At 43.7% G+C, this 229245-nt stretch overlaps 32 protein-coding genes and 1 long non-coding RNA gene across 47 annotated transcripts in view; 13 read left to right on the forward strand and 20 right to left on the reverse strand.

Moving 5' to 3' along the window:
- LOC108165328 overlaps nt 1-877 on the forward strand; it is a 1809-nt gene extending 932 nt beyond the window's left edge. The window contains exon 1 of the mRNA XM_017301361.1: nt 1-877. This exon is cut by the window's left edge and continues 932 nt beyond it. Within this exon, the coding sequence (XP_017156850.1) occupies nt 1-877 (877 nt within the window).
- A 3146-nt stretch (nt 878-4023) lies between these two features.
- Nucleotides 4024-5426, reverse strand: LOC108150946 (odorant receptor 74a). The gene is made up of 4 exons (XM_017279280.1): nt 4542-5426; nt 4394-4489; nt 4143-4325; nt 4024-4074 (listed from the first exon to the last, which is right to left on the reverse strand). The coding sequence occupies exons 1-4, from the start codon at nt 5424-5426 to the stop codon at nt 4024-4026; spliced, it is 1215 nt and encodes a 404-aa protein (XP_017134769.1).
- A 7296-nt stretch (nt 5427-12722) lies between these two features.
- On the forward strand, nt 12723-14276 carry LOC108150951. Its single transcript, XR_004471482.1, has 3 exons — nt 12723-13280; nt 13346-14063; nt 14125-14276. It is a non-coding gene; the product is annotated as an uncharacterized LOC108150951 (long non-coding RNA).
- Nucleotides 14092-16152, reverse strand: LOC108150944 (transmembrane protein 209). Its single transcript, XM_017279278.2, has 5 exons — nt 16047-16152; nt 15704-15993; nt 15044-15645; nt 14661-14990; nt 14092-14598 (listed from the first exon to the last, which is right to left on the reverse strand). Exons 1-5 carry the CDS (start codon nt 16067-16069, stop codon nt 14236-14238), a joined length of 1608 nt encoding a protein of 535 aa, XP_017134767.1. The 5' UTR covers nt 16070-16152; the 3' UTR covers nt 14092-14235.
- A 2018-nt stretch (nt 16153-18170) lies between these two features.
- On the reverse strand, nt 18171-19380 carry LOC108165327. The gene is made up of 2 exons (XM_017301360.2): nt 18975-19380; nt 18171-18914 (listed from the first exon to the last, which is right to left on the reverse strand). The coding sequence occupies exons 1-2, from the start codon at nt 19378-19380 to the stop codon at nt 18436-18438; spliced, it is 885 nt and encodes a 294-aa protein (XP_017156849.1). The 3' UTR covers nt 18171-18435.
- Nucleotides 19381-20000: 620 nt separating this feature from the next.
- Nucleotides 20001-22310, reverse strand: LOC108165326 (polycystic kidney disease 2-like 2 protein). The gene has a single exon (XM_017301359.2). It carries the CDS (start codon nt 22219-22221, stop codon nt 20026-20028), a length of 2196 nt encoding a protein of 731 aa, XP_017156848.1. The 5' UTR covers nt 22222-22310; the 3' UTR covers nt 20001-20025.
- A 493-nt stretch (nt 22311-22803) lies between these two features.
- On the reverse strand, nt 22804-27136 carry LOC108150949 (allatostatins MIP). Its single transcript, XM_017279282.2, has 2 exons — nt 26818-27136; nt 22804-23631 (listed from the first exon to the last, which is right to left on the reverse strand). The coding sequence occupies exon 2, from the start codon at nt 23624-23626 to the stop codon at nt 22991-22993; it is 636 nt and encodes a 211-aa protein (XP_017134771.1). The 5' UTR covers nt 23627-23631; nt 26818-27136; the 3' UTR covers nt 22804-22990.
- Nucleotides 27137-33393: 6257 nt separating this feature from the next.
- LOC108150939 lies at nt 33394-38448 on the forward strand. Of its 4 annotated transcripts, none has more exons than XM_017279272.2 (7): nt 33394-33580; nt 33637-34057; nt 34116-34366; nt 34420-35013; nt 35074-35917; nt 35972-36591; nt 36650-36782. In XM_017279272.2, the coding sequence occupies exons 1-7, from the start codon at nt 33494-33496 to the stop codon at nt 36683-36685; spliced, it is 2853 nt and encodes a 950-aa protein (XP_017134761.1). In that variant the 5' UTR covers nt 33394-33493; the 3' UTR covers nt 36686-36782. The 4 variants fall into 4 exon arrangements, with proteins under 4 accessions (XP_017134761.1, XP_017134759.1, XP_017134758.1 ...); XM_017279270.2 differs by having other exon boundaries at nt 33395-33580; nt 36661-38448; XM_017279269.2 differs by having other exon boundaries at nt 33395-33580; nt 35972-38448.
- A 4834-nt stretch (nt 38449-43282) lies between these two features.
- On the forward strand, nt 43283-45549 carry LOC108150945 (basic helix-loop-helix neural transcription factor TAP). Its single transcript, XM_017279279.2, has one exon. The coding sequence runs from the start codon at nt 43487-43489 to the stop codon at nt 44720-44722; it is 1236 nt and encodes a 411-aa protein (XP_017134768.1). The 5' UTR covers nt 43283-43486; the 3' UTR covers nt 44723-45549.
- A 5456-nt stretch (nt 45550-51005) lies between these two features.
- On the reverse strand, nt 51006-63435 carry LOC108150938 (cadherin-87A). Of its 2 annotated transcripts, none has more exons than XM_017279267.2 (9): nt 63376-63435; nt 61715-62049; nt 57137-57501; nt 55571-57068; nt 55243-55504; nt 53556-55176; nt 53196-53498; nt 51996-53137; nt 51006-51932 (listed from the first exon to the last, which is right to left on the reverse strand). In XM_017279267.2, exons 2-9 carry the CDS (start codon nt 61881-61883, stop codon nt 51806-51808), a joined length of 5487 nt encoding a protein of 1828 aa, XP_017134756.1. In that variant the 5' UTR covers nt 61884-62049; nt 63376-63435; the 3' UTR covers nt 51006-51805. The 2 variants fall into 2 exon arrangements, with proteins under 2 accessions (XP_017134756.1, XP_017134757.1); XM_017279268.2 differs by having other exon boundaries at nt 63256-63429.
- Nucleotides 63436-63855: 420 nt separating this feature from the next.
- On the reverse strand, nt 63856-66587 carry LOC108165324 (chromatin modification-related protein eaf-1). The gene is made up of 2 exons (XM_033387534.1): nt 66398-66587; nt 63856-66313 (listed from the first exon to the last, which is right to left on the reverse strand). Exons 1-2 carry the CDS (start codon nt 66518-66520, stop codon nt 63929-63931), a joined length of 2508 nt encoding a protein of 835 aa, XP_033243425.1. The 5' UTR covers nt 66521-66587; the 3' UTR covers nt 63856-63928.
- A 665-nt stretch (nt 66588-67252) lies between these two features.
- On the reverse strand, nt 67253-73126 carry LOC108150943 (proline-rich extensin-like protein EPR1). 2 transcript variants are annotated; one of them, XM_033387545.1, is made up of 4 exons: nt 72900-73126; nt 70450-70518; nt 70271-70377; nt 67253-70240 (listed from the first exon to the last, which is right to left on the reverse strand). In XM_033387545.1, exons 1-4 carry the CDS (start codon nt 72900-72902, stop codon nt 67705-67707), a joined length of 2715 nt encoding a protein of 904 aa, XP_033243436.1. In that variant the 5' UTR covers nt 72903-73126; the 3' UTR covers nt 67253-67704. The 2 variants fall into 2 exon arrangements, with proteins under 2 accessions (XP_033243436.1, XP_017134766.2); XM_017279277.2 differs by having other exon boundaries at nt 67253-70377.
- Nucleotides 73127-80946: 7820 nt separating this feature from the next.
- On the reverse strand, nt 80947-95450 carry LOC108150941 (sodium-dependent nutrient amino acid transporter 1). 2 transcript variants are annotated; one of them, XM_017279273.1, is made up of 5 exons: nt 94827-95450; nt 86121-86352; nt 83638-83783; nt 83439-83575; nt 80947-83380 (listed from the first exon to the last, which is right to left on the reverse strand). In XM_017279273.1, the coding sequence occupies exons 1-5, from the start codon at nt 95448-95450 to the stop codon at nt 81598-81600; spliced, it is 2922 nt and encodes a 973-aa protein (XP_017134762.1). In that variant the 3' UTR covers nt 80947-81597. The 2 variants fall into 2 exon arrangements, with proteins under 2 accessions (XP_017134762.1, XP_017134764.1); XM_017279275.2 differs by lacking the exon at nt 94827-95450 and adding an exon at nt 88408-88625 and having other exon boundaries at nt 81598-83380.
- A 9071-nt stretch (nt 95451-104521) lies between these two features.
- On the forward strand, nt 104522-114756 carry LOC108150950. Of its 3 annotated transcripts, none has more exons than XM_033386841.1 (4): nt 104522-104527; nt 114160-114221; nt 114373-114545; nt 114610-114756. In XM_033386841.1, exons 2-4 carry the CDS (start codon nt 114176-114178, stop codon nt 114664-114666), a joined length of 276 nt encoding a protein of 91 aa, XP_033242732.1. In that variant the 5' UTR covers nt 104522-104527; nt 114160-114175; the 3' UTR covers nt 114667-114756. The 3 variants fall into 3 exon arrangements, with proteins under 3 accessions (XP_033242732.1, XP_017134772.2, XP_017134773.1); XM_017279283.2 differs by lacking the exon at nt 104522-104527 and adding an exon at nt 114066-114106; XM_017279284.2 differs by lacking the exon at nt 104522-104527 and adding an exon at nt 114069-114109.
- LOC108150942 (exocyst complex component 1) lies at nt 109369-112484 on the reverse strand. The gene is made up of 6 exons (XM_017279276.1): nt 111831-112484; nt 111545-111772; nt 111036-111485; nt 110489-110973; nt 109926-110433; nt 109369-109842 (listed from the first exon to the last, which is right to left on the reverse strand). Exons 1-6 carry the CDS (start codon nt 112482-112484, stop codon nt 109495-109497), a joined length of 2673 nt encoding a protein of 890 aa, XP_017134765.1. The 3' UTR covers nt 109369-109494.
- On the reverse strand, nt 114675-115609 carry LOC108150947 (DNA-directed RNA polymerase III subunit RPC7). Its single transcript, XM_017279281.2, has 3 exons — nt 115385-115609; nt 115187-115315; nt 114675-115130 (listed from the first exon to the last, which is right to left on the reverse strand). Exons 1-3 carry the CDS (start codon nt 115526-115528, stop codon nt 114762-114764), a joined length of 642 nt encoding a protein of 213 aa, XP_017134770.2. The 5' UTR covers nt 115529-115609; the 3' UTR covers nt 114675-114761.
- A 700-nt stretch (nt 115610-116309) lies between these two features.
- LOC117186660 (RAB6-interacting golgin-like) lies at nt 116310-117630 on the reverse strand. The gene is made up of 3 exons (XM_033387698.1): nt 117531-117630; nt 116701-117406; nt 116310-116642 (listed from the first exon to the last, which is right to left on the reverse strand). The coding sequence occupies exons 1-3, from the start codon at nt 117628-117630 to the stop codon at nt 116426-116428; spliced, it is 1023 nt and encodes a 340-aa protein (XP_033243589.1). The 3' UTR covers nt 116310-116425.
- Nucleotides 117631-117849: 219 nt separating this feature from the next.
- Nucleotides 117850-118777, reverse strand: LOC117186282 (DNA-directed RNA polymerase III subunit RPC7-like). Its single transcript, XM_033386840.1, has 3 exons — nt 118560-118777; nt 118362-118490; nt 117850-118305 (listed from the first exon to the last, which is right to left on the reverse strand). Exons 1-3 carry the CDS (start codon nt 118701-118703, stop codon nt 117937-117939), a joined length of 642 nt encoding a protein of 213 aa, XP_033242731.1. The 5' UTR covers nt 118704-118777; the 3' UTR covers nt 117850-117936.
- A 707-nt stretch (nt 118778-119484) lies between these two features.
- On the reverse strand, nt 119485-121099 carry LOC108151872 (RAB6-interacting golgin). Its single transcript, XM_017280763.2, has 3 exons — nt 120710-121099; nt 119876-120632; nt 119485-119817 (listed from the first exon to the last, which is right to left on the reverse strand). Exons 1-3 carry the CDS (start codon nt 120807-120809, stop codon nt 119601-119603), a joined length of 1074 nt encoding a protein of 357 aa, XP_017136252.1. The 5' UTR covers nt 120810-121099; the 3' UTR covers nt 119485-119600.
- Nucleotides 121100-121203: 104 nt separating this feature from the next.
- Nucleotides 121204-125265, reverse strand: LOC108151873 (ubiquinone biosynthesis protein COQ4 homolog, mitochondrial). 4 transcript variants are annotated; one of them, XM_017280766.2, is made up of 5 exons: nt 125163-125265; nt 121984-122204; nt 121722-121926; nt 121444-121667; nt 121204-121377 (listed from the first exon to the last, which is right to left on the reverse strand). In XM_017280766.2, the coding sequence occupies exons 2-5, from the start codon at nt 122199-122201 to the stop codon at nt 121221-121223; spliced, it is 804 nt and encodes a 267-aa protein (XP_017136255.1). In that variant the 5' UTR covers nt 122202-122204; nt 125163-125265; the 3' UTR covers nt 121204-121220. The 4 variants fall into 4 exon arrangements, with proteins under 4 accessions (XP_017136255.1, XP_033242730.1, XP_017136256.1 ...); XM_033386839.1 differs by having other exon boundaries at nt 121984-122237; nt 125163-125231; XM_017280767.2 differs by lacking the exon at nt 125163-125265 and adding an exon at nt 122671-122757.
- LOC108151871 (UDP-sugar transporter UST74c) lies at nt 123064-125029 on the reverse strand. The gene has a single exon (XM_017280762.2). It carries the CDS (start codon nt 124749-124751, stop codon nt 123603-123605), a length of 1149 nt encoding a protein of 382 aa, XP_017136251.1. The 5' UTR covers nt 124752-125029; the 3' UTR covers nt 123064-123602.
- A 22-nt stretch (nt 125266-125287) lies between the features above and the next one.
- LOC108151868 (nucleolar protein dao-5) lies at nt 125288-129454 on the forward strand. The gene is made up of 6 exons (XM_017280760.2): nt 125288-125562; nt 125622-125766; nt 125825-125887; nt 127749-127805; nt 127913-128931; nt 128996-129454. Exons 1-6 carry the CDS (start codon nt 125362-125364, stop codon nt 129257-129259), a joined length of 1749 nt encoding a protein of 582 aa, XP_017136249.1. The 5' UTR covers nt 125288-125361; the 3' UTR covers nt 129260-129454.
- On the reverse strand, nt 125910-127753 carry LOC108151870. Its single transcript, XM_017280761.2, has one exon. It carries the CDS (start codon nt 127667-127669, stop codon nt 125975-125977), a length of 1695 nt encoding a protein of 564 aa, XP_017136250.1. The 5' UTR covers nt 127670-127753; the 3' UTR covers nt 125910-125974.
- Nucleotides 129455-129565: 111 nt separating the features above from the next.
- Nucleotides 129566-149395, forward strand: LOC108151867. Of its 2 annotated transcripts, none has more exons than XM_017280756.2 (2): nt 129566-131583; nt 141852-149395. In XM_017280756.2, the coding sequence occupies exon 2, from the start codon at nt 141866-141868 to the stop codon at nt 145946-145948; it is 4083 nt and encodes a 1360-aa protein (XP_017136245.1). In that variant the 5' UTR covers nt 129566-131583; nt 141852-141865; the 3' UTR covers nt 145949-149395. The 2 variants fall into 2 exon arrangements, with proteins under 2 accessions (XP_017136245.1, XP_017136246.1); XM_017280757.2 differs by having other exon boundaries at nt 129566-131200.
- An 11524-nt stretch (nt 149396-160919) lies between these two features.
- Nucleotides 160920-161719, forward strand: LOC108153554 (MICOS complex subunit MIC13 homolog QIL1). The gene is made up of 2 exons (XM_017283624.2): nt 160920-161077; nt 161143-161719. Exons 1-2 carry the CDS (start codon nt 161067-161069, stop codon nt 161504-161506), a joined length of 375 nt encoding a protein of 124 aa, XP_017139113.1. The 5' UTR covers nt 160920-161066; the 3' UTR covers nt 161507-161719.
- A 3201-nt stretch (nt 161720-164920) lies between these two features.
- LOC108153612 (glycine receptor subunit alphaZ1) lies at nt 164921-169200 on the forward strand. Its single transcript, XM_017283711.2, has 7 exons — nt 164921-165642; nt 167341-167468; nt 167530-167928; nt 167993-168151; nt 168212-168367; nt 168431-168810; nt 168875-169200. The coding sequence occupies exons 1-7, from the start codon at nt 165566-165568 to the stop codon at nt 169109-169111; spliced, it is 1536 nt and encodes a 511-aa protein (XP_017139200.1). The 5' UTR covers nt 164921-165565; the 3' UTR covers nt 169112-169200.
- A 1521-nt stretch (nt 169201-170721) lies between these two features.
- On the forward strand, nt 170722-171510 carry LOC108152162 (cytochrome b-c1 complex subunit 8). Its single transcript, XM_017281281.2, has 3 exons — nt 170722-170825; nt 171093-171275; nt 171332-171510. The coding sequence occupies exons 2-3, from the start codon at nt 171101-171103 to the stop codon at nt 171424-171426; spliced, it is 270 nt and encodes an 89-aa protein (XP_017136770.1). The 5' UTR covers nt 170722-170825; nt 171093-171100; the 3' UTR covers nt 171427-171510.
- Nucleotides 171511-171643: 133 nt separating this feature from the next.
- Nucleotides 171644-172317, forward strand: LOC108152163. Its single transcript, XM_017281282.2, has one exon. The coding sequence runs from the start codon at nt 172020-172022 to the stop codon at nt 172182-172184; it is 165 nt and encodes a 54-aa protein (XP_017136771.1). The 5' UTR covers nt 171644-172019; the 3' UTR covers nt 172185-172317.
- Nucleotides 172318-173529: 1212 nt separating this feature from the next.
- LOC108165323 lies at nt 173530-174270 on the reverse strand. Its single transcript, XM_017301357.1, has one exon. It carries the CDS (start codon nt 174268-174270, stop codon nt 173530-173532), a length of 741 nt encoding a protein of 246 aa, XP_017156846.1.
- Nucleotides 174271-180994: 6724 nt separating this feature from the next.
- Nucleotides 180995-209339, forward strand: LOC108152159 (solute carrier organic anion transporter family member 74D). Of its 2 annotated transcripts, XM_017281279.2 has the most exons (9): nt 180995-181058; nt 182291-182455; nt 196420-196464; nt 205433-207259; nt 207325-207688; nt 207750-207934; nt 208004-208147; nt 208222-208398; nt 208468-208649. In XM_017281279.2, the coding sequence occupies exons 4-9, from the start codon at nt 205795-205797 to the stop codon at nt 208647-208649; spliced, it is 2517 nt and encodes an 838-aa protein (XP_017136768.1). In that variant the 5' UTR covers nt 180995-181058; nt 182291-182455; nt 196420-196464; nt 205433-205794. The 2 variants fall into 2 exon arrangements, with proteins under 2 accessions (XP_017136768.1, XP_033242352.1); XM_033386461.1 differs by lacking the exon at nt 180995-181058 and having other exon boundaries at nt 181821-182455; nt 208468-209339.
- LOC108152164 lies at nt 188870-189328 on the forward strand. The gene has a single exon (XM_017281283.2). It carries the CDS (start codon nt 188914-188916, stop codon nt 189241-189243), a length of 330 nt encoding a protein of 109 aa, XP_017136772.1. The 5' UTR covers nt 188870-188913; the 3' UTR covers nt 189244-189328.
- A 157-nt stretch (nt 209340-209496) lies between the features above and the next one.
- LOC108152160 (U4/U6 small nuclear ribonucleoprotein Prp4) lies at nt 209497-211564 on the reverse strand. Its single transcript, XM_017281280.2, has one exon. The coding sequence runs from the start codon at nt 211450-211452 to the stop codon at nt 209776-209778; it is 1677 nt and encodes a 558-aa protein (XP_017136769.1). The 5' UTR covers nt 211453-211564; the 3' UTR covers nt 209497-209775.
- Nucleotides 211565-214328: 2764 nt separating this feature from the next.
- Nucleotides 214329-219429, reverse strand: LOC108152156 (ras guanine nucleotide exchange factor P). 2 transcript variants are annotated; one of them, XM_033386743.1, is made up of 8 exons: nt 218510-219429; nt 218126-218435; nt 216261-216347; nt 216095-216196; nt 215826-216024; nt 214742-215758; nt 214579-214680; nt 214329-214516 (listed from the first exon to the last, which is right to left on the reverse strand). In XM_033386743.1, exons 1-8 carry the CDS (start codon nt 219427-219429, stop codon nt 214329-214331), a joined length of 2925 nt encoding a protein of 974 aa, XP_033242634.1. The 2 variants fall into 2 exon arrangements, with proteins under 2 accessions (XP_033242634.1, XP_033242633.1); XM_033386742.1 differs by having other exon boundaries at nt 216261-216371.
- Nucleotides 219430-229245: the final 9816 nt, after the last annotated feature.

Here is a 229245-nt window from a genome sequence, read left to right on the forward strand (position 1 = left end):
GAGACGCAAAAAGCGGAAGAAGAACAAAGGCGACAAGGGTGATAAGAAGAAGAAAAGAAAGAAAAAGGGAAAGCGCAAGCGGAAGAGGAAGAAGCAGAAGCCGGAGCCAACCGAATCCCCTGTATTGGGCCTCTTCCAGCCGGGTCATGTGATCTTCGCAAATCCCACCAAACAGCCCCACTACTACCACCATCCACATCACGGTGGATATCCCTCCTATCCCCATCCCCATCAGACCCCATCCATGGCAGTATCCACTGCCCTGTTGGCCACCCTTACCACTACAAAGCCTCCGACGACCACCCATCGTCCCTTCAGCAAGATTAAGTATCTCCTGCGGCACAACAGCCTTTTCAAGAAAAAGAAAAAGGAGTACCTCAGCCATGTGGGACAGGTGCTCTATCCGTTCGTCAAGTTCGTGGCCTTCTTCACGGTTCTCAATCCCTTCACCCTGGGCGTCTTTCTCTTCACGCTCGTCTCTCCAGTGGTCTTTGGCTTCCTGGGCTTTGTGGCCCTGAGTGTGCTGGTGAAACCATTCCTCAATCTGGTCTTCGGAGTTAAGCAAAATGTGGATGCCTTCGATCGAAAGCGTTTTCTGGCCAACAAGAGGGCTGAAAGACTGAAGCTCGGCCTTCGTCCCGTCACCATTCACAAACATTACTACCAGCAGAAGCCCGTGCACTCCGCGCCACCATTAAATCTGCGTCCTGTAGGTCACTGGCGCCGGCAATGGGGAAATTTGCAGCCACCGCCCCGGCCTTCACTCTCACCACCATCCACACCACCAGCACCACCCACACGAACTATGAAGCAACATTTCAATCCCTTACTGCCGGACCACCGCGAGGCCCTTGATATGGACTATGACTATGTCTAAGAAGGGTTGTGCTATAGATACATAGAGCATAAGCTTAGTTATTAACACCCTTTTTTTTAGAATATACGAGCTGTAAAGCATAAAATGACAGACACACTATTTCTGAGAAATTAATTAATTATCAGATTGTATTTTCATTTTCCACTCAGCGTTTCCATTACTTTATAAATACAAATATTCATTAATTACTGGAAACAAAATCTAGGGTCTGTAGAACGGAAAGTTACTAATTTCGATGCGTCGGATGTTCCACTCCCAGGCACACTCCAGACGCATTCTTACCTCCATCCATCACCAATGGAGGAATTGCCACTTTGGGTACTCGAGGGGCAACAACATATTATATTTTTCATGCGTGTGGTTGTTGGTGAGTAGCGTCTAAACTTGAGCGTGGGCCATTAAAATTAACATGTTGGTAAAGTGAAAATTAACTAGAACCAACCCGTCAGTGGGAAGCAGGACCCAGTAAAGACTGTTGGCAAAATCTAATTAAAAAGTTTTGTAAATTTGGGAGCCGCATATTGCTGCTGCTGTGGCTCACACAACAATACCAAGTTGCCGAGAATATTCCAACCAACGGGTCCACTATCCCTAGACTATGTTGCGATTGTCCAAATCTGTGACCATCGTCAGGTGCTTACCGTAGCCGCTCTGCTACGGAATGAGAAAAGCATGTCCGTCCTTTTCATGTACAGGAACACGATGGGAGACACCTTGAAAATCACAATGTACAACAAAACAATCATGGGACCTACTATCCGGTTCGTCAGCTGCTCCTTCCACCAGAGTAGATCGCAGTTTTTCAGCACGTAGCTATAGTGCATGATCCTCACCAACATCATCCACATAATGGTACACTTAGCGATACATTCGTGGCTCTGACGAAACAGGCAAAGATATACAAGGGCATACCCAGGATTTTGCGGAGGTGAGCCGGATTTTTTCCATGCGTGACCCATGAGTATAGGGTTATATTAGGTTTGTGGTGAAAATGGATGTGTGTAACGTCCAGAAGGAAACGTTTCCGACCCCATAAAGTACATACATATATTCTTGATCAGCCCCCACAAAATCCGTAAATCTCAGCCACCCACAATTTTAAAGATACGAGAAAACCAAAAACTAACGCAGAATCCTAGAGAATGACTTTATCTTCTAAACTGCATAATCTGCACCAGATCGTAGCATTATTATGGCCAGAATAAAGAAAAAATTGCATTCTCTCTCGCTCTGTCTCTCTCTAATACACACGTTTCAAGGTATGGTTTGGCTTTCGCTAAAAGTGGTCGACTAGATCTCAGAGACTATAAGAAGTAGAGCAACCATATTTGGTATCCATACTCCTGGGTTATCGATCCTTTACAAGTATATTTCAAAATTTCGACCCACCCCCTACCGTCCGCGAAGGAGCTCAACTCCGCTGCAGGGTACATCAACAGAGAAGGATCGAGAAGACTATATGACTGAGTTAAAACACGGATGCCCGTGTATGAAACAGACCAAGCATCCAGAGATGTAGCGGAAGGCGAGAACGGGAGAGGATCAACTTAAGATGGCGGGAGCAGCATCCGAGTATTGCGTGCATACATGTATACAAACAAGTATTGAAAAACTTAAACTTACATGAAAGGTTTGCAATGTGCGCCACAACGAAGCGTAGTATACATATGTATTAGTTTAAAGAAAATGAGTTCTGGTTAAAATCTTGTTTACATTATTTTTGGAATGATGAATCAAACATCCTTTGTAGCTAGGATAAACAAATATTAATGAAGATTACACTTCCTTGCTTGGAGCTCGAAAGGCTTACTCCCCTTCCACAAAGAAACCCAGCGAGGTGAGGGCCAATTATTAGTTGGAAATCATTTCAAGAACTTTTGCAGTTGATGCTCTTCTACTTCTGCTTCGTATTCTTATTCTTTTTCTGCATCATCCTATTGACGGCATTGGCACTTTGTTAACACAATGCACAGAACCAATATCAATTGCGCCTTTGCAATTTGCCATCGGTTTGCCAGCCTTCATAATGGAATCGAATCGCCTTGGGAACGCCACTTTGTGTGGCTCAAAACAAGTCGTTTGTCGCACAAGGAGCTGCTTCTGCTTCTGCTTTTCCAATCGCACTCTCTGAATAGGAGATTGCTGGGAGTAGATTGCTGATGAGTGGAGAGGACTAGCAGCAGAGAGGAGCAGCAGCAGCTGCCATAGAAATACGGGAAAAGCGCCTTGCCATGCCGAGAGTGGCAGTCAGAGGCAGAGGCAGCGGCAGCAAATAGAAGAACGAGTAATAATAAATAAAATTGTAGCCAATTCATAAGGATTTTGCATTTTGTCGCTTCAATCAGGCAATGGATGGTCGGCCAGATGGTAAGAAATGGGAGTACTATGAGTGTCTGGATGTCTATGGAGCAAGGAGGAGGACAAGCAAAAGACACGCAAACAACATTCATTCATATTTGCCAAGTGCCGATTGAAGCCGAGCTCTGGATCCCTCCTACTCCATTTCCCATCCCATGCTCTTTTTCATCCCCTTTTCAGTACCCTTCCCTAACCCTGCAAAGCACAATATGCGTATAAATAACGGATTTCCTGTTATAAAATATTTGTAACGACATTTTTACCCGATTTATGTTTCCCACATATCGATATTTATGTATGTAGAAATATATAGGGTGAATATTTTGCAATGTGCGATGTGGATGTGGATGCATGTATTCCCTTCTATATACTCGTAGTGCCATGATAGGTTGCTCCTGCTCATGCTCCTGCTCGAAAGCCCTGCCAATCGCTGCCACTCAGTCATGGCTGACAGTTATGGCTATAAGGATATCGATGTGCCGGGTAACGTCTTTGGATTGCAGCTGTCAACGCAGCAGCAAATTTCATTTGCTTTAAATGTGCTCCTTATAAGTGGAGTCGAGAGCAGAGCGGTGGATTGATAATGCACTAACTGTGCATCACGCTGCAGTTGTACTCCGAGCTCCATAAATCACAGTCATGCACGTGCTAATATCTTTGAATACGAATAAACCCCATCCCCCAAACATAAATGGGTGGGGCTCTGTTCCATTGTTAGCGGGTATCTAGTAAAGCTAAAGGGGAAGTAGGAGTGATGGGCAACTGAGATGTGGCGCCATACGGAATTCTCAGCGCATCGAATTCAGAAAGGTAAAGTAGGAGAAAGCACCTTGAATGATCTGCAAATTTAAATACGAAAAAGTACTATATTAGTTAAAACCTAACCTGGGAAGCAATCGAAGCTTACCTTGAGTACGGCCGCCAGACTAACACGAAAGTACTTTAGACCAGTTATGAAGAACGGTCTCGAGTTCAGTTGGATGGCCAGGGTGACCAGCTTCATGAGCCTGAGATTCTCCTGACGATTGTTCGATTGATGGACCACCTGCTCCCAGTTCGCCGTGTAGTACATCAGGGCCAGATCATCCGTCTGTCAGACGCAAATTAAACCATAAATTTGGGAGAAATGTGAAGGAATACGAGGTTTTGTCGTAATACCGTCTTGTAGAGTATAGAGCCAAGCGTGCCAAGGGACAGCAGTTCCATGAACTTGGCCAAGAACCACACAATGTAGACCACATTACCTAGTGGATTCTGAGGAGAGCGACAGAGTGGGATAAGAATAATTAGGAATGCTTTGGCATACCGTGTAGGCCTTAAAGCTCAGGGCACACAGGAGGCCTGCACTGAAGGCGAACATCACAAAGATGCGGAAGCTGAACTCCTGTTCGACCTCTTCGCCAAATTCATGAAGGGCACCATTCCGACGTAGTATGCGGGTCAATTCCCTGCGATAACTGGCAGCCATCTCCAGTTGGTTGGCCTCCCCCAACAACCGCCGGGCACTACGCCGCAGATCCTGCCCCAGCTGAACGTAACGGGCATTCAGGTGCATCATCATCTCGCCGAGGACGTTAAGTTCTCCAAAGAGCATGCTGGTGACGATGACGCCCACCCAGAAGTTGAGCCCGATCAAGGGGATAAGGTAACGGAGCTGGGTGTTGTCAAATGGATAGACCTGCTTGTAGAGCATCTCGCGGCGATGGTAAATGATATTCTGAAAGGGAACCAGCAGAAAGTTAAATAGGGCCAGCAGGTAGACAATCGAGTTAAGTCTCGTTGCCAGCATCTGACGTTGGATGTGGGCAAAGAGTTGCGGCTCCGAGTCTTTCTGGACGTAGATATCCTTGTAGAAACGTTGCAGTAGACTCCTGAAGCGATTTTTGTGCCAGGCCAGTTGGAAGCAGCGTATCTGCATCTCCACCAGAATCAGATAGGTGGGCATGCCCGTCAGAAAGTTGTCGATATCGTTCCGATTCACAATCAGGTAATGAAAGTCCACTTCGTTATGCTCGCAAAAGATCAGAAATCCAACGATGAGCACGAAACTCTCCAAATGCTTTGTCCAGCCAGCCACGCCCACCTCCAGGGGCCACGAGATATGATTGAGCTTCCGATACAGGGCCACAGGCCATGGCAGTGGAGCGAGCTCCCCATCCGCCAAACGGGGACGATAGCGAGTGCCTGACATATCCGGACAGGACCGCTCTACTGTGATGATTGACTACAGCCACTCGGATTGGATGGGAGCCCATTTATATTCTAATTCCGATTTCCGCCAGCGCCAGCCTGATGAAATATTAAATTCAAATATTCCTCAATGCTAAATTATTCAGTTTCATTTGCGTTCGTCAAAACAAACCCGAAACCGAAACCAAAACTCCAACCCCAAAAACCAATATTTCATTATTAATTCGAGTTTGTTTGGGGAACTCAAATCAAGTGCAAAAGTTCCAAGTTAATTGCGGATAATTATTAAAGCTGTGAAAGGTTCTCAAGCTTTTAGAGAAATATATATATACATATACATATGTACATCCGTATGGAGAGTATTTTGGCTTTGACCAGTTATTTGAGACCCGTAAGCATTTCCCAAACAAAAGCGTATTAGATGAAAAATCAAGCAAAGTCAACGATGAGCTGTTTGAGATGTTTTATGTGCTTTAACATGGTTCAGCAGAGTTTCATCAACATCGGTATGACAGCTGCCATAGGAACAATGGATCTGCAAGGGTATTTAAGGCTTCGGCCCCCAAGCTAGGAATCCTTTCTTGTTATGATTATGACAAAATAACACTGACATAATTCCAATAAAAATGAAATAGCCGTAACACACTGACTGACAGTCCTGCTCGGCTTTTGTCCGGCAGGTGAACAAAGACCCACAAAACGAAGAGGCATGAATGGGATGGGGTAGTAATGTTGAGCAGAGCTTCCTCAAGCAGCTCCCCAAAGTATGCACCTGGGAAGAGCACCTGTCGTGAGCGTGAGTGTGAGAGTGTGTGTTTGTGTATAGTCCTGTCCATACTCGTATCAAAGGGCGACGGAAAAGGCGTTGAAGCAGAGCAGATTCAATTCACTACTGTTGATTCTGCCCCTCGTTGCTGTTCTTTTTGTTGATAAAAGGATGAAGACCCAGCGGCGAAACTCAACCGGAGGAACCGGAGCAGCAAAGGGCCTCACAACAAGAAAAAACCCCAAATAATATTAATATGCAAATTGAGTTTTTTAGTTGAGTGATCTAAGCGGATAACTGAGGACCAAGTCAAGGCGAACGAAAGCCTCCGGAGACCGACAGACAGACAGACCCAGACAGAAGGAGTCGGGGATTTGGAGGTGGCTCTCACTCTCTCTTTGGGGCACTTTGTTTTTGCTTTATTGATTGCCTGGGGGAATCCGGGACGACTTACAAACACATTCAAGCAGGAGTACGTACTGCTTAAATGCGAGTTTCGAATCAATTGAAATCATATTTTATTAAACGTTTACGAGGCCATTTTCCACAGCCGCCGACGGCAAACTGAACACACACTGAACGAGACATCGAAATGGGCACCAAGTCAATACACATCTGGGTATATAAATCAGGAATCTGTAGCAAATATATGGGGACACGGACACGGACATCCACACCCACAGACACATATAAAAATATTTACAAGGAGTCATGCACCCACACCGCTGCATCCAGAACACCAGCGGCAAACGCATCAAATATAAATACATAAAAACAACTAGAAAGATATGCTCGAAATTCCGACTAAAAGATACCTTATAGTCGCGAATTATTCAGCCATCGAAAGATGATTAAGTATCTGTTATCTTTGAGGTCGAAAAGGTTTCGTTCAGCCTTGTTCGGATTCAGCATACCCTATTATTTTAGGCTACCGGGTATAACAATATATTTATAAATATCTATAGAGCCACAGGGGCCGTGCTATGAAATTGTGCTGATTCTCTCGCTTTTTTGCGTGGAAAACAAATTCCAAGAAAAATGGAAAACAGCCAGACTTAGATTGAAAGCAAACGAGCAATGGACCCACCCGGGCAAACAGATGGACCTGCGAAACGGCACGAACTAGGGTAAGTAAACGGGAAAAGTAGGAGTACCAAGCACAGGAGCAGAAGCAGAAGTGGCACGCCAATGCTCAGGCTGTGGAAATATGCCCGGAGGATTTGCCAAATGTCACGCAACTTTCTGCCAGATCTGTGGCAGGGGGAGCAAAGCCAAATACAGAACATCCTGCAAGCAATTGATTTATAATTACGGACACTACAAATGGTAGAAACGCGGACCGGGAGTGGGCTAACAAAAGCGGTTTGGTAAGCTTACTAAATTAGCCAGGCCAAAACATGATGCTGAAAACTGTAACCGCCACTCCGAATCCAACTCCTACAGTTGTGGCGGCCCCTCGGCACAGATACGAGGCAGTGACAGTGCCACCAAGTGCGTAATTTCCGCTGGGCAATTTTCTTGGTCTTCTTTATTTCCTTTTATGTTGTACCCTACCCCTACCCGTAAAACCTGTGGCACGCGGTGCGTATGAGTGATATCTTTCAGATTTTTTGTTTTCCACGAAATCTTCACTGCCAGTGGGAGTATCTATGTATCTGGTTTTTGTAAAATGTATGCAAATTGGTTTACTTTCTTATGGCTGGCAACCAGCGAAGCCGTAGGCCGAATGAACCTGGACACGTGTGTCGCCTCCGCCTTCGCCTATTGGACAAATGGTAAGGGGCCAGGGAATGTGGCGATGTGAAGCAGGGGACACCATTGTCTAGACATAATTGGGGACCTGTCCGTAGATCTAGTTTATATAATACAAGCAAAGAGATATATGAGATGAATACTTTGAAAGCAGGTAGAGAAGCAATTTGGAGCTGTATTTCCAAGAAAAGCAGAACGTAGATTTCTAAACATGTAGATGTACTACAAATTAAGATTAATTTTCAGATTAATCTTAGCTTTTCAAAGCTATTTTAGATTTAAAGTTAAACTTGCATTAAAATCGTTTAAAAATGTGTTTCTAGTAGTGCAAATTCAGCGGATACGAATTGTCCAGTATCCAGCGAATAGGAATATGCATGCGTCTGCACTGGGAAAGCACTTAGATGAATGTATGTATGTGTTGGCTGGATCACATTACGTAAGCTGTGATAAGAGTTCATCAGCGTTGGCGCACAAAGAAATTGGTGAGATGGGTACAAAAGAGCAGATAGGTCTGGTAAAAATTACGATAAAAGTTTTTGACCCCCAAAATGCCATCGAAAATCTTGAGAAAAATTCAATCCATAAATATTCAGGTGAAATCAAGCTGCCAAACCATAGAATATATAGTCGCTATATATTTAGGATCAATATCGAATTTATTTAAGGAGCACTTAAATCGCTATCATCTCAATAACAAAAGTAATATAGCCTTGGAAAACTAACGTTTCCTTGGCCCCTTCGTGCAGATTCAATCAAACTGAATAAACCCAGCCATTGACACAATCGTTTCATGATTCCCGGCCCTGGCCCCATCCCAATTATGAGCACACTCGTGCCCATACCCACTTAGGTGGAGACACACTGCGGCAGTCGAATGCCGTTGTCCTGGTCAACCAAATATTTATACACAATAAGCTGGTCGGAGCTTTTACTTTTCGGCTTTCCTTTTTGCCTCCGCAGTTTATTTATTTTCCCATCTATGAGTGCGAGTACGAGTACTTGTGTCGGTTTTGCCAGGGGCCAGCCACCATTAATGAAAAGAATATTTTTGCCCATTATGCGCCAATATGGTCCGCCATATTTCGGTTTATTTAATTTTGCGCAAATAAAACGGAAGTGGCATTTTTATTTTTCTCCATCTCCTTCTCCTTATCGTCTAGTGGCGTCCTCCCTAGAACTCTTCCTGGTCGAAAATTCGTGCGCTACATAAAATTCTGATGTCGATGTCGATGCCGGGGCCAAACAAACTTGCGACAATGCTGGGATAGGGATGCTGGATACTGTACTATACTGGGATAGTGGATGCCCCATTGTGGGGAATTTTTTGGAGCATATTTTAAACCAGCAATTTGTGTAGTTCGCTTTAAAGAGTCCTCTCTATGGCCGGGCACTTCCGTTCGGCGCGCCAGTTGTGAGCTTTCCCATGCGCTGCTAAAAATGGAAATGGCTGTCATTTCCTTTGAAGCGGGAGACGTCCCGACCCACTCCCCCACACTCTACCACACTCCAACGCTCTCCGCTACGGCGAACACATCAGCCATTAATGGTCGAAATGAGTTTTCATGCTCAACTATTTGGCAGCAGCCGTTTTGAAGTTTGCAGCTTCTTGGCCAGGGCTTAAAGCGATGGGGATCTCCTCGAGTATGAATCTTTCGTCCATTGAAAAATTAATTAGTAGTATGGAACGCTCAGGCCCTGCCAATGGAAATGCGAATGCGAATGCGAATGCGAATGGGAATGGAATTGCTGCAGTATTTGCTTGACTGACGATTGCTGCAGTGCAACCACTGCCACTCATCCTCAATCATGCTGCTGTTCCTGTTCATGCCTGCACTGCTCTGCTCTGCCCCACCTGCTCCACCTACTCTTTCTACCCCTGTTCCTTATAACTTACGCAACTAATCTGTGCCGTGTGTGTGTGTGTTCTGTGGGTGTGGGTGTGTTCTGTAGGTGAGTTTGCGGGGGCATTTGCATTTAATCGGATTTGCGTTCTGGCTGCCCAGATTACAGGTTGTACTTCTGATTCCAGGAAAAGAAGAGGCGAGGAAGACGCACCAGACAGTCGATGCCCGAGCAGGCCAAAGTCCATTTGTTGTGCAATCCCAATGTAGGTATATGTGTGTTGGCTGCATTGGCGGATGAGTGGACCACAGGCAGAACTAGTAAGCAAGTGGCATCATGACAAATTAACATGAGCAACCTGCCCCAGCCCCACTCTGGACTCCATTGTTGCTGCCTGTGTTGCGGCAGCTGCTGCTCCATTGTGGATGCTCTGTATGAGCGTTCACTTGGGGGCTTGCTGGGTGTCGGAGAAAACCTATTTATAAATGTTGGTTGCTCCTGGAAACTGGTTTCAATTAAGGGTAGTTCATACCTCAGCAGATACTCATAGTTTCAATTTATGATTTGTAGCCTTAGTAAGCGAGTAAGCTAAAACCAATTAGGGAAAGTCCTTCACCTACTTTTTGTCTATTTACTCCATTTTACAGGGTATCTGCTAAGCCCTGTGACCTGAGCGTAGGTAACGAACTGGAAATGCTCTTAGAATTTCCGCTTTATATCAAATATAAAAAATGACTGCTTTTAGACGTATTTGACAAAATTTCTATGTCACTCACACTCCTCGGACTCTATCCTACAGATGTTCCTCGGCACAGAACTCCGTATAGAGACATATAATTGCATAAATCAAACTCAAACATGCAACATGAAAAATCGCATTAATTTATCTGCTCACTGCTCATACAGACCGTGCCACTGCCACTGCCACTGTCACTGTCTCTGCCTATTTGGGGCACATCATCCTCCAGACGCTGGGGTAACATATCCGCTTATGTCAATTTTTTTTTTTTTTTTGCTACTTGGAGCGGCAGCATCATCAACGATGGTCCCCACCTACATACATACATGCCTACATACATACATACTTGCTGCTCCTCATCCTCATCCCTGCCACTTCAGCCAGTTGTCACTGTCAGTTTTAGCTTCCAGTGTTTTGTCACTGGAATCCCGTCCCACTCCTGATTCTCACCCCAGATTCCCCCTCCTGTCCACGATGCCACTCCAATCCTAGCTCTCTTCTGTCGCCTGGTTTGTTTGCTTAAATGCTACATTTACTTTATGGATTGTTGCTATATTTTTTCTTCAACTTGCAACCCAAAAATGGAATGGCGTATAAATTTCACGTCAATTTTTATACACACACTCGTGGAGAGTGGAGTGGGTCTGCAGAAGCTCAGCTGGGTGAGCCCTTGACTGATTGTTGGCAGTCAGAACTTGCTTCCTTTTAATAACTTTCCCACACACAACGCATACTCCTACTCCTACGCCACTATACTGAAAGATACATACATATGTACATATGTACTCGTACACACTCGAACAGAGTGGGGATATCTCCGCTAATAACCTGGTTTTATTTTTTTTAGGTCGCCCACTTTAAGTGTCCTGTTCACGCTACATAGTTTAAAATTCTTTATAATTGGATTGTAGCGTCTAAAGCTGAACCCAACCGGGCATGTTCCCTGGATCAGGACCCACATTTTTTATAGGCAGCCTCGGACGGTGCAGAACCGGGCTGGACCGAACCGAGGAGTTGTCGGCCGCATGTCAAAAGGATTTTACAGTTGACGCGTGCAAACCAAAACTGCTACAGACCCAGGCCCAGGCCAAACAGCCCCACTCAAACCCTTTTCTGTGCGCTCCTCCAGAGCATAGACAGAGGCCGTAACCCTGGACCCAGCACACAGCACCCATACCCAGATATGAAATGGGAGGGAGTCCTGGATGTGATGATATGTTTCATTTCACACGGCAACGGCTGGCAATCCTTTCGACCGCACCGCACAGCACACATCCCCACCACTTCACTCCCGAGCCACAGGAGCCGAGATTTATGTTTTCTTGTAAACAAAATAACGGACATGCTTAAGGCTTTTCAGGCAGGGGTCGCTATCATATGTGTGAGGGGGTGCTCCAAGGTGTGGGTTGAGGATGGGAGCGAAATGGCCCGGCCTCAGGCCATTCCCCACTGTCAAACGGTATTAGGCGCATGTAAGCCTGCGTGTTCGATTTGGAGCTTTCTTTTCCGACTCCGACCCCTATCTGGATCGGATCATCAGGGATGTGTCTGACTCTCTACGAGGATACTCGCAGAGTATATATCTATATATATATGTGTGTGTGTGTGTATGTGGGGGGTGTTGGTTGGTATTTCTGTGGGTGAACCAAACGTAAAAATTAATTATTCAAAGGCGCATAAGATAACTGAGAAATCTCTTTCCTTTTCCTTCTTTTTGGCTACATTTCTGTATCCTATTTTGTTTTTTTTTTTACTTGGAAACGGTTTTTGCCTATCTATCATTAATGGATTGGCAAGCGTGCTCTAAATCTTAAATTACACGTTAAACTTCCTAGAAGTTTGAATAGAAATAAGCGCATTCTAAAGAAACTCAAACTTAATAGCATTGATTTAAATTTAAATGGTCCTAATAGCAGAGGTTGTAGTAGTACAAGTATTTGTAGTATTTGACAGCTTTTTAACTCCCAGTTGACCCACAAGCAGACACACACGAATACCATATGATTCATAATCAAACCATTCCCCCTTAACCCCCGGTAGGAATACTCGTTATTTTCAATGTAGAGACATTCCGTGAACCCATGATGTATATATGTATGTATGTTGCGTTTTGTCACATCTCCAACCACTTCTTGAGACAGTTGCTTTAAAGAACACTTCCATTCAAGGATAGTATATAGCAAAGCTCCTTCAAAGCGATCCTAAATGAAAATTTGTGTAAGCCGCAACGAAAAAGTCCACTGAAGGAGAGTGTGCGACGATTGGCAATCGAATTTAATGCGCATTTTCTTTTAAAGTGTCAGCATCTGGGCACAGCACCACCCAGCAACCACGTCGCCTTTTGTCAACAACATCCACCCAATCTGAATCCCAATCCCAAAAGTGTAGCCGGAGCCGATGCCGGAGCCCCAACCCAGCGAGCCGCACTAATCAACACAATTACGGAGCAGTCGAAGGAAAACTTTTATAATTGGATATGAAGACGCGCACATGCGTTTCTTTAAACTCGGCATTCCACTCCATATGCCGAGGGTCCAAATATTGTGACAAGAAAATGGAGCATCGTAGCTGGAAAAGGCATCAGTTTCAACTCCCATTTAGGCATCCGATCTCCGTCGCTCCGTACACTGAAATGCTTTGACAAATTATTTTTAAGCCAATTTACAACTTGAGAAAAAGTATCAGGAAAACATATCACACCAGGGAGGCGAGGCGTGGGATGGGAATAGCTCTGGATCCCCATGGGTGAGTGGGTGAGTGTTTGTGTAGGTGGGGAAAATATAATGCGGGGGATAAAAGTGTAAAGTTGACATCCCAGGCACATTACTCACTCGAGGTGCCAGCCATCCTGCCAGCCAGCCAGCCCATGAGCAGTGAGCAGCGAGCAGCGAGGACAGCCAACCAACCAACCGATTCCACGTCAAAACCGGCAGGGAGCGAAGAACAGAGACCAGAAATGAGCATGGCCAAGAGAAATGGTAATGCGGCCGTCTGAGAGCCGATACCTCCACTTTCCACTATCCTCCACTCCTCACTCTATCCAATCCTGAGTATATGCAGCATAGCAGTCGAGAGTTTGTGTGCACTTCTTTTGCAGCATTTCCACAACGTCTCTCGACAAAATGTCGGCATCGTCCTCGGCGGAAACCATTAATTTTGTCACTTTCGGAAGTGCAAAGTGGAGAAGGTGCACATGGCAATCGCAATCGCTGGGCTGGGGCTGGGAGCTCGGCCAGTGACCATCCGACAGCAAAACAACTTTCAGCAATATTGAGAATCATGAAAAGGCAATTAAATCCGGCACCTGCTCCAGCTCGCCTGCCAGACAGACACGGAGAGATTCTCACTGGCGAGGGAGGACCTGCCATATGTGTACATCTTCCCCCCTGACTTCCAAACAAGTTAATTGCTGGCCAGGCACTGACCGCAATCACCGCAGGGACAGCGAGAGCTCCCAAGCATGGGGGTCGCATGACACTTGAGAACGTTGAGGGGGCCACGGGTCTGCTGACCGCAGAAACCGCACCGCATACGAAGTAGGGCCGTTTATAGTCAAATGTTGACTTAATAATTACAAATGCATAATTTAATATTCAGAAAGTATGAGCAAAACCGAGGGGAAGCCACGGAACCGACAGCCTAGTCAAGAGTATGAAATGATGCTTATAAATATAACAGTCAGTCTCAGTCTTTTTGGAAGAGTCGGACTCAGTTTTCAATAACGCACATGATGTTGATGCCACTCTTCCCCAGATTGACTCCCTCGAGCGCCGACTCCTGTTGCTGACGCATGTATATGAGAAACTGAATGATGACGTAGAACAAGTTGTTTCTGTCGTATACGCAGTTGTGCAGTTCCTTGTCGCTGATAAAATTGAACTTGGGATTGAGCGGGCTGCCGCTGCAGAGGATGGCGCAGTGCGCCTTGTTGTGCACGGCATTCACAATGTCTTTGGTGGAGCGTTTTTCGTCGCGCATCAGTACATAGCGGCAGTGGAAGGGCCGCCCCCCTCCCTGGGGCATCGGCATCAGTTGGCTGTCCAAATACACGCAGAACAGATGGAATATAATCTGTAAGGAATAAATTAATGAATGGGCTTAACAGGTAATAGTTTCTATGGCTTGTTTCTTACAGCTGCATCTGTGGGCAAGTGCTCGCCCCAATCCTGGCCGTTGTGCGCATTGCCAGAGTTCCAGCGAAAATCGGCTAGGCAGGAGCCCTGCGAAAGCTCCTTGATGCGTTGAACCAAATATTCTTGATTGCTGAAGGTATCGAGAAAGGGCAGCAGCATGGGCAGAATGGGGGCACATGTCTGTACAAATTGTTGGTTATCGGCTGTTTTTCGCAGACGCTCCAAGCTCACGGCTCCTATTTTCAAGTCGTGGAGGCCACGCTGCCGAAACATTTCGTCCACATGGTTGATCTCCTTCACCAGGCGTTGCAGTATGGTGGTGGAGATCCACTAAAGAAAAATGTAATTAGACGTAACTTTTGGCACAGTGAAAATTGGCATACATTTCTGAGGTTTGCCACATACTGCGACAATTTGTCCGTGGAGATGCGATTGATGACTTCAGAGTTACTGTCCTTGAACTGGAACGAGCTGAACTCCTCAATGGACGTGGGCGCGTTTTCGGTGGAGACCGGTGGTGGCGGCGCCAGTTGATAAATTGTTTTCAACCTGTTCAACTGTTGGTTGCAACAGTTCCAGAACGAATTAGCCGAGCTCGTGTGCTGAACGTTTGGCCCATCTGAATTCTCCAAGATGCTCCGTTGACGCCGGGCATTCTTCATCAATGCAGGCAGCTGGCGGGCATCTGTGAGGAAGTCATCGTGCCGCACCTCTGCATAGGGAGAGTCATCGCTGAAGTTGCTGACGTTCAGGGAACTATTCTGCATCATCGGCGAGGTGCTGTACGAAGCATTCTGCATATGCTGATGCTGTTGGGGAGTTCTTGTGATGCTCGGACTGCGACGCAGCGATTGAGAACCCCAGCAGGAGTCCTCGAACGATGAATGCCAATTGATAATGGGCGTGTCATCTTCAAAATCGGTGTCTACTTCATAGCAACGCGGCTTTTTCACCTTCTGTGTGATGATGGTTCTGAAAGAGTTGTCTTAAGGACCACGAAAAAATTAGTAAATTGCTAAATATAACCTGAATCAACTCTTTACCATCATGGCCATCCAATAGACACTTTTGCACATTTGTCCCAATCACCTGGCCGCCTCTAAACCATAACCACAAATACTTGCCCAGGCAGGCCACCGCGCTCAGGGCTGTCAAAGTGGCTACGGAGCACTCTGCCATGAAGAAGTAACCCTGCCGCAAGGACGGGCACGTCTGAAACAAGTCGAACAGGAGCAGTGACAGGATGACCACGTTGAATGAGCACCATTTAAGGTATCTTTTGGCCTGGGCGCCGTGGAGGCGCAGATCTAAGCTCTTTTGCACAATTGGTGAGCTGTATGACATTAAAATTTGATGGTCAAGTTAAATAGTACTTCGTAATCTTACCATGTGTTCCTGGGGTAATTCATGCTGTATTATTTATGAAACAAAATTCCAGAATAATGCCGAAAAATTGGCGGTTTGACCGTCGTGATGTGACCGTCGGACCCGCAGAAATATACCGAAAGATACCGTCTCATTTTAAAAATATACCGTAAATATACTGACGAATTGAAGTTCTATTATACATACTCCTCGTTTTTGATATTCCGTCGAATATTAATAGCGAGATAGATCTCTCTGCCCTGCCCACATAATTGTATCCAATTAATGAATCAATTTTCTACCTGACTGGCTTATTTTAACCACTTGTTTTTATTGGATCTTGTATGAAAAAAGGTTTTAGCGAAATAGTTCACACAAAAAAACGAAAGAGGATAGAAGTCGTTCATATTGTTCAATTTTTATATTTCGTTCAATAATTCAGGCTAAATAAAACTAAGGTTCTGCCTACATAATTTTAGGCCGATGATGAATACATTTTCTTCAAGATTGGCAAGTTTTAGTCTGCTTTTTTTTGTATTTTGGCCACCAACGCGACCATTTTTGTAACTAGCCGATTTCGTCCACAGGTGTCGCCCTACGAAAACTTCTCTGTGTAGTTGCCAATTAGCAGTTATGATTGAAATTGCAATTGTTCCATCTCATTTAAACATGTTTTTAAGCAGAAATCTAAGAGTTATGGATATATTAGTTTTGTGCTGGATGCGTCTGACACCCAGAATGAAGCGTATTCGACCGCATTAAGTATGTTTGACGCCTAGTTCACAGAGACTTTAGAAGGCACACTGAATCATGTTTTTTTCAAATTTTTTCCACGCTCCTACTGCTACACAGAGGCCACAAATCGGTGGCATCCAAAATTTTGAAGATACAAGAAAAGCGAAAACACAAAACCATCTACAATATTTTCGAATCTGGATGCTACCCCTTCCATGCGTTTGCTCATACATTCTCTATCTCACACACTCTTTTTCATGTAGAAATAATCTCCTAGCATACTGGAGCGAGATAGAAACACAGCTGACTTGGTGTGAGAAGTGAAAAAGAAAGAGATAGAGATAGATGTAGATGTAGCGGGATAAAAAACCGTACCGGAAAAATTGTAAAAATAAAATATTCAAAAATAAATCGGCGCCAAAATGCACTTGCTTGTATATTTCAACCAACCAATCAAAATGGATGCAACCGTCGGCCGCTTCGGCATTCGAGGCGTGGTTCGAGGCGCATGATCTTTGCTCCCAAGCCGATGGACCACAAATGGGCTATACTTGATAGAGCTTGGATGCACTAAAATTAGGTGAAAGATTTTATAGAATACGAAAATTCTGAGGTTCTGAGATCGGAGTTCCAAATAAATCGGAATGTTCTTCTTACAGGTCCGTGCCCAAAGTCATATCATTAATATCACTTATCTTTTGGTTAATGCTGTTGTAGTGGCTTAACGGGCTGCGACTTCCCGACTGCCTGCTTCCCGGCTTTTGGTTTCTTGGCGTTCGGTTTGAATTCTATTCGGAATTCAATTTCATTATTCCTTTTTATTTATATTTATTACTTCTTAATACGCTAGGCAACAAAATCAAACTTTGATTTACGCTTCAGCCAAATCAACTTTTCCTAATAGATTTGGGGCTGTAAAACTTTATAATGATCTATGGTTTTTTCATTATTTTTAACTTTATCAAAATGTTTTTTCAATGTTTTTTCAAAGGAAGATTCACATAATTTAAGTATCTTTCATCTGGTTGTTTTAAACTATGCAATTCTAAAAAGCTAATTAATATAAGTCGGACCCAAAACTTTTAGTATTAATTTAATATTAAGCATATAAGTGCAAAATAAATAATTTGCTTGCGAAGTTTGCAAAAATTGTTTACAATTAATTAATCGATTAAATAAATTATTTATTTTGTATTAATATTTGATATATTTATTTTATTCTTATTCATTATATATTAATTAACTACTGTTAAACCTTTTCTGTTGAGCGGAACTGTATATGCTGAGTATCGGGTATACAAGTAGAGTCGCGGCCCTTGTGGCACTCACAACGTTCCCGCTCGTTTAGAAAAAATACAATTAAAAAAAAATTAACACAAAAAAAATATTTATTCATTAATCGGAAATAACTATTTATATAAAAATGTGATCTGCATCGAATTGGTCAAATTGGTCGGATAATCGGAGCGTCTGTAGATCTATTTTCTGAGCTATTTATGTTTTTGAACCAGTCCAGTAAATTTGATTTGGAAGTCTAAAATGCTCACTCCTGGTTTTAAAACGATTTTCATTTTGATTTCTAATTTGTATCCATTTATTAATGCACGATTGGGACTGCTCTTTTAAATGGGAAAAGAATAGGAAAAAAATAGAATTTAAGGGTAAAGGGACGTTCCTATAGTCGAAGAGCACGTCTTCGTCTCTTCCGCCTGCCCACAACGGGTGGGCCGACTCCCACTCCGACTCCCAGGCCTGGAACCGGGGCTAGTTGCAAAAGCAGGGGATTGTTTATCAGGGCTGCAGCTATGCCCAAAACTGTTGCACTGGCCAGAGGAATGAGGAAGCTCTTGGCCAGCAGAGCTTTGGGGGAGATTTCTGGTGATCCTTTGTGCGATACGATCTCGTGAGAGTCGATTGGATACGAGCTGTAGGTGTATTCTATACCAGGTCCGGCATAATGGCCCGGCTCGGGCCGAGGCCTGTAGACTTGGTATGGCGGCCCTCCTACTTCGACACTAGATCCGTATTCGTGACTGGGGACTGGTCCCTGTTCGTATCCGTGTGCGGGTCCTGGTCCGTAGTCATATGGATAGGGATGACCTTCATAGGCATAGCTTTTGCCTCCTGATCCGCTTCCACTGCTTCCGTAGTGACCTATGGATTATGGCCGATAGAACTGATGGCCTTCTTCACTCGACTTTTGGATGATCTTACCCACGCTAATCCGATCCTGAAGGGGACGACCTCCTTGGCGCCACTTATCGTAGGCCTCACTGAGATTCTCTTTAAAGCCACCAATCTTGGGTGTGCCTCCAAGGGGAATCGCTCCAATCGGCTTGGATATAAATCCAGCTGCAGTGTTGTCCAACTTTGGGATCGATCCTGGTCCTCGATAAAACTCCGGGGGTGGATCGTAACTCTTTGCTGCTGCTGAAGAGACTGCAGTCTTCAGAGGGACACTGGCCTGACGTTTCTGTGGAGGCTTTAGCGGTGTCCAGGAGTCCGCTGTCTGAATGACAGCACTCGAATTCTGCTCCTGCGCGGATACCAGAGACAGCCAAAGACAGATACACCAGCAGAAGCTGGATACAGGCAGTAGATTCTGTTTCAAAGCAAACATTTCGACTGTGATCGCGGCCTGCAGAAGCAGCGTTTATATGAGAGCAGGTGTCTCCCAGCCGCAGGGAATATGTCATAATTTCGTGGCATTACAGAGTGGCGTCAAATTGCGGGCTGACGGCAATTTAGGCCTGAGATTGTTGTAGCCGCTTCGCTGGCATTGAGATTGAGACGCCGCCTGCAACTGCGCCTGACATGGGCCACTATTAGTGCCGCCAGCTTGGGAGTCGAGGGAGTTCTTTCTTCACTCTTTCATCAGGCCTTTCATCAGCGGGGGCAACGGGCGTGTAGTTGCCAATTTGCGCCCAGTTCCACTCCCACTCCTACTGCCACTCCCATTCCCGCGTTATTGAAATAAAAGCATTGGATGAGCACCACTCGCACTCGTGGGCACAGAAACTAAGTAGTGGAATTATTCGCGCCCTCGACTACGTGGCAATAGAAGCTCAAATTTAATTAAATCATTTATCGTTGCTTAGATTGGTGGAGACACCGTCTGTCGTTTTAGGCGCAGGGGAATGCTCTGAAAGACTATTTTCTTAGCTAATATCCAGCAGAAACCACAAAGCCCCCAAAGCCACGTTACGAAGATATCTGACATTTGTATAAAGAATTGTTCATGTGAAAAGGTTTGGTATTTTTATTTTCAGTCTTTATGCTTGCGATACATCTCGGGTACATCGGAGTCGTCCGACTCTGAAGTGGCTGGAAGTTCGCCATTCTTGTCGCCAAGCAGCAGTCGCTCGACCAACTCCACCTGGACAGTCAGGATGGCCGATAGGCCGAGTAGCAGCTCGATACGCTGGCGATACTGGAAGCGCAGCTCCTCATCGCTGGGCTTTTTAGTAACCACTAAACTGCTCGTCTTAGCTCTGAGTAGCTCGCGCCTATACAGCTCCCATTCGATATTCTCGTGGACAGTGCGGCCTTGGGGATGGTAGCTCTTGCGAAACAAGCGGCAGCCGCAGCCACAGAATTTGAGTGTGTTGGCGAACTCGAGACGGAGGAACTGCAGGTAGTTTATGCGGCTATGGAGCGTATTATCCTTACGGTCCTGCTCGGCGCTCTCAAAGTAGGAGAAGATCAGAGCGGCGAAAACGTTCATAAGAACCACAGCAATGATGAAGACCAGCACTAGGTAGAGAACGATCCCTAGAGACTTTCCGCCGTGAAACATATCAGTAGGATGAACCTCCGAGCTAAAGCCGAAAGCAAAGCATAGGCAGGCGATGATGCACTTGACCAGCTTTTGGAAGTACTCGCTGTTGTTGCCGTTGATGATGGCCACAGCCATTCCGAGGCCCATCAGGAAAATAATAATGATGAGTGCGGTGCTGGCCACTGCTGGCCAGGCGAGATACAGCGTTTTGGAAAAAACGGCGAAGACGCTGGCAAACTGGAGCACCTTCCAGAGGCGCAGTGTAGTAATGCACACGAGGAAGCCCATAACAATATTTATCAGCAGGTAGAGCCGCGTAGGCCGCTGAAAGTCGAGATAGTCTCTCGTGGTGGACTCCTTGAGCAACTTCAATAGCTTGCTCACCTCGTACTCGCGGAGCAGTATGAGCGCAAGTAAGATCAAGTTCATAGTGCAGATGATCACGTCCACCTTGTTCCAGGCCTTTTTGATGGCATCATGATTGTACCACAGCTTGACTACCAGGCTGCGGCCAAATTGAATGACTATGATCAGGTAGAGGAGCATAACGATTATCTTCAAATGGCTCATCTGGTCGAGGCTCTCGAGCAGCTTGGCACTCTGCACCGACGCCCGGGTCAGATGATATCCGAACGGAGTGTACTCCACCACCAGCGTGCACACAGTGAAGATGTTCGCATCAGCATTGAACATGGTAAAGTCGATAAAAAACGCCGAGGTGTTTTCATGGTCAATCCAGTTGTAGACCTTGAGGTATTTCAACACTTTAAGGCTGTTGTGCGGCCCTGTGGTTAGCAGGGCCGCATAGCCTAGCAATTCCGGGTAATCCACGTCGAATCCATAATGATTGAAGTTCAGCAGCAGCCCATCCTCCAAGGTCGGCATGTGGGTGATGGGTCTCCACGGTTCGTAGATCCGCCAGTATTTATCCTCGTAGTGGAGCCGCTGGTACGGCTCGCTCCACGCGGGCATTCTCGATACACTGTCCCACAGTGTATCGTCGGAGGAATAAATATGACGCAACTGCCGCAGCCGGATTACGCCCAACCTCTTCATCTGCCGGATTTGAAGCCAGCCGGTGTCAGCACTCGTATCCGGATTAAAGCCTTTGATCAGTGTCAGCTCGATGAAGTCGTACACCTTATCCAAGGTCAGGACCTCCTTTATGCCGAGAGTATTGCTTGTATTGTGGGACATGAGGGTCACCACAGCGTTCGTGTTGTAGTAGAGCAGCGGATCCTGGTGCACAATTACCACCATCAGCAGCAGAAGGAAGTATGTCCCGTACAGCTTCAGATCGTGGGTTATATGGCTGTACTTCTCGTTTAGCTTCTCGTTACGGTGCTGAATGGTGATCATAAGCTGAGACTTCAGGCTCTTTAACCTCGTCCTCAGGTAGTCCAAGTGGTTATACTTTTCCCTGGCGGCTTCTGGTTTGTAATTCATGATGTGCTTCTTCGGCCAGGTGGCCGAGTCGATGGACATCACAATGAATCTGATAGGATCGAGGACGATGAACTGGAACAGCAATACTAGCACAATCGTCACCACCATGGTCTTGAACTTCTTGGTCTCGTGTTGGAAGCCTGTGATCACGGCTATTAGGGTGAAACTCGTCACCATCACCACAGCGGTGACTCCAAAAAATATGAGATTGTTCACATTATGAAAAACAGCAGACATTGTTTACGTTTTGCCTATTTTAGTATATTGTATAAGTTGATGAATCTTCAAAATACGGATAAGTTCTGAGCCAAAAAACAAATGAGTTTAAGCAATGACATTATTTGCTCAGAGTATGTGCTTCCCAACCTCCTCTAGGCTCTGAGATCTAGTTCTCATTGAGTTGGAACATGCCTTTAGTCTTTCCATGGTTAATAGATTCATCAACACTCACCCCCACATGAAGCCCAAAGAAACATCTAAAATTAACTCAAGTTTTTGTTTTAACGTATTTGCATTTCATATTTATAATTGCCATTTGGTATATGTCTTTGTATTTATGTATTGTATATTTTAATATAAATATATGCACAATTCATTAACTAAGTTAACGTCACTAAATAAAAGCGATATTCTTTTGATATATTCCTTTGTTCTGGTATACTGAGAGATGCTAGGTGCTAAAAAAAAAGTTTAAGATAGTACTGTACTCGTATAGTGGATATAATGGCTATAATAATACTGGATTCATCCAGAATACATTCTGAATATGTCTACGTATTGTGTATCTGGCGCTGGCTTTCATACATTTTCGGAATTGACTTTTGTTTCCCCGTTCCCGATGGTGCCTGGGAGCAGGTCTCTAGGACAGCTTCCACAATGCTTAGGCTGGAAACGGAACGGAACATCTATGGGGGAACACACATACACATATTATTATTGGTTAGATACAGTTGGGTAATGGTAATGCCTGGTTAGTGTTGGGGTAGTTTAACGTTTGTACTGGTGTTTAGTTGAGGGCCATGGAGCGCTTGCCCCAGCCACCATGCAGCTTCTGCCACTGATCGCGCTTGCCCCACATGCCCTTCAGGTTGTTCCAAGTGGGCTCGCGCTTGCCCCATGCGCCCCTGAATTTGTTCCAGCCTTGAGCCTGACGGCGCTTGCCCCAGGCCACATTCATGCTCTTCCAGGCCCGCTTCTCCATGTTGCCGGCCGCCTCCGGGTCCTCAACCATATCCTCGCCTGATTGCTGCTGTTGCAGCGTCTGTGGCTGCATGTCCTGGTTGCTGGCCAGCCGCTCGAAGGTGTCCCAGTCGATGGTATTGGTCCCATCTGTGATCACCAAGGGCACAAAGTGTCCAGTCATGTAGATGTTGTCGTCTCCACCGAACGATGCCTCCGACCCATCAGGCCCGTCCCTGCTCCGTTTGCCCCAAGAGCTCTGCAGCGACTGCCAGGCCCGCTTGTTGTTACTGTACAAATCGCTGTCGCTCATTTGATCCACCACCTGCTCGGAGAGGCCACTCGGTTCGTTGCTGGCGGTGCTAGCGATGCTACCGGTGGCCAGGCTGCTGCAGACACTGCACAGAAGCAACACTACCACCAGCAATATGCGATTCTGGGTCTTTGTCTTCGTGTGGGCCATGCTCACTGTGGAAATATGAAAAAAGCGAAATGGAAATGTACATGTAAATGAAGCTGAGACTGAGACTGAGACTGAGCCTGAGTCTCCACTGAGGCCTCGAGGCTCAACCGCAGCGCCTCGAGGTATGCTCAATTAAGTCAAAGCCTACGCCACTCGACTGCTCCCTGGGGGTCCACGGGGGTCCTGGGGAGCGTTTTGTTTCTTCCCACCCCTGTTCAATGGCAATCATTTCCGCCCACGCTTAAAAATTACTCCAACAAGAGGGGTCCGTACAGGGGGGGGAACAAGCATAACGATTTAGCTAAATAACCTCTCTAATTGAAAGCGGTTGGGGTGGGAGCTTCCAGAAGGAATCCCCGCCCAGCTGGATGTCGGAGGTCATGTCATGCCGCCTGTCGACCGCTGCGTTAAAAGGCAACAGCGCATAACAGTTACAATTTATGGCCTATTAATGTCCTTCTCCTGAGGTAGCAACCAGCGGGAGGCCGCATGGAGGGAGTTCGGAATGTTTGCTGGCAACAGGAGGCACGAAGCAGAAGGCGAGGCCAACGCAGCGGAATGATTAGGGATACGCGTATATCTTTGCCTATTGGCGGTAATCCTACGCACTTCTCAGCTCTGCTCTTCACTGGACTCCATGCCATTGCTGATTTGCCGTCGAGTGAAAGGGAGTTAGGAGCTTGAGATAGAAAAGGAAGAGGCCGGCGAAAGGCCATTTCAAGTCGATAATGATGCTTTAAAAAGTTAATATGCTTTCTTATAGTCAAGATTATGGGTTTGTTTGACCAGCGGCTTAAGTGCCTTGCGATTGCACTTGCGGTCGCTCCAAAGACTAGACAAAAGGCAGCTAAAAGCAGAATGGAGGCAGGAAGTGGGCTGATATTTGTTTGCACTTCCTGCCAAAGTAGTTTTACCCATGCGCTCGCATATGCTGCACAACCATATTTATTAGCATACATGTCAGTATACAGAATATACTTAAAAGCTATCAAATCCCTATCCTGCTTATATAAACGTGGATGAAAAACAGCAAAAAGTACTGTCATGAACATATCTTTGCCAAAATACCCGAAATACCGTCGATAGAAATGTGTTGCCTATATTCCTACAGAAGTTCGAATCATCATATAAATTTCCTACCCCTATCTTTATATAATGCCCCATTTTGAGTAATCCTCTTGGCTGAACCGTATTGAGGCGCCAACCTGGAAAGTCATCTCCATGGAATGAAGTCTTCAAAGCCCGCCACAATCACGGCGCGTCAATCAGCATGGCAAGTCCGTCGTATCTTATCTGGGAGGTCGTCTCCTGATTAAATGATGTTGTTTGTTGCCGCTTAGATTGGCTAACTAATTGAGAGGCGTCGCGTCGGCGGAAAGCCAACACGTTTGCCAGCTGGAACTGGCCCCGGACTACTGACTTCTGACTCCTGACTGATGATGGTCCGAGTGTGAACCCATCTCTCGGATCTCTGGCCGCCTTATGCTAGCTTAGATTGGACTTAATTTGTGCGCTTGTCGTTGATTGATTGACGCCGTTCAGATGAAAGTTTTAGCGGCTTTGCACCAAATTATAATATATAGGGCCACCGTGATGATGGAGCACGCATCAAATTTTATGACCACAATCAGTGGGAGTGGGAGGCCAAAAGAGGCCATCCAGGAATCAGCTAGGAACCAAGAAAACTGGCAGAAAACGTGCGCAGGGTCAAGTTGTAATTGAAATTAACTGAAAATATTTATGGCCTTTGCGGCTGACATTCTTCCGAATTTGGTAGTTGACTCCTCGTCTGTGTCCATTATTAATTTGCCTGCCTGCTTGAGAATAATTCATGTGGTGTCAGGGCAACGGCAACCATACCAGCCGCATCCTCTGAAGAGGACACAGACAACACACTCCTGGCCATATCCTTTTGGAGAGGACTCCCCCCAGTTTACTGGGCAAACAAATTGAAACGAAATTTTCGCGCCAAAATTAAACAGCTTGGTGGAAATCGAATTTGCCAGCTCGCCTATTCATTGTGTCTCTTCGATAAATAGCCTCGGAAAATATTTGCCAAAGGATGGCATTTGCCTATAAGTATTTTGTTTAAATAGGTCTCACAGCACCCACGTAGAAGGACCACACCACACCGCCTATTGCCTGTCCTTTAAAAAAAGAGCGTGAATGGAAATCTTCATCCACAATTCCAGGCTGCTTTGGGCTTGGGGGACACAGACATTCCCGAAAATGCGTAAATCAACAGAATATCCGCAAAAGTGCAAATAGAATGCTCGTCTCAAGCAGGCGCTACTTGGGCCAGACCCAGACTCAGACCACTGTCTACCCTCTCGACCCACACTCGATTTTGTTTTAATGCAAAAGAGTTCGTTCTGCATAATTTATTGATATTTATTTATCAAATTTAGGCCGCTAAGCCGACAACGTCTTCAAGCAACCCAAGCAGTGCTGAGAAAATTATAATTATTTTAGTTCCGGCCTAACTCTAGGAAATATTGAGAGGCAATAAATGTAGCGTGCTGGAGTTTAGTATTTTTTGTCAAAGCTGATAATAAATTCATTCTCAAAAAATTTGTTCGAGATATTACTTGGTAAATAGTTAAAATTGCAGCTTAAATTCAATTTTTTTGTTGCCATGTCTAAGAAAGTTGAATAAAGTTGTGTTCCTTCAAAAACGAGAATAGGGGGAGAAGAAGAAGGGGGAGCCTTATTTTAGTATTTTTGTACTTTTCAGAAAATTTTGCTGGATTGCTGAGATATTAAAATCTACATTATTGCATATTAAAATTGTCAATTTGCTTGTACATATTATTTTTGATTTTAGGAAATAATCATAAGACTTTTTTTTAAACATCGACTTGGTTAAATTTATACTTTTAATGAGCAATTATTAAAACAAAGCAATGAGCACAGATACTAGCCACTTAGTGTCTCTATTCCTTAATTTTTTTTTTAAATATATTTATAAAAATAAAAATCTATATACATCTACGGAATTTGATGAAATCCAGTGCAAGCAAAATTTTTTTAAAAATCAGAATTTAAGTTTTAATTATATTTCTACCGCAATAACTTTGCTTTTTTAAATTCAATCTCTTTTCCTGGAAGACCTTGGAACCCATCCCCATCTGCCACGATTCGATTATGAACCACTCGCCTCGTCATATATTGAATATATCCAAACCACTCACCTGAGTATATTCTTGCACAATTTTCGTTGTTTTATTCGAAATCAAAGAGTGAACGGGTGTTGGGCTTCCGTGGGCTTGTATCTGCGGTCAGGCGATTTTTTCACAATGCGGCTTCTGATTGGATTCCTGATTTTTGTTCTCTGCTTTTATAATAGTTTTTTCCACATGAAATTACTTTTATAAGTGGATTTGTGGGCACACTTGGAACTCAATTAGCGGACAGTTGCACAGCCTGTGCACCGTGCATATGAAGGAGTGACAGAGGACAGTGGTATAGCTGGAGTCCTGTCTATGGGGCTGCGTGTGCGTAAACCTGTTGATCGACTGCTAATGATACGCAGCACGGCGCAGCAGTCGCTTATAAATCAAAACGGAAGCGACTCGCGGCCCGAGCGTGGACCCGGCGATATGGCCGAATCGGACTTCGGGTCCCAACAACAACAAGGGCTGCTCTTCGCTGCGCACGCACACATTCGCATTCACAATGGTTGGTGCCAGGATGTCCGCCTGTCCTCCATTGTAGTCCCACTGCCGCTTGCAACGGAAATAGCCAAAGACGGGGTGCCCCATACACTTCTATGTGGCAGTATAAGTAGTGTTGTAGTTCCTTGAGTTGATGGCACACATGCGCGGCCCTACAACTTTTGTTTATTCGTCCCGAACCGAACCCAACGCATCGCATCCCCAATCCCCCGGGGAATTGGCCAGACTGTAGCCCGCGGCCAGGACTGGGACTGTGCCTGGACGATGCCAGCGTGGGCCTTGGACTCATTCAAATTCAGGTACATGCTCCATGTTGGGGTCCCGCCTTCAGGCATTTAAAATTAAACACGCTTACAATGAAGTGAAACCACTCAGCGAGCATATTGCATATTGCATTTCTTTCTGTCAGCGGGGGGGTGACGCGGCAATTAACCAAACACAAATACAAATACAATTCTTTCCTGCCGTTCACCTTCGATTCGCACTGCCATCGATGTGGTGGCCCTTGTGGGTGGGCTGCGGCTGCGAACGCTTCACATGTTTCACCTAAGCATTCGAGTAACAACCCTTTTAGTGCTTCATGAATATTTATGACGATATTGCGACGCCTCTTCAGGCACTGAGCACTTCACACACCTTGTATGGGTATTCGAAAATAACAAAGTGTAAGACCTCTATAGTCCTCCTATATAAAGTCGAATTAAAGACACCTCTTAATATTATAAGAAAATAGCAACACCCAAGAGGACCGCAAAAATCAAATTTTTCTTGATTTACTCATGCATCACCATTTTAACAAACACCCGAAAACTCTGAACAAAAACGAGCATGAATAAACTCAACGTGGCCACAAGAAAGGAACAGTTTGAGTAATTTAAAGTCAATAGCGAACATATGTACATAAGCCCTCATGAAAGTCTGTATCCGTCAACGCTAAGCGGTCGGGTGATTTTCAAAAACATATACATATGTTTTTTTTGCAATCATCAAAAGCCGTTGTCTGCAATACACCCAATTGATTCTGAATGAACAGAATGCATTATATCGAGGATATATTGTATCTCTTCGACTGATGAAGAATGTACTCTATGGGGTCGGAAATGCTTACTGCTGCCTATTGCATACAACTGCCCGATTACAACATACCCTTGTCCTAAGTTAAAAAAAAGGAGTAAAAAAGGAGCTTCTTCAATTACGAGAGCTGAAGAAGATGTTAACCTTTGCTCCATGGATGTATGGTTGTGCGGACATCAACAGGTTTTCATTTGTGGCCATTTGATGGGTGCCCGAGCCCGTTTGCCCTGCCGGCGATGCCTATAAACGATGATGGGAATATTTATGACACTGCTCTACCGGTGCGTATAATGAATGGGTTATGGGGGGACGCATTGGGACGACCCCCCTTATCCCTTATCCCCAGCGATAAGCTACGTAGCTACTAATTGATTTTGCCACTGATAAATCGCTGCGGACTCAGACTCAGGCTATCAATGACAGGTACATGTGTTGCTGGCTCCTCTGGGAGTGCAGTAGCAGCAGCAACGATTGTAAATCATTTCCTGTTTATGTGACTGGCCTAATTGCAGCCATTAGCAGGTGACCTTTATACTGAGCGATCCATTTGGGTACGTCACTGTATGATGCCATATCTTGTTGATCGGATACTGTCAGACTTTAAAGAGGAACCACGAGAATGTGAAATTGCATTGAAGCCCTGCTCTTGCTCTCGCCTTGACCAAGGCACACTCCATACATCCGCACCCCATTCCCGTGGTAATTCCTTTCTATTCAGAATGCCACATTTGTATAGGAATCCCTTGGTGCTTTCATTGTGAAGATGGAGTAGTGGCTGCCGCCCGCTGTGCTGTTGGCAGCTAATAATCATTTGTTTGCACTTTGCATGCGCCAGATGGCAACAAAGGGCAGTCTATAAATTCAATTCTACTATAACTTGGCCACGAGCGTGCGAAGCCATGCATGAAAGTGACCATTGCAAGCCATATTTTTGTATAAGTCATTAAAGAAGTCAATAATACACTTAATTATTTATATCTATAGTACATACATATGTATATATAATTGCTCTGCTGGTACTTATATGTATAGCTCATTTAAAAACTCGAAAAGTCCTGCACCGATTGAGCTTAAATTTTGACATATTAAACGCGACAGCGGTTAGGAAAGTTTTTGTATTTGTTTGAATACTTTCAAAAGTAGTCCTTTCAAGGGCTGCCAAACGTATGCTAAGTAAAACCAGCGGGAACGTTGTGAGTCGCAGCTACGGCCGCGACTTTAAACTTATACCCAATACTATGCCACTATACCACTATGGAGTCGTTAACGATTCCTTCTGGGTGTTACATCTATCTACTTATACCACAAATCTAATATACCCCTTTGCTCTTTGAGTATTTTCAGAAATTCAGAACAAATATTGTTGAAAACTCCGTTAAGCATGGCATGAAATGGTTTGAGGTTTCTGGTCCATGCGCTTCTCATAGACAATAAATCCTAAAACGCTTGATAAAAGTATTTTTGTTTACTAACTTTATGTGGCAAAATGACATATTGGATAACATGAAAAATATAAAATTAGACATAAAGCTGATTAAAATCGTAGAAAAGAGAAAAGCAATTATAGTCCGAAAAGAATAGCCAATATGCCAAAAAGATAAAGTGTATAATAAAGGATGGCTTTTGTGAATAGAAAATATTTTAAAAATTCTAAAAATCACGCAGCAAAACTCGCGCTTTTGTGATTATTAGTTCTAAAAAGCAATCACAAAAAATTTGACTTTTTTGATAGTTTGAACTTTTTGTTGACCTCTTTTATTCAAATCATATTTTATAAACTATAACATTTATAACTATTATTTAATAATTATTATTCTGATTTTTATTGATTAACTATTATTATAACTATTATTCTTTATTTTTATTGAATAATTATTATTCTGATTTTTATTGAATAACTATTATTATAACTATTATTCTTGATTTTTATCGAATAATTATTATTCTGATTTTTATTGAATAACAATTATTATAACTATTATTCTCGATTTTTATTGAATAACTATTATTATAACTATTATTCTTGATTTTTATTGAATAACTATTATTATAACTTTTATTCTTGATTTTTATTAATTATTATTATAACTATTTTTTTTTTTTTTTATTGAATAATTATTATTCTTGATTTTTATTGAATCATTATTATTCTGATTTTTATTGAATAACTATTATTTTTGATTTTTATTGAATAATTATTATTATAATTGTTATTCTTGATTTTTATTGAATAACTATTATTATAATTGTTATTCTTGATTTTTATTGAATAACTATTATTATAATTGTTATTCTTGATTTTTATTGAATAACTATTATCATAATTGTTATTCTTGATTTTTATTGAAAAACTATTATTATAATTATTATTATAATTGTTATTCTTGATTTTTATTGAATAACTATTATTATAATTGTTATTCTTGATTTTTATTGAATAACTATTATCATACTTGTTATTCGTGATTTTTATCGTATAACTATTATTATAATTGTTATTCTTGATTTTTATTGAATAACTATTATCATAATTGTTATTCTTGATTTTTATCGTATAACTATTATTATGATTGTTATTCTTGATTTTTATCGTATAACTATTATTAAAATTGTTATTCTTGATTTTTATTGAATAACTATTATTATAATTGTTATTCTTGATTTTTATTGAATAACTATTATTATAATTGTTATTCTTGATTTTTATCGTATAACTATTATTATAATTGTTATTCTTGATTTTTGTTGAATAATTTTTATTATAATTGTTATTCTTGATTTTTATTGAATAATAATTATTATAATTGTTATTCTTGATTTTTATTGAATACCTATTACCATAATTGTTATTCTTGAGTTTTATCGTATAACTATTATTATAATTGTTATTCTTGATATTTATCGTATAACTATTATTATAATTGTTATTCTTGATATTTATCGTATAACTATTATTATAATTGTTATTCTTGATTTTTATTGAATAACTATTATTATAATTGTTATTCTTGATTTTTATTGAATAACTATTATTATAATTGTTATTCTTGATTTTTATCGTATAACTATTATTATAATTGTTATTCTTGATTTTTGTTGAATAATTTTTATTATAATTGTTATTCTTGATTTTTATTAAATAATAATTATTATAATTGTCATTCTTGATTTTTATTGAATAACTATTATGATAATTGTTATTCTTGAGTTTTATCGTATAACTATTATTATAATTGTTATTCTTGATATTTATCGTATAACTATTATTATAATTGTTATTCTTGATATTTATCGTATAACTATTATTATAATTGTTATTCTTGATTTTTATTGAATAACTATTATTATAATTGTTATTCTTGATTTTTATTGAATAACTATTATTATAATTGTTATTCTTGATTTTTATCGTATAACTATTATTATAATTGTTATTCTTGATTTTTATCGTATAACTATTATTATAATTGTTATTCTTGATTTTTATTGAATAACTATTATTATAATTGTTATTCTTGATTTTTATTGAATAACTATTATTATAATTGTTATTCTTGATTTTTATTGAATAACTATTATCATAATTGTTATTCTTGATTTTTATTGAATAACTATTATCATAATTGTTATTCTTGATTTTTATTGAATAATTATTATTATAATTGTTATTCTTGATTTGTATCATATAACTATTATTATAATTGTTATTCTTGATATTTATCGTATAACTATTATCATAATTGTTATTCTTGATTTTTATTGAGTAACTATTATTATAATTGTTATTCTGGATTTTTTTTATTCTTGATTTTTATCGTATAACTATTATTATAATTGTTATTCTTGATTTTTATTGAATAACTATTATTATAATTGTTATTCTTGATTTTTATTGAATAACTATTATTATAATTGTTATTTTTGATATTTATCGTATAACTATTATTATAATTGTTATTCTTGATTTTTATTGAATAACTATTATTATAATTGTTATTCTTGATTTTTATCGTATAATTATTATTATAATTGTTATTCTTGATTTTTATTGAATAATTATTATTCTGATTTTTATTGACTAACTATTATTATAACTGTTATTCTTGATTTTTATTGAATAATTATTATTATAACATTATACTTGATTTTTATTGAATAATTATTATTCTGATTGTTTTGAATAACTATTATTATAACTGTTACTCTTGATGTTTATTGAATAATTATTATTCTGATTTTTATTGAATAACTATTATTTTAACTAGTATTCTTGATTTTTATTGAATAATTATTATTAGAATTATTATTTTTGATTTATATTGTATAATTCTTTTTATAATTATTATTTTTAGTTTTTATTGTATAATTATAATTTTTGTTGAATAATGATTATTTCTGATTTTAATTGTTTGTGATTTTTTTTATGTTTATCATCCCAGGCTCCAATTAATGCAAAAACAATTTTGTCCCTGTTTTAAACCTATTTCAACGATATTTTGCAGCTCATCGTCTGTCTACAGAGACCAAGAACTGGTACTGGGATCAGGATTTATTCACAAACACCTAATCAAATGCATAAATAGACCAAAAAAATGCAATCTAAGACAAGTTCTTTACTAATTACGTTTGAAAGCAGGTTGGAAAACAGTATCTTTATATAGTATTCACGAAATGGGGTATACAAATGCCCATACCCTGGTTGACAACAAATGAGTCTTCAAATACCAGCCACATAGCGACTGTTTTTTTTGTTGAACTATTTTGTTTAAACCTTGTTTTAGTCAAAATACAATAAAAGCAAGGACTAAAAACTAATCAATTGTGTAGAAAATAGATTCATTAATCGAATAAAATTATGTGGGCAGGACTGAGGGTTATATATAGCTAGTAATATTTGTCGGAATATCAAAAACGAGAAATATGTAAAATAGAACTTGAATTCGTCAGTATATTTACGGTATATTTTTAAAATGATACAGTATGTTTCGGTATATTTCTGGGGGTCAGACCGTATATTTTATCGATAAATCCGCGGTCACACTGCATACGCCCGGCCCGGCTTCCAAAAAAATGCAAAATCCGTCAAACAAGTGAATTTCCGTGATAAAAATATCTAAAAATGGAAGTAATTTTGCCCCTAAAACTGCTTAATGGTCAGAAGTTTCTTGACTGTGCCTCAAAGCTCGCTTACGATGAGTTTTCAGCTGTAAGTCTGAGCCGACCCACCCACGCCATCGCCTATTGCTTAACCTTTGTTTACAGAAAATGTTCGTGTTCTGCACTGAAAGCAGCGATGTGGACGTGTTTGAGCTGATGGGGAACCAACGATTGATGCAATTGGTCTACGGCTGGGAGGTTTGTCAGCTACCCAATCCTGATGGCCTGAGGGAGGATTCGTTGCGTCATGTCGTTAAAGTGCTGGCGCACCACTCGCTGCAGTTGTGGTTCAGCCAAGAATGGAGTAGCTGTTCGGAGGGACTAAAACGCATGTTACTTTACTACCTGGGCAAGGCAACGTCATCCTTTGCCCAGATCGAGGGGCTCTCCAAAATCGATTGGCCATATATCCTGAGGCTTCAGGGAAAACCTTGGCGCGTGCCCTATCTGCAGCAGCTGTTTGCCAACCTGAGACAGAACAAGCATCACAACATTGAGCATTCCGTGCTGGCTGCCACACATGAAGGTGAGTGGGGCAATGCTCCATGTAGGAGGTTTACTGAGTGTCTTCCATTTTCCTGAAGATATCACGTTCCTGCAGCAGGAGAATCTGAACATCATACTGCTGCGGCTTATACAACTGTTCAATGCGGGAAACTTTGAGGCAGTGAAGCAACTCTCCCTCAAGGTCCTGGCAGCTTGGCTCAAGTCCAATGCCAATTCAAGCTTTGAATCTTTGGAGCATGAGCAGACGGCCATAACATTGGTGGGACACTTATATCTATTGACTATTTTCGTAATGGACGAAAATAGGGGTTATGTGATCGACAACATGGTAAGCAGAGAAATCTTTCGCATTTATGAATTTATCAATGATATCCTTTACAGATGTACAATATACGTTTTTATGCTTTGAGCATGCAAGAAGCTCCAATTGCAGAGAACATCAACTTTACTCCTGCTCGTCTCATCGCACAGGTGTGTGTACGCCTGCGGTTAAGCAAAAGCGGCTTCTTCGAGCAGATTGTGTTCAAGAAGTTTAAGCTGAATCTGGTCACCTCGTTCGCCGTCATGCTGGAGGCCTACACAAGCTATGTACTGGGAAACCAGTTGCTGGAGCTGATGGCCCTAAACGAACACGATTTCCTCACCCACTTGCCACACTTTAAGGTCCTTATGTATCGCTATGTGGAGGAGAGGGAGAATAGCGAGACCTTTCTTCTGAACGAGCTGCAAAAGCTGGAGTCTCAGCGGAATAGCCATGCCAAGCCGTACACCGTGAACTTGAATCTTAACTATCAGCAACAGATCTGCAAGGGCAATCGTGCCAGCAACATTGGCAACTACAAGAACTGCGATGATGATGAGAAGCCCTTGGCAGATGTCGACGAGGAGTTGGATCGGCAAATAGACCCCGTCTTTCAAAATGTACCCAACAACGAGGAGGTCTTGCACTTTGTCTACAAATTGTTGGCACAGCGTGTAAGTCAAATGAGTCGACTAATGTCATCATAGAATGTTCAAATGTCTATTTTTACACAGGAATTCCGAGGCTGGCAGTTTGCCAAGATTGCTCTGTTGTTGAAGATCATTGGCCAGCAGCTGAATGCCATAGAAATTTGGCGCTATCATCCCGGCCTGACAACGGACTTTATGCTTAACTTAGAGCACAAGCTATCAAATAACTACGCGGATCTGGCCAAGGTGTTCAGTGATCATGGCTTCATGGAGGCGGAGTTCTGGCTGACAGCTTTCTATCTCCATCCGACAACAAATAACTATAATGAAGTCAAGCGCTGTTCTCGCATCAAAAAGAAGCGCTTCATTGATGATGAGTGGGCCGGAGCCGGAGCGGTAGCCGGGCCTGGGGGCGGCGGCAGTGTACAAACTCCTTTCAGCATCAAATACGAGTTGCTTAGCTCCACAATTGATGTCGATGAAATCGTTGCCATAACCAATCACAGTGCCCCTGTGGGAGACTACGAGCCCATCTACAAGGCTTTGCAGGCATTGCGCCTGCCGCGTAGCTTTATAAAGGACCTTCTGACGGTGATCTTTCAGCCGCGCAACAAGCGCTATTCGTGGGCCCTTGAGTGGTCCACCTTGCAAGAGCGTTGCAACGCGCTGCTGAAGAGCAAGGATCTGAAGAATAAGTTCGTAGCTCTCAATATGGCCGAGGCTAACGATCGATTGGAGTATCTTAAAATTGACTATGCCAAGTACAAGGACCGCCCGCAACTGGACTATGGCACCATTGAGGAGGGTTACGAGAATGCGGCAAACCTGGCTGGAGCAGAAGCTGAAGTGAGCGCCGATGAGAAAGAAGAGGAGCCGTGTCCTAAGCAGCCCAAGAAGCGGAAACCTCCGCGCAAATTTTGGGATGAAGGTAAGCAAACCCCAATTTGTTGATTCTTATAATTATACATATACCCTTATTTAGTGATCTCCGAAGATGAGGAGGAAGAGGCAGCCTCAGACGAGTCGGAGGCCTATTACACAGGCTCGGGTCGAAGAACACGCATTCGAGCTGCTGCTATCGTTGCCAATGCCATGCTCTCTGACATGGATCGGAGCATGCGAAGTGGTCGCCGATCGCCCCCCACCATCTGCTCTGCTGTCCATTCCGAACCAGAAGAAGAGACTGAGCGCGAGCCTGAGCCTGAACCTATATCTATGGCCGAGTCCGAGCCGCCAAAGTCCCCATCCCCAGAAGTGGCGCCGAATCCGGAGAAGCGGTCATTCGGCGATCTGCTGGATACCCGGACAAAGTTCAGCAATGAAACAAGCGGCTTCAAGGCCTTTGCCGACATCTGGAACTTTAAAAAAGAAGAGCTTCAGGATGTAACCAGCGATACCAGTAGCCTGAGAGAATGCAGCTCAGTTCTAAACAAATTTAGGAGCTTGCAAATTCTAAGAGGGACCGCGCCAGCGACCTGTAAAGACGGGATTGCGGTGCCACGAGGGACGCGCGGGCCATCGGAAACTGACAGCGTGGATTCGGAAACTTCAACAATGGCCATGCACGACTCCACCGAGGAGCCCTGCGAAAATTTGTTTGGTGTAAGTAAAGAGTTAACGCCTCCGCCGGCCACATCGTCTGATTTTAATATGGAGACAGGCGTGTTGCAGCCCGATGAAAAAGAGAAGGAGGTGAGCCAGGAGACGGGAACTGGAGTGCAGGAGGGAGACGGAGCGACGACGACGGCGGCAGATCTCTTACCAGAAACGACTACTCAGGTATATAAAAACAAGCGCTTCAAAACTTCACCAAGCTCCAACACAAGCAGCCACGGAGAAGAATCAACATATCCACCAAATGACGATGACGACCTAACCAAACGCCTTATCCAAGAGTGTCTAACACGCACGGCCGAGGTCCGCTTAAATCTTCTTACTCTCCAGGACTTGAAGCAGATGCGTGAATGCCGAGTTCGGATCAAGCGCACCGACTTTGTATCCTACTTCCAAGAGAGACAGAAACCGCAGAGGAAACGAAGAAAGCCAGGACCAGGCAGTCAAATCCACAGCTATTCCATCACCACAGACAGCAATGCGTCTACGCCAACATTTGAAATACAGAAAACCGGGAAAAAACGAGTTAAAAAATTTGTGCATATTACTTCCGACTCGCCGAGACCGTCCTCGTCCGTGATGATTCCCAAAAAGATCTTCAGACACATAACCTCTGATTCCTCAACGGATCTCGAAGAGGTTCATCCGCCAGCCCCCCTCAATCGCAAACAAAGCGGCCGTAGGGTCCGAGGTAAAATGAGGGTCAAGGAGCTCCAAGTGCGAATCTGCCGGCAAGTACCTTCAGACAGAGTCTCCTGTTTGCCAGATGTGATTGAGTTGTCCTCGGACTCACACTCCTCGTCCTTGTCATTGCCGCGGACCAGCCAAGCAAGAATCCACTTCTCTCACGTCCTGGAACTGGATCCGCTGTACGAAGAGGAAATCGTTCCATTCTGACGGTGCTGAATGGACGAGTAGCACTTTCCCTGCACTGGCCTAAGGCGCCGCTCTACGTGTTCGGAACGAATGCCAGCGAGGGGTTGCACATCGGGAACACCCTGAAAAATTAAATTCGTTTCGCTTGTTAGAATTTCATTGGCCTGGGGCACATTTCGTATGGGCTCTGCCCCGCATTGAGCCTGGATTTGACAAAATTATGTATGTGTTCATCTGTTTGTCCAAATCGCAGGCATTGTGTTTCGGCATCTATTTGCACTGTGACGAAGACGCCTGCAGGCTCGTAAAAAACCTCTCCTTTTCGACCAAAGCAGCCGAAACAGCAACATGCACCATTCTCTCAATAAATAGCGTAATTGATATGCATTGTGGTTTTCTAAAAAAGCGAATTAGCCACACGCGTCGGAGGAGCACTTGAGCTGGTCAGGCATATCAACAACACTAGGGGAAAAGGAGTCTGGGACACGTGGCGGCTCGTGTTAAATTGGGTGGCAATATATTCTCAGTTAGGGATATTTGCTGGAACTACATGCAACTCGGAAAGTTTGTCTTATTCAAATAAGCCGGGGTAGGTGTCTAAACCTATTGAAAGTAGCTATTAACTAGTGGATCGAAAAATCATTATTAGGCTTAATGAAATGTAAATAGTTAGGATTGAGATGATCGCTTCATGTAAAATACAGAGACTTACAAATATTTTCAATCTATTTGGATGGTTGGAAAAATTCAACTCAGAGGATTCTTTGGTTTATTTTGAAGTAAGAAGAATTAAGGAAAAATTATCTGTTAGTTAGCCTACAATGTAGCATACATGGATAGATTTAAGTTTTTTTGTGTTTGCCATATGAATATGATTGTATATGTACGTATTTATTCATTAGTTATTTTAAGAACAATTTTAACATACCAACATTAAAATACTACATTTCAAGTCGGTGGGAAAAAATACTCTCAATGGTTCGCTTTTTCTCCAGAAAGTACTAATATAAACTATTTGGCGGACTGACACTGTAATTTCGTAATTGCATTTCAAAGCTTCATTTTTACTTCACTATTTTCTTTATCCATTTTTATGCCCGATACTCAAAGTGGATGTAGAAGGAAGCGTTTTCGACCCCATAAAGTATATAAATTCTTCATCAGCATCAATATCCGAGTCGATTGAGCCATGTCTTTCTGTCTATATTTATTCTCATTGGGCCAGCAAAGGGATATGTATCTTATTCTATATAACTTGTACAATATGTAGGTACATATATAAGTGTGTTTATATAAACAGATACGGCAAACTTTGTTCTGCCATTCAAATTGTCAATATTAATGCAATGGAGTATGCGTAATTAGTCAATTAGTTCCAAGCGAAAACTCCTCCAAGTACTCGTGATTCCCCTAGTTTGAAACCGGGTTTCCTTCGGCTTTCAAGCCGCTTGTTGGTAAGTCCCTCTCTGCCAATTCCTGCGTTAATTGTTCGAGTTGTAAGACTGAATTTAACCATTGGTCAATCCCACTTCTGTCGCCAGTTGTAACGTTTTCGCTACGCTTAATTTCGGATGGAAAAGGCATGTGTGATTTTATGAATTTTAATGATTCATTGTGATCATTTAATAGGTCGGGTCATCCAGCTCGCCGAGTATGCGCCTGGTTTTTGGCGATTTGAGGTTATTGTAGCGTGATTAGCGAGGCCGCGTTCGTGGTCTACACGATTGATGCCGTCACCGCCCATAAAGTACACTGTGGTACACTTGTTCTTTGATTTGAAATGTTGAATTGAATTGTTGACCATTTGCCGTATTGGGAACTATTTCTGGTGCTCCGAATGAGTACCTTTGGAAGCATGAATTGAATGTACGATGGACTTCAGGAACAGCGTTGAAACTGGATTCATGGCGATGAGCAAGCTCTTCAATGGTTCTGGCAGTGCCTTAATTTCAGGTAGTTCCACTTTTCCTGAAGCGCAACATACCATCTGACTCATGTTTAAATTTAGGCGCTTGCCAATATAGACACAGCACCGATCAGCATTTTCGGATGAGGGGAATATTCAATATTTGGCTCGTAATCGAATGCGAGACGAAGAAACGAAGCGGATGTAAATGCTCGATATTTTTGTTTGCGTTGTCTGTCATTTTCTCTTAGAGTTTCAGCTCATTTGGGTGTGAGCAAGCTGAAATTCTTCCTATTGGCCAAAGCAATGTGTTTTCGCCTCTCCTTTTCGACCCACGCTCAGCAGCCGGAACAGCAACATGCGCCGTCCTCTCAATTAATAGAGTAATTGATATGCATTGTGGTTTTCGAAAAAAGCGAATTAGCCACACGCGTCGGAGGAGCACTTGAGCTGGTCAGGCATATCAACAACACTAGGGGAAAAGGAGTCTGGGACACGTGGCGGCTCGTGTTAAATTGGATGGCAATATATTCTCAGTTAGGGATGTTTTCTGGAACTACATGCAGCTCGGACCGCTTGTCAAATGAGCCTGGTATAGAGTGTAAACCTATTGAAAGTAGCTATTAACTAGTGGATCGAAAAATCATTATTAGGCTTAAAGAAATATAAATAGTTAGGATTGAGATTATCGATTCATGTAAAAAACAGCGACTTACAATTAATTACAATCTATTTGGTAGTAGAAATTATATTTTTCTTGTTTCAACTGTATCCAATTTATGTGGGTAAACTTTGAAATTCAATTACAAAAAAACCGTGACCGACCGCCAAATCGTTTTGAAAAGTACTTTCTTAATGAATTTCTCGTATCTTTGATATTGTGGATGCCACAGATCTTCGTCCTTTGTGGGGGCGGAAGGGAGTGGGGCGAACTTTAAAAAACATTTGGAACAGTGACATATTACAGAAGTCTGAATACAAAATGTCGTTGCTCTAGCTTTTATAGTCTTTGAGCACTAGGCGCTCATAGGGACGGACAGACGGACGGACGGACAGACAGACATGGCTCAATCGACTCGGCTATTGATGCTGATCAAGAATATATATGGGGTGTTATTTATTGGGTTGGAAACGCTTCCTTCTGGACGTTACACACATCCTTTTTCACCACAAATCTAATATACCCCTATACTAATTTTGAGTATCGGGTATAAAATAGAAACCAGCAATCCTGAGGAGTGAAGAAAAACTGGAAGCTGTTGAACTCACATTCAGTAACTGGCCATCCACGAAGCAACACAGCTCTAGCGGCAATTAAAAGTCATTCACCTACGACCCAACATGCAAGCAGAGTAGGTTTGGAGACCGTAAATTATGTTCCCGAGATACTTATAACTTTTTGAAGGTCGTCTTGTTAATTTTCTCCTTTAGTTGTGCAAGAGTGTAAGTGTAAGTCAGGGTACGACCGTGGGGATTAGTCACTTGGATATCAGCTTTGTCTTCGAACGAAAAAATGTTGAATTTTTGGTGAAATATTGTTTGGTAATATATAACTTACCATCACTTTCGCGACTTGGAACTTGCAAATTAGCTACTCCACCGTGTAGTAGGAGGGGCAACTATCGCAGGCTGCAAATGTACCGCCCAAATGTTTATCTCTGTACAGCTCAATCGCATGACGATAGAACTTCTGTGGAAGTTTCTGCTTCTGTACGCCCCAGCCTTCCCCGGCCTGATATCGCTTATTCTGGACTGTGTCCGCCATTCTCCCTGCTCCTGATCCTGCTTCTGACAGCCCGAGGCGGTGGGACCTCCATATGAACGGCATTGCGTATGGGCAGCACCCCAGTGACTTGTATTGTATTTTTTTGAGGAACGTGTCCCCCGTCCGCAGAAAAGAGCCAGCAGCTATAGATTCGTGAGTGGGAGAGTTTAGGGTAAATGTTCAATACAAGGACCTGTGCAAGAAAAATCTAAAAAAATAAATACCCTCAATATACCGCGATTCATCAAGAAAGTACATTTATAAACTATTACACGGTCGGGCACGGTTATTTTGTAATTTAATTTTAAAGTTTCATTTTAAACCATATCAAATGGAAACAATCAAGTATCAATAGGTACATCTCAAAGTGAAACAACGTACAGCAAGGTACGGAACTATCTTTAACTTAACTTTTGGTTGATGATATTGTGGGGGCTTAACGGCTTCCCGACTTCTTACTTCCCGGCTATTGGTTTTCGGCTTAAGTTCTGATCGGAATAAATTTTTTTTTTTTCATTATTCCTATTTGTGCTAACAATTTATTTTTCACTATATTTCACTCACTAGTTTCTTTACCCATTTTCATTTTTTAATATTAGGGATTTAGATATATTTTCGACGAACTATTTCCAATGAATGAAAATTTTTATTAGATTTATTCCCGACAAAATGTTTCGAATGACTGAAATATTTATTTCCTTGTGGCTGATACTAAACATTTTACTCTAAATAGGTTTGAGCTATAAAACGGTGCAGAGTGATCAATTCTGGTAGTCTGTTAGTAAATGATTAACTTGCATCTAGGCTATTAAAGAGTATTCTTGATCTTAACACCAAATTGACACGAAATTTTAGTCAACTTAAGTATTAGCCATCCAACGAAACTTTTGATACAAATCAGGACAGAAGCCGTGGAGGCATATACATATGTAGCTCAATTAGCACCCTTGACACTCTAGAGTCTTCTTCACTTATGCCAGCAATTTGCGATAATTTGCGCATATCATAACAGATCCGCACGTGGCACCCGTCCCCGTCGGCCACTTGGAATCTCTGAAATCGCTGCCCGCAGACGCCTCCACTTAGATGCCTTTTACCACATAGATATCTATGGCACACTCTGCCACTTGAGCAGCCGGTAAGACCCGGCACGTGGCCAGGCCTTTGCTTCGGCCGAGGTAAGAGTACGAGTGAGAGTGGGAGTTCACATGTTGCGTTTTCGGAAGTGTCGGAGTTGTCCTGGCCACGTGGCTCTAATTCGTTTAGCGACAGGCGTAAGCCCTAAGTGATTACTGCGGTTTACCCGACAAAAGCGAAAGAGTTGCGGGTAATTGAAACATTTTGAATGGCAATCGCATTAAGCGCACTCAAGTTCAATGTTATGATAGTATAAAATGCAATTGTTTCTTAAATGCGAAATTTATATACTCTACAAAGTTAAAGAAATGCCATCAGAAGAGTAAATCTGCAGCAGATTCCGGATGAAAGTTGAACAGTTCACAGGGAGCTATAACTTTATTAATAATCCGGGAAAATTAGCTAAAGTGAGTGTCTTTTTGAATGTCTCTTAAATCTTAAAGAAATGTGTTATTCTGTGAGAAAAATCGGAATAAAAACCAATTTGAAAGACTTATTTCTTTACGAAATATTTAGCTTGATTTAAGTCTCCTTTCCATGATTTGTAAGTCAGAACACCCCTTTTACTAGAGAGTATGCAGCCACCAGCAAATAATGCTTTGAACTTTGATGATGCCGTTGGCGTCACCACTGATCCTCGCCAGCTCTGACATCCTTCCTATTGGCTTAGACCGCAGCGCTAGCCAGCAAAGCGTAAAAAATGCTCGTATTTTAACTGGCAGCGATACCAGCTATAACGAATCTCGTCTGAGAGTGTGTCCGTATACGGACACGTACATCGTACATCTATGCCAGTGTATGTGTGCGAGCGGGCAAAAGCAACCCCCTGGCGACAATCACGGCGCGCATATCTTTTGGGATTTATGTGTGCCATGGCGCCGCCACGACCGACGACAATGCGCCGAGGGTTGTTGCCGCCGCCTAGACCCAAATCAGCGGGCTTACCGCTTCCAACGCGGGCATTAATGGCTGGCCCCGGTGCATAAAACCGGTGCGCACTCCTTGCCAGCTTTTAGTTGGTGCGGGCACGCGAGACACTGAGAAACACCCAGCGACACTGTCCTCTCTGAAAGTGAAAAACGGAAATCATAAATCGGAATTGGGAGGCGTGAAATGCGCGTAGCGACTGTTGGATAGAGCATAAACACAGATACAGATCAAGGATATAGTTTATACAGAACGGAAATCGAGAACAGATCATGGCTGCTTGTTATAATGCCTACAGTGCTCCCTCTCAATCCTTCGAGTTCGACGAGGACGATGACGATGCATCTTTCGACAGCGGCTACGAAAAGAGCTTCGAGACGGAGGCCCAGGTCAGCTCCCGGAGGCGTCTGGATTTCGATGAGACGTACAACAGTGCAGCGGCCGGGCCGGCGGCGCCTTTGGCCTATGCCGGCACCTGGGACACAGCCCCGATCAACTCACCGCCGGCAGGATTTGTGGGCCTGCTGGACACGAGCAGCAACCACAGCACGCGCAGCGGCCGCACCCTAGTGGAGCACCTGAACAGCCGTGCCACTGGCGGAGGCTTCGAGCCGCAACTGACCAGCACACCAATGAAGTCGCCGGAAGATCCGGATGCACCGCGGCCCAAGCGCAAATATGCCGTCGGCAAGAACCGCGTCACCCGTTCGCGCAGCCCCACACAGGTGGTGCGCATCAAGAAGTTCCGTCGAATGAAGGCCAACGACCGGGAGCGCAACCGGATGCACAGCCTTAACGATGCGCTGGAGAAGCTGCGGGTGACGCTGCCCTCTCTGCCCGAGGAGACAAAGCTCACGAAGATCGAGATACTTCGGTTCGCCCACAACTACATATTTGCTCTGGAGCAGGTGCTGGAGAGCGGGAACACCGTCAACCTGGACCTAGAGAAGCTGCAGAACTTCACATTGAGCGGAGAGCGCATTACGAAGGAGCTTTTCGACGCCCTCTTCGTGAACCCGCAGCCATTCCCCATGTTTGGTTGCGGTCGGATGTTTCCTTACGGCCAGACGCAGCAGCCTCCTCTGTCACAGCATTCTGAAGCACATTCAGATCCTCTTCCCCATCCTCATCCCCATCAGCCGCAGATGGTTCCCTTTCAGCCGGGAATTGATTACCCTTCAGCAGCGCCTCATCCTCATCCCCAACATCCAACTGGCTTCGACTTCGGCAGCAGCATGCGGTATTATCAGCATCATCCACAGGAGCCGAACCCGCAGCAGACGCCACCCGCTGGCCAGTTCTCGCAGGAGAAATATGATCTGTTCCGAGGAAGCTTCGAGGCAGCTGCCAATCTGCCGTCTTCAGCCACGGAACCAGCAATGCACCAGCAGAGCAGCTTCTACACGCAGACGCCGCCCTGGAAGGAGTACCCAGAGGAGCAGCCCAATCACCATCCACAGCTCCATCCATATCCACACAGCTATAAGCAATTTGCCCCCCAGGTATAGCACAGTCCTGGGGGTATATTTTGCGTTTAAAAGCGTTCAGAGCGTGATAGATTGAGACAAAGATTGTGAAGATTTGCAGGAAACTGATCCATGGAAATACGCAATAGATGATCTCGTGACTGACTTTGGGTAAACAAAAGCCAAAAAGTTACTGGCGAGAATCCTCTAAGTATTTGCCTGTATCACTTTCCGAGAAGCTCCAACAATCAGTTGATATTTGTATTAGGTGAACCACTAAACTGAATGCAAGGATATGGCTTTATTCGATTTGGAATCTTCCAAGACCCACTACAACTTTAGCTGATGCTTGGACTCAATTTAGACTAATTTAGAGGCGGATCCGCAACAGAAGAATCAATGTTCATATAAGAAACACTCTCCATAGTTAAGCTCATTCAACAAACCATTCCATTACAAACTTCGAATCTTTATTGGTTTCTTTGTTGTAGATCTCAGGGGAATATTTTAGCAAAGAATGCTTCAAAGGACAAGCATTCCTTTCCTCAAAATATTCCATATCCTATTAACTATTTAGTACAAGTCGGTTGTCCATAGAACGAATATGTACCTTTGCCATCGTAGACATAAGCGTAATCTAAGGTACCACCACAATCACCAAAAATTTACCATGTATTAGGTATCACCAGGAAACTGTACAATCGATAGACTATATAGATTACACCAGATGCTGTATCAGTTATTGCAATGCAAAGAAAGCGAGCTAGTCAGGACTAAAAATTTATCGTGATAAGATTGAATTTCGATGTAAAGCCATAAAGAACTATTTACTATTTTTTTTTTCTAATAAAGTTGATGATCAAAACGAACCAGAAAATTTCAATCCAGATCGCAATCAGGATCTAAGAACTCCAGGAAAAGTCAAAAATAGTAGCCAAATCAAACAACCCCGAGAACGGGAGAGGCAGAGAGTCTCTATATGTGTGCGGATTTGAGATTCCAAACAAAAGACTTAAATTCAAATAAATATTGTATATTGCAGTGCACATAAAATGAATGGTTTTCTGTGTGTGTGCATTGCAGCTTGTTTTTACGAGTATTGTAGGGGGCATTTTTGCGCCCTTACGATTCGACATGGGGTGAGTTCAAGTAGAAACTCGACTGAGGTCGAACAATGGAAGATTGCCCCGTCACCTGCCACAGAATTACAAAACGAATGTACCAACAGCAGCAGCAGTAACAGCAGCAGCAGAGTCATAGGCAGGGGTAGAGTCAGGACCGGCAGTCCTGAAACATGAGCCTGTAGTGGACCTGCATGAATGCCACTCAAATTATTTAGTTGAATGAACCGGCAAGAGTCGAGATACAGGAGAGGAGAACGGGAACTGACTGGCATTTTCCGTTACGAGGCAAGGGTGAACAGGATCCCAAAGATTCCGAAATGGTGGAGAGGAATTCGGTTTCTCAAACTTGTGATTATTTTAACTACTAAGCCGGATCGGACTCGGCGTTTGTCATTTGTGCAGCTTTGTTGGAGGTGTCCGGATTTATCTTTACAATAATCATTATTATGGCTCGACATGGGCTCCGTTCCTCTGTTCCTCTGTTCCGTGCCAGAGCTCGTAACAAAGGCGCAAATACGCAGCGGGTGAGCCAGCTAAGCTGCATTCAATTTCCAGAACTGTCACCGAAGGGATGCGGCTGGGACTGAGGCTGAGTCTACATCTGGGTACGGGCGGGCATCATTAGCGATACGGGGTAGCTATATCTAGATAGCTATCGGCGGATCAATGACGGCATCTTCCCCTGTTCTATGCTAATGCACTGCCGGAGCTGCAAAAACAATTTGGCGATGGCCATAAGGCGATAAGCAAACCAAAATGGAAACAAATTGCCATGGACATGCTAAAAGGAGCAAACACAATAGAATCTTCGAATGCGTCAAGTGCTGGTCCACAGGGTGCGGTTCATGTGCGGTTCCATGGAAGTGCACAAAAGATACATAGATGATGGATAATTTACCCGAGGGCTCGATCTTCAGATATCTAAAAGTAATGCAAAATGGTGCTGAGTTCTATTATACTTTTGAATCATGTTTCTCCATTAAAATGATAGAAGTAGTAGATGCGCAAAGAAAATTAAATTTAATATACTTTCTGCATAAAAAACTGTATGTAGAAAAAGGTTCACCAACTGTACAAAAAGAATCTGGTTTAATTTATAGGTTTAACCTTTCTGCTCGCTTTGTCAGGCATGAAATAGGCACAGACCATATATCACGACTTTGCAGAGCAGGACAGGACCTTCTGCAATTTGTCTATTCCCATTTCGCAGATCGAATTTTATTTGGCGAATTGATTGTTTTACGCCTTTTTAGCAAGAAGTTGACACAGATTCTGGATAACCCCTTTGCCTTCGCCTTTGCCTTTTGCACGTGCAAAACTCTGCCTCCAACAACCCTCTCCATATCGTAACCCTTTTTAGCTCTGATCAAACATCAGCATGGAAGATTCGCTCTGGTGCTAGAGCTACACGTTCATTTTTTGGCGGCAAGTTGCTCGACCTTTTTACCCATTCATTGCCCTGCTCGAATTGGTTTATCTGTGAAATCTGTGACGTTCGCCTTTCGGGGTGTATTCGTTACTGTTCCCGAAACACGGTCCTGCGATGATGTCTGTCTGCCCTACCTTTGTCGCTTTTGAGTTGTGTGCTCATCTAACCGAAAAACATTGGATAAACAAACAGCCGTTCGAGTATTTTGTTACACTGAGTAACCCGTACCCGTACCCATACCCATACCCACACCCATATCCGTACCCTGCACTGGACCTATTTATTTCTCAATAAGTTCGGAGAACCAGCCCGCCCAAGGAAGCCAATCTGTCGCATTTGTGTGCATGTTTGGCCCGGCGAGGATAAGCGGGATGGGATGCTCGGTCCTTGGAAACTGAAACTGTAAAATGTTATGCAAGTTCTGATTTTAATCCGATCAGAGCGGTTTTAGTCAAATTTAAGCAGATTTATGTCACATTGTTGAGCCGAAAAGTGGTACACGAGAGAAGGAACACACAAAACAAGAAAATGCTAACACATGTAAATCAAGAATCAAGATAACTATATCGCCCATGTTCCTTTATTAAGCAAATCGAATCGAGATCATGTTCGACAATTGCAACAAATTTGATTTAAGTTGCGGGAAAGGAGGAATAGCTGGGATAGAAATAATTTTAATAGATTCTTGGATATGTAGCAATAATTGTTGTTCTATCTTGAAGATAGAAAATTATCAACTGTAAAATATTATATAAATTTTTAATATTTGTATATTTCTTCGAAAACAATATTCATCGTATGTTGAGCTATTATGTTTTTAAGCTACATTTTTCTGTTTATTAATATTAGGTTGTACGCCAAAGCCCAAGCTCAGTTTATTGGGGAAAGAAATGGCCATGCAATCGTATGATGATTTAGAGAGATTTTCTGAATCAGTTTGAATTATTTTCAACCCCAGAGCAGAATCATTTTTTATTCCAGTCACAGAATGAACACAAAATATATGTACATATTCCATTTCCAAATGAATAAACTGTTAGACAAACAATACATTAAACTTTACAACTTCACACCCGCTGCTGTTGTACGAAGTGCATTAGCATGGGATGGAAGTCCTATCCAGCCCCAGTGCAGGGTGGATTCCCTCTTACCGACGGATAACTAGAGGAAGCCCGAACTGGTAGATGGTAGCTGTAGCTGTACCACAAACGATGAGTTGATTGTTATGCAAATGAGCAGGACCAGGACGAAATGCGAGTGCTCAACACCGCGCTCAGAGGCTGAACTGTTCCCGTAGTGGCTGCAGTTCATCAAGTGGTCATAAATTTCTACATAGTTGGGCAGAGACAGAGAGAGAGAGAACTCTATAAGGACGCGCGGAGCTATCTAATTACTATGCAGCGCCATGTGCATAATGAATCTGACATTTCTAATTTATGGTTGATATTTGTTAAGGTTTTTTTCTCTGCTTTGCCGTGAATAAATTGAATCCAAAGGTTGGCCCTAAAATGTCGACACAACAACGGTTTCATGCCTAGTTATTGTTGAGTATAAACAACGGACACGGACTACGGATAATTGAAAGGTGGTTCGGATAATACCTATGCACATAAAATTCTTTGGCTCCATGGCTGGCGTATGATCTTAAGCTGCCACATCTGTATGGTGCTCTGTGGAGTAAATCCTTTGGTTAGTCCCATTGATCAGCGAATTATACCAAGCTGTCGCTTCTGGATAATTCTACTTCCGGCTTAGGCCGGAAACTCGCGCGAAAATCCCGCAATAATTCTATCATTGTGAGGGCTGACATAAAAAGAAGAAAAGTTGCGAAAAAATTAATGAAAATCCTGACAAAAAAATGTTGCAAAAAATTACCCCAAAAATATGTATGTATACACGGGCAGCCGAACAAGTAGTTAACTGCAATTACGCAGACCCTGCCAGGGTGAGTCCTAAGTCCCTTTTTATGGCCCCGGCACCTCGCCAAGCGACCGTTATGATTTCCTTTCATTTTCACTTTTAGTTTTTTGATATGCACGCAAGTCTTTTGACTATTTGTTGCACGTCCAGGCGCAGGACGGACGGAAAGGGAAATGGCCGGGGGCCTCAGTCATTAATTGTTCGCTTTGTTTGCCAGTCAGCCAGTTAGACATCTGGCCAGCTGCCTGACAGCTCGACAAACACGGACACTAACTGTCAGGGAATTGAATTGAATCTGGGGTAAAAAGTTGATTTGTGCCTCGTGCCACAGCACAGGACACCTGCAGGGCATAGAGGTATCTGAATCTCTGGGTAGTAGATGGAATATGGGGTCTATAAAGAACGCAAGCTGCCAACACTTGCGGATCTCCCACACTCTTAAGCTCTTTGGCGCCGTAACTATCCATCCATCCGATGGAATTAATTGGCGATTACCGAAACGTGGGGGCCTCATGAGTTGGCGCTGTCAATGTTTACTGGGGTTCGCACTGTCACTCGGCTCTGAAGTGTGATTTATGAGGATGGCATCGCCATCGCCGTCATCAATCACTGTTCAAGTGGAAGGTGATTTGGCAAAAACAACAATGTGAGCTGCAATGCAGGTTATGCTAATTGTAAAATTTTGCTTTAAATTGAGGAACACGCAGTCTCCTTTGCGCTGTGAGGGCTAGCAACAGCAACCCCCCAAAGGTTTGACCCGACTCGAAAAACACTTGATTCGCTGTCTTGTGCTGTTGATGTTGTTTCGCTTTAAAAAGTTATAAAAATAAGTCGATGGATGTGTGGCAGGAACTACCAGCAGCAACCCCCGGAGCCAGCCCAACGGAACAGTACAGTTCATCTTGCACCCTTTGATTTAGTCAGGAATAGGAACAGAAACAGGAACTAGAACCAAGGGCTGGGCCAGCATCATCCCCTGTTCGTTTGCTCTCTCTCGTTGCCAGGGGCTAATGAGCGCCGCACATTAGTTTTAACAATATATATTATTTATGGGTTTTTCCTCGTCCGTCCTCCCTCCATCTGCGGCTCCCTGGCCTTCCCTTCCCTTCCCTTTGGCTAGAATGTTTGCTTTGGACGTTACATTTACACTTGCCTGCATAGTGACGCACTTCCTGAATGGATTTGAAATGAGAATTTGCAATTACTATAAGCAGGGCAACTTTAATTGGAATCTGGACAGAGCGTGTCGTTAGCAACTCGAGCAACGATCTGATGGTTCTTGAAAATGTTAAAAAAAGGGAGCTGGGATAAGGCCAACGAATGACGGAGCATTTCAGAAGTTTTTAATTACTCAGGCCTTGGCGTCTGGTCAGGATAAATTGCTGGACTATGCTGAAGATTATTTATGGATTATAGTGGGAAGATGGGAGTGAATATAAACATTCCTAGGCAGTAGTACTTCCCAGAGGAATTACTGCACCACGCTGGCTAGAATTTCTCGTCAATAGAAAGAAGAAAAGGTTAATAATACATGTATGTGCATACGAAGAGAGAACACAAACAAATCTTTATACCAACATGATATCAAACTAAACCTTATCTTTTTTAATGTCCTCAATGCTTTACTAAGTTTGATGCTATCTCAAAAAGACATCAAGTTGCACCTTTTGAACTTCCCATATTGAAGGGTATGGCCAGCAGCCTGATTGCTTTTAGTGGGGAAAAAATTCATTTGCATATCACTTCACACCTACGTACGAGTATGTAAATCCCAGACCCAGGTACGAGAACTCAATATACCCAACGTCAACGCGGCGGAAGCCTTTGGAAAATAACTAAATGCTCGTGTTTAGCTTTCACATTTTTCGTAGTTAACAGAATTTATTTGCACACATGTTCACATTCGACAAACTACTTAGTTTCGTACGAGTATATAGTACGAGTATAAATATATTTACTTAATAGCAGAAACATATGCATTCTGTTTGAAAATGGGAAATTCAGTTCAATTCGGCCGGCACGCACATGACTAACTCCGACTCTGATGACGACAGGGCCCCATCATCATCATGGGATGGGTGGAGTTCGAGGATTTGAATATGGAACTGGAATTGGTCTGCATTTCGAGTGATATTTATTTTGCACTTGTTCGACATGTTATGGGCAAATATACGATAAGATAAATAGGTTTATATAATGCATTAATGCATTCTATTTGTACCAAAATAAAAAAAAAAAAATAAAAAAAAAAAACCCGCAGATTCGAGGCAAGCGAAATCCGTCCGGGCAAATCAGAGCAGAAAATCGACCCAACCTCGAACCAAATCCGTATTTCCGCGCAAATGACACAAAGAACTGACTCTACTTAGGCTAAGTTTTTCAGATGGATAATCGCTAGACTTTATACAGTTTAACCTCTCTTAGTTTATATACGATATGTACGATACATACTAGATCACGCGCATAGTACGCTTAAGCTTATATATGGACTTTTTTGGCATTCCCTCTGCCAATCAAACTCCCGATTCGCAGCTGCCAAAGGTAGATCCCTTCCCATTGGATCTGCGATGTTGCTGGTGCGAAACGGGGCTTAAGTCTTGTGCACTAGTTTACTAGGGACCTGGATCTGACCGTGCAGAAGATAAGCTGCGGCTACAAGGGCCCGTAGATTGGCTCCGAGTAGAGAACGGCGGGCATCGAGTAGCTATATGATGTGGGTGTGTGCTCCGTGGGCGAACGCAAACTCGCTTGCAGACTCCGCTTGCTGTGCCTCTTAAATCTGGGTGGGAGATTGAACCATTAGCATCATCATCACTGCTTCCAGAGAAGATAAATTACTTACTTCTTCTTCAGACAGCAGGCGGTGCACAGGGAAATCAGAGCAGCCAGGCCTATAAGGGCGGCCAAAAAGACCAGCCAGGCCCCCGCCGAGGTTAACATTCCGGCGAAGAGAGCCGCTGCATGGATCCTTCTCACCGAGCACGACTCCACTTCACTGACCCCGAAGGCGGCGTAGATATCGATAAGCTCTTGTCGCAGCTGCTGCGAATTCATCAGCTTCTGCATCTCGCTGAGGGACAGGGCAGCCCCGTTCTTGAACATCTGGAAACAGGAGCTGGTCGCTGTGAAGTCCAGACTCATATCGGGACGCGTGAAGACTTGGGTGTCGAGGACATGCAGTTCCAGACCCAGTGGCTTCAGCTTCTTCTGCAACTGCTCCTGGAATGGGCGAATGTTGTGCTGGATCTCGTTGGGCGGGCGAGCAAAGACGAACTTCAGCAGGGACTTGTCGCGAATGACAAACACCTTCAGGTGGCTGTGTGCCTGGCGCTTGGGCTTGGCGGAGTTGTTGGCAGCCACCCGCATGAGGAAGTATCCATCCACGTAGTCCAAAAAGGAGCCGCCAGTGCGCAGCTCCCCGGTGCGATTGTTCAGGGTGAACAGGTTCTGCAGATTGCCAACGGACAGCTTCCGACTCCGCTTATAGAACTGTGGAACAAAGGTGACGTTCTCGATGGATAGAGAAATGGGCGGCGCCTCGGCATCAGCGTCGCTGGCACGCAATGTGGTGACAACCGTGTCGATGGGAACGTTGATGCGAATGCCCACGGTGGGATCTTGTTGCTCGAACTGCGGCAGATTGTCGTCGATATCGAGAACCTTAATGGTTACGCGCAATTGCGAGGGATCCTGGCGATCATAGGGATCCCCGATGAACCTGTAACTGGGTTCCCCCAACTTCAAGCATTTGACGGTCAGCGTGAAGGACTCGACAAGCTCTCGATCGATAGGTTGGCTGGTCTTGAGAATGGCCAGGCTATCGTTGGTTCGCTCGATGGTAAAGATTTGTTCGTTGTTGCCCTCAACAATGACATAATCGATAGCGGCATTCTCGCCCATGTCCTCGTCCACGGCAGTGAAGCTACCAACAATGGTGCCAGCCGGTTCTTCCTCACTGACTGACATGGTCAAGGGTCCTTCGTCCTGTTGAGAAATCGTTCAGTAAGATACATTTATTCGTATCTCCCTTAAGATTACTTACAGTTTCCCTGGCAAATCGCGGCTCGTGATCATCCACGTCCAGCACAGCAATCTGCAAGATTCGTGTCACCGACTGCTTGGGCTGTCCGTTGTCGCTGACCTCTAGGATGATTTTGTACATATTCTTGGTCTCCCGATCCAGCGATTGCCTTGTCGTTATCAGCCCTGTTTGGGTATCAATGGCGAAGGTCTCGGCATCCGCCGTGTCTGGGAGAATGCGATAGGTTATGGTCCCTGAGGGCGTACTCTCATCGTCCGGATCATTGGCAATCACTTGGAATACTGGCGCTCCAATAACAGCATTCTAAAAAGTATAGGCTGTACTAATATGTCGAAATACACTTCAATAATTGGGTCTTACCTCAGTAACATTAGCCATTTGTCCCACCCGAGGTGCCACAAAAAATGGCACCCCATCGTTGGCACTCACATCGCCGATGAATATCCGCACATCCACATCGGAGGAGAGAGTTGGCTGCTTGGGCAGCTGGCTGCCATTGTCCTGGGCACGGACGATCAAGATGTACGGCTCCGCTCGACCCTTGCCAGTGAGATTACGGCGGGTGGAGAGCAAACCCGTCTGGGGATTGATCTTGAAGAGGCCGTTGGCTTCTCCCTCGTTGACCAACTCGTATCGAACTTCCCCGCCCAGGCCCTCGTCGGCATCCAGAGCCTCCAGTTGAAGAACGAACGAGTCGATCTGAGCATTCTCCGGAATGACTGTGCTGTACTTCTTTTGGGTAAACACCGGGGCATTGTCATTGACGTCTAGCACATCGATCAGCAGGTCCACGACACTCTGCTTAGCATCTGTGGGCTTGCCCGGCGAGTCCTCGGCCTTCACCTGGAGACGAATGTGCGGAGTCCTCTCCCGATCGATGGTCTGGTCGCGAGCCACGACCACCTCACCGGTGATGTTGTTGATCTCGAAGAGCATGGCGTGCTCGCCCTGCAGCGAGTAGATGATCTTGTGATAGCCCAGACGCTCATCCCTTGCATTCAGTACGGCATCCTTGTCCAGCGCCCTCACATGCACAACCCTCTCCGGGTGCATCCGGTTCTCGATGATTGTGGCACGGTAGGAGCTCTGCTCGAAACGCGGACTGTTGTCGTTTACGTTCTCCACGGTGATGTTAAGGCGACTGATGGTACTGCGTTGGCGATCCGCACTGCTGGCCCGCACCTGGAGCTCGAACTCCGGACCGTTACCCGTCTCCGCCAAAACCTCGTAGTCAAGGCGCTTTTTCAGGTTGACCTCGCCGGTGCGCTCTGATATCTGGAAGTAGTCCACCTGTTTGGGTTCGATCAGTTCAAAGCTTGTTATGGGTTGCCGGGTCACGGGATCCTCGGCCTGCAGAATGAACAGGGCACTAGCGATGGGCATCTCTTCCTTGATCTTGATGTCTATCACGGGTCGGGAACTGCTCCAACTGGGGTTCTTGAATACTGGGTTGGTGTCCTGGAAGGACTGCACATAGACAGTCACCTCGGTGCTGTCCACCTGTCCCTCGGGGTCCACCTCTGCATTCAGATCTCGCACTTGCACGGTAAAGATGATAATGGCTGCCACATCGTGGCGCAGCGAGCTGTTCACAAAGATCTCCCCACTCTGGCTGTCGATTCGGAAGGCCTCCTGCACCCGGTAGCTGCTGCGGTTGGTGATGCTGACACCAGCCTTGGTGGTCGCCTTCACCGGACCCAGCAGACTGTACTCCAGGCGTGAATTGAGGTCTTTGTCAATGGCCTTCACCCGCAGAACGCTCTCCCCAATGGCCGTTCTCTCGGATACGTAAGCGGCGTAGCTGGCCTGCTCGAACTTCGGCCTTTCGTCGTTTATGTCCTTTACATTCACATATACGGTGCTGGTGGCAGTTTCGGGGATGGGTGTACCCGAGTCCACGGCATTCACGATGATCTCAAAGCTATTCATATTCGAATCGCGATCGATGTGGGCCTGCGTTGAGACTGTGATTACACCGGATCTACAAAAAAGAAGACATTCATTAATTAAAACTCAAGCAGTTAATGGATCCAAAACCTATACTTACTCTTCATCAATCTCGAAGTTATCATTGGCTCCCACTATCCTATATCGCAGCAGGCTGTCCAAGCCATCGGGATCGTGAGCAGAGACAGAGGTCACATTATAGCCTGGTGCGGCATTCTCCGGAATGGAAACCCGATAGCTGGGCGGACCTATGATGGGCAGATTCTCCATATTTTGGAAGTGTCCCCTGAAAATGGGACGCTGATTGCCAGAGATGCCCACTCGAACCAAGACACGAGTGGTGTTTGACAAAGGCGGAACACCTTAAGAGACAAAATGTACATTAACATTAACCTTTCCAAGTAAGCGGAGTATTTCCCGAAGCTTACCAAAATCTGTTGCAGAAACCGTCAGCTCGTACTCTCCACGCTCTGTGTCCATGGATCGGGCGGCCTTTTGGATCACTATCTCTCCCGTATCGGGTTCGATGCGGAAGACATTCCCCGCTATGCTATTCTCCGAGACTATGCCATAAGTCACCCGTCCATTGCCCTGGGTGGGACCATCCGAATCATGGGCACGGACGAAGAACTGAGGCTCAAAGATGGCCGCTCCTTCGCGGATTGTGCGACTGTACTCCTTGTGTTCGAAATTTGGATGGTTGTCGTTGACATCGACAACGCCGACGAAGAGATTGGCATTTGACTCTCGACCACCGCCGTCGATGGCCACAACGGTCAGACTGTAGCTGCTCTGTTTCTCGTAGTCCAGCTGACGTTGTAGGTAGAGGCCGCCCGTCTCAGGGTCTACGTTGAAGTTGTCGGCCCCAAAGCCCTTGAGCACATACCGAACGTGTCCGAACTCCCCGGAATCTGAATCAGTGGCCTTTACATGACCAATGAGGTAATCTGTGGCCAGGTTCTCGGCAGCGGTGAAACGATATGTGGGCTGATCGAATACTGGGGCGTTATCGTTGGCATCCAGCAGGTGAATCTCCACACGAGCCTTTGCCTTCTGCACGCCCTTCACCAGGGCCACCAAATCGAATTCGAATTTGCGGTGCGATGGATCGGGGACATCGTAATCTAAGCGACTAGCATCTAAGACTTTGACCACGACTGGGACTCGACCCTGAGCCTCGGTGGGTGAGATGGCAAACACGGCGTCTGAATTGGCGACGTTCCGCAGGGCCAGCTGGTAACGACTGTTCTCCCCCATGTCCCGGTCATCGACGAATATCGAGAGACCGGGCAGTGGCATACCGTTGGCCAGATTCTCGGAAATCGAGACGTTAAAGTGGGTGGCGCTAAACGTGGGCTGGTGATCGTCGACATCCGTTACCACGATGGTGACTCTCGTTATCGAGTGCTCGGCGGGAATGGCTCCGTCAATCAGCTCCGTAGCACGAATGGAGAACACGTAGACCCCTCCGTTCTGCAGAATCTCCGCATTCTCGCGATCCAGTGGCTCCGAAGTGGTCTGCAGAACGGCGGTACCTTCCCTGGGATCCCCGAAGGGCACTAACTCAAAGTGACCAAATGGCTCATCCTCCAGCGAAAGGAATATTTCCCTGGGTATGCCCACGTCCCCATCTATGGCCTTGACGGTCAGAATGCTGACTCCGGCTGGTGTGTTCTCCGGGACCGTGGCGGAGTAGGGGGCATTGGTGAAGACGGGCGGCTGATCCTGAATGTCGATCACATTAATGGAAATGGTGGCCAAAGAGGAGAGGCGGTTCTCGTGCGCACTGTCCGAGGCCGAGATGGTCATAATGTACGATGGACGACTCTCAAAGTCCAGCGGCTGCTTCAAAGCCACTCGAGCGGTGTAGTTCCCGTCGGAGAGTTTCACTGCACGCACTGCAAAGATGTCGCAGATGTCGTTATCCTGGAATGGGAATAGGCAGAGAAACTGTCAAAGAAATGTGCCGAAAGAAATAATTCTTTATCACTCACCTCGACACAATTAAGCTGCACCTCAGCGTTGATTCCCTCATCGCGATCCACCACTATGATTGCGGGCTTCACGCTTAGCTCATCTCCTACTGGCAAGGATTCGCTGACGCTGGCAGTGTAGGGTCTTCCGATGAACGTGGGCTGATTGTCGTTGTAGTCCCGCACGGGTATCTCGCGACGTTGAGACACAGTGTTGGGCTCTGTGCCATAGACGCCCTCATCAGTGATGCTGATGATCACCTCGACAGTATCTTGGGTCTCCCGATCCAGTTCCTGCCGCAGCCGCACCACGCCCGTCTCCCGGTCCACCGAAAAGACTGGCCCACTTATGCTGTACTTGAGGCGGCCTCCCTCCGGGTCGGTGCCTGTGTGAGAGAGTGGGCCGGGAAAAAGTGCAACAAATTAGTTGTAGACTAAAGCGGTTTGTCGGTTTGTCGGTCTGCTGGTCGTCTATCCGTCTATCCCACAGTTTGACACGCTCATTGCTTTAATTACGAGTTATCCGAGCCAGGCTGTCACTTCGTGGAAGTCGTTCAGTAGTGCTACTGCCCGACTCCCCGACTCCCCGACTCCCCGGGGGCTTATGTAAAAGCGTGTGAAAAATGCTAATTTAGTTCCCACAACCTCCTTCGCCTTATGTTTCTAGTCGAATGCGTTCGTTGTGCCCTGTGCCGGTAAAACAGGGCCAACTAACAAGTTGAAGTCGGGTCGGGTGTTGGGAGTTGGCAGTCGGTAAGTAGTCGGGGCTGTGTCTACCTCTAAGTGGATTGTGTCATTCACCTGGCAATTTCTCTTTCTCTTTGCTCCAGTCTAATAGCAGGAAATATATGTACATCCAAAAAAAATATAAATACCAAAGCCAGATCTCAGCTTAAGGGCACCACGAAATTACTTAGAAATTCTTTCAGAGCAATGATGGAGGGAAAATAACTGGAGAGAAATGAAATGAACCCAAAAAAGCTTACAAAGAAAAACAGACCATTAAGCGGTCGGGAAAACTGCTTTTGGCACTGCTGCCTGCCATGGAGCTAGACAGATTTTTCAAGTTTGCTTTATCCATTCAGCGGGTACTCCGGGAGTGGGGGATCTAAGAGTTGTTGGGTATATGTATGTATATGGGAGCGGGTCTTGCGCGCACCGACAATTGCAGCACGACCAGAAAGACACGACTCAAAAGCGGGAAGCAAACAGACAACCACGGCAACCGCTCCTCCAGCTTTACGAGCGCTACACCCAAAACATACCGACTGCGGTCGCCAACCCGGTGCGCGCTGCATTCCCGTTCCCCTCTTCAATCTCCATTGCTATGATCGCTGCTTGTATCCCCCACTCTGCAAGCCGCACTATCACTGGTTCCCCTTGCATTGGCGCGTGAGTGACCGTTTCAACTTTTCAAACTTATATTTCGGGTTTACACATATTCATACCCTGTAGATGGAGGATGAGGGGGTGTATTGATTTAAATGAAATTAATGCGAATATTTAAGAATGCAGAACTTTAGGAAACGAGAAGATATCATTTCCGAAAAAAATACAAAATGAAGGCCACAGTAAATTACGAAACCAATTTCTTTACTTCACTGCACTTAATTTTCAACGCTTTTTCGGTGCGATATAAAACACTTATAAAGATTTCAAAGAAGATAACGATCACCAGAGTAATGTGTAAGTGAGCGGGTCAAAGTTACAACTCTTTGTTTCACTCGCTCGCCATTTATTTGTGTTTATAGGAATGGGATAAGGGAAAAAGATAAGCAAGGCATAATTGAAGCAATCTATTTTTAATGTAGTATTTGCAACAACATTTAGTTTTTGAAATTATTTTGAATTAAAATTTAACTTTAATTTCCACTAATTTTATTGTCAGTTTTTCTTCAACGTGGAGAGATCTCTCTCTCTACCTATTTATTTATGAAAATATAATCTTATCATGGAATATAAGTTATATGTAGGATATTTTTTAGTCAAGTCACGCTTTGCCAGCCCGTTCTTACTTGTTTTCTCTTCTCTTTAGGAATTCTGTTGCTCGTATGTACACATGAGTTAAAAAAGTTTTGGTAAGACTTTTTGGGGGAAAAGTGGAAAAGATGAATGAACACTGTAATTGCGGGTACGTGCGAGATGTGGAAAAGCTTTTCTTCTTTTCACTTGTCCCATCCCAGCTAACCGATCGTTGCTCGGCGGGGGAGGATGTGTCTGTAATTGTTGTGGTAGTTACTCTTGCTGTTGATGCGGCAGAAATAATTTGTGATTTCACGCTTCGCGAAGCGTATTTGTTAATATTTGGCTCTCTATTACACACTGAATATGTTGTTTTTTCAGTTGGATAAAATGAGAAAAACGCCCAATGCAACCGCCATGTGCCAACATTCGGACAATTATTCGTTTGGTTAGCCACTCCATTCATATGGTATTCGGAATGCGTAATTAAGTACCCATTTTAAATAAATCTTAAGACAAAACTGAAAGGAATTGCTGAATTAATCTAAAGGTTCATGAAAACCGATTGAATATTCGATTTCAATTAGTCCAAGATTTAATTGTAATCGGGATCCATAAACCAGATGCAGTTTCAGAACTCTCGAACAAGGAACCTGTACATATCGATTGTAGATTCCCAGGGAATAATGAAGTTATGCAATTCTGGTGATATTCGGCATGGATTTCCCATCTGGAGCTATGAACCAGATGCAGTTGGACAATTGCTTCCTGGCTCACAGTTTAGGCAAAGCAATTTTCTTATGGCCTGGCCAGTTTTTTTCAATTGAGCTTTCAAGTGTTTGACTATGTGTTTTTATGCCTGGCACTTTTGATTTCAAACGCAACAAACGTGTTTTGTATCTCACGGATGCTGCTTGCAAAACGAACCTGCTGAGAGGCCGCTCACCCAGTCGCAGTCGCAGTCGCAGAGGCAGTCTCAGTTACAGTTACAGCAACAACCCGGCCAGGCCAAGGCGATTTGGCACACGCTCAGCAGCCAGCCCCCAAACAACCAGTTAAGACAATGCTCCATCTGATTATGAAGTTGGCGCGCCTGATGAAGTTGCAGTGGCATCAAATTGCAGGCCTCTCCATGTCTATGCATCGCATCTGTAACTGGGGACTGGGCCTCTGTGTTAGGGTGTCAACTGTGGAGCAGTGGAGCAGGTGCACCAGTGCAAACAAGATCTGCTCAGTGGGTTGGTTGTTAAATAATAATTTTTGAGGGAGTGACGGTGACAGGCCTCCCCTATGCTGATTGAGACAAGATTGCCATTTGATTGCTCTCGACTCTCGATTGATTGGCACTCTCGATCGGGGTAAAAGTGTAAAGTGTTCTAAAGCAAAAGCGAGACTATCTAATGACGGCACCCATTACAAATAATCATCATTACCGGATCTCTGGATCTGGCTCTGTTGCTACGCACAAACGTGTTCAAATGCATTTCCGCATGTCAACCTATCAGATACATATGTATCTTTGTTTGTTTTTGTTTGTTAATTGATTACCAAACTGCATTCTTGGACGATTGCTGGCGAATGCAAACCCCAAAAGCCAGAAACAGAGAAACAGCTGCGATTGTCTGTGGTTTATCGCACACTCTGCCAGATCAGAGAATGCATTTTTTACTGCACTCACATTGTGTAATCGTATGTATATACATATATGAATATGCTCATATCTGAGGCCGATATGCTGTAAACGTGCTGCTACCATAATAATAATCCAATACCCCGCACAAGGTTGCCTCAAAGTAGGTGGCGTTGTGGTCAGAGCCAACCCAAAAAAAAACTCCTAGCCAAGAAATGAAAGTCAGCACGGGTAATTTGAGGTATGTCCAAAAGCAAAATTACAAAATTATTATACACTTAAAAAGCCAGCGAAGAGGCAGTATGTGTTCGAATCGAAGCGGGGATACCCTTTAAAGAAGTTCTTGCTACAAAAAAAAACACTATGTGTGCAGAAAGCAGGGTTTGATTCACTATCTGATTCTAGCAGATTCAAGGCGGGAGATTCCTTTATGATACTACACTTCTAATAGTTTTAACAGAATTTAATAAAAACTGACTATATCTCAGATATTTCTTCGTTGTATGATCATTTCTGAACATAATATTCTGGGCATAGCATTGTTAAGATGTGATTGCATTTTGTCTATTGAGCTCCAAGCGCCCGCCTCTAAAGATTACATTCTTTAGCACTCAGTTAATACTTAATCAAATGCTCTACCATCCCCAGGGCCTACCTTCTCATGGCGCTAGTGGGGCTTTATATTTTCAATAACAAAAAACTGTTTCCAGTGAAAGGCATCGCATCTCCGCAAACTGCGTGGGAACTGGGCTATTGTTGAACATTGTCTCAATGCTGCAATGAAAGCCATGTAGCAATTTCGTATAAAATTATGAAACGTGAAAATGGGCCTCTCCTGGCTCATCGTGCTACTAATTTTAATAAAATGCAGACTATTCCAGTGCCCCAGATCTCGCACAAAGCCCGCGAAAAGAAATTCTGGATTTACGGACAATGCTACAGCAATAAAAATTGGTCTGGAATTTGTTTTTGTGTAGCACCCACAAATTTGAGATGGCAGTACTTACCTTTCAGCTGGTAAATGGGACTTCCGACTGGCGTGTTCTCCGACAGGCTGAAGCGGGACATATCTCCTGTTCCGGGCACAAATTGCGGCGGATGATTCAGCAGCTGGGCCATGGTGGAGCTCAGCAGCATCAGGGGCAATAGCAGCAGGGGCAGCCCCAGCGGCAACATGTTGCCGTTGTTAATTTCAATGCCGTTAGGTATCTGTATCCGTTAGCTCGCCGAGATTTCGTGGCTGTTTACTCTAGTATTTGGCACATAGATTTTATAGATCGACACAGCTTCGATTTGACTCCGCGCGTAGCTCGTTCTAGGGGCCTGTGGCTCGTACTGCTGACTGTCAGAAAATGCAAACCAAATTTCTCGTCATTTACTTGGACCGAAACAATAACTTTTTCAATGTTAGCTGCAACACCCGCCCCCAGTTGGCCTTGTCGGCACAATGGTACGAATAATGGAGTGGCAATAGTAGAGATCTTGCTGGAATCTGGCTGAGTCTGCTGTTTTAGTTTGCTAATCGCAGCCTTGTCGTTTGAACTTTGCCAGCGGCAGTGTGGCTACAGCTTTCAGTACATTTGCCGATGCGCAAAAAAGTGAACAAGACCATTTTCTAGTCCAGAAGCTGAACAAGAGCTGTAAGACGCTGCGGGAGCGGACAGAAAATTTCACTTTATGCACATGTGAAAAGTAGCACATGATGATGAGGCGACGGCTGCTGCTGCTGCTGGCTGGGAGTTCCGATCATTGGGCACTTCTTGGCGATTGGCAAACGGCGCGATGATGGCTTTCTTCGCTGGCACACACATACCAGTTCGCAGGCACACACACATCACGGACGGACAAACACACAACAGACAGGCGGGGAAAGCAGAGGGACCGACGGCGGAAAAGCAAACTAAAGAAGAAAAGAAGGCTAGCTTCGGGGGCCGAATATTTAGGTACCCTTGCAGATCCGTTGCGGATGGTATAGATATTCGATTTTAGACATGGCTATATCGATACAACATACGGCTGTTGATGATTATCCATTACACATATTTCGCTGGCTATGTATATAGTCTTCTGGTCAAAATCATCGGCAAGGTTATTAAAATCGGAAATGTCCAAAAGCAGCCAAGAAACCGAACGCAGAAAAACACACACAGACTCGTTGCTATAATCCGCAGACTCTGAGCCATAGTATAGTCCATGTAGTAGGTATAGGAATACACATATGTATCTACGAGTTCTCGTTTTGGGCAAAAAAAAAAAAACAAAGAGAGGGAGATACCCCGAGAGATAGAGAGAGAGAGAGAGTGAGTGAGTGAGTGAGTGAGATGGAGCGAAAAAATGCCTTTCTCAGGAAGCGGACCGCTCCTCTGCAAAATGCATATGTAAAATCCTCAGATCTGTAGTTCTGACTGAAGTGCAATTAGCCTGGGCAAAGCCAGAAAGTACCCTCAGACAATAATTAACACTAATGCCCATTTAAGTCCAGCCATTTCACATTATATTTTGGCTTCGTTTCGCTTTTGGCCAACAACGCACGCAAAAAAACACACACTCTTAAAACGGCGAATGGATGACGCTAAGGTCCGAAACTTGATCTTGGCCAGGCCGCTAGCGACTTCTTGTTGTTGCCGTTTTGTATGTTTTTGTATCTTGTATCTGGTGTCTCACTCACGGACGGCGGAATTCGAATTCGAAGCGCGGCAACGTCTGGACGGAGCGACGCCTGTTTACCTTCTGTCTGGTAGGTGACTCTTACCTGTTGCTGTGGTGCTGCCGCCTCGCCCGTTCTTGGCTCTCAGCTGCTGCCGAGTACTGGTTTCTTGTTGCTGCCGGCTGGCTTTGGTTTGTGTCCCATTTCGCAAAACGATTGGCAATGGAATGCCTAAGCCGGGACAAACCTAATAGTACTTTTGGGCTTGCGCAGAAAATGCGCTGCATACTTTTAGGCATATAGGGAACACGAATCAAGCCTTCAGGTTTCAGCGGCGCACTGCTTGAACCAAAGCTTCAGGTTTAGTAAAATACCTGCTTGCAGGCTCATTTAAAGAAAAAAGAACCAAGCCTTCAGGTTTCAGCAAGGCACTGTTTTGTTCAATGGATGAGTCGATGAATGCCCTCATACTATTTTTGTTGAATATGTTTGTAATAGAAACCATTTATAATGATTTAACTTCTACATTAACTGAAGAATAAAAAAAAAGTGATACAGCTAATACAGTTAATGGTTAGAGGGCATCGTCCACGTGGAATTGTATCAGATCCTCGACGGGAAAGCGGAAGAGAGATGCTGTCTGTGCCTCGGCCGCCAGTTGCTCGATATTGGCGTTCTTTTGGTACCGAAAGTGCTCATCCATAGGGTGATGCCCCTGCGCCCTGTGGTGGCGATGATCGGTCCGGTGGCTGACAAGAGAGGCTGGATGTGGCGCCTCTGGCAAGTCGGCGGCCACAATCGGATGCTCGAAGTCGATGAGGGGCATGTGGTCGCTGCGAGAGATGGAACTGGAGCGATTCACTTGCGGTTGATGATGCTGCTGGGTTTGATTAAGAGATATCTGCTGTGACGGCTGCTGTTGCTGATGATGGTGTTGCGGATGAGTGGCTGCCGGTGTTGCAGAGCCATTGCCTGCCTGACGCGGCTCGATGGGGCTCGGGGGATTGGGTGGGGGCAGATCACTCGAGTAGATCGTGTTCCGATTCAAGTTGTTGTTGTAAAACGGATTCGTGGAAGCGCGTATTGTCGCCGTGGGCTTCTGCTTGGGAAAGACATTCAGATGGAGCATAATGGGGCTCGTGTGAGACTCTATAGACTGAGACTCCATCGCCTGACCCTGTCCCTGAACTTGACCCAGAGCCTGAACGTGAGCCAAGCCCTGACCTTGTGGATAGCCATGGCTGTGGCCCTGCCAATGACTCTGGCCCTGATTTTGTCCTTGCGCCAGGCTATGTCCATAAGCCGGGCCATGTCCATAGATGGCCTCATCGGGATGCACGCTCTTGGGAGGCGGAAATTTGTGGGCCTGAGACTGATAGAGAGCTTGCTGCTGGCTAAGTCGCGGGGCCTGGTCGGGGAAGGATATTTGCATGTGGCCTGGATGGGGCGCCTGGGTGGGGAATTTGAATGGCGTCTGGTAGACGCCGGGACCCAGATGCTGGTAGGCGGCGGCCGTGGTTCCAGTCAGTGCTGCCGGCGAAGGCATCGCGTACTCCTGCTGGAAAGGATTGCGGAGTACTGAAGCGGGACGCGAGGGAGGCATCACCGGATAGATGTCCAGATTCAGCTTGAAGGGAATGCGCTTATGCAGCGGCTGTCGTGTGGCATTTAGGCCGAGCACTGGCTGTGGCAGGTGCTGGCCAAAAGGATCGGCCACGTAGTGCTGCTGACTGCCGTGCTCCAGGAGGAGATTGTGGTTGCCCTGGGTCAACTGTTGCTGCTGCTGCTGGTGCTGCTGGTTCTGGTGCTTTTTCTTATTCTTCTTCTTGGACACGTTCTTGTTGGGTGTTAGCTGCTGCATGGCCAGCAAATTGATGTCCTGCGGGGAGCGTGGCTTGTATGGATACAACTGATCAATGGCCACGCGCTGGTGGGACATCACTCCCGGGCCGTACCACTGCATGGGCATTGGCATGGCCATCGGCATGGACATGGACATGGGCATTGGCATTGGCATTGGCATGTGGCCCATTGATATAGGCAATGGGATGCTGAACTGCATCTGCTTCTTGTTCCGCTTGCTGCGAAAAAAGTTCCCGATACCGCTGCTCTTAAGGTTCTTGAAGCTTCCAGCAATATGGAGGCCCGTGGGCATCATCACCATCGGTGGCAGCTTGCTTGGACCCAACCCATTTATGTGTAGGTGCTGCAGGATGTCCTGGATGTTGTTCACCTCTGGCCGCGGGCGTTGCTCCCTCTCCGCCTCGCCCTTGGTGAACTGTTCGGGCATGGGACCGTCGTAGGGAAAGTGGAAGGGTTTCGGCTTAAAGTCTTCCCGCATGGCCAGAGTGCCCGGCGTCTCGGAATAGTGGCGCCTCAGCAGGGACGTTGAGGGCGGCGGCGGTGGAGAGCCGGACATCTGGGGGTGGTGCGTGTCCTGGGTGGCTAGGCGAGGCGGGCGGGGCATCTGATCGCGCAGCACGCCACGAAGAGGTGTCATGGTCGCTGATCGCTTGGGCAGGCGCTCGTAGACATGCCCATCGTCAACATCGTTACCCGAGGTGGCGTGTGGGGCCCGTCTCGCTTTCGTGCGCCATGTTCCGTAGATGGGCGCAGGGGCGGGTGCGACGTGGTCGGCACGCTCCAATAAGTAGGCGGTTTCGCCAACAGCTCCCGTGGCATGCATCTGTTGCAGATGCAGCTGCAACTGCTGCTGCTGTTGCCGTAGATACTCTTGCTGCTGCTCGTGCTGCAGTTGCTGTAACTTGGCACGCATCTTCTCGATGTCGCTGCTGCTTTGGATCTGGCTCTGGTTCTGATTCAGGCCCAGGCTCTGGGTCTCCCTGTCGCTGGGTGTCGTCTCTGCTGTGGACTCAATGTCGTTGAGTGGTTGCAGTGGTTGTTGCTGGTGTTGATACAGAGCTGCTGTGGAGGCGACCTTAACTACCATGAGAGACATCTGCAAGAAATAAAAGGAAAGCTCGATTGCCAAATCCTATACATACTCCCACCGGAAGAACAGAAGAACCCAACATGTACGTACAATTGTGTGGACGAATAACAGGCCCATAATCCAGTGACTGCCCCTGGTTGTGGCTAGAAGAATGCCAGGACTCTGCCGCGTTCTATACTCGTTATCTCCTGTTGGGGCTGGCTGCATGGACATCTTTCCGGAACTTGGTGGCTGCTGCTCGAACCGCTCGGCTTGCCTATCGCTCTGTGAATGTGGGCACCTGGCGCGACTTCTGCCTCATCGCGGATCGCAACGATGACTGTCTGCAGTTGGGCGCTAGCAGCGCCTAAAAAGTTGCCGCAGATATAGATATATAAATATCAGCGAGTGGCGACCGCTTAATTAGAAAGTTTAATAGAGTTTGCGCCTGCGAAAGCAAAATACTTGCACAAGTACACAAATAAATTAATTGCTGAGGCGCCTTCGTGCTGCCGGCATGTGCAAAAGAAAGAGATATTAAAAAACGCATTGACCATGAAACGCTCAAGATCGCAGTGAAATGACTAGAAATCCAAGTTGACTGCTAAACAATCCGAAGTGCTCATGCCCTGGCGGATAGAAATCTCCATTTTTCAGTCGCTCATGGATTCCTAAAGAGTAAGACCTCGAAAGGGAGGAGATCTTTACCGAATGCCGTGATAAGAGTAAGTTTAAATTATACATTGGGTATACAAAGAGACACTAATTTCTGTCAGAAAAACTAAAACCAAAAAAAAGAGGATAGAAGTTAGTGTATGGAACAAACATCCAACAAAGTCGTAGAGGCCAACATTTTCGAAACCCTCCATAGATGTAAAGCTAACAAGACCACGAGATCTCCCGGACATGATCTGGGCTCATTTCCCGTTGTCCAATTGATGGGATGGAAGAGAAAATGCGTGGAAATATTCGAAAATCTTATTTTATTGTTCAGGTTTTCAGCAATCCGAATAAAGGTTTATTTAATCGTAATATAGAGCTATATAGTCTTGAGCTTGTGTGCTTGACTGTTATAGGCAACAGACAGACACACGTCGATCGATAGCGTTGGTAGAACATAGCAAGAGTTGGATAGACTTTTAGCCGTACAACATAGGTACACCGTATAGAAACAATGATCCCCAGTTGTATGAGTATGCGATTCATTAATTACAAAAATACGAATACAAAAAAAAACAAACAATTTTCGTCCTTGCTGGCGCCTCCAGTGGTTCCTAGCACTCACAAGCACTAGCACCCCCGAAGCGTTGAAGTATCGTTACACTGTATTGACTAGATCTACAATATCTAGCCCTAGACATATAGTAGCTATTGCGCTGCCAGAGACGCTCTCTGACCTCTTAGATCTCCTTCGAGATCTAGAAGTCGAAGGGGATGTTGGGCTTAGGGTACTGGTAGCCCTGGTGCTTGGTCGTCTGTGGGGGCACACTAGCTCTTGTCGGGGGTGGGATGTAGATGGTGGTCTTGCGGGTGGGTGGTGGCGTGGGTGGACGGGTCACGCGGGTGGTGACGGGCGGCAGGTATGTGGTGGGCGGGCGAGTGGGTGGACGGGTTGGGGGAGGGGTAGGTGGCCGGGTTGGGGGAGGAGTTGGTGGACGAGTTGGTGGCCTGGTTGGTGGAGGAGTGGGGGGCAGGTACGTTGGTGGGGGAGTAGGTGGGCGAGTGGGTGGACGAGTTGGGGGCCTAGTTGGTGGCTGGGTGGTGCGTACTGGGGGACGTGTGGTTGCTGGTGGTGCAGGCTTGTTTGTAGGTGGCAGGTAGGTTGGTGCAGGAGTAGTGGCGCGAGTCGGGGGCCTAGTTGGAGGACGAGTAGGTGGTGGGGTGGGTGGGCGAGTTGGGGGAGGAGTGGGTGGACGAGTCGGGGGACGAGTTGGTGGTGGAGTTGGGGGCCGAGTTGGTGGCCTGGTTGGTGGTGGAGTGGGAGGGAGGTATGTTGGTGGAGGAGTGGGTGGACGAGTGGGTGGGCGAGTTGGTGGCCTGGTAGGAGGCTGAGTGGTGCGTACTGGAGGACGGGTGGTTGCTGGTGGTGCAGGCTTGTTCGTGGGGGGCAAGTACGTAGGTGCTGGGGTGCTGGATGGGCGTCTTGTGGGTGGGATAGTAGCCCTCGTTGGAGGTGGAGTGCGGATAGTCGGTGGTGGAGTGCGCACAGTTGGGGGTGGAGTGCGTACTGTAGGGGGTGGAGTGCGTACTGTGGGGGGTGGAGTACGACGAGTAGTAGCTGGTGGTGCTGGCTTGTTCGTGGGTGGCAGGTACGTAGGTGCGGGAGTTGTGGCCCTGGTTGGGGGCTTGGTTGGAGGACGAGTCGGAGGACGAGTCGGGGGCAGAGTTGGTGGTGGTGTACGTCTGGTCACTGGAGTTGGGGGGCGAGTGGGTGGCCTGGTTGGTGGTGGAGTGGGAGGGAGGTATGTGGGTGGGGGAGTGGGTGGCCGAGTTGGTGGCCTGGTTGGGGGACGGGTTGGCGGCCTGGTAGGAGGCTGAGTGGTGCGTACTGGAGGACGGGTAGTTGCTGGTGGTGCAGGCTTGTTCGTGGGGGGCAAGTACGTTGGTGCAGGAGTGGATTGGCGGGTTGGGGGAGGAGTAGGTGGCCTTGTTGGAGGCCTAGTTGGTGGAGGAGTGGGTGGCCGTGTTGGTGGAGGAGTGGGTGGCCGTGTTGGGGGTGGAGTTGGGGGACGAGTTGGTGGCCTGGTTGGTGGTGGAGTGGGTGGGAGGTATGTTGGTGGAGGAGTCGGTGGACGAGTGGGTGGGCGGGTTGGTGGCCTGGTAGGAGGCTGAGTGGTGCGTACTGGAGGACGGGTGGTAGCTGGTGGTGCTGGCTTGTTTGTGGGTGGCAAGTAAGTGGGCGCAGGAGTAGTTGCTCGAGTTGTAGCCCTAGTTGGGGGCTTGGTTGCTGGCCTGGTGGGTGGTGGTGGAGGTCTGCGGGTGGTTGGGGGAGCAGTGGGTGGCAGATATGTTGGAGGTGGAGTCGGTGGGCGAGTTGGAGGCCTTGTTGGTGGTGGTGTTGGTGGGCGTGTTGGAGGGGGTGTGGGTGGGCGAGTTGGGGGCCTGGTAGGAGGCTGAGTGGTGCGCACTGGTGGTCGTGTGGTTGCTGGAGGTGCTGGCTTGTTGGTGGGTGGCAAGTAGGTTGGTGCTGGAGTGGACGCACGTGTTGGTGGTGCAGTTGGAGGACGAGTCGCTGGCCTGGTTGGAGGTGGGGTCCTTGGCGGTGGAGGTGGTGGAGGCGCACGAGTGGTTGCTGGTGGTGCTGGCTTGTTTGTGGGCGGCAGATAAGTTGCTGGAGGACGAGTCGCTGGCCTGGTTGGGGGAGGTGTTGGAGCACGAGTTGGTGGCCTTGTTGGGGGTGGAGTCCTTGGCGGTGGTGGAGGAGGAGGCACACGAGTGGTTGCCGGTGGGGCAGGCTTGTTTGTGGGTGGCAGATAAGTTGCTGGAGGACGAGTCGCTGGCCTGGTTGGGGGAGGTGTTGGAGGACGAGTTGGTGGCCTTGTTGGGGGGGGAGTCCTTGACGGTGGTGGTGGTGGAGGCGCACGAGTGGTTGCTGGTGGTGCTGGCTTGTTTGTGGGTGGCAGATAAGTTGCTGGAGGACGAGTCGCTGGCCTGGTTGGGGGAGGTGTTGGAGCACGAGTTGGTGGCCTTGTTGGGGGTGGAGTCCTTGGCGGTGGTGGAGGAGGAGGCACACGAGTGGTTGCCGGTGGGGCAGGCTTGTTTGTGGGTGGCAGATACGTTGCTGGAGGACGAGTCGCTGGCCTGGTTGGGGGAGGAGTTGGAGGACGAGTTGGTGGCCTTGTTGGGGGTGGTGTCCTTGGCGGTGGTGGTGGTGGAGGCACTCGAGTAGTGGCCGGTGGTGCTGGCTTATTGGTAGGAGGCAAGTACGTGGCTGGCACGCGCGTCACCGGGGGCCTCGTCGTTGGAGGACGGGTCACCGGAGGCCTCGTCGTGGGCGGACGGGTGTAGGGCGCCTCAGTGGTGCGAGGGGGCAGATCGAACGGCACCTTCGGCGTGGGGTAGAAGTACCCGTCGGCGTCACGGACCTTGCGCTGTAATGGACGGACTCGTTAGTCGGGAATCTGCTTCAGTGGTGGGTTTTCGGGGGGGTGGGGTTTACTTACCACATGCGTGTCGGCCGTTGTGGTGGCCACCGCCACAGCGCAGAGCGCCAAGACGTAGAGTGCACTTCTCTGTGGGGAAAGGGAAAGGAGACTCGGTTAAGAATAAGTAGAGATAAATCGAGATGCATGGCTTCTCGGTCGTAGTGCTCGTAGTGCTTGTGGCAGAGGTTCAAGTGTCTCCGACTAACAACTGGCTCTAACGAGCGGCTGATTGCGGCTAATTGCCCGATCGCCTTATAAGAACTAATCGCCGCTTCACGCTTAGTGGCAGCTTGGCCCGAATCGGAGACGAGGCAAGGCAAACCGAGCCGTCGTCTGCCTCTATGGCCTGCGGTTCAAAACTCTTCGAAAAGTTCAGCCCGAGTCAGTCCGGGGTGAAGTATTCAAATCAGTCGCAGACACATTACCATAAATGCATTGAAAATCACTCGAAAATGTTAACACAGACATTCAACTTTGACAGTCATTAGCATCTCTAGGTCATGGATAGCGATCCCCCATCCCCACCCGAGGCTTGCTCTGAGGCGCCATTGATTGGTCTGTAAACCTAGTAAATTTCGCAGATTCGTGTGATTAAAACATAATGCTAATGTATAATGGGAACACAGCGATGACGAGTGAAGATGCTCAGCGACAAACGACAACCTGCTGAAGCTGAGGAAGCAGATCTCTGGCTCTGAGTTATGGCTTCCGTTGATTCCGTTTCGAGTATTAATTTGCATTTGTCGCTGTGGCTATCCGCGGCAAGGTCATCGACTAGCCTCTGTCAACGTTAATGAAAGTGGTCGTCGAATTGGTTGATACTCGATGGTCGATGAGCTCAATTCACCCATCGCAGAATTTTTAGAGATTCGTATATAAATAGCTGATTATTATGCCAGAAACCGGACCTTCCCCGAAGAGAGAGACAGACCAGTTCTACGCAAAAGAACCAAGACAATGATTATATAATAATCATAAAAATAGGGAGAAAAACTAAAGTCAGAAATTAGCATACGCACAGCCATAAAATAAAAATAAAAAAAAAATTATAAAAAAAACAGCTTCGAGTGTCGTTTATAACCAAATCTGTTGGATTATAACAAATACAGCGATGAGCACCACTACATTGTCTTTTGTTACTGCCTCCGAATGTTTGCTAATTTCGACAAATATTCAACTTTTTTGAATGTATGTAAATGATTCGAAAATTATTTATGCTAATGAACCCAAACGTTTGGCAGTTCTAACTTGTTTGAAATTTCATTAAAAAAAAAACACACACACACACACAAAAAGAATTTTAAAATCCATAAGATCGTGTTTGACTTATGAGATGAGAATCGTTAGCAATTAAAAAAGAAAATATTATATTTATTTATCTTGCTTTGTCAATGCGAAAGTGAAAGGACACTTGTGTTTCATCGATATCTTGAAGCTGGCTTTATTCCCATTATGCTAATGAGCAGCTAATTAATCCGATTCAGACTGGATCGAGGGTAAAGCCAACTCAAGGGCAAGACCTTAAGACAGTTATTACAGACGCAACGGAGCAACAAATAGTCTCGGAGCTAAGATCTCTACAGATCTTTGGAAAGTGTACAAATCTGACAATTTCGCACTCAACTTAGCGATACATAAGATAGCCAAGAATATCTTGGTCTTGGGCTGGACAACTGGCACACTGATGGTTAGCTCAATGGCAATGTCTAGAATATAACTTGAGGTAATTGTTTTTATGGCTATTTACCTAAATACGCCAATTACCAATCTTTTAAATGTCAGAAGCCCCAGCGAAATGTATTTATGAAAAACAGAAAACAAAAACAAAAAAAAAACACGTTTTAATTTCATCTTCAGTCATGTCAATGCTGACATAGAAACAGCAGCCAAACCAACCAAAGTGGCAGAACGCAGCTGGTGCCATCCTAATGGCTTAATACGCAAATGCTACTCTTGGCCAAAGCGGAGGCGATCCGAGCCAAGATGATTCGTGGCTCTGTGGGCGGCCACACGGCGCATGCGTAACATTGCACTCGTTCGACAAAGTCCACTCGCATCGCATCGGATCGGATGGGAGCTTGGGACTTGCTTGGCACTTGCACAATTTCTACGGTCAACCACTTTTAGCGGCTTAAATGTCAACTGGCATCAACAGAGACAGCAAAGCCGGAGATAGCTCTTGGTCGCAGATCCGACAATCTTTAAAATGTAAAATGCAAATAGATTGGAATTGGAATCGAGCTGCAGTCGGAGCTTTAGCAATTTATTTGCCTGCTTCCCTGGCTGTTTGTGTTGCTCTTCTGCCATGTTGCAGATACTCTTTCCTTTGCGAAACTCTTGTCTTGTCTTGTCTATGTCTTGTTTGTCTTCACACCGAGGGACACTTGTTTTTTGGACACTTTTTGCACACAAAATATTATTGTTTGTTTTAGGACGGATTCAATTGAAACTAGGTTGAGTGGCTTTACCATGGTGTACACTTTTGGACAGCTGCTATAGACTCAAACTGGAGGTTTGCTGATTTATTAATCCCGATTTCGTTAGGTAATCCTTTTCGTGCGTAATCCTTGGCGGAATGGCTAAGAAGACGACGCGACCGATCGTATCAAAATTCAATGGTCAATTGAATTTGATCGATGCCCAGCTAAGTTGGTTTAACTTCTAGGTCGAGTGTGGAATACCAACTAAAGCATCAAAACTTGTAGATTTTCTATATATACTCGGACCCGCCATCTGCCCGAAAAGCAACGCCGCAACGCCACCGTCGACAGAGGCAGCGACAGAGGCAGAGGCATCTTCTTCACTTGGGCGACAGCTGTTAACACTCGCCCCGGACCGCAGCAGCCGCCATAGCCGCCGCAGCAGCAGCGGCACCACCAGTGGCAGCAACAGCAGAAGTGGAGAAGAAGGCAGCGGTCGAAACCGAAAGCGGCTAAGATGAAGATGCGGCGCTCTCTGCCAGCGCCGTCGCGACGTCTGCCGAGGCTGACCAGGCGGTTAACCAGTCCCAGACCTGCCGCTGCTGTCGCTTCTGCTGTCTCTGCTTGATATGTTTGGGAGTTAACAGACGGCTAACATCAGTTAGCCAAAATTCGAGTAAGCCCTAAAGCAGCAATTATAACAAACCTGATGCGGCAGCAGTAGCAGAAGCACCAGATACTTACTTGTACTACCGCATGCTTAACTTGGCCAATTTGCTGTTGGCTTTACTGTTTAGCTGCCTTTGATTCGGGCAAACACACTATGCAGATGCTTTTTGGTCAGTTTTTGCCAAAATTCCAACTTTAGGTAAAGAGCGAACGGGAGGGTTTCAGTAATCAAATTTCATTGAGATTTTGTCATAAGAGCAGATTTTGGGTACAGTGAGAGATCTCTAAAAGAAACAAGTAGATTGGTATAGATTTTGGCATTCACAAGCTTATACATATGTACAGCCAAAGCTCTATAAAGCAAAACGGACCATATATATACAGTACAGTGTACTCATACCAGATTTCTGAATATTTTGGTTATATATTGGATTAAGAGACGCTTGCAAATACCAGTGAAAGCTGTCTACAGCAAATCGAACTACCAGAAAAGTAAATCGGTGAGTGCAATCCACTCTTCGAGGGCTATCACTGTACCATCGAGTGTTAAACATTTTGTCATGCAGCGTTTAATTTTGTAAACGGCTTAGATGCAAAATGCCCAGCATGAGCTTCGAGCAGAGACGAAAAATTTCATCAATTTCATCAATCGACTGTCAGTTGCGCCGAGTCAAGGCTCCCATCGGAGCTTGCCAAGGCAAATAGTATAGTATACTCGTAGTAGAGCTGAGAAATGTGAGAAGATCAGGCGTTGGCTAATGGCAATTACCCCGTCCGGACTTGGGCTTAGGCCTACATGCAGTTTCGCCCGGGGAACATGAACCGGTTGACTTCGCGCCCGATGTTGGGTGCGTGCGTCTGGGGGTCAGCAGATGGAGTTGAATGTTAAGGTAGGCACCGCCATCTCTGACTCGCATAACCGAATGACCTTTAGACGCACACACATCTCGGAGAATCTCATCAGAGATCGCCCCTCGAAGAAGCCCCCAACTCCAAAAAAACTGCATCTGAGGCGGAGGCTGGGACTGGGGCTGCGGCTGATCATTCTTCTGCCGCTCAGCGATTGACACCGAAACGAGTTTCAGTCAGAGTTTGTCATCGCCTGCAGTTTTGCTGTATTTTGTTTATGCTTAATAACTAGAATTTATTAATTTTCGAGCTCATGAAAAGCAGTCACGCCGAACATTTGGATTTTAATGAACCAATCAGCCAGACGCCCACTGTTGTGAGCCTCCTCCTCCAGTAGCCCCTGAAGATGGCTGGACTCTTTTGGCCAGAGCCAGTGCCAGTGCGTGGCCGGCCATTCATGGGCGGTCTGTGGTAGAGATCATCGCGTAATTAGTCGACCCAGACGAGACTTCGAGACTTGAGGAAGTCACCCTCTAAGTGGACAAAGACGGCCGTCAGGCGGTAATTAATTCTCGGCTGTAATTGCATAAGCAGTGAGAAACCTCCAGCTGGCCAACAATTCGGGTCATAACTTGCTTTGCACATCTCCAACTCCTCCTCGTCACCTCCGGAGAGGCAATGACACTTGGCGACGACTGCTGACATTTCAAATTTGTCATTGCGGGAAATTCAAGTGATTTTTTTCTTCTCTATTTGTGCTGAAAACTTCTCGAATACCGGCTGGAGGAAAAGCCTTTTTGTGTCAAATCATCGGTCGTTGCGACAGTCGATTATACGTTGGTATTCCATGCCGGCGATGAGAATTCGTTGCCTCGGATTTTGGTCTCCATCGAAGGACAATCCAGCTCGAAATTACGAAACAACGCCACTGTCAAATCCAACTCAACATGTCCCTGACATGTGCCCGTCTAACCAGATTCTAAACATGATGTTTTAGCCCCTCCTCCTCTTTTTTCTATAAGAGAATTAGCAACTTTTAAAATTAAATAGAAGCTTATGTTTATTTTGGGTGTTTGCTGCTTGGGCGGCTTTTGTCTTGGGTGCGGAAATCATGAATATGAAATGTCGATTCGGTTTCAGTTTTATCAACCAGATCTCGACTCCCAGTTATTTCCGATGGGTGTTAGACTTAACACAAAGATGTTTCATCAGAGATTATTTGAAACTGCTTTGACTAGTAAGCTCATCCATTCCTAATTCATCCAGGAAGGAAGCTCTGAGAGGGCTTTCTAAAAACTTTAAAGACCTGTAACAGCAAAGAACAGGGAATAGATAGGCCCGCTTTCTTCAGTTGAGGAGCTCATCTGAAAAAAGTTCATTGCCTATTCCCTATTTGATTTCATTTACCAAGTCATTTGAAATGAGTGCTAAACTCAATGAGATCTTAAAAGACTGTCATGGAACTCTTAATTTGAAGACATTCTATAGCCATTCAGGTAGAAGTACGCCGAGCTTATCTAATCCCAGTGCAAATTAAATACCCTCACGCACAGGCCATTAAAATTGAAATCAAGTCTCTTGGCAACGAGTTCCGACAATTCGAGCCTAATGAAAAGTGTTCAGCGAAGAACGATAGGAAAGAGTCTCCACTGAATATTTATAAGAGGCCTCTTGCCCCGCGAAAGACATACGCATTGTACGAGTAGGATGGATGAGACTGAGATCGAGACCGATCTGAGACAAAGTCTCAGAGTGCGTGGTTATTCAAATTTGGCGGATCTAAGCGGCGGGAATCGTATAAATTTACGAGTCAAATGTCACGTCACCTGCGTCAGCATATGGCCAAGAACAAGCGCCGCAACATCGTTAATTGTGCTTATGATTTATGCAAATGTATCCCTATACATAAGGCATTTGTCCGCGTCTCAGCGGCGGATTCTATACGGCTCAACCTCAACTCAAGGCGGTCCATATTGTCTTCTGCTCAAGATTTATATTTATGTAAATCCGGCATCCAAACAAACACCCAACCAAACTAACTAGTTTCCCCATTTTGCTTGTCTAGTTTTTGTTTGTGACTACGAAAATGGCTTGGATCTTTGGTGTAGGAAGTTGAAATGGAAGGTTCTGGCTGAATTTTAGATGAACTTCAGAGATTGAAAAGGAAAGTTTTGGGCGGGAGGACGTGGGAATTTTTTGATGGAAAGAGAAAGAATTTCTTTATGCGATAATACTATTTGAAAAAGATCAGTACTTCATTGAATTGTAAAGGGAATTATTCAGAAACCAAAACATGAATAGAAGAAGAATTTAATTAGAACATAAATGAAATCCACTATTTATTGGTTGCATATAATTTTATAATTTTTAGTTTATTGTCAATATATTTATGTATGCATGATGATGTAATCCTCTTTAAAAGTGAATCGTAATAAATATGAATAATATTTCATAAAAGAAGTCAACGAACTTGTTGTATTATACTTCGTTCTTTCATTCATAGGAAGTTTATCTCAAGTTTGACAGATTGAATAGGAAACCCCCAAGGACTCATCCAAGCCTTGACACGACCAATAAATTCCCCATTGGGTTTGTATTTAATGCACTTAAGGATAAATCTTAGAATGAACATTTAAAGACGCTTCATTAAGTCAAATAAAAGTTATTTATCGAGGGCAAAATCTTTAAGATAAGCCGATAAAATTGTTATAAATTGTTTTAACAACTGTCCGCTCAAATTTGCTCGATCAATATCAATAACAGTTAGCTCTGATACTGATACAGAACCCGACGATGATAATTTATGAATATTAAAATGTTTTAATAAGTGCTTACACCCAGCCGCTGTCGATCGTATAAACAATTGGCTAACGGTATTTCGTTAATGGATATTCCGATTCGATGAATAAATACCATTCGCAATTCGCGTATATCTGAGAAATGTACCCGAATCAAAAACCTGCAGTGGATCGGATACGCTCAATTCCAAATTAAAGGCGGGCCACCGAAGTAAACGTGTTTTTCCCCGCCCGAGAGACACCGAAACAACCAAAAATATTAATAAGCCTTATCAAGGACACCGGCAGGCGAGCGTTAACCAGTTTGCTTCGTTTTTTTTTTTGCTAGCAATTTATGGGCCACGATTGCGGGCCATTGCCATTGGCATCCTTGCCGCGTTAAATGAGACACCCGAACGATTTTGGGGGAATCGCTGAGGGTCACACTCACACCGCTGAAAACTGGGGGACAGGTGGGGGCAAACCTGTTCCCCAGAAGAATCTGCTGTGTGGTGCGTCGAGCCATTACATAACCGAGTGACCCTTGAAAGTTTAACAAACTTGCTTGGCCTTTCAAAGCGAAAGTTTTCGGGTGTTTCATCTTATCCAGAATCTATAAGATGCCAACAGATTCACCATTAATAAAGCTTCGATAATTGTCCGACCAGCATATAGTTTGGATGACATTGCTGGCAGTTGGAGATCAAGAACGAAATTGAACCAATTATTCACTTAAGACGACAGCGACACCAAACAGCACACAACATCTCGAGACTTGGGTCAAAACGGAAGGTGCCCCAAAATGGAACTTGAGCCGAGACTCTTGACTTGATTAATGGCCATCTCGAGAGTGCACTTCACCTCTGCACCTCTGCCAGCTTGTGAATTAGCCCACTTAAGGCGAAGAAATAACTAAAACAAAAAAGATACTTTTTATGTGAGACTGAAACAATCTTGAAAAAAAAAAAACAACAAATAAAGTCAGAAATTGGAGCATCTCAACTCGATCCACACGCGTCGCTCGGTCACAAGGCTGATGGGCCGACTTTTAAGTTAAAATTGAATTCAAAATAAAATACATACAAATTAGATACATATAAAAATATACGAAATGGAGCTACAGATCAGACTTTAAGCCAAAGATGGGGCTGTATAAATTCTACACGGATTGGGCAAAAAAAAAAGGAAAAAAACACAAATCGAAAATTAATTTCGAATAAAAATCATTTGTTTTGGACTGGACTGGGAACTGTGGCTACCAACTGGTTATATCGCCTCATTTCAATAGCCAACTGGTTCGTTGGTCCAGCACATAATATATAGCCACTTACTTATTCGAGCATCTTGTAGGCCGACCACCACATTGACAGCGACAATTCTATGCCCGAAAATCTCGGATCCGAAAATTAAAATTAGAATGCAAATTTCCCAGTCCTGTTTCTTTTATTCATGTTTACCCCTTGATATATGTAAAGGGGAAGTGAAGGATATCCACTCGGGTATTTGATTCACATCAAGTCAAAAGAAGGAAGACTCCAAGAGGAAGGCTCCAATGTTCATCGTTAGGTACAATTATCCACCAGTTCAAGAAGAGTATTACTCTCTTCGAGCTAAGGTTGTCAATCCCATTTCATGTCTTCCAAAAAGAAGCTTCATGAGGTAAAAGAAACTGAGGCACTTGCCAGACCCGATATAAACATTTATTTGTTATTTATCGATGTCTGGAGATGCGGTGGCCTGTGAAGAGTCTGATCTTAGCAGCGTGCGATGCGAACACAATTCTGCACTGGCAGTGGCACCCCACAAGCCACTAGTTCATTTTTACCAGTGAGCCATAAATTTCAGTTGTGGCGTTTTTGATTTGTTGTCTGAGGTCCCAGACCACACATCCAACCATTCCCAGAAGAGCCGACACGGTAAGGTGTCTGCGCTGGCTTCCGCATTTCTTGGCCATGTTTCTTTTTTGAGAAGGCAGAGAAGGCAACAAGTTCAGACAGACACCCTGGTGAGGTGGGCTGAGTATGATTCCCCCACCCAAAAAGTAGGCTATATGGCACCACAATCGCATCAACCATGGGATCCTTGCCCCAATGTCTTGGCATTAACTCGACTTGACACCACATCTCAGCCACTTATCGCCAATTTAATTGGATTATGCAATCCGAAGACGTCAATCAGTTTGAAGTCCCCTCGCACCCTCCCGGTGGGGCTTCTTCCCAGCTCGAAGGTTAGTTGGACCAGTTTTCTAATGAATTTCAGATAAAGCCACATCTAGCTCGGGTCTGAGCCACAATGAACGCCTAAGTATTTATTAGCTTTAATTTGAATTTTCATATAAAATAAAAAACGGCGAACAAAACTCGTTGGACTCTATCGCTCTGCCCCTGCCTCTGCCTCTGCATGGTATCTATGTATCTCCATTTAGACATAGATGCTTCTATCCAAAAACATCAAGCAACAACAAACAGCCAAAGCAGAAGCAGCAACAACACCGCCAAACAAAATCAAGTTCACCTCGAGTGTATTAAATTTGTATAAAATTCATCAGTTAGCAGATACCTCAGCTGGTAATACAAGATTCGTAACCACAAAATTGTCTGTGGCTATACGTATCTAACTATCTCTATCTCTCTCTCTTCTGTGTATGGGTGCATGGGTATTATGCAAAACAGAGGAAGCAACATACATATATGTAAGTATGTACATATCTCCATATACTGACATCTATGTGTATGCGTGCGAGTATATTGTCTGAAAGATAATCGTATTTGTGTCTGCCTGGGCATCGATCGATTAGCATTTTAGTTGCTGCCTTAACGATATTCCATCATGGGTGCCATTCATCGATCCTCTCAGCATGCACTTCTGCTTGGCTAAACTATATTTTTATGTGGAATCGATTAACTTAAGCCATACATCACACGCTTGTTCCATCCATTCGATATGCCCGATTCAAGGCCCTCCCGCTGAGAGCAAAACAAGAAGCGGCATCATCCAAAACACACAGCTATTGATGGACCCATTCGTTGGTCGCTCTTAACAGATCATTGATATGATCTGATTCAATTGCTACAATATTAATCGTGTAATATTTCAATTACGATAAAGATTTAAAATGATTTGGATATAGATCTTAACGCCTGTTGTCATTAGATAGTGTTTCAAAAAACCAATCAATTAAAAATGATTTAAAATATACTTCTTGTAAGTTTTTCTGTGAAAAAACGAACATGAAATCGTTGTATTCGCTTATTCAATGATCAAATAATACCCAAACCTAACCAAACCTGATCCTTAAGTATTCAAACTAGAAGCCAGTAACAAAAATATTTCAGATCCAGTTAAATTCATTAGGAAAAAATGTTTAACACAAGTTACCCCCCGCCCCAGCCACCGTAAACAGCGTCATTTAATCGATATATCCATCGATTGTCGTCGTACAGTTTCGTTTGCGATCATCGTCATAAATTAGTCTGCATATTAAGCGGCATTTATAGAGCTATTGGAATTGCCATTCGCAGGAAGTTCACTTGTCCGACATCTGGTTGGCCGTTTAGAAAAATGTGCAATTTTTTAGCCAAAATTTATAGCGCAAGGAACCAGCAGAACATATATTTTAGGACCCAGACACGAACCACTGATCATGTTCGAGCATTTATGCTAATTAAGATTCTGGTTCTCCTCCGATTTATGGCTAAAATATTTAAGTAAAAGTGTGCTGGCTGGGCTCTAAACTTAGCATCAATTAATGGACGCGAACTTTGATATTTGGGATGCCAAAAGATGGGACACAGAGAGAATCATAATTTACTAAACGTATCATTTATTATATAAGATCGCTTTCGACATCGTTGTGTTCTCAATTAACTTAACATCGAAGGCAACACAGCCAGGCGCGTTGCTCCGATTCTTAGGATATTGTGTCAGACTAAGAACTAACTAAGAACTGAGTCTAGGTATAGGATTCTACATAGAGCTATTAATTCATAATTCATGTTTTCAGGCACTCAGATTACTCACTAACAATAGATCATCCACTCGTTCAGGCAAAAAAAAAAATGTAGACTATAATGGTAAATTGGTTACATATCAAGTGCTTAGACTATGTGTAGACCAGTGCTGATCTACTCCAGTTACTCCTCCTCTACTTTCGTTTCCAGATGGGTAATGACAACGGAATTTTATCGACTTACGCTAAGGAACTAGATCGTAGAACTATATCTAGGAATGCTCTGCTCTTTCACTATGTACAGTTCGGAACTAGAAGATACACTTTGCATATGGGCATAATTCGTTATTCGTAGCTTATCGATAGGTCTGTGCTTCAGATGCAATACTCGTACAGCTTACAGATACAGATACGTTTCTTTTGGATGCAACAAGTCTTTTTAAATGTGAATGCTTCGTTTTCTCCTCCTCTCCATGCGCTCCTTGCGCTTCCGTCCTTCGGTTCACAGTTCCGTGGAATACTCTTCTGGATTGACGTTGAACTTCCGCCAGCAAATGTGATCCCCGGCCGCGGCGGATGTCGGCGGTGGCAGCTTGCCGTTTACATTGACCACTGAGCTGGCCGACCGCTTGATATGGACTCTGGGCGGTGGTGGCGGCTGGCTGGGTACTAGGCAGCCCGTGGAACGGCCCAGCGGATTCCTGGACATGGCCAAGGCCGAGTTGTTGATGGTCTTGCCGTTCCCGTATGTGATGGATTCGTTGGAGGGCGAGATCTCGATGCGGGTGGCGTGGCCGGAGCCGGTGCCTCCATCGGATAGGCGCCGGATGTAGACTACCTCGCGGTGCTTCTCCACTGTGGTACCCCCCGCCGGTGTCGATGGAGGCAGCCGTGTCAGGGTCTGGGGCTGGGCCGTCTGGCGCATCCGCTGAGAGTACCTCATCAGCTTGGCATCATTGGCTTGGAATGGCACATACTGCTGTTGCGTGATGCCCGGAAACTTGTCCACGCTGATGTCCTCCTCGATGGCTGAGTCCCCGAACATGGAGCCGCTGTAGTTGGGCGAACTGTTGCCCGGGGTGGAGGATTTCCAGTGGGGCTGGTGCATCGGTTTCTGCGTCTGTCCGCCGTTCTGGACGCCGTATTTCTGGGCACCCGAGTACTGCCCTTTTTTGATGGAATGCGTGTAGTCGCGAGTGCCGCGTCGGCGCAGGGTGAAGTCCCGCCGGCCCGTGTCCTGGCAGACAGAGCGCCATTGCTTCCATGAGTGACGGGCCAGGGGATCTGCGGGACCCCACTCCTTGGCCGGCTTGGAGGCTTCACAGATCATGCCGAAGAAGTTGTACTCCACCTGGCGGAAGATCTGGATGCAGGCAATGATGAGGATCACGGCCAGGACGAACAGTATGGGAGCCCAGCGCGGCAGGTACTCCGCCAGCAGATCGTACTGGTCGTCGTCGGCACACCACCAGACGAGGATGCCCGTGAGAACGGCCGGACATGTGACCCAAAGAAACATCCAGACCTTGAAGATGGGCCGACCGATGGAGAACTCCAGGTCGGTGTAGATGTTCTTGGCTCCGTAGATCCAAGTTATGGCAATCAGCTCGAAGACCAGGGCCGTCACAACCATGGTGCCCACCAGGCGCGAGTCCAGCACCCGAGCTATGATAAACTTGGGCGCCGCAAAGGACATGACGGCCACGACGAGAGCGATCAGGCAGATGACGTAATTTGGACGACGCGGCACCAGGCGCGTCGACGTGTACACGGCCACGGTGATGGACACCATGGCCGAAAGGATTATTAGGGCGTAGATCAGGGCGGGCACAAGGTGCTGTAGAAGATCGCTTTCCCCCGCCTTAGAGCCATTCAGCACACGATCGTAGATGGCTGTCAGCGGCTTGAGCTCCTCCATTATCTGGTAACCGTTTGCGGATAGATCGAACTGCACCATGAACAGTGTCACGGCAATGGCATTGATCAGCAGATTGAAGCAGAGGTACACCACGGAGGTCCGCACGGCGTCCCCTTTGTACAGGAACTTGCCCGTGATCATGGGCAGGGCGCCAAAGCCGCAGTTGAGCGAGAAGAGGACCTGCATCAGGGCGTTGAACCAGATGTTGCTCTCGAGAAGCAGAGTGGGGTCGAAGCCCCATAGCTCTGGGAAGTAGTGGCGGCTAAAGGAGTTGCGCACCTCCCATCCGGTGAGGGCGCAGAGCAGGACCAATCCACTTAGGCCATAGACGAACAGACTGCGACGCAGTATCTTGGCATTGTGGGTGCTACGATATAGAAGGTGTGAGGAGGGAAAACAAAGAGATATTCGATCATAATACTCACCACAGCATTACCACAATCCAGAGACCAATCAGGCCTGCTGCCAGTAGTCCAAAGTACAAGGGATTACGCCAGAAGGGCGTCAGGAAGGTCAGCTGCAGGCACTCCTGTCCGCTGGTCCCTGTCACCAGATACCCATTCTGCAAGATTCCAATTATACATTAGTATGACTTCCATTGAAATTTCTTTAGTTTATTCGCACCATGCTCAGCTTGACGGGTCCGGCACACTCTCTGAATGGCAACGCATTGGAGGCGAACATCCCGATGTAGGCCAATGCCAGCACGGCCTGCAGGGACACCCATATGGCGGACACCCACGAGGCGAAGCGACTCACGATGCAGGCTCCTAAAAGCAGAGATCAGAATTCGTTATATGTATGTATATTGTACAAATACATTTACGCCTACAGAATAACATTTCCGTCGCTTTGTTAAACAGCGAAAGAGTAGGTATCATTTGTATTTTAATTAAATTACTTTTCTGTCATTTAAATGGCAGAGGCAAAATCGCCTCCAAGTGAAAACTTGTTGTCAAAGGTGTCGTCGTGTCCGTCCATAAAAATAAACGAGATTATTTTATATTTACGTTTACATTTATAACGTATTCTGCGGAGAGGAAATAACTATTCTCCAAACCAGACCGATTTGACCTTAAAAACGCACCGAAAGCTGTTAATATATTGACCACACATCAGATTGAGTTCCTAGGCCCATAAAGGTGGCATTGAATGTTGTTCAAAGGCATAAAATGATCATTCGAAAATATCTATAAACTATTGAAATGAGCTTTTTTCTCACTCCTTTGGCGGCAACTGTATTTTCTTTGACTTCAAATGGAGTTAATTATGCAATCGTTCATTTCTTCATATTCCTATTCATATTCGTTTTCTCTCTCTTCGTTTGTCAATTCCGTTATTTGCCAATACCGTTTGGCATTGCCTGGCAGTGCATCTCTGCCTGGCAATGGCTATGGAAATATGTAACGTAAATGCGAAAGAGCTAAAAGAGGATGCCATAATTGATTCAGTTCTATGTTCACGCACACCCTTATTCACATTCATTATAATACTTCAATGAAAGAATATCATTCATACAATCACTCACAAATTCACATTGCTCCGAATATAGGTTAGCCACTAAAATCTCTCTTACACCCTGCCACTAACTATCCGGTAGAATAAGAGAGATAGAGTTACCCTCTCGGGGGCTAGAACCAAAAAAAAAAAAGGGCGATACAACGCTGGCATTCCTACAGCCACATAGCGCATGTACGTGTTGCTTCTGTTTATTATATATTACTGAGGTCTTTTTCGAAGGTGTTGTGTCGTAATTTGCAGTTGTCGTTTTTGCTCTTTGCCTTTATAGGGGTTGTTGCTCATATTGCTCATATTTTTGAATTCGTTTGTTTCTCGTTACAATTGTTTTTGGTTTATACTTTTGTTCATTTAGAATTTGCCTTAAACATCTCTATGGTTATTTTTGTGGACGCACCTCATCCACGCCAGCGTCCGGGGTTATGGTCCGGTCCGAGACGGTTGTGCCTATCCTGTCCAGCCGGACTCGGACCGTACCGCAGTGCCACCGCCGGCCGTTCCCAGCGCGCAAGCCCCTTAGGGCAGAGGGCGACGAGGGGGCGCCGCTCACGAGAACGTGCTGCTTGTGCTTTACCATCTGATGTACTGATGGACCGTATTGGCCATTGGCCATTGGCCGTGTTCGAAGTCGGCCTTGGCCTGACCCGGAGGAGCTGGTGCTACCGATGCCCGTCTACCCACTGATGGCTGGGTCGGGGACGGAGAGGAGGCGGTTCCGTGTGGCACGGGTCTGTGGCGGGGACTTGGCGCGTCGGCGATTACACGAACGGGACACACACACCAATGCATTTTGAAGTTTTTATATTTTTTTGTACGATTTTTTTCAGAGTTTTTGCAGTTGTCCTGATAACACACGATGATGAACATACATTATCTACTAGGTCACATTTAGGTTAGTCTTCTTTTTTTAGTGTATTTTTTATGTATTCTTTTTTAGTTTTTTTGTTCGCATTGATATACTTTGGTCTGATATTCCTCCTTTGTCATTGCCAAATCCTCTATGTTCGTGATTTAATGTTAGACTTTTGGTGTTTTTTTGGTTTCCTTCTGTTCTTCTTCTTTTTGTTTTTGCTTGTTTGCTTGTTGCTTATTAAGTGGCTCCTTGTGCTTTTGCCCTTGCACTGGCTCCTCCATCCCCAACCCCCACCGGCAAATGCCACAGGGTGTGTGTCAGGAGGAGCCTGCTCCGGCTTTGTGTTTGCTCAGAGAGCGGGAGGAGAGAGAGTGAAGAGATGACGAAAGTGTTGCAATCGTAACTTCGGCTACCAACGGACACAATTCGAGAGAATGTGGATTGACGGGCTGTGTCCAACCGTCTTTTGCTGCAGAATGCTCGACCGCCCAGTAGCAGTCCTCCGGATCCGGGTATTTATGCGGCAACTTGCGGAATTTAAGCTTGGGAATTACAAGCCCGTGCAAGGCAAGTGCATCGCATTCACATTCGCATCTGCAGCTTTTGCCAAAGCTTTCCAACGTCCTGCACATGCACACGCGCAGCTTAAAGTTATAACGCGGGGGTTGCATGCCGCCTAAAAGTATGCAACAACAAGTGCCACCTGTTGTGTTGTGTTGTGTCGTGTTTGAATTACCTTTGAATATGGGCGAGGCGCGCCAAGTGTGCGCCGCCCCCTGTCCCAGAAACTGACCCACAGATATCTCCAGCAGCATCATGGGCAGGCCGACTAGAAAGAGCAAAACCACATACGGCACCAGATACGCCGATCCATAGCGGTCCAGCTCGCGTGGGAAGCGCACCACATTCGCGAAGCTCACGTTGAGGCACAGGCAGAGCACAAGGCCACGGAAAACGGAGCATTTGGTCTAGAATGGAGTGGGAGAGGTGAAAATATTGGATTAATAAATGCATTGAATATAATTTGATATAAATTGATATATATGACACATATTCTTCCTGCATTCAACATTTTTCCTCTAATTAATTGTTGCTCTTAAGATGGAATCTTCCTTGTGCCCACATATAAGCCACATATAATTAAATATAAGCCTTCAGTGTACAGACAGTCAAATTTATGTATTCCTATTTGCTAAAAATGCACATTACTTCTCCATATTGATTTTAATGTTCTATAGCACCAATTCTGGAGGTGGATATCCAACGCCCAACGATTCTCAAACATTTGACAACATCCTTAATATTTTCTTTCACTTAAATTGTCTATGCATGAGAAATCTTTATATCAAAAAAGCACAGAATGCGGTTCTTTCAAACTAATTGGAAGTAGCATTCTTTTCTTAAAAGCCGTGTAATTGGATATATAGCCATCTCTTGTATTATATTTCACTTTGTCTAGAGTTGGACGATAACAAATTATTTGGAAAGAAAGCAACAGTTCACATGAACTTCATACTAAATATTTGTCTGCCCGAAAGTTTGCTCAGTTGCTGGGCAAACACGAAACACGAAATGACAAATTGCTGATGGCATATGCAAACTCATTTGAGTTTGAGTTTTTCTTTTTATTTTCTGCAGGAAAACGGTAGCAACAGCAGCCGTCACAGCCCAGAGTTTCTGTTTGTCGCATCCGCCGGCTGTTATTCCGCTCGAATCAGACAAAAAAAAAACTGAAATAAACAAAAAGATACACCTACAGTGGCGCTGTCATTTCCGGCACTTCCGCTTTCGACTTGTATAATTCCGCTATGGTTTGCTTTATTTTCATAAATTACACAATTTCTTTTTTCTGTTTATTTGTCTTACGGCTCATATTCCTCGAATTTCCCCACTCCAAATCGGGGTACCTGTGACTTAGTTCTTTGTGTTTGCTTTACTCTCGCAACACACACACACTGCCACACAGTGAGCTGCAAAAGAAAGTACCCCGGCCAGCCCAGACCAGGCCAGCAAAGGGAGATCTTATTAAGGGGAGACCGAATTCGTTCACGGCTCTAATAAGTCATCTGCAAAATGTACAGCATAAGCCCATTAGATGTGCGCTCGCAAAAAAGATAGACAGCAAGCAAATAGCAAACTAACAACAGTCGACACTTTGTCTACTTTTTGAGAGTAGAGTAGAGAGTAGAGAGAGTACCCTGTAGAACTTTTTAGCTCCGGCGGAAATAGTAAAACATTGCACTCATGAACTCTGGATTGTATATTGTCAAGCCCGAAAAGAGTCGTTTTAGTGGAAGGTCTGCTATATAATGATACCCCGTTAGTGGGCCGAATGAGTATAGTAGATACTGCAATAACTAACTCAGTTTTTAATCCTTTTCCTACTCCTAGACTACAAACAATTTTCTAGCTATCGCACTAATTTATAGCTTATGAAGATTAAATTGCGGTAAAAATAGGTCCAATCAATCTACGGCTCATGGATCCTTTCGGCTTCTCCCCGATCAAGTCATGCAAAACTGGACCTCCCACCCTCTCATTATACCTTTGTAGCCTTTAAAGAGTGCAGGGTATATCAAAGAGCTTGCCAGGCAAGCGCTATTAAGTGAAATTCATTCAAGAGAGAGGAGGAAGCAGGCAGCAAAGAGGTGATCTGTTAGACAAACGAACTGCCAACAGCAGAGGCAAAGCATGAGCCACAGCATCAGCCACAGCATCAGCCACAGCAAGCGCTAACAACGTGACGCCCAAGTAAGCGCAGTTAATAAAGCGAAAACCGCACAGTGAACAAAAAAAACACACACAGAAAAATAAAACTACAAAAAATAAAAGAGCGCCCAGCGAAGCCGAGCCAAACGGCGTTTGAAGTTTATGAGCGTGCAGAGATGACGAGCATTACGGGGGCACATCGCATATACATATCATATGCCATATCATGCATGATGAACCGACACCCCACAACAACCCAACACCCAAACAGCTGCTGCTGCTGGGCCCCCTTCCTTTCTTCCCGCAGCACTTACTTTGCGATAGTATCGGAAGGGCACATCCTCGTGCACCACGTACAGATAGTCGGCTAAATACTTTGTGGTTGGTATCTCCATCTTCGGACAGATCTTGTATTGCTTGTAGGGGCAGCAGAATTTTTCATTTTCATGCATTTGTTGGTTGTTGCATACAAAATATACTTTTGTAATATTGTTGGAAACTTCTTTTCTGTGCTTACAATAATAACAATTTTTTCTTTTATTTTTAAGGTTTATCGCAAGGTTTGCTTGGATTTCGAAAATCTAAGGGGTTTCAAAAAAATAAAAACAAAACAAAACAAAACAAACAAAAAACAGATTATTTACGCGGGACTTGATTAAATGTGGATCAATATTTTATAGAATCAAAGTTGATCTTCCGGTCGAATTGGTTTCTTCTATTAGAGAATTGATTTGATTTTTGTTTTTTTTTATTGTTAAAGCCTCGACTTTTAACATTTTTAAGCTGGTTTGTTTTGTGTCAAGAAAATATAAATATTTTCATGCATGTGGAACAAGTTATCACGTGACGAAAAAAAAACAAAAAAAAACGAAGGCAACGAATGCGCAGACTTTTAAAATAAATTGGCAACACCTTCATACTGGTAGAGCCTGGCCCTGAACCGCTTATTGAATGTCTCTCTCTCTCTCACTCGTTTTGTATTTTATTTCTGATATTATATTTTTGTATTATCTCTGTAGCTGGTGCCTTTGTTTTCTTTTATCGATTTCGCACGAATCGCTAGCGCATTTTCGAGTATCAATGACACTTCTTCAAGGGAGAAAACCCTCTCGAATGCCTTTGCTGTTGTTATCGCCGATTGATTGCACAAAATCGATCACATTTCAGATATCGATTCACACTTTACACTTTTTTTGCATTTCTCTTTGTTCTTATTTCGTTTCCATTCTCTGTTTCTGTTTCTGTTTCTGCTTGTGTTTATATTTATGTTTCTTCTGCTGCGCATCCGCTGTGCACTCATCACCGAAGCAACGCCGACGTGCGACTGCGCAGACGACAGACGAATTTGATTGGGGGGGAAAATCGACTACGCGTGATCGGGGGGAGGTCGTGGAGGGGTCGGGAGAACCAGGTGAAAGAGGGAATAGTGGGGTGCAGAGTCAGACAAAAGAGAGCCAAAAGCGAAGAGAGGAGAAACAAGTTTCCCACAAATAAGAAAACTTTTATTGGGAATCTCTCTCTCTCTCCATCTCCCCGCATGCTTTTTCCTGCATCCCAAGCGGATTTATCTTTCTTCTGTTTTTGGTGAGTTTTCATTTGGAGCACCGACACACCGACACACACTGGAATACACCGAACCTGGACAGATTTCGATGAAGGATGGAGGAGACGACCACACGGAGCGTGCGAGCGAGCGTACCTAACTGCTCTCTCATTAATGCAGAACTGACTCGAGTCCGACTCGAAGCCGGTGGCTCGGCAGTAGCGGCAGCAGCAGCAGCAGCACCAAAGCGTGGCTTTTTATGCACAGTGGCTGCGCAAAGTCGGCGCCCGAACGAGGCACACTGTCTGCTAAAACGAAACGAAGCTGGCAGATGGCATGCCTCACTGATTTTCCTTGTACATTTATTCATGCTTGCACACACTCGACACACACATGAGTTTTCTTTTAGAATTTCCCAAGATCTTGTGGCTTTTATTGAATGTTCGCCCACGCAAACTTATTGAAAGCATGGATAGAACACAAAAGAACACCAAAAGAATAGCAGATGCTGGCTGCGGCCTAATGATGCCCTCAGGTCGCGTTCCCACATCTCTCGGATGGCAATATCATCTGCATAATTAACTTGTCTTCCGCGCAGCAGCAGCAGCCCCAAGAAAGAGCAGAAACCGTCTATTAGTCGTGGGTCTTTGAGCCTGCTTCTCATACTTAAATTAAATTTCATTTTAACACGTTCTTACCCCAGAGAGAACGGGAGAAAACACAGGAGAGATACACAGTGAAGACGCAATCTCATATTTTCTAATTATTATGTAAGCATGCGAGCGAAACTGGCTCAACAAGAGGCACTGTGTACGAGTAGAACTGGGCGCATAATTAACAGCACTCACTGTACAAGTGCGCGACCGGCAAGTGGAATGAATGGCCGTTAATGGAAAATAAAAATATTAAATCTAGCTGCGATTTATATTCGGCTTCAAAGCTAGTCCCAATACCCCTAAAGCTCGTAAGAAGCGGAAATTCAAATAAAATCAGGCAGAGCTATAAACGATCGATTCGAATGGAGCTTTCCCATTGGTGGTTGGCTGGCAATGATCGCATCAAGAACTTCCCTACGTTTGGCATAAATAATTGCTAGATTTTGGCTTTTGACTGCCTGCTGACTGCTGGCTCTGTGTGTGCCTGGCATTTCCAATGAGCCCAACTAAGTGGCCGTTAAGGCTTATACAAAATATGAAATATGAAAAGCAAAAACCAAAAAAGTAAAAGCGTGGGCCGTGGAACCCAATTAAAATGTTTCTTTGGCTGAGAAACCTAACCCAAAAATACTGGGTTTCTCTGAGGCTGTTTTCTATCGAGAATTGATTTCTTGATTCACTTAGAATTGAAAGGTTTCTTTTTTTCTTGTCTGGCTGCCCAATAATTAGACACCACCTGAAATTGGAGTGTGAAAATGTCCCCACAATGGAGCTTGGTGGATGGCCACAAAAGGTGTCCGAAATAAGGCTTTTGTCTGCCAGGCCAGGCCCTGACAATCTCTCTCTCTCTCTCAGACAGACAGATCTGGGCACTAGAGCATGATAACTGGGGAGTCGTTGTCGTTGTCTGGGCATTGTTTTACGAGTACGGGTCGGGTATGATTGCGATTGCGTCTCTAGGCCCCTAATCAGAGGCAACGCAAGTGAAAGGAGAAGTCATGAAGCCGTGCAGCAGCAGCAGCAGCAGCATTGGCAGCTGTGTGAATGTGCGATATCGTTAACTTGTCAAATGGTCTCCGTTACACCCAAAACCCGGTAGCGCAGTGTAGCGTGGATTGGGCTGGCCTGGATTGGGTTTCGGCCCCTGCCCCTGCCCCTACCCCTGCCCCAGGCTATTCTGTCCACTCTCCTCCTCTGACTGCAAATCGAAATGGAATTCGAATTCTTCTGTCCACTTTCACTGAACTGCTTTCCCAATCCCAATGCCCCTCCTGGGAGGCACTTCTAATAGCCCATAATTATCGTAATATTTCCTCTCCCGATTTCCACCAATTTTGAATGCAATAAACTGTCGATGACGTCACACAATCATTGGGAGACTATGACAATTGTTCGCAGGCCTCTGGCTGTATCTTTTATTGCTTATTTTCATTTCTTTTTTATGGCTTTTGGGCGGACTGCCTGCCACTGCCAAAATTTTGCACCGAAAGTACGAGTAGCTGCACAATTTCTGTTCGTTTGTTCGGCTTTTGGTTGTTGCTGCTGTGTTTTGTTGAACTTGTTAATCAGCGAATTGGAAACAAAATAACATAAGAGATGAAGTAACTGATGCGAGCTCGCAGACATGCCCACAGAAACAGAAACAGAAACACACCCGGCACTGGCAACATGCATATGTACATAGTATCTCTTGTCTTTTTTTGGCCACTCGCCTGTGCCACACTCCACGAGGGGTTTCGATTGTGGTAAGCAAATTGCACATTCAAAAAGTCGCAAGTTAAAAGTAAAAATACACACAGAAATATGCGAATTGCTAGCAGCTAAGCTTCAGCTTCAGGCACTTGAAAGGGGCATATTTGCGCTGTGGGATTGGGACCATGAAATTGGTAAATTCGCTAACATTTAAATGCGAGCGAACTACTCACTAAACACATATAAAATTAAATGGATGGTTAAAGTTTATTGGAAGTTTTTAATTTTATTACTTTTATTGCAATTTATTGGCCAAATAAAATTTCAAGAAACATATCCAATTAAGTAATTGTTTTATATCAGGGCTTTGCAATCGAAGAAGGAAAACTCTTGTTAAGTTTATTTGTTGAGAAGAATAATCATAACTACATATGTACATATGTATATTTACATGAAAAAATATATTTTTAACTGTTAAAAATTGTTTCCAAATATTTGTATAAATTTAATTCTCATAAGTCGGTATGTTTGAATAAAATGTTTTCCTCAGAAACGAATGACTTAAGACACGAACTTAATGAAGGACAGGCCAGGTGGCGCCCCCATAAATATCAGCGGTCACTTCTTCAACTAAACCAAACGATATGCCCAAAAGTATGCAGCACTTTTCGAAATTTCCAGAGCACACCCTAAAAAAGATCTCTGCTATGGAAGCCGACAGTCTGGTTTCATAAAAAGAATAGCCGACGATAATAACTACTCTTTCACTAGTCTTGCTACATATCTTTAAGCTATAAAATATAAATAAGTACGTACATTTATTTTTAATAAGAATTGACACAGTCATGTCCATCTGTCCTTGCCTCTGTTTATATAGGAAAAAGTCCACACACAAGTGGTCTATCTGTCTGGAGTTTTACAATGTTATCTTTATGATGCGGGCAGTGTGAAAGTCTCCGAATAAATTCCTACGACATACAACTCCCATAAGTTATGAAACAAGTGTTTTTGGAAGAAAATCCGACCGGATTTCAATGAGTAGATCCTCAGAACAGGTGTGAGAATCTAAAGCATTGACTGCTGCATTGGTTTTCTTTCTCATTTTGTGTGTATGTATCTTTTAATGAATCGTATTATATTTTTTATCTTAAAAGTTGGGCATTTGTTGTTGCCTTTGCCTTTGGTTTTGTTAATTAAATTCGTTCGACTAGTGTGTTCCTAATTGAAAGCAATTAGCATCGGTTCAACCCATTTCCAGACTGCACTTGGCACTTGCACTCGCACGACCAGAGAGCCTGCCTATTCATGAATAGAACGAGTGTAAATTGCGGGGAACAGAACAATTGAAGCGATCCGAGAATCGAAAGACAATGGTCAGCCCTATCCGGTCTAGTCCGATGCGGTGCTGTTCCGAGTGCCTTACTAACCCAAATAATAGAAGACAAATGCGAGCTCCTAAACTAGTTTTATGATGGTGTTTATGAGGCAGCCGGACAGGCTGGCTGGCAACGACAGGCAATGACAGCCCAATCCGATAGACAATGAACATTGGGAAAGATGTAGAGGGAGAGAGACTTCTCCTCTGTTTCAGATATTTGAAGGTTGCGAGTGCCACGCCCTCGTCTACTGTACTGATGATGCTTCGATGCAACCCGGTTTGTGTAATCTTCATCTTGAAAACAAAACCATTCAAACACTTGAAATCAAAGATCAAATAACAAAAGACGAGAGCAAACAAAAAGCGCGAAAAAAAAAACGCATTTCCAGCCGAAATGAAATGAAGTGGAAGATGTAACAGTGCGCTCACTAAGTCAACTGCCACACGGAAGTTGCAGTGAGATATGACACACACGTAGTATCAGCCAGCGGGCCAGCCGATCTTAGAATCGATCGATTCGGGCAAACAAACAAAAATGCAAAATTCTGTTGCCACTCGAGGCACGTACAGTCTGAGCGCTCGAATTCATCTGGAATATTTTGAGCATTATTAAGCGTATGAGCGGGACTTACAGCGCGACTCGTGAGTAATCGATTAGCGGAATCACCATCTCCAGCCATTCATAAGTCAGCGCACCTGATAAGCGGTAGACTACCGACGACGACCCACCCAATCCCAGAGATTCCGAGATTATTCATCTTCATTCATGTTCAAGCCCAAATATCATTCTGCCATTCTTATTTGTTCTCAGCAAATCTCAAGGGGAAGATGATCAACATAACACTGAAAAAAGGAGTTCAACTTGAGAGATCTTTGTAGATAGCGCTTCCACATAGCCAAAGCCAAAAAACAGGTAAGACCTGAGGCCAAAATAAATGGCATACACGCGCTTCGGCATGATGAACTACTGCTTGAAACGGCTCTGATTCGATTCGCTGGAATGCAAATAACTAAAAGCATAAATTTAGGTAGCGATCATCTAAAACGTTTCTTTGAAATCGATCGCCAAAATATCAGACACTGACAATGATATTTATTATTCTAATTATACTAGAAATACTGGTTGCAATAGATTTGCCATAATACTCAAGCGAAAGGTTTGTTTTAAATGGAGATTAAATTTATGGGAATAAAATAGTATTTCCATTCTCCTCTTAGCAGAACTCTCCTCAAAGAAGTTTTAGTAGGAGTTCCTTTCATGGGAATTTCATTAGTTGCCGATCTGTTTTTGTTTCTGTTTCTAAAATTCGTTTCAAAAATTAATTATAAACCGGTAAGGAATTGGCTTCCCAACTGCTGCATTCAATGCACTCCCCAACCTGTTCAGAGTCGGCTTAGAACTGGCTCTCATATCCCAGAAATATAGTTTCTACTACGAAAATCTTCACTCCACTCCACACTCACCTGCTTGTTGGCCTCATCCTCGGCGGCTGGCAGAAGCTTGGCATTGCTGGCCGTTGTGATATTGTGCGTGGAAATGGCCGAGGCGGACACGGAGTAGTTCTTGGATACCCCGTCGTGGTGCAGATCGTGCACGTCGTGATCGTGGTAGCCGCCATGTATCTCGCTCAGCGTGTTGTTGCTGCCGCTGAGGGTGACAATGCCGCTGGAGCTGATGCGCCCCGAGGTGGCAGTGGTGCGTCCCCCGCCGCTGTCCACAACACTCGACACGGTGGAGATGCAGCTGCGCGTAGTCTGGGGCGAGGGGGTGACTGCGGCCAGCTCCGCATCGGCCTTGGCCCGTCGCATATTCAGCCAGGACATGCGGTGCGGCTGACGGCGGTCCAGAGTGGCGGAAACTGGACCCGGGGCAGCACCATTTGCATTTGGTGCTCCGCCAATGTAGACGCAGGTTCTGGAAATGGACGACTCATTGTCATGGCGTGGCAGGGTTGCCATGGCGCCGGATATCTGACGATAGATGGGCGTGCCGCCCAGGGGCTTGGTGCCACTTCCGGTGCTCCGGGCCAGACTCAACTGCTCGGCGAGGGCCTCGTCGCTGCTGCGTGGCTTATAGCTGCTGGTCATCGATTAGATCTGAAACCGAAACAAGCCCAGAAAAAAGTCAGAAAAAACGTCAGAATGGAAGGTGAGTAAAATTCGTGGAAACATCGGATCTGAATAAGTTCAAAGCCCAACTCCGGCTCTGGAGTTCACACGAAACCAACACACCAACGAAAATGAAATAAATATACAAAATATATCCGCTGTTGTGTTTTTTCAAATGAAATGATTCATATGAGAGATCTGCTTGGGGTTTTGGGCTGGTTTTTTGTTTTGACATCGGATTTGCATGCGAATCGTCAGAGAACAATGCCCATCCCCCTCCCCCTCCCCTCCCTTTTCATATATGTATGTAGTAGACAACGAAACCGTTGAACTGAAAGTGAAATGTGTGTAAAAATCTGCCACAATTCGCCGATCTGTGAAAGTGAAAGCAAAGCCCTTCTTCTTTATTATTCTATGAAATATAGATAGTCATATTATGACATATTGTTGGATCCACTTTCCTGAGATTCTTTGGCTTCTTTTTGTGTTTAACAGAAATCCGCGCAAATCACTTTTGACACTAGACTGGGAACAGGGTCTGGTCTTTCACTTGCCTGATCGTTTTTATCATTTATATGGCTGTGAAAATATCTCGAATCGAATCGAGCAGAAAGTCAACGAAACAAAGTCGTTTAATGTTTAAACATCTGTTCCAATACGAGTCGAGTCGAGTGCACACAGTGCTATCAGTGGAGTCAAGTGTTTCTGTTTCTGTTTCTGTATCGTTTTCGGTTTCACAACTTATTTTTATTAACACGAAAATTGAGTTTCGTTTCTCGTTCCTGAAATAGCGTTCGTTTAATGTTCCATTTTCATTTCCATTGAAGCTCAAACAGCAGATGCCTTAACCCACTGCCAGCCAGCCCACAAGGAAAGTATATATACACACATACATACATATGTATATTGTATTCACTGAAAATGTACATATCTCGTATCTCATGAGATATCGATTGCTGATAAGTAGCTTGTAATCTAAGCTGAACGATTGTAAGGAGTTACAGAAACTTTTAAATTGTTGAATTTATAAAGTTGTTAAATAGGTCGATATTTCTAGATAATTTCTGCTCAGTTTTAGTATCATCAATTCCCTGAATACTCGAAATATACAATTTATTCAATGTTAGAAACGTTAACTTTCTGTCCAAGTCTAAAATCTGCTTAGTTCGGGACTATTCTGTGATTTTTTTGCTGATCAAAAAAGATAAATGCGCTTATATAATTTCGTATTCTTCTCATCAACTTCCGAGAAAAGCTCTGCACCCAAAAAGCCATTCAAACCCATTTATAAACTGTAAATAAATTTGAAAAAAACACTGTATTCCCCTTAGGGGGGGACGGGTTAAGTCAGCTATCACCTTGGCAACGGGCGGAATTAAACAAATATATGCGGCTAATAAACATTAATTAAGCCAAGTGCGTAAATGTTTTCGCCGAATGCTGTTGAAAGTCAGAGCCCAACAGTTGCACAGTTGGCAACAATTGAAGCCTGATGATGACTCACTGCACTTCGATCATTGAAGTTTTTCGTTGGGTCATTATACTAATGAGCGGTGCTCGAGGAGGCATCAGAAGTCAAACAAACATCTTATCGGCCCAATGGCACACATTTATCTTTGCGAAGTCGGGAGCACCATCCACAGCCTCTTATCGTCGTTGCCGCAGAGCCGTCGTCTTCAGTGGAAATGCATATTTACCAATGATTATGCATGCTTGCATAAATGAGCAAAAAAAAAAAAAAAGGGAAAAGAGAAAGAAGCCAAAATCCACTTTGAACATGCGAGATCGAGTTCGGTGACCAGCGACCGTCCAGAAACGGACGGACGGACGTCCCAAGTCAAACTGAAAGAGGCCATATATACTCGAACCATATATCTCAATCTGCCCCGAGTACGGGTGCTTATACAAATTTTTGCGTTTATTTACTGCAGCTCCAGACCGCCCCTAAAAGCCCCGTCATTATGAGCAACAGGTGAGATCACAAAGGAGCGGGATACTCGACTAAAGTGATGCCCAGTAGTTGAAAGAGATGTTCCTCAATCCATGAAGTGAATTCTGAGAATAGTCGTTTTCGGAATACGTATATCCCCATTCGAACTCTATGAAAGCAAGTGAGTATGGAAAATGTCGAAAAACCTTCTAAAGCCTTCTTCTATAAATATTTTCATAAACGAACAGAGACAGACAAACAGACAGACCTCGCTGGAGCCGACCCAACTGATTATTTCCATAGAAATCAATGCCTTTCGTCATCGTCTGATTTTTACCCATATCTAAACAAACTCTAAGAGTAGGGAATGGTACTCGGACTCGTGTACCCTCCACAAGTGCCGGGTATCAAAATATTTGCGTGTCTTTGGCCAAATGAAGGCCCAAAAGTGGATGAAGGCAGCGGGCGGCGTGGCGTCTTCGCTTGTTTATTATTGAACGATGAACATTTTGCAAACAAATGTGGCGCCGTAATGCCAAAACGATTTGCATTTGCATGTTGCAGACACAGATACAGTAGCCGATACAGATAGAGTCTGCTGATAGTTTTGTGTCTGCAAATTAAGCAGAAAAGCCACAGACATAAGTGTTAAATCCACACAGATACATATAGAACGGAGACGGGAGCCGGGAGCCGGGAGACGGGAGACGGGACGAGGCGCTCACTCGACCGTTGGTTGGGTGGAAGACTTGGAAAGTCAGTCCAGTGAGACGGGGACGCCCCGGACCGGACCGGGCCGAGCCGAAGCGAACCAAACGGAACCCAAGGGACGCAATGGCGATGGTGTGTGCAGTGCATCAAGTTACAAGTTATTAACAGGTACATACATACATACGTACTCCCAAGAAAGTACAACAGATACACATGTAGTATCTGTACTGGCACTGGCACTGGCTCTGGCGCAGTCATTGCTTTTCTTTGTGCACTCAAATTGAACGGCGACAACTACAGCGAGGAGTCGGAGAGTAGGAAAAACTATGACACTTGATAAAGGTTCTGACGAGGGCAACAAACACCAGCAGCAGCAGCAACAACAACAGTACAAGCACCAGCAGCAGCAGTGGCAGGCAGTGGCACCACCAACTCATATTCAGCCGGGCGTAACCACCACAGCCGCTGTGGCTTTTTCCACTTCCACTTCTGACCAAAGTCAAACCGAACATTAACTTGCCATTTAGAGGAGCTGTACTCGAAAGAACCAAACCGAACCTCACAGAACCTCGCCGAGCCTCTGTTCACCTCAAAAGGCGGCTCATAACTTTTTTTAAGTAACAATACTTCGGATAATTAAGGGTTCAGTTTCCAAGGAAACATCAGCATAATTATGTTCAAAAAGAAGAGAAAAAATCCCACTCAAGATCAATAAGTTGTAAACCTCAGCATAAAAACTCTTAGAGTTAATAATCCCCAACAAGAATTCCGATAATAAAGCTAATGGTTCTCTAAAGTTCATACAGCATTTACAACTGGAATGCCATGACAACCTCTACCTTAATCTAACATCCAGATTAAAGGCAATTAAATGGCGGACTCTTATTAATCTCAGACCGACCCTCGAACACGTGGTTGACCTTTGACAGAGCGAAAGTCCAAGCAGTCCCCGTCAACCCCATTATGGCTGAACCTGAACCTGCATCCGACGGCCAGCTAGCCCCAAACAGAATGTCACAAATGGCAAACAGCAAACATCTCGCCAAAGTAATATCCATTTAAGTCCGAGCGAGGGAAAAATAAAAGGAAAAACGAACCAAAACAGCGGCACTAATTAATGTCCAACTGTGTGGCTAATTAAGAGATCATCTGATGGATACGGGCACGGGCAGACAGGCGATATGGAAAGTAGACAGTGGAAAAGCAAAGACCCAACAGCAGACAGAGATTGAAAATATCTATGAAAAGTGGCAGGGGAAAATCCCTGATAAACCTTTGATAGATGTTTCGATTTAGAAGAGATTGTTTGGATTGTATATATATACATATATCTTTATCTTTAGCACAGCATTCGAGTAATTGAAAGTCTGCGCTTGGCTTGGCTTGACTGGGCTTGGCTTGGCTTGGCTTGGCTTGGCCTGGCTTAAAAGGAAAGTAAAAACTAGATGAGTTTTTCTGTTTGTTTGCTACCGCTCTTTCCTTCCTTCCTCAACGAGTACCCGCTGCCACTAGTTTCCCCAGTTTCCCCGCTGCGATCGGGGACTCGGTTGCTGAACGAAAGTAAAAATAACAAACGCCACTCTTAATTGTGGCTCTTTTGCGTATCCATTAGATATGTACATTACTAACTATTGTACAGCCATAGTTTGTGTCTTTGCTTGACACAGTTTCTCAAAAGAGCCGTAGATTATGTAAAATTATGTGTAAATTATATTGAAACGAGCGAGTCTCGAGCGCGAGACAGAGATACAAGTAAAAAAAATCTCAGAGTACATACATATGTATGTGTATTTGTATCGCTTTGATTGCTCTTTATTGATTGTTCAATCGAATGTAATTAATGCTGTCCGCTGTGGGGACACGGACTACTGCAAATATCTCTCTCGTTGCACGCTTCACGGATTCCATTTTTCGAAACGAATCTTTCCGGCTGGCTTTTTAGCAAGTTTTTCTTTTTGTCACAGCAACAAATTGTCACACATTCGACAGCTCCATGCGAGCCCGCGTTTTCGCCATTGCCCCACTCCGAGGAGTGGTGTGGAGTGTTTTTGTGGGGCAGTCTGTTTTGCGTCTTCACACACCGCCACGAGATGTGGATAGATGGCAGATGCCCACATCTTCAAACACGTTCCGCCATTAAAGCATTGCCAATTGCATTTAGCACATTAGAGCGCTGGTAATTACATTTATCCGAAAGATCAAGGCATGGCATGGTGGACATACTTTTTATTGGACGTGTTTAGGCATGCGGCCATAACCATAAAGATTACTGCCTCTTTGACACTCTTGCCACTGGGTCAAGAGCACAAAAAATAATGTAGACGCTCTGTGGCACAGGCACAGGCACAGGCTTCGGCTTCAACCGCAAACTCGATTCAATAATTGCTACGGCTCCAACTCCAACTTCAACTACGACTCCAACTTCGAGTCAGGACTGTCTGTTTATGCAAATCATTGTAAATGCTTCATGTTGCCCTTGCTGCTCGTTAATTGCATCAGCATCAACATCGACATCGACGGGCCGCAAGTGGCTGGCAATCATAATCCATCCGTACTCAACAAATCGCTGGCTAAATGTTGGTCCCCTCTCCCACCTCTTGTTACACAATAAAACGCGACGCTTTGGGGCCTCGCACAATGGCAATTATCAGAATCATTAGCAACTGAATGGCGGAGGCTCCTCCCCATCCTCCTTCGCCCTTCGCCCCTCGAACTTTTTCGCAATTGAATCGAACAAACAAATAGACAAACTGGCAATGAAATTGGGGATGGAGATGGGGACGGAGATGGGGGGCGAAGATGGGGATGGGTATACATACATAGGTATTGGGGGGATGCTTCTAAAGCCAGACGAAAAATTAGATACACAAATATTCATGGCAGGTGTTTAAAAATAACTACCTCTGACGTAGATCGCTACACAAACAAAACAATCTCCAAAGCGAAGGTTTCATAGAAGCCCAGCAGGTGCGTGATCGGAGTTTTCCCGATTTCAATTCTCAGTTGGAACCAATTTTAATGGGATCTTTCAGTCAGAAACCTCAAATGGGGACTTGGAAAATATCCAACTAATCTACTAATGGAAATTTAAAGACCATTATGGTATTAGGTAACCACTGAACGGATCTTTAGTTATGCTTCGGAGAAGATTAAAAGTATTTTAAGCCTTAGAACCGGTTGGAAAAGGTAGCCAGGCATCATTGCCTAGGATTCCGATGAGTTAGGAACACCTTCAAATCACTCACAAAATTCTATAAAAAAACGAGGGGGAACGTTATGAGTTGCTGCGGAGACCGCAACTCTACATTTATACCCGATACGTAGCCACTGCAAATTGATTTTTTCCTTTTGGCTATAAAAATGATCCGATCTGATCCAGATTCAGCAATCTGATAGATATGGTTATTTTCTATAATTGTGCGCTTTAAGTTTTCTCGAATGTTCAATATTGTGGATGCCACGGATTTTCGTTCTTTGTGGGGCGGAAAAGGGTGGGGCGAAGTTTTAAAATATACTTGTAACAGTGACATATCACAGAAGTCCGGGTATAAATTGTCGTTGCTCTAGCTTTTGTGGTCTTTGAACACTAGGCGCTTATAGGGACGGACAGATAGACAGACAGACACGGCTCAATCGACTCGGCTATTGATGCTGATCAAGAATATATATACTTTATGGGGTCGGAAAAGATTCCATCTGGACGTTACGCACATTCATTTTCACCACAAATCTAATATATGTATGTACTCATATACTCATTTTGAGTATCGGGTATAATAACTCCAAAAGATATAAAATGGAACACATCGAATAGATCAGATCTCTTAGGGTATTATTTCGCAATTATAAATAAAATTTATTTACCATACAGAAAACCATACAAATTATAGAATTTGTTTAACCGATTTTCACGCACATTGTATTAAACTATAGATATGTATATTTAAAACAATTTGCACATCAATTGTCGCATAAATTTTGTTGGTTTTCTGCTCTCATAAGCTTTGCAATTTGAACTTCTTTCCACTTCTGAAGATATTCTTTAGATTAACCCGACATTCCCATTCATCACTTGGTCGGAAGTAGATAATTTTTTAATTTGTATTCAGCCTGGCTACTGCTCTTTTTTTTATTTTTTAGGGCAACACGACACAAGCCAAAACCAAAACCGAAACTGGAATCGGGTAATCAGAGACGTAACGCTGTTGCTCTAAAAAGCTCATTTGAATGCCCCATAAAGGGGCATTGCTACACGTCGGGCACAACAGTCGAAAATCAATTTCGATTCAATAGCGAAAATTCGCTGGAAATTACGTACAGAACAGAAAAAAAAAAAAAAAAAACAACATTGAAATTCAAATCCGAGTGCGAGTTTCGAAGCGTTTTTGCGGTAACGCGATGACGACGACAGGTTCGGTGAGACTGAATGGGCCTGGGTCTGAATGCTGACTGAGCCTCAGAGAAATAGAGAGAGAGAGAGAGAGAAAGAGAGAGAAGGAGAGAGAGCGAAACTCCGACGATGAGCCTCTCTCTAGAGAGCTCTGGGAAATACTACCTGTCTAGCAGAGGCTACCTGTAGGCATCGCTGGTCAGGGACTGGGACTGGCTGGGGCTGGAGCATTGGGCATTGACTGGTAAAAAGAGTCGACTGGTACAACACGTGTAACATGGGCAAAACGTATCTGCTAGATACATTACTTGTATCTGATCAGGCGTCTGGTAATTGCGGTAATATCAGCAAAACACGCAAACCGTTTGAAGACAGCAAAGAGGCAAGATAGTCTCACTGTCTCCCTCTATGGATCTCTCGCTCTGGCTCTCTATTTATACGAGTATATCTATCGTTTCATATCCTAGCAAATACACAAAAAACCCATCGAAAGGTTAGAGACAAAGACAAACTCGCTGTCCATTGAGGGAAGTCTTCGAAACCCTTGGAACCCATGAAGGCTCGAACCTTCTTTGAGCAGCCAAAAAAGAAGCCGCACAGAGACAAAGGAAAACGAAAATTCTGCTCATAAACAGGAAATTAATCACTCGAGTGTGTGTATTACTTCGATTCCCTGAGCCCTGAGCCCTGGACCTGAGACCTCAGACCTCAGACCATCAGTTCTTTCACATGCCCCGTCAGGTACCTCAGGCAATACGCTAAGCCCCTGGACGGAGGAGGAGGAGGAGGAGGAGGATAGGGCCGATGCCCATGGGTTTGAGGAAGTGCTGGTGCTGCTTTTAGAGGGTAAAAGGTACCCGAGTACATATATTCCCACTTCTCAAGGTCGCTCTGGCATTTACAACTTCATTCGTTCGCCGTTCGGTTCGGCGCGTCGCGTTTCGCAGCAGCGTGTAATTGAATTCTGTTTATTTTGACTTTTCGACTGTTCGCACAATGCAACACAAAACAGAGGGGAACAGAACAGGGTTCCCAGAGAGTACTGCCAATGGGAGATAGCGAATAGTAGATAGCCGATACTGCGCGCCATCGTAATGCTAATGAGTTCCTCAATCGAGATTTTTCTTAATGATGATTCAATGGACGAGCCAGCCAGAAGCCGAAGCCAGCCAGAAGCCGAAGCCGAAGCCAGTCAGAAGATTCTTTGCCAATAACTAATTACAATTGGAGATGTTCCCACATACATATGTACATGCACAGACCTAATCATGCTACGAAACGATAGAGTTACCGGTTTCCGGCTCATTTCTAATTATAAACCAAACAACTCAGCAACAATTATTCTTAATAATAATTTAGCATGCATTCAGCAAATATGTACATATTTCATGGCCCCAGAACATTTGCGCATTTATTATTGATTATGATTATGGGATGAGGGAGTTCGAGAAGGCTGAGAATCAGGGCTTAAACATACATATATATTTTGATAGGAGAAGCGAATGGGGTGTTTGGAGTGGAGTGGGGTGCTTTGTCTTGTTCCATTTTTGGTTGAAATTAACCAAAAAAAGCTTTACTTAGTCGCACGATAATTAAGGAAATCTTTTTTAATGTGCTGAGCTTCACAGAAACGTATCTATCAAATATCAGCCCAGAGATACTGAAATAGAACGACAGAAAAACTAAAACCATAAAGAAGAACCCATTGAGAGGCAGTCTTTACTATTGCATCACTTTTCCCAGCTTTATCAACGAATGAAACTTTTCTAAACAGAAAATTGGTGTGCCTTTAGCTGTAAATGATCATCTGAATCTGCTCTTGGCATAATAAATTACCGAAAAGAAGGAAATATTCGAATATACTGTGGCCTGAGGTTTTTGTGGTACGTTGAGCTTGCCGCAAGGAAATGTGATATTCGAAAAGATACTCTTATTTGTTGATAGCTTGGGGTAATTCTGTGAGATAATGGTAATGGAAATCTTCTCCGATTTTCCTCATAATCCCATGCAAATGCCATCAAAAAAGTCTCGCCTCCAAGTCATTTCTCCTCAGCAATGACCTCGGGGTAATTGTGTTGGAAAAGTGGAAAGAGTGAGAGACAGAGAGGGTTTTGGAAGCGCATTAGAACCAGGCACATCAAAATGAGGAAACTGGTCTATATATAATGTAAGACACGAGCTCCTCCGCTACACTCTCCACCCAATCACGTTTCCACGGAGAAAACAAACCAAACCAGACGCAGACACAGAAAAAAAAGGGGACGAGAGCCGAGAGCTGACTGCCTTCGTTCCCCAGGCCGTACCAACCCAAGCCCCTCAGAGCTCGGAGCTTGGAGCTTGGAGCTGCCTGTCAGTTACCAAAATGAGTGCAGAGCTATTTTCCCCAGCATGCTTTACTTTATTTTACATTACTCTTTTTGTACTTTTGCTATTCTCCACTTTCTAGCCACAGTCTGGCTGGAGGAATCTGGCAGAGTCCGCGGCCAAGAACCCACCATGCCACCAAATTGCACCACTTTGTGGCGTTCTGGTGGCGAGGCAGCAAAGGCAAAGAGGCATCATTATCATGGCCATTACTGGCTGCAGTGTACCTTACTGACACCATAAATGGTCCCCAGTTATGGGATGTGTGTGATGTGTTTGTGTGTGCTCTAGGTCTGAGTGTTTCTGGATTTGGAGCTCGAGATTCTAGTTGGGTTTTTCCATTGTTTTTCGCTTCTCGCTGGCCCTTCCAGGGTGTACAGGGTGTACAGGTTCTATAATATGCCATATCCAGTGATTCCACTCTTAATTGAATGTGACGTGCTTCTTTTTGCTGAAGATCTAACACTCCAACTCTTTCAATGATGATGAGATCACTGCCTTTCTGCGGGTTTTCTTGGGAGTAAATCTGTTATAATTTAAGATTCTACTGGAGCTGCTATCTAACAGAGGCTTCAGAGACCACAGTAAGTCGTTTAAGAAGCGAAGGGTTCCAATAGAATGGGTCTGTAACCCTTCCTATGCATCGAATTTTGGTCCACTTGAAGTTAACTGACCTCTATGGCAATATATAGTAACATCTGTTGCATCTGTTACAATCTCTATTAGCTACTGCACTGCTGTCAGGGCCTGCTGTTGCGGAGCCTGTTTTTGCTGGGTGGTTCACATGGCTTACATTTTGAGAACCTCAACAATACAGATTCACTGCGCTTCCCCGCAGTTTGGATATGAATATATTCAGTTAGCACTTGCTGTAACTTTTCTCGCTTCGTTTTTATTTATTTGGGCTCTCGAGAGTGACTTCATTTTCCCAGGCCCCCGCCCCACCCCCAGCAGAGGCGCACAGGTGACATGCAACCCCCGTTTGGGGTTATTTATACACATTTTATCGTATAACGTTCCATTGTTCCACACACAACACACTCTGTTTTCCACATGCATAACTATATACTATACATATGTATATTGTACTACCTACTGTTCGCAGTCGGAGACGGAGACTGGTATTATATACACATAGCACACTTACGGTGCATATTGCTTGAGCTTTTGATTACCAAACGCTCCGAAAACTGCATAGAAAAGTGGTTTTTTTTTAGCGTTTTAGCGGCACGTATAGCAGTGGCAGTTGTGGCAGGGGCAGCGGTGTGCCCCCAGTGCAGATTAGAAGCCAAGTACAGGGGCAAGCAAGCCATTCTGCTGATGACAGCAGCACAGCGGCGGCAGTGGGAGAGAAGAGACCACCAGCAAATTTGTCCAAGTCCAAGTCTAGGCCCGAGAGGTACCCCAGAGAATAACGGTCGCAAACAAGAAATGTGCGGCCCACAGCACTAACTCTTTGTAGACACGGCAGGCACCGCACCCGCCCCAACAGAACGAACCCACCAGCAGCAGAATGCCGCCTTGCAAAAGAACGACCGAAAGAAAGAAAGGTACGAGGTACGAGCAAGAAGTGAGAACTGAGAAATGGGGAGGAAAGGCAGAACGCGTCCATACCATGCTGCCGCCTCTGGCTAACCTCAAGTAAACCTCTAGTTCTGGCTAAGAACGAGGAAAAATCTGATGACTCAGTCACGAACCACAAACTTAATGGGGAATTGGTGGGGGGATGTCGTCTTACCTTCCTCTGCCTTCCTTAATTCTCGGCATTGCAATAACTAATGAATATATTGAAAAACAAAAGATAATGGCCAACTGCAAATATTTACGATGCAATGCCAGGAATCTCGCAGCGGATATTACACAGCCCTATACTATTTCCTGCACTGTACCCCTACCTGTGGCTTTGCGGAACAGACTGTGCCAAGTAAACACTTGATTAAGAACGAAAACAAGAGTGAGTATTATATCTCTACCACCTCTCTCTCTCTCTCTCTCTCTCTCTCTCTCTCTAGATGTCTTTTTGCTCTTGCCAGATATCGTGAGCGAATGAGATCAGAACAGACGCATGCGATTCTAGAAGGTGTGGATCCGTTAATTCTGGACTGCTTATCATGTGCAAAAAAATATATTTTATATATGTACGTACATATAAGAAAATGGAACAACAATTAAACTTGAGCAAATAGCAATTCTATGACGACATTCAAGGAAATTTCATATTTGCCTGAGAATGAGAATGGGAATGTATACAAATGAGAACTTTGATAAAAGACCGCGTACGAGGAGTACAATAATGATGACATCTCACATTCTTGCATACAGAAAACAGTGAAGAGATGAAGTTTCTATAAAGACTCTCTATGTTTATGCTATTTTTGTATATGTTTGGATAGGGTTCCAAAGGGTTCCAAAGATGTAACAAGATATGAAGATGTATGTATGTACTATATATGTATGTTCATATAAAACTGGGGACTTTGAGTAGCGTCTTATGTTTTAAATTTATGATATGAAATGTGTTGCCTTTAGCTTTACATGAATGCTCAAAGAGTTCAAAAAGTTAGTGTCATTCCTGGTTGGATGACTCAAGATCTCAACATCTCAAGATCACAAGATCAACTCCCCGATAACAGTATTTGCTGATGACATAGATAACACTTGCATTGAATCTAAGTAGTACAGCACACTACACATATCCCTAGTTGGTCTGTTATCACGATCTATCCGGCAAGAACATTTACAGTTCGTTTCGTGTTGTTGTAATTGTAAGGTTAAAGCGTTTATTTCGAGCTTGTACTAACTAATTGTTGTTCGAGCGCGCTTGGCGGAAGTTTGAACTGCATTGGCAACAGCATTGAACTTGTGTTTGTAGAGACGATCGTGGGGGGCTTAGTTTATCAAGGCGAAACTTGGTTAATATATACAGCGATGCGATGACCGCCAGCAAAGAAAAAACCCAAAAAGCCCCCACCAACCGAAGAAGGGAGAATAGGAAGGAAAGACAAGACTACAATGCAACCGAAAAAGTAGAAGAACGTGAGCACAAAAAAAATATATAAAAAAAGAGAAGCGTGTGTGCATGAGAAATGCAAAGGAGAGACGAGACAGCCTGAAAACTGGTCGAACGGGTCGTTATATTCGTGAGGTCGGGGTCTGGGCAGCAACGCCTGCGCATACAGGAAGGAGGATCGGTGTCGGTATCGGTTCGGTTCTGTTCGGTTTGGATCCGGCCACTGTGAGGCAACGAAGCGGCTCAAATATTAAAACAGCAGGCAGGCGGGAGTTTACACATTTCGTTAAAATATGCACCACATTTAATTGCACTCGTTGCGGCTTTTCTGCCATTATTTACCATTTGCATTTGCATTTCAGGGAGTTATCAATAGCACGGACACGGCACACACACGAAACAATTTAAAATTCACAAAAATAAAATACTAGGTGGACGACGGAGAGTACGCGATCACACGACCGCATGGAACGAAGCGCGAAATGTTTTTGAAAAGCAAGACAATGGATAGTCGTCGTGTTGCTCAATTTAGAGATTCCGTTGAATAATTCTGGCTAACTGGAACCCTTAGCTTTGCCCACATAGTTTTATCGCATTGATGAATACATTTTCTACAAGATTGGCTAGTTTTTAGTCTTGGCTTTTTTTGTTTTTTGACTAAAACAAGGTATAAACAAAATAGTTCAACAAAAAAACAGTCGCAATGTTGCTGGTGTTTGTAGACATGATGCGTGTATAGGCCTTTGTATACCCTATTTCGTTAATATTATATAAAGGTACTGTTTTCCAAGCTACTTTGAAACGTAATTGATAAAGACCTTGTCTTAGATTGCATTTTTTTTTTGCATATTCATGCATTTGATTAGTTTCTTGTATGTTTATCCTGATTCCTGTACCAATTCTTGGTCTCTGTATGAAGACCACTAATTGCAAAATATCGTTACAATACCTTTAAAACAGAAACTGTCTAGTTTCTGCACAAATTAGAGCCTAGGATGGCAAATATTTTCTCAGTTCTATAACATCCACTTCCCCCAGGGTATTGGAATTGGCAACATTTGTATATGGATTGGGACTCATTTGTTGTGAACCGGCTATTGCCAAATTTATCTTCCGTCGAATATTACAAGCTATATAGATCTCTCAGCTTTGCCCACTTAATTTTATCCCATTTGCGAATATATTTTCTACAAGATTAACTACTTTTAATTACTTGTATCTATTGTATTTTGACTAAAACACGGTTTACAAGTTAATGTTGCCCGCAACACTGTACGGAATGAGACTCATTGTTGCCTACCGGTTCAAAGAGAGCTTTACCCGATTAAGAGAGAGCAAAAAGAGATTTATTATCACCTGAAAAGCTTGTCTCAGAACTTCCAACGGCGAGCCAAATGCTCCGCCAAAGCTCTTGCTACACCAAAGCTTGTTTTCTTAATCACTCTCTATTGCTCTCTCTCTCTCTCTATCTGGTGCTCTCTCTTGTAACAGCTGTTTAAATATGTGCGCGCCATATATTTTTCAATCAGAAACAACGCTTTAAAAACTATTGCACTTAAATATAAATCTCGGAAAGGCTCTAACACTCGCTTCTCCGCTTATCCACTCTCCCTCCTACTCAGTGAGATCGAGCTATGTCCGAGAAAAAGGCGAGGATATCCTGTATGTTGAACTCCAGATTGATCATGGCTCCCGCATAGCACTTCTGGATACGCTCCTCGAGGTAGTTGTACTGTGCAATGAACTCCTCCTGCATGGCATGCCACACCACCTGCAGCAAATTCTCCTCCTCGCTTAGGTGCTTGTCCACCTTCTTGTACAGGTTCTCCAGACCCTTCTTTACCTCACGCGCCGGATACTGGGCGATCACCTTCCGTAGCTCCTGTTTGGAGAAGGCCATTTGGTAGCTGATTTCGGTCTCCTTGACGCCCTGGCCCACCTTCAGTTGCACGCCCTCGAAGAATTGCTGAAAGACATCGAAAGGAAAGAGAGAGATCATTTAGAGATATGCGACATGCGACTGGGGGTCAATGACTGGCGTTCGCTTACATTCAACTTCTCCAGCGGCCTGCCAAAGTACTGAGTCACATACGCTTTAAGCGCATCGTTGTAGCGCGTCTTGGCCTCCTTTTTGAGGGCATCGAGGCCAGGGACCTTGAGCTGGGCCAGCAAGGCGTACATGTGATGGTAGTTCTCCATGCGCACCACCTGCGAGGGCGTCTTTGGGTGCTCCTGCGAGTGTAGGCTGATGCCCTCGAAGATAGCGTTGACCAGCTGCAGGTACCACTTCTCCATATCGGTACGGCGGTCCGATTTGCGAAAGATCCCCTCCGCCGTCTGGGCGAAGTTCTCAAAGTTCTCTACATAGGGCAGGATGGCCTTGGAGCGTTTATGCAGTTTGGCCTCCCGGATGGATTGCAGCTGCTGCTGCATAAACCGGTCAAAGTTGCGCTTCACCTGCACCAAAGCCGAGGCGAAGGTCATGCTGAGGAAGGAATGTGTGTCCTGGGCGGACATGACGTGCTGCGTTAGTCGCACAAGCACGTACAGGGAGTAGCTAGAAGAGAGTATTATTTAGCAATTGCAAGTGACAGATATTTTCATTCACTCACAAGCTATCCACCCGCTCAAAGCTCTGAATAAACGTGACCAGCTCCGGTTCAAGGCAGCCAAAGAGCCCCATCATCAGCTTCCTTACATCCTCGTTGATCTGCCGATCGATCCGCTTCTGCGGCACCCCCTCCGCTGTAGGCGATGCCGCCAACGCCGCTATTCCAGACTGCGACATGTCCACCGCTTTTTCCATATCCAGCGTGGTCTGCGTGTTCTTTGTCGTAGGACTGATCACATCCATTTGGAAGAAGTTGATGCAGAAAAGCTGCTCCTGCAGGGCGATGGGTTCCAGCTCGGCCAGGACCTTCTCCAGCAGGGCATCGAACCGCACACGGTCCGCGCTCTCCACACCGGGGCCCCACTGATCTCGGTTGATGCCAAGCGTACCGTAGGGAATGGTGGAGTCTGCCGACTTACGGGACGAGGTGGACATATCCAGATCCTCGCGAGAGCTGCGCAGCTTCTCCGAGACCTGCATCTTAGCCTAGGAGAGAAAAGGGAAACCATTAAAGCAAAGAATATTTAAAGAGGAAATCGAATCCTTACCAAGTTAAAAAAATTCCTCACATCCCTGTCATAGATTTTGCTCAGAGAAGCCGTGTATACCTTCATTAGACCATCATAGGTCTTGCGGTCCATGGCCTTTGTCCAGTGCATCAACTCTGTGTAGGGCGTCAGCTCTCGATGAACATTGGAGTGATTGGGCAGTGACAGATCGGTGTTTGTCAGCGGCATATCCCCAATCTCGTTGCCCAGATGGATGAACAGATTGTTCATGAACCGACTAACGGTGGCCGAGAACTTTTGTTTCCACTTCTCAAAGCGCTTTCGCTGATCCTGTACAGCCTCCAGCCGAAGCAGGGCCGGATCGATGTCGCTGTTCATGGCCTGCTGCAGGCACTGCGCCGCAGCAATGGCCACTTTGCGACCAGCCACAGTCTTCAGATCGGGCTCGTCCAGCGCCTGCTGTTGACTGTGCGGCAAGTCCAATTGGCTCTAAGGGATGCAATGATCGGATAAGTCAGATATAGATACACTTTCCTGCAGGTTCTTACGATAACTTTGTTGAGTTCCTTCATTAGTTTGATGTTGTTGTTGTTGGCTATTTCGATCATCGCATTCTTGCCGCCGATCTTCTCCATGGTCTCCTTCACATGCCCCAAGATATCTTCATAGGTGTCCAAGCGAGTCTCGAACTTATCCGCCTCGGATATGGCATTGTCAATGTGCTCCATCATCTTCATCACCTTCTGCTCGGACGCCAGCACACTTTGTATGTTGGCCTGTGCAGAAGACATCCCTTTAGAGAGCATCTGTTATAGAGGACCTCCTTCTACTTACCCCATCCAGATCGTGCAGTTCTCTAGACAATTGCTCTATGAACTGTTCCGCATCTTTGATGGCAAAATCACATTCGGAGAATAGTTTTCCCAGCTCATTGGCCTCCTTGTCGGTCAGCGCCGTAAACTCCTGGGCCTCCTCCTCCTCGTCGTCCTCGTCATCGGTGTGCTGGGTCTTCTGGGCTGCCCGACCCAGGGCCACCTTCTCCGGCGACTTCTCCGAGAGCCAGGCACTGGGAACGTTGCGAAACTCTGCCCGTGGACCGCGCACGTACTTCTGGATTTGTCTATTGAGGACGGCCAGGAAGTTTTGTCGCTCGTGCAGGTTGAGGGCATACCACTTGTAGAGCTTCTCCAATTGAATGTCGAACTCGTGCGTCTCGAACTGCTCGTTTCGCCCATCGACAGACTTTATCTCGTCGAGCTGCCAGCTGCGCTTCCTCTTGTACTCGGACTCCCGCTGCTCAGATTGCTTGACCAGGCACAAGGTGACCACGGGCACCGGCGGCGCTGTGGTCACCACGCACAGATAGCAGGGCTTCTTGTCTTTCTTCTTGACCACCGTCACCACTGAGAGGAGGCGTTCGCCGGAGGCCAGGAACAACTCCTTCTGCAGTATGTGTTTGATGTTGGCCAAGGCGCCAATGGACAGCATGGCTGGGGAATGTCTCGAGTAGCGCCGGGCAAAGCAATTGCTGCTAGAACCTAATTTACTTAGTGTTTTTGCAAATAATACGCCTCCACAGACATAGAACAGCTGTTCCCAGTAGCGGACTCGTCCATCTGGCAGCGCTGTCGGTATCGCACACTTTTGTAGTTTTCGCGGTATCTTTGCGCCTTGACACTACACAGGGCTGCCAAACTACAAAAAAATGTAGTTAGTAAAGAAATTTCGTGGAAATTGTTGTTGACCGTTTTTGTTTAAGCCTTATTTTGTAAACAATCCCATTAAGATGAGAACTTAAAACGAGAGGGAACGTTGTGAGTTGCTGCGGACACCGCAACTCTACATTTATACCCGATACTTAGTCAGTATGGCTCTACTCCGGCAGACGCCGCTAATATGGAACGACACGACAAAGAGTGCGTGCGAGAGAGACAGAAAATCAGTCTGAGCGTGACGTCGGGCGCTGCGTAACAACTGCAAATTGATTTGTTCCTATTGGCTATAAAAATGATCCGATCTGATCCAGATTCAGGAATCTGATAGATATGGTCATTATGTATGATTCTGCGTTTTTAGTTTTTCGTATCTTCAATATTGTGGATGCAACAGATTTTCGTCCTTTGTGTGGGCGGAAAGGGGTGAGGCGAAATTTTGAGATATACGTTTTATAGTGAGATCTAACAGGAGTGCGGATACCAAATTTGGTTACTCTAGCGTTAATTGTCTCTGAGATCTGTGAATATTCCCAGATTTTCGTCCATTGCGGGGGCGGAAGGGGGTGTGGCGAAATTTTGAAACAAACTCGTCTCGGTCCGATATATTAGGAGTATGGATACTACATTTGGTTGCTCTACCTTTTATAGTCTCTGAGATCTAGGCGCTAATGTTTTACTCTAAGCAAAGCCGGCTATACTACGTGTGTGTTAGAGAGAGACAGGGCGAGAAAAAATGAAATTGTTTTCTTGATGCTGGCTCTAATAATAATACGATCCAATTCAGATTCTGTAGTCTAAAAGATATAGTCATTCTCTACGATTCTGCGTTTTTGGTTTTCTCGTATCGTTATTTTTGTCCTTTGTGGGGGCGGAAGTGGGCGGGGCGAAGTTTTGAAATATTTTTGTAGCAGTGACATATCACAGAAGTCTGGATCCAAAACATCGTTGCTCTAGCTCTTATAGTCTTTAAGCAATAGGCGCTGAAGGGGACGGACAGACGGACAGACGGACGGACGGACAGACGGACAGACGGACGGACGGACAGACGGACAGACAGACATGGCTCAATCGACTCGGCTTTTGATGCTGATCAAGAATATATATGTATACTTTATGGGGTCGGAAACGATTCCTTCTGGACGTTACACACATCCACTTTTACCACAAATCTAATATACCCCAATACTCATTTTGAGTATCGGGTATAAAAAGCACGGCAGAGATATCTATCTCGCTGTTATTATTCGACGGAATATCAAAAACGAGGAATATGTACATATAATAGAACTTCAATTCGTTAGTATATTTACGGTATATTTTTAAAATGATACGGTATATTTCGGAGGGTCAGACCGTATATTTGATCGATAAGTCCGCTGGTCACACCTTCAAAAAGTCGTAAGCGAAAAAAAATCACTCGAATTTTAAAACAATTTAAACCTTTGCAGAAACTTTCAAGCAATCATGTTGGTTAAGAACATTGTCAAGCAGGGCCTTCTGCTCAGAAATGGTGAGTACCGCGCAAGGGGCCATTTTCACGGCTCATCTGCTAACCTTAGACATTACATAATGTGTGATGCACCCAAATGGGAGACAGGAGTTGAGCTTTTCAATATGCTGCGCCTTTGGTAATTCATTAATGTCCCTCATTCTAATTCCAGCTGGTGCCATGTCGCGCGCTGCCTACCACGCTGGCGGACACCACCAGCACTCCACAATGAACGATTTGCCCGTGCCCGCTGGGGACTGGAAGGAGCAGTACAGCCAGCAGAACACCAAATACAATGTCATTCTCATTGCTGGCGTTTTGGTGTTGGCCGGAACCATTGGATTCGTGAGTGCCTGACCACAGCCCATTTTAGATCATCTGTACATGCTAATTGAATACCATTTTGCAGGTGAAGTCATCTGGATTGGTGTACTTCAACTACAGCCCCCCCAAGGATTTGGATTAAATCACACATCCCTCTAAATATATATTGTATTTGAAATGTGTTTAAAATAAGATTGAAGTGGTGACATAGTAAATCAGAGATCCAACACAATTTAATTATATGACGGGGCCATCATCCAGGTTGTCATCCTCTTCGTTGTAGGCTTCGCCATTGTCAAAATAGCTGTTGCCATAGTCGTTCTCGTCGTCCATTTCATCGTCTAGTGCCGCCTCAGGGTCGTCCATTTCGTCGTCCTGCTCGGAATCGGATTCCTTCTTGGCATCGTCCTGCTCATTCTCGGCGCCGGTTTTCAGCTCCTTCTGTTCCAGAACTTTCAGTCTATCCTCAATGTTAGTCTTCTTGGTCAGCAGCTTGGGTCGGGTATCCGCGCCCCGTCGCTTGCGATTCGACATATTCAGCTCCCTGGGCATGGCTCTGTAGTTGAACTCGGGTTGCTTTTTTGTCTTCGTTTGCCCCAGAATTTTCTGCAGAGATACGCAAGAACATAATGCTTTTTCTATCAATTTAACGAAGTACTTACCTCTCGCCAGTCTTTTTCCTCTAAATTCTGTTTCTCCTGGCTCTCTGAGACAACGTAGTACGGCGAATTCCGCATGCGATTCAGAAACTTCTCCTTCCACACTAGTTGAAAGGATTCTGCCTCTGTTGTCTGCCAAGGGAACAAAGTCAAGATGTAAAATATTTCTGATGATCAAGTTTTTTCCTGGTTTAAACATACCTCCAGGGCAATGGGCTTGTTCATTACCGGCGGAAACGTCGGCTGCGGCGCTGACTGTACGGGTAGGTCTTTCACACAGCCAAGCATCGCCAATTGCTCGGCAGTAAGTGTACCAGTCTTTCCTCCACGTCCGCGTCCTGCCATAGCTTAAATATTTTATAAACTTTTCCGCACGTTTTTCAAAATGAAATTTGAGCAATACGCCAAATTTGCCAGTCACAGACAATCAAAAAAAAACATATGTTTTACATTTTTTATATTTTTCGGTATTTTTTGAGGTCATAATTGAGCCGACGGTATATATACGGTGTTTTTCCCAAAGATTTCTTTCGTGCTACAAGAAACTTTTTTTTTAGGGGAAATCCAATAAAAGCGAGTAATTAAAATAAGCCAGTTAAGTAGAAAATGTATTCATCAATCGTAAAAAACTATGTGGGCATGGCTAAATATTCTATCTAGCTAATAATATTTGACGGAATATCAAAATTGAACAATAGGAACGACTATCCTCTTTCGTTTTTTTTGATTGGCCATTTTCGTTAAAACCTTTTTTTAGACAAGATCGATATAAAAGCAAGTATTTAAAATAAACCAGTCAAGTCGAAAATAGGTTCATTAATCGGATAAAATTATGTGGGCATGGCTAAATGTTCTATATAGCTAATAATATTCCACGGAATATCAAAATCGGAGTATGTATTATAGAACTTGAATTCGTCAGTATTTTTTGGTATATATTTTTGAGTTGTCGCCTTTGGTAATTACATGAAAATTTAGTTAAAATGTAGCAAATGTGTTACCATATAATAAATTAATTTATTTAAATTAAATTATTTATTTTATTTACTTATTTTAAATTATTATTTAAATTAAATTAATTGTTGTTGACCGGTTTTGGCCAACAGGCAAACAAAAAATAGCTTCATTAAAATTTACACTTAAAATACACATTATTTATTGCAATTTGCACTTTGTTGCTTAAGTAAAAATAGACATAAAAATTATAGAGCATTCAAAATTACAAATTTAATTTAATTTAATTTAAGATTCACTCAGATTCTGTGGCGAGGTCGGGGGCTCGTCGGTTGGCGCCAGGCCTACTTTCTGCATCAGCTCCGTGAGCTTCTGGGCCTTGCGATCCTCATTGTGGGCTATGACAGTGCAGAGATGTTCTGTCAGTAGTTCCTTCTTCTCCGAAGCATTGTGCAGGTCTACCTTAGCCTTCAGGAATTGAGCCTCGATCCGCACATATTGTTTTCTAGATAAACAAAGGCAAGCAATGAACACGCATCCTCTTTTTAAGGAAATATACTCACTCTACATTGGCAAAATGTATGCAAGCGTTGTCAATCTGCTTCCTCAGCATGGCCACATCTACGGCCAGATCGCTCTCCAGTTTGGAGAGTTCGTGACGTATTTCCTCGATTTTGCGCGACTCCGCTGCCGTTTTCTGTGTGTGCTGCTCGATGGCCTGATAGAGCATTTGCTTCTTCTGCTTATTCTGCTCCTGGATCATCTTGCGATGCTGCTCAAAGTACTGCAGAGAGACGCCCTTGAAGGGCGAGTCCGTGTTCAGGCCCTCCCGCGACAAGTCTTTGGTGCTGGGCAGTATGCTGGCGGCATCATCAGAGCTGGTGCCATTTTTATTACTATTGCTTATCTTCAGTATTGAGCTGTCATCTATTGTCGCTTCGCTGGTGTCGCCGTCGCCACTAGCCACGCCACCACTACTAGCGGCAACAGCTTCCGCATACGTGGCAGTGGTAGCAACAGATCTGCCCGTCGAGGGAGCCGAGGCCTTGCCATAGTAGAGAGCTTCCACCAGAGAGTCGGAGAGCGGACGGTCCAAGTTCAGTGAAACTTGAGCCGGGACGACGTCAGTGTTTGGCGTGGGAGGTGCTGTCGATTCCGTGGGAGTGCTCCTGCCCGATTTGGTGGTGGTCTTCTTTGCTGCTGCAACTTGTTGAGACTTCGCTTGAGATGCTGCTGCTTTGGCATTTAATCTGCCTGCCGGATATTCTTATCGGGCATGCGCCTAATGCCGGTCTGGTTTCGGAGAGCTTGCTTGGCTGCAATCACACACACAAACGCACCAGCATATTTGTTATAAACAAAATAATTGTCGAGGATTTTTCACACAACCAACCTGCTTCCGCACTCTGTGGCCTGTGTGCGTTGCCTCCCTCCTTCACTCCGGTTATTTTGAGTATATCGTCGTGGCTAAAACCATTGAATTTCTCGGCCATGGTGGGAGTTTAATAAATATTGAGCCATTAAACAGCGCAGAAACGGAAAGAAAACATCAACAACAACACATCATCATCAACACATACAAGAATGGTTAATCGTTCTCTATCCATGATCTTTCCGATCATATTGAATTGAATACCATTTTGCAGGTGAAGTCATCTGGATTGGTGTACTTCAACTACAGCCCCCCCCAAGGATTTGGATTAAATCACACATCCCTCTAAATATATATTGTATTTGAAATGTGTTTAAAATAAGATTGAAGTGGTGACATAGTAAATCAGAGATCCAACACAATTTAATTATATGACGGGGCCATCATCCAGGTTGTCATCCTCTTCGTTGTAGGCTTCGCCATTGTCAAAATAGCTGTTGCCATAGTCGTTCTCGTCGTCCATTTCATCGTCTAGTGCCGCCTCAGGGTCGTCCATTTCGTCGTCCTGCTCGGAATCGGATTCCTTCTTGGCATCGTCCTGCTCATTCTCGGCGCCGGTTTTCAGCTCCTTCTGTTCCAGAACTTTCAGTCTATCCTCAATGTTAGTCTTCTTGGTCAGCAGCTTGGGTCGGGCATCCGCGCCCCGTCGCTTGGGATTCGACATATTCAGCTCCCTGGGCATGGCTCTGTAGTTGAACTCGGGTTGCTTTTTTGGCTTCGTTTGCCCCAGAATTTTCTGCAGAGATACGCAAGAACATAATGCTTTTTCTATCAATTTAACGAAGTACTTACCTCTCGCCAGTCTTTTTCCTCTAAATTCTGTTTCTCCTGGCTCTCTGAGACAACGTAGTACGGCGAATTCCACATGCGCTTCAGAAACTTCTCCTTCCACGCTAGTTGAAAGGATTCTGCCTCTGTTGTCTGCCAAGGGAACAAAGTCAAGATGTAAAATATTTCTGATGATCAAGTTTTTTCCTGGTTTAAACATACCTCCAGGGCAATGGGCTTGTTCATTACCGGCGGAAACGTCGGCTGCGGCGCTGACTGTACGGGTAGGTCTTTCACACAGCCAAGCATCGCCAATTGCTCGGCAGTAAGTGTACCAGTCTTTCCTCCACGTCCGCGTCCTGCCATAGCTTAAATATTTTATAAACTTTTCCGCACGTTTTTCAAAAAGAAATTTGAGCAATACGCCAAATTTGCCAGTCACAGACAATCGAAAAAAAACATATGTTTTACATTTTTTATATTTTTCGGTATTTTTTGAGGTCATAATTGAGCCGACGGTATATATACGGTGTTTTTCCCAAAGATTTCTTTCGTGCTACAAGAAACTTTTTTTTTAGGGAAAATCCAATAAAAGCGAGTATTTAAAATAAGCCAGTTAAGTAGAAAATGTATTCATCAATCGTAAAAAACTATGTGGGCATGGCTAAATATTCTATCTAGCTAATAATATTTGACGGAATATCAAAATTGAACAATAGGAACGACTATCCTCTTTCGTTTTTTTTGATTGGCCATTTTCGTTAAAACCTTTTTTTAGACAAGATCGATATAAAAGCAAGTATTTAAAATAAACCAGTCAAGTCGAAAATAGGTTCATTAATCGGATAAAATTATGTGGGCATGGCTAAATGTTCTATATAGCTAATAATATTCCACGGAATATCAAAATCGGAGTATGTATTATAGAACTTGAATTCGTCAGTATTTTTTGGTATATATTTTTGAGTTGTCGCCTTTGGTAATTACATGAAAATTTAGTTAAAATGTAGCAAATGTGTTACCATATAATAAATTAATTTATTTAAATTAAATTATTTATTTTATTTACTTATTTTAAATTATTATTTAAATTAAATTAATTGTTGTTGACCGGTTTTGGCCAACAGGCAAACAAAAAATAGCTTCATTAAAATTTACACTTAAAATACACATTATTTATTGCAATTTGCACTTTGTTGCTTAAGTAAAAATAGACATAAAAATTATAGAGCATTCAAAATTACAAATTTAATTTAATTTAATTTAAGATTCACTCAGATTCTGTGGCGAGGTCGGGGGCTCGTCGGTTGGCGCCAGGCCTACTTTCTGCATCAGCTCCGTGAGCTTCTGGGCCTTGCGATCCTCATTGTGGGCTATGACAGTGCAGAGATGTTCTGTCAGTAGTTCCTTCTTCTCCGAAGCATTGTGCAGGTCTACCTTAGCCTTCAGGAATTGAGCCTCGATCCGCACATATTGTTTTCTAGATAAACAAAGGCAAGCAATGAACACGCATCCTCTTTTTAAGGAAATATACTCACTCTACATTGGCAAAATGTATGCAAGCGTTGTCAATCTGCTTCCTCAGCATGGCCACATCTACGGCCAGATCGCTCTCCAGTTTGGAGAGTTCGTGACGTATTTCCTCGATTTTGCGCGACTCCGCTGCCGTTTTCTGTGTGTGCTGCTCGATGGCCTGATAGAGCATTTGCTTCTTCTGCTTATTCTGCTCCTGGATCATCTTGCGATGCTGCTCAAAGTACTGCAGAGAGACGCCCTTGAAGGGCGAGTCCGTGTTCAGGCCCTCCCGCGACAAGTCTTTGGTGCTGGGCAGTATGCTGGCGGCATCATCAGAGCTGGTGCCATTTTTATTACTATTGCTTATCTTCAGTATTGAGCTGTCATCTATTGTCGCTTCGCTGGTGTCGCCGTCGCCACTAGCCACGCCACCACTACTAGCGGCAACAGCTTCCGCATACGTGGCAGTGGTAGCAACAGATCTGCCCGTCGAGGGAGCCGAGGCCTTGCCATAGTAGAGAGCTTCCACCAGAGAGTCGGAGAGCGGACGGTCCAAGTTCAGTGAAACTTGAGCCGGGACGACGTCAGTGTTTGGCGTGGGAGGTGCTGTCGATTCCGTGGGAGTGCTCCTGCCCGATTTGGTGGTGGTCTTCTTTGCTGCTGCAACTTGTTGAGACTTCGCTTGAGATTGGGGCTGCTGCTTTCGCATTTGATCTGCCTGCCGGATATTCTTATCGGGCATGCGCCTAATGCCGGGCTGGTTTCGGAGAGCTTGCTTGGCTGCAATCAGACACACAAACGCACCAGCATATTTTTTATAAACAAAATAATTGTCGAGGATTTTTCACACAACCAACCTGCTTCCGCACTCTGTGGCCTGTGTGCGTTGCCTCCCTCCTTCACTCCGGTTATTTTGAGTATATCGTCGTGGCTAAAACCATTGAATTTCTCGGCCATGGTGGGAGTTTAATAAATATTGAGCCATTAAACAGCGCAGAAACGGAAAGAAAACATCAACAACAACACATCATCATCAACACATACAAGAATGGTTAATCGTTCTCTATCCATGATCTTTCCGATCATATTTCTCGATTTTAATATTCGATTTGATCTTACTAGCTACCTGAGATCTTCCGCAATTAACACATAATTTTATTCGATTGATAGATCAATTTTCTACAAGATTGGCTAATGTTAACTATTCCCTTGTTTTTGATTGTTTCTAAAATAATGTTTTAAGTTCTTTGAATAATATGAACATTGAGAGCAGCGCTACCAGACCGTCTCACATTGCGCGATCTTCGGGTGATCGATAGTTATCGATGTGGGAATGCTTCAAAAATTGGCGTTTTAAAAAATAAAATTTCAAACTTTATTCAACAATTTAATGCCTAGCTCGGCGCGCAACTCATTCACATTCTGCTCCCACCGTTCCTCCCAGTAGACGGGCATCAGGGGCTTCATCTGCTTGCCGTTCTCTAGGGCCCACGGCAAGTATTGCTTCAAGTACGCCCGTCGCTGCCTGCAGATACACCAAACAAAATCATATAAATGCGTACAATGGGGAAAGAGGGTTCATCGAACTCACTTGGGACGGAGGCGGACCGCCCCGAACACCGCTCCACCGTAGCACATGGGCAGGCCAGTATTGAGCGCCTCCACCCACTTGACAGCTACCTCTCCGAGCATATTTGTGGGCATGTTTAGAACCGTGTGGATCAGGTCGTGGCACTCGCGATAGCGCGTCATCAGATAGGCCAGCTTGGGATCCTCCAGGAAGCGTACGGCCATGCGACTGTCCGGCGTGACTTTCTGAAAGGGTCAGAAAGAAAGTGAGAAATCCTACCCAGATGCCATTAGCCTTACATTATCTTTAAGAAACTTCACATAGGCGGCTCCAAACGTGTCGGCAGGCAGAGATTCCAGTCGCTTAAAGTCAATGGTGCTGGTGTGAATGCGCGGCTTCTCGAGCATGATGCGTTGGCCCTCCTCACTCTCATGCATGGTGTCCATAATGTTCCACAAAGCGTCCTCCCCAGTAGTCTCACCCAGACAGGCGATCATGTCATGGCTGTCAGAGAAATAATCTCTTAGTAAAAATAAAGGAACTTCCATTGGGATTCGCTACCGTCTTGGATCCAGAATGGCGGCTATGGAAGAGCCCGCCCCTAGGAGCATTCTCTGAAATGTTGTTATCTCAATACGTTCCTTAAGATACAGCTGCTCAAATCCGTCTAGATTCTCCGCTTCTGGGTTGTCCGAGACCACCGCCTGTCGCGTGTGTGTGACCACGGCAAGGCCACGTTTACCCAGCGGCACTGAGAGGCGCCAGCAGCGCTGCATCATGTTCTGTGGAAACAAAATCATGTACACCCCGTTGACCTTCCCCATCGTGATCATCATAAGCTTCAAACATAGGCATAAACATGACCCCGACTACCTGTGTCTATGGTTTATCAATCTGTACGTGCCCCCCTCCGATAGCAACAAGTTTGGGTAAGGTAAACAATTTGTCCATAATGCGGAGACGCTGAATAACGATTTACCTCAACTGTTTTTTGCTTCATACAGAGAACAATCACCCGCCCAACGGTCAGGACTGGGAAAACCTGTTTCGGGAGCTCCCTGCCCTCCGCCACCTCTGCCAATCAAAAAATGGGAAGTCTCAAAATACGTATAGCCTAAACAAAGTGCCGGGGGTCCAATGTGCCACTAGTACTTCTTTCAGGCCCAAAATTCAATGTCGTCATTGTTATCTTTTCGGGTAAACAGGTTGAAACAATTTACTATCACGTTTGAGTCACTTGTAACATACACGAATAAAGCAAGCTTCTTGTGCTGCGCAAATTCACCGATTAGAGCGAACGTACACAGGTCTTGATCTAAAGTATCCAAAGACTCCACTCCCCACGTAGAAGAGCAGTAGCACATCAAGTGCTGTATTAATCTTTCCTTCATTCCGTTCCAGTAGCTAATCAAATATTAATTTCACTCTCAGTGATAGGGGGCCTTCTCATCGAAATGCCTTTATATATAATACACATATTAAGAGTAATTAGAAAATACAGAGAATGCTTTGAACATTCTTATAAATGATAAAATGAAAGAGAGAGAGAAAGAGCATCCAATAGCCGACGCCTTCAACTATTATTCTAGTCGTATTCCCCTGTTAATTTATACGCTTTTGATGAGTGATGACGCTGCTGGATTGCTGGACTGCTTAGCACTGCAGCATTTATAAGAATATATTTAGGTAGTTTGTATACTCAGAATAGATAAACGGAGCGCAAAGATCCCAATAGAAAGAGCATGTGGCGCACATGCGAGAAGTATTTGTTCCATTAAATATTCCTTAGAGCCCTTATCATGCGGGAGCAATCTAATCATCGGACCCATGCTGGAAGTGGGACACACAAAATACTATTGCTTATCTTTCCCACATTTCCACTGTGAGACGGTACGGGACGATAACGAGATGAAGCAGGAGTATCTTGGATGTCTGTGTATATTTTCTATTACTTATGACACTCTTGATGCAGAAAACAGTTGCATGGAAAAATGTACAAAGTGATTAAAATTACATAATTGCTAATTAGTAATTACACTCGTTAGATACATAACTATGTATATATATATTTATATATGTACAGATACGATGCGCTTGTGGGGGAAGATACGAAAATACGATATATGGTAAACATATATTTATATGGCTTTGGCTTGAGTTGGAGCTAAAGCTGTGTGAAGCTAGACATTCTCCCCGCGGTTGCTGCTGGGCAAGTGGCTTTGCTTATCGGGCGACCGTTTCCGGCGGAACGTCACGTACGTATAGAGGAGGCTGGCCAACACGCTAATATTGATGCCGATACAGTTGAGCCACGAGAAGACATAGTCGCCGCCAATGAACATGCCCAGATAGGTCACGCATATGTTCTTGAGGCACCCCACAATGGTGGTCGTCAGGGCCGAGTTGAATTGCGTGCACAATATGGTACTGTACGAGAGTATGAATCCCATGACGCAGCTGAGCAGGAACTGTGTCACGAAGACAGGGTCGTGCCACTCGCTGAAGTTTATGGCCTGCTCCAGGTCGCCGGTGAAAAAGTTGAGGGCCAGGGCCGGCAGAAACATGAACAGTGAGTTGTAGAACATCAGGCCGTACTTGCCGATCTCCGACGTGTCTAGCTTCTTCTTCACATACACCCCGTTCGAGGCGGTGAGCGCGTTCGTGATCATCACGTATATGTAGCCGCGCATGTTGAAGGACAGGTCATCGGAGGCGGCCACCAGAGCCCCGCCGATCATCGCGTACACGCTGACCTGCACCGCCGTCGAGGGCCGCAACCCGAGAATCTTCAGCTCCAGCAGCATGGTCATCAGTATGGAGAAGCGGCGCAGGGCAGCGAACATGGGCAGACTCAAGGACTGGGTGCCGCCCAGGCCGAACATCATGTTTCCCAGAAAGATGAGTGGCAGTGGAAATATCTTCGCGAAGGTGTTGCGCTGCAGCGGCGGGAACGAGACTAGCTTGAGCCGCTTGCCCATGCCCAGGACCACTATGCTGGCAGTCAGCTGGCCCAGGCTGAGGAACAGGAACGACGGAAATCGGTAGGACGTGAGCACTGTCTTGTTAATCACGGTTATCATGAACGAGGACAGTCCGTAGAACACTGCGCTGCTGATTTTCTTAATGAACACGGCTGACTCGTCCCGCTCGCGCTCTCTATCCCGGTGCCCCACACCGGTGGCGCGAGGCTCCTTCGAGGAGGAGCCATTCAGCAGGGCACCTCCGCCTGTGGCTTCTCCTTTCTGATTATCCGCATCGCTGTCGTCACGGCTCTCGTCCAGTAGTGGCTCCAGATCCAACGTCGTGTTACCGCTCCGCGAGACACTCATCGTAATTGAGATTTGTACTTTGCTTTATGCCGTGGCCGTGGCCGTCCCGACAAATCTTTTCCCAGTTTTCTGCGGATGTTCAATAAGTTCTACGGTGGGCTACCATACGCCACACACATTTGCGCACATTCGACCGGTCCACCACATTTGTTTACTCGACGTTACTTAGCTAGAAAACCTATTTCCACGGCACATTAAAGTTATTTGCTGGCTATGCTATTTTTACCGACGCTATAACCCCCTTGTCGGCTCTGCTGAACATATGTTTGAGTTAAGAAGTGTGGCAACACTGTGGCGGCAATATAACTTTACTTGTCTTGTTCTCTTTGGGAAAACTAGTCGCTGATTGGCATAGCTTTTTAAGATACCTCTGCTTATGGATGCAAACCAATTACCTAAAAATTTACTTACCTCAACTCTTTTGGTAAATGAATGAAAAAAAACACAATTTTTCTTCAACGGCACGCACACACTCACGTCTGCCGAAACAGCTGTTCTGAACTGTCAAAAAACTGCGGCGAATTGAAACATTAGTGAAACCGCTGATACGGCAACTCTAGCTGCAAGAATAAATTGTTTATTTTTTAATCGAAATTAGCAAATTAGAAAAATGAGCAGCAGCTTGAAGAAAAAGATCAAGGGTGGTGACCAAATACCCAAGCCGATTAGCATAAAAAAGGAAAAGACTGAGGAGGATCGCTCGCTGCACCCCATTTCCCACTACATCGATGACCGTCTGGAGCTGGTGAAACAGATTTTTGGCACCCTTAAGCCGAAAACTATCATGAATCTGGCCCCGGAGTTTCTCAAGGTAAGCTAACGGATAAAAGACTAACTCATTTAAGGGTAATAGACATTTTTAAACCGCAGACAAACTCCCTGGACGAGATTGAAGAACTCTGTCTGGAGGAGCTGCTCTGTTTGTCCACCAAGCGACTCAAGTCCATAATCGATGGCACCCGCTGTCCCACTGACACGGAGAGCTCTGAGGACTCGGATGTACAGCGCAAAGAAGGTATACACATGCCCACATATACATTTATATACGATTGATTATCGTTTTCTATTTGCAGAACACATTTCACTGGAGGAAATTTCGTCCGACAGCGATATCGGAGGCCAGGAAGCCCGCCGAAGTGAGTAAATTACAAAACCGTCTATACTGTTACCATTTATTTTGAGTAATATCTGTACAACTGCACGCCGGAAAGTCGCATGCCTCCTTACGTTCCATATATGAACTTCTCGCAACCAACCAAAGGAGACACGTAGAAGGCCCGTAGTATGCACACATCTTCATCAATGCCAATGACCACATTCTCCGCGTCCTCCTTGCCCACTTCCAGGGTGACCACAAAGTCACCCACCTCGAGGCAGCCCTTGCGTCGTATGTAGTCCACACCAAACTCGATCGGACTGTAGTTGCACTCGTTCAGATCCTTGGTGTAGAGAACGGGATGCATGTTTCGGCGAAGATGCAAGGCCCGAGCCAGATCAAACTTGCACTTGATGGTGGCCTCGTCGTCATCATCGAGCAGCGGCATCATCAGGAAGACGGGGCAATAGATCTCAGTGCGGGACAAGGCGATGCTGGCATTCTCACACTTGGTGTAGATGAAAATCGCCTGGCACTCGATAGAGCTTATCGTCCGTATGATGAAGTTCACAATGGTCTGGTACGAGGTCAGAATATTCTTCACTGTCATCTTGTTCTGAACGACGCCGACGCGATAGTCACGTATAGGCATCAGCTTCTTGACAATTAGCGGATATTTGTTGCACCACGGGCTCTTCTGGATGTGGATGGAATCGATCTTCCAAAGGAACTCGTGCAACTCGAAGCGCTTAAAGTCGCTGCAACGCTCGAGGGGAACCGTGCCAATCACCGGCGTCTTCTGGCAGTGGGCAATGGGAAGAACATCCTCCATGATGTAGTTGTAGACACAGCAGCTTACATTGAACATGTCCGGTATCAAGATGTAGTCCAACAGCTTGATGATGCCCAGCAGATCAAGCATATTAGTCCGCACGTATTCAAAATCAATTATCCCAATCAGCTTTAGGTCAAACTCGTCTTTGATTGTATGCCGGACGGCCTTGAGGAAGTTCTTGCAGCGTATTTTCGGCAGCACCACATAGTTAGCCTTCAGTTCGGCGGCAATCTTCAGGTCGTTCATGTAAAGGTCCGGGTACACAGCTGGATCCAGAGCATGGCATTGCCGCGGCAGCTCTATAAAGTCGTATCCCGTCAGCAGACCAGCATCGATAATCAGCACAGTCAGGGCCTCGCGCAGCGTCTTCACCACACGGCACCGCACCTCTCGTCCAATCAGCAGAATGTCGTTGATCTTGACCGACTGCAGATACGCTTGCAGATTAATCACGAATATGATCTCCTTGTAGCCCCCATAGCGGTAGTCCCCGTTCGTGGTCAGAGTTACGACGGCACCCCGCGCCAGCATCACAGCACAGTTGTTTCGGAGCCTGCCGACGCGGCAACACTCGCCATTGATCTCCAGGGCCAGCCCGGTGGCCAGGCGCAGCTCACGATCTTCGATATGGTCCGCAATGGCCAGCTTCAGCGTCTCCAGTATGGCGTTGAGCTCGTCGGGCTTGTTGGACACGGCGTCCACGTGAAAGGTGTAGGTGCCGTTTTCCAGCATACGTCGCAGCTCGTCGGGCGTGGTCTCGGCCACCAGCTTGGCCACCAGACCCATGTGGTAGTAGCGGCGACGTTTTCGTCGCCTGGCATGCTTCTCGTGCGCCTCACAGGCCGCCTTGAAGTCGCGCAGCCGCTGTTCCAGATCGTGCTGACCATTCAAACGCACCGTGAACTTTTCCAATTGATTCTCATCGTCCAGATGCTCGTCCTCGCCCTCGACAGTCTCCTGGCTATCCAGCACCAAAGGCTTCTCCATTATGTGACGTGCAGTTAAATTTTAATTAAACTTATCTAACAATTTACTAATGTGCCGTCTACTTCTGCTTCAATTTTAGCCAAAAGGAAGAAACTTAAAGCGAAACAAATAAACAATGGAAACGAAAACAAGGCGTGTAAGTGGAATGAAAAACAAATGCTAGAGTAGTTCCATGACAACTCCTTCAATGACTACTACTCGTACGTATATAGATAGCTAATTCAATCACTCCTGTATCCTTAGCTAGTGGACAAATTAGCGTCCTGGAACTGCTGGAGCTTCAAGCGAGAGCACGAGCAATTCGCTCGCAGCTGGCCATGGAACCCATCACCAAGATCGAGGTCAAATCTGATGATGACGACAAAGAGGAGAGCCAGCCATACAACAGTAAGGAAAAGGGAAAGGAGAAGCACTACAGCCAGAGCGCCGTGCCAGAAAAGCGCAGCGGCAATAGCACCGCGCCGGAGAAGCGCAGCAGCAGAAGCAACGTGCCTGAAAAGCGGAAGTTTAGTGAACAATCAGCCAGAAAGGATCCACCACAGACAGCTCCAGAGCGCAGCAGCAAGGAAATAGCGCCCCGCCAGAAGATCAAAATCAAGCGAAACTATCGCCATCCAACAAAGTCGCCAGAGAAAACTGTTGTAGCTGTGTCCTCAGCTTCAGTCGCCGCAGAAGATGCTGGTAAGAAGGAGCAGAACAGGTCACGTTCGGCCTCGCCTGATGTGATACCCATTCCAACGGAGACCGAAACGTTGCTGATCAGCGACAGCACCGATGACGAGGCTCCCAAGAAGAAGCCCAAGGAGACACCGAAGCTAGCTGTAGAGGAACCACCGCCACCACCCGCTGAGGAAAGCGAGCCGGAGGAAGGTGAGGTGCGAGATGACCCTGTGGAGCCGGTCAAACCTATCGAGCTAGAGAAGCCAGAGGAGATGGAGAAACCCACAGAGGCTCCACAGCTTCCTATGCCGGAAAAACAGATTGCGGCCGATGTAGAAATGCCCAATGAAGGGATTTCCAGTACAAGCACTCCTCCCGCTGCCGCAGAGCTGCCCATGTTGGATGATGAAGATCAAAACGATGATGTTATATCTATAGGAGGCGATCTTGATATGATTGAGGAAATGACCAAGGAGGACGAGCCACCCGCCGTGGCTGTAAAGACCGAAAATCTGTCAAATCCCGAGGAAATGGACAACGATGTCATCTTGCTAGATACCAGCGAAGATGAGCGGGAAAAGTTGAAGGAAGCCGACCCAGAGGTAATAAATAAAACTAAAGCAAGTCTGTCTCTTGGCTGAAACTCTTCTCCATCTCGGTTTGCAGTCCTGGCGCACACGCTATCTGAAGAGCTCCAAGGTCAGTCAAGTACTTGCCGCATCGCGACTGGGGAAACGCGTGCGCGACAAAATCAAGAAGACGAAACGTGCTGCCACTGGCAAAGACGCCGTCGATGATGCACAAGCCAAGGCGGCCCAACAGCAGCCACCGTTCGCCTCCAAGCACGAAGATGGCTCCGTGGAGCAATACCAGGAGCTACTGCAGCACCGAAAGCGCCAAATTTCTACCAGCAGCAAGGGCGACAAATGAGCGGGGTCGGGGAACTTGCTATTGTACAAGTATTATTGAAAATTCCCCGGAAAAAACTCTGTTCGGGTTAATGTGGCATACAACAAAAAGTGGAATAAAGCCCCGATTTACTCCCTCTGTCCGATGTAACCCCCGCCTCGTTCGGTGGAAACGTACAAAAATTTGAATATATCGTGCTAAACGCATATTTGATTTCTCATTCGTCTTTTCTTGTGAAATACTCTCCCAATATTTGGGGTCATATGACCTTTGGAAACGAGAAAGCTCTGCAACTTTCATTCACTTCCACTTTCATTATTCCTTAAGTTTACAAATTATTGGCAGTTCTATGTAGAGTAAATTACTAATTTGTAACTTTTGACTTTGAGCTTATTTAACGGATGAGAACTAGCTGGGATTTATTTTATATTTATTTATTTATGAATGTGTTTAAATAAGTAGCTTACAAAACTCAAGTACATTTGAAAAGAAGTCATGACGGGATTAATTATCTAAATCAGAACTCACTAAAATAATTATACAAGAATAATGGTGAATTTTTGTGGCCCAGCCTTCTTCTTCTAATATCTACTTGCAGGGCATTGCTTGTTTCGACCTGATCCGTCTATCCTTGCTGCGCTGTTTTTTTTATTATTTTTTTGTTTGTAATTTAAAGGAAAATGCTAAAACTATGCCTTCTCATTTCCGCTGCGTGCCACCATTTCGGTGGGGGAGAGAAGCCGTTTAAGGGGCAGGCGGCAGTTACGGAGCCGCACGCAGGTTCCGCCTTTGCATTGAGATTGTTTGTCATAAACCAACTAAAAAATCAGCTCAAACAATAATTTGAATGGTTTGGGTTTGAGTTTAACCTAGTTTTACCCGCCTCCTACCGCCAGTCCTCCTACTCCTGGGCACCGGCACCCCCCACCAGGACATTTTGTCATCGACTTTAGTCGATTTCTAATCATGCGGTTACGAAACATGTCCACACTCCACTCCACTACACTCCACACGCCATACCACTCGAGAGCCACCGCCACCGCTACCCCCAGTCCGGTTTCTGTTCCGTAACTGCTCTGGTCACTGGACTATCTCTCAATTATGCTGCTGGGATACACGGGGGAGGGGAGCGTGTTGCACCATAAACGATGATTGTTTTATCAGAGACTTGGTCGTGTTGATAAACTGTTTTAGCAACAGCAGAAACAACAAAAACCAAAAATGGGACTCCCCTAACCGCTTGTGACGGAACAGTTCTCTTTTTTTCATTTTTTTTTGATCCAATACGCATGTCCTGCGAGCTAAGGGTAGGATTTTTGTCCTCATACGAGTATGTGTGTGTGTGTAATTCCCTAAGAATCCATCAAGTGGGCGCTGTATACATATAATTATGGTATTAAGTACAAAATCTTTAATTTTCATTCAAAAGTTGAAGACATTCAGATTTTTAAAAAATGCCCTCGGAAGCAGGCAATACTTTTCTAAGGGCAGTTTTATCTGGAATGCATTTTTCCCTTTTGGTTGGACCTTAAACCAGTTTGTTAGCCACTGGAAAAGGTTAACACATGTTTTGGCTAGAAGAGCAAACACCCCCGCACTCGGCCCCTCTACTTTCTCTTATTCTCTTTCTCTCCGACGAACGCCCCCGCAGCGAGAAGTAAACAAAATAGCAACAGAGCGTTGCGGCTGGCGGTGGGGGTGGTGTCTCTGGTGGTGGTTGTGGCTCTCTCTCTTTCGCGAGTACACGCTCTCTCTGTCGCTGTGTTGTGCATATGTGTGTGGGTGTCTCGACGGTGCCTGTGCATCCTTTGGCGGGCAGGCTGGCAATCGGAAAAACTGAAAAGCCCGAATCAGTCTACAGAAAACGCGTACGTGGTGCAGAAGTAGCCGCGCGTGGCTACCACAACGTCGTTTAAGACTTGTCGGCATGATCGAATAAGTGTAACGCCCCGTACAAGTTCTGTAAGTTTCCAGAATCCGAATCAGAATCAGTATCAGAATGAGAAGCATTATTCATAAGAATCTGCCGATTTCAGTGTTTCCAAAAGTGTTAAAGTGACAAAACTCAAGGATTTGTAAGCCAATAACAATACGAAAACAATATAGTGGTGGCAAGGAAGCTAATTTTTGTATTTTTTTTTTTTAACCAGAAACTATGTGCTAAAAACAAATAAAACCTAAATCGATATCTATACCAATAAAGTGCTTTAATCGTTAACGAAATCAATAAAATACTAGCCATTAATATGCATTATCTGTGGAGTTTCCGTTTCCGTTCGAAGCGCGTTTACGCTGGCACACGTTTACACTTAGGATTAAAGATGCTCTCTCTGGCCAGAGACATTGTGAGTCCCCAGCAATATCAACCACAAACAGTCTGTCAAACCAGTCAAAATAATCGTAAACCCCTAACCGAACTGTAGAACAAAATAGCTCTATCCGCTTGCATTGGCCCGCCCCATTAAAGAAACTCTAACGAAATTCCATAAATTGGCTTACAAAAAAATAGATATAAAAGAACACACACGAAATAAAATGAAATTAAAATTGGCAAATTCATCAAATTATATTGCTTAATGCTTTGGAATGCTTATCAAAATCGTATACCATTTAGATGTTGCGCAATCCACGTTACTAACCAGATTTGCAAGAGTTTGGTTGGGACGCAACTTTGGAAATTGACGGATTGCATTTTATATATATACATATATCTACCAAATAATCAAAATATACATATCAAATAATACAATTAAAAAGCTCCCCTTACACCAACCTCATCAGATGCATGTACTTTTTTTATACATTTTTTATACGTTGTGTTATGTTATTCAGTGTCAATTTCTCAATATTCATCTTTCAAGAGTGTCTCACCTTAATAACCGCTGAATGATTGAATTTAATTGGAAAGATGTAAGTATGTATGTACATGCAGGTGTATTGCAAAGCCGTAGAATTTCAATCAAATCTCAAGAATATCCCGCTCAAAACTGTGTCGCACGGAGCTATTATGCGACAAGTGTTTTTTCTGGGGACGAATCAGCTCTCATATGAGATCTTATATTCTCAACCATGATATGGGAAAAGTTTTATTGTCGCCTATAGCTTCGATGTGATGCACATGTGTCGTTGAAATGGAATTAAATCTTTTATTTAATAGAATAGGATCAGTTTCTAAACTACCAACAGAATGGGAAACACTTCAATACTTTGTAAATTACTTAGTTTAATTTTGTATCTACATATGTGGAGGAGGAGGAGTTCCCTCGGAATAAGGAGATCACAATCGCTGCATAAAAATACACAGCTCCCTAACCTGTATAGATGAAATCTCCTATCTATCCACTATATATTGGTAGTAGGTCCTACAATTTACGGTTTTACAAAGACCATAGTCTAAAATGGAAGCCAACTTTTGATAGATATCATGACGCACACACAACCGCACCTACACACAAAACATACGTACACAAATATACTATACGTACATCCAGGACAATAGCAAACGAAGTTGCTAAATTTAATTGGAATAATAAATTGTGTGTGTGGGTCCGCCCCTTTTTTTATGAAACAAAACTGCACAACGGAACCAACCAACGAACTCAGATATAGATGTCATAAAGTTTTATTAATAATGAAAATTGTACTAAAAACGGGGCCCAGGCAAAGGCAAAATGGGGCAATTTATTAAAAAGTCTCATTAGCTCCCTCTCTCGTTCTCTCTCTCGCGGGTTTTTATCACACATTGAGCATACGCCATGAGGTCCCCTTACGGGTGCTAATAAAGCACAGAACAGAACAGAAAAATAATAATAATATGTATGTGTATACGCTAGGGATAACGATAAAGTAAAATTTTTCGATATGGACATGATTAAAGTACTGGACTGCCCCATATACATATGTATGCACATATACAAACGTACACCCACACCCAGTGCACCCACCATTTTTATGGCGGTGTGAGGGCAATAACTGTGCCGTCGGAGATTAAGTATTTTTAATGCGACTGCGACTGACAATAAAAATATAAAAATTTCAACGATAGCAGCGACAGCAGGCCAAATCAATTTCAATATAAAGATATATCTCCCTATATACGTACATACACACAGATGAATATACATACTATATGTATATTTATGTCTGTGTGCCTGCGTATATGGTAATATCAAAGCAAACTGATATTAAGTCACTTGCCATGTGCTCTTCCAGCAATATTTATTCGCTGAAAATCAATAAATTCTACACACAGACACCATTTTTTTCCTTTTTTTTTTTTTCTCATTTTCTCTTTGCGCTGGCGCTGCGGCTCATTATTAATATATGTACTATACAATATGCAAGTACATATGTATGTATCTACATCTGACTATACAAAATAGATGTATATAATTTTTTTACATTTTCATATTTCGCTGGAGAGGCGTTGGAGTGGGCTGGTGGCTGGGGGCCTGCTTAAGTGTTTTCCTATTACGCCTTTTGCCCGTAATCCTCCCACGTAAATATACTCGTACAGCCGCCCAGCGCTTAACTCCCCCAATATTATATTTGCTTTTAAATATTTTGATATACAGCCCGTTTTGGGCCGGGCCAACACACACACTCACACTTACCCACACCCACCCACAATAACAGAGGCCCTGAGCTGCCAGGCATTTTCTCATAAAAATTTCGTACTCGAATAAGACGGAGTAGCTCCACACACACCAGCGAACACATAAAAACAACTAAGAACGGTATTCCGACTGTGAGATACCCTCTATTCAGGAACTTTATAACCAATCCTCTCGGGCTGGGTAAGGGTAAGGTTTTCAACAGTCTAGAGGCAATAATTAGCTGATTGTTATAGATTATAGGAAATATATAGATATTATCTGTACATATAATCGATATGAAGCTCATGCTGATCGGGAATATATAATATGCACTGGCATACATATTAAGGAACACAAAATTCCTTGCAAATACCCGGTAAAAACACACACGGTCTGGGCAAAATGTAACCCGCAGGCATTTTGGGTTAAGAAAGAACAGGAAAAGGATGAGGGGGAGAAGGGTGGCAGAGCGGGGGACTTATGGCAAAAACTTTGAGGAGGAAAATGTAATGTAAAGGATGTGCCAGGGCCACCATGGAGACCCATGCGAAGAGTGTAACTGGAAAATAATAATTTTTTTCTCCCTTTTTGCTTTCCCTTCATTTCTTCGCTGGCTTTCACCCTCCCACACCCACACCTACACGCACCCCCGCCCCGCCCGCACTCTCCCACCCGCCGAACATCCTTACTTTCCTTCTCTCTCTTTCGCACTGTGTTTGCCGTTTTCTTTTGAGTGTCAGAAATGGAAAAGAAAATAATTTGATGGTTTCATAAAGTCGCTTGGGGGGTCGCCAAAGGAGAGAAGTTTGGGAGGAGGACTAGTATTTCTATTTGTGTGTGTGTGTTCGTGTGTGTATGTCTGTGTTTCTGATAAAATTGCAAACTTCTCTACCCTCCCCCCCCCCCCCCCCGCCCTTCCAATAAGCATGTGCAGTTGTGTGTGTGTAAGAGAGAGAAAGGAAGACCTAAGCAAAAAATTTATGGAATTTTTCTGCTTTTCTTTTCTTTTATTTTTTTTTTTTGGTGAAAACTTCTGTAGATAGATTTCTTGCCAAAATGTTTTTGCCTGCATACTTATGGGGGTGACTGTGACAGGGTCTAGATAAAACTTCATCATTATGATGAGGGGAAGTATGGGGATGAGGATGATGCTAATGCCGATGATGATGATGATGATAATGAGGAATGTCCAATGATGATGATGATGGGGATCTCATTAGAGAGAACGAAGAAGAAAACTTTTGTACAACTACTCGTACACTTGCCTTATTATCAAAATGATTATTATAAGCAGGCATCCCCAACCCTACACTCATTTCTATGACCACACACCCACACACACATATGTAGATGTATGTATGTACATGAATGTATGGCCATGGCTTATGTATATAGCATTTGTCCTTGTCTCTCTGTGTTTGAGTTTCATTATTAATTTTTCTCGTTTTTTTTTTTCATATTTTTCGTATTTTTATTTTATCATGCCTTACGCAGACACATGTACACAGACCCACACACAATAGAGCTTAGGGGGTGGAATACTCACACACACACACACACACACACACACAGTCTCATTTTAGTTTATTGTAGAAAATAATATTTGATAGAAACAAAATTTTAGTACCCCCAAAAGAGAGGGAAAGATAGTTTTGGGTTGGTCGGCTTTTCGGTTGGCTCGAGCGGCTCGAAAAAAAATGTCGCTTGCTGAGGGGAAGGGGTTTGAGTTATGGAAGGGTAGGGGTAATTTTGGGGGCTATTGGATTGAGGGTAAAATTAATTTTTCACATCATGCCATGCCATTCCATGGTGCCCATGCGCCGGAGATGTGAAAGTGAAAATGATGGTAGAAAAATATCGAAACTGGTGAACGATTTTCATTTCCCCCCCAATTCTCATTAGAAGGCCTTTTCCTTCCCTCACCCTTGCCCTCCAGCCCTCTTCTCTACATGTGCGAGTGTGTGTAAGTGTGTGTGTTTATTTTTTCTGTGCGCGTTCATTGGTTTCTAATGAGATTTCTTACTAATGAGCGCGGCCCCATAGAAACTGGAAATGTTTTTTCCCTTTTTTTGTGTTGTTTGGTGTACGGCTTAGGGCGAAGGATTTTGTATATTTTTGTGTGCCTGAAGCCATGATTAAGAGGGCACGAGGTGAATGAATTTCCACGAAATTGTTTCGTACTTCCTAAACTATGTATTAACATTTTGGTATAACGAAAGTTACTCTCGAAGTTTCTCTTGAATATCGATAAGTGTGTACTGATGCATATGTTCTAATTCAGGATTTCAAACTGAAGTCTAAATATTGATTCCAAATACGAATCAGTTCAACGAAACATTGTTCCCTAATCCATCCACATCAAAAGAAACTGCTCATAGTCTCACGTAACTTCTCCCTGGAACCAATAGAGCAATTTGTCGCACACATTACCCCCCTCCCTTCGGCATATTCCTCCCCCACATTCAACCGAAAACCAACAGAGATCAGCACTCTATAGATGGGGGATGGTTGGTTTCCCTGTCGCACAGACCCATTATTATTGTCCTCCGTTTTCGATCTAATTTTTGAGTCCACGCATAATTTCAATTTGATTTTCATCAGAAATATTAATTGCATTCCACATTCAGGGGCAATCGGGGGCGTCAGTGGGTAAGTGTGGCATATGGGCCGACAGGGGCGTATATCAATCATAACCGACATTTCATCAGGACAGGACATACAATACTTTTCGGGGAGGGTTCCGCAAGGTTGGAGTTTAAATTTCATAATTATTATTTTACTGGAATACCTAATGCAGGGGGCGGGTGTCGATGTGCCTACGTCCTGCCTCCCCTACACCACACAAATCCATTATCATTTCTAAAATTTCGAATGCCATTGCGGTTTGTTTACGTTTCAGGCCATGCACCGAGAGAGACATGCGCCTACAAACGGGTGTTTAACTGTAGTGCAGAGGCGTGGGGCTCGTTGGGGGTGTGTGTGCGTGCCACGGAAAGCGAAAGTGCCGGCAACGTCACAGTGGACATGTGCCGACATGTGTGAAAGTGAAAGTCAATAGCGAAACCTTGACCACGACCACGACTGTAGCTACGACTACGGCCAGACCGGTGGCGGCCCAGTGCCATTTCCGACCCAAAAATGGCCCCGAACTGGGGGATCCGTTCTGAGACTCGGCACCCACGCAGCTCCCGACCAATGGGTTTCGAATGATTGGGGCTCCGACTGTTGCTGTCGGAGTGTTTTTGTTCGCTTGGTTCGTTCAACCGGCGATTCTGAATGCACACACAGATACTACACACACACACACATACATATATATGACAGCTGGAGAGCCAGAGAGAAATCCGTTGAGTGGCACACTCCGTGCGCAAGCGCAGGACCTGCGTCCCAGTCCCAGTGGCCGCTGATTGCGTGGCAGGACAGCGGCAACAAACGGACGAAAGGAAGCGAAGCTAGGCAATGGGGCGGGGAGGGGAGGGGAGGGACGCCCAAAGTCACTTTCGCTTTTGCGGCTTTTGATGTGTGTGGAATGCCGAATGCCAAAGGGTGGCCAAGGTTCGACTCACACATATACATATGTACGTGCATACACACACGCATACTTGTACACTTTACGATGTATCTTTCGCAAAGTCAAAATCAATCTATCAATCTGGGCAAAGCAAATCATTCAACCTCGTATATCTCTGGGGCATGCTTCTAGTTGAGATTTGTGAAGATGTAGGCTGCCAGAATGGTTGGCTGCTGTTCCTTTTTAATGAACAATTGAAACATAAGGGGGATACACGGTCCTCCTTTATAGTCGGTTATATTCTTTCTCTCAAACCTAAAGATTACAACTATTAATCCCGAGTCTAAGTAGTAATTTGGAGTACAAAATCGTCATAATTTGAAAAAAATGTATAAAAGAAAACTAAATTAGTATTCTTAATAAAGAGACTTACCAGCAGAATTTGAAATCTTTTTTGATGTAGCAATATTTAATCATTAAGTGAAAATTCCGCCCGCATAAATACATGAAATTATCAGTCTTGAAAAGTCAGCTTTCAAAACATGAAGTAAAAAACGATAATACTTATGTAAAATATACATACATACGAGAGCTGAGTATAACCACAATAATCATCCAATAATTTTCCCTTCTTGCCTTCGATTTAATAGCCAACGCCAAATGTACCCCTACATGCTCTTGGTAACTATCCCGAGTAATCATCTCGTTAACAGACACTTGCAAAATCCTCTCACAAAATTACCTTCTAAGTCCTTCTATTATAGCAATCCAATTGCATACCAACCCCGGAACCGTCTTCCATTATCTCTTAGCTAGTAAAGTACCTCTAGTGTCCTCTCCGAATAGTTCCATCATATCTCAGATAAAGGGTTCAAAGAAACTGAAAGACAGAGCAGAGTCACCCAAATTCCATGGAGAGTGCATAAATTAGAATAACAAAATCTATAATACATACTCGTACTTGTACTTGTACAGTGTACACCAATAACAGCCACGACTGAACTGACTCCACTGCAGTAAGAAAAACAAATTGAAAATCCTATGGAAATATGATAAACTATTGGCACGACAACTTACACTGCTGCTGCAACAACAACAGAGGAAAAGTAAAACCCCATTCAACGTTGCGCGATGCGATTGTTGCTCATTCCGTGTGTCACCCCTCTCGCTCTCTCCTTCAGTCGTTCTCTGATTGCCACTGTGTCTATCCCTTTCCCTTTTGTGGTGGTAACTGAAAAATTTTACTGAAAAAAAAAAGAAAACCAAAAAAGGGGCGGAGCAATAATGGTTTTCCGGGCAGCGCTGCTAAGTGTACGTTGTATGGATTTTTTTTTAAGGGAAATTCTATGATTTTTGATATTTTGGGGTGTTTTATTGAGGTTTTTTCCATGATATGTGTAGAGGAAGCTCTCTCTATGTATGAGTGTATGTGGAAAAACTATTAAACGCTATAGAGGGTAAGGGTTCGTGTGTGTGTGTGTGTGTGTATCGTTGTGATTTTAGTATCATTGCTATTTGCTGTTTTGATTTTGAGGAAATCGGGAAATTGATAGTTGATATTTTTTGTTTTTCTGCTGTGTCATGCGGCAGTTGCAAACGAACGGGCCACTTGGCAGGACATAAAACCACCACACGATCGCAACAACTCGGAAAAAGAGAGCACAGTGCCGAACGCGCATGACCGTGTGACTTATTGAAAGGTAATTGGGAGTGAGCCAATGATCGGTTAGGAAACCGACAATTCACGGAAAGTTTTCCCCAACTGAAAGTGCAACTAAATGAAAGTTTAACGGATCGCGAAAACAACAAATTATTAATGAGTATGTTGATGATATAAGAAGTATTATTTACGTGTGCATTTTTTTTGAATGTGTAGTTTAAAGTGCCATCAATGGATCGTCAAATAATGAAAGAATAATGAATACATTTTTGTTCTGCTTGAAAGTTCTACCATCCATTCATAAGACCTATATCTCATAGGATGATCTATGGATTTACATTCAATTATTTTGTACCTGATTTTGATTTGCATTCTTTGAACACTTTCAAGACAGAATCAGTTTAAAATATTTTTAGATAGTCCCTACCTAGCCCTTAAGCCATGTTTCTACGTTTTCTTCTACCCTTTCCAATTTATAAAGTCCTATGCGAATGGCAGGGCATACCATACCATACCATGGCCAGAACCAATCTAACGTTATTGGCTCTTCCCTTTGGCAAGTGTCTCGAGACTCCAGAGCCCCTCATTCCCGAAACTACTTTGATATGTTGGTTGGCCAAATTAGCCGCCTTTCGTCTCGAGTCTCCTCAAATATATGTACGATATGTATGCCATGTATATATATATGTTGTTATAAGGAGCACAAGTACATGGTTCTGTTTACACTCGGCTGCCATTTTCATTTCGAACATTTTTTCCTGACCATCCTTCTCCCACTACTCCTCAACCCACCCAAAAGATGGACGGGCAGGCAGGCAGCCCAAAAAAAATCAAATAAAATAACATAAAACTACCTTAGGCTTTATAAAAATCCCAACCAAAATACAAGCAACACTCAGATACACTCACACACATAGATACACTCGCACACTCACAGGGAGAGTTTCTGAAGAGAAATGCGCACATCCTGGCCGGCATTTTTGCTTAACTTCTCAAAGTACCAGAAGGCCAAAAGGATGTTCTGGTCCAGGGGGCTGGTAGGGGGGATGTTCCGAAGAAATTGTATAAAAGAAAAGTCAACAACAAAAACAACAACGACACCAGAGGCAAAAGGAGGAAAATGTAGCAAGAGAACCAATTTCCAACCATGGAAACTTAATTTATGTCTGCAGCATAGTTGAGAATATTTTTCTTGCTTTTCTGCTTTATTTTTCCCCATTCTGTGCCCACTCCCCCACTATGTTCTCCTCTCCTTCTTCGCCACCTTCTTCGGCGTGCTTCTGCTCCTCCTCCTCTTCCTCTTCCTCCTCCTACTTCTTCTATCCCTCGCTCAGCCTGTTTTTCCTGCACCTCCAAAAGCTTTCCTCCTTTTTGGCTTCTACTCAAATAGGAAAAAGAAATTTTCGGTTTATTTCGAAAAATTTTCCCCATCGCCTCCCCCTCAAACCCACTGACACTCACCCCCTCACCACCCTGGTTGCCTGGCAGAAAATTCACCCCCCGCCCACCACTATCCCTCCCATCCTGCTTTGGTCTTACTTCCTTTTTCGCTTTTCTTGAGAATCAAATTTATTTTACCAAGTCATGTTGAAGAAAATTTTTATAAGTTTTATGCTCGGCTCAAGTGAGGGGGTGTTCAGGCGGAGAGAGAGGACTGATGTGGGGAGGGGGTTGTATGTACGTATGTATGTGTGTGTTTGTTTGTGAGACGCAAAAAGTTTTCTGTGTTGGTGTGTGCCACACACATCCACTTACACACACACACACACATAGATCGAGCGAGAGAGAGAAAGAGGAGAAAATAAGCAAAATTTGTATTCCTTAAATCGGATGACTTTGTATAAATTTTCGTGTGTGCGCCTCCCTCCTCCTCCTTCTGTCCCCCAAAAATGGGTTTATATATGTGTGTGTGTGTGCGGGAGTGTGTGTGTGTTTGTGTGTTAGTGGGTGGCATCTGGGGGCATAGCAAACAAATAAAGGAACCTATATATGTGTGCTATAAGTGTGCTCTGAGGACTGCCTGGGTATTTGTGTACATAATGGAAAAATTTTTCATAGAATTTGCACAAAAATGAAAAAGTGTAGCGATAGAGGAATAGGTGGGTGGCTGGTTGGGTGGTAGAGAAAGAGAGAGAGAGAGAGAGCGGGTGAAGAACAGCTCGAAAGATGGTGATAGAGGGGGGCCCAAGGAATGATGATGATGACGAAGAAAGAAGCAGCAGAAGCGGCAGAGAAATGAAATTAAGCGCATACGGAAATGAGACACAAATATTTTATATATGTGTGTGTGTGTGGGTGTTGGCAAAATATAGGAGAAAGGAGAAAGCTGAGACATGGGAGGAGAAAAAGAAAAATGAGGAGTAGAACGAAGCCAAAACCAAAATTGAATGGTCTCAAATATTCTATGTGGCTTTTTTCATCTTATTATTTTTCTTCCAATATGTAAGGCTCGTAGGATTTAAGCCCTCAAGCCATACATTATGTACATTCAGAGAAATGGTCAGTGGGGGCATGATAGATGGAAGAGATGTACATACGAGTATAGGACTGCATTGGACGTAAGACACAAAGAATTTATCCTGAAACATTCCTACTTTTGGCCTGTAAAATACCAAAATTTACCCGACCACAACAAGCCCTTATAAATACATCTAATATACATATAAATGAACATATATAGAACCATTAATTATGTACATGCATACTCCACCCCACACCACCCCTTCGACCTACCCATGCCACCCGCTAGCATGGCTTCGGCTTTTGGCTGCGACTTCAATTAAAAAGTTCTTCACTCATCAATACCATTTCTCCCCTTTCTCCTCTCTCTCCCTCTCTCTTTTGCAGTAATATCATCCAAAATGGCTGCATCCATATATGCCACCCCACCGCCAGATCTGAGCAGCGAGGACACTGCTCTCTCCGATGTCTCCAACTCGTCGACACTCAACACGAACCGAGGCAGCAACAACAGCAACAATACCCATGAAGCCACAAGAGCAACAGCAACAGCAGGAACAGGAGCAGGAGCAGCAGCAGGAGGAGACGGCACCATTTCACCCACGGAGCAGTTGGTCAAGGGGCAGGAGCAGGAGCCGAGGCCGAAGCCAGCGGGAAGCAGCACAAATGAGGCAGACAATGCCGAAGACGATATTGAAACGGAAACGGGAGAGGGAAATGGAGATAGAGTGGAGGATGGAACGGGTCTGGAAGCAGCAGCGGAAACGGAAGAGGGGGCCACCATGGCGGCCATGGCAGCGACGGCGGCAGCGGCAGCCAATGCGGCAGCCATGCAGCTGCAGCTGCTGGAAGCCCTCAGCGATGCGGCCAAGAAGCGACGCAAGCAGCACAATCCCATTCGCCTGGAGGCCCTCAACCTCAGCGGAGGCGAAGGCGAACCACCAGCAGAGATCGAGGATCGCAGGCAAGACACTGCCACCCGGGTAGACTACGAGGAGAAGCTATCGAAGATGTTCCTGCCCAAGTCGATGGAGAAACTGAAGGAGACCTTCGAGCTCCTGCAGCAGCACAAGCAAGAGGAGCCCGAGCAGAATTCAGATCCTTCCAGCGAACACATATCAGAGGACAAGCATCAGAATCAGCATCAGCATCAGCGGCGGAATCCGTATCAGACCTACTGCAAGCAGTGCGGCGAGAATTTCGAGACCGAGTTCAAGCTCAGCCTCCACATGCTGCAGGACCATCGTGAGGGAGAGAATCAGGATCAGGATCGGGATGGGAACGAACCCATGGACTTTCTCAGCTCAATCAAGGTGAAGCTGGAGCGGGAGGAGAGCCCCAATCAGATGCAGGAACATATGCAGATGCAGCTGGACCACGACCTGTCCAATGGCCATGGCAAGGAGCAGGAGCAGGAACAGGAGCAGGATCACTGGTTCCGTGCCATGGCCCAGCAACAGCAGCATCATTCGCATGGCTCGGCCCTGGCGCCCGCCTTTCCCTTTCCACCAGGCATGGGCCCCGCTGGATATCTGCCGCTCCTCGGCATGTCGGGGTTCCCCGGCGTGGATGGATTGAATCGTCCACCGTTGCGCATCTTCAATCCGGAGGCCTACTGCGAGCTGTGCAACAAGGAGTTCTGCAACAAGTACTTCCTCAAGACGCACAAGGCCAACAAGCATGGGATCTTCGATCCCGTGGGAGAGCCCCCATCCAATACTTCCAACAACAACAACAACAACAACACCACAAGCAGCAACAACAACAGCAACAGTGGCAGCTCCATGAGCCACATGTTCCAGCTACAGAGGGAGGCCCAGCCACCGCCGAGTGTGGCTCAGAAAACGGATCAGTCCGCGGCGGCACCGCCGGCGGCCACGATTCACTGCGACATCTGTTCGAAGCGATTCACCAACATCTTTGCCATGCGACGCCACCGAGCCAAGCAGCACGACCAAGCCGCTGACTCGTCGCCAAACTCCCAGCCTGGCCAGTCGCGACGCGGCAGTCCCATTGAGTCGTCGCCCCAGATCCAGTCCCTGACGCACCAGCCCATCAAGCAGGAGACCCAGACAGAGGTGGACATCCCTAAGCCCTTCCAGCTGCCCGAGGGATTCCGCGAGGACTTCTCCTTGGAGCAGGAGGAGGTGAACTTTGTGCCGCCGCCCCGAAAGCTGCCGTCGCACCTTCAGCAGCAGGCCAGGGAGTCCAACCTCAGTGCAGAGAAGCTGCGACGTCTAGGCATTCATTTCCCGGAGTTCTACTGTGAGATGTGCCACAAGGAGTACGCCAACAGGTACTTCCTGCGCACCCACAAATGGAAGCGGCATGGGATTTTCGTGCCCCCGGAGGATTTGCCGCAGATTGGCAAGGACGAGGCACAGTTAAGTGGCTGGCCGTTTATGCCCCTGAATCTGATGCTGGCCAAGGCAGCGGCCGCCGCTTCGATGGAACAGACAGAGGCAGACCAGGAGCCTGAGCAGGAGCCAGAGCCCGAGCAGGAGCAAGATCTGATCGAACAGCCCAGCAAGCGGATCAAACTGGAACCTGACCTGGACGAGGAGAAGCTAAACGGGTCCGTGATGGGGCTGCAGAACCTCCAGAAGTTGCAATCGATGCTGCAGCAGCTCAACGACATCAACGGGAAGAGACCCCTGCCCTGCCACCTGTGCGGCCGGGAGCTGGAGAACCAGTACGCTCTTCGAGCGCATCTTATGACGGAGCACGCCGCCCAGATGCAGCTGCCGATGCAGATGCCTCTACAGATGGCACCCATGGCCATGCCACTGCCCGAACAGCATCCGCAACAGCTGCCCCTGCACGCCCTCTATCAGCAGCAGGCAGCACCACAAACGCCCCCGAACGGAGGGGCTGGAGGAGCCAGATCCTCGCCAGGCAGTGGCGAGGAATTCAAGCAACATATCGCCGAGGCGCACATACCCAGGGGAGCGACCGCTCCGAGTGGGAGTCCACTGCGCGAGGGCTTCTACACGCCTGAGCGTCCGGTGGCAACACCCGCAGGCACTGGCAGTGTCCCCGTTCCGCCACCGAATCGGCCGGCCTACACGATAACGCCAACGAGCAGCTACTGCGAGATCTGCAACAAGGAGCTGTGCAACAAGTACTTCATGAAGACCCATATGCAGCGGATGCACGGCATCGAGATCGAGAACGGTGCCCAGATCGGGGGCGTTGTGTGCAACATCTGCAACAAAGAGCTGTGCAGCAAGTACTTCCTGCGCGTCCACAAACACAACACGCACGGCATAATCGAGGAGGGCTCGCCCCTGCCGCAGCCGCGAGGACAGAACGGCGTCAAGCTGGAGGCGGCGGCCGCAGCCGCAGCGCAACAGGCTCCGCCAACACAGCCGGAGCAGGAGCTAAATCTGACTCCTCCCGCAGCACCAGGCGGAGAGACCAACTCCGGCAGTGGCCACGAGGTGTGTCCGCTGTGTGCGCGACAATTCCGCAGCTTCAAGTGGCTCCGCTCGCATCTGATGAACGAACACGGACCGGCCGGAGTGGAGCGACTCAGGGAGCTGGAATCCACGCAAGCAGCTCCGGCGCCGGCTCCATCCGCGCGCAGCAAGCCCAACAGTCCTACGCTCAAGATACCCAATGGGAGCAACAGCAGCAGCAATGCTCCATCTGCAACGCCATCCGCGGGCGCTGGCAATCCTCCACCCAATCTCGCCCAGGCTCTACAGAATCTTAATGCGCAGCATCTTTTCGGACAGATGCAGCAGCAGCAGGGGCCCAAGGGTATGCAGGGCATGCCACCAATGCCACCTCTGCCTGGGATGTTCGGGGAGCAAGCGCCACGCTTCAAGGAGTACCAGTGCTCTTTGTGCCCCTTCACCACGCCGTATTACGCATTCCTCTTCATCCACGAACGCTCGCATGCCCTACTCAATAGTGCCGATGGGGTTGAGGCTTCTTTGGAAGCGCCACCGCCACCCCCAGCAGGACGCAGTCAAGGCAAGTCCCGCAGCAAGTCCAGTCGGGTGGCAGCAGCTCCGCCAGCTGTAGAAGAAGCTGATCTCCACGTGGAACCCACCAACCTAAGCACCTCCAAGGCCACAACCCTCCAGAGAACCCACTCTCCTCCACAACACACACCAGGAACTCCCTCACCGAAGGCCACGGGCCGCTCCCAGTCGCCGATGGCCGCATCCAAGAACCGCTCACCAAATCCAGGACGTCGCTCCTCCAAGTCCATCACACCCAACGGGATCGGAGGCGGCCATCGGTCGGCCGCCACCTCGCCCTTTGAGGTGTGCAGCGATCTGGCCAACGGCACCGGAAAGCCGGCAAGCTACGCTCAGCCGGATCGGGCCGAAGAAGCATATCAGATGCAGGCTTTCCATCTGCAGCCAGCCGATCCCGACTCGGAGATGCAGTTTGCCCCGGCTCTGGTCTATCTGCCCGTGAGGGTGCGGGCCTCGGAATCGGCCACGTTGAGCTTCAGACTAACACCAGCCTAAGGACAAGGACGGGGAAATGAAAATGCAACCCCATTTTACAGTGTTGCCAGCGTAAGTTCAACCCAAAATACAACCCTGATACATTTATCGAGATCCTCCATGAAACGAAAAAATTAAAGCTAAAGTGACAGATAACAGAAAAGAAAATAAGAGTTAGGAACATGAACAAGAGACAAAATAGTGGAACTACAAAAGACTGAGTGCGCATATTAGTTGAGCTCATAATTAAACTTAAATATACACCCCTAACAAATACAATACAAATAATAACAATTACAATCGATCAATACCAATCGGTAGTCGCAGAAAGCTAAAAGTTCACCATGTCTAACATGGATGAAAGTCTATAAACCATAACACTATAACCGAACAAGAACAAGTCCGTTTCAGCTGGCAGCACTGTGCTAGTCGTCATCATATATACACATATGTATGTATGTATATTTTGATGGATCCAAGGCATAGCATAAACCGTAACCTATAACATATATATCTCTAGTGATTAAATATCAAAGTTCCTATGCGTAATAGTAATTTATCGTAAAAGAGTTGCAGTCGAGAGAGCACAGGATGTGGAGAGAGGAAATCTAAATACGTACATACATGTATAAGGTGGGGTAGGCAGAGGATGATGGGCATTCATATATACGAGTCAAAGGATATATATCGTAGTAGCAGCATCAGCAGCTTCAAATCAAAATTACAATTATACATTTCTCATCTACTAGATATCGTGTGGTCTTAAAATAGGGCTGAACCCACACAAAAATTGTAGGCATAAACTATGGTAAAGCTTCAGCACAATGAAATTGCTCAAAATCAAAAATTTTTTAGCGAAGACTTCACTCTGGGAATGTCCAGAATGTCTCCATTTCCTTCGATTCTCACTTTGGGAAAAACATCCTCTATATCGTATAAAGGCACTATAATCTTAACCGAAACTGAATAACAAATCTTATAAACAATGTCTTCAATTTTGATGAGATTTTTCCCGACCAAAACTTGTACATAAGGATTGTTAAAAGAGAACTCCAGGGGAAATTCCGATTTTAGATGAAAATTGAACAGAGTTAGCGGGGGTATTAGAGGGATGTAATGTTATAAAAGCAGAGGAAGATGATTAGAGAGAGGGATTGAAGAAAAGGAAAATTGCGCCAGAAGGTAAAAAATAAGAACACACAAAAACAACTCAGGGCAAAAGTACAATGACCATTAGTACTTTTTTATACAAACATATTTAAAGAAAGGAAAACCAATAAGAATAAATAAATATAAATATGAAAACGATAAACGAGTAAAAATAATAATAGTATATATTATGAAACGTTAAAAAAAAAAACATAACAAAAATTGCTACCTCAGACGGACTTGAAAACAATAATTTAAATAAAATGAATTTATAAAGAAAAAATCTATATAAAATCTATTAAACCGAAACCGCATCGAAAGGAAAGAAACCTTAAAGCTAAATAAGAATTTTTTTGTAGTAAATTTACCTCAGAGCAGAACAACTAAAGTTTAGATATACATATGATTTAATATATTAATATAATATTTCGCTTGGTTTAATTAAAATTTTAAGTTCAAACATTCCAAAGACCAAAACTAGTCGCCTAACCACTAAACACATTCTAGTCAAACTTATGGAGATACATACTATATACATATACATATATAAAGATCGAACCAGAAGCCAAATCGGATCGATCAACTCTTCAGTTTTGGGCAACGATTCTTGCAGATTATTTTATAGTATTTAAGGCGTTTGTTCTTCGGCAAGAAGAGTTTCCCTCGAAGAGTTGATGATAGGACCGAGTCGAGCCTGGGACCCGGCGTTGATGAATTTGCTATATTTGAAATTCCTTTTTTTAAAAACGTGTGTTTTTTAAAATGCTGCGTGCCTTTTAGCAAATACTTCGCCGAGTCCCCACAAAACACAACTTAAGGGAAATCTAAAATCCAATATTTAAATCCATATAGAAAAAGTACTACATTTTTTTTTATATTCCACTTATTTCTTAGTTCTTATAATATAATTTCATATGTGTGTATATATTACGAATAAATGTCTACATTTGTATTTGTTAAACTTGAGTTTCGTTTCTTTTTTTACTTTCAATTCAAAAATTGTGATTTCCAAATTGATCAATTACCAGATTACATTTTTTATTCTTTGATTGAAGCGTGCCAGACCCGTGGACCTACTTCAGAATCTTAAAATCACACCGTGATTACCCGAGAAGTTTCCCTTGATAGGGGAAGACCTTTCCCATTGTTTTGGCTTCCAATAGGGGACCTTCATCTCTCCGATGGTTGTATGCTGGTCCAAGGCCTTGGCGACATCAATTATTAAATTGCCATTTGATTCAATTTGTCAAGAATGCCTGGAGCGAAATGTCTTGCGAGTAGATATGGTTAGGCACTTTAAAAAACAAAAAAACTCATTCGCAGCTGTTCCCCCCTAATTCTTCCCGTTTTTGAATAAAACCTACGAGCAGCACCCTCATAAAACATTCCGAACAAAAAAAAAAAACACAATAATAAGTAAAACTGTTTCCGGTTTTGGGACACGCAGTGACCAACACACCCCTGATTAGTATGTTTGCTTTAAAAAATACATCTACATGAGAGTGTAGCCCGCTGAAAAAATGAGAGAAAAGCGCGATAACAAAAACCCAGCATGGTCCGGTGAGGGTCAAGTCGGCAGGGTCAGCAGCTGCTGTTGTAAAAAATTCCAATCCAAAATCAAAATCTATATACATTAAGCCATAGCGCTATTGATTAAAAGTAGCCACACCCTGAGGCGCATGGATATCTCCCGTTTTCGGCAGTTAATTATTTGTCACGTGTCCATGCAAATTTCATCTCATTGATTACGTACAGACATCCGATACTTTTACGGGCGCTGCTGCAATTAAAGATTGGGCCGCGGGGGTTGCTGCCACGGACTCGGACCTCGGACCAGGGGATGGTAGGCAAATTTCATAAATATTTTTCCGACATTTTTGCCCAAATCTTTTCTATTGAATTTTGATGGCAATTTGGGAAAATCGTCTGGCAGCAATTTTTAGGGCGCAAAGTCAGCCCCGACAAATACTACCCCATGGAGTCAGGTCAGTCCCAGTTCCCCTCCCAGTCCCCGTACCGATACTATAAGGGTGTTCCCTCTATTTGCATGCTTAAAAGTGAACTGGAAAACTGCAATTTATGAAAAATCAAATGAAAAGGAAAGAATTGCATTCGCTGAGGGTGATTTAGCCGGAATCGCATCCCCTCTTACAATATGAGCAAATTTTGCTATGCAAATTCTCGAATTATTTTTGGGTCCCTTCCTGGGTTCTGGCAAATGATTTTCCATTCATTTTATTTCGTTCAAATTTTCCTATAATTTTCAACCCCTCACAAAGATGAAGAAGAAGAGCGCACAAATCAAAAAAAAAACGCAAAGAAGAAGACACTTTTTAACATTAAAGCTAAATAAATTTTACAAAAACAAAGATGAAAATTGCAATGTACCTTGAGCATTAATCAAAATTTTGTATGACCTCAGGCGCAAGTCTGATGGGGTCAGAAGGCAAAAACAATGAGAAAAATCAAAAATACAATTTTATTAGAACTAAGCAAAACGACACAAAATCAAAATAAAAACAAAAAACTCAAGAAAACTCTTGATACATATTTTAGTTGTAAATGTAAGTCAAACGAAAAAATGCATTCGAAAATTATTATTAATTCCAAATGTTGAAGTTGATGAAAGAAACGAAGGAGAAGAAGGTCGAGAATGGGAGAAGAAAACGATGAAAAGAAGAGAGGAAAAAACAAATGCAAACCAAAGACGTGAAAGAGCGCAAAATCAAAAGCCACGAGCAAAAATCAAAACAAAATTATATTTAAACAAAATCAAAAATCAAAATTATATTTAGCAATTGGCAAAATGTATGAGATATATACACAAAAATATATCTATATACATACATATATATATTATATATATTTAACAATTTTACTTTGTTATTATGTAAAACTATGTGTGAAACCAAAACTAAAAACTTTAACAAAAATTATTTATATTACGAGTATGTGTAAAATGTGAAAGAGCAAAGAATCAAAATGGAGGAGAACGGAAAACACATTTTTCATTTCATTGTAAGCGAGCATTTATCAAAAATTGTATGTGTTTTAAATTGATTATATTAAATATATATACAAATACATATAAATATATGGACCAGTGTGTGTGTTAATGGAAAGGTATTCAGATCCTTAGCAGATCCAGTATCCCAGATTAGTGTTTACACTATCCTTTTTGGGGAGCAGAGACCTTTCAAACGCAGCGATGGAGCTGCTATCAACGTTTGACCAGCGTTGTAAACGTGATCCGTTTATACACTTTCCGCACACATATTTGAAAGCAGATTGTGGATCATTAATTGCGGCAATACCAATGTGGATTCATGAATATTACGGTAAGACATAGCCAGAACGAGCTATTTATTATGAGAGTTGTCTATTTTTTCTTAGTTAGGGTATCTCTCACCTTTCATAAATATACTTACTGCTCCTGCTGTTTGTTGATCTGCCTCTGCCTCCGCTTGTGCTTGTGAGGCTTGTTTGTGGTACGAGAACTGTGCTTACGGTTCGACGGCGCTCAAGCAGTTGCACTCAGGTACAAGTGCCATCATCGTGTGCTTAAAATGTGCTTTGGTCGCCCTGTGATTCCCATTGAAAGTCTGTCTGTGGGAGAGCGACTTGTCTAAGCTGATTGTGTGGCCCTTGAGACGGGATCTCTGTGCCACCCCAAGTAAGATTCATATCTGCTATTCGAACTTCGTCCACTACCTTCCTGACATGGGAAAAAACTCAACTTTTGCGAGTTTTGACATTTGCTTTCAGCTTTCCAATATCTCGAAGGGAGAGGAAGGGAAGAAAAGAACAGGGCAGCACCCTCCAGCTACAAAAGGCGGCTTCCTTTGGCTTGTTGCTACCCTCCTAAGCATTAAAGGCATTGCGAAATCAAAGTATATCAATATTTGTATTACATGAGGCGCACACAAGAACAGACACACTCTCCACTCCACTCACAGGCATCTCTCACTGTAATGGCCAACAACAAGGCCTGTGGAAATGTCTTATCAATAATTTTTGTAAAGAATGCGACGAAATCAATTCCTAACAGTACCAGGGGATGGAGATACTCTATAGGTGGATATGGCGATGGAGAGGGGGAGATGCGCGTTGGGCGCGTGTTCCTGACAGCTCCATAGTTTCCGTGTCCCGCCTCACTTCCTGTTGCCAAAAAGGAGAAGAATGAAACTGTTCATATTTCCCAAGCGGAAAAGAGAAAGCCGGGTCTGTATATGCTTTTGGTGGAGTGTAAGTATTACCATGTACATAAATATGTATAGAAGAAATTATGTTGAAAGTAGATAGTGTTTACTAGATATGTATAAATAGTAGGAACTTCGGAATCAGTTTGGAAATTAATTTTGTGACTTGTAAGGGATGCATTCACAGGTATAGAATATTGATTATATAGCTGAGATTTTCTATATGTACCTATGCATATATTATTGCTAATGGGTTCCTTATTTATCCTATCCGTCATAGCAATCGCTCAAAACTTCCACAATTTAATAACTATTTTCAACGTTATTCGGATGGTTTCTGTGTGGAAAATTAGTTTTTAATCGATTTGACAGAACTTCACACGCAGCGAAGCCATGGCTACAAATGACCCACGGATCGACTGACCAGGAACACCCATTTGAACGCCATTAGAGGGCCACCTCCCAAATACCCAATAAAGATAAGTACATACATACATATGTGCGTATATACTCGCATACTGGTATACTCCTATATGTGTGTATGTGTACATATAATTTCAATTCTCAATTAAATTGTTGAGGCGGCGCCGAGCGCAAACAACAATTTTTGTTGTCACCATATGCTTGGGCAACGCTTTCACTTTTATTATACCCTTTAGTGGGCGACTGCGAAGATATGTTGGACTGGCGGGAGTATATGTACATACATAGCTGCGATATGAAATATTTTCATATTAGTGAAACACTTTCCTTATACAACTTCCACTTTCGGAGAAAATCTATTGGTTAAGATAGATCTACGTGTAAATATTAAACTTGCATGTCTTTTTTCCTGGGTATTTAAAGGACAGTAATCAAATAAAATAGAAGGGTATTGCAACATCGAATCTCTCACCAAGACCTTTCGTTGCTGAGTGTTTTTTGGGACTTCGTTTCGTTGACCGCTCGCTGAGTCCTTGGAACGTGTCAAAAAACCCCAGACGCAGAACGAAAGCAACCTCAACAACAACAACAAACTTTAATAATTTAACTTATGGATTTTTTTTGTGGGCCCCGGGAATTTCGAGGGGTAAGTATTTGTTATTTCGTTTTCCCATTTTCCAAATGCCTATCAAGACGATGGTGAGGGTGAGTTTTTCATTTGTATGTGCCTTGGCATATGCACATTAGTCCCGAAAATACGGCAATTTAAATAAATGACGCAAAAGGACACGCCACGCACCAAAGACGTATGACACAGGGTATAGGGCTATTGTAGGGTAGGCGCTACTAATGACTTTTCAGAATGCGACAAAAAATATTTTTTTAGTATCACTTTGCATATGTACATTTTCACTAATTCCAAACTCGATAAACAAAAATTTTCAGATAATTTCCACTAACAGTTTTGCCTTGGTCGCTTATCCTTGGTTGCCTGATGATGAGGCCTGATGAGGTCATGAATGACCTGTTCCGTGACCTGCAGACCGATGCTGGAGTAGCCGGCCCTGGCGAGCAGATCCTCCTCCTCCTCCAGCACAAATAAGTGTGGATTTCCATTAAGAGGGAGTCGTTGCACCAGCAGAGCGTTGGCATCGTGCCGGAAGAGATCCATGGCCCGATATTGGGCCATTCGGGCCTGCATGTAGTTCTGTTGCGTAAGCGGGTCTGAGAGGTCGAGGCCGTCGCCCGACTTGGGCAGACTCTCGCTTGCCTGGTCCAGCTGCATCACCAGGCGGCGCACAATAAAGTTGGCAAACCGCCGACGCGCCCTACGCTTGAACAGCCTGATAACCCACTGATGGGGCGAGAAGCACTCCAAGGCTATGAAAAACAGCAACGCGAACTTGACAACGATCTTTGGCAGGAATAAATGCTCATTCACTAGGGTCCTTGCCATCGCACACCAGTAGAACAGATCGCAGGAGTGAAAAGTCAGGCTGTAATCCAGTATGGTCGTGGTTAGAAGGATCAGCGCATGGAAGAGCCCCAGTACAACGTGGTGGCGCTGGATCCATCCGATAACGAAGATCATTATACGGCGTAGGATATGCATATTTGCAACCGAAATTTTTTATTTCACTAACAACAAAATTTTACTATACAAATCATTTGGAAATGATTTAGGATAGTTAAGGCTATGATGCTAGATTATTATAATAATGGATAATAAGATGGATGGATATCTTGAAGGAGAGATGTGTTGTTGAGTGGATATTTTGAGTTGTACAAATCGGGCTTTCTAGATTTTGCCGCTGAATGATATTTTAGAAGATAAGGCAGTTTTCTCTTAATTTCAGATAAGAATAGATATCCAAATGATATTGTTTTGTCTCTAAAGTAGTAATATGTACTCGTATAAGTAGATATAAATACACATGGATGGAATTATTGTTACCTGGGCGGTCATCCCTTAGCTGTGAAAATTCCTCCTTAAGCATCAGTTTCGAGCATCTGTAGCCCTGAGTCGAGATAGATTTCATGGTACTTTAAAGAATCATCCAAACATGCATGGATCACTATGAAATTGTACGACCACGAGTAGATAATTTACTTGTAATCCTTTTATTTCTGTAGCGAAAAGAACCCCAAGGATACCTTTACACGACATATCTCTTTTGCATACCCGTAAGTACTTATAAATGACATCTCACCAATCTGCAGGTAAAGAACTCCAGATACATGTAAGTACATGTATCGAACTGAGAACTAATGAGCGATTTCGGTTCAATTTTAGTTTCGTTTTGAGATTTCGCTCCTGCCGTTGTTGGTCCTGGTCCCTGGTCCTTTCCTTTTCAATTGGATACACACAGCCTCAATTCCATGTGCGTGAGGGGCAGTACGGAAAGAGCAGGAGGAAGGAGGCGGTTCAACGGGCGTTGATGAGGAATAAAACTTGTCAGGAGAAAGGAGGCAAAGGACACACACGCACACACACGCACACAAACACATGCCTCCTGTGTACTTGTATGGTTACGTTATGTTGCAAGGAGAGTGAGAGAAAGTGGTGATACGAGGGGAAAAGGACATCGGGGCAGGAGGCAAGTGGCAAGAGGCAGGGCAGGAATGGCAGCGAACGAACGGAAGCAACAAGAGGGCAAATAATTTTTTCCCCTCCACATGAAAGTTGAGAGAAAAATACGAAGAAAATTGTAATTTTCATCAACCTAACACAAAAAAAAAAAAAACAAGAAAAGCAGAAACTTCTTCCAGCTTGACCTTAAAAGAAAATTAGATGCTCGTGTTGGGGATTCATTCATGTGTGTGTTTGTGCGGGAATATATGTATGTAGTAGTAGAGTATATGTATGTGTATATACTATATATATGCGTGGGCATGTGTGTGAGTGATATCGAACAAAATTCCAAAATAAAAAGAAAAATTTAACGCAAAAAGGCAAAGTTCTGGTTCTGGTTTTGGTTCTGGGGAGTGTCCGAGCTGGGATAAGGTTGCCGAAGGAGAGGGTGGAGAACGGGGTGCGGGGTATGCAGGAGAGTGTGTGTGTGTGTGTGCCTGAGACTTCTCCAATTTCTCGGCTAACCAGCTGGACTCTGGACTCTGGGAAGTGCAAGAGGATGAGGGTGGTCCAGACTCTTGTCCCTTTTTCATGGCTGGGAAAAACAGGGGGATATACTCGTACATATGTATGCTAAAGTGAAAAGTAGTAAATTGAACTTTCTTCCTCTTCATCTGCTCCGGCTTTGTGGGGTTTTGTGCGGTCTTGTGGGCCTCTGTCGCTGTCCGGCTTGGTTTTTATATTTTTGTGGGCAATTTGTACTTTGTCTGCGCGTTCAGCACTTTTTGCAGTTGTTGCTTTTGGCTACTTTTCCACTTTTCTTTTCACTTTCGTTTTACGGCTTTCCATGTGTGTGCAGGGATTGTGGAAATTTCTGGGAGGAGGAAAATGGGCATGAGAATGGGATTTGGTTTTGCGGAATTCTCGGGGCTGGGCGCATTCGTTATTTATCGCTTTGCAAATTAAAGTTGAGCCGCATAAAACTTGCAAAATTATTTATAGCAATAAATATTAACCAATCCCACGCCCTCACATTCCCAGACTATCCCCAGAAACCTTAATTAAAAAAAGGAGCAAAAGAAACTTGTCAGGATAGTCGGAGGAGGAGAGGAGAAAGAAGAAAGAAAGAAGCGGCAGATAATAAATTGAAAATTCTATCCGATGTAACAGCCGGGAATTGGGAAAAGAAAAGGGGAGGAGTGAGGGGGAGAGGAAAATCCATGCTGATGAAGTGAAAATCATAATGTCAGGATGGACTTGACAGCTAATGGCGGCAGCAAAAACAATATCCACATCCTGCCGTGTCCTTGTGCGAGGAATTTCTGTGCAAAAAAGTGCGAGTGTAATTACAGTGGAAACTGCCTTGCAAGAGTGTTTTATTTAACAGGATGGATTCCTCTATAAAATTCCTTGTATATACAATTAAAGGATAGGGATACATCCTTAAAATCTACAAAGTTGGCCAGATTATAGCTTCGGGCTGTTCTTACTCCTAGAGATGCTTCACTGTATCAAATGATGACAATAAAATTGCTTTGCCCGGGTATTCGTCTCCACATGTACATATGTGTGTGTTTGTGTGTGTGTTGCCATGGCTGTGTGGGTGCGTGTCAGGAATGACAGTCGGGAAAGCGACTGCTCGACCAAAAAAATCTATGCTTGACTCACCCACACACCCATCCCCTCTCACCACAACTTTCCCCTGCAGTGATTTTGCAATGAAATTCGATGGCCCCGCAAGGCGATGGAAGTGGAAGTTGGTACGATATCAGCCTCATTATGGAAAATCAATAGAAGAGAAACGTAACTTTAGACTATGCCAGAAAGAGAAGGGGAAATTGATAGAGAATAAGATGGAGAGAAAGATAGAAGTAGAAAGAAAGAGAAGGGGAAATTGATAGAGAACAGGATGGAGAGAATGGAAGAAAGGAGAATGGAATAAAGAGAGATGGAATAAGTAGTTCAATGATATGGACTACGCATTAACTAAAATTTCGATACAAAAACGAGCTGCTCCTCTTCCCATCCCCTTCAGAGCAAACAAACAAAAAAAGAGAAAAACAAAATTAATTAATTTATGTGCCAGCCCGAATTTTCCATGGCAATACACACACACATACACACAAACACAAGCACACACAGACAACAATCTATAGATACTCGTACAATTTTTCCAATTTCAACGTCATCCTCTAACAATTTTTCGTCCTCATTCGATGTCGTTGTCGATGTCGGTTTCGATGCCGTTGTTGTTGTCGGCTTCGACTGGAACTCATTACGAAAACATAATAACAGAATAAATATTGAAAGAAATGGCATAGAATTATAAAAGCCTTGTCCAAAGGCAAGCAGAAAGTGGGCCCTCTCTCAAGCCAAACCATTCTATAGAGGATGGAGAGGCCCCCAATCTTGTCCTCGCCCCCAAAGCGCCAATAAATTTCCTGAACTATCACACGCTCACAACCAAAAATACATTCGCACCCAGCCACACACACACACCCACCCACACAGATACTCGGAGTGCGTAAGCTGCTTACGGCTAAGAGCGCGAGTGTATCTGTGTGTGGTCAGACTTTGAATGTGTGTCTCGGTCCCCGAAGCTTAAGATATCCTGCATCTGACAAAAACAGCTACATATATGTTTATGATATAGTGGCGTGATGTGATTGCATATGTAGAACGATATTCAGTAGAACAAGTTTGAACATGTTTTGAAAAACCAAAAAGTTTGCTGTTCTAAGAGCTGCTTCAGAAACGCTGCCTGCGTTGCTTTTTTATTGTAGCTAACAATAAACATAATAATACCTTCTGAAAGGGCATAAAAAATAGGGCCATTACATCCCCCTCAATCTCCAGACAATGTCTATTATACTTTTATCTCAGAAATGTTCCAGAACAGCAGCCTTCACTTGCCAGCGGAGAAAGTGGTCCGCATCGAGCGGCCATTTATCAATTATTGTATAAATATCGAAAATATTTATTTTAAATCTTCTTTAAGCTGTCCTCTTAAGCTTCCTTAACATTATTTATAAAGAACATCAGATTGAATGTGCCATGAGGGGAGAATGAAAAGAAAAACTTTAAAAATAGGTGTAAGTCAATACTATGAAAAAACAAAACATAGAAAATTTCCAAATTTGATTTTGAGTTGCCTTTAGGTAAACCCATGATCTCCCACTGTGCTTAAGAATTGGAATAACCAACAGTATACCCTCAACATTTTACACATTTTCAGGCGGCGCGTGTCTTGATTTAAAACCCATATTTAGTACTAACTCACAGACCATTCAACTGAACCACAAAAAGAGTCACTTTTTACACAAAAAAAAACACCCAATAAATGTTTCTTATCTTTAACACCCCAGAAAACCGGGAAAAAAACACGGATAGGGATAGGACCCCTAAGCCTTGGGCAAACACAGACGCGTGCGCCAATAATATCGAAATCGAATAAGTAAACAAGATTCATAAAAAAACTATAAGATACAAGGCCTTCTCGTGTGTGTGTTTGTGTGGCACGGGTGGTTTGTGTTTTTAAAAACCATTCGTAGAGAACCACCAGAGAGCCAGACCCTATCCAGTGCCCCGAATGGTGGCAGCTGCTGCTGCTTGTCCTCTGTGAAATTCAGACGCGTGTGAAGCGTGTGTGTGCCCTGGGTGCCCTGGGTGCCGTGCCCCCCCAAAAGATGTTAAAGGAATCGAAATAAATTTCATTCGAGTTTACAATTCTACGTAGTAGAACCCTCTCGAAAGGGTTGTCGTTGTCCGCTGCAATCAATGGCCCATCGCATAATGCACATGGCACATGGCAGATTGGACAGTTTTCCAAGCACAATTTTTCTCGTTGAAAATGTGTAAAATTTTACCCCAAAAACGAAAGAGGTCAGGTCACCAAATTACTTTTGAGCGCGCATTGCAGCGTCAAATCAAGCGAATGAAAAGTAAAATCCATGCATGATACGATATAAGCCATAAGGGGGAAGCCTCTGTCCCTGCCCCATCCCCTGCCCATAGAGAAAGGGGTTACGGGCCATAGGGTAAGGGGTAAGTGGTGCGGGCTGTGAACCCTTGCCCATTGTAAAGTTGCAATTTTCTATGGATAATGCGAAATTTCCAACGTAAAAAAAAGGAAAAAATAACAAAAAATTTCTTGACATTTTTCGCATAAAAATCTCGTTGGGTCGAGGGTTAGAGGCAGGGGTAAAAAGGGTCACCACTCATTGTGTAAATAAAGGATCAGCATTGGGATCCGGATCGATGCAACCAACTGTCACACGTCCATGCGAAATTAATAAATTACATTTTCTCCTTTCTTTTTCGCATAAAAATGTGTGCCAACTTTTTAGCCAAAAAAAAAATAAGAGGAAAATTTAATTTTTTTATTCGGGTGCACATGGTAGCAGGGACAGGGCAGGGGCTGTGCCCGAAGAAGGGGTTGCGACACATTAGCTGATCTGAACCTATTAATAAGCGTTGCCAACCCCGGGTGCGACCTCGCGACGCATCGCCTGACACGTGGGTCAATGTCGCCCGACCTGAAGCGACAGTGGCAGCGGCAGCTTCCTCCTTATTCTGACAGGCGGCACAAAAAATGGGTGAAAAACTACCATAAAAGAACCAAAAAAAAAAAATAAAAAAAAGACAAAAAACGGAAGCCCGTTAAAATTCTCACTCGATTTGAAATTGGAATTTTTCAATAAATTGGCACAAAACCTTGGCCATTCTTTGTTCGGCAGGCAATAATCCTCTTAACTGCAGCGCGACTGTCGCAAAATTGTGACAAAGGAAATGCTGGAACTGGGAAATAGGGGTACCAATGCTGGTGGCTTTGTTTCTTTCTCCATATCTCCAGTTGTTATTGTTGTTGTTTCTGGCACTAGTTCAATAAATGAGATTTCGTTCGGAACAAGGGCCAGCTATGCATACATATAGCGTATTCCGTATAGCAGAAGCCTCCCAGGCTAAGCCGTTAACTAGGACTGGACCAATCATTTTGGTGATTACTCAAAGAAAAAACGACAGCCAAATCGGTCGAAACCTAATGTTTATATTTCCCTTAAATGTGATGAAGCTAATCATAGGATTATCCCAAAGACCTAACAGTTAAAGCCTGTCAGAATTTTCACTATTTCTTTACAGTTTTTAGCATAGTATATTGCATAGTATTAAAATATAGAAAAATCTATAATATATAATGTAACTATAATATATGTATAATGCATTATATAATTAAAAAAGGTTACAAATCTCAGGGACAACAAGTCCATTCAGATACCAAGACTATATGGAAAGTCAAAACAGTTTGCGTTTTCTACACTTCCATTTCAATCCATTCCATTCCAATAAAAAGTAGAGATTAAGATGTACAAGTGTGAGTGCCAAATGTTAGAAAATATAAAAAAAAAATTAACTACAAAGGAAATAAGATATATAAATAATAAATATATTCAAAGGCCTATGTACAACCCCATCGGATAGAGACAGATTACTTCAGTGGAGCAGTGGGCAAACCGACTATCTATCCGCATAAATATACGCCGTCTTTCGTATTATCAAAGACTATACAACACTTCGTCTCTGACCGCGGCCCGCTTCCTACTCAGCTTCGTCTGTTCAGATTGTCTGGGCAGCTGAATCTAGGACCGGATTCCTGCAACAAAAATAAAGGCGAAGAAAATACGTACTTTTCGGCCTGTTACTTTCTTAGCAACAAATACGCAGTACTTGGTGACGCGCAAAAGTCGGTCTTCTAGACAAGCGAATGGTTTAACAGGGAATGCCCAGGAATACAATACAAAATTGCATGACTTGGGCCTGACGGTCATATTTTCTCCAAGACCGAAACCTCGCCACCATTTAATAATTTTAAAATTTGTATTTAAAAAATATAGCCGTTGAAGGAACGTTTATTCCGAGAACCACCAACAGATGGCGTCGCGACTGTTACATGTCAGATGTAAAATTATCAACACCAAAAATATCTATCGACTTATTGACATATCTAAAATTCTGTTTACGGTATATGCTTTTACTATACTTTTTTCTTCAAACCTTATTTTAGACAAAATCAAATAAAAAGGAGTACTTAAAATTAACCAGTCATGTACAAAATTATTCATCAACCGGATCAAATTATGTTTTAAGGGCTAAGAATCCTAGCTAGCTAGTAATATTCAGCCGAACATCGAAATCAATGATAAAGATGAATAATAGAATGGATCTACAGAAAGAATTATTATTAATATTATTATTTTCCGCGCTTTAAGGGGCAAAGTTCGTTTTTTCATGGGTAATTACGGTACATTTTTGAAAATTAAATTTCTGACAATTTCAACAAATACATTAGCCGTAATTTTGAATGGGCTATAGAAAGAGGTATGGATAACAGGAAAAAACAGCCAAGGCGAATTGCAAGGTTCGTACGAACCTCACCCTTCACCCCGCGTGGGAGAACAATATACCGTGAAGACAAAATCGAATTTTTGGCGAAAGGGGTGGATTTTATCTTGCATGCGTTGCATTTTCTGGACCGTTCTGCCTTTTGTCCATACCCTCTCTTTCATTCCATCATGTAGCAAAAGTGTAGCAAAAGTGTAGCAAATGTGTAGCGAACGTGTAGCAAATGTGTACAATATTATAATGTCTTTATTATTGTCATCTCTAGGCTACTTGTAAATCGAAAAACTCCCAAAACGAAAACGAAAACTGCCCCCAAGAAGTTTTGATTATATATTATTAAATACGGTTTTAACCGTTACGTGACCTTTACACACTCTTCCAAACAGGACAAGACAAAATGGTGATTGGGTAAGGTGTAATTAAGCTTATGTTTGCCAATTACGTAAGCCTCAAACGACATGGTCTTTTCGCAGATTGCTTGTTCGCGGCGGCCTGGTGGCCGGGGCAGTTTACTACACGAACAAAGTGGGAATCTGGGGCGACTCCCAGCAAACCGAGCAGCTCTACAACAATGTCAAGTCCGAGCTGTGTCCGTATGTAACGAAGGCGAAAAAACAGCTGCCGTTCGATGTGCCCCAGTTGCCGAACACCGGCGAGATGCGCTTCCTGGCCAAACACTATTACAACGAGGGCGTGAAGGGCTCCATTCGCTTCGTCCATATGCTGCCCTGCTACGCGGGTCGCGGCATCAAGAAGGTTAAGGATACATTCGAGGATTTTGCTAAGTCCCCGGCCATCACTGGCAGCCAGGACGCCGGCAGTCCAGCAAAGCAATAGGCCCCTATGTGCCCTACTATGTTCTCTTATATGCGAGGCTGTTTTGTGTTAGTTATATTAAGTGTATAATTTTTTTCCCCTGCATGCCCACACACAACACCAGCAAAGTGACAAATTATCTGTGCTCTGAATACTTAAACGATTGAGGGGTTCCCTCTTTTAGTTAAGTAATAAAAATGATTATTTTAGCGTGAAGATCGCCGTGAAATGTAACAACAGATTGTCTACTCAACTTATTTAAAAACCAGAAGGTTAGGCAGACACCCTATTATTTAGTGAGATATGCATTTTTATACAACTGTATACATCCGAATGATGTGGCTATTTACTTTGTGAGTTCTGCCAGATAATTTATTTGGATCTTGCTGTCTACGTAGGATGCCTCGTCAAACAGACGAAAAAACACGTCGTCCACTGATTTATTGGCCCTGTCCCAACCCAAAGTTCCGTTTCAGCTGGGATTTTGTATTTGGCTAGCTAAAACACTACGATACCCTACCACGATGATGGTAGCACGTGAATAAAATCTGTCATCTTTTGGCCCATGTTTCTCAAGCGTCCCACGCGCCGTTGAATTGTGGCAATCGCCGCGTAGATGCCTCTAGATGCAGTTGACACGAAATTATTGCTGTAAACAAGGCGATGTTCGAGATTGGCAATTACTATATAGTATAGCCGAGAGTATAGCAGACTCTTGATAAGGCTCTGATAAAAGACAAAAGACGGAGAGGTGGGCCGCGTCATGTTATTCATCTGAGTCAGCTTCATTGCTTGGCTTTTCCAACGCAGCAAAGCAACGTATGGTTGACATTTTACAGCAGCTTCCGCTCTGATTTGGCCCAGTGTCAACATCACATTACGCATACGCCCCACAGTGGCAAAGGCAAATATTAAACACTGCTCTAGGACGCGCGGAACCCATCTAAATACTAAACCCAAAAGACGTCATTGAAGGCAAGGCGTACGCCTCTAGTTGATAACAATTTAGTGCCCCAATTGGGCTACCTAAAACGAACATATCTCGTACCTGGTAAAAATCCCAGCCACAGAGAGCCTAAAGTCCCAAAAAAAAAATAGATAGACCGAATCCGAATGACTGAGTGGCCGGCCATCCCAACTCGTTCAACCTGTCATTGTTTAATTTTAGGCAGACCACTCAAGTGCCCGTGCCCAGTCCTGATTATCTGAACTGCCCGGTAATACATACTATACAATGGTCGAATACTTTTAATTTCGATTATTTGCAATTCTATTTATGATACATATTTCCCAATCGCTATAGCCATTGCCATTGCCCTTGTCGCCCGTTGGGTGTTGCTGCCGTTTATTTACAGAGCATACCCAATTTTTTCTTTTTTGTGTTTTAATTAATGAAACTTTTCGCTTGTTTATTGGCTTTAGCGATCCAAACACAAGCAACTGTCTACTGCCTGCCAGCTGATGTTGTCTTGAGATAAAGATACAACTCGTACGTACCGCACCCACCCCCAATGCCTGCAGACCCTCTCGTAGGTGACTCACCCACCTGGCATCGCAGACAGAATGCCCGATCTGTAGATCTCCTCTCCTCGCAGCAAGCGGCGAAACCTCTGAAATATCGAGCCAGATCACGTGCCCCCAGGACTTCATTGCCGCACAGTTGCAAAGAAAGAAGATGTACATATGTACATAAATAGCCAATATTTGTGGACAAATATGGGAAAATCACATTGCCAGCGACCCATAAAAATCGGAGCAAATAAATGTTTAACCTCTAAAAGGTACACAACACGAAGGCATGGTCCCACAGCAAGCAACACCTCCCCCTCACAAGATCATGCCATGGCAATGACTCCGGTAAACAGTCGAAGATACCCCAGAAGCGTCAGGAAACAGCACCGCACCGCACCGTACGGCGATAAGGCCAACAAGTACTGCCTTTTCCCCTTGCCAAATTAGCTGTGACACTGCCAGCCTCTTGAATAGAAATGGCCTCCTGTTTGCACTGGCAATGCGAACAATAATTAAATAAGCTTTCTTGTTAAATATTCGCAGATCAAATTTGCTCAGCTACAGCTACGAGCATTTCATTTAATTAAAGTTCCCAAAATAACACCCACGATAAGAGGGTGAGAAATTGAGAGAACTCTGGGCTAAGAATTGACGTAGGCAAATGTGTCTTCTTATAAATTCAAGGAACGGAGTTGGATTAATTGCTTGCCATAAACCTATTTATTGGTTGAATCACTAAGAATATAAATATCTATTTCTGAAAATCGGAATCCTCTTCAGATCTTCTGGGATTTCCAGGATTTATTAAAGAGCTTTCCATTGATAGACAGGATTTAAAGATAGATAGATTTAATTTAATTTTCTTCCCATTTACTATATTCCATAGTTAAATAAAATATAAATACTCGTGCTCAAAAAAACTCTTTGACACTATATTTTCTTCCATTTATCTCAGTCGCAGACTCATACCTCATTCCGACAAATAAATCATTCAATCATAACCGAACAGCACTCACGATCCATCCACTCAGGTTTCAGACTACTGTCTACGAGTACTCGTAGTATCATGGCAACTTATTGTGTTTGACAAAACGTTATTAACAACTCATTCGCAATTGGCCATTTGTCATATATTCAATATATTCAATTATTGTCACACTCTTAATTCTGTGTCACGTCGCTGCTTTAGCTTCGCTTTTTGCCAAGCCTCATTATTATTGTTAATACCTTTTTGTTTTTTTGGGGAGTGGGTGGATAGATCGACCTCTGAGCATAATCCCTTGGATCGATCGCTGGCTGGCGGACAGGGGTTTATTCAACCAAGAGGATCGCGCATCGCACATCGCATAATCGCTATTGTACGAGTAAGCTGATAAGAATTGAATAGTTTTTGCTAAGGCAAAATCAGTTTAGTTTGAGGACAATGACAAGTTTGTTGAACCTGTAGCACAGCACTTATATAACTACTACCAGTTATCAGTTGATGGATAGAGATATGTACATGGTAGAGGAGGAGAGAGATCTTGAAGGTAGAGCGTGCTCTGGCCGCAAACATTGCAAGCCAGTCGGAAGCGTGGGCGGGACACACTTGAGCAAACAGATCCCTCACACTTCCACTCCCCTGTGGCTAAGCGTTGTCGTAATTAGTTGGATGTACTTGCGTGTGCTCCCCTGACTAATCATCAAAACAAGAAATGCAACTGCATCTAGACTGCATTTTCAGTGCCTTCTGAAATGTTACGTTTATTTATTCTGTTTCTGTGCATTTTCCAAGACGACTGTCATACCGGTTTGTATTTCGCAGCATTGCTTCCGATATGACCAACGCATTCGTATACCCATTAGATATCTGTAGATCTAAAAAGTGTGCTCTCGGTTGGCGCTGCTTATAAGTGAGCCGATCCCCAGGCGACCCTGCGCTGTTGCCTTTGAGCTGTTGAACGCACCGAACCTCTGTCTGCCTCTGCCTCCGTCTCTGATTCTGCTGCTGCTGCTGCACTGTCTGCTGTTGCCATTGTTGCGGGTGGGAGGGGCTACCATCCCAATAGAAAAGTAACACAGAACATTAACTGGTCTTATCAGGCTTCCCAAAAAAAAAAAAACAAAAACCGACACGCTGAGAGCTACACGAACCGCACGAGCTTCGCCTCCCCCTCAGTGCTCATTGAGGCGTCGGCGTCGACAGCAGCGCACCTAAGCAGAGCAGAGCCGAGCCGAGCAGCAGCGGTATAGCCCAGGTATTTCTGTGGGGCGCAAATGCAGCGCGAGTTCAAAACGCCAGCGACTGGAGCTGGAGAAACAGACACAAACAGACTGGCAACTGGCGATCGTCCTCGAGAGAACATTAAGAACTACGAGTGTGCCATAGAACATTAAGAATTGAATTGAATTTGCATTTTTTTTCGAAGTGAATGTGTGCAAAGTGAATGTGAATGTGCGCGAGCAGGTCGTGTGAAACATGAGCATTTAACTTCGAATCATTCCCCATTCGGCCAGCCCAAAGAATAACTTAACCAAAGTTAAAGGAAACCAAATCAAAACCCAATCAAATTGTAAACCAAAATCAACATGCATCACTCCAGGAATGTTTTGTGGACTACATTGATCTTCGGCTCAATCCTCGTCCTCTTTCAAGCCTCAATTGGGTAAGTCATGAATATTGAAAGTCTTACCTTGGGAAATTCCCCCCTTTCCTTTCTGAAGACTTTTTGAAAAAATAAGAAAGTAGATACTTTAGCTATATATAGCTACATATATTTAGCTATATTTTTAGCTCTTCAAATGTCTGATAAAACATTAAAATGGATATGTATGTATCGGTGGGTGTCTGATAAAAAAAATGTTAACAAGAGTTGGGGCTGCTTTCTCAGTAAATTGGCAACAATTTATGGAACTTTTTGTCTGCCTCAAACAAGCAGAAAAAGATGACAAATTGTGCAGGAGAGAGTACGCGTAGAAGGGAAATACCATTCATTTTGAAAATGGTGATCCCCATCTACATAAAGATTCCATTGATAAAATAACTTCAAGAATTCTGTTCTGATAATGGAAATTAAATCTCAAGATGTACACGAGAAAATGTTTATGTTGGAACTGATAAGAAAGGGTGAGGTAATAAGAAAGGGTTACACATCATAGAATTTGGTAATTATTTTGTTTATAAACATTTCCTGATATCACAAAAAAACGGTGAAATATTGTTTTAGAGATATTTTTGCAATACTTTGGAACTTTCTAGAAACACAGAAACAAGAAAGCACACATACATATTTAAATGAAATATTCGGTTTTTAAATACAAACATAGTGAATTTGAATGGTATTAAAAAGTCATTTTAATGAGACCAATTTTAATCTAAATATAAAAAACTTTAAAATAATATAATGCATGTATACAACATATTTAGGAAATATATTTAATTTAAATATGAAATATGTAGATTTAAATCAAATGTTTTTCATACTAATGTCAAAATGTAGGTGAAAACACTTTGTTTTTTAGAATATCCTTTCCCGGAGAAAAATCTATGGCTGTAAAATTTGAATTTGAAGTGTAAATATTAAAAATGTCTTGCCTTTTTTGTCTGGGTGTAGAGAAACCTTAAAGCCACTGATAAATCCTGGCCAACTGCCTAAATAAATCCCCAGAAGAATTAAGATTAGAATTTAATTAACGTACTCTTCGAATGCGCAATAAGAAACCGAAATCAACTGAGAAATATTTACAGGGCGGCTTTTTTTCTTTAATGTGCGAAAGGTCGTAGCTTTCTTATCGGATAAGTTCAAGATCTGGGTGCTATATCAATATAGGCTATAATTAGTTTCCTGTTGTGGGAGCAGGTCACATCAATTAATTGAATCGAATACTCTTTGTGGTTGCGCAAGCAAACAAATAGCGGAAAAATACATGATAATAAAATAAAAAAAAAGCAAGCTGCCGGACAGAGGAGACAAATATTTATTTGGTTTATTGCAATATATTGATGATTTAAGGTAACTCCAAATGAGCTTGCACAGCTGCTGCTGAGCTGTGGAGCTGTAGAGCTTGGGTGCTCTGGGGTGCTCCTCACAGACCTTTTCAAGTAAGAATTATTTTAAATGGAATCATAAAATGGGGAGCACTTGCCCATAAATTGTGTCACTTTCAAAGAGAGTTGCTCGAAATAATTGCAAAATAATTTTTTATGAACTTTTTTTATAGTTCGTTTGCTTTTGTGCAAGGTTTAGTATTAGTATGCATATAAAAATGAGTTATAATACCTGGATTATGTGTCATCTGATCGCAGGCACTTGAAGCTTTCTCTCCTCTCCTTTCCGTTTCTAACCTCTCCTATACTTTTCCAGGGCCACTATCGATACAGTGGAGGACCAGGACTGTCCCTCTCTGGCCAATGCTTCATACATGCAGCATTCCCAGCTTATACAGACGCTGACCCATGTCTGCCGCTATGATCGGTTAGAGCGACCCATTGGTAAGGATCTGGCATGCACCTAAAGTTAGAGAATTCATCATCATAAAGGTTTTACCCCCAGAATACGACAGCGACGCCAAACGGCTACCCATTGTGGTGAAGACACGAATCTATGTGTACTTCCTGCAGAATTTAAACTCGGATCTGTTGCAGTTCAAGATGCACGCCCTGCTGCAGCTCAGGTTCCAGGACAAGCGACTGGCCTACAAGGCCTTCCAGAGAGATGACAATATTCTGGGCCAGAAGCATCTGAGCGAACGCCTGTGGCTGCCGCACATCTTCTTTGCCAATGAACGAGAGTCCAGCATTCTGGGCACAGACGAGAAGGATGTGCTGACCTCGTTGTCACCAGAGGGGAATGTCATCCTATCCACGCGCATGCAGGCCTCACTGTATTGCTGGATGAACTTCAAGAAATTCCCGTTTGACCAGCAGCTCTGCTCCACAGTTATAGAGAGCTGTAAGCAAAACCATTTGTCATAAAACCATATACCTATATATCAAACGATTTCTTGATCTTTCAGGGATGTACAATACCTCGGATCTGGTTCTCGAATGGGAGGAGCGCTCGCCCATCTCTTTTGATCCGGAAATGCGACTTACAGAGTACAACATGGAAAAGTTCTGGCACAACACAACCATCGTGCACTCGGATGAAATCAATCTTCGTCACGGTGCATTTCGTAAGAGCTATTAAAATTAAGTTTTTATTAAGATATTACTAAATTCATAATCTTTTTTAGTGGGTGACTACAGTTCTCTGAGCTTTACTGTGAATTTGAGGCGTGAAATTGGTTTCTATTTGCTGGACTACTATCTCCCCTCCATGATGATTGTGGCCATATCGTGGGTGTCCTTCTGGCTTCAGGCAGATGCCTCCCCGCCGCGCATCATGTTAGGTAAGTCCGCTGAATCTTAACTATTAGGGAAATACCCCTTATAAATTATTGATTCTTGCACAGGAACCAGCACCATGTTGTCGTTCATCACGTTGTCGTCATCGCAGAGTAAAAACCTGCCAAAGGTTAGCTACATCAAGGTGTCGGAGGTTTGGTTTCTGGGCTGTACCTTCTTCATTTTTGGAAGCCTGGTGGAGTTCGCCTTTGTCAATACGATCTGGCGTCGCAAGGAGAATATCGAGCTGAAGAAGGTCAACAGCAAATACATCATCAAGTCCACACTCACGCCACGCCCATCGCGTCGTCAGATGGGCGGCAGTCTCAGCAACGATTCCAGAGCCAGATCATGCTCGAGCCTGGACAATATCGTTTCCAGCACAGAGAGCGTTCGCAATGGCAATGGCAATGTAAATCATGGCTATAACAATTACCTAACAGTTCATGTGAGTATGAAATAAAGACCAATCGAAGTCTGTGTGCTAATCCTTGCACTCCTTATCACTACAGCCAAATCTGCCCATCATTAAGACCGAGTGTGCCGACAATGTGTCCATATCTAGTGAGCGGATGAGCAATGAGCATATAATTGACATCGACAAAGAAAAGAAGGAGACGCCGCCCACATTTACAACCATGACACCGCAGGAGATTGCTATGTGGATAGATCGGCGATCGCGTTTCCTCTTTCCAGTGATGTTTCTGGCCTTCAATGCGCTCTACTGGACCTTTGTCTATGTTTTATAAACGAGAGAGAGATATTCAAAGAAGGAATATTGTTATTGTACATATGTATACAACGCAATTGTTGCCATATAAATGTGAAATCTTGTCTATTTGTGTTGCTCTTTTTTACGCAAATAATTATACTAATTATGTTGTAAGATGCATCATCTCATAGTTGTACAAATACTGAACATAAATATATATACTATATACACATAAATTACATTTTTGAATACAATTAGAATACCAATGCATGAAAGAATTTTACTTTTATTTTTATTTTACTTGAGAATTATTAATAAAGCTTGAAGTATTAGTCATAATCTTCATGATATCATCAAGTAATATATTTTATTTTTACTTCACGTCTTTTCTTTTATATATTCCATACAAATTATACAATTTTAGCAACTCAAAAATTTTATTTTTAAAAATATATTTCTGGTTGTTTTGATAACCAGCAACAGATGGCGCCGCGCATGTTACATGTCAGATGTAAAATTATCAACCGTGTTTTTGTCAAAACAAAAAACATGGTTAAAAGTAGTTAATCTTGTTCAAAATATATAAAATTATCTGGGCAAAAGTGAGAGATCTATGTATATAGCTGGGAATATTCGACGGAAGATAAAAAACGAGTATTTATTGGTGAATAACCGGTTGACAACAATAATTACCGGCAAAACTAATTCTCATACCCAAGGGAAAATCATATTATAGAATTGAGAAAATGTTTGTCATCCCAGGCTCTGTAGGTATCAGGATCGAGATAATTATATACAAGATAATAATAATATATGTACATGAATGTGTCTAAAGAATATCAATTTGAGAAAAGGTCTTTATAAATTACGTTTCATCTTCATATAATATTCACGAAATAGGGTATACAAGCGCCCATACCCTGGTTGACAACAAATGAGTCTGGTTGTTGTGAGGTTGTTGAAACCGTGTTTTTGTCAAAAAAAAATATGCAAGTACTTAAAAGTAGTTAATCCTGACTAAAATTGTTTCAGCAATCATATAAAATTATCTGGGCAAAACTGAGATATCTATATAGCTGGGAATATTCGACGGAAGAAAGAATAACCAGGAATTAGTCGTCATAACCGGCTGACAACAATGAGTCCCATTCCCTGCACACATACCCTGGGGGAAACGGATGTTATAGAATTGAGAAAATGTTTGCCTTCCAAGGCTTAGTAGGTATCAGGATCTACATAAATATATACAGGATACTAATAATGTACTTGAATATGTACGTAATGTAAAGAATATCAATTTGAGAAAAAGTCTTCGTAAATTACGTTTGATCTTCATATAAAATAAACGAAATAGGGTGTACAAAGGCCTATACACGCATCATGTCTTCAAATACCAGCAACATTGCGACTGTTTTTTTGTTGAACTATTTTGTTTAAACCTTGTTTTAGTCAAAATACAATAAAAGCAAGGACTACAAACTAGCCAGTTAAAAAGAAAATTGATTCATTAATCGGATAAAATTATGTGGGCAGGACTGAGGGTTCTATTTAGCTGGGAATATTCGTCGGAATATCAAAAACGAGGAATTGTATAATAGAATCTGAACTCGTCAGTATATTTACGGTATATTTTTAAAATGATACAGTATATTTTGGTACATTTCTGAGGGCATTTTTTATCGATAAGTCTGCGGTCACACTGCCCAAGACGGACGTCGTGCGTTGAAAAATCAAAAATCATCAAAATCAAGGTAAAATTTGGCGTCATATTTTTCCCAAGTGGCAGGTGCTGGGCTCTATAAATATGCATAATTATTTTGGTGCCAAAAGTGCAGCGATCGAGCCCTGCGAGCAGACGTTCTCAGCCGCAGTCTGGTTCGGCGACGTAGTGAAAAAATTACATAACCTCTGGGGCCAAGAGTGCTAGTGCATAATGTTTATAATAACCATTTGTGTCTTCATCCAGATACTGGTTAACTTCTTGTGTTGTTGCTAAAGTAGTCTCCTTCTTCCCCCAGCTTGAAATATGCGTCTGTCGTCGATTTTGAACGGAGCCCACTTCGGCAATCTTGCCAAGGTGCACGGCATTGTCACCTACAAGCTGTCGCCCTTCGAGCAGCGCGCCTTTGCCGGTGCCATCAGCAATGGATTGCCCAACATGGTCCGTCGTTTCCGCTCCAATGTCTTTATTGTGGCTCCACGTAAGTAGAATCCTCAAATTCTTGTTGGCAAACATTAAACCGTTGTTGGATTGCAGCTTTCCTCATTGGATACCTGATCTACGATCTGACCGAGCGTAAGCACACCGCTCTGCTGCGCAAGAACCCCGCTGACTATGAGAACGACCAATAAGCAGGGATTTTATTGTTCGTCTCCACACATTAGCAAATAGTTATGTTAAACTAATTAATAAAACTAAACCCACAGTTCAAGAGAGTTGTGTGTTTTGGTTGCGCCTCCCTGCTAAACACGTATTTTTATACGGTTATAAATTGATAAAGGTCACTTGGTAGTCTATTTCCCCTCCGTTGACATCGTAAATCAGCTTAAATTGCTGAGAATATAGAATATAAAAGAATTAATATTTAAAACGGACGACAGCAGCTGTTCACAAATTAACCCATTAAGGGCCGTTGGGCATTTAAATACCCATGAAAACGATTAAATTTTAAGAATTGGAGCGCAAGCCAGGTGAAAGAAGTTGGAGTAAACAGGAGTGGTCTACAATGAGAATCCACAATTGACAACAGTACCACTGTTTTCTATCAACTACTTATATAAAAATCGTCTAGGAGCGGCTCCGAATGGGTTAATAGGCCAGAGCGTTGCCACATAATTCAGCTCTCTGCTCTCGCTTTCCAGCACTGTCAGCTGTTCGCAAACAAAAAAGTGTGAAGCGGATCAATAGTTTTAAACATTTAGATTTACTGAATATTAGTTACTTTATGGACTGCTGTGGCGGCGAAGTACGCAACGAAAGCATCTACAACATGCTCCAGGCCATCGTCGACTCCAAAGTGATCAACGTGCAGTTGTTTACGATTGCCGTGGGCATTTTTTTTGTTGTGCTGCTGCTGAAGAACAATTTCCGCAGCTTTTCGGGCACATAAACACTCCAAACTGGAAGTAGATGGATATTCTACCTAGATGTTCTGCTGGCTGCCGCGATGTAGTGTTTAATTTATATAATAATGTAATGTACGCATTGTAGCTAAGTATTTAATAATAATTGTCTCAAGCGGACCCCAGATTTTGTTTTGCAGTTCAAAGGGTGGCAGATTTTGGTGGAGAACCTTGGCGACGTGACGTCACACCCCGCGTGCCCGTATTTGTGTAACCAAATGTGTACATATTCATGCGTGTTCTCTCAGGGTCATCGTTCTGGGCCGATATAATGCATAATAATTGTATTCGAAGGCCAACTGGACTGGTTTGACTACCCGAAATTTCTATGGGATATGCTAAAACCACTCCCCACCGAAAAATCACTCGTAAGCACTCAACAAATTGTCAATTTCATCATTAGGTGGAGGCGGGTGATTCATGGCACTTCTGATTCTTTTTCTATTGATAAGATTTCTTATGGAAATCCTAGATGTGAGACATCACTGATACGATACCTTTAATTAGATAGATTCTGGTGAACTTTTGGCCCAATTCTTACCTATAACGCCATTCAACGATGACCAATCAATCCCAATTGCTAGCCACAAATAGATTCAATTGACCATCGATTGATTGTCCATTCCATGGTGTATGCACGCACTTCCTGGTGCAGTAATCGGCATTAGAATTCAATAGAGGCCCTGAGACATCACATTTACGAGTATGTATGTATGCCTGCGGGAAGAAGAGTGTCATTGGGAGCATTTGTGTGATTTATGGGACGTGCTTTTATGCACAAATTTTGCATTAGGATACCCGGACCCATGCATTTCTAAGAATGGAAAGAAAACGTGACCTGCTTACGGGCCAGGCATTGCATAAGGAAAACCAAACCTTTTTGTAGGGATTATGTCTGGCGCCGCAGCAAAAAAGTTTCGGATCTAAGCAACCAAAATCGAAGCGCCGTTATGCGAGACCCTATATCATATTTTTGCAGACGGATTATCCAACATGTTTTTGTCGCTTTTGATTTTGGATTTTTAGTGCAATAACCGTATAAGGTTCGTCTCCCAGCCTTATCAACTGCTGAATGCATTGCTCGAAGCTGCTTGTCAATGAACTTGAAAAACTGAAAATTCCCAGAACTCGGACAGCCGAAATGCTGACGAAAGTTCCGCCCCGGTTCCGCCATGAATGGTATAACAAAAGCCAGACAATATGATCCCCTGAAGGTTTATATAAATTGATTTAATTACAACGCAATTTCGGGCTGTTACCTATTCGTGGAAAGAAGAAACGCTATAGTCGAGCAATTGGTATCAGAAATATGAATACCAAGACACATGTCAATCAGATTGATCCTGATTGTTTGCTCTTCATCCTAAGCGCCGCCGCCAGGCTGCAGAAATCCACGGACCTTAACTTATGCTTCGGCGGAGCTCTGATGTTGTCTAGCTTTTTGTACTTTTCGACCAACAGAGATCCCAGGGGTTCTGTTTCCGACTCTGCTGTCACATCCGTTGGCTCGGACGTTGGTTTGGGTGTGGGGGTGGTAGTGTGGCACTTATGGCGAGACTCCGACTCCTGATGCCCCTGCAAATCCTCGACAATGATGGTTTTCTTCGAGTTCTGGGCCTCGTAGTGGGCAATGATGAAGTCGCGACGTTCCAGTCTGGCCTTAAGAACGGCCACACTATCCTTAAGTTTGTCCACCTGCTTGACCTGCTCCTTAATGCTGCGCATTCCGTGGTACACCTTGTTTAGTTCCCTTTCCGCGAGCTTGGCGCTCTTCTTGAGGTCAACCATCCTGCTCTCGTACTGAGCAGGCATCAGTTTGATCTGCTCCTCCAGATAGGATATGTACTGGTTCTGTTCGTGGTTTTCTCTCTCTAACATCTTTATCCGTTTCTTTAGCTTCAGAGAGTCGTCCGAGAAGCTGCCGCTGCCTGCCTGCTGCCGCACGCGTGCCACATACTTCCGGCTAATGTCATTCTGATCTACCCTCGCCGACGCCAGTTCCCGCCGTAGAATTGCCACCTGCTGCTCCAGGCGCTTTTTGATGGTGCACGGGCTGTTCTTGGTTTTGGCCATGGTGAAAAAATGCTTTAACTGAAATTTGGAAACGCTCTATCAATTCGGACAAATATCAAGCATAAAATTTTGTATCCGAGATATATTCTACATGTGATTTAGTACATATGTGTATTTCTGAAGAAGCAAAAATGTCCACTACGAACAATCAAATATTTCAATGTGATTGCTCAAATCTAGGCAACATGATAGAGAAATATTACTCCAAATGTTGTCTTTTCATCATTCAATGGAGCTGTTCCGATTTGTATGGATAGTTTTCAGTCGTTGAAAGGAAGGACGTGACACCTGTCCGCCTCGTCAACCATTCGATTCTGGGGACTGAGGCTGACCGGCTCAGCTGCTCATGGCATTGACGAACAGACGAAGAATTGAGACGCCACGTGCGCCCTCTGTCTACGGGGCATCTCAAAAAAATAATATCCCGCCATAGAACAGATTTTTGGTGCCTCATGCAACATCTTGGTAATAGATCTTGGTATAGATCTTCCTTTCAGTTTAGGGTAGACATCCAAGGCTCCAATTCAATCAAAATTATGTGAAAAGTGAAACAAATTAAGTACTCCTTTTCTTTCCATATATACATTGATATGGCTACCTTTTAAACTAATTTCCGTAATTTGTAAATCAATAAAAATTCCACATTTTATCCACACACACATATCCGGGAATGACTACAATTTGATCAGACTGTAAAATTTGCATCACAGCCCAGAGCTCAGAACGTACATATGTACATGCTCGTGTGTATGTGTCTGTGTGTTTGTGTGGGTTGTACCGAATTTAGGCATGCCACGCCCAATACGCTGCCGGTGGCCAGAGGTGCACAATGCAAACAACCACACAGTGAAACGCACAAACTGATTTTCGGGCATTTTTCAGTTGTTGTTTATACCCTGTCTTCGAAGAGTGTTATGGTCCAAGATGCATGCCAGTGGATAATGCTTCCTTGAGCTTCTATTTCCGAGATACTATAGCCTCACCATCAAATCATGTATTGCAAGAAGTTCCAGTATTTTATGTATGTATTTAAATACAATGTCCAAAAAGGGTATTATGGATTTGTCCTTCTTTCTTTTTGGTTTTCTTCTTGTTTGTGAAACATAATTTGTATTTTTCACTTCGCGATGCCGCACACTTGATAAGGGTTATCTGAGTCTGATCATTTTGCGGATTTCTTCCCTCTTTCATGGATCGTTTTCGCAAAGTTGTAATTCATTTGGCGGCGGTTTTGGTTTCGGATATCCATAAAGATTCCTGGCGATCCAGGAAATGATATTTGTATACATATGGTATGGTATGGTACATATGTACGTATGTATGTCTATGGTTCTTAGGGTGCAGACAAACACTTAAAATATGGAAGATATATCCCATCCCAAGCATAAATATCCCATATACAAAGTACATTTATCAAGCCACACATTGTTTCCGCCATTTCATTAGATTCAAAGTCCTTCCTTCCACACAATGCCAAGGTCTCACTTCTTGATCTTCTCCCCTCGTATGTCATCATCGTTCTGCGTTTGTATATTTTTTTTATTTCAATATGACAAAGTTGTTCTGTTCCCACTTATGCAATTTCCATAAATTCAAGGTCAGCCGTACAATAAAAGTCCAGACAACAGATACTCTCACACACACACACACACTGGCTCACAAACAGATGTCTGTCTGGCCACTTTTTTCGGCACCCCAGCCAGCCGCAAGATACAGCCACATCCCCAGCCCCAGCCCCAGCCCCGATTGGAGATGGATGGCTGATGGGTGTGCAAAAAGTTCTAAGCAAATTTTCAACAGAGATGGGCGACAATGTTCCAAGCGCCATGCCACGTAGATATCGCATTACAGAGTTTTGGAATTAAAATTTGAGAAATAATGCCATCAAGAATGTGGGAAAGATAAACGGCTTACAGTTTCCAAGAACGGAAGAAATATAACCATTTTAAGTCTCATCTCCAGTCAAAATCTACCATTCAGATATTTATTTAAACAGATCATCATAGCATCTATAGGGATGTAGATTTCTTGAATCCAAATATTATTTTTTTTTTGTAATGCAAAATTTTCTAGTTCTAATACTTTTCTGCACCCATATTCACTAAACAGTATTTCACTACAGATTTTTCGCTATATGTATATGGATACACACATCACCAAAATATAAAGCCTTTACCGATACCATACCCCTTTCGCACATGCCGTGATATCAATGATATCAAAAATGCGAAATCAAAACAAAGAACCCGAATTTAGCAAGCAACCCAAAAAAAGGGCAAAAACTTGACTAACGTCTAACCCAAATACAACAAAAGGACCACAAAAGACACAAAAGGCAGACACAAGGCAGACAAGACAGACCAGACCCAGACCCAGACCCAGACCCCAAGGGAAGGGAGATATCTGGGGCACAGGACGGACAGAGACGGACCCAATCAAAAAACTCTTTCGCAGCGTAGACATGAGCTAGACGAAACCCGAGATCCGAGACACAGTGCTGTGCCTTGATAAATGGAATGAGGGGTAAGGAGATCCGGGAGAGGAGGCTGTCAAGTGCTCCAGAAGAGTCCAAGTAGACAGAACAGAACAGAACAGAACAGAACTCTTCTTCTAACCCAAGCGAATCTGAGTTTCCCCGAATTTCAGCTGTTATGTACATATATCAATTCCAGTTTAATTGCATTTAATTTGATCTGCAGACATCAAAAACGAGTTTTATTGTCTTTTTTGGCTGTTTCGGTTATTTGTGCAGTTTGATTCAATTTATTTCGCAGACTGGATAGACAGAGAGTGAGTTAAGAAAGGGCGGGGTGTAAAACATATTGCGCATTGGCGATATTTTAACAACTTAGAGACCCCCAAAAACTGAAATCAAATGCAGTTGCAAGTGATTTTACTTGGGGAAAGTAAGACTAGAGACCAAAGTACATAGAAGAAAGACCTTTCCTCGAATGCTATATACAAATTGCAAAAACCCATGTCAAAAAATATGAAAAACTGCTAGGTATGGCAATACTTTTGTTCGCCTAATTTTAGACCTTTATTTGCTTAAAATTTTTTTTTTAATAATCCAATCTTATAGAAAATGTATTAATTTATAAGCAGTACACTGAAGTTGTATTGCTGTGCCAATACATAAGTTCGTCAATGTATATATATATATGTACATACATATGTACATTTCTACGTATGTACGTACAGTCGAACTTCTATATAGCGAATCTCTAGGGGAATTCGTTATACGGAAAAATCGTAGCATTGCAGTGTTCTGAAAATAAATTCGATGTATAGAAAACTTCGTTGTACGGCAGTTCCTAATAGAGAAGTTCGACTGTATGTATAAATTCTGCATTGTATCTGCATGCTACTTGTTTTGGTATCAGTATCTTAGTTTTTGCGCATGTTGGCACAGTTTTAAGGGAGCTTACTTCCCCCAATCCATCAATAAATAAAATTTTCCTACATTGAACACTTGCGCATAAATCTGCTCTGCAGAGCAATCAACATAAAGCCGATTTAAAACGGGAACCAGAATAAGATATGAAATATGCAACAGGCCAACAGACCAACAGAACAACAGACAGCACCCGCCCATATTCCAGTCGAAAATTTGTTTTGCTAATTCTACGTGTTTTGACGACAAATTTCATTCAACAAACGAGCACAGACATCCGCTCCGCTCCGGACTAAGTGCAAATTACATGTTATATACCATATACAAAGATATTTTATGCATGTATATTGCCTGTTTGTATAGAGGAAAACTCAACGATGTCCTAAGATAAGTAATCAAAAAAAAAAGGAAAAATATTTAAAAAACATAACTCAAAAAAAAAATGCAAACTTTAATTTCCGACAAGGGACACTTGGTCCACGCGACTCCTTCTCCGACTTTGGACCCCGCGACTCCTTCTCCAGCTTTGACTCTGAGTTATTAAAAGTTTCAGAAATACACAGATACACTGAGGAACACACAAACACACGGAATGTTTGTTATGTTGCGCAGGCGCAGCCCAGCAACGCCCTCAAATGGACTGGGACTTTGGCTGGGCCTGGGCCTGGGCCTGGGTCTGGGCCTGGAACTCCGACTTGGACTCAGACCATCCAAAAATGTTATTGACCCGTTCCAGCGATCCGTTAGCGAGCCTGGCCCGGCCGCAGACCCGCACAAATTCTTATTAAGATCAATCAGCTAAATGTCGGTTTTATGCTTAATGCTCATGATTCACACGAGCAAAAAGCGCAAAAATCGAAAATGCATATGGCAGCGCACGCCCTAAAAGGAATCAGTCCTTAACCAAGATATCTGACCAAGGGATGGATACCCTTCCCAGGGGACTTAGAGTGGAATTCGAGAGTTGGCTTTACATCGATTTTTGGGGAATGCAGTGCTTACAAGCTAGAAGCAGGAATATTGGGTCCCATAACAAGCTTCTCCAGAAAGTAAAATAGCCCATCTAAAAGTAAATCGAACCCCCTAAAGCATGTCCCAAAAAACTGCACATATGTACACACACACATATATGCATAAAAATATAAACGTACATACATAGTATATGTATGTATGTCAATATGTCTGTGCAGTTTTTGGCAGCCTTTACAAAGTTGTCGGCACGTTTTAATGCTGAGAATTTGTGATGTTTTTGCTCTCAGTTCTCTCATTTTTTTTGGTTACTTAATTAGTCATGGCGGGCCAGGCCCTAACGATGGAGGGGGGGTGGAATGCTGCTTTATATGTATATTGAATGGCATACTGCATTCAATCTGGGGAGGGGGGAGGAGAAGGGGGTTGGAGATGCCTATGTGGTACATCATATAGGGGCTCTTATCACAATTGACACACATTAGAGGAGGGAGAGAGAGCCGATAACAGAGCTGTGCAGCTCAGACATGCTCCAGTCTGATCTGCTCGGCTCGGTTCAAGCTAATTCGATTCATCAGCGTACTTCCTGCTTTGCACTCCAATCAAAATATGATATTTAGAGGGCTTCTGTGGAGCCCTTGCTAAATCCAGAAAATATTTATGTAATGTTCCATCTGTAGTCAGGTTATTTATAAAGTATATATTGTTCCTCCGCTCAGGAAAAGTCTATCTCATATCCAGTTTTCCCTGATATTATGCAGAAAATATGCGTACTCTGGAATCTCTTTTTTTTAGACCCACACTACAGCTATGTGTGTTCTTTCAACAGAGTTTCCACTGTATCTGTCTGTCTATAAAATATATGTATGTATATAGGTATATATATGTATATATGTTATACTGTTGGTATATTTGTTCAGACAACAGTGAGGCGATAAGCCCAGCGATGTTGTCAATACAACAAACAATGCAGCACCAAAATTTCTGGAATTTCTTCTTCCTCTTTGTCCGTTATTTACACGACATTTGTTTACCAACTGAAAAATTACACAGTTACACAAACACACACACACACAGATACCACTCACACACTAGCAGACATATGTACATCATCAGCTGTTTTTTATTTCTTACACATCCGTCCCGTACGCCCCAGCAGGGGTTCATCTCTGGGGGTTATCATTATCAGCATCCAACCCAAGTGCAATCCAACTATGTAGAATTGGTTACAAAAACTGAAACAGAAAAAGTTCAATGCACATTTCGAGGTGAGTTTGTTTCTTGATTTTCTGAAATTAATTACGTGTTTAACTTGTTTTCGAATCGAACGTAACATGTCACGTAATTAACCGGCTGGCGGCAGCGGCAGTCTACTTTTCCCCTATCGATTGGATTTTGGCCAAAATAATATCTAATAGTTATTGGCCGATCAATGTTACTGTACTGCACTCAATTTTGTTTGATTATTGCGTTGCCATACATGGACAGATACATATATAGTTACATACATATGCAGTATATATCTACATATGTATGCACAATATGTGTGGGACTGTCTGTCTATCTATCGGACTGACTGCTAGACGGCCTTGCGCCCAATCTGTAATTGATATACACAGATACTTTCATGCCCTGAATGTTCGTTAATAAATGCAGCCATCGTTTTTGCATACAATTTTGGAATTGTGCATAATTGAAGAAGCAACAATAGAGGAATATCTTTATTGATTTAGTTGGAACTCTTACAAAATTTCACTCTTAAAGTTTAGGTCTTATTTAATATGAAAATATTATATTATTATAAATTTATTTATTTTAAATATGAAATTCAAATATTTTCATATTAACAGTAAAATATAAGTTAAGAAACTTTCTTTTTACAATTTGCAATCAATCTACTATTGATATGCATTTTCAAGTCTATAGTGTAGTGTAACAAAAGCATTAAGGATACAATTAAAAAGCTTGGGAGGCGGCACACAACACCTGTTCAGTTTACCCATAAAATGTCAATCAATGAAAACTACTTCGGATTAAGGACCCACAGAAAAGCCCTCATTCCTCCCACCCAGTCGTCCACGCTTATGTATATCTATCCAATACTCGTACTACTCCTCCGCCTCACAGCCAAGGAGCACACCAACAACCCCCTTAACAGTGGCCAGTGGCACTCAGTGCCTCTTCTTTAACAGAGCGTGGTCAACAGTGGAAGAGAGCGCCAAGCAGCCCCAAAAGGCAGCGCTGCCAAAAGCTTACGCCAACAGCGAAGTCAGCGTCGTGGACTGAAGCGCCAGCTGGTTGACGAAAGAAAAAAGTTTTCGGCTGTTTTCAGTCCGTTGGGGCGATTCGTATTGGAAGAGTGTGACCGTGTGCGGACGAAACTGTATAAGCAGAGCAGCGTGTGTGCGAGTGTGTGTATCTGTGTGTGCGTACATAAATATCTCGTAGATATATTTGTGCCGTTTGCGAGAGAGAGAGAGAGAGGGAGAGGGAGGGAGAAATTAACGAAGGCAAAAAAATTGGGAAAATAAAGCAAATAAATGCCGAATATGTACGAATAACTAATACTACCTTTTTATGGACCAACAAAATTTTCCTAAATCATCCGCAAAATACAAAACACACAGAGAGTGGATAGAGAGCCACAGGCAGAGAAAGAGAGAGCAGTGTTCAGAGCAGAGAAGAGCTCCAAGCAGAGAAAGAGAGCTATACAGAGAAAGAGAAAAAAACAACACAACATTGATAACAGTGGTGTCAAGGTGTATTTATACAAGGTTGGGCATGGCATCTATCTGTTCTACTATTATTATATGTATGGCATCAGACAAATATTTAATAAATATTAATATGAATAAATGTGGATATGTTTATGCATCACCTTGTGTGGAAAACACCTTGCACAGCCCAAGAAGAGAGAGAGTGCAGCGTAGATAGAGATTCACTCTCGCTGCAAGCGGCAGCGCCGTTCTAATTGCAGCGCTAACATTGCGTGCGCGTCGCTGCCGGCTTCAACGCCGGCGTCTGCTGCGCTGCTATCTGCCTGCCGATCGTGTGTGTGTGTGTGTGCGTGTGTGCGTGTGTGTGTATCTTCGAGGCACACATGAGCCGCCGCAAGTGCATCTGTATGTGTGTGCATGTGTATCTGTGTATCTTCTTGTCTGTTTCTGTCGTATAAATTGAGCCGCACTTTGTATTCTTCGTGTTTTTTGCCCAGACGTCGATGTAAGCGAACGCGTCGCTCGTTTCGGTTTCGGTTCCGTTTCGGTTTCCAAATAATTTTCATAACTACTTAAAAGATACAGAAATTCTTTGCAAAACTATCTGAAAGATACATCAAAGATAAAACCTAGTTTAACAATTTTCGAATGCATATTTGGTCTTTTTTTTTTAAGTGCAAATTCCTCCTTCCAGTGAGTGTTGCTTACGAAAATTCCTTATTCGAAATTAAAGATGTTTAAAATTGATATCTAACAAATTCTCAATTGGCTGTTGTGTGAATGTTTCCTCTTCTTTTTTTTATCTATCTGTACACGCGTATATACAAATACAGAAATACAGAATTTAATTTTTTCTATTATGTGTGCAATTATTAAATAAATATACGGCCTCCCTCCAATAAAATATTTTGGTGTGTGAAAAAACAAAAAAAAAATACAGGAAAAAAGTGCGGGGCAGAGCGGAGAAGCCAGAGCCAGCCACAAATTAAACGCGTAAATTGCGTGGCAAATTCTGAATGAAAAAATAATAGAAACAGAGCCCGTGTCCGTGTCCGAGTCCGAGGAACGGAGAGCGAGAAGAGAATCAGAATCAGACGAGTTAGGCGTAAGTACAGCTTAAATAAATATATTTATATTTAAGTATCAACTCATCTAAAAAACTATCTGAATGTTGGATCATAAAGTTTTTCATTATATTTTACGGTATTTTACCATTCTATCAATCTATCAATACAATTACAAATCTTCTCAATAACTTAAACATCCAAAAAATATCCATGGAATGACCTGATTTTATTTGTTTCTTTCTTTTTTGTGGGCACTGAAATTTCCCTTTTTAATGAAGCCCCAAAGAAATGAAAACCAAAATAATTCTTTCAGTCAAAAATATGTCTATGCATTCATCTTCTTTGGTTCTCTTCTCCCTTGGTTGTATTGTCTTTTGGTATTTTCGGAGTGCTCTTCGCAGGCGCCAGAGAAAGTGAAACACGGATCGGACGGCCTACAAAAATTATATGCTATATTGGGTGAAATTTCTTAAGTGTTCCCCCAAAAAAAATGAATGCTGTGGCAGCTGAAGGGAGTGGAGGGGATGGGCAATCAGAAAGCGCACAAAATACACAGGAAAATAATGATAAGAAACGAAAGACGAAACGAAAAAAATCGAAACCAAAAAGAACATGGAATACATTCCATTTCTGTCCGTCTCTGTCTGTTGTCTTCATCTCTGCCTCTTTCTCTCTCCTCTCCCTTTGTAATTACATGCCGTAAAACCAAAATAAATACGCACAGATAAAAAAGATACACAGATGCAGATGCAGACACAGATACAAGCGGTTGGGCGGGCCCCAGCGTTGTCCTCTTCTTCTGCGCGGTCTGCCTGGCGAAATGCATTAAAATAAATGCCCGTACGGGATCGGTCCACGCATTCCCATGAGGAAACAACAATGCAATGCGCACAACCAGAACAACAATCAATAAACGTTGTTTAATCAAATGTAAATGTTTATACCGCAACCCAGAAAACTCCGATCCGATGCAGAAACGGAGAGAGTTTCACTTTTGTACCTCAATTATAAGAGTAGAGTGTTTGTTCTGGCCAGAAACAGAAACCAAAAACCAAAAACCAGAATGGAACAGAAAACATTGTCTTCCATCTGACCCACATCGGGTTCGTTATCACTGATTTTTATTATCCATTTACTCGTACTCTTGTACCCGTGGTACTACAGTGTATTGAATGCGTACACATCTTTAGAGTCATGAATTTTGGGATTTCTGTCATCTGAAAGTGACAGAGAAAATACTCGTTCTGAAATGAATGGGGAAATATGTTTACATATAAATGATATTTGTATCCTCAACTTCGATGCAATTAATACCTCAATATCTGAAGCAACTCTTAACCAAAAGTTTCCATTGGTACACCCAGAGAAATGGAAATGAAATGTGAATATTTAGCCTTGGATATATGCCAATAGATCTACTCCGAAAGTGAACATTCTAAAAAGAAAGTGGTTTTCACTTACATTTTGATATATGTATATATTGAAATATTTCAAATTTAAATATATTTCATGAAATATAATTTAATACATTATATATATCTTACAGTTTTTTATATTTAGATTATTAGATTTTTGTTTATATCAGAGTAAATTCTATTTAATTTCATTATGTTTTTATTTCAAAACCGAATATTTCATTTCACTATAAGTGTGTTTCTTTTTGGCATACCATTTTTCTCTGAGTGTATGGATTCTTAAATCCCAAATGCCATTTCCTCTGCTTCTCCCTTTTCTGTGTCTGTTTCTGTCTCGATCAATAAATGATCAATGGCCCAAAGCCATTCGGTTTCGGGCAAAACTCATTTCATTTTGTTTTCTGTCTCCGCTCTTGGTTTTTTTATTGTAGGTATGGGGCAAAGCAACAGCCTAAAAAAAACTACAGAATTCACCTGTAATAACGTCGCAGAAAAAGGTCCAAAGATGAAAAAGGCAGACAAAAACAAGAATACTGAGTAGAACAGAAACAGCAGCAGTTGAAGAAGACTGCCAGAGAGAAAGAGAGAGAGAACGCGAACCCGAAATCAGAAAACCAGAAAACCAGATTTCCTACTAATTTAAATTCTTGGCATACAAAAAATATTCTAAAAAACAAAAAAAAAAACATGAAAAAAGAAAATAAAATGAGTTTCGTGTATTGATTAACGAAACGAAGCGAAAAATGTTTTTTATTGGCAAAATATTGGCAGAGGCAAGAGTTCCTCGTATATAGTACCGTACCTCTCCCTAAATGCTCCACTGATGGGTTTCCGGCGCTTCCTTTGCGCTGGCTTTGTCTCTGACGGATTGACATGTTGCTGTTTCTGTTTAGCGGCTAAAAGCAAATTTCTTCATGCTATGAAAAATAATACCAAAAAATTCTATACACAAAGAAGATATCCATATATACATATGTATATCCAGAAATCCAGAATTCACATTTCTTATAGAATTTCCTTTTCTTTTCGAGCACGTGTAAAGTTGTTTACTGAATCAAGCGGATCTATAGATACACACTCGTATGTATATTATGGGATGGTGTCTATCGTATGTATTTGGCATTATGCTAATCAACTGAAGAAACAAATACGCTCCCCGCTCAACAAAAAATCATCATTAATTATGCATTTACTCGTATGCGAGGCGTCTGACTGCTGGCTGTGACCACATTTGATATGAAAACCTCGATTCACATTTTCGAGAAACTGAAAGTTGGCCTAAAAACATAGTTAGGAATTGCCCCTGGGCCGGTCCGTGCATGTGTATCTATTAGATTGGGATGGGGTTGGGGTTGGGGTTGCCGTCGGAGTTGCGGTCTGGGTCGTGCCCATCGCTTCATCCAGATGTGATTTGTCAATTAAAAAAATAAGATCTGATAATAGAATATAATGGAACACGTGCTAGAGAGGTGAAGGAATATCCCCTGTTCCGTTTAACACATATCAAATAGGATTATAAGCACTCCCAAAGGTAAAAGTACAACAGGATATATCTTGGTTTTAAATTAAATTTTTAAGGAATTAAGAGCCGTCTGTCTATTGTATATTTTAACCGAAAGTCTGTTAAAGTTCTTACGCTTTCTCAGACCTCTTATGAAGACCCCATTCCGCAATGCCAGTCATGAATATATATCACGCATTCTCTATGGACACGCCCTCACTTGAAACATATCTAGATTGGGGCCTGGGACTGGGACTTGGACTGTGACTGTGACTGGCAACAGTTTGAGAACGATTAACAAACCACAAGAGTCGCACTTGACTTGCTTAAAGCTAAGATGACATACAAAAGAAGATCACTCAAAGGCAAGCCTAGAGTAGCTGGAAGGCACAGCCAGAGCTAGAGACAGAAGTGCCAGAAATCTCCGAGAGGAAGGCGATGCGATTCATGCATGGATCATCAGCATCATCAACGGGGGCCGTACAATTACCGCACTGTAACTACTACGCAGCATCCGCAATAACAAAATGTAAACGAGCTGCGTGCAAAATCGAACAAAAACCGAGGCATTTCTCTATAGATACAGATACAGATACAGATACACAGCGCTCTCACACATGTATACAGACAAAAAGCGAGTCTCCAGCTTGACAGGCCCCATGGTATGGTCTGGTCCCCCTTCATCTCTGCTCCTCCTCTCCACTGAGCGACTACTCATCTGGAAGCTTGTTTTGTGCTGCGCTGCGCGTCTTTAGCAAGTGATTTCAATTTAATTGACAGTCCTTGAACTTGACTTAAGCGCAACGCATAACACAAACAGCAATAACAATAAAAGCAGCCACAGAACAGCCTCTCCTCCACTCTCGATTCTCGATTCTCTATGTTCTTGGTTCTCCATTACCGTAGAAGTAGAACTCCTCTCGACTGAGACTGAGACTGATACTGAGACTGAGACAAGAATTGTTGTATTTCCTCTTTCTGGTCTGTTCTTAATAAATTTGTATGTATTTATGAAATGCTTTGAATGATTTATGTGTAAAATATATTATGCAATTGTAATATATTATTAACTTACATATTTGTTCATTAAAGAAATTTAAAAAACTTCTAAGAAATATTGTTGAAGAACAATAGAGTATTCACCAAGAATGGATTAGCTAAAATTGTATCGGGTGTAGACCGAATCAAAATCTTTCCCATCCCATCGATCCCGAAAGAGCTCGTCTTAGCCAGATACTTCTCACTGCTCCGGCTCCCCTCATGGGCCATTTTCTTCTCCGTCTTTCTTCTTCCTTTGTTGACAAACTTGGAGAGCAGAGACCACACAATAAACGGGCCAAAAGCAGCGGCAGAAGCGTCTCCGTTTCTGGCCCATTCGTGATTTTATTGCTCTTTTCGTCTTCATACAATATTTTTTTTTGGCAAATAAATCTTTTTTAAAACAGCCAGAGAAGAACAGAGAGGGAGAGATATCTCTATATATCATATATGTATATATATATATAATATTGTATACGGGAGGTACGTACATATATGTGAACGCATTTGTCTATATATTAACGTATCATCGCCGCATATATAATTTATTTTGAAAGCGTGCGTACGCCACGCATTTTTTTCGCTGTCTGTCTGTCTTCGAACCTAGACAAATGGCTGCCCCACAAGACCAGAATACATATGTACATACAGCAAATATATAAGTAAATATGTATGTATGTACATATGCTATATAGGCTTTCATTCAGCGCCACCATCGTACCACTCTCAATGAATTTTGATATTAATTGTTTGGAGGGGGACCATAAAAAACATCAAATCCAAATGTGAAATGGTCGTTTCAGCACCGCCGACCCCTCCGCCCACTAGATTCTCGGCTAGATCTATAAAAATGTACCATTATGACTCGACAACTTCTCAGACATCGACACGTGTATTGTATCTTGTGTTTGTATCTTTTCTCTCTTTTCAAGCCTTTCTAGCCTTTTGGCTTGCTTTGGTTTGGTTTTCTATTTCACATTGTGTATACGCCCCGAGGGCCTGGCAGCGATACCAGATAAATAGCCAGCAGGTGACAAAAGATGTAAATGCATAACTTGATATTCAATAGATAACGCCGCACAGACCAGGTAAATGAAATCTAAATCGAATGGAGGAGACCTAAGCGACGGCACATGCAAACAACTTTCACCTGCAAATGATCTACACCCGGAGAAAAAACAGCCCTGAAATTTGTAATGCTTACACTTGGATTTAAAAATGCATACCTTTGCACTACGCTTGTATTTGAAACCCGAAAATTTCATTTAAATGTGCGTGTGTTGTTTTTGTGAGTGTATGTATGGACTGGGAAACATACAGACAGAAAGACTTTCGCATTGAGATCGCTTGCCGAGGGCACCAGTACGCACACATATAATTACAGCACTCGAAATTGTGATTAGAAATCAGTTCTCGTCGAAAGAATTGAGAGACAAACTGTATGCTATACACATACATATGTATATAGTATATCACCATTTACTTTCACAATCATCAAAATTCAAGTTCATGGCAAGCCGTTCAGCATTTGGCAAAGGTTTTTTCTTTTTCTACTTCGGGCTTGGTTCCGATTAGGCATTCATTTATGCCACCCGAACTACTAATCAATGACGCTGTGGTCGCTATCTCCAGGGCCGATAACTGACGCGGCAAGAAAGCTATAGAAAAATGTTTCAAAGAATTGTGCGTGTGGGTTGGCACCGAGACCAGGAGCCCGGGGAGACGATACGCACGGGAAAACTAAAATCTTATTTTGATTTCTTTCGTTTCTGTGTCAACGAACTCATTTGAACTAAATTCTACTTAATGATTTTACAGAGTCGTTGTTGCCTTCTTGATAGTTTCTTGTGCGTGTGTGTGTTGTGTTTTTATAGAGCTCTCTTTTGGCGTTATCTAAAAGCTTGTTGCGTAGGCCGATTCGAATGCGTTTAGAAAAGAAAAGTTATTATGGACAGGGCGCGCCCTCTTTTCAGCTGATTAGAAGCAGGTTGTCCGGAGAAAAATTTTAATAAATTAACTAACAAAGAGACTCCATAACCCTTGAAGGATCATCATGATGCTATGGCTCATTTCAATAGCATGGAAGAAAGACCTCGCAACATGGGAATTATTCTTTAAACAGTCATAAATTCGTCTGTTACTTGTTCTCTAAAATCCCGAGCAGTGTCTTCCTTTGTGCTTGGAGTCCTGTCTTCATCCTAAAACCTAAACATATGTAAATCCAAAGGTATCCTCAATGGTTCCCCAAATTCTTCTGCTTATGACTTCACCTGCCATCCGACTATGTTCATGTCGCCATATAGTCTGAAAAACAAAGCATATATAAATGTATGTGGTAGAGATAAGGAACCCCGTATTGGGGATGCACCTTTCGAAAAAAAAACCACCCTCGGGGGCAGATAAGAGAAAATGTCATCTCAAAATAGGATTCCCCGCTTCGAGGTAAATCCCATGTTCAATTCTCTTGTTACAATTCTCCTATAAAAGCTGCAACCGATCCCTAGATCGACATCAGTTGTATTCTACCATCTCACAAGCCAAGATGTCTTCCAACAAGTGCACCCTCGTGGCCGTCCTCGCCTGCTGTCTCCTGGCTCTGGTGTCTGCCTTTCCCCAGCCGGATCCGGAGGAGTACTACGGAGGAGATCTGTCCCTGGTTCGCCACGTACGCTCTCCCGAAGGCGGTTCTGTGGTTGTGGAGGCCAGCAAGGATCCGCAGAGAGGCCGCGAGGCCAGCGTGCAGTACAACCAAAATCTGTATTCCAGCCGCGATGGGCGTGGCACTGTCGATGCCTATGCCCAGGCAAGCCGCAATTTCGATTACAATCGCAACGACTACGGCGGCGGCATTCAAGCCTCCTGGAAATTCTAAGGAGTAACGGAGATATAGTACTGGATGGAATGATCTAAATGAATAAAGACAAAATATATTACATTAAAGAACACTTATAACAACAGATGGTTCACAGATCTCTCTGAAGAAAAACTGTTTCCAAAGCACAAGCATGGGCTTCTATGTCATTTCTGTTTGTAGGGTCCCAAGCGCCAACTCAACTGAAAAGACCTCAAAATGAGGGAGCAGCAACGGGGAAAAGCAGTTGATAGAGCCGAACTATGGGCTACCCTTCATACGCATTACCCACATATTGTTCCACTGCAGTACCCCTTCTTCCGTTGTAAAGTGGCTGAGACAACAGATGTACCGCTTCCTCGAGGGTAAGCAAAGAAGTACTAAAAACTCACGAGTCGTCGTCGCCTGAGGGGTCAATGCACTTCCCTTCCCATCGACTTCCCCCGCCCCCTCTCCCACACTGCTGGCGTCGTTGTGTAACCAATAAAAATTGATTCTGTTGCGTGCGGGGGGACAAACACACACACACACACACACACACACACAGAGAGAGAGTGAGAGGGAGACTGGGAGAAAGAGGGAGACAAACACTATAAGAAAGTCATTCAAGGGTCCGCCTGTCCGCTGCTTCTGCCACTGTTGCTGCTTCTTTCCTGCTGCTGCTGCTGCTGCTGCAATTGGGGTTGGCGCTGGCTTTTGCTGCATTTTATCGCTTCTTTTTTATCTACTTAGAAGTGTCTGTGTGTGTTTGTGTGTGTGAGACAGTGTGGGTGGGTGTGTATGCTGCTGCTGCTGCGTTGCATGACTAACTGTAATTACTTTCGCTTTCCGTTCGACCAGCTGGCAAATCAATAAAAATACCCAACGCGAGTACAGAATGTAGTACACTGAACAAAATGGGGGATGGATAATCGTTGAACCATTAAGATTCATTAGGAATTAATTTTCGTTTAATTGGAACTTTAAAATATATTTAAATTATTAAAGTATACTATTCTTTATTTGATTCTTGATTTATCACACTTAAATAAACAAATTAAATGTATTTGGTGCGAAAGAACTTTTTTATAAAAGACTTTTTAGCACAAATCTCCTTATGTTCGCATTTAAGACAGAATAAGTATTTAATTAAAAAATTGGCGTGCTATTTTGAATGTGCCATTTTTCGCCGAGTGTAGATTTAACAAGGGAAGCTTTTCTTTAGGTGTACACGAAATACTGGTATTTGACCCGCTTGCACTTTTTGGGGATCTCCTTAAAGTTTTTTGTTCGGGAAAGCGACAACAAAGGCATCGTTAATGAAAACCCACGAAAAGGAAAACGAAAATAAAATAAAAAGCACTGCATACGAAAATGACTTTCCATTTTCATTTAACAATAAGCAATCAATTGCAAGTTCATGGCACGGCTAACGATCTATTAGAAGAAAGTAAAAACAACTAACGAAAGGAGAGAGACAGAGAGAAGTAGAGAAGCAGAGGGGAGGGAGCACCGAAAGGAAGCAGAAACAAAAGAGACAAGGCTGAGACGCCTACACTGAGACACGCCGCTCCACGAGGTGAGTGCAGCTGTCAGCTGTTGTGAGCGAGAGAGATGGAGAGCTGGAGAGCTGGAGAGCTGAAGAGCTGGAGAACTGGAGAGGGATAGAGCGGTGGGAAAACTGCAGCAGATGCAGACGCCGCGCGACTCGACTCAACTCCCAACTGGTTTTTCATTTTGACTCGGAAAAACCACACATTGGCATTGCCCCGTTGCCATTTTTAGTGGCAAAAACTGACTGCATCATAATGAAAGTGAAATGCATTGCAAAGATGGCAGTTACCAGATGCAGCACGGACAGAGCGACAGAGAGAGAAAGAAAGAAAGAAAGGGAGAGGCAGAGGCAGAGGGAGAGCCAGAGAGTGGCAAGTAAGTCAAGTGCAGCAGCATCAACTGCAGCAGCAGCAGTAGCAGTAGCAGTAGCAGCAGCAGCAGCAGCAGCAGTTGTTGCAACATGAAGTGCAGCCGCCATAAACGAGCTGCAAAACATGGATTGGAATGTGCGCACGCGTCACCGACAACTCCATCGCGTCGCATCGCATCGCATCGTATCGCATCGCATCGCCAACTCGTCTTCCGGCCCGTGGCGCCTGCTGCTCACTTATTTGGCTTATTGAGTTAATTGGCTACATGCGAGAAAGAGGGTTAAGCAAGCACAAGTGGCTAAATTATGTCAACAGTAGCATGTACAACGCATACCACACCTACATATATATGTATGTACATATGTACGTACGTACAATACATAACGCATACACGCGCACAAATGCGTACCACCCCTCCATCTGCAGGCCAGTCCGTCCAGTGTTCAATGTCAGATCAGCAGCCCCGAAGGTCATTGTCGGTTGCAGCGATCGCATGCCTTTCCTCTCGGATGTTTATCTGCCTCCGACAGCATGGATACACATGTATGTATGTACTTATGTACATATGTATGTATGTATGTCTGGAGTTCTGGATCATTGTAATTGATTCCAATAACATGAACAGCTCTCGACCATTAAGGCTTGGCATGCCCTTTGCATTTGCGGTAGGGCCGTGCCATTCGTACAATCAAGAGGATCGGATCTCTGAGTCATGCTCCATTTTTTCTTTGAGGGTAGCTTTCACAGAGTTGCCAGATCTCCAGTAGTCTCTTCAGGCAACGCAGGGGAATTCCCCCAAAGATGAATTCAGACAGACTCGTAAACTTTTACAGAGTTCCCATAGATGATAAAGCCTGCATCCTTGTGTGTTATCTTCATAATATTTGTATAATTTATGCACCGCAGTGGGTTTCCCCAACTGCAGTTTCTCTTGCCTTGCATATTTGATGCGCCTGCTCTCGGCTCAATCAAGTCATAATAAATTAACCTCTATTTGTAAGCCAAGTGAATAATGCAAACAGCTAACAGACAGCCGAACACAATGCAACATCAATTCACTCTTCTTTTTTATTGTTTTTTTGGTTACATTTCACTGATTTTGAAAGTGAACGCTGGTCCAGGCGGTGGCGGCAGGCGGAATCACGACTTTGTGGGCAGAGCCTCTCTCTCTCTCCCTCTCTCTCCCTCTCGCTCGCTCTCTGCACGTCTGTTACTCTCACTTGCAGTACAGTAACAGTTGCTAAAATATCCACCCATTAAGCAGATTATTAATATTGCCACCATTACGGAGCTTTCCCTGTACCTTTTTTTGGTTAGTTAAAGAATTCTGGAAGCTGATCCTCTGTTACTTAAGCTGTCCCTCCCCGCATTCTCTCTTCTTCTGTTTAATTCTTCTGAAGGATACAGGTTCTGTTGATGCTATTAAGATGTCCTCTACTGTTGGTTTTATCTCTCTGTTACTGCCACTGTTACGACTGCCCCATGCCACCGTTGCTGCTGTTGCTGCTGTTGCTGCTGCGTGGGTGAAATCCAAACAGACATAAATTTGGCGTCGTGTAGCTGCCGTTTTTACTTACTTTTCCATCGCGAGAGCAAATGAAGCGAAACGTGGGTTACGGTTTTACTTTATTTTTCGGCTTGTACATCCACATCCACTGCTCTACGAGTACATGTACGATATGTACATCCACAGCTGCTGCATATCTTTTTGAGTTACATATTTGCCACGTCTCTGTGGGGCCGGATAGACAGCGACAGCGACAGCGACGCGCCGCGACGCGACGCGACGATGTGAACGTCGGCTGCGTAGGCAGGCAGGCCTCTCTGTGCATCAGGTTGACCCAGTTTTCGCTTTCTGTCTTCGTTTTGGCTATCTTTTTTTTGTGAAAATTATACGATATGCAACTCTAAGTAGACTTGTTTCATGTTTGTCCGTTAATTTATGGCACTCACTGTGCCGGGCAGCCTCCCAGCCTCCCCCTGTGGCAGCTCTCAATCAATTTAGCACACATTTTCCCGGGCCTGGACCCATCAGTCAGTCGTACGTGCAATATGTTCCATCTCATTTATTCAATTAAATACCACGTAACTCTGTGGCCACACAATGCAATCCATCGCAATTCCTACTAAACTAGTTTTTTAACATCCATTCTTTCCATCTCCTTTCGCTGTTCAACAGAACGATCCGCAGATACAATGTTGCAGATTCTACTTTGCAAATGCACTAATTTGAGATACAATGTCGAAAGGTATTCTTAAAGTAAAGCCTCACATTTGACTACATTTATGATGATTACTTGAGTGTTTGTTGGACTACAGCGGGGCGTATACGTGATGTGAGTGTAGGTAGGGTAGGGTGTGTACACGTAATACTATAAGTCTGACAAGTGCTGATGAATGGGCAAAGTGGTACAGGTAACAGAAGTGGAGGATGCCAACCAGCTGAATGATAAAAACAGTGAAGTAATAAGTTTTATATTTCATCTCCCTAGATGAAGAATGGCTTTTTAAACATTAAAAATACAGCTCATAAGAACAGCTTCTACAAGGGCATATGTACATACATACATACATACATATGTATGCACAGATGTATATAAATCCTATATGTAAATAAGAGTGCGTCAAATGGTTAGACCCCTCTCCCTCATGGCTCTTTCCTTTCACTCAAGCGAACTCATTAAATAATTCACACACAAATGAGAGCCAAAACAGACGCCCCCGACCAGCACAATTGCGCATATTTAAATACCACCCCCCAATGGTTCGCTAAATAGCAAACATGTTGCGCTTTATGATACTATTTGCATTTTGCAACAACTACAACAGCCACAGACAAAATTACAACAAATTGGAATTGGCCGTTGCAATGTGGGTTGGTCGCATGCCACACATACACACACACATGGCAAGGTAGAGGAGAGGAGAGCAGCCATAACAACAGGCAGAAAAGTCAATGCACTTTGCACACACACACACACACACACACACACACAACCACACATACACACACACACGAGAAAGTGCAACAAGCGTGAGTAAGAGCGAGAGCGACCGTTAGATACGACCATGTGTGCGTGCTTCGATTTTGCAATAATTTCATTTTCATTTCAAATTGGAATTTCTATTTGGAAATCTCTGGGGAGGCACACACTGACTGAGAAGAGAGAGATGCAGATACAGCGGAGATCTAAAAATAGGATTCTACGATGGAGCTGCATTTTCCAATCTGATCCTATTATTTTACTATTTATGTCACCATAACAGTTATTGTTCGATTCCAGGTTTTAGTTAGTTTTGTTTTGCGGCCTGCCTTTAAATCCCTGTCTAGACCATTTTTCCACGTAAATGCGCAATAAGTTTTATGTTGTCTGTCTGTCATCTCACCCCCAACCAACTTCCCATTTACTCTCCTTTCACATGAGAGAAAGCTTTTGCCGAAAAAAAAGCTTTTGAGGGTTGAATTTTGGCACGATTTCTTTGTGACAGACACTTAATCATTTGTTGTCGTAGGTCAAAGTACGAGTCAGGGGATGTAATTGCGTCAGCGAAGCAAATCAGATACAGAAACACCCATACACATACACATACATACATATGTATGTCTATGGAAGATTGAAGCCACATGCACATGTACATATGTATGTATGTACATATGTATATATTTTTGTACATTTAAGCAAGACGAAGCTGTCCCTCAAAGAAGCTTTTAATCTGTTGCTCCTACTGTATTTTTCCTATTGCACCTTTGTGGTTTTTTTTACTAACTTTTCTTAAAACCTACCAAATGCTACTCTTTTTCACTTAAAAGTGCAGCAGAAAGTGCAAGTAAAGAGAGAGATGTCTTCTGCAGCCGCTGCTGCTCTCCCAGATGCAGTTTCTCTCTTTGTCTCTTGCTCTCTTGTTGCTGCGCTGCTGCTGCTTCTGCTGCTGCTGCTGCTGCAGTTAAAAGAGCTTTAGCAAAGAGAGTGCGAAAAATTATTGGAATTGCACAAAGAAAAGTGAATCGAGAGAGAGCGAACGGGAGAGAGAGAGAGAGAGTGATGTGTAGTGGTGAAGACAAGCTGTGAGGGAGGAGTGTAAGTGTACCAGCTCTGCTCTGCTATTGCGATTGTGTAAGTTTTACATGGCACAGACACACACAGGCATTCCTCTGCCAAAATAAAGACAAAAACTTGTTTTATTTTCTGCTATTTATTCTTGCATTCTGATTAAGCAGAGGGTGGGGTGTGTACACTATTAAGGGGGCTGAGAAGTGAGCCAACCCCTAGCCAAACGTAATTAAAGCAGTTCTTCCCATCTTTGCTGTGCTGCTTCCGCTGCCGCTGCGCTGCTCTTCTGCTGCTGATGCAGTTATCAAAGCTCTCTGGCTGAAGCAGAAACTGCGCTGCTGCTGCACTCGTGTGCGTGTGTGTGACTGACCTATCTCAATGCAATGCTGCTTGTCCGCTGCTTCTGTTACACACACACACACACACACAGAGTAACATTTACGCCAGACGGTGAAGCCTAGGGAGAGAGAGAGAGAGAGAGAAAGAGAGAGAGATGACCAGACAGTTGGGCTCGTACATCTTTTATTTTTTGTAGTTTTTGTTGCTGCCACCCACCCCTGCCACTCTGCCCCTGCAAAGATTTGCATTTTACATTCATTGTACACTTTGCCTTTACGTTACTTACCCCCCCCCTATTAAATAGCCTTTACTTGTTGCACCCGCCCTCCCGTTGTTGTTGGTATTTTTGTAATTTTAATGCTCGTTTCATTTTTTTAACACGAGTAAACTTGTTTTCTGCTGCTGCTGCAGTTGTTGTAATTGTTGCTAATCGTTTTTGCTGTAATTTTTATGACCCAACTTAGCGAACGCATATCGATCGCCTTAGACAGAGATAGATAGATAAATAGATGGCTTGACTGCTCAAAAGAGAGAGAGGAATAGTCTCTGACGTCAATTTGAAGACGATTTTTACTTCTGTTCTGAAATTCTTAACAGTGAGTATCTATCTATCATATCTATCAAGAGAAAGAAAGAGAGTCACGATAATAGAGATTGAGAGAAAATGGGAAGCAGCAGGCATAAGTATAAATGTACAGCGATTGAGCAGAGGATGCGGCAGCGGAAAGAAAACTGTTATATCGCTGTGTGACTTCCAGGCTTCCACAAAAAAAGAAGACTATGAAATTGTCCTTACCATTCCTTAGCATAGAGCTGAATATAACCTTAAAATATACTTTTTATACTAGGTTTCCATACAAATAAAATTACTAATAGTTCTGCTAAAACTCTTATACTTTCAGTTACCAGCCCCAATACGGACAGCGACAACGCCCAAAAACTGACAAGTAAGTAAATTGAAAAACAAGAAACACAAAGAAAGTCTCCCAGCCAAATTCTTTTTGGTCAAACAACTAATTTAAAATGTAACGCCTTAAAAAGACAGGCGCCAAAAGAGATAAACAAAAAAGTCCAGCCAGCAAGTGGAAATTTACAAAAGAAGAAATCGCAAAAAAATAAGATAAATAAAAAATTACAAACACGCACTCGTAGCAAATTATGCATGGGGTTTTTTTTATTTTTGTATGCTACTTAAACAATTGAAATAATTTTTTTGGAGTGCTTATTGAAAAGACTGGAAAAAACAACAACAAAAAAACCCATAAAAAAAATGTTAAGTACTTTCATAAACAAATAATCATGAGTAATGAGAATTATGAGCAGGAGACTTTGTATCTGTGTCTGTGTCTGTTTCTATGGGCTAGACGAGAGTATCTATGGCCAGAACTGTGGCCGTGTCTGTTTTCTTTCGGTTGAGGGAACCACTTGACACTTCGAGGAGGGAAGATACTTGAGATGGGAATCGAACTGCTGGAGGGGGGGTCTCTTCTCGATACTCATACTCTTATTATGCAAATGAGCCAAACTTTTTGCGCATGACCGGGTTGAGGTTGAGGGGTATGTAATTGGTCGCTAATTGGAAAAATAAATGCAGAGTCTACAATGAATTATGCCAAATTAGCCGCCATCCCCGAGCGAAACTTGAAAACGTGGAAAATCGGCAGATGACAGCGAGCCATTTATAAAAGCTATAACGGTACCATTCGGTTCAGAAAACCTCTTGTGCAGGTTAACGTTAACACCTCCCAGCCTTAGATGGTCGCTGCCAGTACAGAGCCAGGGCACAGGGTCCAATGGTCCAGAGCCTGGGCACGAAAAGCCGCTTAAATCAGCAGCTCAATCAATCAGACAGAAATTTCAGTTTAAATTAAGAATATTTTTCTTGTTTCTGAAACAAGGTTTCTTTTCTCCACAAAGCCAGCACAGTGGGTCAAAAGATAATGAAAACATAGTGTAAACTGAAGCAAAACAACAAAAATATGATACTTAGAAATATATATGCACTATAATTACAACGTCTAACATTCTGTCGATACTTAAGACAGCATTGAAATAGGAATTATCTTTAATTCTGAAAGAATACCAATGGAGTTTAACAATAAATTCGATTTCTGATTGGTTCATAAGGAAAATAAGTGTTTCTAAAAGACCTGGATTATTCGTTTATCCCTTTTCTATTTGTGGTTTGAGATTCATTCGGCATAATATTTTTGTAAATTCAATTTTTCAAAGTTTTCACAAAGAATTCAAAACAATATCAGTACCTTCAGGTCATAATGGCCTTACAGATATTTTTATTTCATTATTTTCTTACATTCTTGTATTATTTAATAATTTCATTGGCAGTTAGAACTGGTCCCACTGCCAGCTCCGAATGACAAATGTAAACTGTTCTCTTTGGTAAAGCAGAAAGCAATCCGTTTCTCATTTATTCTGTATTTCTTAAGAGCAATATACATCCCATATATGTGCCCATATAGGTAGTATATTCAGGAGTGAAATACATTTGAACATCTCTTTTTTGTCGGCTGGAACGTTCCAGAGCGTCACGTCAGCGCCATGTACTGATCTTCACGCCAGATACTTGGTGGACGGGGAAGGGAGATATTGGAGACAGAGAACCTGGGGGATTGAGAACGGTTAAGAGGTTGCACTGGACATGGACATGGACGTGGACGTGGGACCTGGACTTCCACGCCCGACTCCGACTTAATGCAGTTCTCGCGGAATGCCTTTTTGATTGCATTTCATTAAGTCTTCTTCTGTTTTTTTTCGATGATTTTTTGTTGGTGTATTTTGAATTTTTATTTCGGCTCTGCCTGTTGCGGACATTTCAAAAATTTATGCACACTTGGCTGCCATTTTGAGCTTGTTAATTTTCCTTTATTTTATTTTTTTTTTTTAGTTTTTTTGGGCTGCTCTTTTTGGTTTGAAGTTTTTTATTTTTTTTTTTTTGGTATTTTTTTTGTTTCATCTGGTTTGGTTCTGCTTTGCAGTTTTTTACCTTTTTCAGATTTTTAACAAGCGCCGTCAAAAAGGAAGTTTTGTTTCGCGCATAATGGAAAGCAACAGCAGCAGCAGCAGTGCTCCACAAAAAAATAAATAAAATATATGTACACTCAGGCAGACAGATACGAGTACGCGCTGTACAGATACAAGAATTTCGAAAAGTTGTTTACTTGCGTGAGCAATGTGCAGGTCAGATACCCTACAGCAGAAGATTGAATCGAATTTAAAGGAGAGTTTGCCAGAACAATGTCGAGAATATGTTCCTAAAAATAATATTTTTATTTGAACTATTTTCCAAATGATGCAGAGATGCTATCAGGGTGTGTAGCCATTTTCCCTCTTTTTCTGTCTTTTTCAACAATTTCGCTTTATGAAAGTATCTGTCAATCTTCGAGTAATACTTTGAACACACATTTTCTCCGTATAGTCTGTTCAGATACTTATCATACTTATACCCATAAGAGTACTCGTATATCCCCAGTCACCGAATCCCAATTGGATTTTAGCCTTTTGTTGAACATTTCGTAAGTATATTTTTTCATTGTTTTTCGGGAAGAAGGCCACACCCTTTTGTGATGCCATGAATCAGGCAAATATATGTGCATATACATATATAAGTACCTATACATATGTAAACGCGCTGCTCAGGTCATTTACTTGGGTGTTCCACTTTAAAAAGTGGAAACTTTTTTTCCAAAAGAGCAAAAAACATATCCGCATTGAAATATATAATTTGTATAATCCGCACACTCGAAATGTTTTATTGCGTCCCCCCTTTTTTTTGACGTGGGGCGATTTAAAATCGGATGAGTTTCCCATAATAGGATTTGACAAATTACCAACACCCAATTAATCAGAAAAATACCATAGAAATAAAAGGTTGAGTCATGTCAGTGGCTGCTCCAAAAAAATTAATTAATCTCGGCAGTTTCGAGCACTGAAAATGCTGTGTAAGTATATTACATTCATATATAGATATTTATATATATATATACATACATATATGTATAATCGCTTGTCCCAAGCCAAGTTGTGAAATTTTTTGTTGTTGTTTTTATCCATCCATCCATACGTCGTCTAACATTTTGCTTACGCAAATCAAGGTTCTGGTTCAAATTTCAGTTCTCAATGTGAAGGTCAAAGTCAAAATACTCGCACACACATATAAACATATATGTTTAGGTATAAAATGTATCTGTATCTGATTGGTCAGCGAATTCGAGACCCTAGATAAATAAACAGAACCGAATGACTCAATAACTGGCGGGAATGGAAATGGAATACAGATAAACACATTAAATTTAATAAAATATAAATACAAAATATAAAGAAAATTAAATAACGAACTGAGGCATAGAATTGACCAGTAATTTCAGTGGGTTCACAGTCTTAACTGGGTTCTTTCGATCTTTAAGCCAAGGTTCATCCATATATTTAACTGCGATCTCTGGGCATCATCAGTACAGATTCTTTCACTTAGATCCCAAATAAGAACTACAAAGGCTCTTCTCCAAATCCAAAATTGTATAGAATTACCTAGAGATTTATCTGTAGTTCTGTTCTGTGTTAAGACCCTCTTGCTCTGCCAAAAATTACCACTTAAATCTCTCTGTAAAGATCCATCCATCTCAGATAGCACAAACCTCAAACACCACAGCCACAGCAGCCGCAAATGCAGACAAGTTCTAAATTGTTTCTATGCTAAAAGTGAAATGTGGCCAAACCACTTTTTCCAAGCTCTTTCCACTTGGCTTGAGAGACCCAGCTTCAACCCCAGCTCGAGAGCTCCAGCTCCACCTCCATCTCCAGCTCCGACTTAAACTTGGACTTGGATCTGGAAAGAGAGGCATCTGGGGACTGGTTGGGGTCTGCAATTTACTTTCAATGCTGCTTCTGGCCATTGTTCAGGCTTTCTTCTGCGGCTTTTGCACTTGTTTTGTGGCGGCTGCGGCCGCTGCTGCTACGGCGGCCCCTGTCAGCGTCTAGTCAACGCGTTGCCCGCGTGTCTGGTTTTGTTGCATGTTGGCATGCAGCAGCCACAACCACTGCTGCAGCCACAGCCACTGAGCTGCTTGGTATGCAATTTGCAATAGTTGCGCTTGCGCAATTCAAATGCACACCAGCGCACACACACAAACACACATTGATACACTCATACACATACAAAGGCATACATAACTCAGTTACGTAGTCGGCGCAGCAGCTCTGACGGAAGGCGGAAGAGGAAAGCGGGAAGCGGGAAGCGGGAAGACATGTTGCAAGTTGCAAGTTGCCAAGAAAACCGGAAAATCAACACGCATTGAGCAAAGAAAAAGTACCCCCCACCGCCCCTCGGTAAGCCTCCTCTGGTGCCTACCCATGAGATTCTATTTACACTAGACCAACAGCCAATCGGATCTTTTTGGGATAATATTTTGGATATGGAACAAAAGAATATAAAGGAACTTTTAAGAACATAGCAAAAAAAAAATAGTATAAATAAATTTGTATGAAAAAAATATTATATGATAAAAATAATATTAAACAGTTCTTAAATGATTTAATCTTTTAAAAAATGTTAATTACAAATTGTAGTGTTTCAGTAATAGATTGAGGTAAAGACCTTTTTACATGAATAATTATTAAATCAATTCTAAAAACATGAATTTAGAGGATAATGAAAGAGGTACATACATATCTACGTATATCTGATTACTCAGGAAACTGTTCTGTTGTAAAACTTTCATAATATTTGTATACTTTTTATACCATTTTATACCATTTTAATTAATGCTCGAAATTGTAGTACGGTGTAAAATCAGGCGTCGTTTTTCTCACATCGTTCCTAATGCGATAGCTGTGAGGCTCAATTGAAATGGAAACCTCTGGTTCAATCTACATATCGATCTATCCAGCCCACTCTCTGTCTCCGTCTCTGTCCCTGTGTGTCTCTTCACCCGTATCTATCTATCTATTTCTTCAATCTGAAAGCGGTAGTTTCGTAAACGGGGTGGTTTAATTGCATTTATTATGATTGACACTGATAAATCGGCCATCATCTGGCTGTCATCTGTGAACACTTGCAGCAATTTGAACAATTAACCATCCATCAAGCCAAATTAAAGCCAATAGATGGTCTAACACTTATATAACCAGCCATACCAGGCCATATGTACAATAGTTCACAGCCTGCCCCCAGCGATGCCCGGATGCCCTGATGCCCGGTTCCCCTTTCGGTGGCGGGTTCAATGAGCCTTAGCTGCAACTAAAACTGGTAACTGCAGTAGTTTTAACCTCAGACTTGGACCCAGACTCCTTCCTCCTGCCTCGGATCTCAGGGATAAGCCTGAACCACTCTCTGTTGGAAGAGCGACCGGAGCTAGAGAGAGAGATTACTTGACGATGGCCAGAGCGATAAGTGGGGGCTGAGTACTAAAGTACTCGCTTTGTTGTGGCCATCTACGTCACCTTACACTTACCTTACCATACCTTACCTGTAGATTGAGGCAGCTGGGAGATGGCAGTGGGGATAGCGATCGCACACACTGTGGGAAAGTGTGAAGAAAGATAAGACAAGCAGATACGGATGGAGATAGAGATAGATGTAGAGGCATTATCATGTCTACACTCATAGAAAAATGGCATTGTAAGAAAAATACAACCATATTTCAATTAAATATTCGGTGAATATATATAATAAATAGTGAAATTAAACAGAATTTACTTTTAAATAAATGCATCACAAGTTTATAAAAAAGTTTTTTAAAATCTATATTAGATATTCAAATTGTAGAAATCATGTTAATGTCAAAATTTAACTTAGAACACATTCTTTTTCAAACATTTTTAAATGTAAGCTTAAATATTAAAAGTTCAGGGCTTTTTCTCTGGGTGTAGGTACTTTACATATTGTTTGTATTATAATTGATTAGAAAATGTATAATTATCAGATATGTTTGGATTAACCGATATGCAGAATGTTTTTTAACCAATTTCCTTTAGCTTTTCCTAATATCGACGTCACCAGGGGAAATCTTCCGCTGTGCAACCATCCTCCTCCCTCCTCCCTCCTCCCAATCGACTTGATCGCATTACCAGATCAGAATGGCTAATTAAGCACGTGCTCTTTCCATTCCAAGATCCCTAATTGTGCATAAATAATTCGAAGCAAAAGCAATACATTCCAGCGGCACACCACACACACAACCGCAGCAGCAAAGTACAGTGCATATATGTATACATATACATACATATTTCAAACAGAAATCAAAAGCGCAAAATGCGCAATAAATAAATACAGAAAAAGAGAAGTAGGGAAGCCATCAGAAGCAACAACAGCAGCAACAGCAACGCCAGAGTCAAGGCCAAAGTTTATGACGCCTGCCTCTAGCCTCTAGCCCCTGCCCCATGGCTGCAGTTCTCTGCCACGCACCACTCCACTCTGTCCATATACCCAAAGAAATTTCACTTTCCTTATCAGCGAGGTCGCTACCACTGATAAGATTCGCGGAGTGCAGGCGGCACTGCCATTCCGATTGCGATTGCACTGCGACGGAAAGTGAAATTATATTCAGTCATGACTTTTTATACCCTTACACACACACACGGACAGATATTTGTGAGTATGTCAAAACAAAAAAAATTTTGAAACAACAATTTTTTGGCGAATATTTGACATTCAAAAATTTGTTGTATGAAAAAAAAAGGCAAGGCAATGAGAGATACGAGCCGAATGGGACTTTGGCAAACTGTTTTAATATTTGTTCAGCAAATGCGTATTTATGGTGCATAATTATAAGATCACTTGGTAAGAGTCTTGATACGATTATACATATAGAGAATAATTGTATGGTATTAGAATTAGTTTATGGAAATAGGAAATAAATTGATTAAAAATGTTTAGAGGTCCTCATAATCATTAAAAGAGTCCATGAATGAAATCAATCCAATGGGAAATCCTTATCAGTCTCAACCTTGAATTCTTTTGCTGCTATTAATTTGTCAAAAAATATAGGTATAATGTTCTGTTTCTTGTCATTTATGGCATTCGACTAACATTTCGTCGCGTGCTGTACTGTACTGTGCTCTACATATGTACACACATATAGGCGACTGCGTTTTTAATGCCGTTTCCAGTCAGTCCTCCAGTGCACACATACTTATGCGTGAGGCTGATAAGCTGTTTTGTTTGCAGCTCTCACCCCTCCTCTGCTCTATATACTTCCGTTTTTTTGTGCAGTCTTTCATGGAATTTCATTTGCCTTAGTTTCATTTAATTTTCCAATGCTGGCGGTTCTGTGGTCCTATTGAAGAACAAAATATATGTATTTATTTTTTGTTGATTTTTTTAGTTTACAAAAAGTGAGAGCATTTTAATTTTTTTTAAAATGAGAGTGTTCTAGTATAAAAAAAACGGTAAAAAGCTTTATTTCCAATAGCTCTAATAATCTTAATAATGAGACCTCACATAAAGCATGGAACTGATCAAAAGTTTGCCTATACAGTTTTCTAGCGAAATATAATGCCTTTCAACTGGTGTATAACTTTTTTCGATCATAATATCGCGCAAGATTTTATCTATGCAGAAAGCTAGATGCCGTTCACCATGACGTATACGTTATCCTTCATCTACATGCACATGTAAATGTACATTACGTGTAAATGTACATTACAGGATTCGTGTAAAATATGAATTAAATAAAATATAATTTATCTATGTATTAATAAATACTAGGGGGCACGCCTCGCTTGATTTGGCAAAAATAAAAATACCCCCGTTGGGGGGGTAAAATACTTATACGTGCAGAAACTTTTTGGTGGTCAGACATTTAATTTTTTTCAGCAAATATGCATTTGAATAAAATAAAGGGCGAAGACCCAAATTACAATATCGGGCCAAGAACGTTTATATAATAGAATGAAGTAGTAATTTTTTATAGGGAATAATCAATTTATACATAGATATATTCGAACATTATTTAAATAATTATAACCGATACTCAAAGAGTACAGGGGCGTATTAGATTTTTGGATGGAAGTAGATGTGTGTAACACCCAAAAGGAAACGTTTTCCACCCCATTATGTATATATATTCTTGATCAGCATCAATGGCCAAGTCGATATAGTGTTGTCTGACCGTTCGTCTGTCCGTACCGATGATTACTTAGATCCCAGAGACTATAAGAGCTACAACAACCAAATTTTGTATCCAGACTGTGTGATATCACACTGTTATAGGTGAAGAATCATAGGGAAGGCTCATATCTACCAGATTGCCAAATCTGGTTAAGATCAGATTATAACCAGATGGAACAAATCGAGACAGCCCATTCCCTGCGCTTACTCATTCACTCTCTCTCTCACTCTTCCTCGTGCAGTGTTCCCCCGCTGGCGGAGGGGAGCTAGATAGAACAGCAGTTGCTGCCGTCAGAAATGAAAGAGAGAGAGACAGATGTAGCGGAATTATAAAAAAGGATAAATAGCCTAAAACTCGAATAAAATAGGTCATTAGGTGGAAAGGGGACAAATGAAGTTCAGAAATTAACATTAGAACGTAACTAGTGGCTGGGGCTCCTCTCTTTCTCTTTATTTTTTCCCCGACTATTATGAGAAGTGCAACCAAAATGGTTAGAGATCGGGATCTGCATTAACCAACTAAAGATAACCGAATTACGTATAAAATATGTTGTATAAACGCTGGGTATTGTTGGGTATAAGCTGTTGGGTATAAACGCTCCCGCTCGTTTTATGTTTTTTTTTCTGTTGTGATTATTTTACTGCATAAAGAAAGGCGCACACATACAAGTAATCTTAATACATAATCGTAAACAAAAACATTTAAACTGAAGTGAATTAAAGTCCTTTGAAAATTCCTCCAAAGATATGAACTAATTTCAGACATTCTCTCTCGCTCTCTCTGAAACCAGATAAGCACTGCCATATTGCAACAAGGAGCATCTACAAATTAAACTGATAGAAAGGACAAAAAACCATATATCAACAGAGCAACCAAACTACCTCGATTGCTGCTTGGCGCCAGCCAATAAAAAATAATTTGAACCGAATGAAGAACCAGAAGCCCAGTGAAAGTCCATCTCCAATGTAGGGGGGAAAATGGAACAGGTAATAACCAGTAGCAGGACCACTTAAAGGACAAAGGACAGGACGAAACCAGTACAGTTTCGCTTACACAGAGCACTCTCCAAACGCTTCCGCTCCGAATCCAATTAAGTCCCTTAGACGTACTTGATCAAAGAACTCCAGTAGGAAACAGATACCTTGAGGTATAATGAAGAGCAACGGGGATGTGGAGGCGGCAACGCCTCAGCCTGTGGCAGGATCAAAGGCCAGCAACGGTCATGGTCACGGCCAGAGCAATGGCAATGGCAATGGCAACGGCACTGGCAATGGCAATGGTTACCATCAGAACGGAGGAAGACGCGACTCCACGCAGGCCTTTACGCCTCTTCTCGCCCAGCACAATCAGACAAACGGCGAGGGGTTGGGCAACCAGGCCCCCCCGGCCACGCCCACAGGCAACACTGTGCTGTACGAGAGCACGCCCAGCAACAACAACGAGTGGAAGGCCTCGGAGGACATCAATAACCTTAAGAACGGCCTCGGGGGCCTGCTGAGCAGCAACAACAACGGCACTGGCAACGGGCACAGTCTCCGCGAGAAGTACGCCCACGAGCAGGCACCACTGACTGGGGGCTACAAGCTGCCAAAGCGCTCCAGCGAATCGGAGGAGTCGGACGACTTTGATTCGGACCTCAATGGGGGCGCCGACGAGGGCTCCAGCTGCGGGCTGTTCGGCTGCCGGCCAAGATGGGCGCGTCGGTTTGCCTCGACGCACGTGTTCATGGTGGTGTTCCTGCTGGCGTACATCCTGCAGGGCATGTACATGACCTACTTTGTGTCGGTGATCACCACGATCGAGAAGCTATTCCAGATCAAGTCCAAGACCACGGGCTTCCTGCTGAGCGCCAGCGAGATGGGCCAGATCTGCACGGCCATGCTGCTCACGTATTTTGCGGGACGGGGCCATCGCCCCCGTTGGATTGCCTGCGGCATGGTGTTATTCTCGATTGCCGCCTTTGCCTGTGCCTTGCCCCACTTTATCTTCGGGGAGCAGCTGATGCACTCCAGCGTGATCCTTCAGCAGCAGCAACAGGTGCTCCCTGCGCGATCGGAGTCATCTTCGTCTTTGATGTGGCACAATGCCACCCGAGAGATGCTGAATCCGAATCTCTGCCATTTGGGCGGTAATGGTTCGCTGGCCGGCAGCGAGTGCAACGAGGAGCGGCAGCTGGAGCAGGCCTCCCACTCGAAGATCACCGTCATCGTCCTGTGCATCTTCTTTGGCAGTTTGCTCAGCTCTGGCATTGGCCAGACGGCCGTGGCCACCCTCGGAATACCCTACATCGATGACAATGTCGGCAGCAAGCAGTCGCCCATGTACATGGCCGTCACCATTGGCATGCGGATCCTTGGACCCGCCTCCGGCTTCATCTTTGGCAGCTTCTGCACGCGCTGGTACGTGAATTTCTCGAATCCCGGCTTCGATGCCACCGATCCGCGTTGGATTGGCGCCTGGTGGCTGGGACCCGTGGCCATTGGCAGCCTAATGCTGTTAACCTCCATTGCCATGTTCTCGTTCCCCAAGCAGCTGCGGGGAAAGCAGCAGACCCAGGCCCAGGTGGTGGCCGCTGCGGCAGCTGCCCCCGAGCCAGAGGAGAAGCCCAAGCTCAAGGGTAAGTGTGGGCGATCCGCAATCATTCGATTTGCTAAGTGCTCTTCTCCATCTCCATCTTAACAGATTTCCCCAAGACAGTGCGCCGGCAGCTGAGCAACGATATACTGATGTTCCGCACTGCTTCCTGTGTGTTCCATCTACTGCCCATTGCCGGCCTGTACACGTTCCTGCCCAAGTACCTGGAGACACAGTTTCGGCTGGCCACCTACGATGCCAACATGATTGCCGCCTTCTGCGGCATCCTGGTCATGGGCATTGGCATTGTCATCTCTGGTCTGTTCATACTGAAGCGCAAGCCAACGGCCCAGGGCGTGGCCGCCTGGATTGCCTTTACCGCTTTGGTCTATTCGGCGGGCATGATCATCCTGATGTTTATTGGCTGCAGCATGGATGACTTTTCCGGCTACAAGGCTGGCAATGCCCACAGGTGATATATTGTGATCGGAATGGATCTTTAGCCATCTCTTAACGCTCCATCTTTCCCCCAGTCCCGCTCTGATCGAGCCCACTTGCAGCGCAGCAATAAACTGTACCTGTGATAAGGAGAACTTTGCACCGATCTGTGCCGATGGGACGATGTATATATCGGCCTGCCATGCCGGCTGCAGCACCTCCTCGCTGCGGCCCAGCGACAATCGCACACTCTACTCGGACTGTGCTTGCATTCCAGATGGTGAGTCTTATCCAAGATCCAATTTTCCTAAGCTACTCAATGGTCTTTAACGATCTCTGGAACTTTCAGCTGCGGAGGCGGTCAACGGTTACTGTGATAATAACTGCAAGAACTTCATCTACTTTATACTGATCTTTGCCATTTGCGTATTTATGCATTCCACCTCCGAGGTGGGCAGTATGCTGCTCGTCATGCGCTGTACACATCCGAAAGGTACGTCTCATATACAGTATACCTACCACTATATCTAGATCAATCGGTAAACTATATACTCTTATGACTTGCAGACAAGGCCATGGCCATGGGTGTGATACAGTCTGCCATTGGCTTATTCGGGAATGTTCCTTGTCCGATCATTTATGGGGCTGTGGTCGACTCGGCGTGCCTCATCTGGAAGTCTGTGTGTGGCAAGCACGGTGCCTGCTCGCTCTACGATGCGGATACTTTCAGGCATTATTTCTTAGGTGAGTGAACGTTCTACTTATCATTATTTAATCTTCCATTATCCACTTGTAAACCTTTTCTTATCTTAGGAATCACGGCCGGCATCATGTTTCTGGCTTTTCTGATGGATCTGGTGGTGTGGCGCAAGGCGCATCGCATTGATATCGCACCCGAAGACCCACAGGAAGGAGCGGCAGCGGCCAATGGCCGGTCCCTAGATGTGTCCGAGTCGAAGCAGCCCATTACCCCGGCACCGGACACCACTGTCTAGTTAGAGGCGGGATCTAGGGCGGGATCAGATGGGACAGGACGGGACACAGACAAGCATTGCAGGAACTCTGCAAGATTTCCAATAAACGTTAAACCTTAATTGTTAATTAGTTATCATTTTGTCTAGTTTTTTAGCCTAGTGCAAGAGTTATGTAATTAGTTAAGTGGCATATACCCATACCCATACCCCTCTCCTTCTCTTCTCTATTCTACATACTCGTAGGACCTAGGGAATACGATTTTGAAATCTGTGTAAATCTCAACGTTATAGTCGAAAAAAGGATCGAAGAAAATGTAATTGTAGAAACACTATCAATACATATATATATACCGATAAATGATCGAAAATTGTGCAAAATGGCCAGAAAAATTGATAAATCTGTATGTATAACTACTATATATGTATATGTAACAGCTATATCTGGTGTATCTGATGTATGTATGTATGTATGTATGTATGTTTTTTTTTATACTTATACATATGTAACTGTAATTACAAGTTATACACTAGACATTTACATTTACATAGTACATTTACATGTATTGTATGTATGTATGTAATTGCAACCTATCTGTGGTAGTTAAATTTTAGTTAAAATTCAAATTAAATGTCTAAGTTTGTCATACAACCGCAACAGCAGCAACAAGAATATACGAAAAGAAATTAAATTGAAAACTATATACAAACAAATGATTTTGCGTCTCATTTATATGTAGCTACCTCTAAAGTAGTATAAATTCTATATTTACATCCGGTTAAAAAGCACGAAAATCTGTGGCATAGGCGATATCCACATCAGGCTTTTAGTACAACTCAAATTTATAAAAACATCGGAAAACGCAATCGATTTATACCAAAAATGTTTGTTTTTTATTAACAATTTCTATACAAAAAATCCTTAAATTTACGAACAGCATTGTCTTGGATGCGATGCCGCCTTTCGCCTAATTAAAACAACATATTGTGTTATACAAAAACGAAAACTTGAAAATGTTTTGGCTATTAGAAGAGTCTCTGTAATGCAACGAAAACAGTGGGGTTGTGGGAGAGTGTGTGGGGGCTTATGGGACAGAAATGTCCGATCATAAACCATAAGAAATGAAAAAAAAATGAATCATATGAAAAATCAGCTATCGGGCGACCAGAGTTTAAAGGTGCGATCGAATGATGTGGTGGCTATATACTGCGAATTGGGCGATATATCCACGGAGATGACCTTGTTGTCGTGGCCCTGGAGAGTCTTGAGCGGCTGCCACGTCTTATTCGACCAGATCTTGGTGGTCGAGTCGTAGGAGCAGGTAACCAAAAAGCTGCCACAATCCTGCTGGTACTTGACATCCGCAATAAGATTGGTGTGAGCAGGAATGGTGTAGACGGGCTGGCGGCGTCGCAGATCCCAGATCTTGCAAGTGTTGTCCTGCGACCCGGTGGCAATGTGGAAGCCATTGGGCGAAAAGTCCACCCCAAAGACGGCGCCCAGGTGGCCCTCTAAGAACATGATACAGCGTCCGGTGCGTAGATCCCAGACGCGCCCGAAGGCATCGAGGCCGCCTGTGACCAGTACACTGCCATCGGACTGGTAGGCCAGACAGTGGACCGGCTTGGCATGCCCCTCCTGATGCAGCACCTCAGTCTTCTGCTCTAGATCCCAAAGCCGCCAACTGGAGTCGTAGCAGGCTGTGGCCAGAAAGCGTCCGGATGGATGGAACGCAACCTTGGAAACCCGATGCGGCATGTGGCCCGTGATGTCGGCAATCGACTCCTCGTTGTTGAAGCCCCACAGCTTGACGGCGCCGTCGTGGCCCCCGGATGCCATGGCCACCACATTCTCCTCATCTGCCTTGACGCCCGGCCGCAGGGCCACGCCTCCAACATAGCTAGCATGACCACGCAAGGTCTGCTTTAGTTCACAGTCGGGCACGCTCCATAGCTTGCAAAGGCCCGACCACGACGAGGTCAGCAGGAGCGTAGAGTCTTCGTTGAAGGCGACACCGCTCACGGGCCGCGTGTCACCCACTTGAGAGCAGAGAGGAGCTAAGGACTGAAGCTTCTTTTGCATCTCCACCATGCGACCAGCCCGCGTGGCACTGGGTACGACGAGAGCTTCTTGAGCTCGCATCAGACGATCGCGGGCACGCGGCAGCGAGTAGTCGGCCAGCCAGAGACGTGATACCCGCAATGTCTCGGGTCCTTCGTGATACCATGTGGCCTCCTGTTCGCGCTGCTGCATCTTGCGCTCCTCCTCCTCTGACTTCTTGTTGAGGGCATTGTCGCCGAGATTGGCCAGTAGCTCCTTGAGGCGGCGTCGCCTCTCCGCCGGACCCTCGCCGAAAAAGCAAATGGGCTCGTTCAGCTGACGGAGATTGCTCTTGATCTCCGCATCGTCCGTGGACACGTTTATCTGACGGGCTCTCTTCTTCCGCTCGAACTCCTCCAGAAGCGCCACCTTATCGCGCTCCATCTCAGTCTCAAGATCAAAGTAGTCATCGTTGATTTTGTTGGCCAACGAGGCCGCCGTTGGGGGTGGGAGGCTGGCTTTTGTGCTGCTTACCTTCTTGCTGGGCTCCTCGTAATCCTCATCCGATTCGATGTCCTCCAGCTGGGCAGGAGGTGCAGGGGCCGCTGGTTTGGCCGCCGCCGCCCCCGATGTTTGGGACGGCGTTGTGGCTGATGCGGCTGTTGCCGCATTTGCTGCAGACGACGCGCCGCCGGCATTTTGCCGCTTGCGCTCCGTCTCTTCTAGCGAACCGTAGTGGATGGTTCGCTGCCGTTTGATGTATTGTATATCGTCATCATCGGACATTCTATGATATTTCTAATCGAAAAGAATTAATTTTAAACTAAAATTTCGCCGAAAAACGAAAGAAACAACAAAAAAATTCCTCAATGAAAACGTTTTGATCAGTGTGACCGCGGATTTATCGACCCTTAAAAATATACCGAAACGTCCCGTTTAATGTTGAAAATATACCGTGAATATACTGACGAATTATCCAAGTTCCATCATACATATTCCTCGGTTTTGATATTCCGTCGAATATTATTAGCTAGATAGAACATTAAGCCATGCCCACATAATTGTATTCGATTAGTGAATCAATTTTCTACTTGATTGACTTATTGAATACTTGACTTTGATTTTTGTCGACTCAATTTTTGTTCCTCAACAACACTATAAAGTCTCGTGTGATAGCCCACTTAAGCCCCTCTATTTAAACAGTTCAACGACTTGAGGTAAATGGCGGAAAATATTACTAATTGTAACTTCTTCTTGTAGATCCAAGGCATTTTCCTTTTGAACTGTAAAAAAACCATGATATCTTTCACCTGAACTGCTCTAAAATTATTCAATTTTCATTATTTTCGGTGGCATATTAATATACCCCCTTTGTCTACCATGGGCTAATCGTTCTCCGTCATGGATTGGAAACCATTTGCCTAGATTTTGATATTCGATTTGCCATCTATCTAGGACTTCCACACCTTAGCACATAATTTTATCCAATTGATACATCAATTTTCTACTAGATTGGCTAATTTTGAGATTTATGAGATTTATGGATGATTCAAAGAGAGCGAACAAGAGAGCCTTATTTGAAGAGCCAATAACCGATTCGAAGAAAGCAGTTCGGCCATCGATACTATCGACTGGATGCAAGTGGTGCGCGCCAAAGAGAAATTGATTGAAAATAAATGAGTAAATACGGTAAAGTGATACGGTAAATATACCTTCAACTCAATTTCAACGTCAAAATATGCCAAGCAGTATATAACATACAGTAAATGGTCACCGTGGTGATAACGCGCGGGTATGTATGCAAGGTTAGTGATGGACTTAAATCGATAGCTCTGCGTAGCCGATGGGTCAGCAATCCCCCAAGAAGTCCTCGAATCGAAAAAACCGTTGTTGGTTTAAAAACTGTTATATTTTCTTATACTGTTTTACATTTAGCATAGAATTTCAAACACACATACACACTGAATCGACTGAATGACAATGCTTTGTTTAGTTCTTAGTTTTGCTTAAAAAAAATTACGAATTTTAATTGGTTAATTTTGTTTTGTTTTTGTTGTTGCTTTGCTTTTATTTTGTTTCGTTTTGTTTTGTTTCTGTTGTAATTTTATATTTTTTGATCACATTTTGATTTCGCATGCCCAAAGTGAGATTTGGTTTGTGTTTCCGAATGGTTCGCCTGAATGAAAACCTCCTCTACAAACTGATCCGTTCCCAGTCCGTTCTCTTGTCCGACAAATCAAAAATATATATATATGTATGTATATCGTTATCTATAGAGATTTATGTATGCAAGCCTCTGCTTCTGCTTCTGCGTCTGTCTAGATTCCTACAGTGCATATATGCTAATATTCAGTCGGTATTATAATCATGTTTAATTTCCCTTCCCATTCGATTCGACGGGAAGAGGTGTTCGCTTTCGCTTCTGAAATCGATCTGTTCTGTTCTAATGGGAAGAGTATATAAATTTCGGTTTACCGAAGATATTTCATGTGATATATGTACAATATTATAAGGATTAGTTTTTAGTTTTCGATGTATTTTGAAGTAGAAAGATCTTTCCTAAGAGTTCTGAAGATATCAGGGGAGAAAGGGTGTTCTGGGTTCTGGGTCCTGGTTCTGGTTCAATTAAATAACAGTACTAACTTCAAACTGGAGCTGTAACATGGATATAAGGCATGGTAAGGACTTAGTCGGAACTGATTATGATTTATGATTGATGTATATGGTTGTAGGCTGGCAATGCAAGACTTGGTGTAATTGTTTTCTGTAATTTATTATACCCTAAAAAAATTTGTTTACAACTAATACTAGTCATACTTAAAATTGATTAAAAAATATAATTTATATATTTATAGATTTAGTCACGACGCGACGGGTAAATCCTAAAGAAATTGTACGACAAAATGGTTGATCTCTCTACCAATTCGGATAATGGGAATCATTTACCCACAAAAAAAAGAGTTAACAATTACAAAATCGTATGTTGGGGGGGTGTCGGGCGTGAATAGGGGATGGATGTGGGGTGCCCCCAGAAAACGGGGCAGTTCGTCTTACGGCTAGCATTCATTATTATTCATATTTAATATATTCAATTAATAGGAGCTTAAAGGTTGTTTGCATACATTCATTTATCGGTTCCTACATATATTCGTGGCTTGGTTTGCGCTCTTGTTTTATGGTATTATAAATCAAGGATAAGTTTAAAAAAAAAAAAGGAAACTACTAACAGTTGTATGGTGTATTATGTGTATAATTCTATATAATTATTGTTTAATTAATAATTACGTGTATATTTAATGATTTCTTATTAGTTCTTTTTTCTGCATCTTCTGTTTTGTTTTGTTTTGTTTCGTTTCTATTCTTCTGCTTCTTTTCTTTCTGTTTAAATTATAAAATTGCCTAATCAAGAAAACCATAAGAATAGTTGTTGTTGCTGTTGTTGTTGCTGTTGTTACTGCTGCTGTTGTTACTGCTGCTGTTGTTTTTGCTGTTTTTCTGCTGTTGTTGTTGTTGCTATTGTTGCTGTTGTTGTTGCTATTGTTGCTGTTGTTGTTGCTGTTGTTGTTGCTGTTGTTGTTGTTGTTGTTGTTGTTGCTGTTGTTGTTGTTGTTGTTGTTGTTGTTGTTCCTGTTGTTGTTGGCGTTGCTGGGGTTTTTCTGGCCTTAGGCCTTCCAGTTGTTCTGGCGACTGCCGCTGGCTCCGCTCTGCTGCTGCGGCGGAATCATCTCCAATAGATACTGGCGCTGCAGCTCCGCCGCCCGCTGTACGTCCGCCATGCTATTGGCATTGCTTGAGTTCTTGGATGACCCCGATGACGAGCTGCTCTTTTTGTTGTTGTTGTTGTTGAAAGCTGTCCAAAGGTAAAGATCATTTTGTAAGGGTCATCAAATATGGTAAGGTTTTAGGACTCACCTGCCACTTGGGCCGCCTGCGCCATGGCCACCTGATAGGAGTACAAAAGCGGTGCAAACTGCATCATATGCTGTGGATTGCCCCCCAGACCCTGACCCAATGCTGCAGGAGAAAATCATTTATGAGATTATTAAATCCGGCAAGTGGCTAAGAAGAATCCTACCTCTGAAGAGCTGCTGTTGGAAAGCCTGCATGGCTGCCGCTGTGGCCGCAGGCGAGTTGTTGTTCATTGCCGCAGCTTGATTGCTGGAGGCTGACGAGGACGCACCGAAGTTGCCCAGTCCGCCAAGAGCCGCCAGATTGCCCAGCTGGCTGAGATTGCCCAGCTGGCTAAGATTGCCCAGATTGCTGAGGTTGCCCAGACTGGCCAGGCTGTTGATGTTCAGGCCACCCATGGCACTGAGATGAGCTGCCGCCGCCAGCGTGGCTGCCGTGTATTTATCATAGCTCTGGGCCTGCTGTTGCTGCTGCTCGCGTTGCTGGTCGCGCTGCTGCTGCTGCTGTTGTTGTTGTTGCTGCTGCTGCTGTTGCTGCTGTTGCTGCTGTTGCTGCTGTTGTTGTTGTTGTTGCTGTTGCTGTTGCTGTTGCTGGTGGTGGTGATGGTCGTGGCGATCGTTGCGGGAGGAACGCGACGAGGACGCCGGCTCGTGGTGGTGCGCTGCCGTGGGTCCTGGACTGAGGATCCCTGCCTGTTGGGCAGCTATGGCCGCCGCTGCGGCTGTGGCGGCGGCACGTGACGAACGCGTTGTGCTGGGAGGTGGTGTGGGCTGGTTCTGTGGTGGCGGCGGTGTGGGTCTAGGCGCTGGCGTTGGCGTCTGACACTTGGTCGGTATAACCGTGACAGAGGGCGGCAGATTGACCAGTGCCGCCGCTGCCGAAGCATGTGACGCCTGAAGCTGCTCACGCTCGCGCTCGCGCTGCAGGGCCTGCTGGTGTTGATGCGAATGCGACGAGGAATTGGTGGCGGCGGACACGGATAGCGAGGCGCTGACATTGTTCAAGGCATGCGTGTCCACGGGCGATGGACTGCTCTGGCTGGCCAGACGCTGCTCTATCTCCTGCTCCTGCTGCAGTGCCTTGACAAACGCCTGTTTCAGTCGATTGGTGTGCTCCGCCTTCAAAGCCTTCTTCACGTTCGAGGTGACGCACTGTTCGCAAATCACCTTGGGATCCTTGTTGGCTATAGAAAAATCTTGTGGTTAGTTTTACGTTGATTCTGGGCTCCATTCGCATGCTTCTCTGCTTACTCTGCTTCTCCCACTTCCAGACGGGTGTAAAGTCAATCTTGCACTGGGCACAGCGGAAGGGTGCTGCCACAGCATTGGCCTTCTTGTTGACAGTCAAGAAGTCAACGACCGTCTCCAGTCCAAGCAGATAGACAAAGTCCGTGTTGCTGGGATTGGGTATAAAGTGCATCTCTGGTGGCGGTGGCTTTGGTGGGGGAATCTTTTGGATATTCAAAGATTTGGTTTAGTATAATTATCACATAACTCTCTTTTGTCTCTCCCTCCCTCACCTGTAGCAAAGTCTTTTCCAGCTGCTTTCGCAGTGCCATTTTAGCTGCCGCCTGACGCTGGGCAGGCGTCTGTGCATCCTCGCGCGGCGTGGAGCGATCATTCTGCAACGAATCATTCAACAATACATCCAACAACTAAAATGAATATTCCCATTTTTCTACTCACCTTTAGATCGTTCAGTTGATTCTGATGCGTTTGCGATAGCGGCGGCGCCGGAGTGATGGAAACAGAATTGCTAATGGTCCCAGGTACCTTCGAATTATCCGAAATATTAGGCTGCATGTTTTTAACGATTTGGTTTTGTAGTAAATATGAATACAGAGCAATTTGGAGCGTTTAATAGTTGATCGTTAGTCGAGGTGAAATAAATACGTAAAAAGTTAAGTGAAATTTTCCGTGTCACTTTTGCACGAAGCCCGACTTGAACTCAGCGGGTTGTGACAGGCAATGATGTGTTAGTAGTAGTATTGGAAAGTGGAAACCAGTGTTGCACAGCAAGAACTAGGCAAGTATGGAAATCAAAGGCTTTTTATCCAATTTTATGATAAATATAGGCCTATCTTTTGCTTCTATTCTATTCTATTCCCTTTTCCTACTTGTATAATTTCGAAATGTCAAATATCAAAACAAGCATTGCAAAGCGAAGGTCATAAAATTCGTAGTTGTTATGATCAGTAACTTTTATTTTTGAGAATTAATGCCACTAAATAACTAAATCCTGCCATCAAGGAGCCACGCCAAGGGCCACGGCTCTACTTTCATGTCCGACACTGATACTGATCTCTCTCTCTCAATTTTGTTCGCGTTTGCTCGCCCATGAGAGATGGCAAAAACATAGAGAGAAAGAGGGGAACCACGATGGCTAGTTCTTGCACTCCGTTTATCCTCTTGCCATCAAATGATCGGCTTGATCAGAATTATAGAATATTTTATCTGTTCCCATTTTTCCTCTACAACTAGCATTCCGATACGTCTGTCTCTCTCTTTTTCACTCTCACACCAACACCAGCTGCGTTGCCAGAGGCGCACACTGCAGGAGGAATGAGTAAGCGCGTGGAAAGGGGCATTGCAGCCAGTGCAATTTCACTTGTTCCTTCTGAATATAATAATGATCCGAACAGTGCGATATCACAGGAGCTCTTATGGTCTCTGAGATCAAGGCGCTCATCAGGACGGACAGACAGACATGGCTATACAGACTCGTCTATTGAGGCTGATCAAGAATATATATATTTTATGGGGTCGGATACGCTTCTTTCTGGGTGTTACACACATTTATTTTCACCAAAAAACCGGATATCCAAACTGTTCAAATGGTGAAGAAACAATAAAAATAGTAGAAAACTTCAATTTTGGCTCAATATATCTTCACGTTTACCCATTTTATGGATACGAATAAAAAATCCTATGAAAGGTCATCCGATTCCCTTTATAGCCCCCTCAATTGGCGGTGCAAATGACGAGAGTATATTTTGAAATTGCGCGAATCACAAAATCAGGGATTTTTTAATTATTAAAAAAGATTTTGCGTGTATTTCAAACTACCAGGACGTGATCCAGAGGCGTTTCGCCCGGTTTTTTGTCTCGTGCAAAGTACAGTCGAACCTCTGTATTACGACCTTCTGTACAACGAAATTATTTCCAAAACCCTGAGTTCTATATTCTACAAAAATGAATTCTATATTACGAATGTTCCGTATAATGAATTCCCCTTGAGATTCGCTATATGGAAGTTCGACTGTACATTCAAAAGTTGAATATTCCTTTGGTGCAACAAGAAATTCCACTGTACCCATAGTTCATTGCTGTTTCTGATGTTTGTGCTAGTGTTAGTGTTTAGTAATGCAAAGTGCACTGTGCAGTGTTGGTAAGCGTGAGTTTTTCGTTGTTGATTATTTTGTGTGTTGATTGTTGTTTGTTGTGAAGTTTTGTTTCTGTTTGTTTTTTGGTGCTTTTTGGAACAAATATGTGAGAGGGGGAGGAGGAAAAAACTCGGCGCTTACGGCAACGATGACATTACAATAACTCACATTGCGTGCTTTCAGACTGGAAGGCGGCGCCGACGTTGGCGTGATGGTCACCGAGGGCGTTATGGTGAGATTCGGCAGATTGGTGCGCGGCGGCAGGGCGCTCGATCGGTGCGAAGAGGAGGTGGCAGGCGTTATGGTTGTGCCGGCGGCCAATGTGGCGCCCGGCGGTAGCGAGGCTCTGGGTGGCGGGAGGATCGAGTTGCTGCTGAGGCTGCCGCGCTGCGATCCGCTCAGGGCCGCCGCTGCCGCCGCAATGGCCGAGGCAGCCACTGCTGCAGAGCTGGAGCTGCCCGTCCGGCTGTTGGTGGCGCTACGAAACGGGGGAAAAACACTCGCATTAATAACGATCTTAGGCCAAGGATCTAAGGTATCCGCGCCACTCACCTGATACTAACGGCAGCTGCACTGCCGCCCAGACTGCTGCGTCCCTTGCTGTGCGCCGGCTGCGGTACGGCCGACGTGGGCGTCACACTCAGCGACCCCTTGGAGGTGAGGGCGGCTGGTATGGCGGACAGCGGATTGTTGGGCGAGACGCTGGTCGGCGTGACCACCAGGTTCTCCTTCATCACTTGCTGCGACTGTTTCAGCTTCTTGAGCAGCATCAGCTTGGTCTCCTCGTTGCGTAGGTCCTGGCGCAGCCGGCGGAGGCTCTTCTCGCGCTCCTTCAGCTCGGCGTGGGACAGCTCCTTGATGGGCACGTACGGCGGCATCTCCTCGTCGTCCGTCTCCGAATCAATGTTTCCGTTCTGCTGCCGTCCATTGGTGCGGGCGGGCAGCAGCACAATGTCGGGGGCCTCGGCGTATGACTTGGGCTCTGTGCGGGGCCGTAGCACCCGCCTCTGGACCTTGTTCTCATCCACACCGACAACACCTCCGCCACCGGCGGAGAGTACTCCTCCCTCTGCATTCCCGCTGGAGCTATTGTTTGTTGTGTTGTTGATGCTGGGAGTGGCGGTGGTGTTGCTGCCGCTGTTCGCGGAGCTGCTGTTGGTGGGACTGCTGCCGGCGGTTCCATTCCCAGTGGTACTGTTGTTGTTATTGTTATTATTATTGTTGTTATTGTTGCTGTTGCTGTTGCTGCTGCTGCTGCTGGTGTGGCTATTGGCGGGAATGGTGGCAGCGCCTGCTGTGGGCGCTGGCGCTGGAGACGGCGTTATGGTCAGACCCGTATTATTGGCCGTCAGGGCACGCAGATCCCGATTGCTGAGCGCTGCCGGTGGCGGCGCCGGCGTTATGGTTAACGCCGGATCCCGGCCAGAGCTCAGACTCAAGTCGACCACATCGTCGACCTCCATTTTGGCCATTTTCGCACGTCGCGTCGTCGTGATTCTGTATCTTGGGCAACTGGAAACGGAAGAAACGAAAAACGAAAATGAGGGAGATTGATTCAAATTACTAGGCATCCTATGAAAAAGTAAAGCAAAGCATAGCATGGGGTCGGAGGTCGCTGGGATTTCATTAAGGGTTGAATTTGGGCTTGTTTTTGTTCCTTTTTGTCTGCTGCTTTTGCTGTCATACCACTTTCAAGGCGGATGTCAGCAGCCACTAACCCCTAACGGTTTGTTGTATATGTTTCTTATTTTTTCACACTGTGAAGGGGTCGTCTCATTTACTGCTCGGTTGCTCCCTTTTCCCTTTTCCGTTTCCGCGCTGGGACATAATAAAGATATCCTGATTTCAATTTACTGAGACGACGACCTTGTTGAGGCAACTGATAGCCGCCGACCGGCCGCCCAACCCAAGGCCCCCTCCTGCCCGTCCGTCCGACCATCGGTCCGTCGTCAAGAGAAAGAGCTTGAACAGAAAAAGGAAAGCTGCGCCAAATCGCAAATCAACTCTCCGATTCGATTGCACAGATACGTATAAGATATAGATGTGCATAAATAGTCTGCAGCTGTGCTGAAGGTGGGTATGCATGGTCGAGGAGGCACAGCACTTCTACCATTTCAAGCATTTCCATTTCCATTCGGACTTCGGCTATCTTCCGCAAACCAGTCACGTTTTCGATTTAACAAATTTTCGCATACAAAGGCCGCTCTGGGGCTGCAGCAGCATCGGTGGCTTCAAGAAACATTTACATGTAAATAAAGTGGGGAAAGTGGGGGCCGAAAGGGGAAAACTAGGGGAAGTAGTGTATTAGTAGTTTCAGAACTAGCAGAGACACAAACCACCTGGCAACACACACACACACACACACACAAACAAACAAACACACACGCACACACAGAGACGTATCCGTAGCGACACGTGAGAGTGAAAGGTGAATAAACTTTTCAAACAACTCGAAACGGCAGGCAACAAAAGCAACAATTCACCTGCTAATACTGATTTACAAGCAGAAAAAACAACAATTATAAAAAATAAAAAAAATAAAAACATTGCACAAACAATAGTTATTTAATTGATTTGATTTTGACTTAAATATATTCATGTGGATATAAAAAATAAAATACACATTTTGAATCGTAAACAAAATACCCGAACAACCTTCACAGTGGTACGGAAACCTATAAAAACGAACGCCAAACTTGCCGGGAAGAGAGATTTCGTTGAGATTCGAATAATTTGTTGGTAATTCAATCGTCCGCAGAGTCGAATCTTTTCAACTGCTGGCAGGCACCCCAGGACGACAGGCTAAACTAAGCTTGAATGGACCAGAGGACCAGAGGAGCTTCAGCGGAGCCTAGTTCTGACAGCGGCCTCAAGAAAATGTTGGCAGAAGAAAAGCGAATCGAATGGCATAATTATAACGACATAGCAGAAGAGCGGCAGAAACATCCCATTTCCCATGGCTGCTGTCCGTCCCCAATGGGCCATAAATTAACTCGCTTTGAAAGTTGGCACTCACACAGAAGCACATTCAAACACAAACACCGACACACCGACACGCACACACACAGACCTACATGCATACAAGCATACGTATGAGCACGCTTACTCGTTCGTTTCTTTTTTTCCTTCTTTCTTTTGCGCTCTGTTCTTGCCTGTCCCCCCGCAAGCGTAAGTCTACGGAGTCTCGTTACTTTCCACACTTGTGTCGTCATCAGATTGTGCGCTACTCGAACACTTCGTGGCCGTCGTCGCCCGCGTTCGCGTTCGCGATTACTAACAGCTCTGCACAGTGGAATGCAGTAGGCAAATGTGTGATTGTTTTGATAACAAATTAAATAGTTGCTCGCTTGACTTTTACAGTGGTCGAGATCTATGATAGTATAGGCAAATGTTAGAGGGGATTATTTAAACCACTTCCTATACAGTTGTTCCATGTAATTTTATTCATATTTTTAACTATTCTTTTCTGCTTTCAATGCTAAAACATTAGCATTGCTAATATTGTGTTATAAATTAATATTCAATTAATTTCAGAGAGTCTGCGGTCAAAGTTCTAAATATTTATAATTTATTCAAGTTCAAACTTTCCAACCATCACTGTGTGGATTATCTCTCGGGTTATATCGCTTCTTATCACGCATAGTCGTTGATGAAATTTCATCTTTAATGCTAATGGACTCTGCCCCACTGTGCCCTGTGTAAATGTGTGCGTGTGCTTTTGTATGCTTTGATGATTGTCAGCTTTTTTCTCTTCTTATTAAATTAATACAGTTTTAAATTTGTATAGATGCTTTTTAATGTACACATACACACACATTAGCAAATTTACACACGTACGCATGTGTGTATGCGTAACGAGGTGAGACAATATGTGTGTTTTTCGTATCACCCTCTCATCGCCCGGAATATATGGAGGAGATTTAGTGAAACAAAAACTTTATCGATTTGTGCGACATTTTCATTACGATTGGGGGGATACATCCATATGTATTTGCTTGACCATAATTGTGTTTAATAGAGCGCTAAATGGGATTCAATTAGCGCCCAGGGCGTTGGGTTTACAGTGGGTCAATGATGGGACATGGTCTGTGGGATATGCATGCATGCAAGTTCAAGTTTATCCCCACGTCTAACGGTCGTTGGCACCTGTCCAGGTGTCCAGGAAAGGGGACAGACGACGCTTCAGACTGCGGACCGATAACTGACCAGAAGATAAGGACAGCCAACCAGGCTTCACAGTCATCCCAGGCGAGCGCAACTTAGAAGCCGATGACGACGACGACGACAACGACAACGCAAAAAAAAGCAGGAAAGAAATAAGGTTAAATCAAAAGTACAGTTGTGTACATAGCGCGGCGAGCAGCAGCAGCAGAAGACAGCACCAACAACAAAAGCAAAGAACAGCCGCAGCAACAGCAACAGCAACAGCAAAATGTGTTTGAGTGTGCGGTGTACGGATGAGAGCGGGAGAACGGAAGAGCGGGCATGAGAGAGCGCGAGAGCAAGATGGAAGAAGAGAGCGCACGTCGCACACACGCGACGACAACGATGAGGAGAGCTCGGCGGTGGCTGTGGCTGTCAGACGGTGGCTATTGGGATACCAAGTTTGGGGTCGACTCTGTCTGTCTGGCCACCCACAATGGCACCCACAAGCCCCCCACCCTTCTCCACCTCCACCTCCACCACCAACTCCCTTTGCCACTAACCCGAACCCGAACCTAACCTAAAATCGATTTACATATTAGTTGGGGTGCTATGGCTATCCACTCATCAACAGTGTCTCAAGAATACTTCTATTCCAAAGCTGCATTCAATAAGTTAAAGAAATATATTATCAAAACAAGTGGCAGCTTAGCAAAGGAATCAAAAAACAAAAAAACCAACAAACATGAATAGTACTTCTCGGTTCGACATTATAAGAAATGCGCATATCTTATGGCCGCCAGCCGCCTGCCTGCCTGTCCCATTGTACATAAGCAAGTCGGGGAGAAGATTGAAGTGGAGTGGTAGCGGGAGAGGTGGGCTGCTGCTGCTGCTGCTACTGCTGCTACTGCTGCTGCTTCGTGAGAGAGCAAGCAAGCAGGCGAGCGAGCGAGAGCGCACGACTTGTTGTATATGACGGGGGGGTAGGGCAGGGACAGGGACACGGGGTAGGGGGTAGGGGTAAGGGAGACCAACCAACCGACCTTCCTCGTCGCACATACATACATATTTACTCAACCATGCCTGGGATTTGGGAGGTTCGGTTTCGGTTCGCTCGGGGTGGTGGCAGTGGCAGTGGCAGGGGCAGGGACCGCCGGGATGATGAAGATGATGATGCAATGGGTGCACCCAAAACCCGACTCTCGAACCTAACCTACGATTGTCCAGTTCCAGTTGCAAGCTGCAAGTTGCAGCTCAATGGAAAACTATCTTTAATTTACATGGAAATGTGACATCGCAGAACCCAAAAGTCATTTTCTATATACAAACACACACACACAGACACCCCTACATCCAAATGTACATATCTATACGCTATGCCTCAGCCTTATCTTGTGAGTGTCACTATAATTATGCAGCCCACTGTGGTGTATTGCTTTTCTCGTTGCGTTTATTTATAACCAGGCGATAAGCATTGGATTGGTTGGGGGAAAACAGCAAACAAACAAAAAGAACCAAAAACTTCTAAATGGGTTAACTATACAAAACATTGGTGGCAAATTAATGACGCACACTGTTCGAAGGACCGATACATTTTTTTCACCAAATAAAGAAAGGAATTTCATCACAATTGTATTCTTCCCATAAATTATGTTTAAATTGAATTAAGCCCAAAATAAAAATTACCTATGCTAAATATTTATGTGCAAAGCAGCTTTTGTTTTTTTGTATTTTGTGGCATAACTGAACGGCAAGTTATTGACAAATCATTTGTTATAAATATTATTTATTTGTTTATGTACATTCAATATGCATGTGTTATGGATTTGTTTTCCTTATCACATCAAAGTAAATTCACAAACAAATACTCGTGTACTGTCTTTTATGGCTCTTCTGAGTAATTGGCAAGTGAAAATGGAGTCTAGGCCAGGGGGGGGTGCAGGGCGGAACCACCCTCCCCCACATGCTGGCTAGTGCACAGCTGTTTTGTGTCCTCTCTTTTGTTTTTGCGTGCTCTTGACCAGCGTTGCCAGCTAAATAAACAGTAAAATACATAAGCCGTCGCCGCAATAGCAACAATGCAAAGACAAGCTAAAAATTAATGACTTTCAAAACTGGTTTTGTTTGTCCAAGTTGCTGTTGCTGTTGCTGTTGCCGCTGTTGTTGTTGTTGTTGCCAGAGGCAGCAGAAAACTAAAAAGCAGAGATGATGTTGCTGCCAAAGCATCATTTAATGCTACGCTTGAAGAACATTTTGATGATACACTTGCAGAAAAGGGGGTATATGTGTTGCATGATTCTAGGACAGATGTTCGAGGCGCAGAGGCGCACAAATTCTTGATTTATTCGTTTATGTACTCGCAGTATATAGTGCATGTGCATGTACATAGGCAGTTCCATGTTCCATTAAATAACTCAACAAAATTTGATCACAATCGGATGACTACTCGCGTATGATAAAGCTGAAAGAGTATCAAAAGCTTCGGCCGCCTTACTTAAGCTTTGTTTTAGTCAGGGGGAAGAGCTAAGAGAAAGGGGAGGGAGGCCGACGCGTCTGGTAATTTGTCTGATTAAGTGGAATTTTTCCACAGCACAGCAGCCAAGTGCAGGAAACAAGTTAATGTATTTCTCTTTTAAATGTGCCAAATATTGAGTAAATTGCAATAAATAGATTTGTTGCCTTTTTGCGCGCTGCCATAAAATATACACGCACACACTCTCGCACACACACACGCAGAGGTAGAGAGGCGTACGGTTGGATAGACAAAAGCAGAGACGGCGACGACGCAGCAGAGCACTGGCAGTGGCAGTGCCAGTGCTAGTGGCAGAGGCAGAGGCAGCGTTCGGTCGGTCGGTCGTTTGGTTTATGTACAACTTGAACCCATTGCCTATGTATGCATGTATGTATGTATCGTGCCCGAGTGTGAGTGAGAGACACAGACACAGAGACAGGCATCAGCATGTACAAAAAGCAAGAGAAACAACAAAAGCAAAGACGGGGAGGCAAGTAGGATGATGGAAGGGGGGCACAGAGAGGAGAGGAGAGGAGGCGGAGAATGCAATTCTGCCCATGTATATATGTACATATGCATGTACAGCATGTACATATGTAAGCAGTATATAAATAGCACGCACACTTATGTAAGAACAACCTGCGCAAATGTGTGAACTTGTCCATTGACAATACACACAAATGTGAAATTGTTAAAGTTTTTGGGCCAGAAATACACAAATTAAGAGCAAGAGCCAAGAGCCTCCGTTAGGTTACAACATTAACTATAACTATAACTATAACTGTAACTGTAACTCTCACCATTCACATTCTCAGTTTCCCCTATCTGGCAACTCCCCCATGGGAAGGCAGCCCCTGCAATGCCTCTTATCGCGAGCGAATAAAAAGTTTTGTAATAACAACAGCAAAAAACACAAGGAGAAAGGCTAGATTTGGATGCCGAAGCTTTTCATACCCTGGATAATCCGTAGTTTCCATGGTGGATATATGTATAGACATTTGATTTCGATACAATTTTGTGGAGTACATAACAAGTTTTAATATCAACAAACGGCTGTATGGTCATGTGCATATCCGCGAATGTTGATGTGGATACCTGTACACCCGTTGAACATTTATCCAGAATCAGAATACTGTTTGTCTAAAAGGGTATCAAAAATGAGAAGCTCGCACGCGTTAAGAATAACCCCAAAAAGAAACACGTAAATGGTATGCCGGCAGCGCTGCCGCTGCCTCTGTTCTGCCCGACAGCGGCGCCCAAAAGAAATAACAGAAAACCAGTTAGCCGATACTTTACACACACACACACAGAGAGACAAACGAAAACACAGACACGAGCACACTGTCACACGCATTTGACATTCATATTACGGCTACGATAAGTGCAAAAAATACTCGTACAACTATTTCATTCAATTCTTTCGAGCGAAGAGATTTCATTTTCGTTTGCCATTAGTATAATTAAATGAATATCGAGCAATGACAGCTCCTTCCGTCCCCTCCCCCTCTATATTAAAACTGAAAGTACAGTCAATATCGGTTATTAATAATACTAGAGGGTGGGTCCGCGCCATCTCTAGCACCCATAAATATCAGTTATGTGAGCTGGTCACAAAAATATAACAGTTCAACGTATTATACTATTATTTAATAGTTATTTATGCAAATCGTTTATAAGAAAAACATATTCAGTCATTAAAAGATTTGTATAAAAACGATAATAACGTTACATCGTTAGTCCGCAGCTCCCATGCATTTATGACTGGGGCCTTGAACTAGCCACGAGCGAGTATATACATATGTACACGTATCAGTATATAATATGTAGATATATTCATGTTTATAGTCGATGAATATGCAAATATGTATGTATGCATACTCGCATACGTATGTATGTAGATAAATTGATGTACACAGGACAGCATGTAATTGTATCTTCGCACGCTCAGACTTTCGCAAAAGACTAATTGGGGTAGTATACATACATATATGTACATATGTATGTATGTACATAAAAACTATGTACCTACATATGTTTCGTCGACAACCCTTCTATTCTAAAGGTGTGTTTTCCATTTCAATACAATTGTGTGAATATTACTTAATGGAGAAAAAGTATTAAAAAGTTCCCAGAAAATAGGACAAAATATATCCCTTGTTGTTGCTCCCTACATATTTCACAAACAATGATGAAGACCTAATATTTCATATTTTTAAACAGAAACTTCCAGAAATGTGGTCTCTGTCAATAAACTCGTATATATGTATGTACATATGTATGTATGTATTGGCTCTGGCCATTAAACGGGAAATTATCGTTGAACTTTTGGATGTCTTATTTATAAGCGATCACTGCACATACATAAATGCACATATATATGTACATATGTACATACATATGTCCATTTCCTTGTTTGGTTTTGCAAGTCCCTGATAAGTACCTTTCCCCCAACTTTCAATACTGGATACTTGGCATATCGAACACTTGGATTAGAATGTGTGGGGACAAATAAGAAAATATATATATATATATACATACTTATTTATATACTTAAGGTATTGTACATTTGTCTGTGCATATGCATAGTGTATAAAAATAAATGTCAACGCAAAAAAAAACAAAAAAAGAGAAAAAATTTTTTTCTAGCTCTCTTTTGCTGATAAGCGGGGCGACACTTACAATACAGACACACAAGTATATGTACATCCCATGCCCACACTCTCAGCTAGAGAATAGTATATAAGCAATGCTCTGGTCAGGCAGGCATATACGGACGGACGAGGAATTGAGTACTACTTTCAGTTTGAGGCTGTTGTTAAGGCTGAATCACAACTTTTCTCGAAAAGATCAGCGATAACTGTTAATCTTCCAAGGCCCATTAGGTGATATACCTTTATACATGTACATAAGCATGTGCATGTAAATGGCAAATTGCAGGCTGGAATGTTTAGCTAAAAGCGAATCGCGAAAGTAAAAAGCACATACAAAGTGCTCCCAACACATACATACATACAATATAAAACAACAGAGTTTTCTATTGTCAAAAGGCACCATTCTATGGAGCTTCTTCCAGAAGATGTTTGGAATTGGGTCTCTGAGCTTGCACAACAGGAGAAATCTGGACGATGGATGGATGGATGGATGCACTAACGGTACAACAGCAACTGATGCTGCAACAACAACTAATACTATTATTCCCTCTATCTCTATGTACGGTACAATTTTTTATGCGCTTGTTCTTATTTTTCTTCTTTTTTTTTTTTTGCACTTAATGACGTGTAACGAGCTCGCGCGCGTGTTTTGCAGTTGTCTTTGTGTGCGCGCTCTTTCTCTCTCTCCCTCTCTCTCTTGATCCCCCTCTTTCTCTCTGCCCCTCCCTACCTTTCTTTGGTGAGCGAGCAGCATACATACATATACATATGTACTAGCGATTGGCGGACTATGCGCGTGCGAGCGAGATGCCACACTTTGAAAATAAACAGGTAAAAAGGTAAGTCAAAAGAAAACAACACCAACAAAAAAGCAGCTTTGCCACTTTTGATACCCTTCTCCTGCAGAATAGGGTGTAACGATTCTGGACAGAAGCTTGAAACGACAAGAAGGAAGTGTCTCCATCTGTCCCTCAATATTTCACCATTTTTAAAGATGATGTCTTAAGGAGTTCTTCGCAGAATAGTTATAAACGTAGCCACACAACTGTAACCCACATCTGCCGTGAAACTAATCGACCCGCTAGGGTATCTGTGCGTCGGTCCCCCGAAGCTAGCATTTCTCTCTTCTTTTTTTTTTGCTGGTGCTGCTCTTGCTGCTCTGCCCGCCTTTTAGTCAGAGGGGGACGGGGGACTGCAGCTTTTTCTGTATTATTTGAGTGAAATGATCGTCAGCAAACAGACCAAGTGGCTCGGCAGTTTCTGTTGTTGTTGGTCAATAATTATCAAGCATACATAAATAATTAGTCAGCAAGAGCTGACCATGAAAATCAGCAGAAAAAAAACGAGGGAGAAATCAATGTAAGGAAAAGTGTTTACAGCAGCGTTTTAGTTTACTTTAGTACATAAGGCAAAAAGTATATGGTACGAGTCAATAATGAACTTCTCTAACTCGAAGGTACATATATTTTGCCAGCTTGATTATTGCCATTTACAGCATACAATCCATACAATGTTTGATGAAAAATGACCTGGCCTTCAAGCTATAGCAAGCAAGTTATCCATTTAGGTGTATTCCTGTTCTCTACAGTTAGATGAGGGGCTAATGGAGGGGAAGCCACCTCAAGAAGGAAGCAACTTTCTGGCATTCAACTCTTTTTCTTGTTCTTCTAAGCAACCCCTGTTCGAATTCGAGGATAAGCCAGCCGCATAAGACAAAATTTCGAACAACAATCGAAATGAGCGATGGCGAGGGGCAGCGCAGCAGCAACGACAGCGGCATCGGCAGCGGCAGCAAGTCATTTAAACGGTCAATTGCCTCAGGCACAAAAGCAAATGTCCGAATGAGAGAGAGAGCTACAACAGCAGCCACAAAACATACACAAAAACAAAAAACTAAACGAAATGAAGAGGCGGCACGGCACTGCAAGCGACGGGGAGGGAGAGGGACAACAGCTGACAGCTGAAAAGTGCAGGCCAAATGC

The sequence above is a fragment of the Drosophila miranda genome, chromosome XR, assembly GCF_003369915.1.
Source record: "Drosophila miranda strain MSH22 chromosome XR, D.miranda_PacBio2.1, whole genome shotgun sequence".
NCBI classification, from domain to species: domain Eukaryota; kingdom Metazoa; phylum Arthropoda; class Insecta; order Diptera; family Drosophilidae; genus Drosophila; species Drosophila miranda.

Bases quoted from the DNA above. Each gene is read 5' to 3' on its own strand.
- LOC108150946 (XM_017279280.1), bottom strand. From the start codon at position 5,426: ATGTCAGGCACTCGCTATCGTCCCCGTTTGGCGGATGGGGAGCTCGCT. The intron at 4,490-4,541 runs GTATGCCAAAGC...CGCTCTCCTCAG, and splicing joins TGAGCTTTAAGGCCTACACG to AATCCACTAGGTAATGTGGT. The intron at 4,075-4,142 runs GTAAGCTTCGAT...TTAAATTTGCAG, and splicing joins GTCTGGCGGCCGTACTCAAG to ATCATTCAAGGTGCTTTCTC.
- LOC108150944 (XM_017279278.2), bottom strand. From the start codon at position 16,069: ATGAATTACCCCAGGAACACATG. The intron at 15,646-15,703 runs GTAAAGAGTTGA...GTGGTCCTTAAG, and splicing joins TCTATTGGATGGCCATGATG to ACAACTCTTTCAGAACCATC. The intron at 14,991-15,043 runs GTATGCCAATTT...ATTTTTCTTTAG, and splicing joins ATGTGGCAAACCTCAGAAAT to TGGATCTCCACCACCATACT.
- LOC108165327 (XM_017301360.2), bottom strand. From the start codon at position 19,380: ATGTTTGCTTTGAAACAGAATCTACTGCCTGTATCCAGCTTCTGCTGG. The intron at 18,915-18,974 runs GTAAGATCATCC...CATAATCCATAG, and splicing joins TCAGGATCGGATTAGCGTGG to GTCACTACGGAAGCAGTGGA.
- LOC108165326 (XM_017301359.2), bottom strand. From the start codon at position 22,221: ATGTCTGCTGTTTTTCATAATGTGAACAATCTCATATTTTTTGGAGTC.
- LOC108150949 (XM_017279282.2), bottom strand. From the start codon at position 23,626: ATGGCCCACACGAAGACAAAGACCCAGAATCGCATATTGCTGGTGGTA.
- LOC108150939 (XM_017279269.2), top strand. From the start codon at position 33,494: ATGGAAGTAATTTTGCCCCTAAAACTGCTTAATGGTCAGAAGTTTCTT. The intron at 33,581-33,636 runs GTAAGTCTGAGC...CTTTGTTTACAG, and splicing joins CTTACGATGAGTTTTCAGCT to AAAATGTTCGTGTTCTGCAC. The intron at 34,367-34,419 runs GTAAGCAGAGAA...TATCCTTTACAG, and splicing joins GTTATGTGATCGACAACATG to ATGTACAATATACGTTTTTA.
- LOC108150945 (XM_017279279.2), top strand. From the start codon at position 43,487: ATGGCTGCTTGTTATAATGCCTACAGTGCTCCCTCTCAATCCTTCGAG.
- LOC108150938 (XM_017279267.2), bottom strand. From the start codon at position 61,883: ATGTTGCCGCTGGGGCTGCCCCTGCTGCTATTGCCCCTGATGCTGCTG. The intron at 55,177-55,242 runs GTAAGTATAGGT...TCTTTTTTGTAG, and splicing joins AACTTCGAGATTGATGAAGA to ATCCGGTGTAATCACAGTCT. The intron at 53,499-53,555 runs GTAAGACCCAAT...TATACTTTTTAG, and splicing joins AAATGGCTAATGTTACTGAG to AATGCTGTTATTGGAGCGCC.
- LOC108165324 (XM_033387534.1), bottom strand. From the start codon at position 66,520: ATGTCCATGCAGCCAGCCCCAACAGGAGATAACGAGTATAGAACGCGG. The intron at 66,314-66,397 runs GTACGTACATGT...TATTTCTTGCAG, and splicing joins TGTTATTCGTCCACACAATT to ATGTCTCTCATGGTAGTTAA.
- LOC108150943 (XM_017279277.2), bottom strand. The intron at 70,378-70,449 runs GTAAGTAAACCC...CGTCCATTACAG, and splicing joins CAACGGCCGACACGCATGTG to CGCAAGGTCCGTGACGCCGA.
- LOC108150941 (XM_017279273.1), bottom strand. From the start codon at position 95,450: ATGACCAGCAGCTATAAGCCACGCAGCAGCGACGAGGCCCTCGCCGAG. The intron at 83,576-83,637 runs GTGCGAATAAAC...GGAATCTTGCAG, and splicing joins GACCCGTCAAGCTGAGCATG to AATGGGTATCTGGTGACAGG. The intron at 83,381-83,438 runs GTGAGTATTATG...TCTATATCGTAG, and splicing joins TGGATTGTGGTAATGCTGTG to CACCCACAATGCCAAGATAC.
- LOC108150942 (XM_017279276.1), bottom strand. From the start codon at position 112,484: ATGCTGTCCATTGGCGCCTTGGCCAACATCAAACACATACTGCAGAAG. The intron at 111,773-111,830 runs GTAAGTAGAAGG...TCTTCTGCACAG, and splicing joins AACTGCACGATCTGGATGGG to GCCAACATACAAAGTGTGCT. The intron at 111,486-111,544 runs GTAAGAACCTGC...TGCATCCCTTAG, and splicing joins AGGAACTCAACAAAGTTATC to AGCCAATTGGACTTGCCGCA.
- LOC108150950 (XM_033386841.1), top strand. From the start codon at position 114,176: ATGTTGGTTAAGAACATTGTCAAGCAGGGCCTTCTGCTCAGAAATG. The intron at 114,222-114,372 runs GTGAGTACCGCG...TTCTAATTCCAG, and splicing joins GGGCCTTCTGCTCAGAAATG to CTGGTGCCATGTCGCGCGCT. The intron at 114,546-114,609 runs GTGAGTGCCTGA...ACCATTTTGCAG, and splicing joins TGGCCGGAACCATTGGATTC to GTGAAGTCATCTGGATTGGT.
- LOC108150947 (XM_017279281.2), bottom strand. From the start codon at position 115,528: ATGGCAGGACGCGGACGTGGAGGAAAGACTGGTACACTTACTGCCGAG. The intron at 115,316-115,384 runs GTATGTTTAAAC...TTCCCTTGGCAG, and splicing joins ACAAGCCCATTGCCCTGGAG to ACAACAGAGGCAGAATCCTT. The intron at 115,131-115,186 runs GTAAGTACTTCG...GTATCTCTGCAG, and splicing joins AGGAAAAAGACTGGCGAGAG to AAAATTCTGGGGCAAACGAA.
- LOC117186660 (XM_033387698.1), bottom strand. From the start codon at position 117,630: ATGGCCGAGAAATTCAATGGTTTTAGCCACGACGATATACTCAAAATA. The intron at 117,407-117,530 runs GTTGGTTGTGTG...CGCATGCCCGAT, and splicing joins GCCACAGAGTGCGGAAGCAG to AAGAATATCCGGCAGGCAGA. The intron at 116,643-116,700 runs GTGAGTATATTT...TTGTTTATCTAG, and splicing joins ATACATTTTGCCAATGTAGA to AAAACAATATGTGCGGATCG.
- LOC117186282 (XM_033386840.1), bottom strand. From the start codon at position 118,703: ATGGCAGGACGCGGACGTGGAGGAAAGACTGGTACACTTACTGCCGAG. The intron at 118,491-118,559 runs GTATGTTTAAAC...TTCCCTTGGCAG, and splicing joins ACAAGCCCATTGCCCTGGAG to ACAACAGAGGCAGAATCCTT. The intron at 118,306-118,361 runs GTAAGTACTTCG...GTATCTCTGCAG, and splicing joins AGGAAAAAGACTGGCGAGAG to AAAATTCTGGGGCAAACGAA.
- LOC108151872 (XM_017280763.2), bottom strand. From the start codon at position 120,809: ATGGCCGAGAAATTCAATGGTTTTAGCCACGACGATATACTCAAAATA. The intron at 120,633-120,709 runs GTTGGTTGTGTG...GTCTGATTGCAG, and splicing joins GCCACAGAGTGCGGAAGCAG to CCAAGCAAGCTCTCCGAAAC. The intron at 119,818-119,875 runs GTGAGTATATTT...TTGTTTATCTAG, and splicing joins ATACATTTTGCCAATGTAGA to AAAACAATATGTGCGGATCG.
- LOC108151873 (XM_033386838.1), bottom strand. From the start codon at position 122,422: ATGAAGCAAAAAACAGTTGAG. The intron at 121,927-121,983 runs GTAGCGAATCCC...TTTCTCTGACAG, and splicing joins GCCATTCTGGATCCAAGACG to CCATGACATGATCGCCTGTC. The intron at 121,378-121,443 runs GTGAGTTCGATG...GTGTATCTGCAG, and splicing joins GCGGTCCGCCTCCGTCCCAA to GCAGCGACGGGCGTACTTGA.
- LOC108151871 (XM_017280762.2), bottom strand. From the start codon at position 124,751: ATGAGTGTCTCGCGGAGCGGTAACACGACGTTGGATCTGGAGCCACTA.
- LOC108151868 (XM_017280760.2), top strand. From the start codon at position 125,362: ATGAGCAGCAGCTTGAAGAAAAAGATCAAGGGTGGTGACCAAATACCC. The intron at 125,767-125,824 runs GTATACACATGC...TTCTATTTGCAG, and splicing joins GGATGTACAGCGCAAAGAAG to AACACATTTCACTGGAGGAA. The intron at 128,932-128,995 runs GTAATAAATAAA...CTCGGTTTGCAG, and splicing joins TGAAGGAAGCCGACCCAGAG to TCCTGGCGCACACGCTATCT.
- LOC108151870 (XM_017280761.2), bottom strand. From the start codon at position 127,669: ATGGAGAAGCCTTTGGTGCTGGATAGCCAGGAGACTGTCGAGGGCGAG.
- LOC108151867 (XM_017280756.2), top strand. From the start codon at position 141,866: ATGGCTGCATCCATATATGCCACCCCACCGCCAGATCTGAGCAGCGAG.
- LOC108153612 (XM_017283711.2), top strand. From the start codon at position 165,566: ATGCATCACTCCAGGAATGTTTTGTGGACTACATTGATCTTCGGCTCA. The intron at 167,469-167,529 runs GTAAGGATCTGG...TTTTACCCCCAG, and splicing joins TCGGTTAGAGCGACCCATTG to AATACGACAGCGACGCCAAA. The intron at 168,811-168,874 runs GTGAGTATGAAA...TTATCACTACAG, and splicing joins ACAATTACCTAACAGTTCAT to CCAAATCTGCCCATCATTAA.
- LOC108152162 (XM_017281281.2), top strand. From the start codon at position 171,101: ATGCGTCTGTCGTCGATTTTGAACGGAGCCCACTTCGGCAATCTTGCC. The intron at 171,276-171,331 runs GTAAGTAGAATC...GTTGGATTGCAG, and splicing joins TGTCTTTATTGTGGCTCCAC to CTTTCCTCATTGGATACCTG.
- LOC108152163 (XM_017281282.2), top strand. From the start codon at position 172,020: ATGGACTGCTGTGGCGGCGAAGTACGCAACGAAAGCATCTACAACATG.
- LOC108165323 (XM_017301357.1), bottom strand. From the start codon at position 174,270: ATGGCCAAAACCAAGAACAGCCCGTGCACCATCAAAAAGCGCCTGGAG.
- LOC108152164 (XM_017281283.2), top strand. From the start codon at position 188,914: ATGTCTTCCAACAAGTGCACCCTCGTGGCCGTCCTCGCCTGCTGTCTC.
- LOC108152159 (XM_017281279.2), top strand. From the start codon at position 205,795: ATGAAGAGCAACGGGGATGTGGAGGCGGCAACGCCTCAGCCTGTGGCA. The intron at 207,689-207,749 runs GTGATATATTGT...TCTTTCCCCCAG, and splicing joins AAGGCTGGCAATGCCCACAG to TCCCGCTCTGATCGAGCCCA. The intron at 207,935-208,003 runs GTGAGTCTTATC...TGGAACTTTCAG, and splicing joins CTGTGCTTGCATTCCAGATG to CTGCGGAGGCGGTCAACGGT.
- LOC108152160 (XM_017281280.2), bottom strand. From the start codon at position 211,452: ATGTCCGATGATGACGATATACAATACATCAAACGGCAGCGAACCATC.
- LOC108152156 (XM_033386742.1), bottom strand. From the start codon at position 219,429: ATGGCCAAAATGGAGGTCGACGATGTGGTCGACTTGAGTCTGAGCTCT. The intron at 218,436-218,509 runs GTGAGTGGCGCG...CCCGTTTCGTAG, and splicing joins GCAGCTGCCGTTAGTATCAG to CGCCACCAACAGCCGGACGG. The intron at 214,681-214,741 runs GTAGGATTCTTC...TTTCTCCTGCAG, and splicing joins CCAACAGCAGCTCTTCAGAG to CATTGGGTCAGGGTCTGGGG.